This window comes from Athene noctua, chromosome 11 (genome assembly GCF_965140245.1).
Source record: "Athene noctua chromosome 11, bAthNoc1.hap1.1, whole genome shotgun sequence".
Taxonomy (NCBI): domain Eukaryota; kingdom Metazoa; phylum Chordata; class Aves; order Strigiformes; family Strigidae; genus Athene; species Athene noctua.
The window spans coordinates 16,080,062-16,290,148 of record NC_134047.1 but is presented as its reverse complement, the minus strand read 5'-3'; the positions used below and the strand labels follow the sequence as shown (position 1 = coordinate 16,290,148).

General features: G+C 46.0%; 1 protein-coding gene across 1 annotated transcript; it reads left to right on the top strand.

Moving 5' to 3' along the window:
• The first annotated feature begins 43,297 nt into the window (after positions 1-43,297).
• HS6ST2 (heparan sulfate 6-O-sulfotransferase 2) lies at positions 43,298-176,934 on the top strand. Its single transcript, XM_074915354.1, has 2 exons — positions 43,298-43,903; positions 173,978-176,934. The coding sequence occupies exons 1-2, from the start codon at positions 43,392-43,394 to the stop codon at positions 174,678-174,680; spliced, it is 1,215 nt and encodes a 404-aa protein (XP_074771455.1). The 5' UTR covers positions 43,298-43,391; the 3' UTR covers positions 174,681-176,934.
• Positions 176,935-210,087: the final 33,153 nt, after the last annotated feature.

The window sequence follows — 210,087 nt, the reverse complement described above, 5'->3', positions numbered from 1 at the left end:
CGGGGCTAGAAGAGCAGGCATGGGGCAGGGTGCTCCGGTACCAAGCCTGGTGTTATCCCCATCACAAACAAGGACAACCCCTGCCTGTCCAAAGGTATGAGTGCTCCTGGACCAGATAAGATGCTGGGGGTCCTGTCTCCCAGCTGGTGTTTGGGAATAGGTCAGGACAGACCAGCGGGCTCCTTCCCTGCTCCAGACACTTTCCTGTGTGCTCACCATCTGAGGCAGCGCTGTTTTTCCCTTTGGGATGAACTTGTCTGGGGCTTTGACTCGAGAAACAGCAGGGGAGATGCTCAAAACAAGTCTGCAAAGCTGTAAATAGCACATGCTGGCTGCTGCTGCTTTCAAGATAAAGATGTCACCAGGTGAGCTCCTCTAGGATTATATATTAAGCCACGCCACGACGTTGCATCAAGACACTACACAGCCCCCACGGGGCGGTGCCATCTATCTGAGCCGTGCATCACGGGTGTGCGGGATGTCTGTGTCAGTGCTCAGCCGCAGAGGGCTGGGGGGGAGCCGGGGGGGCTGCGCTGGCTTCCCAGGAAGGGCTGTGCCAGGCACGGCTTCCCAGAGGCAGATCACACTATCTGCTCTCACGCAAGAGCCTCTATGGAGAATTAATCCTAAATGCTACCCTGGGGCACAAGCGCTGCCTGCAGTGGTCCTGTGCCAGGAGGTCCAGGTGTAGGTCTGGCAATTAAAATACCCAGTGTGTAACAAGACCTCTGCAAACCTACCCTTGTTTTGAGGTTGGAATTGTTTTGCCCCACTCAGCCACGCTCACCAGGATTCATGGTTTTTCAAGGTCACCATCTCTATCAAGGTCAGGAGCCTTTCCTGTTACCCAGTGGCACAGCCGCTGATGGCACGTATTTTATTTCCCCCCATCCAGCCCTCCCATTGTACCATTCTGACTTTCAGCATTTCTGCAAAAGCATCATATACCTGCAGGTGCTGGCACATGCTTGCTGGGCTCAGTACTCACCAGGCCAGGGGCTCTCCCAGGTGCTAAGCAGGCTCCCTGTGAAAGCTGTAGTCACAATGCTTTGCGAAAACATGGCTGGGAGGAACTGGATCCCACAGTATTTTTCTTCTTCTCTGTCTCTGGGTGAACTCAAGAACTGCTCACTGCATCTCTAACAACTGTGTTTAGCTCCTTGTCACAACCCTCTTCTGTGCTTTGGTAGAAAAGGCATCACCAGCAGATGCAATTTCTTTCAGTGCTGGAATTGTGTTTATTTTACTGGAATTGTACTCCATTTATCTGGTTGCAAAGGGACTAGGCAATTTATATTGGCAGCACTGAATGTACCGAGATTGGCAGTGGTTGGGCACTCACGGCTTGTTACCCAAGGAAAGTTCAGAGCATACTAATTTATCCCACCACGGAGCAGCAATAGAAGTACCGTACAGTTGGTATCAATCAGTCTTACATTAGTAACACTGTAAACATTTTTTAAGATGGTAAAAGATCCAATAAATCTGCTTTATTCTGTTTCATTGTAAGGTCCAGTTCTTCCTTTCCATCATACAAACAACTTCCAGGTAATGGAAGGGATATTGCTTTCACTATTCACAAATCACAGTTTGACCTATTATTTGTAATTTTCAGTGCCTGCCTTCTTATGTGGTGTTCATAAAATGAGATTAGAGTGATTTACAATAGTGAGAGATGGAACAAGACTAAGAGGAGATGTGACTCATTAAACATTACCCTGTGGCTGTTGGAAGGAACCTGCATTGCTTGGGAAGATGTGCTGCTATTTTCCAAAGTGGTCTAGGGGATTTAGATGTACCTTTGAAGGGGTTTCAGCACCAAATGCCTGTGTTCCACTTGAAAACACGACCCACCAGCCCTGCTTTTATCTTTTATAAAAACAACCAAGAAATTCAGTGAAGGCTCCCAAAACTCCTTTCCAACTCGCTAGTCTTCTTTATGATACTGCTGTAAAATGGTGTCTGTTAAATGTTTTGTCACTGAGCTTTTCAAAAGTGAAAAAGATACTTTTATTTGCATTCAATGTGGAGAAATTATACTTTGGTTGTAATTTATAGTGCTTCAAAATTATCAGTATTTGTTATGGTTCAAGTCCTTACCTGGTGTATCTGAATTTAAGAAAGAACTTGCTTCCCTGATGGACAAACCAAAAATACTTTAATCTGTCCTGTTAACAGGTATGAATTGGCCTTCACTGAGAAAATGAAAATGAATTAGGAAGGACACCCAAGGGTTTATTTTAATGAGCAAGGAAATGAACTCCAGCAGAAGCTGGTCCACCTCCTGGAGTCCCAGATGGCATTGGGAACAGGTGACTGGGTTCCTGTCTGGCCATTTGGATGGTGGTAATACCCACCCAGGTTTAATATCTCCTGCTGCTTGAATTTCTTTTCTTGAGCACCCGCATATTTCTGCCAAACTGTTTAGTGCATCTCCCTAAAAAAAATTGCTTGTCAAGAAGCAGTACTCACTTCTGTTCTCTCCAAGCAGACAGGATCTGTAACAAATGACTCACATGCAGTAATTACACTCTATTTCTTCCTATCTTGCATTGATTATTCAGATGTAGAAAGAATAGTTCTCTCTTGAATAAAAGATCTGAAGACCCAAATATTGGATTGTTGTTGGGTTTTTTCCTTTTTTCACCCCTCCTTTGTTTTTCAGGTACTGTTTACAGCCACAGTATACTGAGGAGATGAAACATTTATAAACAAAACCTCCTGTCAGAGTGCTTGTAGTTTATGTTTGTTTAAAGGACAATTTTGTGTCACCTCTTTGTATTTTAATAGTCAAAATAAATTTTGCATAATAATTCAGCTCCTCTCTGCTGCCTGTAATGACTATCTGCATTTTTCTGATGGATGTTTGTGTTTGTTTCCTATGATTTACATGACCTGACGTCTCATATAATGAGCTTCCCAGCGCAAATGCCATTTGTGATACTCTGTGCAGCACTAATCTATCATTTGATGACCTTACAAGTGCTGGGGTCACGGATTCAATCAGTAAAATGTTTCAGGGTGTAATTAATTAATTTCCCTCTCCCCACTCCACAACTGTTAGCTTAAAATTTGATGAAAGCGATGTTTTTTCGAAACACTTCTTCAATACATATGGTTTATTTGTGTAATCAATCACGCTAAGTTGGGGAGTTCTTAGTATTCATGGCTTTGTCTTGCTTGAAACTTCCAAATGTTTATTTTCCAGCATAATTTAATAGTTTAATTAGCCAAACAACTAGCTACTGTACTTTTGAAAGTAACTCAGGTTGTGATTTAATATAACATGTTTTTGCCTTTGCTGAAGCTGGGCTGGATTGCACTGCTTGGGCAGCAGAGCTGGTCTGGCTGTGACTTCCACTGCTGAGCTGGCTGCATCCCACATCAACCTTGCACAAGGCTGAGCTGTTCCGTGGCCTTTTGCAAGTCATGATAGATCTGTTGGCTCTCTGCTTTGGGCTTCTCATCAAATACAAAAGGGTGTTTGTAGTCTTGGCCTTTAGCATCCTTTGCTTGTGCCTCTATTGCTTAGAAGATCATGCAAATGTCAGAAGCGAGGGCTGGGGATGATGTCTTTCTTACATGGAGTCATGAGATTTTCGTGCTGTGGTTCAAACCACCCTCTGTAGGTATATGGGTCACTTCCAGGAGTCTGTGCAAAGCAGCCAACAAAAGCTAGGGTTAAATGCCCTGTCCTGGCATTCACATCTTCACCAGAAAGATGATGGGACCTGCACACTGGGGAGCACTGACACCCACCGCAGCAGCACTGCACAACCTGGTGCCGTTGCCATAATATCTGTCTGTCCCAGAAGCCTGGCTTTCCAGCAACCTTCTCCAAAACAAGGGCATGAACTTTCTGGCACCTAAGGAACATTCACAAACCAGAGTGTTCTGCTCCTCCCACAAAGACCAGTTTGACTCCTGATCTTTCTAAAAGCAAAATGCTTCACTTTTTGACAGCTCTCACTCTGGAGATGGGAAATGCAAAAATCCAAACTTCTGCTGCTTTTCTGGAGCACTAATTAAAGATCTACCAGTGTGAGGTGTTATCTAAAAGGCTGTACCATATAGGTGAGACACCCATGTCCCCAGTGCTGGTGTGTGCTATAAAGGGTCTGGCATTTTATCTCTGCCTTTGACTTTATGCTGTGTTTTGTAGATTTTTGTTAATAACAGAAGCAGGTGTATTTTTGTGTGTGTGCAGCGATCTTTTCACCTAATAATGTGAATCTCCAATTTACAGATGGCTCTGGACCCATCCTCCAGGACTCTGTTGACAGGATGAGATGTGATCTTTGCCAGCAGCACTCAGGACTAAGCTGCTGAGGCAGCTTGGAAGGAGCAGAAAGCCTTCAGTGACTTCGAAATGAATTCCCTGAGATGCTGTTGTTATGTTTACAAGTTTTCTTTTATCCTATCAAGGTCTTAGGGAATCCTGTTGACCATTAAGGCAAAGCAAGACAAAACATGCTGAAATTGAGAACTGAATACTTATGGATAGAAATCCTGTAATGTTACGATTCCGTTTCTCTCCAGGTAAATATGATTGTTTCTGTAGTCCTGCTGCTTGCCTCACTGAAGCCCAGGAAGAGACTCAGAGGAAGGGAAGATAGAGATGGGGTGGGTGGGGGGAAGATAAGTCAGGAGAATATTCCAAATCAGCTTGATAAACTGGGCTTGGAAGAGTCACAGGTACATCTTTAAGGGATAGAAGCCCTTTAGTGCAGGCCAGTAGAGTTTGGAAATAACACTGGTGGCATCTCCATGAGGTTGGTGGCTTTTGTAAAGGGCATCACACCACAGCAGAAGCTCTTTAGAGTGAGGGGTTAAACTGGTGTTGGGAATGCATCAGGTGAGACCAGGCTGCTAACCCAGTCCCTGCTGCTGCCTCTTTGCTGGACCAGGTTTATCCCATGTGGAGCTGGCCCCATACCAGCATGGCGTTGCGTACGGAGGAGGCTTTGGGAAAAAGGTGTGGTGGGGACAGAGGCTGGGAAGTGATTTCTCGACATGGCTTCAGTTATTATTCCATGACTTGGTAGAAAGACCTCTCTCTCATGAATGATGTTTCCTTTCCACCATTCTGAACACACTGTGGGTAGGAAATCACAGCAATTCTTGTTTGGGATAATGGACTGATGTGGTGTAGCAACATGTTTTTCTCACAGTCTGTAGCCATTATTTTGATGGAAAACAGGCAGGGAATGCAGCCGTCCAACGTGCTTAGGGGTAGCATCTTCGACTCCATCAACTCCACAGTGCATCTCATGTCTATAAACACACATGCAGGCATCTGCAGAATGAAGGCTTAATATGTTATTTCACTGGGAATTGGCTGTATCCTGCATGAGACATGATCAATATTGAGAATAATACATACAGGTCTGCTGTATAGACTATAGTCATTGCTATAGTGGGAGAATCACTGTTGCTGCACAGACTTCTTGCAGTGGTATTTGGGCTATGTAGGATCTGTGTTTTCTCTGAAATATTAGAGGTCAGGAACACTGGTCCCAGCTAAGAACTAATTGCTTGGAGCCAAATTTCTCTATAGTGAGAGAGTACAGAAGTAGCATCTGAAACTACAAAGAAGTAACTGTGCTTTTTGCACTATCAGCAGACTTTAATGAAATTTTGAAAGGGGAAAAAATTGCTTCTTGGCTTAAAGCATGAGCTATGTTATTAATCTCTGCAAAGGAGTTTTATAATTGAAATACCGATGGAATGGCAGCTCATCTGACTCAAATGATGACCTAACAGTAATCTGACATAAGCATATATGAGGCTGCACAATGCGATGTCATGATCGTACAAGTTCCAAATAATGCGAGCAGGTTGAAAACTATGGCTTACACTCTTACCTAAATTCAGTTTCTTCAAAATTGTTTTTTGCCGTCCTTATGGCATCTGGTTTCTGCATGATACCATAAGGACTCAGACTGTCCCATGAGGTCACATTTACTGCAGGGGTTGGTAGATTATTGGTAGATCATTGGCATGGCTTATGCTGCCTATTGGTAAAATAGCATTACCCTGTGCTGTCATTTTTATTAGTAGTTTTAAAAATAAAAGTGATGTTAAGTACTTATACTGGTAGTGTCTGTGGCCCCAGGTTAGCAGCTGGCCATTAAGAAAGACAAGAGCGTCTCCATACTTCTCAACCTCTCAGCTGAACTGTGTATTTGAAAGACAGTTTCTTGGCCAGGTTAGCTTGAGGGCCTCTTGGCCAAGCCAGCACATCCTGGTCTGCATATCTTATTTTGAGTTTTTGCTCTAGTTTTCTGGTTTTGTTCCAGTTTGTGCAGCCTTAAGGAAACCAGGATTTCACAGGGCTGGCGTGCTCAGGGAGACCTGCTCAGATCTGCTCTCTGAAATACAGACATCTAATGGTAATTTTTATTCTGATTTATCTACATTTTCCTCTTCCTTAGGTTTCAAAAAAACTGTGAAGAGACATATAAATTAGTAGTCTCAGCCTGTGCCTTTCTGTGTGCGTATCTGATTAATACACACTAACATGCCTTCATTATCACCCTGTTTTGTACCTACCTGTCAGATATGTAAAGAACGCCAATATCAGAAAATTTCTTCTTCTTCCCTTTGTTTGAAAGTAGGTGAATGTGCAAGCGAGGTAAGATATATATATTTTAAAAGACTGTGAGAAATAGCTTTAGCTTTTTAAATAACAATTTCCTTCCCTAAACGAGAACTCCAGTGTTTAAGTAGACAAGTAATGCAGCATGTACTCTCCCTGCCTCATCCTTTTCATCCAGGCATTGGGGAAACTTTAGGAAGATGAGAGGTAAAGAGAAGGTGGGAAGAGAAATCCATCTTGGAATGAGGAGCTGGGAGGCAGCAGGGACCTCCTCACCAGTGGGAAAGGCAGCAGAGGGCACTGCACGGGCACGCAGGAGCTGCCACCCTTCTGCGGGCAAGCTTTGAAATAATGCCGGTTATTTCTGGCATTATCAGATTTCCACCTTGGTTATTTAGATCTAGCATTTCTCCTTAAAAAAAGTGCATGTTTCACTTACCAAGAAGATGCATCTTCATGTGAAGAGCAGTGCAGGAGAACCAGACATTTCCTGATGCCACAGGCCAGCCCTGCTCCGCAGCACCATGGTGGTTTCCCCATGGAGATGTGCTGCAATTCAGACCCCTTAAGGCTGCTCAAGAAGCTTAAAGATACTGAGAAGCTGTCAGTGCCACAGAAACCCACATTTTGCTGCTATCTCCTGATTCTGAGAGTTTATGAAAAATTCTGCCCTGGTTGTATCAACTGGTTTAATATCTTCACTTTATATTTATGGTACATGCAGTTCTTTGTGCGCCTTTTAAATGTTACATTAAAATACAGAGTGGCACCAGCTTTAAGGAGTTGAAGCACAAAAGCGCCTTTTCTGCTCTTGTCTCCTATCGTGAAGAATTTGTAAAACTCTCAGGGAGGCTCTTGAATTACGGCTCTTCCTCTTCCTCGTGATGCATGGTGAAAATAAATGTATTATTAATCTGCCCACTGTCAGAGATCTCTGCTCGCTCTCTCTCTGTCTGTACACAAGGAGACAGATTGACAGGAACAGCAGACGTATGCAGAATTGCCTAGCGTGCGCTCAGGCTGGTGAATCACCAAATGCTCAGGATGATGAGATGCTTGGTTTGAACCGGGGCTGCAAAGCCCTGAAGGGATTTGGTGCAGAAAGGTAACCATGAAAAGCATCTTGGTCCTGGGCCACAGTATCCTTCAGATGTTTATAAGAAGCATTTTTTTTTTTTTTTTTTCAAGCCTGTTGGTTTGGGGACAGCCAGCTCGAGACTTGGTGAACTGCATTTTTAGAGGACTTTGGAGGACAGCCTGTCTGAAGTGTGTGGCTGCAGTGCCTGCAGGGAGGGGAGTGGAAGCAGGTTGTGTGTAAACTCCAGCACTTGGCAGGGATGCCAGGAGCAGTGTGGCCTGAAGAAGCTCAGGCAAAGGGAACATTCCGTCCCTCCCTGAGCTCCCTGGTGTGTTCAAAGCAGGCCGGTGCCCCCGCACACCCACCAGCTGTATTCCCGCTGGGGCTCTGCCCTCTTCCTGCTCCAGACCAAACAGTGTGTCTCTGTGTCGCTGTCTACATCTGGGAGCGGGGGAGCAAGTGGGACTAGGATCTCAGCAAGGGCTTGTTTTAGCTTTGGAGAGCAAGAGCCAAGGCAGGAGTCGGCAGACGTGAACGTGTCTCCATCGTGACTCAGCGCCTGTGGGATGTGTCTCTCCCCGGGGGAAGCCCGGCGGTGCAGAGCACGACAGTGTACTCCTCTGTCTTGCCGAGACTCCTGCTGAGCACTGCCTTGGCTCCCAGATAAAGAGGGATTTAGTCTGGATGTGTAAGCATGGGCTTTCCCACAGGGCTGTGAGGTGCCTCACCAAAGGAGAGGGATTGTGCTCACAAAGGAAAGAGACTTGGGGAAGCACAGAGGGACTTGCTAAGGCACTTGTGTTGGAAGGTGACACCCAAATTGCTGTGGGTGCTGGTTACTCTCAGCACCCGTTGAGTTGCCTCGTAGAGATGGCAGCCCTTGGCGATGCTCTGCTCAGATTGTCCATCCTCCTTCCAGCTCAGGGTGCTGGGATGCACAGCAGGAGATGGGGTGCCGGCACATCCCGGTGACATCTATGGGTATCATAGTACAAGGATGTTGTTTGCTTGCACTGCTGTGCCTCTCCCTCCCATATGGACTGGTTCCTTCATCTGTGCATAGCTCCAGTGGGAACGCTCTCACTCTTAGATGATATTCAAAGGGAACCGGTTTCATATCATATCATGCAGCTCCTTGGTGGTTTGCTTTTTGCAGCTCCCTGAGCTTAGCTGCAGAGCTTTTCAGATTCCAGAAAGCCTAGATTTATCTGCAAGAAGACAACCAGTATATCTCGCCTTCCTACTCCCCCAGATCAGAATATTTTCTATCAAAAAGCCCGTTGGGCTATCTGGGTACCGTGTTACGGCAGCAGAGACGGCCACACATGTGCCATACATATAACATGCAGCATGATGACAAGGAGCTTTAGCATCTCCCAGTGCCTGTGTAGAGGCGATCCTACCACCTTCTAGCCCTCCCCTTGGTCATACAAGAATTTTGGCTTGTAGCTCTGGATTCCTTAGCAGAGATCCTACCACCTTCTCAGCCTTCCCCTTGGTCATATGAGAATTTTGGCTTGTGGTTCTGGGTTCCTGGGGACAAGAAATTTTTTTTCTGGGCAAGAGCATGAGGCTCAGCATGGAACAGTGGTTACAGGACATCTGGTTGCAATGGGCTTAGAAGAGCCAGGCAGGGTGTTGCATCTTGCTCCCTGTATGCACCCCTGACAGAGCAGAAGGGTGGGAGAAAAGCTGAGCTTGCCACTTGAATTGGTAATGCCTCTTTTATGGCTCAGTTTTAGTGGTTTTGCTTTGTTGTCATTCTGCTGGTGCTTTGTTAGATCTGTTTAGCGCTTAGTGAGGCCATCGCACTCATTGCGTGCAAAGAAATTGCTATTTTATTCCAGAAGTTCCTATTTCTGCTTCCTTCTGCTTCCCAAATCCCTTTGGAGGATGGTCAGGGTCTGTTCCCATCCTGAACACCATGGGGTGTCAAGAGGGAAGGTCGTTTGTATTTGTATGAGCAAGTTAACAGTCTGGAGACATGTATCGATGCTAATTGATTTCCTGTCTCTTTTCCATGTCCAAATGATCTGCTATATCACTGCTATAAATATCAATAACCTCCTGGCTGAAAAACATAGCACAAAGTCGTAGCCTTGTTGCTTTGTGTGCAAAGGGCAAGAGAAACATCAGCTGCTGATCATCTTGTAGGTCTTGTACGTTACAAGTGCCATAAGGAGGCAAACGAAACCACTGAACCTGTGAAAACAGAAGTTTAGAAGGAATGCAGCATATGAGGAATGTAAGAACAGCGTGACGATGCGAACTGTATGGAAGCCCTGTTCAATAGGTGGGTAAGTTGAGAAATGTCTGGGCTTTGCATTTGATGAGACTCCTCTGATAGTTAGATCTGGCTTAGAAATCCTAGGGAGGGGAGGGTTCTTCCACTGAGTCTTTCATTAAGTCAGATTTCTTGTGCATGACCAAGGCCGTACCTATTATTTGACATCTCTTGAAGCAGAAGCTCCAAGTGTTAGAGAACTCACCACAGCCTTTGAGCTGGTGTGTAATTGCCTTCCCTATTAAAAATGAGGCTGTGTGATTTAACCCCAGACAGCAACTAAGCAACACACAGCCACTTGCTCCTTCCTCCTCCAGCAGGATGAGGGGAAGAGGATTGGAAGAGTAAAAGTGAGAAAACTTGTGGGTTGAGACAATAACAGTTTAATAATTTAAATATAACAATAATAATAATCATAAAAATGGTAAAGAAAAGGAGAATAACAAAGGGAGAACTACAACCCAAGAAAGACAAGTGATGCAAATGAAAAAAATTGCTCACCACCAACCAACTGATGCCCAGCCAGTCTCTGAGCAGCAGCTCCCTCACCAACCTTCTCACTAGTTTTACGGCTGAGCATGATGTCATATGGTCTGGGAGATCCCTTGGGTCAGCTGGGATCAGCTGTCCCAGCTGTGTTCCCTCCCAATTTCTTGTGCATCCCCAGCCCACTCGCTGGTGAGGTGAGGTGGGAAGCAGAAAAGGCCTTGACACCGTGTAGGCACTGCTCCACAATAACAAACACATCCTTGTGTTATCAACACCATTTCTAGTGCAAATCCAAAACGTAGCCTCATACCAGCCACTATGAAGAAAATTAACTCTACCCCAGTCAAAACCAGCACAGAGACTTACCTTCATAAAAAGGGCAGGCTTGGGAAGGTTTGATAAAAACTTGTGCTCCTTGGTTTGGGTAACTTCTGAGGGACCACATGGTAGAAAGGGAAATACAACTTTGTCATAAATTCACTGTCAATTAGCAGAATCATTTTGACAATCCTAATAACAATCCTATATCTGATACTCATTCAATTAATCCTGGCAAATAATTATCACTGATAAAATGTTAAGGGAATTCTCTGCCAGGAGGTGGGTAAAGGTCATTCTGTGAGAAACAGATGGGCAGTAAGATGGTGCAAGGGTCTCTACCAAGGCAAGTTTCATGAAAGCATTGCATGACCAGCTGTTTAATTCTGCAGTGTAGGAAGGACCACCAGAGGCTGTTGTGATGTTACTGTGCTGATCCAAATTTAGTAGAGATGTTTTCACACTAAAGTCTCCAGTACAGCACTCCTGACAATTACAGACTAATTTTGGACTGAAGAAGCTGTGATGTGTGGAAGCTACATCCCACTCTGATGGCACCCAAGGAGGTCCTAAAAGGAGCTGTATTTTACAGTTTTCTCAAAAAGTGTACTGAATCATTAGGCTGAACAGAAGTGGTTAATCTTAGAAATTGGGGACAATTTGAAGAGCCTGGAGAAAAGTCTTCATCTGCTCAGTGCTCAGGGAAGGTGAGTGACATGAATTGGGTCGTGACATTGGGTCACGTAATGAAAGGACAGATTCTGGTAAATAAAGTGCTGAAGGAAGGTGTGATAACTCACATCAGTCAATGCAGGGCTGTGAGGGCGTTAACATGATGTTGTTTTCTCATTAGATTACACTTGAGGTCAATAAAAGCAATAGTATTGACCTTGTATATGTAGATGTCTGTGAGCATTTATGATTTTGAAAATTTTTGCTATCAACAATTAGGACACACATTAAATGGTTTAAAGAGTTGCCAGCCGATAATCCAAAATTAAAGCTGTTTATCTAATTTCTTGTTCCTAAAAATCAGCTCTGTTCCTATGCTTTTTGTAGTATTTTTATCTACAGTATGGAAAAAATATTTTGAAAGTACTGATAAGATTCCCACGGGATTTAAAGATTGGAGAGACTTACTGATATACAACCTGGGCAGCTAGCTAAGCTAAGGGCAAGCAGACAAATATGCATTTCAAGACATGCAAATACAAGGTCAAGCATTTAGAAACAAAGAATGTAGGTCAGGCTTGTGGAGAAGGAGACTGTCTCAGGAAGGAGAAACTCAGGAAAGGAATGGTAGAAAACTAAATGCATATGACTTCCCACTTGTGGTTGCAGCTGAAAGACCAGTAAGATTCCCTGGGTGTATGGCTAAGTATAGTAGGCAGTAGGAGTAGGGAGGTTGTATTACCTCCGGGTTTGGCACTGGTGCACAGCTGCTTGGTGCTGTGCTCATTTCTGGTGTCCACATTTCAGAAAGTGTAGAGAAGAAAATTGCAAAATGTCAGAGGAGAGACACGAGAATGATCAAAGTGCTGAGAAACCACCCCATGGAGTTTGTGTGTTGTCTTAATTAATTTATCAAATTGAAGGTTAAAGAGTACTTTGAATCTAGTTGGTGAGTGTGTTGGAGGAAGGCAGCTGGGTGGTGCAGCAGAGTCCTTCCATCTCTGAGACAGATGAATTCAGGTGGAAAATAAATCACAAATTGTTGACAGCCGGGGCAAAGAGTCATTGCAATGGCTACAGGTTCTCCACCACTGGAGATCTTCTTAACCATATTGTTTGTCTTCAAAGATACATTTATTCCCCTCCCAGGACTCCTCCTAATGTCTGTGGCCGAGGTGGGGTGCAGGATACCTGGTCTCCAGGTTGCTACCCAACTGACAGAATCACAGAATCATCTAGGTTGGAAAAGACCTTGAAGATCATCCAGTCCAACCATTAACCTCACACTGACTGTTCTCAACTCCACCAGATCCCTCAGCACTGGGTCAATCCAACTCTTAAAGCCCTCCAGGGATGGGGACTCCACCACCTCCCTGGGCAGCCCATTCCAACACCTAACAACCCGTTCTGTAAAGAAATGCTTCCTGATATCCAGTCTAAACCTTCCCTGGTGCAACTTGAGGCCATTCTCTCCTGTCCTATCACTTGTTACTTAATTGAAGAGCCTCATCTACATACCTACATGCCACGCAGGAGAGCAGCCGCGCCACAGAGGCCGGCAGAGGGGCGCAGGCAGGTGATCCGGGTAGCGGGGTGGTGCAGCTGGGATCGCTCTGTGGTGTGTGCGGCTCTAAGCATGCATTAGTCTACCCCGCTTTGAGTCTCGCAGCGTGTTTGAGATCTCTCTGGTCGCTTTGTTGACCGATTTGACTGCTAGGTGGTTTTGTCTGTTAAAACATCTGTTTGCATGCAATTTGTTTTCTCTTATCAATTCATTCCAGGCCCACCTTACGCTTTTGCAAGAGTTATTTATATAAAACAATTTATTTTTCCATAGGTCTCTCTGCCTAAAGTAACAGTGTAACCTAATTCCCCCTGGTAAGCAGTCTTATCCAGATTTCCCGTATTCATCTAAAATCCAACAGTATAGTTTTTAGAGATCTGAAGCCCCAAGATATCATGCTGGAACAGCTGACACCAGTACAGGAGATCAAATATTAAAGCAGATGGGTCAGGGCATGGTACAGTGCTCCACGAGGGCTTCTGAAGTTCTCTGCACTGCTGCTGACTTCTGCAGAGACTACATTATCAGATCCCATTTTGCTGCGTGTTTGTAATTATTGTTTATTGTCATTATCATGTCTTGGATTTTTGGTTTGCCACTCCCTTGCAGTACTTCTGCACTAACAGCATGCAAAGAGCGTTGCCAATAATAAATAACCCCTTATTTTAGCATACTGTTATTTCAAAGGTTAGGTTATCTCTGTGACAGCTTGACATTCAAGGATCACAAAGCTTTGCCATAACAACAATGCATGGAATGATCTAATTATGCTTTGACAGGTCATCCCACAAAACAGTTAGGTGGGACTGGAGGTATTTTATCATGTTGCTGTGTGCACTACACGTCAAAGACATGAAGGTAGGAAAACTTTAAAATAAACCATGTTTCAGGGCCAGCAGTTGCTGCTGGGGTAACCTGTCTGATTCCCTTCCCTTTTTCATCCCACTCCCTGGATGGAGGCTTACTTCTACCAGCTGAGGTTGTGGCTCTTAAATCTGTCTGCTTTTAGCTACAGCAAATTGTTTAGGAAAATCCTTTTAGTGACAGGAGAATTTGCACCAAGTGCACCTGGGGCTGTAAAATTCAACAAATAAGTTTCCTGCAATATTTGATTGAATTTGCCTTGGTGTCTTCCTTTGGTATGCTGCTGCACTCAAGCCTTACTGTGGTGGGGCCGGCTCTCTCCTTGCTAGCACACCCTGTGCTTGTTTGCACTGGAAGTAAAATGTATTTTCACTCTTATAGCAATATTTTTTTTGCATGTTTTTTTATTTCAGTGGTGCTGCCCAGCAAGGCAGGTAGAGTGTATCAAGTGAGAGAAGGAGCTTCACAACTCATAGCAGCTATGGTGCCTCAGGCCAGGTACCTCTCTGGAGTGATGACAGGAGAACCATTCCCCATCACCTGGAGCTCCCAGGGCTGGAACACTCACCTCTGGACCCAGATTGGACAATGGCAGGTAAAACCTGGGTTCTCCCCTGGTCCAGCTGTGTGTGGTTTAGCCCTAGGCGAACGCCCAGATGGTGTCACCCCTGGGAAGAGCATCGCCACGTTGGCACACGTTGCACCAGTGTGTGCATGCGGAGCCTGTGCAGCCCAGAGTGGCTCTGCCTGAGGCCTCCATGCAATCACTTGATGGTGCTTAGCAGCGTGTCGTCTTCTGGCAGTGCAATACAAGGGTGCAAGTGCAGAGGGTGCAAGTGCAGGGCCCTCAGCACTTGGCTGCAAGAGGGACAAGTGCCCACCGGTAAGGCGGCCTTGCTCTTTGTCACCTATATCAGGTTTCTTTCTGGCATGAGCTCATTTCCACTAGTAGGAATAAAGAAAAAGAGTGAAGTCTCCATCTAAGGTTCTTTCCAATGGATGGTTCTGGGGAGAGCTTCCCTGTGGCAGCTTAATTGCTACGTCCATAGCGTATGACCCAAAGGGTTCCAGCTCTTGCAGGAATGCCTTTTTTTATTTTGGAGCTAGTCACGCTTGTATGCTAAATTCTGGCTAAATGCTTCATAAGAAAAGTGCCAGCAAGACCAAGCTGACAGTTTTTCCATGAACTCTACCTTTCAGCTCATTGCTGCCTCCTTTATTGTAATTTAGAATGAGATATTGTCGTGTTCTTGGCAATAATTACATGTGTATTATTACAAAGGTTTTGTTGATTAAAGAGCTAGAATGCATTATTTAAAATGGTCCAAATATTGTTTCCATTAAGATAAAGGGATTATTTAGTATAATAGAATGCTGTTGAACATTTATATGGCATTCTTCCTCTTCAAAGCACTTTAGCAAAGTTAATCTAGGAAAAAGTCTTCTATAAAACCTGGAAGAGAGCTAACTAGGGTCAAGGGGACAGCTCTCAGAATTTAATATTTTATCATCCTCTGCTGAAGTGCTGGAACTCTTCAAAAAGCCTTCCCATCTAATTCTGTTTAGAAGAGAAAAACTTGACCTGTTTCACATGCCTGCTACGCAGAAAAATGGTCCAACCCTCTGATCAAACCTGCAGGAAAAATAGTTTCCTATTTTAGAGAGTCTGTGCCAAAGTTTGGCCCCAAAGGATGGGCTCTGAGAGGCCTTGAGGATTTGGAAATGTGCTATGGAAGGAGAAGCACAGAGTCGTCCTGAGCAAGAGGGCCCATAGGCTCTGCACCACCTTAAAAAGGCACTAGGAAGCTTAAAAAAAGGTATCTTTAATTGCTTTTCAAGTGATTATCCCATTGTCCTTGGTAAATGCCAGGTTAGAAGATGCCTCAAACAACAAGTTATCTTCCTTTTTAAAATAAAGGTTAGTTTAAGCTTATCAAGAAAATTAATTGCCATTGCAATGTACCATGGAAAAATGCTTTCACTCTATCCTGAAGACAGCTGTGAGGCCGTAACTCTCCTTCTGGATACAAGAATAAGTTCTTTGCCAGGGTAGTAATTATCTCAGCATCTGTCTCTTCCTTTCTCTGCTCTGAGAGAACCGAAAGCCTCTGACAAGGTTTGCAGATCAGCAAACACGAGGGAATTCTCAGCCTCTCTCCCCGGGGACCGACATTTATGTCCTTACCTTCCTGTACACTCTGTCCCTTCCCTTTGCTCCAGAAATAGGAGCCGCACTGCTCACAGCCCTGCTCACGGCTGAGGCACGTTCCCCCTCGCTGCCAGCCCCAGCAATGGAGGGTGTTTGCGAGACCCCCTTTGCCATCACTGCATGGCTCAGCTGACACACCGCGGCTCCGGGTGGGCTCCAGCACCCGTGGCTCATGCACAAGTGCTGGCGGGAGCGATGTACGTGTGGCTCCTCCAGAGTCAGGAGAAGCCACGCTTCCCCACCCCGGGGGGGAGTAAGAAGGGACGCACGCAAAAAAAGGGAGAATTTGTTTTATCAGAGTTATATCGAAAATCTTTTGAGAAATTAATGTAGCCAACATCAGCCCTTCTCTGAAGGGCTCTCCTACAGCTCCTGAACAGTGTGGTATAGTCACAGGCAACCCTGCTGCCAGTGCTTTCAGCTTACATCATGTCCCTGCTCACCTGAAGGCTGAAATGCGGGATGTTCTTGGACCCAAAGGAGGAGCACAAAGCCCAGTTCTTACTCCTCCTCCTCCACCAACACCATGCCCTGTCTGTCCCATCTCTGAGACCCGTGTCCTCACAGGGCAGACTCCCAGCTGCCATGCTGGATCCTGGGGCAGCTAATCCTTACTGCACAGCCTCTGCTCTATGGAATCATGCCTAAAATTGTGAGCTCTCCTTACCTTCAATGTGTCACTTATGCTCTTCCCCATACAAAGAAATTAAAGCCCACAGAGCTGCAGGATTTGCTCATTTCCCGACTGACACCAGCATCCCTTCCACACCTCTGGCTGAGGTCCCTTTGGCACACCCTTGTGATGTGCCTCTCATGCTCCCTGCAGCCAAGTGCTGCGCTTGAGGGCTAAGCTTTGCTCATTACTAGCCTCCATTTTGTCGTGTGAGATCACTGACACAGATCCCATCTTTGGTGGCTGTCCCTACCATCATTTCAAGTGCTCTTTGCATGCACCACACTTCTCCAGGTCCGAGTTAGAGAACATCATTCTGCGTGTTGACAGCTCCTCCGTGATTGTTTTGTACCATGAACAAATTGCATTGCTGGTCTGTGCCTTCATCCTTCTAGGTTATTGATCTTACAAATTAATTAAACTGATTCCAGTATTGATCTCAATGGCAGTCTATATTTTGCAACCCAAACTTCTTTCATTTAACTACTCGTTCTCATCAATATCACAGCCAGTTCTTTCTCCACTCCAGCAGCTCCATCCATACAACAGCCAATACCTACGTAATGACCTTCCAGGACAGCCCTTGCTGATTCTTCCTCTTGTCCAAACCCTCCTCTACAGTTTTCTAGGGTGTGATCACTTTTTCTTATGCTCCTAGCAAAAAAAATAAAAGGATGATGCAGGTTGTGAAAAGGGTTTAGATATGGAAATAATCATGGCTGGAAAGAGGGAAATAATTCTCTATATGCACAGCAGCTTCCACTTTAAAAGGCAGCACTTGCCCATGGTGACTATGGTGCAGCTTCCCAGGGCAGAGCTCCCCATTCCAGGCAAGCAACAGGCAGGTCTCTGGAGATGTCACGCTTGCTCTTCCCTGGAGAATAAGGCAATATCTGTCTTCTCCAATTGCACTGACCTTTTGTTGGCAATCACCATGCTTGTGTTTGGCAGATGTGTCAGTTTGAATTTGTGTAACTCCCAGGGGTCTGATACGTCTCTCTTCCCCCCCTCTGTAACTTAAAGAGATCCTCTCTGACTGTTTCCAGTTTATCATGATCCTCTGCCTTGGGACTGACATTGCAAGATCTATTAATTTCTCATTGCTCTGAGTTTAAAGTGAAGACCCTCTTGTAACCCACTCATAACCTTCATGGGAGAGTGGAGTATCCTTGCCAATTATCTCAGAGATAGCTTTATAAACTCATTCCCTCCAAATATATTTTACAGTGGGAATAACTCATATGAAAAAAGATTCACCTTCCTTTCAGCAATGTCACTGGAGTCACAGCAGATTGAGAAAAAGTTGAAGCACTAACAGGAGTCGTATGAAATCACACACGCTTCCTCCTTGCTTCTTGCTTTCCCTCTGCCACCCCTCCTGGCTGTCAGAGCTCCCAGTCACATCTCGAGTAAAAGAATCTACATTTCTAAGTCCTTGTGCCCTTTGACACAGTCAATTTGTCCTTACCTCCCTTCAGACCAAAAATAAATGGGAGACTTCTTCATTATCTTCCAAATGAGATGTGAAACTGAGGTCTTGACCACTTGTGATCATTAGAAAAATCCCATGGCACTTCTTGCAAGAGCAAGACCATTAGCCCTGATGTCCTGGCAGGACTCCAGTTTGGGTGATTATAATTACATTTTGCCTGCTTTTGTAGCTCCAAAGGAATAATACAACTTCCCTCCCTTGCTGTCCCAGCCTGTCGTACAGGGCAGCAGCGCTGGCTGCCCTGCTCCCCCATTCCTGTGTTGGGGTTCCTCTGCAAGGGCAGGTTGAACGTGGGCTTGCTTGGCCCAGGCAGGCTCTGGGAGGGACAGGTAAGGGGCTGCTTCTTTCCCAACTCCATTTGCTTTTCTGGGTCCCTCAAAAGAGTCCTGTGTCTCCACACCAGAACCCCCCAGTCTGTGCACTGGCTGCATCCCCTGTAGCTCTGCCGCTTGCTGCAAAAAGACCCCTTGGGCAATTTGCTGGTATCTCACTCTGTTTTCTTGCTCCTGGCCATGGCTCTGCTATAAAAATCTTCCAATATATGATCTTGGTTTTCCATTTAGTCCATGACCACTTGTATTATATGGGGTTAAATGACAGGTGCCTTCCTGCTATTGCACTTTCGTTTTTGTTATGTGCTGAGTTTTTACAGCCATGCAAACAACCCAAATAACATGCTCATCTGCCTCAGGTGGAGAAGAATGAATCTTTACTAACCTCTTTCATGTTTGCCTCTTTGATCTATATGTAGGAGGTGTCCATCTGCTCTCCATAACCTTTTGGAGAGCCAGTTGCATTAGGTCCTAGGAGGACACTTTTAAATGCAAGTTATGGGTCGGGATTCAACATCCACTGAAGCCAATGGAACCACATCCAGTGAGTGCCATAGCTGTTGAGTGAAGCACTAAGCCTATAAATAGCTTAGCCAGAGTTTGAACCATGATGAGGGACAGGAAACAAATTGGAATGGATTATTCTTCAGAGCTGCCTCAATGGGAATTAAGTGTCTCTGTCCCTTTGAGGATGTGTCTCAAAAGCATTCAAGGGGCACTGTGAGAAAAACATCACATAATTGGGTAATGCACCCTGTTTGTTGGCTGTGTCATAGTCTTGCATGGGGAACTTTAGGAAACCTAGGACATCTCAACTAAGTATTTTCAGATGCATATGTGGCAAAACAGTCCCAGTGCTAAGAACTGCCTCTGATCATTTGCATTTAATGCAAACCAAGCTACAGTGGACTCTCCAAATCTGTGTTGATCAAAACATATATGGAAAGAGGGTTTTTTTTTCAGAATATCTACCAAAAATTAGGCAAGATTTTTCCACAGAAACCATCCACTTCTCTGCAAAGATGTTAAACACCAGAGAGTCAGCCCAAGCTGGGAGCCCAGTGCCTCCACAGCCCTTCTCCCCTTGGAGGGATGGGATAAGCAGCTGCGCTGCCCTGGAACTGCTGCACACACGTGGTGATGCTGTGAGGCAAAGCTTGGAGCTGTGGATTTGCTGCCCTCTGGGCATGCTGGCAAGCCACCCAGCTCTTTAAGACCCTTCCAATTTTCATTTTAAATCCAGAGTTTTGGTCTGAGTTCATTCGGTCAGGGAGACTGGCTTTTTTGCCTGTGTTTATTTGCCCATTCGGCTGGCTCAGTATGTGTTTCATTTCCCCGGCTCCTTTGGAGTTTCTTTGAAGTTTGATTAAAGCACATATGCAAACCACCTTTCCTAGTGGGAAATTCCTTCTGCAAACCCGCGGGTGCCAGCCTGGCTCTGGAGCAGGCAGCCCAGCTTGTCCAGGGGAGCGGGCTTTGGGGGGTTGTCGCTTCCACCCCACAGAGGATCTGCAATGCCCGTTCCCATCGGCATCATGTGTGGACTCCTGGGCCGAGGTGAGCCAGTGCCTGTACCATGCAGGTAGGTCTTCCCAACAGCATCATCTCTGCCATTGAGCAACGCGGGGATGAGCAGTGGCTGTGCTGACACTCAGGAGGGTGCAGGATTGACATACTGGACCCACAGCAGAGCAGGGCTCCCTGGCTCAGAGCTGGCACAGACTGTGCTGTTCTGTGTAGCCTGGTGAAGAGCAATTCCCAGTGGCTGCATCCCTGCAGAAGATGAGCGAGCATTTCTGGTAGGGGCTGCCTCTCTCCCCTCTGCTTGTTGAGGAGGTTTCATGCTCCCGGAGGCTGCATCCCAGGCAGCCATGGAGAAGGTGAGCGTGCAATTCACAAAGAAGCCTTCACTGGGCTTGGAAAGCCTCTGTTCATGTTATCCATAGGCACATTTTGGCATTATTTCTCCCCAATGCATCCTGGAGTGGCCAAATACTGCAACAGAGAAGAACTTGTAGAAACAAAAGATGTTTCTCCCTAAGCCAAGTGTCACTGTAAAGGGCTCAGTCTGCAGTAAGCTTTCACTCCCCTATCTCTATTTGTAATTAAGCTTTGCATTAATATCTGATGAAATTAATGCTCAAAGCTCATTCCCTGTTAATGGAGAGGGTGGTTGCTGTTGTGCATATGTGTTTAGAGTTGTACCTGCTGATCTTGATGAATGGGTCATTTGTGCTCTAAGTTTTCTCTGGAAATGAGGAGAGGAGAGTACACAGCCCCAGTGCTGATAAGGGATGCTGTTATTTTGTGTTCTGTACCCATTTCTCCAGGAAGCCGTTGCTTCATTTGTATTGCTTTTTTAACCTTATATGCTCAGTGGGCCCAGGCGAGGCTTCTTTCTTCTTGAATTAAATGTAATCAGGCTGAGCAGCGAGGAAGAAATGATGAATGAGGACATCATTTTGGAAAACACATATCTCCTGACTGCTTATCTCAATGACATAAGAGGACTTGAATACAGTATGGAAAATAAATGCAGATGGGCATATCATGCTGGAGAATAATAGCTCAGAGGGCTAGACCTGGCCAGAAACTATTTATTATTTAGAGCATTGCTGTTGTAATTTATAAAGGTTAATCATTAAAACTTTAATCCTCCTAGAGGAAAATGGCTGAAGAGCTCTGGCATTTGTCATGCTTGCAGCAAGAAGGGACCATGGCAATGAAAGAGAGCCAGTGCTTGTGCTGACCCATCCAAGAAGGCATCATCATCCCTCCTACCTGCAGTGAGATCCAGTGCCGGCTGGACCCACCATGGGAGAGCTTTGGAGAAGGATGGGTGGCAGGAGTGTGCATGCAAGTAGGAGAGGAGTCAGCAATGCACAAGAAGACTTGCAGAACTGTAGTTACAGTGAAGGGCTGTTGTCTTTCAGGGAGGGCACCCAACAAAGTTCCCCTGCCTCGCAAGGAGCTCATCTCCTGGACATCCTCTCGGGCTGGCAGCAGCAACTCAGAAAATGTGTCAGTGCATGAAGTCTCTAGAGGGAAAGTGGAATAAGGGAGTCACAATAAAACTTCATTAAGTGGAAGAGTGAGTGAGGTTGTCTCATCATTTCTAAGGCTATGCTTTTAGCCCAGGGTGCTTCATTAATGGCCCTATAAACTGGGTGAATAAGGAGAAGAAAGGGGGAATACTAGCCAAATAATTTGCTTTTCAAACACTCCAATAAATAAAAAACTACCACTGTAGTTATTTATTTGTAATGCAACTTCCTCTAGATAGAATAAATCTGATAAAGTCTGGCCATGCAGAGCTAAATAGCATTTGAGCTGGCTTGTTCAACACAGGTCATTGTGTGTAATTATGAAAACATTCACATTTTCATCTGGAGCAGAACAGGCCACTTTGCCATGCAAAAGAAGGGGCTTTTTTGCACTGATAATATGATTTCCATAAGAATCAAAGTGTCTTTGCAAACTCAAGTCCTCAAGTCATGGCTGTGTTCTGATGCAGGAATGTGGCTCAGCACAAGAACAAGGAGTATGGCACATCCCAGAACAAGTCGAAGGAGAGTCTACATTAAGTGAGTATTAATTATGGTAAATAAAGATGGCAGGAAAGTCAGTGTTTAGAAAATAAATGGAGGGTTAGGCCCAGTTCAACCCATGCTCAACCTCAAACACCCCTCAGACTTTGAATATTTGAACTTTGAGATTGGAGAGTGTCTTCAGTGCTAATTGAAAAATACTTATGAATGCAACACAGTGCAGTTCACCTGACCTCTGTGTCAAGCGTATTTCATTGCAGAAAAGGCCTTTAACGTTGTCAGAATCCTGGCCCACCCACCAGCAGGGCTGTGCAATAAATCAGTTTAACATTACAGCTCATTGCCCAGGGAGCAGCCAGATTCCTCATGGAGCTGAGGGAAACTTCGAGCCTTGCTTGAAGGTTTGTAATATCCAGATGTGGGGGAAGAAGAGCTTTGGTTGGCAATTTGAATCCTAAATTAATCAAACTGAAGCAGGTATTAATTACTGTCTCTGTTTATTGGCATTGCTATAAGATTTTCCATTCATTCACAGAGTGGCTGTTTTGCCTTGCTCATGAAATCCAGGTATCAGGGCCCTCCAGGTCCTGGGATACAGCCCTTCGCTGAGAGTGTGCAAAAATGCACAAATGCAACGTCTGGGAACAAGGTGAAAACAGCAAAGAAAGTATTACATGTACGTATTTGTTCTTGTTGTTGAACTCACTCATTCCTGGGAGGCATAAATTAGAGCAACCCAAGTCTGATGGCATCTTGCACTTGCCTGTGGTGCTACAGGGCTGTTACAGCCCAAATACTGAGAGCATCTGGATGTAAAGCATCAGTTTGGCCATGTGTAGCCTTTGAGCAACATGCAGCTCCCAGGGAATAGGGGGTGGGATGGGGTTAAGTTGGGAAAAGACTCAGGAGTACTTCTGTCCAAGGCAGCAGCAGCAAACCTCCAGAGCAGGCACTTGGCATCCTTCCTGCCTGCAGCTCGTGATGGAGGGCTGGAGGATTTCATTCAGGAAGCCTGCAGGTCCCTGAGGAATGGATTCTTAGGCTCATCGCAAAATGATGGATCAAGGCTTATCAAGGCAAACTGAGAATTGGGACTGAACTGGTTTTGGAAGTCCTTCAATGGCCTCCTTACCGAAAAAGACAATTATCCTTTCGGTATTTCTTTCTCCTCCTTTTTTTTTTTTTTTTTAATTTCACTTTTAAAGCGTATCATTTCCAGTTCTTATTAGGTCTCCACTTGCTTCTGATTTACTTCGGCAATTATGCCTAAGTAGGACTGCAGTGCTGCGAACCCGAGGTGTTCTTCTGCCTGCCACAAAGCCACTAAATCTTGGAAAATAACCATGAAATCTAAAAACAGAACAGAGACAATGTCTGGAGCCACACTTCCTCAGAAAAGGGGTGGTGGAAATCCCAAACACAATGAGCTCTTTGCTTCTAAAATACTGTATGACAAAGGAGAAGGGTATCGCACGGGGCGCTCCCGTCCTGCTGCCCTGAGCTCAGTGGTGGCACACTGGCTGCCAGCACTGAGATTCAGCCTGCGTGCAGAAAAAGATGCCGCCCTCTCTCTCCCTCCCTCTCTTTCCGTCTGTAAATTGGGAATAGGGATAGCGCCTGCAAATCAAAGTCAGACAGGGGATGCTTTCAGCAATACTTATTTTGAAGACCACTGCGCGATGATCTCACGGATCACACAGTAAGTGGCAAAGCGTTATATATGACAACAGGAACCTCTGGCTTGTAAAACAACCCTTTTCGGAAGTGCCATAGAAAGCTGTCAAGTGCTCATCCTTCAAAGGCGGCTGCTGCATAGGCCAAGGGCTTCTCACTTGCATGCAGAACAAAAACAATGTCTGCGAGGTAAGAAAGTGTGAAGGGGAAATAGTCTTCCCCTCCATATTTGCACACTGGTCTTTAGATTGCATCATATAAATCAGCCCCACCAACTAAATGTGGAGTGTTCTGAAATATTGTATTTGCTTTGGATCAGTTCACAACCAGATTGCTTTTATTTTGTTTCATAAGAAGTTGAGATTGGAGATGTATGGACATGTTACTCTTTATGTTTGCATCTGCCACCCTGGCAGGAGAAAAATAGTTGCTTGGGTTTTGCAAACGTTCTCCAATTATTATCCTAAAATGGCTTGGATGAAATACTGTTGGTTCATATAATTAGCTGAAATAATAAACTGGCAAGAGTTTGTTTTTGTTTCCTTTCGGAAGGAAAAATACTGCAATGAGCTCAACACCCTATAGTGCAGTTGGCATGAACAGTAACGCCCTGATGTGAACAATTTAGGGTGGATCACAGACTGTACCCAGCCCTGGTGGTGGTCCTTGATAGAGGCACCTGAATTCCCAGTGCTCTGTCTCTCCTATGGCCATAGGTTTTCCATTCAACTCTTGCAAAGGCAGTTCTGCTGCGATGGGATGCGATATCCCTGCAGAAAGGGATGTTTCCAGGGGAGCAATGGGAGCTGCAGAAAGCATGATGCTTCAGGTGTGTGTGTTCCTAACATGACAGACAAGCCAGCTTAGGTTTACCTTCTCCTTCTCTTACCAGCATCATTATCCAGACAGACTGAAAACTTACTCCAGTGAGTGCCAAAGGACAAACCCCTGATAAACACAAGAAATGAGAGATGCTCCCAACGCACAGCTACTCATGGACAAGAGAGCACTGCAGCAACCTCAGTACACTGGACCAGAAATTCCTGGTATTACAGTGAACAACTCACTTCTCTCCTTAATCCTTCTTCCAGCCCTTGAAGTAATGTGGTGATTTTATCACTCCCCTCAGGAGGAGGCAGGAGTGCACTGGGCGTGTTTGGGTCTGTTCCTTGCAGTGTCTGTAGTATCTGCATTGCAGCATCTGCTGGTCCCGGGGATCGAACAAAGAAATTGCCCTGTGACACACACAAACCTCTTCTGCTTCGATTGTCCATGTTTAATAAGAGAAAGCAAGCAACAGTCTAAGTAGCAATTTTAAATTTTTTTTTCATAGTTTGGGTTGGAAGAGACCATAAAGACCATCTAGTTCCAATCCCCCTGCCATGGGCAGGACACCTTCCACGAGCCCAGGTTGCTCAAAGCCCCGTCCAACCTGGCCCTGAGCACTCCCAGGGAGGGGGCACCACAAAGGAATGGCACTTGTCATTGATCTCCACTTGGACATCGAGCCGTGACCGCAACTCTTCAAGTGCGACCATCCAGCCAACTCCTTATCCACCGAGTGGTCCATCTGTCAAATCCATGTGTCTCCAATTTAGAGACAAGGATGTTGGGTGGGACAGTGTCAGACACTTTGCACAAATCCAGGCAGATGACATCAGTTGCTCTTCTCTTATCCACCAATGCTGTAGCCCTGTTCTAGGTGGCCACCAAATTTGTCAGGCATGATTTGCCTTCATGAAGCCATATTGGCTGTCACCAATCACCACCTTATTTTCCATGTGCCCTAGCCTAGTTTTCAGGAGGATCTACTCCATGATCTTGCTGGGCACAGAGGTGAGACTGACTGGCCTGTAGTTCCCCAGGTCTTCCTTTTTTCCCTTCTTAAAAATGGGGGTTGTGTTTCCCCTTTTCCAGTCAGCGGGAACTTCACTGCACTGCTGTGACTTCTTAAATAGATAGATAGTGGCTCAGCCACTTCATCCACCAGTTCCCTCAGGACCTGCAGATGCATCTCATCAGGTCCCATGGACTTGTGCACCTTCAGGTTCCTTAGATGATCTCAAACCTGATCTTTTCCTACAGTGGGTGGTTCTTCACTCTCCTGGTTCCTGCCTTCACCTTCTGTGTCTTGGGTGGTGTGCCTGGAGCCATTGCTGGTGAAGACTGACGCAAAGATGTTGTTGAGTACGAGAGCCTTCTCCATATCCTGGGTGACAAAGTCTCCCATTTCCTTCCAGAGAGGGCCCACAGTTTCCCTAGCCTTCCTTTTATCACTGACACACGTATAGAAGCTTTTCTTATTGCCCTTGATATCCCTGGCCAGGTTTAATTCTGTCAGGGCTTTGGGCTTCCTAATCTTATCCCTGAGTGCTCAGACAGTTTCTCTGTATTCCTCCCAGGCTCCCTGTCCTTGCTTCCACCCTCTGTAGGCTTCCTTTTGTGTTTGAGCTTGTCCAGGAGCTCCTTGTTCGTCTATGCAGACCTCCTGGCATTCTTACCTGACTGTCTCTTTGTTGGGATGCATTGCTCCTGAGCTTGGAGGAGGTGATCCTTGAATATTAACCAGCTTTCTTAGGCCCCTCTTCCCTCTGGGGCTTTATCCCATGGTCCTCTGCCAAGCAGATCCCTGAAGAGGCCAAAGTCTGCTCTCCTGAAGTCCAGGGTAGCGAGCTTGCTGTGCACCCTCCTCACTGCCCTAAGGATGTTGAACTTACCATTTCATGGTCACTGCAGTCAAGGATGCCAAACAAATGCTACAGACTACTAAAATAATCTAATTTTGAGTCAGCTTTGAAAAAGATGTGTGGTTTTTTTAAACACTTTTGAATCTGACAGTACCATTTTTTTTCCCTGACCTCTACAACAACCCTGCCTTCTTTCCCACCTCACAGCATACCCTCCCTCTGCAATAACCTCTGCTCTTCCACCCTGCATGAGTTGTGTACACTTGGATAGTGGATCAATCACCATAATAGCTGTTGTCTTCAAGGTTTATTAATACTTTCCATCTGAATTCCCGTTTTCCTGCTAATAACCCTACCAGCGGAACATTTTCATGGACACGCAATTATTCATGTGGCAAACTTGCCACCCGAATTCTGGTAGGTAATTAGTAAGCCTTGCGTTCAGCTAGAAACAAGTAATTTTTAATTTCTGCAATAGGCTTGAAGCTGGAATTATTTCACTGCAGGACTGTCTTCACTCCAAACAATGCTCGGAGGGAAGGAGGAGCAGCTGATGAACGTGGAGGGAATGAGAGGGGCACAAGTACAACCCATAGGGATTTGTTTGGCCCCACAGTTCGTAGTAGAAGGTTTGTCCCTGCTCTTGGACTTGTAGAGTTCAACTGAAAGGACAAGAGGTTTGAAATGAAGGGACAAAGAGAAGCTGAGGGTTTGGCCCAGCTAGTGCTGGTAGGGGTGATGAAAAGCTACGTGTAAAGAGATGTGTTGTGGTGCTGAAGCAATTAAGTTCCTATTGGGCTTGTGTGGGTTGGGCTTGTTCCTGCCTCTTCTAGCAGTAGTGGGTTGGGCAAAGCCATGACAGAAATGCTTCTGTAGCAGTGATGGGGAGTTCAGCTATGGAGAAAGCGAGGCTGGGTTTATTTATGCTCCTCTTGTTTAAGCAAAGCTGCAGGTATCACTTCACTAGCTCAGCTAATAGCTGCTATCTGTCCCCAGCAGTCTCTGAAGGTTTTGGTAGATAGGCAATGCTCAGGACTAGATACTACTGCTGGGCAGAGCTCCAGTTCCCTGTGGGAGAGATAGGTATAGGGCTGTATACAGACTTAAGATAGTATGTGGCCTTTTGATTTGTTATGCTTTGTCATTTTAGTGTATATTATGTTTGGCAGTCAGAATAGTTGGCCAAGCTGGGAGTCATCTCTCTGCTTCAAAACAGTGCAACTTGGCAGCTCTGTTTATCTTTTACTGATTCATTTTGGTGGAAGCTAGCATTTGAGAAGTTTAAAAATTAAAAGGAAGAGTCTGATTGCTGTAAAGTATGGGTTTAACTTGTGGCCTTCTTTTTTTTCCTTACACTTTCTTTATTGGCCTCAGGCACAATAACAGAGCTATCCATACAGGCATTGTCAGTTTTTTTATGCCGATTGTAAAAATACCCTGAACTATTTACTCTGAAGAAGCCAGCACCTCTCTCAAGTGCAGCATTTCTGGGGCCAATGTATTCCTCTTCCAGACAACTGAATATGGAAAAGCATGTGAAACATGCTGAAAAAGCAGAACCCGTCAGTCATCCCTCTGTGGCTGTCAGCATCGGAAAGGAAGGATGCAGAAGTCAAACACGGCCATCTTCATCCAGTCACTTGCATGCCTAGGTTAGAGGTAACTCCTCGGAAGGTGGGATCCAAACTTTTCTCTGGGATGTGCCCTAAATGTCTGTGGCTTTGCAGTTGCATGGATATAATACTCTGCTACAGGGCAGAGTGAGGCCATTGCCAGCATGTGCTTGACAAGAGACTGGGATGGGGTGCAGAGGGGACACAAGTCCCACAAGCCCTCCCAGAGCCCCTCACCGGTGGTGGGACACCTTCAGGTGATGCAGGAGCTGGGTGTAGGGTTATCCTTGGGGAGCCAGGCGTTCCTGGTGCTACAGCACAACCCTGACTGCAGTTTCTGCAGGAGCTGTGTGTGCTGGACCTGACCCCACCCCACGGGACGATTTAGGGGTTGGTGGCTTTGGTTCTCCACAAGCAGGGCTGACACTCAGCCAGGTGTGCTGTGGCAGTAGGAGGCTGCTGGCAATGGTTTCTACCTTTCTGCCCTGAGCACACATCTTACCAGAAAGCTCTTGCAGGGCTGCAATGACCTTCTTCCCGATCCATCTCCACCAGTGCAAGCAATGCATGATAAATGAATTGTCCTGCATGCAGGGATACAATCCTGACCATTTCACAGTCAGCAGCAAGTGCCCATCAATCCACTGGAGTCACTTTAGACTGCTTTTACTCTATTTGTTTTATTACGCTGTTACGGCTCTCCTCAGACACAGTGCTAATTAACTCAATCCCATCCTAGCAAATCCTGGCTCCCACATCATCTCCAGGGTTTCCAGTTCAGGGAATTGTAACAGATCATTTACCCCTGGGGGTTTAAATGGATGCTTTTCTATGATCGAGCTATAGGCAGAGGGACTCATGATTGCAGAGGTGCATCCAAGTCTTTAATTCAGTGTGTAGCATCAAAATTTGTATAGATTTTAAATAATTCATCACTGGGCTTCAGCATATTTAGTCATTCAAATTAAGAATCTAGAATTTTGTTCTGCAGAGAACTAGTGTGTGTCATTGTCAGAGGTTAGCTCTGCTGCCCGTGTCCACGCAGAGGAGTTCAGACAAATTAAGTTGGAGGAAGTGACTGGCAGCAAAAGATACAGGAAAATCTGTGACAGTAATGCCGTGAGAGCCTCCAGGCAGCTGTGGGCTGGGTGATGCTGGCAGTCGGTCCAGCAGGATGCACATTGCCGAGGTGTTGGGAGACTTAATTATCAAGGAGCATTGCCTGGAATTGCAGGGTTAGAGCCCTTTGCATGGTCTACGTAAGGTCTTCGCGCTTCAACCCATGAGCTGCCAGCGCCTGGGGACTGTCTCCATCTATTGCCCCTGTTCTGTATGTGGATTGCAAACCACTGGAGGCAGTGAGATGGTCTTGGTTTTTGCTGTGTCCTGCCTGTGACTGTAACAGAGGCAACGTGGACGCTCACACTGGTAAGCAACAATGGTGAACTCTCAGTCACAGAGGTTTGGCAGATTCCCAAACCCACTGCAGCAGTGCCGAGTCCCGCTGCAAAGGGTGGTTTAGAAATATGGGCTCATAGTTTCATTCTATAGCTACACGGTTTCTGGTCTGGATCTGACTCTCCCTCTTTCTTGACCCCAAGGAAGTCACTGAAAAGGTGCTCCAGCAGCGATGAATTGGGAGGGGTCTGCGTGCAGCATCTCCCAGATGATGAGATCTTCTCAGTGTGTTGAAAGTTATCTCAGCCACCAAGCAAGCTGGAGCCTTGTTCAAGTGATAGTCTATTTATGGGAAAGGCTGCCTTTCAGGAGGGGGTTGATTCTGCTAGGTCTCAACACCTATGCGCCTCGACAGGAGCAGGAAGCACTCAGCACCTCGCCTAGGATCTCAGCACATTGCACAGGGTTGAAACCTTTTGTCTCCCTCTTGTTGTTATGCATTACAGTCACATTATAAAGAGGTCCTGCAGAACATTCAATTACTTACTGCACAATTATAATCATATTTGTATACCTATAAGTAGGTCACCAGTCTCTTAGGTTAATCAATTATAATGGCATTCACACCGGTTTCTTTCATAAATCACTGGCTTTTAGTGTATCCACTGAGATAATGGAGGAAAACCATCTAATTCTGATCTAACTAGAATGAAATGTGAACGTGCATAATTTGCTCTTACAAAGTGTATCTAATGTTCTCTATATCTGTATTTATTTGTGCTGTTTCATGCTGCATATCACTTAAGTGGCAAAAACCACAGAGGCTGCTGCACTTAAAACTAAATGACCCAGGGTAATACAATTTATCTGCTTTTATTTTACATTGTTCATCATGACAGATATTTTAATAACCCACTTCTGATGGCTGATGCACTGATTACCAATCACACTGAAATTTGAGGCCCGACAGCAAGATTGTTTGGTGTGCTGCAAAAATATTTGAGAGAGTTGTTTTGCCATGTAAACTAAGCAGTTAAGTGGAGAGGGAGAACTTTACTCAGGCTGGAGGCTGTGAAGGCTTTAAGACATAGCTGGATGCCACCAAATAGTGAACATCTGCTGAGCCACTGACACCGTAGCTGCTTTAATGCCTACCCAAGCTGCAGCTTTCAGACAACTCAGTAAATGGGATAAATCATAACTGAATGGTTTCTCATTTCTGCCTGCTTAACTTGGGTGCCTCAGCACTCCTGTCAGAGAAGATGTGTGGGAGCTCCCTGTGCCACCCTCAGTGGTGGCCTGGGGCAGTCTTTGCTTGCCTGGCTCCAAGGGAGTGGGATATATGTTGTGAAGTACAGAGCAAGACATAGGAACTGTGTATCAGATGTGGCTGATATCAGTTAAACTAGAGAAACTAGAGAGGAGGGCTATGGAGATGTTCAGGGTCTTGGGGTGTGCTGGCTGATGGGACTTGGGCTAGTTTAGACTGGTGAAGGGGTGAGTTAATAGAAGCCTACATCTACCTGAAGAAATGGTGGAGCTGAATGTTTCTTGGTAAAGGTGATGTTACAAAGGGCACCAGCAGCTTGGAAGGCTCAAACTGGAGATCAGGAAAAGCTTCTTCCCTGTGAGAGAGATGCATCCCTGGTCACCTACTGGGATTGTGGCATCCGTGTCCTGTGACGCCTTCATGCCCTGGCTAGACAAAACCATGGCCAAGCTCATTTAGTGCTGGTGATACCACTGCTTTGAGGGGGAGGCTGGATGAGAGGTTCTGGAGATCCCTTCAGACCAACACTGCTGTGATCCCATGCTTCAGTACCCCTGAAAGGGCAATCAAGAAGAGCAACACAATGGGATGTGAATCCTTCCATTCATAGCAAATATACCTTGGGTTTTGACTGACAAGAAAGTGCAGGCTGACCGGTCATCACTGTAGTGACAGACACACCTATAGAGGCAATGGTGGCAGGGAGATGGAGGGTCCAGCATCAGCAGAGACCATTCCCCGCCATGAGCATGATAGTACCCTCATTGCAAACAAACTCGATGTCTGAGTGATGTGCTGGCTCAGCCTCCTTGCCTAGATGCAAACCACTGCTCTCCATCCTGCCCCTCTTGGAGCAAATGTAATGCAAACCAGCTTTAGCTTTCTGTCTGCATGAACGTCTGCCTAAGCATCCCTTTGGCTGCCAGCCTGGAAAGTGCCAGTGTTGGAGAGGTGGCAATGCAGGGACGGCATCCTGAACAAAACCAGCGTGCAAATTAAACCCAGAGAGGGCTGCTGGGACTCACCTTTCGCAGTTACTGACTACTCTGGAAATGAATTATCGGTTAGGAAATGAATTCTGCTTTAGTGCTCTCTATTCTGGAGCTGTGGAACAATTTTGTGCCAATTTCCAAACAAGACCTGAAAGAGCAGGTGAGTGCCTGAGCTCAGCTTTGTGAGATGGCAGCTCCCTGGGTCTTCCCCAGCTTCCAGCAGCGCTCCCTGCCTAAATCAGCGCTGCAAGCTGAAGGCTTGCTCTGAGCATGCTGCACCTTATGGCTCACTTCCATGGTGTGAGCCCCACATCCCCACTGACTCAAATGGCTCTCTGTCATCTGACAGAGCTGCTGTCATCCTGTTAATCCCAAACCAGGCTCTGAAGCAGGGCTGACAATTAGAGCTGGGTGGAAATTGCTCTTTTTCTGCTTTTTTTTTTTTTTTTTTTTATCCTTAGTTGCAACTTTCTACTAAAAATCTCTGTATTTTCAAAGCTGCTATCTGAGAAATTAACAGTGTTTTCAAACCCTCTTGTGAGGGTTTTTGTGTCTGTTTTGCAGAAAACCAATAATTTTTATACCTGAACTGGTTTCTGCCTTCCTTATGGAAAAAAATAGCAATTTTTATACATAGGATGCTTGCTGCATGGAGCTGTTTGATAAAATGTTGCTTGCTTTTTTCTTTTTCTTGACATTGTTTACCGACAAAAAATACTCCAGCTACTGTGGTTTGGCCAACTGGAAGTTCTGGCTCATTATTAATGTAATTATTTACTGGTTTGCTTGTGGTAGCAGCAAGAGCCCTCGACCCATCCATGGGCCCATTGGTCTTAGGTGTTGTGCGGGTTCCCACGCAGATTTGGAGACCATGTATAAAGAGGTGGAGATGCGCAGTGGTGAACAGTATGGGGACAGCACCCCGTTTTCAGCAAGCATCCTTCGTGCTGCCACATGCACATCATGGAAGGGTCGGCAGCACAGCCCTCCATGTTGGCTGTGTCATTGCTTGGCTCTGCTCTCCTCTGGAGAAGAGTTTGTGAGGATTTACGTGTGTTGGGCTCCTATTTTAGGACAGAAATGTGTCAGTAGATCATAAATGTTCCAAGTGATTTACGTTCACCAGTGCGGGTGCCTTAGCCCCAGGAGTAGATAAATTGTGGTTTAACATTTTATTTATGCTTTCAGGGAATTTAGTATCTTTGGAAAGCACCGGATCAATAGTCCTGGAGGAGAGTTGACTCATGGTGGGATGGATAACCTGCAGGAAGGGCTCTGCCAGCGCCCTCGGCAGCTGCCCACTCCCACTCTCCACAGGGCACTGTGGGAAGTGTTGAAAAGAAACTTATTTCTTAAATTGTTTTATATCTGATTAGATGGTTTTAATCTGTTTCCATTTCTATGAGAGTTTGGAAGTCCTACACATCTGAAATGACAGCAGATGGCACAATACAGGGTTTAGCTGAGTTTTAGGTATGCAGACGAATTAAATTAATTAACAGTAATCTCTTTAAAATGTATGGCAGAGTAATACCAGTCTAGTCTATAGAAAGATTCTTTGTGACTTAATAAAGACCTGGGAGTAATTAATTATGCAATAACCCATGGTTAAGCAGATGATATCAGCCAGTCAGTGGGTAGAGTTTGGATTTGCCGTTTTCCAAAGAGGATCCTTTGTGCTTTGCTATGTGGAGTCAGCCTTCAGTAGTGTCTATGAGGGTGCTCGTAGTCCCTGAAATTCCCCTGCAGATCACTGGTGTAATCGCCCACGCTTTGTTGAAGGAAAACTATTATAGCATAAAGCATGCAGGCTCAGAGCAGGTACAGTTGCAAGGGAAAAATGGAGTATTTTGTTAAGAACAGATAGTTAGTTTATTACCTTATAAGCACCTATCTAAGCTCTGTTCAATTAATGAAACACGATTTAAAGCAAAAAGGATTGGTACCAACCAAACCACTGCACTATAAGCTCTTCTAATTATGCACTAAGATAATGTCCACCAGATTAAAATTTTAATTAGCTCAATTTAGAAATAGAAAAAGGATTAGATTTCTAGTTCTGGAACACCTAAAATGACCTCAAGGGGAGAAAAAAAAATTGAAAATCAGTTGAGCTTTGTGCATGTCCTCACGTCTGCTGTTTTCTGAAAGACGTCAGCAAATCCCAGTGGGTTTGGGCTCCTGGGTCGTCTTGCAAGAGGCTGTTTGGGGGGTTTGTGGGGGCTCGGGGTGCAGGGGGCAGTGCACAGGGGTGCCCTTGGTTCTCCCCAGCACTCATATCCAGTCCCAGCTGCTTGCAGTCCCTCTGGGTCTGCTTTCAGGAGGCGGAAACACGCTGGCTATAATAGGGACTTTTGTTCTTTTTTGTTTTTTCTCTTTCCTTTCCCCTATTCAAAGATTTAAAGGCCAAAACAGACCATTAAGTCCAACTAATCCTACATCCTGCATGACAAAGGCCATCCCGCCCATCCCCTAATTCCTCAATACCCTGGCTGACCATGACCATGTGATTATATACCCTCCTGTAAATGCACTGAGAGCCTTTGTGTGCTCCAGACACAGAGCAGAACCCCACTGAAAACACCCAGTCTTGATTTAAAGACTTTAAGTGGTGGATGATTTATCACATCCCTCATGAAACCACTCCAATGCATAATTACACTTACAGTAAAATAAGTCATTGGGGCTGAAAGCATGGGGAGCCGTAACATGCAAAGTGCATGGTATACAGTTGTGTTTGGTTATGAGGTAAGGAATCCAACAAATCTCTTTTATGTCTTTTCAGGGAAGAAACAAAGACGTTTAAACCATTTGCACAACATAGAAGCTCTCCAGACCACGTCTTGAAAGGGCTAGAGGTTTGCTGGGGAAGCTTTGAGGAGAGGGAGTAATAAAGAACAGAGGGTTTTACGATGCAAGGTCGAATGGGAAACTTTCATTGCAGGGGCTTGGCCAGCTCCTAGTCCCATGGGGGAAAGGAGGAGGAATTTGAATGTAGTGTTTTTCCCTTTTGGAAGGTCAAATCCATTCCATACAATTGCAAAGCAGCATAAGAGAAATACACTTATTCCTCTGTCACAGCTGTCAAAAACGGAGGAGGGGAGGAAGTCCCAAACACTACATTTCATCAAAGCCCTGAAGGTAAAAATGATCTGCTGGCTTGAAATTTATCTTAATGAGCAAAATCCAGCCAATGGAACAGGGTGCAGATGAAAGTGACAGATGGGATCATTTAAAGTTTGAATCTTTGCATGAAAGAAAATAATATTTTTGATTGATAAGTTATTTTTCTTCTGGTTGTTACAGTGTTCTGCATAGTGTCACAGCCTCCCATTGGCAGTCTCAGGTCTCTGGCAGATCAATTTATCCAGAGTCTCTCAAAAATCTGGAGTTAGAGGGAGCTCCTGGAACTCCTCAGCTCACGTAAATGCACAGAGCTGGTCCAACAGCCGGTGGCAAGGGGAGATAGTTTCCTTGGCCAAGAGATTTTTGCTAGGTAGGGACTGCAAGCAAAGACATGACAGAGTTTATAACCAAATGTGTGCTTTAATCTTTTAGTTAATGGATAGTGATGGTGGATTTCTCCCAAAAATGTGTAAAAGCACAGCTCTGTTGGGGAAATGCATTTTGGTGAAAGTACTACGGGGCAGGGTGAGTTAATCCTGGGTTGGACAGGCTCAAGGAGAACCTGTCCTGCATCAAGGTTCCCCTGCAGGGATGGCTGCAGCAGACTCTGCTTTGGGAGCTCCATCGCTGAGGCTGGACCCTGAGTCTGAAGCTCTCCAGGATCAGCCCTCTAAAAATATGAGCAGGCATCAATCAGGCAGGTTGGAAGAGTGTATAGAAATGTATCAATTTGTTTCCGAGTATTTTCAGACACAAACAACTGCAAGAATTTACCACTACTATATAAAAATATCACTTGGGACCTAGGCAGGTCCGTAAAAGCTCTGTGCAGTTGGAGGATGCATTTCCTTGTAGGAGATCTGCTGAATTTTGATGCTGAGAGGTGCTGTTATACACCCCATAGTGTGTAGGATCACATTGTTATGTGTTGTTCATCTTTAACAGGGAAAGATGAGCAGGAAAAGGAGTGGAATCAGCCCCATGCATTAAAATAATAGCTGTCTTTACCATCTCCTTACGCAGGTAATTTTTGCTACAGTGCACACACAACGTCTGTGTATAATGGAACGTACACACAACAGCTGTGACCCTGCCACCCGTGACAGGGTAGGAACAAAACCATTAACGCTGTCTCCTCTGCCCACTTATTTTTTGATGAGATAAATTAGTAGTTAACAAAGGTTCAAGACAAAGAAGAGGTATTAGCTTCTCATATTTAAGCAGTGTTGGACTAGATTTTATGATCAACATGGCAAATGTTTGACTATGCAGCCCTCAGTCTGGAGGATGAAGAGCTCATGTGGACATCAGATGGGCAAGGGGAAGCTGAGGCTGTGGTGGGGCTGATCCCCAGCCGTTCCTCCCAGGTGCCTGCAGCATCCCAAACCTACTCCAAAGCGCTGAGCAGGAGGCTCAGACACAATGAGGGCAGTTTGTGCTGCTCAGCCCTCACTGGCCAAAGAGATGTTCACAGCGTGGAGTGGGTACCATCCTTAGTGGCTCCCCCAAATCCACCTCTGCTGTGGAGGCAAAGATGGATCTGGCCAGCGGACATTAACTGCATGTGTGCTCCCTGCCACGCGGCTCTGTGTCAGCTGGGAAGAGAAAAAAAGGGATTGCACGGAATTTCTTCAGATGTATTCCAGCAGCGGATTAAAATAGCTGCTACTATTTTAATCCGGTGAAGTGGCAGCTAAGGCACATGCAGGACTGGCAGCATCTCCCACAAAGCAGGGATTCAAAGAGCAGCCTGAGCCTTTAGTAATGCAAATGCAAGGGTGGCCACGAGCACCCTGGAAAATGTGGCGCCAGGCCAAGTGACCAAGAATTTAGGATCAGGAGGTATAAATTTATACTGTCCTTGTTTTCTTTTAGTTATTGCAAAGTGTTGTAACGCTATGAACCCTAAGTGATTTCAGGAAACAATAAGAAACTGCTGTGCTCGATATTCTTTATTTACATCCAGCCCAGCTGGGAGTTGTCTACTGAATTCTGTGGTGGTGACATCTAGATTTTAAATTTTGATTTTTGTTTTCTTATTCCAGAAATTTCAGTGTAATAATAATACAGATATTCTGTTTCCCTGTGGACTTGTGACGGCGGAGGAGGGGCCTCCAGAGAAAGGTGAGGTTTTCCTTTTTTAGGAGTCCTTTTACACATAACTGGAGAGTGAAACTCTTGCTCTGTCCCTTATTTTTACTTTGTAGGAGGATGCTTGCTGTAAGCCTTTTGCAACTGGCAGAACTAGGTTTGAATTGAAGGAAAGAAAGTTTATCTTCATGTCTTCAGAAACTGTGAATTATTTATTTGTTATCCCTGCTAAATCTGCTTTTGCAAAATCTCACTGTGAAACGAGCATTTCTTTGTTTCACTGGACTACAAGATCATTCCCTGAAGATTCATCAGTGCTGCTGCTGAGGAGGCTTTGGGTAGGAAGCTGGCCTCAAAACATCCTTTAAAAAAAAATTATTATTATTATTAATATTATGGTTTTATAATGCTTGGGGTTCTTTTTGCTTCACCTTCATTTATTATTTCATTCATTTTACAAATTAGGTAAATGCATTAACTAATCTGTGGAAATTTAAGACCTCTTCCTGCAATTTTTGCTCCCCTATCTGAACCTTTCTCACACAGATTAATCCCACAAGACCGTCACCTGAATTCAGCATTAATTTCAATAAGCAAATATTTATACAGCATCTGTGATACAGTCTGTACACAGAATGACACCAAATTAAGTTAAATCGATATTAGCTACTCTAGGATTGAAGGGTGTCTAGGAAAAGGGGTGGTACCAGTTTAAGTCTATTTCAAAGCCAGTGTAATTAAACTGGAATAATTTCACTGTGAAGGGCAGATTTCATACGCATTTCAGATTTTTTTAATGCCTTTGGACCAAAACCCACTGTATTTACTCCACAGTGCCTTTTCCCACTGTTCCTTTCTGGGCCATGTGAAATTATTACCCCCTTGGTTTGAGGAATATGCAACAAATATTTGTACAAGTCTTTTACAGCCTGTCTCTCCAGTATGAAATGACTGCTGAAGACCACTCTACATTGTCTGAGTTAGTCTCTTACTTACCTTAATTGGGCAAATGCTGCAGGTTTTGTTCTAAAGTAGGTCAGATCCACCAGGTTTGTGTGATACAAGAGCTGGAGGGAGCCTGAAGGTTTGTGATTCCCAGTTTGTTCCCTCGCAGCCCTGTGCTGGGATGCAAGGACACAATGAGATTAAAAGAATGGGGATTGGGAAGGAGGAGTGATCTGCCAGGCTGCCATTGCAGACCAGCCCCGACCTCATCTTGGAATGATGCACAAAATGTCCCTTGGACCATATGGCCTGCAGCCCTGGGCTTCACTGGCTCACACCCTTTCTAATTCCTACTAATCTGCCCATAAGCACCTTGAAAAGGGTGCCTCTCACACCTTGCCAGTAACCTCTTTCAACGCCTGGTTGCTCTTTGGCTCTAATGCCAGATGGTATTAATATATCCATCACTGTAATTATTCAGACAAGCAAACAGAGGCAGAAGCGGTCCCAACGTCTCACTTTTCCCACTGATTCAGAGGCATACTTGAAAGAGCCCTTTCATCCCCATGGATCCCATTCCCTGGAGTTGTCCCAGGCTGTCCTCATCAAAAGGGAATTTGATGTTTCAGCAGTTTCTCAGCCAATTTCATGCTGGGATAAGAATCCGTGTTGATGGGACAGTATCATTTATTCACTCTCTTACTGTTGCCCAGAAGCTTGGTACACATCCACATGCCAGCTCTACATCAGCTCCTCCAATAAAACCTTTCACAGCACCGAGATCTATGTGTGAAATGGAAATACGGCTGGTACCTCGTAACTTGAAAGCTAGTTTGCCTTTTGTCTGGCTCCAACTGATGGTGAAAATCCAAGACTTGCTGCAATGAACAGCCTGGATGGATGGTTTCTGATGCAGTGTTTGGGAAGGAGGTACTTCTGAATGCTTCCTGCACCCAGCAAATACTGTGCGAATCCCTCCCACCAAGTCCCGTGTGTGATTTCTGCAAAGTTTATTTAGCGATCAGTCAGTAGCAAAACGAAACCTTAAGGGATTATCTTGCAATCTCTTGCAATTATCTTGCAAGTTGAGTCCTTTCCGTTTCCAGGTCTTTGTCTCAAGCTTTTAAATGCTGCCCAGTTTCACATACACCCAAAGAGCTTTGGGCAACGTTGGTATCCAGGAAGGCAAGATCTATAAGTAGAGATAACTGCTAGATCCGTTCAATAGTTGGAAAAACAGAGGTGCTTTTGGACACCTCAGGCTCTCCAAGCCTCATCATGAGATCCAGAGCGAGATGTTGCACTCGCTTGAATCAAGCGTACTTGGTTTTAGGAATCAGCAGCGGTGATGCCATAGTGACAAGAAGCAAGGCTTTGATGCCCACATTACAAAGAATATGCAAACTTGCATTATTCCTTTGATTAGCTGTTCTCTGATATGTCAAGTCCATGAATAATCAAGCCTCATTTTCTAATTAGTTTTACTCATCACCCTGCTGCTCCATGCCTTTCCTCATTTGCATACCCTTTTTCTAGATAAGGGCCTTATTCTGTTAGGTGCTTGCAAAGCTTTTGTGTCTCTCCCACCACAGCATTTCTTTGGTCCTTTGCTGGCCGTTTCCTTGCTCTTGGCTCTGCTTCTGCCCCCGTTCAATGACCATCTCATTGCTTTGTGCTTTTCCACTCATTCTAAGTCCTGTTTACTCAAGGAACAGGATGGTGTGTTCATGCTGCCCCAGTGATATCTTTTGACTCCGTAATGCAGTTTCACCCAGCCTTGACAGAGGCGTAAACCCATCAAAGTACTGAGTTTGCTGAGTTCTTATGGGAGTAGTGGGGGAAGAGGTCCTTCTCGGGCAGTGGAGGGCAAGGCTGGAGCATCTGCTTTGAGGACTCACTATGGGAAGAGTGGTTTTGAATGCCCTCATTGCAAATCTGTTTAGCCATCAGTCACTCCAGTGGAGAGAGACAATTCCAGATATTAAAAGAAAGCTGTAGCAGTTGGGCTGGTGATGGTTGTGTTTGTTATTTTAATAAATACACCATTTTCGTGACACAGGAGACTTTTCTGTAATTATTTCGTTTATCTGCTCCCCTTTCCTGCACAGGTACTGTAAGAAGAATCACATTACAAGGAGATTTAGCAAAGCAAAGTTAATGGCTCGTTTGCATTTCTTTTAATCAAGTTATTCTAATTGTGCTATTGTGCAAATATGGTTTCCCCTCTAATTTGAAAAAGACCTCATCTTCCCAGCAGTTGGGGTTGCCCCAGCAGTCGGGGTTGCCCCAGCCCAATCCTGCCTCTCTGCCCAGGGGGTTCACAGCTGCCAGCACCCCTGCCTGTACCTGTGAGGAGCAGCGGGTGCTGGGAGCTGCTCTGGTTGAATCGACATGAAACCTCGGTTATTCCAATAAGCTGGAAGTATTAATGCCTAATAAAGCTCAGTTTTACACACCGATAGCCCCCTTACCTCAAAGCTGATTGTTTTCTCTTTGTTAGGGCCAAGCAGTACCATTTGCCAGACAAATGCAGAGGTGAAATTCAGATGCTGTGGAAACAAAGGTCTTCAGAAAATACACAGGGATGTGATGATCCGTCCCACACAAAGAGCTAACAATAGTTTCCTAAAGCTGCAAAAATCAATTCAGGGCTTGAGGCATGAGGTGTTGTATTGATCTGTCTCTGGGCAAATACGTGGTGCCTTTGCACAGAAACCCCTGCCTTTCTGAATGTTTCTGTGGGTAAATAAGGGAGGTCAGCCCAAGATGAGATCCCACACCAGCTCAGCTTGACCCTGCTGTCACATCCACAGCACTGGGAATGGGCTGGGACTGGAGGTGCTGGGGGAGGCTGTGCTGGGGGGGCAGCTGCTGATGGGTTGGGGGGCAGAAGGGACCAGCCAGCGGGAGAGGATGCTTGTAGGTGGGAGAGAAGAGGAGCAGTGGCCATAGCCATGGGCTCATCCAGGCACAGCCACGCACGCACACAGAGGTGGGGGCATTTCCCTGTGTCAGCAGAGGAGAAGGGTGGTGTGTGGGCAGTGGGAATAAGGACCATGTGTTTGAGGTCTCGTGCCGGGAGGAAGGCAGAGAATTTTTTTCTGCTGGTGTTACTAGGCGCTCAGTATTTTTGCTTGACCTCTTAACTTCAACCAGCTGCCATGCCAGCCGTTGAAACTTGCCCATGCTGTAAAACCTTAACAGCTCTGTTCTGTCCTACTTTTATCTCATTCTGGGCGATTTAAATTTCTTTAGTGCCTAAGCAAATGTTTTGTGTCCCTGGATCAAAGCTAGGGAGCATCATTTACATACTGTGGGTGAGAAGGCAGCAGACTGGAGACCATCACTCATCAGTGAAAGGATGATCATTGTTTGTTTAGCCCATTCCAAAATAATGGCTCTGCTGGGAACACCAACCCAGTATGCATCATATCTTTTATAGTATATATTAATTTAGTGTAGACATTAGGCCATCATTATTCTCCCCTTTTAATTCTCATGTATTAGCATTCAGGATCAGTTTTAACCCAGCACACATCTTTGTTATTTCATAATGTAAAATAAATAAAGCTGGAGGCAAATGTATTTTCTTTTATATAAACGACTGTGAGAGTGTGATGGATATAAAACACAGAAACATCTTTATAATTTTAAGGCTTGAATTTCAGAACACAGCATTTTCATTAAATGGTGCAATCCATTCATTTTGGAGATACAGATATAAACAGAAGCAAATTAACTGAGTAGTTCTCATGCCTAGAATCTTTGTGATAAAATTGCCTATTATTGTGAATGTACATGTTTTCAAAATATTAGAGACAACTGCAAAAAAATAGGAAAGACAGGATAGGTTGCTCAAAGATGAAAACCATAAAGACATCCCCTCCAAACACCACATGTACCTGGTAAAATTACTTAAAGTGAATTGCTGTGAGAGGAGGAGAAAGGAGACAGGCCTTTTTTTTTTTTTTTTTTTCTTTTTATGATGGATAAAGGTCTGGGAGAGTGTTTTCAAATTATTTTCTTTACTATCTGCTGTGCATATTAGAAAATTCAGGTCTTGGCTGATTGGCCAGGCAGAGAAACAGAGGCATCACAAGCAGCAAGGGAGGGAAAGATGAGGTGCTGTGGTGGGGAGGGCTGCTCCCTCCGCCTTCTTGGGAGGGGAAGGAGAAGCTTGGACATTTTCAGCTCTACCCGAAATCATGGGTTAGTGAGAGGGAAGGAGCACTGCAAGATGCAGCAGCTCTGTGTAACATCTGCAGCTGAGCCCACCAGTTAAGTTAAACTGAGGGTGGGCAAAGCCCAGGTCCTGCCCCTGCTGCTTTTCATCAGAACAGAAAGACACTGGGATGGGGTGAAAACCAATTTTAGCCAGAAGCCTCATTTTTTATTTGCTTTTTCTAAGTCACTTGCAAGGCTGCAGCTCTCCCAGACATTAATTGCCCCCACATCAGTTGCACCCAAGAGGGAAAGAAAAAACCCCAGGCTCACTGGCTGTGCCGTGCTCCCTGGCCCTGCCGGGCATTCGTGGAGGGTAGGTGGCCCTGCAGAATGGCTCGGGGTGAACAGCAGCTTTGCAGCCACGCTCCCGGCTGTGACGCGAACCGGTGTGCCTCCATCTACTAGGCCTCACTGACAACACGCCAGGAGCTGGAGGACTGATCGTAATTTGCATATAAATATAGAAAGGACTTTAATCAGAGATAAACCCACAGAGTCCTTGTTATTATTGTTTTATTTACAGAACACTCTCATTGTGCAGAGGGGTTTCAAAATATGCTGACGGAGATAGCGCATGTGTTTGCTACCTGAATCAACTGAAACCGCTTGGGGCATCAAGAAAAGCAGCCGTGCACTCAACCCCCCTGCCAAACCCCGGGTGTGAGTGTGTGGAGAGGAGGTACAGCTCGGCGCACGGCAGTGGCGATGCATATCGACGGTGGCACGACGGACGTGATGGACGGCGGCACGACGGACGGGCCGCTGCCAACCAGCCCGACGTGCCCTGCTGGAACAGCAGCCTCCGCCCTGGGCAGAGGAGCGCAGAGGGGGTGGGAATGGCTGCAGGGCCGCGCAGCGGTCGCTCAGGACCGCGGTACTCCCCAGCCCGTCGCGCAGTCCGGCACGGCGGCGGGAGCACTGGGCACGCCGCTGCGCCCCGCTGCCGGGCCATGCTCAGAGCACGGAGTGCCCGGTGCCCGGCCACGGCCGGACCGCGGGGCTGCGCGGGGCTGCGCGGGGCTGCGCGGCCACGGAGGGGGCGGGCCCAGCGGGGGGGCGTGGCCCGATGAGGGGGCGTGGTCCGGGCGGGGGCGGGGCGGGGGCGCGCTGAGGGGAGGCGGCGCGGGGGCTGCCGGGAAGGGCCGGCGGCGGCGGCGGGGCGATGGCGGCGGAGCGCGGCCGGGGCGGCCCCCCGCGGCGGCGGCGGCTGCGGCTGTGAGCGGCGGCGATGCGCGGCGCTCCCGGCGACGATGGAGGACCGGTCCCACAAGGTGCTTCTGGCGCTGGTGATGCTCTTCCTCTTCGCCGTGATCGTGCTGCAGTACGTCTGCCCGGGCACCGAGTGCCAGCTCCTGCGGCTCCGCGCCCTCAGCCCCGCCGCCGCCGCCGACCCGTACCGGGCGGAGGACGAGACGCCGGCGCGTTTTGTTCCCCGTTTCAATTTCTCCGCCGGCGACTTGCTGCGGCGGGTGGACTTCAACATCAAGGGGGACGACCTGATCGTCTTCCTGCACATCCAGAAGACGGGCGGCACCACCTTCGGCCGGCACCTGGTCCGCAACATCCAGCTGGAGCAGCCCTGCGAGTGCCGCGCCGGGCAGAAGAAGTGCACCTGCCACCGGCCCGGCAAGCGGGAGACCTGGCTCTTCTCCCGCTTCTCCACCGGCTGGAGCTGCGGGCTGCACGCCGACTGGACCGAGCTCACCAACTGCGTCCCCTCCGTGGTGGACAGCAAGAAGGAGGTGCGGCTCCGGCCCTCCAGGTGAGGAGGCCGGGCGGGGGCCCCGGGCCTTCCCCAAGGAGAGGGGAGGGATTGTGGGGGGTGCGTGTGTGCTTCTCGTCGACCCCCGTCCCTTCCCCGGCTTGTGGTGGTGGGGGCGGCGGGATGGGCGATGGACCCGTCGGGGCGGGGTGCTGCTGCTGCGGTGGTGGTGGGGGGGAGCGGGCTGTAAGCTCGGCCGGTACCGAGCACCCCGGCACGGAGCAGGCTGCGAACCGGGGTGCAGCGAGGGCTCCGGGAGCCAAACCGGCCCGGGGCTGCCGGGGTGGGTGCAGCGTGCCTAGAGCTCTGCGGAACAAACCAAACCTGACCCCCGCTCTGCTGCGACTGAAGTGTTTTAAGTGATGTCCCGCAGGCTGTCGCGATTGTCACTGCTGGCAGGGAAAGCCCGGGAGTTACAGAGCCCGGTACTTGGCAGCCGTGAGCGTCGGGCAGGGCGACACACGAACAGGCCTGGCAGTCCCGGGGCGCGGGGACGCCCCGGTGCGGCTCTTCCAGGGCTGGCACAGGAGCGGGGGGTCCTTCAGCTGCCTCCAGTCTCCTCCAGAGATTTTCCGTCTCTGGCGAATCTCCTCGTTGTACTGAGCTCCCCGGGTACACGTGCGGTAGCTCCTGTGTACGCCAGGATTAATGTTGGTTTTGGGAGTGTTCGGGAGCCGCTGTGTCTTGTTACACATCTGAAGTTTAGCTTATGCGGATGGCGGCCTTGCAGTGTAAAGGTTACTCCTGTGGTTGACTTACCTGCAAATATTTGCATTGTCCTTCAGCCCTAACCTTGTTTCTTTTGTGCTTGCATTTTAAATTTTAGTGACACTGCTGTCTTCATCCCTGCACTTTCCTTTGAAGTTGCTAACCTTGTCTTACTATAGCTAGGTGGTTGCCTGAAAGATGCCCTTACCTTTCAAAAGCCCAGCTGGCATCTCCTGAGCAGTGAGGACCTGCTTCCTCTGCCCCTGGAGCTGTTTGATTACAGCCTACCTTCAGTTGTAACAGACCAAGTAGCTTGTCCGCGGCTGTACATGCGGCTCTACTGTGTAGCAGAACAGCTCAGGGTTTTAGTGTCTTTTCACATTGCTTCACTGGGAAATTAGAAGCTAGGGTATCTGTCGTGGTTTAACCCCAGCTGGCAATTAAGCACCACACAGCTGGTCACTCGTTCCCCACCCCCAGTGGGAGGGGGGAGAGAATGGTTTAAAAAAAAAATTACAATTTATGGGTTGAGATAAAGACAGCTTAACAGGACAGAAAAGGAAGGGAAAACAATAACAAGAACATATACAAAAAAAGTGAGGCACAATACAGTTGCTCACTATCCACTGACCGATGTCCAGTCAATCCCTGAGCTGTGGTGCACCCCAACCAACTCCCCCAGTTTATATACTGGTCATGATGTCATATGGTATGGAATACCCCTTTGGCTCGTTTGGATCAGCTGTCCTGGCCATGTCCCCTCCCAGCCTCCTCTGGCAGGGCAGTAGGAAAAGCTGAAAAGTCCTTGACTTAGTATAAACACTGCTTAGCAACAACTAAAACATCCATGTGTTATCAACGTTATTCTTGTCCTAAATCAAAACACAGCACTATACCAGCTACTAGGAAGAAAATTAGCTTTATTCCAGCCAATACCAGGACAGTATCACTCCTATTGCACTATTAGACTAATGGCAGGTCCCCTTACAATGAGGGTACTGTTATATATCATGCTATCTGAAGTCAAGTCTAAGTACAGATTCACTTGAAACAGAAAGCAATTTCTTTCTAGAATTCCTTTTATATAGTGTGACACTACACTGCCATCTAGTAGAAAAATGGTTAGTGTCATTATCTTCTTGTACCCAAGAAGCAGCTCTTTATGAGACTTGGCTATTGTGATTTCTGCTCTTTTGTTTTCCCTACTGCTTTAAAATTTAATTGTCTCATTTTTGTGACATTCCATTTGCAAACATCAGGAATGAATTCCTTGCCCTCTGGGTCTATTAGCTTCCTGATTTCAGACTGCTGAGCCTTGCAGGCTACGTAGTTTATTTTACCTGTCCTATAAATATGTTTTTTGTCAGCAGAAATGGAAATTGCATAACGTGTGCTCTCTTTTGCTGAACAACTTCCAGTGATCTTTCTTTCTCTTCCCCCAGAGGTGGGTCTGGCCTGCAGAGTTGTAGCTGTGGGGCAGGGATTACCTTCCTTCCCCAGATGGGTCCTTCTGTGCTCTGGTTTAGTTATGTCCTCTGGAAAAACAGGAGACGACTCATTCTGAACCCACCACCTTAGACAGAAGGGAACACCAGCCTTGGAGAGCTGAGTGTTTGTTTGTAGCTTATGGCTTTGTGGTTTTGGGGTATTTTGCCTGTTAGATTACTAAACATGTTTTTCTGACTCAAAACAAAAGCGTTGTGTGTCCCTACCCAGGAGTTCAGAGCGATGGTTCCTTGTCCAATGATGCATGTCATCATAGCCAACTTCTGAGAGGTCACTAAGGCTTGTGACTTGGGATTGAAGCTGGGGAGAGGGAGGAAGATGAAACTCAGTTGATTTTGTGTTAGGGCTTCTCTCAAAGGCGTCAAAAAGATGTTATATTTTTAATAACCTAATTACATAGCTTGCTTAATAGCTACAGTTATTCTCCCAAATAATGTCTTGACAAGCAATTATTTGGACTGCAACTTCTAAATGTTTAAAAATACAGGAAAAGGAGAAGTTCTTAAATGAACAATAGTCCCTTCAAGTCTTCCTGCCCCCTCTAATACCTTGTCTTTAATTTTGTGTTCTCAATTTAGCAGCATTCAGCTGACAACTAGTTAATTAGCACCTATTCCTAGTGCCAGTAACAGACGCTAATCTAGGCACTTTCTGGACAGATAATAGCTGCTTTCCGAGCAGCAGTAGGTGTGGGATGAGGGTGTCTGAGTGGAGGAGCCAGCCTGGCTATTCCTGCACTGGGGTTTTTTTGGGGGGAGGCCTGACCTGTCCTGGGTGGTGTGTGCTGAATTGCTGTTGACGGGGTGGGAAGGAACAGCACAGCTCTGGTGTGCAAATCCTGAGGGGGGGAACGATTTGGAGGACTGCAGGCCCATTTGGGGAGCATTATCAGGGCAAGGAGCAGGATTCTGTCAGGAGCAGAGGACAATTTCCTCAAGTGAAGCTTGGCTTGACAAGGGTGGGAATTCCTGCATTTGTAATTGAGGTGATTATAAATTAAGACCTGCTATAAGAGTGATTTGAACTGCTTGGCAACTGCATAATGCAATCTGTAGCTACTGTCTTTGGGCTGTGTTGCCTTATCTGGGAATAGCCAAATGAGTGGTCATTGTTCCAGCACACATTTTAGCTTGCACTTGTGTGTGGTTACTTTGCACAGAGGTTTACCCTGTGGGGCATGGGGAGTCTGCTTGTCAGATTGCTGGTTAGCTGGGCTGTTCTGTAGGTGCCTTTTGTTTAAAGGTTGAGCCTTTGTTAGTCTGGAGGATGCCCTGTCCTGGACCTCCTGATGCTCAGCACTAGGTACAGAGCGTCACCATGATATGATCTGATGGGATCAAGCTGGAGGGTGCCCATGAAGAACCTTTTTGCCTGCAGCGTTCATCCTCCAGCCTCTGCCCATAATCCCATCACTAGTCAGCCTATTTTCTTTGGGAACTGGAGGGTTGAAGGGCAGTTTCCTGCACTGGAGCAGTAGAATTACTCAGGATGACTGTTGTTATATTTTTTTTGTTTTGGGTTTAACACAGTGGTGCTTCCCTGCCTATGAGCACATAGGCTCCCAAAGCTTGTGTTGCTTTGCAGTGTTGGCCTGTGCTCCTTAATATGAAGTAAGTAGCTAAATGGATCTTCTTCTTTGGTCCTTCTTTCCCCTAGAAGAACATGAATCTCTGGGTGTGGGGAGAGGGAATTTTTTTTTTTTCCTGCTTGCATTTTGTTGGGGCACATGTTGTGTGTGCCCCCTTTCCTGCTTGTCTCCTGTTCCAGCAGTGCCACTCACCACTGCAGCATCCGGAAATCTCAGGAGAGGGAAGGGGAAGGTGCAGGCACAGTTGATTTGAGTGCTCTGGATTTGCTGCTTGGGAGGTTGGTGGAATGGGCTGATGGTGGCAGAAAGGAGGGGGTTGTCTCTGCTGCTTGGCATCAGCGGTGAGAAAAGAGAAATGTGCCTTTTCCTAGTCATGAGTGACTGACTTGGGTCACTTGATTGATTGTGGAAGCCTCAAAGCTTTTGGCACACTGAGCGGAGGCAGCATCCAAAGTAACTGTGTGTGAGAGCATCACAGAACTGAGATTTCGCTCTTCTCTGGCTAATTATTATGGGAAGTATCTACTGAACTTGTCTATAGCAATAAATCCAATGGCACTGTTGCAAGAAACAAAAGGCCTTGGGGTTAGACTGGAAAATGTAATGAGACATGGGAGCAAATACAGATACCTACATTCTTAAGTGGTGTCATGGCTTTGTACACTCGTTGGGTGAAAGACGTGGCTTTGCGTAAAGGTTGGGCTGTATTTGCTGCCCCTCCCAGCTAGTGGTAAAGGAAAGAGAGGTTCTCTGTTGAGAGCAGAATGAGCTTGCAGAACTGCCTCTGGAGCCAGAAAGTCTGAGATTGGAAGAAATTTTATGCTGCTGGTACAAGCCTGTTGGACCAGGACCAGGGATGGTGCCTCCTGGCATTTGGGAGGCCTGATGCTGGCACCATGTTTTTGTGACGTGGGACAGAAGCTCCTGGCAATACATGGGTGTTCTTGTCTTGTCCCTACATGTTAGTTAAACTCTTCCAAGTTAAGTCTTATGAAAATCTAAAGAAAAGATGCATTAAAACACTTCCAAGCAAACTGGAAGTGTTTACTGTGTGTGGCTGAACAGGTTAATCCTCATGCTTTTGAAAATGCGGTGGGATTTGCATCTGCACATTTCATCTGCTCTGTACTCCTCTGTATTGGGTCTGGTTGAAATGGAGTTACTTTTCCCCACAGCAGCCCTTATAGTGCTGTGCTTTGTATTGGTCACTAGAAAGGTGTTAACCCACCTGTGTTTTGGCTACTCCTGAGCAGTGCTTGCACAGTATCAAGGCTGTTTCTCAAATGTTTCTCCCTCCTTCCCTAGTAGGTTGAGGGTGGGAAAGATCTTGGGAGGGGACAAAGCCAGGACAGCTGACCTAAACTGACCAAAGGGGTGTTCCATGCCACATGATGTATGGTATGCCGTAAAAGCTAAGAGAAAGGGATGGGGGGCATTTGTTATTACAACATTTATCTTCCAGAGCAAGCACTACACTTATTGAAGCCTTACTTCCCAGGAGTGGCAGGATATCACCTGCTGATGGGAAGTAGATAGTAAATCTTCTGTTTTCCTTTGCTTCTGTGAATGGCCTTTGCTTTTGCTCTATTAAACTGCCTTTATCTTCACCCACAAAGTTTTTCTTTCCATCTTATTTTCTCCCTGCTGTTCTGCTGAGGAGGGGAGGGATAAGAGCGGCTTGGTGAGCACCTGGTGTCCAGCCAGGGCAAACCCATCACATCCATTGCAGTGTGTCTGACTCCTTGCAAGCCAGACCGCTGGCAAAGCCCTGGGAAGAAGGTGGTGCAGCGTGTTGCCATCAGCCCTGGCTTGAGCTCGGATTCTCCTGGAGCAGACTAGGCCCTGTGTGTGGGTTTTCCCTGGAAGCTGCTTCTGTGTGGAGGGGGAAAAAAAATAATCATGTAATGCTGCCAGGGAGACAGAAGTCACTTGGAGGGTTTGCAAAGGTGATATATAGCTGTGCAAGGGGATGAGCTCCACTGTTTCACCTGTAGTGGTGAAATTTGGGGAATAGTTAAGCCCCATAAATTGTCACGAAGCCCCTTGTAGGCAGGAGAGATGCTGTAGATCCCACAGTGCCCCAAGGCTTGGTATAGATAATAAAGTCTTCACAGAAGGTGGACAGTTTAAAACCTCTGGATGCTGGTGGAGCGTACACCATTTCAAAGGATGGAGTCCCCCCCTGCTGCTGCTTTGGGGGCAGAGCCTGGCTGGGGGGAGCTGCTTGGGGAGGGAAGGGGACCGGCATGGCTGAGCTGGAGGCTGTGAGCAAGCAGATGGGGTGACCTGCTCTAACTTGGGTCCTGGCCAGAGCACGGGGAGGGTGCCTGCATGCCCTTGAAGTATGCATCACTGAAACTCCCTGGGAAAAACTCTGCAACAATTACAAAGCCAAAAAAAAAAAAAAAAAAGTAACAGAGCATTTGCAGAGATGCCGCCAGGCCCAAGCGGCTCCGTGCCGCTTCATTTATCAGCGGGATTTCCTAATGACCCTGCTCATTTCGGTGTGGTGACTGCTGCGGCTGCAGGATGAGATGTGTGGTGAATATTACCTTGCCACCTGCGAATGTGTGTCTGTGGCAGCTGAATTTCCCTGCATAGCACCTGGTGGGACCTAAGCTGGGTCTGCTTTTGGGGTGTTGGAAGCAGTAGGCCAGCCTGCGGAGTAAAAAAGGGGCTTTGAGGGGAAGGGCAGGGGATTATTTTCATAAGTACAAGTGGTTCCTTCACCTAATCCTGTTATAGGGCCTAGCCTTCAAAGTCTTTGTTATAAACTGAAGTTTGTGGGTATTTAAGTTTGGAGTGTTGGACTTGTAAAGCTCTCTAAATTGATATCACTAGTTTTGCAGATAATGTTGGACTTCTTAAAGGATGTCTTTAAAGGGATTAAAAAATAATTTTCCATATTAGGTCTCTTCAATTCTCTAAATCTTTAATAAAGTGCAAATTACTTTTAGTTATTGAAAAGTATGCATTTCCTACTTCCTTTTATTTTAAATCTGGAGAATTTTTTTGTAGGTAGAGAGATGATGTTAACTGTTGCAAAAATAAATCCCAATGATTGCAGTAGAGCAAGAAACAAGGCACAGGTGTTATTCCTCGCACTGTTTATTCCATCTGTTAGCTGGGTTGGTCCGCCCTAAAGAAGAGAGTGGGAATATGAGCACTGTGGCATGGTGCTGTTGTACTAAGACATGATTACTTTTTCTTGAAAGGGTGCCTTTCTGTTATTTTTTTTTGTGAATTTATAAATATTTAAATGAAGCTATAAATAGATGCTTTGACTGTATTAAAATAGATGCAGATTGTGCCTTGTGATCCCTCTTCATAACTTTATAACCTTTATTAAAGGTTATCAAAGGCACTTGAAAGTCAGCCATCACCAATAGTTTAGTTATTTTTATTAAAAGGCGTATTTTTAAGTTTAACAAGTTGAACATCAGTTCCAAGGTGTATTAACAGAGATTAATTTGTCCCTCATTTATTTAATCTGAATTGCCAGGAATCATGTTCTCTACTGATGTAAATGTCGGCAAAAAGGACTTATTAGTAGATTTGATTGCTTTTTAAATTTAACTAGCAGAGATGCACTGGCATGCCTAAGAGAATTGGTCTGTTTCTTGTGAACAGTTCAGTGCGTAATGAATCACTTCAATGTACTTTTCTGAAGGAAAGCAGAGCAATTTAAATGTGCAATGCATTGATTTACCTCAAATGGATTAGGCCTCTGTGTGCAATCCTTTGCATTAATTTACTTTCTCCACAACTGTAATAATAAAGGCAGCGTTTCTGTACGGCATCAACCCAAATGAGTTCATGTAACTTGCTAGAAAGCAAAATAATTAATACGTAGCTGAAAATGGGATGTGGGAATAGATCTTTCTGAGGTGATACGGGTCTTGGGAAGTGCCACTGGGCTCAGGATGCCTCTGGGAACTGTGCTGAGGGCAGGACCGTGAGACTGGAGCTCACTGTGGCTGGGACCTGGCGAGGGGGTGTCTGCGTGCCCTGTCTGACCCCTGCGAGCACTCACTGAGTGTAAGGAGGTGAGAATTCTGTCTAAGGTCCTGATGACTTCTCGGCTTTATTATGTAGGGGGAAAAAAATAGTATTTGTGATTTGGTGCAACTGTAAGAAGTTTTTTTGATGTGGCCAGGTTTATTTTTTGAAATGACTAAGGAAACAGTACAAATATTTGTAACTCCTGCAGATTCAAGGATATTTTATTGTTGTAGTAACTTCTCAGTCCCCTCTTGCCCTGCCTGCAGTGTCCAGTCTGCCGTGCAGTCAGTGTTGGGCCAGCGCTGTCCTTGCTGGGCAGGTGGTGGCCAGGATGTAAAACTGGGTAATTCCTTATTTAACCACTTAGCCCAGATGCCATTTCTGCAGCTTTGTTTCACCCTGCAGAGATTACTGTGGCTGAGCAGCCCTCTGGACTCTCAGCCTTTTTTGGAGTTACCCATGTAGGCTTCTTACATACTTGCGAGGATTATTTTCCCCTCCCCTTCTCAATCGGCTAATTCCCATTGCGGGCAGCTGCCTGCCCAGATATAAACCTGCAGGGAAGCAAAGCCATGGAGCATCCCCAACAGCTGCCTTCCTCCCTCGGGAGCCCAAGTTCCCTGCTCCAGTTTGGGGCTGGGATACTCACCGGAGCAGCGCCTGTCAGAGTCTGCAGCATCTTGGATGGAGGCAAAGCTGACCAGGACAGGAGATGCAGGATGATGTTTTTGTATGGGAGGATGAAGGCAGCGTGGTAACCAGGGTGGGGAGGCAGTGCTGCTCCTGCCTGCCTTCTCCTTCCTCCTCTTCTTCCTTGGCAGCTGGTACCAGAGACCAAGCGTAGATTATTGTTTGTGATTGATTTGCTGATGCTGGCAATTGTACAGTGTGTTCTGGGACTAATAGGGTAGCACCAAATTATTCAGGCGTTATTGAAATGAATCACATTTGTGATGAGTAATAAGTAGCAGACTTTGGTATTTATGAATAATTAACACAGTAAAGTTTTTCTTAAACAGACATGAAGAAATGATTTAATTTCTACTGTGAACACTGTAAAATTAATGAAAGATAATTGCATTTGCTAACGTGAGACTAAGAAGCCAAAGCAATCTATTTTTTTTGTGTTTAAGTTAATATTGCTGATGTAAACAGTGAATGTATAATTCCTTCAGTATGTTTTCATTGGGTGGGACCTGTGTTTAACATCCAGTGGGGTGTATTTTGTTGTAATGAAAAATCTATTGGTAAACACTTAATGCATTGTTGTGTGTCTGTCCACTTACTATGTATCTCTGGGTGGGTAGTGTGTGTATATATATATGTATAACGAGATAATGTTTTTGAATGAGTGGCAATTAGGATCAACTTTTTTTTCCCTCTTCCCTGACTGTAGCCTTCTTCCTCAACTGTTCATGCTTTTAGAGACAGATTCCATTTAAGATACTACTTATATACAGCTTTGAGTGAAATCTCCATTTATTTAGTCTTGGAAAAAATCATTAGTCTTTAGAGACCTATAAGTCATAAGATCCATTAGGGCTGAGTCTCAAATCATGTTATTTCTTGGTTCTCAGCTGCTTATCCAACTCTGAAGGAGCCAAACTTTTGATGTGATATAACTAAATATATGCAGCTATGAGGGAGATAATCTTGCGGCATTAAACGATTTTACACATTTCCATAAAAGCATGAAGAAGACTATGCCTTTCATGAAATCCTTGTAGAAAATGCTCTTAATTTCCCGAAATCAAAAGGACTGTGAAGTTTTGATGCTCTTAGAGGTCCAAATAGCTGGAAGATCGATTCTTCCTTTACTCCATTTTGTGTTGGGTAAATTAAAACGTGGTGAGGGTCCCAGCAGTGGGAATCTGCCCATTCAGACTGCTGTTTGAACTGTGGGATCCTTCAGCAAATACCCAAATCAAGTGAGTAAAGCACTCTGCAACTGATTATTTTCTCCAAGCTTCCTTGTGTTTAGAATAAAGCAACTGTTTTAACCTCTCTGTTAAGAAAAAACAATGTTTCCTTGGTCAAAGCCAGAGAAACTGCTTTTGAGAGTTGCTTTTTCAGGGTAACTGAGGGGAGAGCATTTCCTTTTGCCTGTGGGAAAGCTTTTCCCTGGAGCAATCCCAATCCATTCTGAGGTTGATTTTTTTTCTTGCTGATTCAAAGAAAGTTACTGGGAATGTGCTTGTGTCCTGCTTGAGCAAAACCTACCAGGTACTAATTTTCTGTTTTGGCATCATCTAATTCATTTTGATAGGGAAGATGCTACAGGAGTTGTTCTCCTGTGGTACTCGTTGCACGTGGACGACTTTAATGGGGCTGGATGTAGGTGGAAGCATCTGTCCGTGTGATGCTCCCAGAAGAACAGCAGACTTGGTTCCTCCTGGAACTGATGTCACCAACTGTAGATGGGGAAGAAGATGGCTGCGTGGCTTCTGCCTTTCACAGAGCTGTTTGTTTTTCTGTGGGGGTGTTGGATCTAATCAGTACAGTGGTAGCACAGAGAAATAAGACAAAAGCGCTCAAGGAAATGTCAGACACAACAGGATGTGTCTGCCTGATGATAGCCGAGTGACTTGCAAAAACATAAATGGCATAAATTAGGCTTTAACTCCTTTAATTCTTGTGTGCTGCAAGTCAGTCACTGGTAAGAGAAAAAGCTTTTGTGTCTGCATGATCTCCCCATTACATCTTCTCTTTTTTTAACTGTGCACCTTTACTGAAACTTCAGTAGGGTTTTTTTTTTCTTTGTTTTAGTGATTTTCAATAACTTTAGGTCAATAAAATGTGGAGTAGCATTTTGGCTTTCAAATAAAGCTGACTTAAAGGTCAGTTGTTTGGCTTTCTGGTGGTGGCTTGCTGCCAGTGTCTGTTGTCTTGGCTCTGGTCTGTGTGGGAGAAAAGTGGTGGCTAAACATACAAGTGGGAATTGAGAAGCTGGGACTTCACACCTGGGATGGGTTCCATGTCCATTACCATGCCTGTCCTCTTCCTCTTGGTTTCTTGTCTAGGTCATTCAGCTCTTTGTGTCAGGGTATCTTTCTGGGTGTATGTAGCATAAAGGATGTTGGATTTCCTGACCTGACTGCATTTAGTAGCTCTGCTGCCTATACATGACTAATCTTAAGTAGAGGCACTAGAAATATTTTTGTTTAGTTAGAATTCAGGGAAGCTGTATTTTTTGAAATATAAACCCAAGGTACTGTGCTGACATGTGACTCCAGCCTGCAATGTACCCCAACCCATGCGAGTGTCCCGTGGGGGCTGTGATGTTCATTCCCTTCCCAATAAGGGAAGAAGAAAGCTCCCTGACCACATAGCTGCCAGTGCGTGGTCACACTGCTCAGTGCTTTCACGTCAGACCTCTTGCACAATCTAGTTTTCACCTGTGTTCATGGATAAAGCCATCTCTGACTTCACTCTTTGGTAGGAGCAACTTGGGAAGATCAGAAGTCTGGTACAGTTGTCCTAAAGTACGTGGACTTTAAAGGTATGTCTGTGAGTTCTGTGTTCTGGCCCATAGAGAAGCTCGGACTTGCTCTCCTAAGTAGCAGACATTAAGTATCTAACATCAGAGGTCCTGACCAAAGTTGGTAGGAATGAAAACATTGCTGCTCTGCTTTGTCTGGTTGCAGTGGGTGACTGTTAAGGCTGCACCTGCTCAGAGTGGAGAGGACTAGACCATCAGAAGGCAGTGGTAGACCTAAGAAAAGCTGTAGTCAGTTCCTTGTATCTCTTGAACACAGTCAGTTTGCAAAACGATCCTTTATAGCCATTTAAACCAGTCCTGCTTCTGAAACAGGTCAGACCCCAGGTGAGCCCATGCTGTTGAATAAAACTGATGCATTTTTCAAAGTAGAATTATAAATGCCTTTTTTCATCCCATTTCTAGAGAAGAGGCAGAAAACAAATGAAAAGAGTGGTTGCCTCTGCAGCTGCTTCTCCTGAGATGAGCCAGCCCACTTTTCATGTTGCTCGTTTCTGCTGCTTACTTTCCATGCTGCTAGTTGTGTCTTGGATGTCAGCAGCATTCTGGGTTGGAATATGAGCACTCCCAGAATTTTTATGGATAGAGGCAACTTCCTCACTGAGTTAGATTTATGGGGTAGTGCTGAGGTTCAGCTGATAATACCTGCTGGAGTTTGGAGACGGCAGCTTGCTAACAGTGATGCAGAACAGCTGAAGAGGAGGGCAGTGGCTAGGGATGAATTTTGACTGGGTGATAGTTCTGCAAGCTGTCTTAACACTCAGTGTTTTGTGGCATATTCAACATGTTACCACATGCAAGAAGAAATCTCCATTTTATTAGAAACAGAGACAGCAGAAAATGTTGTATGGGAGATGCATAAGCACTGCCCTGTGTTTGGGTTACTGAACTCTTCTGTTGTCTTCAAGGAGAAAAGTATGTGAAAAACTAGGCTTGTCTGCAAGCATGGCTGGACCTAAGGTTTGGAACAGTACAGCTTTTGGAATAAATTTGCCCTAAATCTTTTTTTATTTATTGGGACATTTAACTGAAGACACATAACTGAGAAATGTGCTAATATTTCTGGAAAAGGGATCAGAAGGAGGTTGGTTGTGCATCATTAGGTTTAAGATGCACACAAACTATATCTTGTCAAGCCTGAACTTTATTGTGTGAACAAAAGTACTTAAATATATTGCTTAAGCATATACTTGAAGTGTTTAAATATATTTCTAAGTGCTTTGCAGAACAGGGATCTGTCTAATGGCGTGAGCACCTTTTGTTGCCCTGGGGGTAGTGAAGTTTCCTGCTCTACAGAGTTGGGATTTTGTGTGTCGTTGCTCTCATTTGGGATGCCAGCTTTCCCTGCTATAATTCTCCTTCTCCTACATCTTGGAACTGGTCAGTGCTGCTGCTGCGTGTGTACCAAGATAAGCAGAGGGTGTAGGGTCTAGAGGCTTGCTGAGACAAGGGAAATTCAGATTCACTGTTACAGGAGCCAAAGACCTGGAGAGCAGCTTGGGTAAGTTGATGCATCCATGTGATGGTGCCCGTCCTGGCTAGTATATTAGGGTCGGGGACCTGGAGAACCAAAAGCAGCAGCTGTTTCAGACTGTACATAACAGCCAGGCCTCTGCAGGAGAACACTGTAGGAATATATGCCTTTCCTGTGCAGGTTTGGTTTGAGGGTATAGGGCAAAAGAGAAGTTTTAGACCTCTTTTCCACCATCATCTGGGAGAGCATACCCAGAAGGCCAGCCCCATCTGACTTGAATCTGGACCTCCCATCAGCCAATCCCTTGTATAAAATTGGTCAGCTTATCAGGCAGCACAGAGGAAAAAAACACGGAAAGGACTTAAGAACAGCTGAGCTCATGGCGAGATAAAAATTTCTCAGAGCCTGGATTATGGAAGGATCCAGTTATTTGTAAAATATATAAGCAGATTCTCTGCCTCAGCCGTGGTGGCTCAGCAGTCATGCTGGAGGATTTGACCGTGTGCTCAACCCATCCTGCTGCTCTCCCAGGTACAGCTGAGGTCTGGAAATTGAAGTTTAAGGCTGACGATAACTTGTGTATTAAATGTTGCAAATTAACTGTACTTTGGAAGCCACAAATATAGGCTTATTTGAGGAATCTAAGGCTCTCTTGTTTCTTGTCTAAAGGATTGGGTTTGCTTTTCCTGTCATGTCATGTTATATCCCTGGAATTATCAGGACAGTTTTGCATCTGCTTTTCCTCATGGAAAGTCATGAAGATGAACTGTTTCCTGTAATGAACCTGTGTATTCAAGGAACAGGTATAGGTATGAAGTACAGTATCGAATTTTATTTTTTGCCTTAGAGTAGGAACATTTAATGTCTTAGATAATGTTCTATCAAGATAAGTGAAATTCTGCTCTCTTTACTCCTATAATTAAAAGATCTTTTTAAGGATATTTATGTCTCACACTACATATTGGAATCCCAGTACTTGTACCTGTTGCTTATAATGGAGGGTAGGTTGGTTAAACCGGAGATACGGCATCTTTTGATGATGGATACTCAAGCTGAAATCTGATCAGGAGAAACTCTGTGAAGCAAGTTGGCAGCAGGCATTACCAAGCTGCTTTCCTGTGACTTTTACCTCTGCATATTCAGCTTACCTAGAACCTGTCTCCTTGTTGAGGACAGCTTTGGGATGGACAGCTCATCTCCTCCCTGTAGACCCAGGGCAAGTAGAAGTCACTGGACACAGGAGCATTTGCAGATGGCTTGCCTGTCTAGGGCTGCATCTTTTACGGTGTGGCTAATCGCTTCAGTTATGGCAGAGGACTGACTTAATTTTCTATGGAAAGAGAAGGTGGGCATCTGGGATGCGATGTAAAGGTGGCAATTGCAGTTCTGGGTGGCCAGAAGTCATTGACTTTTGGCATTTGTGGGAGTTTGTTGTGCTGTGTTACAGGACTTGAGAGACACACTTTCTTGTGGAAGTGGGTTGTGGTAGGATTTATAGACACTGAAGAGCGTGTTGTGTCCCAGGGGCATGACCTGTGCTAGCGTAAGTGATCCCAAAATCTGCAGTGTGCTAGCTGGTGGGAGTCAGTTTGGGATGTTTGGAGAAGGAGGGAGCAGAACACAGGGATTTTTAGCTCTTGTGGACAATATCCTTTTATTCTGCAAGTTGTTTTTCATCTTTGCTTGAGCCGCTGAGATAAAACATCCCTTTCTGTTAACAACAAAAGCAAAAGTCTTCACTTTAATGCAGGTACCATGGCTGGGATGTGCTGCAGTCACTTATTGCGTCGTTTGGCTTTGATCCTCGGTTGTGGTGTAAGAGTGCACAGTACAACTCAGGAAGGTGTGGTGGTGAAGTGGTTTTAAGTCCCTGGTCTAGACTGACGCCTGTGTCCCTGGCCCAAAGTAAGTTAAGATCACTCCAGGCTGCAAGCACCGTCAAGCTCTTCGGGGTCACCTACAGCAGTCGCATCCCCTGATGCACACAGCCCAGCCAGCTCTTCCCTTACTGCCTGCTGTTCCTCCTCCTGCACCCCTCAGGCAGGAGGATTGGAGGAAAAATTACTGGGATGAATGTCAGAAGGCTGTCTGTTCCTTTCCCTGTTTGAAGACTGGGATTCTCTACCTGGTTTTTATTTTCTGCATAGTTTTTGTGTTAAACAGGAGCAGCCTTTTTGCAAGCTCCACTGCTCCTTGGGCTGGGAGCAGGGTGAGTATCTGCCTGGCAGTGATTTTGTTGTAAAATTTATTGTTTCTGTACTTGAGCAGTAACCTGAGGGACATTTTCCCTTCTCTCTTTAAACAAGCTTTTTTTCTTCCACTAATGGAAAATTTCAGCTTGTCCTCCACTTAACCACAGTTCAGGCTTTTCCAGGAAAATAGAATGAATCAGTAATGCTTCCCTCTTTTGCTTTTTGTGTGCTTAACTAATATTATTGTTTTCATTGTGGGTTTTGATTGCATAGAGGCCGCCTTGTGTCCCCACCAAACTGATATTGTTTTCTAGACAAGAGAGGGCAGCCAGGGTCTCTTAAGGTAGTGCTTCTCCTGCCAGGGCTGTGTTACCCCCAGACCTTCAGACTGTGGAAATCATGGATTTAAGAAGAAGATGAAGCTGAACAAGGGGAGACAGACACTCCTTAAAGTGCAGTGGTTTATTGTTTTGAAGGTTTTTGATTCAAATGATGTGCAAGGATGAGCATCCAGGAGCACAAGAGCAGCTTTGAGTTTACCATTTGGTGTCAGGGAGAGGCCGCTTCCATCCACAGCTGCCAGGCAGCCTCTTGGTGCTGGTTGGTTCCCTTGCTACCACTCACTCCTCCTTGCAGCTCCCAGCACTGTCCTAGAGGTTTGTTCTTGATTGTTTCACCTTTCATGTAGACTTGATGCTTTCCAGATTGATGTCTTGAAGCATGGGTTTAAAAATCAAATAGCAAATGACTGCACTGTAATGGATGTTACTGCACTAGACATTATATTATAGAAGTCACTGTGGTTAAGTGGAGTATCTCTGGAATCTTGTTTTTATCAAGACGTTTATGTTCCCTTCTAATTTTTGTGGAGAGTCGTTTAGATGTTTTCCAGATTAGAGCATAATGGAACTGCTAGCTATAAATGTTCGGAGGAATCCATTACACATGGTGATTTAGTGGTTAGTCACAATTACTTTGGAGCTACAGTGTCAAATTTAACACCAACCTTCAAAACCACGTATTGTGAAATCCGGTCATCCTTCCCGTGAGATGCTCACCCAGCCTCCCAGAGAAGAAAAAGACATTTTGTACAGCAAGATAAAAAAGCAAGTTGGAGGGGAAAGGCTGATGCTGGAGGAACGACTTGGTGTAAGAGGCAAACCAGCAGGCAGTTTTTCCCCACAGAGTTTTAGCCTTTTTCTTTCTGCTTAATTAAAACCCAGAAGATTGGTGGTGGCAGTGGGGTGGTGTGTTTGTTTCCCTTCCCGCTGGAGGTGCAGGTGGAGGCAGATGGAGCAGGACAGTCCTGCTGCAGCAGGACAGTCCCATGTGCTTCAGGCCCGGGTCTCCTTCCTGCAGCAGCACAGGGTGCAGGGCTCCGGCTCCTGCCATGGGACAGCCGCCTGCTCCTGGGCAGCAAAGAGCTGGTCTCCTCAGGATCTAGACTGGTGTTTTTATTAATGATAGTGGAGATGTTCCTGCAGGTGCGTTGAAGGCTGCGGGTGTCAGCTACGGAGGCATAGCTAATAATTAGAGCAACTTTTGCATAACAGAAGTATCAACAGACACTTTCACTTACTGTAACTATATATAGACACCTGCTTTAACCACAGCCTGTGAGCAGAAGCTGCCTCTGTTTAGCTTTCAAAATACCACATTTTCCCTGAGATAACTAGCTGCTTGTTGCAGTTGGCTGCCTGTTTCCGTGTCCAACCCAACAAGACTTGTGTGCAGTGTCTTGCACCTTCTCTGACCTCCTGGAGTGGACATTATTGCTCTGAATTGAGTGACCTGCATCTTGCTGGTTTTTGTTTGCTGAGCAGAGGTTTTATGACCTGCAGGGCTGTGTGTTTCCTTGCTCTCAGCTTGTGAGTTGAAAGTGAGTTCATCTGAAGACTGTTGTAGCACTCTGTGTCACAGGTTTTAAGCCCAGGGTGGAGGCTGTCAAAATAAAACACATAAACCTGAGATTTAGAGGATGAGCAAGTAAATCCCATTAAATTTGTGTGTCTTAGAACAAAATTTGGATTAAGGGACCAGCTCATGCAACTGGGCATCCTAAAGCTCCTCAGTCATCTTTGTTGTCTGGGTGTATTTGTCTCTGCAGTGGTTGATGCTAGAGATGCCTGCAGGATACCTGAAAGTGCTTCACTGTCAGTATTTTTAATAGCAGTGATTTAATAGCACATTTTAAAAAGAACATTATTTGGGATTGTGTAATACTTGGCTTTGGTTTGGAATTCCGTCTTGATACTGGAGGAGATACGGAAATTCTAGGTTTGTACAAACTTGAAAGGGTCAGTGCCCTGATCGATAGTTGAGTTTACTAGTAAAGCTTTGTAAAAAGTCTAGGAATTTCCAGATAATTCAAGTCAGACCCCTCTTCTTACCAGCTGCCCAGAAACGTGAACAGTTTAAAACCTGTGAAACACACAGATCATCTAACCCTTTCATTCTCTTTGGTTTAGAATGTTACTTGGATTCATGGGCACAGGATAGGCTTTTAGAAGAGGTAACATTAGAGGACTTTGGGTTTGTGATGGAAATCAGTGTTTTCCAGGAGCTGCATCATAGCTGCAAGGTTGCTGGGAGACTGAACTACCTGGGGAAGGAGTTTGTACTTACTGTTGTGCCTTCGGCATCTCATCCTCTGCTTGCTCCTGGAGGCATCTGAAGGTCATTAAAAATGTCCAAGTGGATTCTGTGACCGGGTGCACTCATGCTGCCTGTCCTCTGTGTCCTGGGGTGCTGCCAGGTTTGATCTTGTCTTGATCATTGGTGCTGCCCGGTCTGGTGCTGCATAGCTGAGTGTTCATACTCCCCGTCACGTATGCTGTGGGCTTTGCAGGGGTGATGCTTTCATGGCCTGACTTGTCCCTGATAGAGACAAGGGTGCTCATCCTGCTCACTGAATAAAGAACCCCATTCCCCAGAGGGGTGCCCTCCTTGGAAGGTATGTACTTCATGCGCCACACCAGCTTCATCTTAAATTGGTTGAAGAACAGGATCTGCTTAGCTTTAATGATAAGAGCAGGGTTTTTGCAGTGTCAGCTGTTTTCCACATGGTTAATGCTGGGATCACAAAACTTATTAGAGTTGTATGATGGGATGAGAAGTTAAAAGCCAGTGTGATACCTACAAAGTGCTCCAGCCTTACGAAGAAATGTCACTGCATCCTCCTTAAACACTCGTAATCGGTAATTCCTGATTTGCCCTGGCTGTTCGGAGCAGTCTGCTGGGAGGAAGAGCTTGTGAACAGCATGCGGCTGCCTGGCCAGGGCTGCTAAACAAGCATGCAGTTTTTGACATCCTTCGTTTTTGGAACTGGGTTTCCACATAGTGCTTTAACTGTTATCATTAGCAATTTACTGGGTTTCAATCTGGTGATGGGAGAGTATTTCATGATCTCTGAAGCATTCTATAATGCAGCAGTGTACAGGAGTGACAGTACATAAACCAGAACTGTATTATTGAATTCTAAGTATATTTTAAACTTTTTGCTTTTAAACTAGTTCCTCTTGGCGACTCAACTGAGCATGTGTATCATTGCTACCGTTTTCTTAAAATCAGATCTCGTATCTACATTTTTTTTACTGTTGCTTTTAAAGGGCTAATTTCTTTTTTTTTTCCCAGTAGACCAGGTTCATCCTGCTCTAATGACTTTTTTCCTGTTTAATTGGTTTAGTATTGCATTGCGTTCTGCTTTCACTTTTTAATTTGTAATCATATCATGTCCATGGTGGAAGAGAGGGAATATCGCTGTGGAATTGAAGGCAGAGATTTGGACCACTGCATTTTCATTTAATGAGGAAAGTACTTCGTACTTCTCTTTAAACTGTACCTACTGCAACAACAAATGATGTCTGCTTAAGTGAAGCCTATCAGATATGTAACACACACTTCAACTCTCTCTTTAAAGAATGATAAATTAGAGCATCGATGGCAACTAATCAAGACTTTGTGCCATGGCACAGCCAGGGAGGAAGGCTGGTGCTGGCATGACGGTGGGTGTGGGCTGCTGTGGGTGGTAGGGATGTGGTCAGAGGAGCCTTTGTTCCTCTGGCTCCCGACTGGGTGTGTGAGAAGGGTCTCACCTTAGCTGGTGAACAGCTCTATGCCCTCTTCTGTGCCTGTGGGCTTTGCATGGCAAGCTCGTCAACCTGCTGCAGTCATGCAGCAACGTGAGTATAGTCAAGATGATTTCAAGGTTAGAAATTTCTTCTTCCCCATGGGTTGGGATGCCCTTGCTGCCCTTATATTCTCCATGCTTGAATGCTTAGATGCAGCTTTCATGTATTTACTTTGTTTCAGTGTAGAGCTACACCTGAAACTGGGCAGCATAGCCGCTCATACTTTTTCCAACTTCTTGCCCTGGGTCCTGTTTGAACCACCCAGCCAATTTTGTTAGCAGATGAACACTTCAGCTCTGCTGAGTTAGTGTATAAATAGCTTTTGATATAGGAGTTCAGCCTGTATAAATGCCGTAATGTCTTGTCTGTGATGGTTCCTGCACTTAATATTTTAGGGTTCTTAGGGTATGGCACAGACTATTATTGATTGCTTCTTATAGGTGCCTGTAGTTAGCATAAAACAGGAAAGTACAACTTGTATTGTGGGCACATTTATAAATACCTCGGAGCATCCAAGGAGCCTTGGCAGGCGCAGTTCAGGCCCCTTGGCATGGGGTTGCATGCTCAAATCATCCCAGCACCTGGACCGGGAAGTTCAGAGCCAAAACCTCTAGCCCTGCTGTCAGCAAGCACCGCTGCCTTTCACCTGGGGCTTGCTGTGTGGGTAAGGAGCCATGAAGGAACAGCAAAGCAAGTTGCACTTTTGCATAATAACTAAGAGTCTCATCCTGCCACCTGCCCAGGCATTGTTGCTTTGAGGTCACATTGATGCAAATATGCTATGCTGTACGCCGTGAGAGTGTGCATCATTGCTGCCACTTTACCCTTTTGAAATGCATGCTGCACAGTCCCGGAATTCAACTTAATCAGAGGCAGGAATGTTTGTACCAAGATTGGCTGATGTATTTATTTTACCCAGGATTAATTTATAAACTCTGTCTCTACCTGGAGAAGTTTGATTAGCATTATAAATCCAACGTGCGGTGGATACTGAAGGAACTTGATCTTAAAAAAAATTTGAAAAGCTGGGAAATTAGAGGGAGAATTCAGATTTCAATTGCAAGGCTGCCTGTGGTCCTGGAAGAGCTGAAGTTGGTACGGTCATGTCCCTGGAAAAAATGCAACACATTTGGAATTTACTTTTTTATTTATTACTGATATCCAAAACATGCTTAGCACAGTATCTGGTCATGTCTTAATGGTTTGGAGGTAATAACAATAACAGTACTTTTTTTTAAAAAAACCCCATAAATTTAGTTGCTAAACGACAAGATATTTCATTCCCTAATATGACCTATGCAAGTAAAAATGGAAATCCCAGTGAGCAGCTGTGGTTGTAGTTTTTCATACCTGTGATGCACAAGATTTTCAGCAAATGTTAGGACCTGTCTGACAAATCAGTGCTCATGTGAATGCACATCTGTCCTTCAAGCCAGATGTGTGTCTAAGCCTTGATCAATCTCCTCATGGCCATCCTACAAACATTAGCAGAACTGCTGCTTGCAGAATTTACTTCTGTAAAGTTCAGAGCGTTGGGATTTTCCTCCAAGGGCAGATAATGGCTTAGGGGACGAAGGGAGATCTTTTCCTGAAGAGTGGTGCCCAGTATTGATAAAGTTTATTATTGAAATTGATTTTAACTGCAGGCTTGTTTGAGGGCAAGGGATATTTTAATAGAATAAGAATTTGCTTTTTCCTGTGTTATTCCCAGAGGAGTTTTGCTTGTTGCAGCTGCCTGTACAATTTTGGAATCATCAGGGAAGGTATTGGTCTGGGGGGTTGTTTTTGTTTGTTTGCTTTCCCAGCTGTTCCCCACTACGTGCTAAATGGGTCTTGTAACCTAAATGGACGCAGCTCATGGATGAAAGAAGGCAGCTAGAGGAGAGAGGAAGAAATGAGGAAATATTTAATGATGCAGTTGAAGTGAATGATTTTGCTGATCGGTGAGGTGACAGGCGGCCATCTGCTCGCTCTCCTGATCCTTTCCAGTTAACCTTAGCTTTGGTTTTGGTGGGTTTCTCCTAGAGCCTGTCACAGAGTTGTCAGAGAAGCGTTTATGGAGAGGAAAGACCATCACCACAAACTGATTCACAGGAGGTTACTCCTTTATCTCAGACCTTCCCTCCCTTGTACCAGGTTGCTGAAGCCACTCTTGCATCATCTGTCCTTATCCTGGAGCAAACGTTAATGGGCCCAGCGTCTGTACTGCTGACGCAGGCAGAGGGTCCTTGAAAGCAGGCAGTGACAATGCAGAGTTGGCATTTTCCACTAGGTCTGCTAATTAATTAAGGTCACATGTTCCACCTATTAGTTTGGCCATTGCTTTTCTCCATTAAGCAGACAGTGAAATGCCAGGGAAAGGGAAAAGGGGTTCTCTCCTCCACAGGGCACCGCTGTGAGACCTGGGTGATGGTCGCAAGGTGCTGTTGAGCTGCGGGTAGGCCAGCCTGTTGATGAAGCATTATCTTTTGCTGCTTTGAATAGGAAATTTTTTTTTTATGCGGCAATAAATTATGAGACATTCTGTATACTAGAGTGGTTGCCTGATCTTTTAAAGGTCTGTTACAGCGAAGGCTTGCTAGAGAGTGAGGTGTTACTAGCTAAATTTGCTAGGTGCATGCTGGCGGTGTTGAGAAGCAGGCTTTGGTATTTTTAAATAAGCAATCATTGCCCTGCTTTTTTTTTTTTTTTTTTAAAAAAGTATTTTTAATCAAGACTTATTGTTGAAATCTGGAGGACATGCCAGTGCAGAATACGTCACCTCCATGATTGTCTAAACAGGTTACCCGTGTCCCTGTTAAGCAAACTCATTATTTATTTATAGTTATTTATTATAATAAATGCGATTGCCTGCAGTAAGATGCTAACTCCACTGAGTCATATTTCAGATCGCACAGCTGTGTTGGTTGAATTTTCAGAATAAATAAAACATTTGCAGCTGCACATAGAGCAGCCTCTTTGACTCTTGGATGGCTCCAGTAGGTGCTGTTCCTGGGAGAGGCACAAGGGGAGGAGATGCTTAATTTTGAGGAGGAGGTGGTGTCCTTCAAGCTCACATGCTGCCTGACCTTGCATATTGTCCTTGTGGGGTGCAGGAGCTGGTGGAGCTTGCTGTCACTGCTGACTTCAGCAGCGCTAGGATAGTACCCTGGGTGCCACATTTAAACACTTTAAACAGTTTGAAAACATCCAGCCTGTACACAAAAATGGAGGTTTTATGGATTTGGTGTATTATCAGAGGGATCATGTTCTCTGCTGCATGCCCATTGACTTTGGTAGAGTTACTTGAAGTTTGCTTCTGTCAGTGGCTATGATGAAAATTTGGTGTGTGTTTTTTCCCCAGAGTTCTGCTGTGCAGAAGGAGCTTGCCAACATCCTGACAGCTCTGGTTTACTGGGGAAAACTGGGGAAAACCAGTAGCTTGCAGTTATCTGAATTCTGTCCAAAGGGAATTACTTACTTTTTGACCAGTTACCCAAAATCTGGGGTCCGCTGAGCTGTTTGGCTGAGAAGGGGAGATTTACAGTAAAGCTAGAGATCTCTGTGTGTCCCTTCCTCAACACAGGAGAGAATTGACCAGGGGAAACAGTCTCCTTGCTCACCTTTTCTAATGAGTGTTCAATCTAAAAATGGTCTTTGCTTCTTTTACCCCACTGGAGCCTCTGGTCTGCATCTTCTGGGGCTTTCCTTGATACTGTCATGGTGTTAAGCCTCTTTCAGAAGCTTTGTGAAGCTCCTCTGTGTGTCTTCAGCTAAATTTTGGATAAGTACTGCTTGTGTGTGCCTGTCCTCTGCGTGTATTGTGATTGCTTCAGCTACTCAGCTCTAGGGACAAGTAAACTCCTTTATTTATCTTAAATAAGGTGTAGCCATCACACCCATCTGTTTGGTGAGGTTGGACCTAGCGCTTATGCAGAAGACCGCTGCCAAGGAACAATGGAAAGCTTATCCAGTGGTATATTTTATATGTATGCAGGATTATGTATAGTAAGTCTGTTTTGGTTAGGTTGATCTGATGATAGCATATGGTCAAAATGGTTAGGCTTGGCTAGATGGATGTTTTCTTTCCTGTAGAACTTAATTTTATTAAAGTGTGAAAGAACATTAAGTTTGGCATTTTATGAAATTACTTGAGGGAATTGAAGTTAGTTGTTCCCTATAACATTTGATAAAATACACAAAGGCCAGAAGGAATGAATGATTTGCTTCTCGACTGCCAGCTGTGGTGGAAAAATGAGGTGAAGCTGGATTCGTGATCTGAAAATCTGTTCATCAGCACTGGAACTTGTCAAAACATAATTTCTGCTTGTTAATTTTCGTGAGTTATTGACTCAAAAGTAAATCATAAAGATTTGTAGAAGGAGAGCAAAACGGTGTTTTACAGTGAGTGCTTTTTTTAAGCTTGATTTTTTTTTTTTTTTTTTTTAAAGGAAGACTTCAGGAAACTTCCTGCTGTTATAAAGTTAACATGCTTTTGCTCCAATAACACCTGCGTGATTGCAGAATTTGAGGTTTAATCATGCACCATCAAATTCTATTTTCAAATTTAGAGTTAAAACAGCCTTTCAAGCTTAAGTTAACCTGCTCACTTTCATTTCAGTGCACATAGTGGCAGATAATTATTGTGCGTGCTGTATTTCTCTCATTAACATTAATAGGTTAGTATTATAGTTTCTGCCAGACCACAAATAATTAAGGGGTACTTCAAGTATGACTTTAAAAAAAAAAAAATTTGCAAGGAATTGTACGCAGTGAGGTAATAAGTGTCCCGAGGCAGAGCCCAGGTAAATGACTGAATGAGTCCAGATCAGCTGATTGTCAAATATAAAACCTGTTCAAGCTTGTTAGCTAATCTTATCCATAAAACTAACTGCCTATTCTTCATGGCTGTTAACCCAGTTATACTAATGTTTTAAGGTAAAAAAACCTACAAAAGTGGAAAAGTTACATTTGAAAAGGGAATAATAAATGAGCCTTTCTGCTGTAATTAAGCAGGCCTGTGGCCTGATTCAGACAGTGCTGTTCATGGTGTACAACTGGTTGTGTTCAATCACAGCTGCTGAATGTAGTTGACCAGCCACATCTTAAACAAGCTGCCAGGATGGGGACTTCCAAATTTTTATGCCAGTGTGTGTGTGCAGCAGGTGGACTTCTAAGAGCAGGGAAGAATTAAGGTGGCTGTGGGAAGGATGGATGTGGAGGGCAGGAGTGCTTTACAAGCTGGTTTGATAGAGGAGCAGGAATGGAATCACAGTCCAGGTTTCTGACTAAGAAGGACCTTTCTTCTCAGCCTTGAGTGGATATCAACAGAGCAAGATGCCTTTGTCAAGGTCGAGGAATGTGCTGTAATTGAGTTATGAGATGAGCAGTCCCTGGGTGGGAGCTGCTGCGTGTGGCTGGGTAGGAAAGGCTGTTCTTTAAATCTCACGCAGAAAGAATCAGCAAACCTTAGATACAGCATGGCTGTGAGGATCTCAAGTGGTTTGTTAAAAGCATGTTCGATGAGTGTAGAGGTGACGGTAAGACGGAGAGACAAGTGCATCTGAGCCTGGGAGAGAAAAGCCTGCGTGCAGGGCGAGGGTGACGAGCTGTCGGGGAGCAGGAGGGTGGGCAGAGGAGGGCTGGGGGTTACAGATGTGTGGGTTCATCTCTCTGGGTGCAGCGCTGCTCTTCAGTGCATTGCATGTCTGGTGATGGACCCACAGAACTAACTAATGTGCTGTGTTGCTGAAAGGAGCAAAAATCCAAATACTACTTTGCTGTTGAGGATGCAGGGTGCTTATACAAAGAGCTGGAAGAAAGGCAAGTGTTAAACAATGAAGATAATTTGACCCATTGTCAGTCTTCTGCTTGTTCCCTCCCACCAGTTTGCTGATTTTTGGTAGAGCCTTAATAAGGGAGGAAGACAAAGATACTGAGATCAGTTTGCTTTGCAGTTATTTTGGAGCTAATTTCTGGTGGCTGTGGCTGCAGCTGGGGTGGGCGGGCATTAGGAGAAGGAGCCTTTAGCAGAGATGCTCCTTGGAAAACCAAATCAACCTCTCCAGTTGTAACCAGCTCTTCCTCCCTGTGTCCTGCATTCAACCTCCGATTAAACTTTGCTCATTTTAAAGAGGAGGTGGATTCTGTAAGAATTTGATGGTCTGTTAGTGAAACCACTTGGTGTTGGGTGTTTCTGCTGTGTCCTTTACCAATGCTATTGAGCCTGAGCTCTTCTGCAGTTTCCCGTCTCAAATTCTGCATAGGAATTGCAGGAGCAGGGGGAATTGTTCACTGCTTTCCCGTTAGTTTACCCTGCAGCATATCCATGAAATTGGTACTTGACAGGACCTTCAATATGTATAATCTATCAAAGAAATATCTTGAGTTGGAGGCGAAGAGCTGCAGTACTAATTTGGGGGGATGCATTTCTCTCTTCTGCATCTTTTTTTTTTTTTTTTTTCTGTTAAGATCAATATTGAGTAAGTGCTGTTTTGAAAAAAAAATGACATTCAAGTGACCAGAAACAGTAAACAACAGACAGCAGTTGGAACACTCCTAACATGGCTGGGCAGAGGAAGGTGATCATTCATCACACTCCCAGTTCATTAGAAAGATAATGTTTGAGGAAATTAAAGCGTGGTGCAGAACTGCTCAAGGGTTCTTTCTCTGGACCATGCATATGCTCACACTTTATTTGCAATTATTCTGCTGTTACGTATGTTTGGATGCTAGCAAGCACATGAAAATCTAATATCAGGCTCAAACTGTGCCTCCTTTATTTATAAACAGCTTTTCTTTTGAGTTACGCTGATAGAGCATGATACAGAGACATCTTGCAATAGTCTATTTCAGTATAAGGTGCCAAAACCGAAGAGGAAACATTTTATGTGATTAAACAACTGAGACGTTCTGACAGATGTTTGCCTGACGGAGTTTGCAGGAAAAGCAGCACTGCTCAGATCTGGTTAGTGCTTGTGCATGCATTTATGCCCAAAATTTGGGGCGTGGGGTGGAGGGGGAGTTAATAGGTGGCTGTCTCAGACTTCTAGGACCCCTTTCTATTTCTGTGGGCTTTGTAGTGTGCATTGTACAGCACTGAGTGTGTTTGGTATAGACTCAATTCTTGGTGCTGGGTGAGCTGCAAAGTCCTTCCCCTTCCCTGTCCCAGCAGCTTTCGCTCCTCTCCGGTCTTCCTTTTCTAGAGATTTCCTTTTTCTTAACATCTTTGCATTTGGTTTTCTGGCTCATGGCTCTGTTCCTTGCTTGTACTTCAGGAAGTTATTGGTTTCAGTGAAAGCTTTTAGCATAGGTCTTGCCACAGTAAAATCACAAAGGTGCCGGTTCTGAACTCTTGGCCCTGGCTGAATGTCCTTCCACTTTCATTCCCAACCAGATATTTTTGTGCTTTAAGGGCAGTTTGTTAGGGCTTTGACAATTTGGGGGTATTAAAATAGCTTTAATTTTGAGTTTGAATTCAAGATAATACAGCTATGGCTTTTGAAAAGTTGCAGTTGATTATTTCTTATGTAGGTGGCAGAAAGGCCCTAAATATTTTGAAGTTGTATTTGGGGAAGAAATAAAAATGAATTCAGACCTGTCCAAGCTAGTCTGGTGGGTTTGTTGGTTGGTTGTGTTGTTTGTTGTTTTTTTTTTTCCTCAGATTAGTAGAGCAGGATGGAGCTTTTTGTGATGCGTAATCAAGTTGGAAACTTGTTTTGAGTCAGACTGCAAAGAAGTAATCCCCTTCAGGGATTATGGTACGTTTTGCATATTTCCTCCAAGTGCCTATCTGAGGATTCAATGGATGCTTTAACCCTGCTGCTATCTATAGCACTTTGGAAAGCATTCATTCATAAAAATGGATTTTAACAACAGCTTTGCAAAAACGCAAAGGAAAGCAAAGGTGCCTGGGAAAACAAGGAATGTTATTGATTGCCTGGGAAGACATTGTGATTCTGGCAGCTGCAGTGGTGAAAAAGGACACCTACCTTGTGAGCCAGGAGTACTATAGCTCAATTGGGGTTTAGTTCACCCCAAAAAGGAGGAGCAGGGTGAATTCATACAAGATCAGCTGTGGTCTGCTGAAGATGAAATGCTTCTAGAGCTAGCTTGGGCAGTTTTCATTAGAGTTTGCCCCCTTATATCGTGCAGCTTTGGAAGTAGGATGAGTTTAGGATAAAAATACCCCAAGAATTGCATCCTATGATTGAGTCAGATAATACTTATTTCTCCTCCCCTCAACCTGTGTATCCTTCTCCAGGGGAGTCCAGGCAGTATTAGTTCTCCATAGACTCCCACTGTGTCCTTCTGTTAAGCCATCTCCCCAGCTTATTGCATGCCCTGGCCTGAGTCAGTGCACCAATAAAAGAAGAAAAAAAGTATGTATGTGTCATCCTTTAGTCTGCCAGCTCCCTGCACCCGGTTTTTACTTCAGGAGTGCTAAGGTGAAGTCTTGTGCCAGCAGTATGTGCCAGGGATGCTCCTGTCCAGGAGGCACAGCTGTTCCCTCATGGCCCCATTAGGTTGCCAACTTCATTGTTACAGCAAAGTTAAATCCATGTGATACTGTCTGCACATCTGCCAGGTCAGACTAAAGACCTGTCCAGCCCTGACAGCAGATGCTTGGGGACAAGTATAAAAAATAATCCAGATCTCTTTCTTTCTACCGTTGACAGAAGTCAGCAACCCAGTGTAAGCTGTAAGGCATTGTTAAAGTGCCTTTTTGTATGTATTTAATGGTAAGAATTGTCTGATTTTCATCAGCGGGACTCAAGATATTTTAGCAACGAATGGCAAAGATCGTGAATGTGTGTTTGCTTTCCTAGGCCAGCTCTCTGCTTGTAAACAGCTGATTGTGTTGGAGTAAACCAATCACAGTTTGCCATTAAATCTTAATTAGGTAACAAATGGCAATGTGTTATATTACATCTATGTAGCCTTGTTTGCATGGAATGGAAGGTACTGTGAAGACTTACTTGTTGGTGCGTGGTTAAGAGGATTAGATGTGGCTCTGCAAAGGTGGAGGCAGGATGGCAGGGAGCTGGGAAGGTGGAACAATGGGTGCCATAGCATCCCTTATGCTGTAAACATGTGCTGTGCTTATGTTGAAAGAAGCACATTTATTCCTTTTAACTTGGTTGTGGGAGAATGCTAAATTATTGCTTCATCCTACAAAGGCACTTGCTGCACAGGGTGGAGAGATAGCATAAAGGCTAAATAAGTGTAAAAGATTTAAGCGTTTCTAATTTATGACACAGCGCTCACAGGGGAATATGCTCACGGAGACCTGCAGCATCTTTTCCTATTGAATGAATGGATTAATGATGGCAAATTCTGCAGTGTTAGGGACGTGTGTGAGGTCACTCCTTGTGGTTGGCCGTAGGAAATACTTCAACTGGAAAAAGCCACCGTTTCCTTGCGGCTGCTTTGGATTCTGCTTTTACAGTCGAGAGAGCAGACTCTTTTCTGGGATAGTTTTGGAAAATATTTAATTAAGCGGCTCTAATGAGGGGCCATTATAACTGCAAACAGAATTATTGTTATCATCATTTCAGCTGTTAACATTTTAAGGGCAGTTGTTCACAAACTGTTCAGTAATTAGGGCCCAATTCACTGTGGAAAAATTGTAGCTGGGCTGCTGCTGCAGCAAGTGTAACGCGGAAAGAGCATTTGAAAAGAAGTCATCCCTCCCAGCATGTGCAGATGTGCAATGGACACATGGACCCCTCAGCTCTCCATAATGCAGTCTCTCTTCAGTGCAGGCTACAAAGGTTTAGAGTCCTAGAAGTGGCGTGGATTGCTTTGGCATATGCATGATGGGCTTATTCACCATCAGGAGTACTGTGAGAGTGTTTCACAGTCCTTTTGCAGGTGTGCGGAGCAGAGGCTGAGGTTTGGGACAGAACTGTGGCAACTTACACTTCTGGCACAGCTGCTCTAATGATCATGGTCTATGGCAGTTCTGTGAACGTAGTGGTATTGTTCTATTAAAGGCCAGTGAGCCTTTTAACCTCCTAAGAAATTAAACAGTACAGGAGGGGAAAAGTGCAAATTACCTTTCTGTTCTTGGTAAGAAGCAGCACCTTACACAGCTTGATGCAAATTGTTTCTAGTTAAGGAATGTCTTAAAATGCAACTCTGCAGGGTTCTCAGCTGTAGCTATAGTTAGAGCTGCAACTATAGATAGCATTAAATTTAAGCGCTAATAAAGTGAAGTTTGCTATTTCCTCAGAGTTATTTTAGAGTAAGTCTTATCTGAATTGTTTAGTAGCTTTGTAGACCTCATATTCAAGCACCTTCATAGTGCTTGGACTGGGCAAGTTAATGCATGGCTTTGTTGGTGTCTGGCTGAGCGAGCGCTTTGCTTCCTCAGCCTGGTTTGGGATGGTCCTGCAGAAGCTGTGCTGGTTGTACCAGCCCTCCTGCTGCATCCAGTCTTGGCAGGGTGGCAAAGTGCAGCTGGAGGACGGGGCTTCTGCTTCCTTGGGGAACCATCTGTGGGATTAAAATAACTTGGTGTAAATCTCATGCTGAGAACCCCCGGTTCCTGTGGTTTTGCTTTCTGGATTAGACTGCAGGCTGCAACTTTCAATCAGTAAATCATCTTTCTAAGCTTAGGAGGTGGTGAATGTAAAGTGCTGGTCATGCAAAGGGAGGGTCAAGATGGGACTTGGTGTCAGCACAGGAGTAGTTCTGGAAAATGTTTGGTGCCACGTCTGAGCCCTGAGGCTCTCTGAACTTTCTTTGTGTTTTTTCTTCTTCAACTTAAGTAAATGTCTTCTCTCCTGAGAGCAGATGTATAACTTCGGTCAGATCTAGGCAAGGCATTTTACAGTTAGCAGTGGTTTCATCTAGGTAGAGGATGTGGTAGACGTCATTAGTGGTCTCAGAAGAGACACAGCCAAATGGCCATGGAGGGGGGATCACAAGTGTCCCTATCCAGTGACTCAGTGGGAGCGTGTGGCCTGTTGTTACAGAACCATTTCTTGGAAACTGGCCTAGGGGTTAGGGTCAGGGACCCTAGATGGGTTTCTAAATTGAGAACTAGCTTCCTGCAAGACCCTGCTGTCCTGCAGAGCTGCTTTCCTGTTTCACAGCTAGGAACCATGGATAAAATGGGAATCCGGTTTGCCACCATGTTGCAGCTGTGGGAGAGCCAGATAGTGAAGTGCTGTGTAGTTTTGGTCTGAGAAATAGTGTTTTTCCAAGGGAAGGGGAAGAAGTCTTGTGCCATGCTCATGATGTACCTTGGGCTACTGCAGAGAGAGAATTAATGATGCCTTCAGAGACCTGCTAGCTAGCCAAGGAGTGTGGTAGCCACAGGACATGTGCTGGGATATGGAGAAAGCCAGTACTGCTCTGTTTCCTTGCAAGCTTATTCCTCAAGCTAAGGCAGAAGCTGATCTGGCAGCGAGCTAAAAAACCTGTTTCAGTTAGCATTTAGAGTCCAGGGAATAGCCACTGATAACCCTGGAGCTGAAATCTTGTTGATTTGCCTGCAGGACAGAGTCAGGACAGGCTGAGCAGCATCCCAGTGAGCACTGCCTCTCCTCCCCTCATGGGCAAACTGTTGCTCCTTGGCAGTCCCTGGAGCAAAGAGTGGTCTGAAGGCACTTTTGGGAGGCTTTGAACTGCAGCTTCTCAACAAAACACCTGTGACTCATGGAAAATCATGTACATGCTCTCTGCCTCAGTTTCTCTCTCTTCCCCATAGAAAGATCTCTGCTTTTTGTCTTATCTGTGTCAGGTACAAGGAGATCTGCAGTGCCTCAGAGCAGGGAGCTGTGTGGTGCCCTTACAGATGGCCCAGGGCCTTCACAGGTTTGTAGTGAGCCGGGCACAACTGTCTTGTATGCGAGCTCCTCCACTGCTGTACTGCAAGATTTCCAGTGCTGGAGAAGCTGATGCTCATTTCTGTTCCCATCCTAAGCAGTCTGTTAGCAAAGGAATTTATGATAACTAAAATATTTTTTGTGCAAAACGCAGTAACATAGAGCAATAAAACCCCATAATTGCAGCAGGAATATTCCACGTTAAACCAAACTATCAATTATAGTTTGCATAGAGGTTTGCTAGACTAAAAAGGTGGTGCTTTCATGTGAAAAAATATTCATTATCTTCTTTCAAACACACCTTAATTGCCAACATCAAAGTTATTAATTAAGCAATACATCTTGCAAAACTGGATTGGCTCATTCAGTGTGTGGAGTGTGGTGGGAAGGGTGCGGGAGAGCGCATGAGCCTTCTGGATCCTTGCAAGGAAGAGCTGTTAAGGTGAATCTGTTCCTCTCTGTAAAGGTTATACTCAAAGGAGTTGATTTTATGCAAAATGTCACATTTTAGGGTGCAGTGTGCTTGCCTTGGCAGCAAAGCGGTAACAGAAACAGTGACATTCTTCAGCTAGTCCTTTCACTTAGGTTCCCCACTCACCAAGTGCTGCCTGTGCAGCCCTCTGCTGCAGCTGGCTCCAGGGGTGGCAAGGCTTTGCGGTAGATATTGCTGCTGCCAGCCCTGCCTGTCCCTGCGGGTTAGTCCCAGATGGTCCAGGTGCCCCAAAATGTGATTTGGAAAGAGCTATAACAAGAGTAGTTGGAGCAAGAAAAGGCAAGGAAGGAATTTGAGTTTTGTTTTGCTCGTCTGTCCCCAGTTGCACCTGTGGTGCTGGTTTTCAGTTGCTTCCAGTGCTGTTTTCTAAAGCAGTTGTGCTTTTCATAACAGATATCCTTCTTGAGCTCCTTATTCCTACGTACTTCTCCTTCAGAGGCATTTTGAACTGCCAGTCTAGCAGAGGTCTCTTGCCTTGGATAAAATTCAATTTTAAGACTGCAGGTTTAGACCTGGAAATTTAATTTCTTTAGCTTCTGGTAACTCAGTCCTTGCTCAAAAATGGCTTTTCTGTATAATGTGGTTGGTCAGCATCATATCTGATTAGTGCAAGGAGAATCTCAGATCAGCTCTGTTGTGTATCAGGTGCTGCTTGTTTTATCTCTGTTTTCCTTTCTTCTCCTTTGTAACTCAGGAACACCTAAAATGGTGAAATAATGGTGAATAATGGTGAAAAGTTGTCACAGAGAATGGTCCTGATGGTTACAGGTGAGACTTCAGAGTCCAGCTGGATCAGTGGGTATCCAGCTCACGCTGTGCCAGCTGGACCTTCCCCTCCAGGTGCCTCGGTGCATCCTCCCTGGGCAGAAACTCTCCTCACTCTTTGCCTAAAGCCCTTTTTGTGCTTGACCCTAATTTTGTTACAGGTGTGAACTTGCCATGATAATGATGAATATTTTTTTTTCCTCTACATGATTTTAGACAATTATATTATCTTCTGTTTCCTACTAGCTCTGGAGGAAACTATACCTCTAAAGTATTTGTCTCATCAATTTGCAAAGACATCTTTATTGCCCTTGGTGGATCATAAAGGCTGGTTTCCAAGAGGGATGTTTACTGTAAAAGCTAATGAAGACATCATTGCTTTCTGTGGCATCTCATAGCTTGTTCTCCAGAAAGTGATTGACTCCTTGTTTGTGGCTGTATTTTAACTTCTGCTAGGTGTGTGTTTTTATGAATTTTTTATCAGGTTGTTAATGGTGGAGTTGAGGGATCAGACAAAGAGATCGTTGTCTAAACTGGCAGGGCGTGCTTGCAGCAGTCAGGGAGATGCCTGGGCGCTCTATTTGCTCTCCAGATTTTCTTTGAATAAGAAAGCACCATTGTGTGTATCACTTAAAATTAGACAATAATTAAACAATATTTTTTGAGATTTTTCTCTCCTTTATCTCAGTGCGAGTAGGAAGAGCGTTCCCAATTACACTTCTATGACTATAGATTTTCCACTTTGCATTCTCAAGAGCATGGAAACATGATTAATGTAAAAGATTGTCAAACAGCATTAATCACTGCTGATTTCTTATCGATTCCTGCCCTCCCTTTTTCCCAGAGAGCCAGTGTGTTTGCACTGGCCGGTCAACTTCTGTGCAGTGAATAAAATCTTATACCTTTGTTGGTGCCCTCTTGCCCTGCGGTTCGAAGGAGTACGGTGAAGAGCCAGAGAGCTGCTCATCTGGGATTATTGGGAAACTTTAGTCACAGTGGAGAGAAATAATGGGAGGAGAGAATAAGCATATTTTATTTGATGCCATTGCTTTGCTGTTACATGCACTAAACTATGCACGCAAGACAAGTGGTTTTACATCTAATGTATATTTTCAGCCAGGGTGGCCTTTGCAAGACATAAATGACATAAGGTGAACAAACTGCTTATTAAGGTAAGACAATGAAGGCCCAATTTTAAAAGGTTAAGATGTACTAGAAAGTATCAGTGCATCCTCCAAGTCATTAATGCTATACAGAATGCAGAGCGTGTGGTATTTTGAAAGGCCACTGTAACCTTTTCAAGCATGAAGCATGCTAAAAGGAATCTATTTCCTTACTGCCTTGAAAAAGGAAATCAGTCTTAAAAAGCCTTAGTTTTTATTTGTTTAAAAAGAAACCTTTCCTTGGAGTGTAAAAAGAGAGGGAGGATCCTTAAAGCTAAGTGAGCAGTGAGCTGTCTGTTGCAAAGGAGCAACCCTGGAAGTCTATAAGCGATGGGAGATGTGAAATTTTGTTTTTTAAAGAGAAAAATATTTCCATTGTTTTACTTTCTTCCCCAAATCCTTAGCGAGTTTTAAACTTTTCACAAGCTTGGTTTTGTGTCTGTTCAAAACAGCAAAATGTGGTGGGTGGACAAGTGGTGTGGGATCTCTGTGCATCCTCATGCAGCGTTTGTGGTGGGGAGCGGAGGTGAGGAGGCTGAAGAGCAGAGGAAGGGACAGCTTTGCCCTGCCTGCAAGTGATGTCCTGCACTTCAGGATCTGAAATATTGAAATAGCAGTGATAGATGAATGCATTTGGAAGTCTTGTGGTCAGTTTAGGGGGAACCCAACAGACAAGCTTTCAGGCAAACAAGCTACAAAGACCTGAAAAAGGGTTTATATATTCCTGAAAGCTTATCTGGTATTTTGAGTTAGATTGTTTGGTCTTATCTAAAGGACGACAGCTCCCTACAGAGCAAGCCTTGCTGTCCTGTGCTGTCACACAGCAGCACCACAGCTCCTACTCGACAGGTCTCTGCTGCTTCAAAATCTGTTGGTTCTCATTACCTGCCAGCACCTGAGAGCAGGAGCAACCATTCCCTCCTGCTCTACAGATGCTGCAGCCATGTGCCCATCCAGTTGGTGTTTTGGGGGCAGCATTAGTACCCAAACAAACAAGTGACTGACCTGCTGCCCCTGATAAGGTGGGTTGGGCAAGACCAGGCTTTCAGGGTGCTGTGCAAGTCCAGTTGTGCCTCTTCTTGCTTGCATGGTGCAACTTGAGGACTGTTTTTTGGGGGTATTGTTCCCCTGCCTGCTTTGCATTTGCAATTGCATTTTAACAGAGAAGGCTGTGAAGAGGTAACAAGACTCCTCAGACATGAGAAAGCCCCCAAGTTGCCTTTTGCTTAAGTTAACTTAACTGTTAGATAGCAACACTGAGCTGAAGCAGCTGGGCTTTGCAGCAGGCATCTTCCTTTGTCGCTGAGAAGGTCTTGCTGAAGCAAATTAACCAGATGCAAGTTTTGACTTAAACCCACTGGGAACTAGGAAGATAGCAGACCATCTTGCCTTAAGTTAAATATGAACACTATGAAAGAACAATTTAAGTGCTACTTGTAGTCTGTCCTTGGCATCTGTTGGCTAAATGGCCTCTTCAAATATACACTACAGCTCCAACTTCACTTAACTGTAGCTAAGCTCCTGATTGCAAGATGCTTTTTCCTCCTGACTATTCAGCCTTCGACTCTTGCAGTGTCAGTGGAATTAAAGAGCATAAAGAGCAGGGTTTTACAGTCAGCGCTGCTGCTTTTGCTCATGAATCCTGAAAGCTGCTCCGGAAAAGCAGAGGTTTTGTGTGTGGAGGGAAGAGCTGAATTAAAATATTCTATCCTCTCCTGAACACAGAGAAAGAGAGTCCTTATGTTTGGATGATCTCATTCAGTAGGTGTCTAAAGACTGGGTGAATGATGTGCCGTGTGCTGGGGTTTTCAGTGCATGTGGCATGGGAGTGGGCTTTTTTTGCTTTTCTGAGGGGATGGGGGAGATTTTGGTCCACCTGGGGTTTCTCCAGGTTTGGGATTTGATTTGAAAGCTAGGTTGTGCAGACTGGCAACCAGGCAGTTGTCACCCATTTCTCTCCTTTCAGATATTACAGCTCCATCGCTCTCCTCTAGTTCTCATTTACCTGAAAACCAATTTCAGTGACCTCTTTGGGACTCCTACGGGACTGCTCCCTGTGTGACACATTCAACAATCAGATCATAAAAGGTGAGTCTAGAACATGCAAGGAAGGGACAAAGCAAGGATCTTGGCAGCTCACCAGCTTCACTATCTTTCTTGGCTGAGGCTTGCGAGCATCAAGTTGCACTCCTGTGTGGAGGAACAGTGGTTTAATGTTTGATAGTGATCAGATCAGGAGGAGAGCAGAGCACCAGGCATCCGACAGGTTGTCAAACCTGTCACTTCCCAGCCTTTTCTTCCCCTTGACAAGGTGAGCCACTGACTGACAAGGGTACAGTTTGCCAGGATGGCAGCAGAGTCTTTAGAAGGAGGAAAAATGCTTTCAAAAATGAGTGCGGCTGCTTTCCACTTTCCACGTATCGTAGCATCTCTGAGCAAAGCTGCATTTTCAGATGTGCCTTTGCAGTGACTTTGAGTCTCCTCCTTTCTTCACTATCCTGTTACTAGAAAAACAAACACACGCAGCACCTTCTCCACAGGCTGCAGTCCCTTGCTGGGCGAGATCCGGGTGGAATGCGAGTGAGACTGCAGGGCCGTAAGCATCTCTTACGATGGCTCCTGGTGCAGGATGGATGCCTGCAGTCTGAGGACTGGGTGCACCCAGCTGTGCAAATATGCCTTTGGTGACATTGGTATTACAGATTACAGACTTTGGGAAGGGGTGAATTTCTTGGCTGAACTGAGGGGGTTTCTCCCTTAATCCCTTCCTCTGCTCCCCACCCTTGCCTCTTCTTTTTATTTTTATTTCCCCAGCATATTGAAGGGGTAAAAGTGCCACAGTCTGTCCATCTATTCATTGGGCACAGTGTTGACTGCTGTGTTGTTAAAAACAGTTCTAGCTAAATATTTTTTTAAAATGTACATTCAATACTCCCTCACCCCCAAGTGTCTGAATTTTTGCAAGGCATCTTGGCTCAAGGATTTTGTAATGCAGACCGGTGTACATTTGAGTGCACACTTTCCCCTGCTGTGTGCACATAATCATACATTAATGCATGTGCCCTCGATGTTTGCTGCAAAAGGAAATTCTCTTTTCCCAAACTGTGACCAACCTCACTGCATTAATATTAAGACTGTAGGTTTGCAAAACCCTAGTGAGTCTGCATTCACTGTAGGAGTGGAAGGATGTTTGTTAATCCTTTTCCCGTGACGCACTTTATATTACCTTAGATCTGGTATAGTTTTCACACTTTGGAATCAGAATCAAAAAGATGATCGTCATAAGGCATAAAAAATTAGCATGCTCTTATCTATTTTAATTTTGTTTGAATGATGCCATCTGCTTTTCTGAATATGGCGGGTAGTTGAAGGAGGAGAATGTACCAGTTGGGAACTGCAGAAACAAAACAATAGCATATTTCTTATGGCTGATGAATTGGTTTTGTTGGGTTTTTTTAACATGCTCAGTCATGAGTGAGAAAGCAAAAATCAATGTTAGGGAGAAACAAACAAGGAAGAAAAATTGAATTATCAAATTACTTTGGGTAAAGTTCACAAGTGAAGAACTCGAAAAGTGAATGTGTTGGTTAAGGGAGAACGCTGTGCATCCCTGTAGGTCCTTTGTGCAGAGGTCATTCGACAGCCTTTCTGAGCTCTAATTGCAGTGCTCATTTCCTCTGAATACCAAATTGCCAGATAATTGTAGCCAGAAAGAGGTAGATATAGGTCTGTCCTTTTGTTAGGAAGGTGTTTGTTTTGTTGATAGGTTAGTGGCGCAAATTTCCCTTTTGGGAATAAGTTATGCTCACACCCTCTTTGTCAGTTCCTTGGCAGGATGGAGGCTGCTCACCTGTCCCTCTGCTTTGGGGAATGCTGCTGGGATGTTGTTTATTGCAGGAGAGAGGATGCACTTGCTGTAATCTCAGCTGAGAGACAGATCCTAGCCTTTGCAGATGCACATGTTCCCTCACCTGCATGGGGCAAGAGCTTGGGGTTGGACCTGAGCTGCAAGACTTTCAATGAATGTGATTATTTTTCTGCTGAAGTGTTACGACAACAGAGTGGGTGTATTATGTAGAAAGCTGCATCTTTGGAGTACTCACTGCTATTTGCCATCAGATCCAGAAAGGTATAAACTGGTTTTTGTTGTTGTTGTCTTTTTTTATTAGAAAGGCAAGAAGCAGCTGCTTAGTGTGAATGTTGGTGTACAAGTTGGTTGTTTGATATTCATCATGTTGCTCTAAGCATCTGTTGACATGTGGGAAGAGTTCTTGGTGAGCAGGCTCATGGCTTTATTGCCTACCTGGGTATAACTGCTGCTTGGAAGGCTGACAAGTTAGCAGAAAACCACTACTTTGTGCTGCACAGAAATTGGTTAGTATGAGTGGATATGGACTGAGCCAAGCAGATAAAGACATCAAATAAATGCCCTAGACATGAGAATGAAGAGGTGAAGCTGAGCTGTTAGGCTAATACTACACGGGAGTGTGTTGTTAAAAGTGGCGATATATGGCAGTTGCTTCAATATATTTAGTTTCTGTGTCATGTTGGGAACTCAGTTTAACTCTGGAAGGTGACACTTGTCTGATGAAACTTGTATTAGTGCCCAGCCAAGTGAAATAGCCCGCTTTAGAGACTGAGAGGATATTGGGCTCTAGAAAGTATTTGCCATGAAGCTGGGTAACTTCTCTGTGGGTGTAGAAAGCATGAACATTTAAGTGAGCTTCATGGTGTCTCCTTACTTCTCAACTAGAAGCCTCCCATGTTCTTGATGGATGACTAAATGATCTAACAGACTTTAGTTTGAAAAAGAAAAAAAAAAAGTTCATCTTCTGACACAATGCTGTTTATCTACTATATGTCTTCAGAATGTATGAAGATAGTCTTTGACCTGCACAAATATCAGAGGTCCATACAGTTGCTTTAAGGTCACCTGAATAACCCCATAGAATAATATGCTGGCATTGCCTTTGACAGATAGCCTGAACATTTGCTTACTGAAGCCAGTCTTCAGAGCCACTGTGTCTTGGTAGCAAAGACTGTAATAAAATTGTTCGGTTCAAAACAGACCGTTCTTCATTTTGACTTGTAATCAATAACTGTCTGTGGCTGGTGTCGCCTCGGACTCTGTCTCACGGGGACTTATTGTATGGTGAAGTCTTCTATGCTAATCTGTGTCTATAAATAAAGATCCATCTCTGTGGAGACTTCTACATCGTTCTTGGGCTGGTGGAGAGCTAGGGGCTGAGAGGGGAGCCCTTGTTGTTTGGGGGCGTGATACACTTTGGTTAATTTGGATTCTAGATCTGTTTTTTCCTGAAGAGATGCAGGATTTTATGTATATAGTTGGACAAGTGGTATGTTTGCCATGTCTTTGGCAAAAGTCTTTGCATTCCTTGAGGCTGAATAGAACAACAGCCCCAATATTTCTGGCAAATGTGCATGCAAGACAAGTTGTGGCCCATGCATCTTGTATGTGGTGAGTGGCAGCGCGTGCAGGACTTGTCCCTGCGACCAGGGACCCCAGGTCAGTTGAACCCAGGGCCCATCTTTGGGTCAGCTCTTGGTGGGTGCACAGGGACTGGTTTGGGAGCAGGGCAAGCCTGCAGCCCTGCTTCCCTAACCCCTCTGCTTGACGGGACCATGTGTCACAGTGGCATTGCGCTGCCTTCCTGTGAGATGCTTGTTGGTGATGAGGATTTATTTAGGGATGTGGCTAAGTGGCACAGGAGTCTGGCTGTTTCCCCATATCCCAGTTTAGCAGCAGAGACGCCAGGAGGGAGCTGTGGGCAGAGCATCCTGCTTGAAACGTGAGGCTTGTGTAGGATCTGCTGATTTACAACTTGCTTCTGCTCTGCTGGAGTTGTGGGATTTTTTTAAAAGATGCCTGCAAAGGCATTTTTATATGGATGTCTGAGGGAAAGGCTGGTGGCGCAATGGGAGGATATTGAGTTACTTTGAGCTGCTGTAGGATGCAGTGTCTGTTGAGCAGGCAGGTCTCTATACGTGCGGCTGACAGTGGGCGTGCGAAAGCTCTCGGGCTTCTGCGCAAGCTATTGTCTGTGCTGATGTGAAACAGCCAGATGGATGCTGGGGAGGTCAGAAATGTTCTGTGTTCCCAAACTGGGGCTGTACGTAATAGCTGATATATTTGGAATTGTATTGCTAACTTGCTGCAGCATGTGCAGGGAACGACCTAAATGTAGCAGAGTACCCACCTTTAATGCCACGGTACCTGCTGGAGAGACACAGCCATGCTGAGCACTAGGAAAAGGGATGTGTGGCCATGGTGTGGGGTTATTCCTGCAGCCATGCTCCCCTGGGGGCAGAGAGAGGGTTTTAGCACAGCCCAGCAAGGGGAAACACCACATGCCAGGGGGGAAGCAGGATGGCTGTGCACGGCTGAGCTCCAGAAGAGCGGGGGGACTGCGTTGGTGGCTGCTGCTGGATGATGATGAATATGAAATAGGAGCGGGAAAACATGGATCTAACTCAGTGTCTGCCCACGCTGTTTCAGACCATGGCTTAAAGAGCATTTCTCTCCATCAGCTGAAGCTGCCTCTGCTCTGCTGCTTTCCTCATCGTGGCTGTGTGGTGAACCAAGCTGGAGAGTCAATGTGGGTAAAAATAACTGAGCTGAAAGAGGGAGCGTGGCTTCAGCACACCGTACCTCCGAGAGAAATGCTCGCCAAAATGTGCCCGCAGGGGTGAAGCAAAAACATCGCACGCTTTGAGTCTTAGATGGCATGCTGAAACCAACCAAAAGCAGTTTTTCTGGTTTTATACTAGTTTTTGCTGTTGTTGGAATGCTTCTTCCTTTATATGAAGTGTCTTGTGCTGTGGGGGAGGCTTAAGACTGGTATATTGAGGTGTCCTGGCTCTGCATGGTTATCTTACAATGTGGGGGTGAGCTCCAAAATGTGCAGCTTTGGGATCTGTCTCCTTTTGGCTATCAGCTTCCATGCTTAAATTGCATAGTTGGCAGTAAATGCTGCCAAAATGTCATGTAGATGAAGCAGCTTCATAAGAGCTTTAGTGCCGCAACCTTTCCCAACCCCTGCAATTACATTTTAATTCAATATTTCATTGGAGTTTTCAAATAATTTTAAATTAATAGGGACCAGATTGTAGGGGGAAGAGCTGGCATCATCCTCTGTTTGCTTACAGAGTCTTCTGCACTGCAGATACCCAGTCGATACACACAGCTGGGAAACTAGATTTTCTCTGAGGACAGTTGAATGATTCCTGTTACCAGTGAGAAATCAGAGTCCACCCAGAGCTTAAATGCCGAAAGAAGTCCCAGGAAGGGAGCTGCAAGGAGAGGGATGCTATGCATGGGGGGTAATGTGGGGAGAGAAGGCAGAGAGAAAAAGCACTATTTTGCTCTTTTGCTGCTTGTTAGTAATAGCTAAGGACTTGCACAAAAAGTCCTCTGCAGTGGTGCCTGGCTCAGGGCTTTTTGAGTTTATGGATGGTGAGCAGGCAACCCAGTAGGGGCTGCTTCATTTTGGATGCTTCTGGTGTCCTTGCCATGGTAGGCATGAGGTCTGTGGTTTGTTCTACGTTTGGAGAAGTGCTTGCAAGCACATCCACAGGGAGCTGTGGGCACCTTCCCCTCGTCCACCGCATTCACAGCTTTGCCCTGGTTCTGGCTGGCCGTGACAGCTTTAACGAAGCAGTCTCCTTGCCACAGGGGCTGAATTGTCCTTCCTGATGCCAGGGCTGAGGGATTTGCCCAGGGAGCTGTGCATCACTTGAGGATGGGTTGCCAGCTTCCCAGGCAATCCTTGAGCAAGGGGCATAGAAGAGGATGGTGAAAACCCCACTGATTCCTCCAGAGTCAGGATTTCACCCCTTTTTCTTAAAAATAATAAAGCAAGGAAAGCACAGCAATGATGGGCTGGTGATGGGCAGGCCCACATCAGACCTCTTAAATGCATTTGGTTTGATTGATTTAAACTGCAGGGTTTAGTCATGATTTAGATCAGCAAGCAACAGCCTTTATTTAAATAATTGACTTGAATCTTGTTTTTTTGCATTTATATTTATTAAAGTGATTATCATGGGCTGGTAGCCATAAAATACACAGAGGAAGAGTGGCTGTGTTGCAGCAGATTTGGTGTTCTTTCTTAGCCAGGAAAAATCCAGTGTCTGTGCGTACATATTTAATAAGTAGTATAGATTTATATGTGTATATTAGGATTTGTAACATTCTTGATATATTAATTACTGTTGTTTTGCTTGTGATTTTGTCTCAAACGCTCTTTGGAAAGAAACTGGAATTCAATTACTGTGCACAAAAATAGCATTTGCCAAAGCTCTACTGAAATATAATTATCTGAAGTGTATCAGATGCACACAAGAAATACTGAAATGCCCTTTGCATTAGGACTGCTCTTCTAATGAGGAAGTTTAGAATGTGAAAAATTTGGACTGATTGCCTTTTCGTACCATGCTGCTAAAAATCTGAGGATTAGTAGATCTCATTGGTTTTTCATAAGCTAGAAAACCCGAGTAAATTCCTCACTTTATTTAATTCCAGTTACTTTTTTAAGTCTGAGAGGATGAAGCTGTTTTAAAAGCCTGGGACTAGCATGGCATTTTCTAGCAGGGTGGATCTGCTGGGCTCTTACATACAGAAGTAATCTTCTGAATCCAGTTTAGTGGCTTGAATGCTGTAAAACACTGTCACCAAACCTTTTATTAAAAAGTTTTCTCTTCAAAACAAAGGCTAAAAATCCCATTTCTGGTAACAAATAATGAATAGAAGTATTTGAAATTTTCAACTGGTAGTGGGAGAGTAAGAAAATGTGTTTATGATGTGTTTTGAGAATGCTATTTCTTGTTTTTTAAAAAAACAGCAGTGCAGATTCCCAACACAAACTATTTGTTCAAATTCTGGTCTTGGTCTCGCAGCTATATTGCTTTCATGTGGGAGTCCCACTGAAAAATTTGTGGCCCAGATATAAGTGCAGGCTCTGAGCCACTGAAAGTATTTCTAATTCACTTTTCAGGCAGCTAAAGGGAAAGCAAGCTTCTGTTAATAAGAATCTTTATCTTGGAAATTCCATTGTGAATGGAGAAACCGTAGCATCATCAAAATGTGTAAAAATAAATAAACTGCGTTTTGAGCATTTACTAAGGAGAAGATGACAAGACAACAAACCAATGTTCTTTAAGACCTAAAGATAGGAACTCTCATCATGAGAGCGGAGAATTGGCCATTTCTGGGCTGCTGTGGTCTCTGATACAGGAGGGAAATGCATTAACTTCATTCAAAAGGGAGAAAATTATTTTTTCATCCTATCTGCAAGCAGTTTCATTAACTTTTCATGATCGTAGATTGTGAAAAAGAAACAATAACTGTGTGACAGTTCTTTGAGGTCAGAAATGTTGTGATTTTATTGGGAATAAAAAGAATATAGTTTTTCATTGGCTTGACATAAATTAGGCCTGACGTTGCCAATAGTATTTAAAAAATTGATAATGCAGTTAGTGATTTAATGCTGACTTTACATAAATGTTCTTAATATTTAATCAAGTTAAACAGGGCTTCAGTCATTTTCTTTTATGGCTTAATTTTCTACCCTAACATGGGTGCTTTGCAGACTGTGGTGGTATAAGACCTTGCAAAGCTGCTGTGGCAGATGCCAGTGCAATGCAAGGTGGTTACAGCCTGTCCCCAGGTCTGAAAGGGCACCTCTGGGTCTCTGGAGCTGTCAAGTCCTGATCCTCCTGCAATTTGGTTGAGCAAATTTTGATCTTTGATTGCCACCACTATTAGAGATGCCCCATGGGATCACAGTAACAGTCTGGCCCTTTGTGTCTCTGCTCCACCCTGTCAGTCCTTTTGGCTGCTCCTCACTGGATGCTTTCTACCTTGATAGTACCTTTGTGGGACTGAAGCTCATTCATCCATTTTTCTTCCTCATTCACTCTGTTTTTTGTGAACTCTCATCACTACTCAAATCAGCAAAAGATGATTTGAATCAATCTTTTTCAAACTTCCTAAGTTAGATCAATTTCTTTAAGTAAATCACTTTTATCAGTGGATAAGAGTATTAAAACATGCTGTTTACAGTTGTTAGCATTCATGCTCTAAATTTGTTGTTACACTTGCTGGACAGACAGGCACACTCTAAGCTAATGATGTGTCTTAGCACATGTCCATCTGCACGTATTTTTATGCTGGGAACGGCGAATGCCATGGCTCATGTTTACTACAAACTGCTTATCTTGGACAGGCACCAAGTTGCATTTGCATGGGGGCTGGAATGGAATTAATACAGAAACATGGACTTAAGGGGTTTTTTTTGATTGATGAAAAGTCTTAAGTGTGCTAGATGCTATAAAAAAAAAAAAGTTTAAATGTTATTTGCTGCTGATTTACTAAGCCAAGATGGGATCAGATGGGTCACTGGAGTCACTTTTCAAGGAATGTGGGTGTCAAGCCCTGTGTCACAGCTACTGAGGACTGTGAAGTACTCATCTGGAGTTGGTACCAGTGTGAGCTGGGTGGCCGACTGATTTTTAGGATGCTTGTAAAAATCCACTGAGCTCCTGTTGACAGTATTTGAGTCTAAGAGAGCTTTTAATGTTTCCATGGTTTGTGCCAGGTGCCCAAAACAGCTGGCCCTGGACGGTGGTGCTGCAGAGCTTGTGTGTTTGATGGCTTTTCCATACCTGTGGTCCAGCTCTCTACTTGAAGGGATGGAGACCAGATCCCTCCGATGGTTTTCTTGGCATCTGCTACACAAAACCACAAAACACATGTACTTGCTGGTTAGGCAGCAGATTTTAAAACTTTACCTACCATTAGCAGCTAAAAAGTTCCCCATTAGGAATCTGATTTGACGGTGGATTTTCACACTTCGACATGAAACAAAATTTAAACTTTCTTTTCCTCCCAGAGCTGTGGCTGGTGGTGGCCCCGGGGTAGCTGCTGTCTAAATGGATGCTCGCCTACATGGCACAAAAAGCTGAGATTTTGAGTTTGAAGGCTCCCAGATGCTGGGGTGGGTTTCCCTGGGATCCCTGTGCTTGGTGTGTTTGCATCCGTGCACGACGGCGCAACAGGACATAGATGAGAAGAAAGCTGGAGCAGAGCATCAGATGCTTTAATACCCTACCTCTGACTGAAGCAACCTCCCTGTGTGGGAGATAATAAACATTTCTTGTCTCTTAAGGGAAAATCATGCACAGACAGAGACAAGCACATATAAATAATTTACAAAGCTGTAATACACTGTAAATAACAAGCCTACTGAATAATGAATTAACCCAACTGCTGATTCATAGGTAAATATCTCTTGTAAAGCAGAATTTTTATAGATTTTTACAGCTTAGTTAATCTCCCCTCGTATTTTATTAAGGCTGTTCAGGTGAAGTAGTCTGGTAATAATATGTATATCTTTGGAAGTGAGACAGGGTGGTTGCGGGCTGCCATCCTGGCAGCAAGCCTGTTGTCCCTCTGCACTGAGGAAGCAGAGCCTTGCTGGGCCTGGGCAAGCTCTGGCTTTTGTTAGTCAGGCTTTTCTTTCCTTTTCAAGCAGGCAGCAGAGATTAAGCAGGAAGAATTTTGATGTGGCCAAAGAATTGGAGAGCTACAGGGAGGAAGGAGTCTCTGAGCATCTTTTTTTTTTTTTTTCTTTTTTTTTTTTTTTTTCCTTCCAAGCTTCTGGTAATAAATAATGCATTTGCTCTACTTTGGCTGTGCTCTAGACGTGGTGAGATTTCTCCATGCCTTCGAGGACGGGGAGGCAGCAAAGCTGCTGGGTCGGGATTGCCACCCGCTGATTCCCAAGCCCCTGTGTGAACACCGCATCCTTCCCGACTGTAATGACTGCGTGTCCTTGTCAGCCACTCGGAAAGAAACCAAACATGACACTTGCTTCCTCCATCCTGTTTCATCCCCCTCTTGCCCCTCTTTCTCAGACAAGCCTTAAGAAATAAAAAAACAGTTGCTAAGCTACCGGACAGGGAACATCTCAGCATTTTGTTGCAGTCCCAGTATTAAAGCGTCTTTCTGAGCACCGGGAAAGTGGGAAGGGCTCTCTTGTAGCTTCAGTTGTTTGTCAGTTAGTGTTGTACTCCTAATGCACATGGTATTGAATGTGTCAATTTGATTTATGCCGAATAGATGGGGGCTTTTCTCTCTCCTCTTCCTCTCACTCCTGTTTAATGTAGGCTGGTGAAAAAAAGGTATTATCTGCTTTCTGTTTCATCACTTTTGGGGCATGTCACTTGTCAAACATGTTGCTGCTTTGTTTTATTTCTGATGGCTTAAATAATTGCTTTCATAAAAGATAACTAGATTTCTTCCATCTGGAAGTACATTAGTTGTAAATTGCATTTTCTGTTAAACTTAAAGTGTAGATGTCAACACTGATTTTCACTGGCAATGTACAGTGCTTCCACTGAAGGTGTCTGTGGCAAGCGTACGTCTTTAAGGTTGGAGAAAACACTTTATGAATGAGAGTTATTCCGGGATGGGTATATATGCGGTACCCTGTGCTAATTGGGTGATTTTAGGGTGTTTTCTTGTAAAGAAATGGGCATTTTGCTCAATATGCAAGGCTTTCATATAAAATAAGTTCCACACCTGTTTGACTCAAGAGGTGGTGGGATGTGCCAGCATGAAAGTATTTCCTCTCCTTAAATGCTCTCAGTCTTCAGTTCTGGCCTGCCTTAAGTAACTTACCATGTAAGAGGAGAGTACATCCTGAGAGATTCATTGCAGAAGAGCTTGCTGCTGCCCGTTCTCTTCTAGGTAGTTCAAGATGGGATTATACCTGAGTTTAAACCTATTTTTCCATGAGTGTAGCTCTTCCATGTAGAATTTCTTTATATATGATCTTAAAAAACAACCAGTGCCACTAGGGACAGATTTTATACCGGTTGCAGTGAAAGTAAATCTGAAATTGCAAAATATTCTGGGTTCCTATCTCCTTTGCCTGTCAAAATACCCCATGAAATCCTTGCCACTGCTCGGCAGTGTATTTAATTAAGCGAGCCATCAGTTCAGCGTGCTGCGTGGATGGCTCTGCAACGTGCTCACTGCCACCATTCCCAACAGGGAAGCATGGTAACGTTTCTCCATGCCTGGGGAACAAGGGGAAATGCTAATTGGTCACACATATGGCTCTCCTCGCATGCTGCATGACTCTGTGCGGCATCGGACCCCAATTAATTCAGAAAGTTGGTGCACGCGCATCTTTTCTCTCATTGCCCTTCTGCCAGGAATAAGCTGCTGGATTTCTGTGTTCAAAATGTCATTTAGAAAGTCTCACTGCGCTACTAGAAATGGACTCGGGCTTGAAAAGGAGGAGGCTATAGTCAGGCTCACAGCAAAGTGTAGATTTTTTTTTTTTTCATGTTAAAGTTGTTTCTGCAGTCTGGCTGGCTGGAGAATTTCAGTGTAGCTTGTTGAGGCTTCAAGGCACAGCAGTGGAAGTAATTTACAATGCAAAATGCTATTTTTTTTCTATTTTAAAGATTAGCAGAGCCTAATTTGGAGGAAGGAAAAATGTGAAATTAGTTCTCTGACACTTGTAGCTTGTTAATACTTAAATTCTTCTTGATTAAGAGAATATAAAAATCCTTCTGTTGTGCTCTGCTTTCTTTGCCTATAAAGCATTTTCCTTTATTCTTGTCATTCTATGTAGAGGGAATTCTTTGGGGCTGAGGAAAACTTTCTGTTGCAAGGAAAAGAGAAATAAGCACTATGAAGACTTACAAATTACTGGGGAAAAAAATAAGAGCAAAATCCTGTCTGGTGAAAGTCTTTGAAAGATTGTTTTTTTAAAACAAAACTGTAAATTAGGGATATTTCTAGTTCCAAATTAAGTTTGTATTTATAAAGAATAATGTGCTGAGTGCTCAGCTGAGATCTGACTTTTTACCCTGCCAGGCGGTGTGCAAGCACCATCATGCGATGTTTGCTGGGGGAGGCTGCAAGCTGCCCCTCGCTCCTTCCAGCTGTGGGATGGTGTTCCTTCAGAGGTGGAAAAATGGAAGTGATAAAGACCAAGTCATTAGTGGAAAATCCTATTTAAAACTTTTGTTCCCACCACTGTATTTACTCACGATCTTCTCTCTGAGCAAAAAATACTCTTCCGTTTTCCAACGAAAGCACCAGATTGTGAGCAACTTTTCTGGAGAATGACTTTGCCTGACATTCTCTTCCATGTAAAGCCTTTAAGACCTGTTGCCTTCTGCCCCGGGGATGTTCATGGTGGTTGTCTCTGCATGGTGGCTGCAGGTTGGGCTGAGAGATACCCCAAGCAAATGTCGCAGGAAGGCAAGACCTGCTGGTGCCTCTGCCCAGTCCAGCCTCCGAGCTGGGAGGACACTAGTCTGTACCACCATCCTTGTTTTTATAAGGACTCAGGTTTGATGCTGGAGCATGTATGTGAAGTAATCTGTGGGTTTTGTGTCTGAGGGGAGTGAAATATTTTTTCATAGTAAACAGCCTGAAGGACAGGTTACAACTCTGCTGCTTCCACCCCTCTCACAGAGTGCTGCTGAGCATCTCATATAGATATGTCTTTGGGCCTCTGTTATGCAGCTAAAATAAGAAAAGATGAATATATTTGCTCATAGGTTAATTATTTTTTGCATCTAACCATTGTCAGCTTAAGCATCTCAGATAATGAGACTTCTTTTGACACCTGAGTGTCCCATTCCTGCCAGGACCATGGTGTTCCCTCTCTGCACGAGTGACACTCCATGGTGAGCAGCTGTGACCGCTGTACTGCCAGCAGCAGGGCTGAGCTTTAGAGATGCACACAAAAGAGAGCTCACACTGCCTGGAAAACTGGTGATGAGGGGTGAGTATGATCAAAACCTGTAAAACCATGTGTGGCTTGGAGGGACCGAATGGGGGATGACTATTTGCTGTCTTTCTCAGTACGGGGCCAGCAGGCATTGACTTCAAACAACCTGTGGGAGGTGATTCCTGATGATTCCTGATGACTCCTCATCACTTTGGGTACTCAGAGTTTATATGAGCTTACAACCAGGACAAATTCACCTTAGGATCCTCGGCCAGAACTATCTTTGGCCTAAGAAAGTCCTTGCATTTTAATGAGGCCTTATGTTCTTGCTGCAGGAACCAGCCATGCTCTTCCCTGAATCCTGCTTTGAGAGAGACAAGTTGTGCCTTCAATGATGTGCAGCCTCCTGGGCAAACCCAGGGATAACAAGAGGTGCATTTGTGGTGTTACAGAGATGCTCTGCAGTCATGGTGATGTCTCTTCAAAGCTTGCTCTGTCCCTGGGGCATCTATCCCAAAAAGAATTCATTGGGGATGCTGGTGCCAGGTTCAAGAGCACAGTGCAGGGCTCTTGCACAGGGCTTTTTGTCTGGAGTTCCAGTAGTGTTTTCCTGGAAAAGCCCCCGTCAAAGTCTTGTGGTGGCAGTAAAATAAGTTGAGACTTGCTGTGGCTTGAACCAGGTTGATGACAGAGCCAGACTTTAATAACCTCCCACTTTCATTCCCCTTCAAGTGTACTGGAGTGGAATGTCTTATAAGAAAAATCTGTAATTACTGATATTGCTGCTGGATGAAAGGTTAAGAAACAAGGAGAGACTGTTGGCTAAAACTGAAAGTGTTCACAAATGAGAGGTAGACTTGGGTGGTAAAGGCTAGACATTGCCCTAGGCTTAAGCATCAATAGCTTGGCAGATCAAATGGCCTCGTGAGATCCTTCAGCCTTACCTTCTCCAATTTTATGGTGGAGGTTGCTTCTGCCTTTAATGAGGGGCTTTGCTCCTTGAGTGATCTCAGTTCTAAACTCATTTCTATAAAGCATGCTTTTGCCCCTCTGAAGGTGATAAACCAACAAAAGGTACCTGTCAAGACCCTTGACATAAATGAAGATGAAAGTGATGAAGAGAGATGGGGTCTTTCCTTTGAGGCTTCAGGTTGCTTTTTCAGCTCCACAGACTCTATCTCCACTCTGATACCAGTTCAACCAGTGTAAATGAGAAGATGCTTCACATGCAGTTAGTCCATCATTGATGCATGAAGAGTTATGGACTAAAAGTGTAGCTATGGTGTCACTGAGGCTGGTTATCGGTGGGCATGGGCAAGAGCCCATGCTTTGTAGCTCTTTGGTGTTCCTGCAGGAATAGGCATAGGAGGACAAGCTGTTGTAGGGATGGCCATGAATACAGGACAGGTGCCTGAGTTGCTGGCCTTGGATACTTCTGCTTCATTTTGAAAAGAGGGTCCAAGTCCTTTGAGAAATGTTTCTGTAGAAAACTGGATTTGGCCCCTGGTATTGTGCTGTCTTTTGCTCCCTAACTACTCTTGCTGATGAGTGTGCTCTGTGCTTCTTCCATTTGAGCTCTTGAGTCTTGAGCCATTACTTACCCACCTGAACCAAGGCAGAAGAATACCTCTCCTCTGCTGTGGGACCCACCACCCCAGCCATTTGCTGCTCAGGAACTGCATTTGCCTCTTCCTGTGTTAAATGAAACAAGTGGTCTTCATTGTTTTGTTTGGCCTTTGTCATAACAGTCAATTTTCATTTCTGTAATTGTAGCTTCCACTTAAGCTCCTTCCCTGAGCCTCACAGGCAAATACTTTGCTGAAGTGTCAGAAATCAGTGACATAAAGTCATGCTGCTTTGATACCCCACCACTTGTCCTGCAAAAGGGGGTGTGTGGAATGGAGGAAGGAGAGATAGCGCATCTCTTCGTATCACCTCTCCGTGACTGTCTCCAGAGCTTGGTGACTCCTTTCTCCAGATCTTGGGATAATGAAGAACCGTGTTGGAATGTAGCCTGCTGCACAGATGTCCCGTTAAATGTGACTGTCCATAGGAACCCTGTACACAAGCTTTCTGCATGGAAAATTTAAATTTGTTTGTTAAATTTAAACTTGTTTAATGACCTTAAATTACAACTGACTGTTAAAGGATTAGTGTGTTGTCTGGAGCCTCCTCAGCAGAGTTGTTTATCTTCAGGGAAGCAGATGTATCTTCATCTGCTAGCAAGGCTTCAAACCTGAAGCTGAATGCTTATGGGCAGTGTATTGTTGTGGGGATGAGCTGGCCAGAAACACATTTTGGCTAGAAATTGAGGAGGTCGAAGTGTTCATTAGAGCAAGCGGTTGTTCACAGCCTCCTGGGGAAGACAAATCCTGATTATTTCCAGGATACAGTTTGGTTATTCTTAGGAGCAGGGATGAAGCCATGCAGCTGGCTTGGGAGATGTTTCCAGGCTGGTGTCCCAGCCTTGCTACAGCACCCTGGAGCAAAATGAGATTCAGAAACAAGAGATTCTTAAAGGCAGTGAGGGAATTGCTCTGGTCCCAAACCTGGCAGAGTTCCTTGGTGCCAGGATTTTCTTCAAGTGAGGTAACAGTACATGCCAGGTGATTTTTTTTTTTTTTTTTAATTTTTTTATTATGGCACGGTACAGATGACAAGCCAGTGATAGGTGTTCTGTTTCCCTGGGGAGGCATTTCACCCACATAGTGCTTCATGCCCTGCTGCAGTAGTGCATCTTTACTAGTATTTATTGCATTGGGGTGCACATTTGGGATCACAGAGGGGATGAGCAGAATGAGTATTTGATTATGTAGTATGTACACATCTGTTTGTATGTTCAGTCTACTAGAGTTTGAGGAGGTTATTTTGACTCTTGTGTTTCTAAAAAAAGTTCCTTTTGGACTGATCATTCCCCATGGGTGAGCCTGGCTCCTCTCCTGAGCTCATCAGATACTTATGGCCTTGGACATGGCTTGTTCTTGATGGAAAACATACAGCTGCATGTGCAGGCCAGGTACTGCATCACCCCTTAAGTGTGGCATTGCTTCTGGTGACCTCAGCTAGAGCACTGTGGTAATGTCTGCTAGGATAGCAGGGTTTGGATGAAGGAACACTCTCTAGCCCCAGATTATTTTCCTGGAGGTCTCCTCTAAAGCGCTTTTAATATTTTATAGTATATTGCTTAATCACTTTCGGATGAGCCCTCATCTTGCAATGTTTCCTGTCTGAAAATCCTTCAGTTGTGTATCATCACTCGGTTTTGGATGCTACTGAGGGCAAGGGCAGGAGGCAACCCCAGCCAAGGGTGCTGCAGGGCTGTGGGTGCTGTGCTACCTGGGTGCCTCATCCCAAGGGGGAGCAGGGGGCTGCCTGGGGCCCTGCCTGCACCTCACAAACCCCATTAAGCCTCCTCTTACAAAATCAAACAGCGGATGCAAGGGAAAGCCAAGCAGAAAACTCATTTGAATACCAAGATGAATCTGCTTTTGATTTTCATCATTTTTATAGGGAGTTGTAAGACTTTCAAAAATCCTCTTTTTATGTTTTTCATTACTTTTTTTGCTAATTTGACACTCTGGGATGTTGTTTTACATTTCATTTTAGTCTCTAATCACAGAAAATTATAGCTGGCCGCACATGCTGGCTTTGCATTCTTGCATCTTGTTTATGTTCATTTGTACTAAGGGATAGCACTCACTGCGGCTGCCCAATTTATTTTTCTCCACAGCAGCAGGAATTTCCAATACTCTGGAGCTTCATTACCATGTGCAGGAAACTAAATTCAAGGTTATCTTATTTGAACTTTATGACTTTCTGATGTACAATGTTTTATTTATTTATTTAAGGTTTATTAAACCTTTCAAGAAAGAAGCCCTTTAGAAGAAGTGCGTGATGTGTAGCTTATTAAGAAAGCTTAATTTAATTTTGAGATTTAAGGAGCTTGAATTATGAATGTCCCAAATATTTGATTTCTGCCCTGGGATATATGGAGGGGAGAGATGAGCTGTTGGAGCCAATGCCTTGGATTTTGATGTCTCCAAGCCAGCAAAAAGCATGTTTTCAGAGAGGGTTGAATGCATAGATTTCTTCTAATGGTTCTCCTTGGTGGTTTTTGGAGATCTCATTTTAACATTCAGGTTTTACCCCATGACCTTTCAAAACCTCCCTTTACTGACGACTAGAAGATAAGGATGATTTTTTTTTTTTTCCCCTGAGTTTCATTAATAACCATTTTATGAGTCACTCTTACTGCAGGCTGATTTTGGCTGTTGGTTTGTTTATTAACTGAAAGACTATTTCTTAATTCTGAACACACCTATGGCAATCAGAACAAAATCTCCAGATATTTTATAGGGCTTGTAGTTAACAGCAGCACCTGTTGGTTTACAGTTTGAAACCTTTCCTCGGATAAAAATCCCCATGAGGTGGGTTTCTGCTGTAATTACTTCTTTCCACAGGAGATGGTCCTTTGACACTGAACCCACCCCCTGCTCTAACTCTCAGCATTAAAGGCCATGTCCTTGCCAACGTCACGTAAAGCACAAGAGCATTTTTGAATATGTGCAGTAAATATAACTCACATTAATTTTTAGTAGTGGCTGAAGGATTTTTTGCCTATTTTTTTTCCCCCCCTTTAGAAAGATGCAGTTTAGGAAAGCTTGATCTTTACCTTATTTCAGAAAAAATGCTGTTGGCCAATGGGTTTCTGGAGTTGTTTCCATGGTTTGTGTTGTCTTGCTGGCCTTGGTCATTCATTGGTACATGTGGGTGAGGGAAGTGCTTGTGGACTGTGAGGTCTCTGTGACCCAGTGAGGGAGTCTGCTTGGTAATCTGCTGGGTGCTGGAGCCACAGAAAGGAGGATTTTCTGCATTGCCATTGCTTGAGAAGCACCTCCTGGCTTCACCCCGCCGTCATGTGCATTCGGAATAACACTTGCACTTTGCTCAAGAGGGCTGTTGTACATTGATGACTCCTTTTTCATCATCTAACAAATAAATAGCAGCTTGAGCACTGAATAATGCTGCTTTCAGAAGAAGCCTCCACGCATTTTCCTCCTCTGTGGGGAAAATGCTGTCAAATGTTCTAATGAATGAGTTTATTTTGGTGCTTTGGAAAAATGTGGGTGGTGGCTGTTGCAGGGGGTTGTGCTGGTGTGAATGGGTGTCTTGTGAAGCCTGTCGAGACAGCAGCATGGAGACTGATGTGTCTGTGTCCAGACAGCAAGTGCACTATGGGCAGTGGTTGTGGAACTGCTCCCGCTCCCCTGCCAGGTCATCCCGGGCTGGATGCACAGGCGGTGGGAGGAGTTGGGGACAGATGGCCTAAGGAAAGAGGGGATGAGCAGCATGCTGGGACCCTGAGGGTGGGGTTTCAGATCCTGATCTGGACATATGGTTCCTGCTGGAGCTACTTGCATCAGGTCTGTCTTGGGGAGGGATGAGAACAGAGATTTTATTTATGTCTGTGGTGTGCTGAGATACTTGATTATCTTAAGATGCAGCCACAATTATTTCTTTAAGGCAGTTGTTCCCTGTGTGTGCCACACTGACCATGCATCTCCAAATAGCATATGGAAGCCTAAAGGACAGCTTGGCTTCTCTTTTCCTTGTTTTTCCCTGGTGTGACCAGTTGTAGAGGAGGGGGCCAGCTGCTCTGTGGTGAGGACCTGCTGCCTGTGTCCAGCCCCAGGGCTGGGATGGAGCCTGGGGGCTCCTTGCTGGTTTGCAGGCTGTCGTGCCCAGCATGCAGCAGGTCCTGTGCTTGCATACCTTGTGCAGCTTCCCAGCAGCTACAGAACCCCTTGGCTTCTCTCCTCAGTAAAAAAAAACAGGCATTGATGAAGGATTAGTGAGGGATTTTAATTTAGCACAAATAATTGGATTAAGCTGGAATTTGCTTCCCGTTAGTTTTAGATTAGCCAGTACAAATAGATGGAGCTTGACTTTGGCCTGTTCTGCATGTGCAAAGTGCTGCATGGAGCTGGTTTGGGGGCTGCAAGCCACCGCTGATCCATCAGCTGTTGGTTTCCTTATTTGTGTGTGTAAATGGTAGGCAGTTAGAGATGACTACCATGTCTTTCTTGAGATATACAACCTCTAGGTGCTCTTTCTCTCCATACTACTCACTGATGATAGTATATCTTACTCAGGCTCTGTAATATATTCATGTCTGTAGATTTGTACTACGAAAGGAGTAGGGCCATGTATGTTTCTGGCATTAAGGACATAGTGAAAAAAATTTGCTAACGGAGGGGCTGCAAGGAGAGCAGGAGAAATGCTGGGTGTAAAGCAGTCATATAACCTGCCATGCCCCAGGATGTCAGAAGCAGGAGGGGATTCCTCTCCTGTATGAGCACAATCATTGCCCCCAAACTTTACCAGACAGGAGCAGACAGGTGTGTGTTACAGCCTAGGAGATAGGGCACATTCATTAGTGGTCTGTTTGTGGCTATTTCATCTCTTTGCTGAAACCTTTCTTCTAAAACTCAACTTAAATCTCATTGAAGAGAGATTTTTTTTTTTGTAGTACCACTAGTCTGTTAATTTTTTCCAATCAGCTTCAAAGCCGACTTGAACAGTCTTATTTGCAGTCAACATTTGTCCTAGGGATGGATTTTTTACAATGAGTGCTTTGTAAAACTATTTAGCGCTTGGAAGAGAGTTTTTTATCTTTCTGATGCACCACTTCATTTTTGTTTTTTTCTATTTCTCTTTCTTATCATTTCTGTTTAAGGGTTTGTGAACTGATCCCTTTATTTTTCAGATGAGAATACCAAATAAACAGTGATTAGCATGAAATATGACTCATGGCTTCCTAAAGGATGTGCTTTAGAACTGGTAAACAGTTGTAATTGCTGTTAGATGAAAGTAGCAAATTGAATACGTTCTCATAATAATTATAAAGAGATAGACTATTCTTGCTCTCAAATCTAATTGGGATTAGTATAATGTTCAGTTTTCCTTGTAGAGGATGATCTGTATAAAAGTTAAATGTAGTTATAAATGTGTTTGTAAAAGCTGGTTTTAAGTCACTGAAAGAAACCTGCTTCTACGCAGAGGCCAGGGAAGCAACTACAGTGTATTTTTAATGAGGGCAAAGAATTGAGTGTAATATTCTAAGGCTTGGAGACCATCTCATCCGGAATGGTGTTACAGTATTGCTGAGACAATGCCAAACTAAGGTCTTTGTTTGCAAAAGACTCTAAGCGTGACCCTTTGAAAAGTCTTGAAAGCTCTTCTATTTCTGCCAGTCACGTCTGAGAAAGGGTGGAAGGGCGGAATTTCTGCAACATCACCACTTTAAATCAGAAATCTTAAAAGAAATAATAATAAAGATAATAAGGAGTAATTCATTACAGAAAATCTATGTTTCTTAATGCAGCTGCATACTATCTTATAAATTATTGGTTCCTTTGAATCCAGTTAAATCTTAGGGAAAAGCCTAGAGTATCAGTAGGTGTGGGCATGCATCCATCAGCACCTCTGTGCAGTGTGTGGAATCTGTCAAAGAGATCAACCACAAACAAGTGTGTGTCAGCTCTGTTCACACTTGTCCTTTGGATAGGAGTGGCTTATGGCTTTTCAGAAGATGAGGATCTGCTGGAACTGTCAGATGTCCCTTCGCTGACCTGTTTGCACTAAGCCCTGGGGATGTTCCAGAGGGATGGCCCCAGCATCCCAGCTCTGATAGGCTTCTTGTGTTCACCCGAACTGACAGCCAAGAGGAGGAGGAGGCTGTCTGCCAGTGTGCTGCCCTCCTACACTGTCTTCCATGCACACGTGTTCCAGCAAGCATGCAGGTATGCAGGGAGGAGCATGGGGGTGCTTGCAGGAAGCTTTTCCTGCCCTTTACCATTTGTTTTGTGGCTTTCCAGCAGCAGGGGAGGTGGATTTTGGTTCTCTCAGGCTGCCCAGCAGTAAATCACTGTGTCAGGGCCATGCAGGCAACAGTGTGATCCACGCTCGTTGCTTCATCAAACAACACAGGCAGGGAGCAGGCAGCGGGACTTTCCCCTCGGATGCACTGGCAGGGATGCCCCGTGCCACCCACAGGGGGAAATGCCACGGGTGCCCCTGGGTTGCTGCCTTCTCCCAGCGCTGGCAGCACCCAGCTTATTGCTTTGCAATGCCAGGCAGTGGCCGGAGGCTCTGCAGTCAGCTTCTTAACAAGGAAATTATTTTAAAAGAGCCAGTTTTGTAGCTAAACTTAGTATGCTTGGATGTCATCCAAAACTCCGCAGCAATAATGCAGCAAATACAACTGGTTTAAAATACATTAAATATGCAGGTTGGCTTGTGGTAGCTAAGCCCTTGCAGACAAAGAATAGGTGAAAACCACTAACTTTCATTGTGTGCATATATAGCATGGTTAATCATTTGCAAATAAACATCCAAGTGGGGAAAAAAATAGTAAAACAAACCATCAAATTGCAATGTTACAGGAATGTATTCTTGGCAAGAGCTCTTTCGTTTCTAAACTGAAATTCTTACTCAAATCTGAGCTGTAAAATATACCAAAGGAAAAAAAAAAAAAAGCCTGTTTTAGTTAAACAAAAGCAATGGATTCAGCGTTTGCTAGAGGCAGATTTTGAAGAAAAAATCAGCCTGAAAGTAGCACAGGAATCCTAATTAGCGCATTTTCCTAACAATAGCATCGTCTTTCCAAATGAACAGAGGCGTACAATTGAGGAATTTTTAACAGAGTGATGTTTTGGTTTTGAGGCACAATTTGATGAATCTGCAGTTACAGTGTTCCCATAAGTCTGTCCTGATGCAGTTCTTTCAGATTTCACCTTCTTAAGTACACATGTGAACACTGATTCACCTGAGTGTTCAAAAATAACAGTGATCAGGCTCGAAATGATAGCAGGCAGATGATTCATGTTTTAAAGGTTATTTGTATCAAGGTACATAATGGTGTTTTTTTTTTTTAAATAAACCACCTCATAACTATTGGTAATTTCTATATGTGGCTATTAATAGAGGGTTTAATTTGTTTCTTAAAAACATCACCGAAAAACCCACCACCGACCCCAAAGAAACAACTGCCCAGCCTAGCTCAGATGTTGACAGGCTTGAGCTGAATGAAGTCTTTCAAATTGATTTAAGCAAACACTGTGCAGCTTTGCTGTACCTTTTTTAATGGTACTGAGATGGGGGTGCTGCTTTTTAATTAAACAGTGATTCAGGAGGAAAGTAGATGGGTATATTTCTAGGCCAGCTCAAACCATATATATGTGAATGTCTTGTGCAGATGTAGGCATCTGTTATTTTCAGTCTCTATGGGTTATGCTGGCATTTGTGGTTTTATAAATGTTTGCTGAGAGCTGATGGGTCAGGATCAGAAGTTGGGCCAACAAGGGGATGCCAGCAATAGGCAGAGGCTGAAGAGGAGGAGGTGGATGAAGCTTGTTCTAGTATCAGGGAGACTCCTAGTTGCAGTCTGGGCTCTTTGTGGGGATTTGGACCACCTTGATACCAGCTGGACTGTAGTCTTCTGTAGTATCCTTGTAGCCAAACTGGGGAGATACAGACTGGATGGGTAAACTGCAAGCTGGGGGAAAATCTGGCTGGACCATCAGGTGCAAAGAAAAGTTGTTAAAGGTTCTGTTTCAGAGTGGCAGTTCCTTGGGGCTGGATACAGGGACCAGCACTGTTTAGCATCGCCATGCTAATGTGGGGGTGATGTTTTGCATCTCCATGGTTATAGAGACAGTGGAGGAGGGGTATGTTCTGTTCCTTTTGTACCAGAGATCCAATTGCTTTAACTACCTTTGTCAGTTTAGCTAACAGGTGCAGAGAGAATATTTTCTGGTTTGGATTTGTTTGTTTGAAGTTCAGAAATTGTTTTGGAACTGGGGGGGAAAAAGAGGGAATTGGTAGTGGTGGTGATAGATATTCTTCCTCTAGCTCCTTTTCACAGCCTTGTAGTAATAAAAATGAGCAGTAGAAGACCCAGCCCCAGGCTCTGTAACCCAGGAGGAGCTGGGTCCCATCTGCAATGTGGGAATATGTACATGGACTTCTGGAGCAGTTGCAGTGAGCACCTAATCAAATCCTATATCAAACTGCAGCCAGTTTCAGTAGGAAATACACCTCTGTCTGCATTGAGAAATGCTGAGATAAATTTTGGAAATCTGGTCTGTCACAACTGTAGACAAACCTGTCAGCTTTGCTTTACCTACATTTACGCACCTTTCATTAAAGCAGATTGAAGTGCAGGTATGTTGTTAAGAGGATGCTGTTTGTGCTTTGCCAGACTTCAAATTCAACTGCCTTTAAAGGATCCAGAATCCATCCTCTGGTATTAATAGTTTCCCCAATTGAAGCCGTTACCTCTGTGGTTTCTGTGGGGTGACATAGGCTGGGTATGCTGCTATTTTATTTTCTTTTTGGCCTGTGGTCACATTGTGGCAAGAGCATGGTTATCAGCTAATTTCAAGTGGTAATACCACTTCTTGGTAAAGATTCAGTTTTCCAGGGGAAGGTGATTGCTGGTGGTAGAGCCAGGCTTTGTGAAAGATGCTTGGTGGTGGGTGCTGCTTGAGTGCCCCCTCGGAGAGCCCTGGGACAGCGGGAAGGCTGTGCTGCCCGGCAGGATGGGGACTGCATGGTATTTTATACAGGAGGGAAGAGTGAACTGCTTATCCCCAGCAGTGAATTTTGAAGTGAAGCAGAAGTGCTTAGCAGATGCCTGTGTTTGGTGTTGTGTTGGGTTTTTTTAACAGCCAAACAATAAAATGTAATGTTTGGAGGGGGCGGCAGGGGACTGATTTTTATTCGTTCAGGATGTTTTCTTGGCTGCTGTTCACAGGCGTTGGAGTTGTCTGGGTTCTTTAGGACTGTCTTGCTTGAATGAGCTGTGCCTACAGTAGGAATGAGGATGGCAGAAAGGATTTCAGGAAATGTAGCTTTTAAATGAAGGTGCCTTGTTGAAGTTTATGCAGGTGCTGCTGCTCTGCTTTTTTTATGACCTGAGTTTCTAACATTTGTTTGAGGCCCCAGAAAAATTTGGATATAACAGGACATGGGTGCAAGTGCTCGGGCAGGTCTTTTAATGTGTTATTTGAAGTCTGGCTTTTCTATCGATGACTTTCAATGGGGGCAGGCAGCCACTGAGGCAGAAGGGAGGCAGGAGAATAGGTTGACTGCCTTAATAAGGACCTAATTTTGTACATTCAGGGCTGGGCTGGGCTTCTGCTTTTCTGACACAGCTTTCCGTGTCCAGAAAGGGAACCTGCACCAGTGCTTTAGTGTTAAAACTTCTGTTTGAGACAAACACCAGTTTGTTTGGAAGTCAAGGTTTTGCTCCCCGTCTCCCTAGGGGGATGCCTGTTATTTGGTTACAAGATTATACATGACGGAGGCGTGCTAAAGAGTGGTAATACACTAAATGCTGCAGCTGTAATTGAACCACACCAAGTGTCACTTGCTTTTAAGTTATTAATGAGTTTGAACTATTTATAAACAAGGAACAGTGTGAAAAGAGAGGGCTTGTTTGTCTCTGGAAGTAGCCCTTTTACAGTCTTGGGCCATGCTTTCCTGTTGTATATTCAATGCAAAGTCTAGATGGGGTGGCACTATGGGCCTGGTACTCAAGTTTCTGAGTTAAAGCATTGGCGCCAGCAGAGCCCAGCATCCATCATCATCCGAGCATCCTCCTCTTCCTCCTCACTCCCCAGGAAGACAGACAACCTTGGGCCATTTCATGTATACGCCTGGGCCAAACAAGCAGTCAGGTGTGGTTGGGTTGAGGTGTCTCACTGCAAGAAACTTCACTGTGCTTGGATTTGGCTCCACTACTGCTGGGTGGCCCCATGTGACAGTGGCTTTGGGAACATCTCCAGAGTAGCACAGCATAGGTCACTGTGCATCATCTCACAGTCTGGAGGAGCTGGGAGGGAGACATTTCTTGCTCTTCATTTCAAGAACTTATTGCCAAACTGCCTGGTGACATTTGGTCAAGTGAAAAATTCACAGGTAATAGTATAGTGTAGGTCAGTGTTGGATTCCGAACAGGAAAATAAGGGGATGAAAAAACAATGGTGTGGATCAGATTTCAGGGGAATTAGAGAGATTGCTGTCAGTGTCCTCAGATGTGGTTTGATCTTGAAGAAAAACAGATCTTCACTTCATCATTTTAAACCAATTTCATGCTTCGGCGGTTCTACCTGCTTTTGTCATCTCAGCACCACAGGTCGCAAATGGGACCCATGCAACTTGCAGAAGCCGAAGCATCACGTGAACACCCTTCCTGCGCTCAGCCCCGTGGGTTAGATAGAGCTATAAAGGCCAGGCGAAGTTTCTTTTGATGTCCCCCAAACTGAGACCTTAAATTGGGCTGTTTAAAAAAATTGCAATGCCTTATAAATGATGTATTGAAGCAAAAATAGAGACTGCTTGTCTGACTTCAGGGATTTAACTGTGAGGCTGTGACCTCTAGAGGCTAAAAATAAGCAAACATCTTTACATCATTCTCTGCTCCAGCAGAAGTGTGTTCCTTTGGTGACACATTTCTGTAGTGTCTCGTGAGCTCTCACTTCACATAGTGATTCCTCTAACTTCGAAAATGTGATTATTGTGTCCTGTAAATTTTTCACTTTTGGAAAGATTATTAGCAACGGACAGTTTGTTTGCAGAGGTCATTTTTATAGCTGTTCTTAAACTAATACCTTAAATTGGTAATGGACATCTAGACTCAGTAATACTTGTGCCTAAAGTGCCACACTGATTTTTAGCACGTGCATATTTAAGTGCATGTTACATTAGATTTAATTTTAAGTAGCCTCTGCTACTGCAGTAGGGCTGTTTCTGGGATGTAAGATACAGCCACAATTTGTTGTTGTCGGCATTGCACGACAGGGGAAGTGGAGAATAGCTTCTGTAGCCGAAAGCACCGTGCCCAGAGTGGCTTAGCTTACAAGCTCAGATGGAGTCACAGATGGTGCTGCCGATATGGCCATGGGTCTTATTGCAAACAGTGAGCACTGGGGATGAAGTCTTGTATACCCTAAATAAACCAGCAGAGTGGTGGTGATTCCTGTCTGTGGAGTTCCCAGCATAACATTGTGTTTTTTCTAAAGTAGCGTTTAGTTTAATGTCTGAATCTTTCAGTTGGTTTGTATCTGTTTTCAAGGTGTAAATGGGGCAGTCCCCATGCTTGCCCAGCCAGCACTAAGCAGAATTGCTAAATGGAATCAGATCCACAGTACTTCAGATGAAGGTGCAGACAGACTGTAAACTAAACTGAGGAGGATAAGTTATGTGCGAGGTCTAAAACCACGTTCTTTGTTCCAAGGAATGTTGGATTTTTGTGGCAAGCCTGGAGATCCTGGTGATGTACGCAGGTGGCAGATCCTCCTCTTGGACCTAATGACATCCCTGCCTCCTGTCTGCCTTGCAACGTTGAATTCCACTGCAACCTTACATGCTGCAAGGGGGAAAAGGGATATTTTTCTTTTCCCCCCCTTACTACTTTATAAAAACGGGTTGCAATTTCAGGGCTGTAGTTGCTCCTTAGCTGACCTTGTTGCTGCCATCACCCGTGGTGCTGATGACTGAGCAGGATGCCTGTGAATGGACCCCGAGGCTGCTCTTCCAGTCTGGTCTCTTTGTAAGGGGAAGGTGGTAGAAGAATGGTTGGAGTGGGGACTCTGTGCCCTGGGAAGTGGGGCCTTCATTTTTAGTTGCTCTTTTGGTGAATTCAGCGTGTGCAGCCCCTTCCCCCGAGGTCTGAGGTTCATAAGGAAACAGGTGTTCAGGAGATTGTGCCTCTGGGAGTGGTGTGGTATAAGGGGCAGTACTTTGGTGACAGTGCATGAGTTTTTCTTGAATCAAAGACTTTTCTTGCATAGGCAGTGCTGCTATTGCCCTGTTGCTTCATGAGGCCCATGTTCTAGCAGGTGGCTGTGCTCTGTCGTCTGGTAATTGTCTAAATGTGGTGGTGTTGATTTGGCGAGCGTTTTTCCTCTGTTCTCTTGACTTATACTTGAACCTTTTTACTGTCTGGAGTGGTTTGGGTTTTTTATTAATGATCTTAGCCTTTTGTTCTCAGTCTATTTTAAGGCTTAAATTGTTCTGCGTGCCATGATGGGAGTTTCACAGATCATCGCAGAATGCAGCTGTTTTCTTGGCTCCCTTAACCGAGATACAGACCTAATCTTGCACTGCCATGTGCAGACACCATGGCCCCTGGCACACCTGGAGTGAAGGTCTCCTCCCTGGCAGGGCAGGTAAGCAGAGCTCTTTCAAAGCAAGGCTCTGCTGCACAGTTTGTAGAGGGTCACACAGATCACACAGATGATCTTGGAGTAAATGGGAATTATGGACTGAGCAGGTTTAGGAGAATTAGAAAACCCTAATGAACATCCAAATAGCTTTGTAATACAGCGTTGCCATAGAAACGTGGTTTCTACAGCACCTCATCATCAGAGTTGTGCCAATACTCTCTCCTACTTCACCCAGTTGTAGAGCTGTTTTAAGCAGCTGAGAGCCCTTGGCTGGAGTATCACAGGGTTTTCCATGCAAGTTAGCAAAGATAACACCCAGCTGGCCTAAAGTTAGCATCTAGCACAGGGGAACCACTGGGTGCTTTTGCTTTGAGGGAGTGTGGGTGGAGTGCAGTGAGGGCTGGGATCCCCCACGGGTGTTGCTGGTCCACCCTGAGTGCAGGGTGGGCTGCTTGGCTGTATCAGCTTGCAATTGGGCTTGGTGATGGCTCCTCCGGTCCACGGGACTGCTCTCTGCAAGGAACACAGCTCGTCCATCCTCACGCAGTGCCTGTGACTCAGAGCATTAATGGCTGTGGTCATTAGCACTATGTGCAAATGAGACTGGGCATTCTCTCTGTCCAGATATACCGGTGGAGAGACGGTCCCTTTTATTTTACAGACAGTGCTAAAACATGTTATTTTCCTAGACCCTTCCTTTTTCCCCTGCCTCTGTGCAGGCTCAGGGTGAGTTGCTGGTGAAGGAAGCAGCGTGCAGTTCCATGACAAAGGGGAGTATAAGCATTTTGTGAAACGGACTCCAAGTGCAATATTCAGCCTCCCAAAATAAACTGTGAAGCGAGCCTGTTCTGGGAAGGCAGTGAGAGCAAACCCTGATCCAAACATCTGAGGAAAATAAAAAAGCTGCCTGGTGAGTCCCGAGGGCTGTGTTCAGCAGAGGGGCTCAGGGCACCGCAGGAACAGTGCCAAGCACCCAGGGGGTCTTTCTTTTAACGAAAAACAAAACAACTCCCCCATAGACCCCTGTGCTACAGGGACTTAATTAAGCAACAGCATGTGGTTCTTGTGCTCCTTGATGATAACCAAGTGCCAGATGATAGGATGTAGCAGAGCTTTTCTCATGTAAGTACTAGTATTGTGCTGTGAAAATGAGACTGGCATTAAAAACAGTCGTCTCGACTAATATTGGAAGTTGAGTGCTCTGGGTTCTTATGTATGAAATTGAACATTGTGTGTCTGATGTAAAATGCTTGCAAGACAGGTAATTAATAACATTAGAAACTAATTAACTGGAAGTCCCGTGTACCTGATGGCGACTACGTGAGCAGACTTGATATTCAAATCACTCTGGTTGTTGTGGAGAGTTTGGAGGGGGGGGGTCTTCTCTCATGGACTTCTGTTTCCTTGGGTGCAGAGGGGACAGCCCCAAGCAGGAGCTCGATGCCATTCCAGACTTGGGACGACACTCATCTTCCTCACCTGGAAACGTACAGATGAGCAAATTAGGAAACAAGTACATGCTTCTCTGTTTTCCTGTCCCAGTGACAAGGATCCAGTGGGAACTGACAGTTGCTGCCTGGGGAGGAGGATGCAGCGAGGCTGGGGCTCGGTCTGTGTTAATGAGACGGTGCCTGCCTCGACCCGTGCTCCCCTGTGCCTAGACCACACTGGGTGACGTCTGTGAGGGCCGCAGCGAGGCAGAGCTGTGATTCAAGCCTAATGAGCAGCGAGACCTCCTCTGGTGCAGGGATTCTTTTGTTTCTCCCATGTTCCTGCCTCCATCCAGCAGCAGCACTGCAAGGGTAGACACAGATGTTCAGAGGCAGAGGGTTCAGTGACCCCTTGTCCTAACAGCACCTTGTGGTCCCCATGATCTGTTCCTGGAAAAGTACTGTCTTGTTTCTCTGTTGGGTTCAGGATCGGTCAACTCAGGATTGATGTTTGGGTTAAGAGAAAAACAAGTTAGCAGCTCTGTGGTCCAGCTCTCCTGTGTCCCTGGCCCCTTGCTAGTTGGCAGCATGGTCTTCAGTCTCGGACGAGTCATTTTGGAGATGCCTTGAAGGTAGTAGGGAGGTGCAGGCAGAGGGCAGCGTGTGCAGGCTGTGTGATTTGGGCAACTTGCTGCCGGGGGTGGCTGGGTTGTCCCCCACCATCCCTGTCTGCAGGTCCTGTGTGTGGAGCAAAGATGCTTCAGACATAGGTGTTGCTTTTAACGCAACCCCCCTCAATCTGAGCATGTGGACAGCATGATGGAAAAGGGCCAGAGTCCCCAAACCAATGAGGGTCCAGGGAAAAGTTGAAGGGGAAAAAGTGTAAGAGCAAGCTGTGTATCTGCTCACCTGATTTGGGGTGTTCTCCCATCCACACAGGGTGCCACAGGCTGCTCCCTGTGCCAGTGACACTGCCAGTGTGAAATGGCTGCTTGGAAGTGTCAAGGGTGAGTGAGACACTTTGGTGCGTTTTGTTCCCCTCCTGACAGGTAATAAACTGGGCTCTCTTCTCATTATTACTAAATCAAAACCATATTGATTCCTTGTGTGAAAATCCAGAGCAACACAATGTTTTATTTATGCTTTTAACCCAACCTTGCCGCAAAAATGCTGGTTTTGTAAATAAATAAAATTAAATTCATTGCTAAGCCAGAGGCTCTAAAACCAGCCCAGCTCTCCCTGGCATCTCCTGGTTGGTGAGAGGCTCGGCCATGCTGGCTGGTCCTGGCAGAGCGGTGGGGCTGTTGGTGAGCTGCCTCAGGCACTGTGTGGCGTGGGAGCAGGATCTGGCTCTGCGTGTGATGTCAGGACTGAAAGCGCTGTTGTGTCCCTGTCTGTCCCTTGTCACTGTGCCTTCTCCAGGAACTCAGAAACTACGTCAGTGCTAAAACACCTTTTCCCTTCCCAAGAGTAGACTCCCAAGAGTCTACTCTGGAAGAGGGGAGCAAAATGCAAAAAGTTTTAAGAGTAAAATGCTACTCAGCAACACATCTCTGCCTACTTTGCAGGTGAGTTCTGCAAAGGGCATGCCAAAAGAAGGAAAGCAAGTGTCTGATGCTGCGTGCTGCAGCTCTGTTCATGGACAGTCAGGGGAAATGGCCCCACAGTGGGTTTGGTTAGCAGGAATGTCCAGAGCTGGCGTGGTTGGGCTCGGGCCCCGTGACTGACCTGGTGTAGGGGTGGTTGTGCAGAGCACTGATGATGGAGGCGTTGTGTGCAGCATGGCACTTTGCTTGTCAGTGCAGTATTAATTGTAGTTGTTTAATGTGGTGATTAGTGTTGTTTGTTCAGATGTCTAATGTAGCAATTAGCTTCGTCAGGGTGTTCAGTGATAGGTTACGAGTGCTTTCTTCCTGCCAAGAAGTACTCTGCATCTCCAGTCTCCCCTCCCGGCGCTCCTGGGTGCTGCAGTGCTCCTGCACCTCATCACACAGATATTGCAGACATATGGCTCTATTCACGCAAGGTGAGGTGATCTGCTGGCAGAAGGATGCTGCTGGGCTACTGTTAAGTCAGAACCCAAATTTTCACTGGTCCTGTTTCCAGCTCAGCTTTTGGAGTACGTGGTGTTGTCCTTCTGGCAGTGCCCCGCATGGCTTGACCTGTGTTGGTCCATCTAATGCTTTGGTTGAACCTCAGCCTTACAGCAGGAAGTAATTTTGACCCAGAGAAGTGGCCCATGGCTAAAACCTGTGTGACGTGCCAGATGTCCTTAGCTGCTGCAAAACCGTCACTGATAGGTGATCTGGGACCATGTCCTTTGATTAAGACCCTGAGAGAGGAGACAAAATACATCTCCTGGTGCTGAAAGAGAAAGCTATTGATTTTTCTTCCACTGGGTGAGATTGGTTTCTGGATTTTGATGGATGACAAGTTGAAGTGTAACATAATCCCCAAGCTGTGGGGGTTTGGTGCTCTCCAGGGCTGATGCCATCTTATTCCCAAAGCTGTTAGTGCCAGCAGACTGCTGGTATCGCTCCATAGTGCTGCCCTGCTCCAGCGAGGGGGACACAAGGGAGAGGGAGCCATCGCAACAGCAGCTTTGCGATGGATTGTTTAATTAGCAGAACGCTTAAATGCGAGCATCAGATTAAAAGGCTGGGGCCGAGAATACTGTGGCACTCAGGGGAGGGGAAAATGTACGAGATTTACAAAATGGGCTGTAGAGCGTTAGCAGCTTTCTCTGGGGGTTTGCTTGCCCCTCCGTCGAAGGCCTGTCACGGGGGGAGGCTCTGCAGCAGGCTGGCTCTTGCCCTGTGTGTGGGATGCTGGCCTGTCCCACCCAGCCACTCAGGTCTGCTCCAGGAGCCCTCTCATTGCACCCTCTTCATCCTCTGGGGTCCCAGAAATGCATGAGGGGCATTAGGGACATACTGCTTTCTATAAGTTGGAGGCAGCTACACAAGCAATTCAGGGATAAACGAGTTGCTTCTGGTCCTTCAGGGGTTCTGGGCTATAGGCCAGTGCTGGGCAGCAATGCCTCTTGGCTGTACTCAGTTCTCCTGGTGGGCTGAGGACTGGGAGCACTGGTGGGCCCAGGGAGAGGTGGGTAAGTGAGCCCCTGTAGTGGTAGCTCTGTATTTTTGGCTGAGCTCCTGTCACATGGCTGATGAACATATCCACTCAGGGAAGTTTCTGGGGAAAAAAAGAACAAAAGAGTTGCTTCCAAGCCAGGTAGACTGCTCTGGCGGGAAAAATTTCCCCCAGATCTTCATCACTTGAAAAACAGACCCTTTAGACAAAGTTGCTTCTCAGACTTCCCAGTTTTTATCATGAAAGCAAGCTGACTTTTTCCTGGTTTTAAAAGTAAAACTGGAAGAAGAAAAATAGCTGCTGGCAGAAAGTGCGTGTCATGAGAAAGCGAAACATAAAGGTGGATGAGATGAAGCTGCAGCGGATGTATGCCAGGCATCCTACCACTCCCAGCAGCCCCTGCCTCGGTAGGATGCTGGACCACCGGTTGTACAGGCATCTGACCCAGGGAAAGGATTGCTACCTCCTTGCCTCTGAAAAAGCCATTCTTTGAGGAGGGTAAAGCAGTTCTGATGTTTACAAACCCACCAGGGAAGATGCCAGTGCTGAGAAAGGCTGTCTGTTGACTGGGAGCTTACAGAGCAAGATCAACTATATGTTGGTTGCTGCTTCGTGCCCGGAGGCTGAGAACTTCAAAGTGAATTATAGAAGTATTGCATGTCCATGCCGGGAGGGTGGCTGCTGGAAGGAGCCTTCTTCCACCTCCTCTCTGGCAGCCCTTAAGGCAAGAGCAGAGCTGGCTGTAGAAGAAGCACTAATTCAGCCCTGGGGGCTGCAGTGCTGTGGCCAGTAGCAACAGCTTGGCTGGACATGGTTGAGTGGAAACGCTGAAGCGTGAGAGAACAAGGGAAACATAGCACTGAAGATGCTTTCTCGCTGTGGTATCAGGCTGTGCCTCCCTGGGGGGGGTTTCCTGGTCTTCCATTCCTGCACGTGTACCTAAACGTGTACCCATCTACCGATGTTGTGTGCTTTCTGTTATCCCAGGGCATATCTTCTTGGGCATTTCTGCTTGCCTGGGCTGGGCTGAGGATGGAGCAGGACTGCTGGCAGTGATCGGGACTCCGCTGCATCAGTGATGGCTTGTGGGAGGCCAGCCCCAGGGTGCTCGGGGATGGGGGGAGCGGTGCCAGGGGTGCCTGCACCCTGCTCAGCACAGAGGTCCTGCAGCAGAGCCCACTGCTCAGGGTGTGCAGCCCCCTCCACCGAGGAGCGCTCCACAGGCTTTGTGCTCCCAGGGGCATGCAAAACCCTGCAAAGCCTGGCTTGGTACACCAAGATCTGCTTCTGCCTCTGCTTTGGCTAATGAAGTTTTTCGGTTTTTTTCCAGCACTGTTCTTTTACTGGAGTAGTCTAGTGTATAAAATGTTAGTTTTTGCCCAAATGGTGGGAGAAGTCTGCAGAGGACACCCAGAGCAGGGTGTTCGGGTGTCCTCCAGGCACCTGGGTGGTCCTTTGCCCTGGGATGTTTATGGGACAAGGGGTAGGGTTGTCCTGCAGAGCCAGGAGCAACAGGTGTCCCAGGGAGGAACACTGCAGCATGACCGCATCCGCTGCGATTCCTGGTGCACCGTGATAAGCTCTCTTGATTTCTTTGTGAATTATTTAAAATGCAGGAATTGCAAACAGAAGCCTGGCTGTTTTTGTTGTGTGCACAGGCTAGATTAGAGCAGGAAGCTTCATTACAATGAGCTTAAAAGTCTTCAAAGGCTTGGATGTATTTTCCCCTTCATTGATAAGCAATATTGATTTCAGCAGCGGTTGCCTGCTGTGCCTGGCCACAGGAGTGTGGTATTCCTGCAGACCTAGGATTGTGCATTAGCACAAAATTGTGCACTTACTGTTGAGCAGACTAGGTTGTTTCCCGCAGGCTGTTAATTCACTTGTGGGAGAGAGGGTTCAGAAGATGTTTAAAGGGGAGATTTGTATTTTTCTGTGCCAGGTAAGACCATCAGAGCTGCTGCATGATATTGCTGCCTCACATGCTGGCTGCCAGAGTTCTGTTCATCTCAGTGCTGGGTAAAGCAGGTTATCTCAAACCTACTCTACTGCTGTAGAAAGCCCTCCCCATGGAAAGGGAGTGTGTTCACCTGCAGTGTCTATGCTGGAAAAGATGCTCTAGGTAACATGCTGCTTCCCATGAAGTCTTTCTTCTTTTTAAAACATAGCATTTATCACATATTGTGGTGTTTCAGGAGAAAAATAGTATTTTCCTCCTTATAATTGACTAACTAAATGCAGGATTTTGCTCTTTCTGAAAGTGGGTCGGGCATCCTGCCCAGGTTGGGCATCCAGGTACCAGTGACAGAAAAGAATATGATGGTCTTCAAGGGCTTAGAGATGGGGAAAGGAAGTTTTGCCCTGGCCTGCCTGGGCTTTTGACATAATTAAGGCAGGCAGCTGGCGGTGCTGAGCTCATAGCATGGAGTAAACCAGGCTGATCAAAAGCAGTGGTTATAAACATTGCATTTATGCTGATTTGTGTGCAAAGATTTATCCTGATCAACTGTTCCTCGTGTGTCACATCAGTGATGCTTGCTCAGATCTGGTGATACAGCCAGACAGCATGTAAAGCTGAGGTCTGTGTACATGGAGAAGACATACATCTCCTGTGGTTCTCACGCAGACTGGCTCTACGTTTTCACCTGCTTGTGCTTCTGAAATATTTTCAGAAGCAAAATAACAAGATAAAGGTTTAAAAAAATAATGTGCAAGTTGTTTTGCTGTATAATATGTTTCCCTTTGGTTGTGATCCAGAAGTTTTCCAGAAAAATATGGCTAAAATAAGGTGTACCCAGTAATACTGGGTCATAAATACCTGCTCATGCATATCTGGATGCTGGAGTGTTTATTGCAGTGTGGAGAGCGCTGTGGGAGTGTTCCCACTGGAGCCCTGTGAGTTAAGATCTACCCAGTGCTGGGACTGCAGGAGCATGTTGGAGGTGCCTGCTGATCATCCATTAACAGGCTCGGCCAAGTTGAAATTCAGCCTCTTAATTAATTGAGCTCTTGGACTATTCTCAAAGAGATTTGAGTTCTATGAGGATTTAAGCTCAAACTATAGTTACGTGTGTGATGCTCCACGTAGCAGCAACCATGACCTGAGCTTGCGTGCAGCAGCTTCTCTCTGTGAAGTATGTTTGACTGAAACAGTAAAACCACAAGAAGGAGGGAACAGCAACTTCTTTTGTATCTTGAGCTTTTTGGATGCATTTGGATCACATTGAATTTTTAGTTGTTTTCTTATTACTCACTTCCAGAATGATAAAGACCCAAATGTTTTATAACTGGAAACCCAGATGCCAAAAGTTGAGACTATAAGAGTGAATTGTCTCATAAAGCCATATGAATGTCCATGCTGATTCCTGGAGGCTTGATTTTTCTTCTCTTTTACACTCACTTAAATCCAAATTAACCCTGGATCAGCTGCTTTAGGCTGGCATGAGACCAGTCCTGAATTGAACTGTTTTTGTCCTGAGTGGGCTCTTTTGTTTGCAGAGGGGTTTGAAAAGGCCACACTCTTGCGTGCTGTCATCTGCATCCCAGTTGCTTCAGCATTGATCTTGCCCTTCTGCTGCTCGGAGATCCAGGCTTGGAGTTCCATCGTTGGTTTTTGCTTAATTAAAAATTGACCTCACCAATGCGTGATCTGAAATGAAAAGCACAGGCACTTCCCACCGTGGTTGCTACATCTTTCATACTCTCCCTGAATTTTCTCAATGTTTTTGGCTTATCCTCGCACTCTTGTCACTTAGTTATGTTTGCTGCAGCTGGAGGGGGTTAGAGCCCTTTTCTCCTTTCAGCTGGTTTGCTCTTTGGAGTAGAGTTGTTTTTTCTGCTAGTAAGTCTTAATAAGAGGTGATGATTAAATAGAATTATGATGATGATGGAAATGTTGACAGCTGACACTGAACATGATGGCAAAGATCTGTAGCAGGTGTTTTGTACCTGGAACGTACTAAATCAAAAGCAATAATTAAGAGCAGTTGTCATTTAAAGGTGAGCTGGCTGAAGCCAGGAAATACTGGAGTCTTTGCAGCCTTTCGGTTCTGTTCATATTGACTGGAAAGAGGGAGGTTTGGGGAATGGAGGTGCAGCCTCTGGAGGTCAGGTTGTGGGGAGCTGTGGGACAATAACCGATTACAGCTTCACCTTTAGAGAGCTTTGTCTCCTGTTTCTGGCTGGTGTGTTCTGATGCCGATGCTTCAAAGTCCACTTTATCTTTTATTCACAAATGCTGATGTGTTTAAATGAATGGTGCAGTGCAGTTGCTATAAATAAGTGAGTGTCAATACGAGGCTTTAGCACATGAAAGGCTCATTGATGGGAGCTGGCACTGATAATGGCTCTGCAGGTTCCTTCAGAAGTCTGCAGGACATGGGAGAGGAATCAGGCTTGCAATCTGTTGCAAGAACTTTTTGATCTTGGCGGTAGTGCTTGCTCTCTGGGAAACAGGGAAATAATGGAGAAACCGTTTATTATTATTCTTATGAAAAGATGGGGGAGGACCAGTGGAGGTGGCTATGATAAACTGATATTTTATGGGAACCTTTTTCTGTCTTAACCTCACTCCTGCGGCTGCAGGAACTCATAGCTGTCAATCCAAATCAGTCCTTTCAGCTATCTGCTTGGCATCCTGCGCCTGCAATCCTTTCTCTGGTTTTATTTGCAAAAGTAAAATATCAGCAAGCTATTCCAACCTCATGCACACATCTCTTGCCTGTGGCTCTTGGGGGTGTATGTATGACACACCTCATACCAGAAGATAAATGTTCTAATAACAGATGCTGCGTGTCTACATCTCCAGGCATGGCAGGGATGTTCCGAGTTTAATGAAAGCGGGACAGCCTTCTGCCTTACTGTGGCCCTGCTGAAACTTGGGAGGTTCAGTAGGAGAGTGTGGCATTGCGTTGGCTTTGGCGGAGTGCTGCAGAAAGGGTCCCACTGGAAGATGCTCTTTATGGCAGATCTGTTTTGCTGTCCCCTGGTGCTTCTTCCCGCTTTCGCTTGAGGATGGCTGTAGCTCAGCATCACTGCAGAATCAGGCCTTATTCGGATCTGGATGCTGCAACCTGTCTCTGAGTGGCTCAAATCATGGGTCAGCCTGTGGAACTGAGGTGGCCCTCTCTTGACCATGTGCTTTGGGGCAGGCAGGTTTTGGGGGAGGGAAGGGACCAACATGTAGCACATGGGCTGGCTGCACAACATGCTGTGGATGAAGCCAGTGGCCAGCTTCCAACAAAATGTCCTTCCAGGGGCGTATTTTGTTTATTTTGTTTTATTTGTTGAGAACAAGTCAACTTTTATTTGCTGGGATCTCAAAGGAATTGTACTAACGTGCTTAGGAAGAGACTTTCTCCTTTGGAGACAGTCTTCCAGGCTTCTGTTGGGTTTTAGCTGGCTCCAGACTGGCTGTGTGTGACCAGGCACGTGGGGCTGCTGGGCTGTCCCCATGCCTGCAGAAGCACCAAAGGCTGCCTTAGATACAGGAACAAATAGCTTGTACAAGGCATTGGCTTTAATTTGAAAGCTGTTTCCTGTGGGGACAGTGCATTTCTCCTATGTGTGGCATCTGTGGATGAGGATGTGTGTTATTTTCATGTCTGTCACCAGGCCAGACAGAAGGCTTGGTGCTTAGGCACTCCAGGTGGGATGCACGCGCTTTCATACCCTGGCGTTTTCCAGGGGTATCCTCCTCCATAAAAATGCTGTTGGCATAGGGACAGGTTTTCTTAACAAGGAGACTGATCCCTTCCCCAGGTCAGGTTCTGTTCCTGGTTACACCAAAGCGATTTAATTTCAAATCAAAGAGAGACTGGCTCATTTTGGGGCTTTGTGACTTGGCAGTCCAGCACGGTCCGTGGAGGGGTGTGGTGTGCCCTCTTGCCCCTGCTCGTTGGGGACTGCCCTAGAGTAATGGCAGGGAGCAGGCAGGCTTCCCTGCTTTGCTCTTGTCCCTGCCCATTTGTCTGTGTGGCAGCTGTTCTTGTTCCCAGTTCTTACTGGGCCACCATTGTACCTTGTGCTTCACTATTGCTTGTGCTTATTTTTCCCCTCGATTTTATTTTTAATGTCACCAGAGCTATGATGGCTGTTTTCTTTCCCCCTGCTGTAATAATTGGTACTTCAGAAGAACAGAAATAGGCAGCCCTGCCTTCCTGCTGGATTGCTTAATGCATTTTAATTTAATTAATTAAATTGTCCATTTTGGATACGTCACGGGCAAGGCACAGGAAGCCGGTACCTGGAGTGGAGCAGGCTGATGCAGCTCGCAGCACGCAGCCTTTTAGTGCTTTATAAAAGCTTTGTTAGAGGTACATGGTGCTGGTTTTTCCCTCTCTAGTGGCTCCATTAAGGCTGTAGCTCTGCAGAGGGGCCGGGGCGGGTGTTCCCATTCTGTATGTTGGGATTCGCACTATTCAGTGCTCAGTGTCTCCAGTGCTGTGTTGCTGGATGCTGGGATCGTGGGGATCTTGCATTTAACCCCCTGCACCCCATCTCACAGTTTCACTGCACTCTGGGCATGCACATTGCCCCTAAACTTTGAGTCCTTTTAAAGTGTGTACAGCAGGATGCGCAATGGGACACCAGTTCACCGTGTGCCTTGCCCAGTGCTGCAAGAGCAGAAGCTGTAATGAGGCTCCACTTTAATAAGACCAGCTTTTTGGGGATGAGGCTGGCTTATCTGTGTGTGGTGTGTCTCAGGCCTCTATCTCTGTTGTAGTACATGTTTATAAAGCCAGAAGGCAGCATTACTGTTGCACTGATATTGCTCGCTTTACCTACTGGTCCAACCATCCTACCTGAATTGCTGGATGTTCAGCATCATCTCCAAAATGTACTCACAGGGCAAGCCCCAGAGGTCTGGAAACCTGAACTGTGGTTAACATTTCAGAAAGGTATCTGTTCAATCTCTCCACTAAAGTATTCATGGCTGGAATCTTTAAAATTGCTGCCCAGAGTGAGGAAACAGATGGACAAACAAAAAAAACCCCTCACTTTTGCTGATTTGGTCTGTCATTTGGCAAGAGAGGAGTTGGCTGCAGTATGAGATGTTACAGCAAGCAGTGTTGTGAGAGTTCATCCATCAAAATACTTGTCCCGTTAATGGCTACTGCCATTTTTCTTACTGATGAATCCACGCAGGAGAGAATGGCCAGTTGCCCTGGGATCAGTTAGGAGTCATCACCCTCCCAGACTGGAAGAGCCGTGTTGGGGTGGGACCCAGGACACTTCCTAGATTAAACTCTGCTCAGCTGAGATAAAAATCAGGTATGAGACTTGCTGACTTACAAACACTGCAAAGATGTCTTGGAAAAGTCAGTGAAACCAAGCAATGACCAAGGAAAAATAGTTGCACCTCTCTGATGGCTTGTAGGAGTGCTGTGTGATAGCACTGATAATAGGTATTTCCCCCTCCACGATGCCAGTGAGGGTGAGCTCGTTGATGCAAGGCTGGGAAAAAATGACTGTCAAGTTGCCTGCTTGTAGCACAGGGAAGGGCAAGACCTTTGTTTTCTAGGTGCTGTTCTTGTGCGCGAGGTCAGGGTCATTGCAGTGGGAGCTCCAGGGCTTCCTGTACACCTGGGGATGGGGAGGGAGAGGGCACCCCAGCCCCTGGGTGGGTGATTCAGTGGAGAGCACAGTACATGGCTGGCTTAGCTTATTAAAGCTTTGAGATAAAGGATCAAGCTCCAATTTAACTTTAAAATGGGATTCTCAAGAACTGTTGGGGCTGGACTTATCAAGTGATGCTGCATAATTCATTGCTGATTTTTATCACATCATTTAAACATTAAAAAAAAAGCTATCAAAGGGTCACCCCAGGAAAGTCAGCTGCTGGCAGCAACCTCCTCCTTTGCTCACCCTGCCTCGCACCGGATGTGCTAGTGGGCAATGCAAGCCCCTGGCTGATGGAGCCTGGCAGAGACACAGGGAGGGGAGATGGGTGCAGGGTGGGGTTTATGGTGTAGGGAGATGAAGGGAGACGTGAAAATGGTGGTATACTCAATCTCAGCCTTACATCCTGTAGGGCCAAGGGCTGGGGTGCTGTGACATTGCCCGGGGAGGTATAAAATATAGCCACTACTAGCACATGATGGCAAAAACACGGCCCTTGGTGCTGGCCATCTGCTGCTTCCCATGGGGGCTGTAACTGATGGAGGCTTCTTGCAAGGAAACTTCATAAAACCTACATTTTATTGGTTTGCTTTCAGGGCCTTGATAATTTGGGAGTTAGCACATCTCCTCAGACCCGGTGATGCTCAGATTGTGCTTTTTTTGCAGTGAAACAACTTTCAGAGGGAGTTGATAATTCTTCAGTTCAGATTTCTTGCTTGGCCATAGGTTATCTGAAATGTTTCCAACATGGTTCACAGTAATTGTATGTTTTTCTTACTCTGCTTATCCTTGGGAAATCCACACAAAAAGTTGTTTTGTGTATCTTGAAGCATCCCATCAACAAAGCTGGTACGTTGGTTGTTTTCAGAGGTGAGGAGTGAGAGAGGGCAACAGAGGAAAATATTTGATTGCTGTATTAAGTGTTTGTTCCCAACTCATTTAATAGAAGTTAATTTAGATTCACCATGATTTAACTTCAAAAAAATAAATTGGCTCTACTTGAGGTGTTAAAAATAGAATTTCTAATTGTGATAGCATCTGGCAGAAATCCTGGCTTAGTAAGTAGTCAGACTTACTCCTACGCCATAGGTGAGGTTGACATGGAGGTGACAGGTTTCTGTTTGAGATGAAAGTAATACGTTTTTGTGTCTCTGTCAAGTCCTCCCAGCTAATGCTGTGACCAGAGATAATACACTGTGGGTGATACAGCAGCTTGTACAAAGGCAGGTCTGAAAGAGATGGGTCATTGTTCAAAGCTCTGGGTAAAAGGCCTGAGACTTGTGTGTGAAAATGACTCTTAATAATGCAAAGAGCTATGTGTTACCAGCAATGCCAGGTGGTTTAATGACCAGGCTGTTTCTGTTTGGATTTTAATGTTGCATGAGATTCAGCATGTTTTATCCTCTGGGATAAGTCCCACTCACGACAAGCCTTGGTAAGCCTGCCTGTGAATTACATGGGTGTTTTTGTTTTCCCTGCAATCTTTCTGAAAAAAAAAAAAACCCTCCTACTTTTCACAGTCATCAGGGGCAATCCCAGCAGTTTTCCTCCATCCCTTCTTCTAGGAATTGACCAGAGAGCATGGAGCACCGTGAGCTGCCCTTTCTTCCCGTTGTAGTTACACCCGAGTGCTGTTGCAATAGTCTCTCTCAGCCAGAGGTGCTGGGATCTCAACCAGCAGCAGCAAGGCTTCAGTGGACCCCGATGCTCAACACCCTGATCTGCCTGGTTTCCTTGCACTCCCTGGGCTGCTCCAGCTGCTGAGTGTCTCCAGTTGTGGCCATGCATTCCGATGCTGCTCTGGGAGAAGCCTCCCTGCTTTTTGCCGCTTTCTGGTCCTGACCCAGCCAGCATTGGCTGGGGACCTGCTCCTCAGCCCTTGGGTTGCTCTTCTGGTTCCATGTGAGCCCCTGTAAATCCACTGAGTTTTTCCTGCCCAAGAAGGAAATCTCAACCAAGTAACCCACTATTATATTTATGAAACTTTGTTTTCATAAACTGCCGGTTGTTCAATAGGGCATAAAACAGCCAGTACAAGAAAGTTATTTGCTCTACAAAATCATTTTGCTCCCTAGCTCCAATTTTACACAGCACTTACTGCATTTCATTTAGTTCTCTAAGAAATGTGACACAGTAGATTAACTATTGATAACGAAATACGGAGTTTCCTGTACGGCTGTCACCTTGCTCCATCCTCTCCCTTTTAACCCCAGATGATCAAGTAGTGCCAAACGCTGTTGCTTCCTATAAGGAAACAGGTTCTGAAATGCCTTGGTGAAAGATTAATTTTAGCAGGATGTTTTAGGCATTTCTGTTGCTTCCTGCATCTAAAAGTTAGCATCAAGCTACTTATGTCTTTAATGGCTGTGAAGCATTTTGCTCAACCTAGGTAGTAGTATCTCTCTGGGTGACTAGTCAGCATCCAGCACCGTCAGCACAGAGAAATATTGCCATTGTCAACATAAATTACCATGTATTAAGTCAATAATGCATAATTAATTTCGTGGCAAATAATTTATTGTGCAACCAATTGGGAAATATTTTTTAAAAAAAAAGTAAATAGGTTGAGGAAACCTATCAGGGAATTGATTTATTTTTTTTAATTTTTTTATTAATTTCCCATCTGTTTGGGACACCCGACTGCAGCGCTGCAGGTGTGCCTGGCCAGTGCCTGGGGAGGATCTCAGTGGGCAGCAGCCAGGATTTGCAGCCCAGCCACAGGATGAGCCGGGCTAGAGGAAAAGAGAGGAGGCTAGCTGCCTCCAGCAGTTATTTTAGCACAAAAAATATTTAGTGAGAGGAGAAAAATCACCTGACCAAATTACCCTTTGTTTTTGCACAGAGTGAGTGTCCCCTCTTGACCCTAGCATCGGTCTTTCCCCCATGGTCTGTGTCCCATGCTGAGGATGATGCAAAGGACGAGGCATGGGAGCTGCTGGCATCTGGGGCTTGCTGGACAGTGGGGAGGCACATTGTCCCACCGTCCACATCACAGTACTACAGGGACCAGCCTCTTAAGAAAGATACCCGGAGATACAGACATCCTCAAGCTCGTTTTCAAATTGCCACAAAGGTGGCTTAAGGGGATGTGGTTAGTGTACAGATACTTTCCTGCAAAGAAAATAACATCTGTTAAAGAGCTCTTTAATCTAGTGGAGGATTCCTAGCAAGAGCCAGAGGCCAGAAGCCGAATAACCTGGGCCTGATTTCTTTCTGTGGCTGTACTTTAACCATCCGTACAAAAAGTGCAGTGAAACACTGAAGAAATGTTGGTGTAGTGTCAAAGCTGCCAGGTTGTTCCCAACTTTTCTGCAGGATTACCTCTTTGTGCTTTGACATAGATAGAACTCAGACCCTGGGGTGGGTCCTGGGGTGGATGGAGTTTGTGGAGCCTGTGATGAAGCAGATGCTTGCAGAGGTGGCAAAAAAACTTCTCAGTAGCAAGGAAGCTTGAACAGTGGATACAGGGGGAAAGAGTTATGAATCCTGTGTAATGTGAATGGCAAAAATAGCTCTCTTGCTGCAATGCTGCTGTGTGTGGGAAGCTGCAGGCAACATTGCAGCCTTTGGGCACTGATGTGGTGAAGTGCAAGTGGGTGTTTGCTGTGACTGGGCTGTTTTCGGACATGGCTTGTTCAGAGTTGGTGTCAGAGGGGAGGCTGATCTCAAGGAACAGCAGTTGGAAATAAAATTGCCAGCTTGCAGAGCCCCTGTGCTTTCCCAGGTGAACAAAGTTTTGCTACTTTTAATATCAGTCCTGTGGGAAGCCTCAAAATTTTGTGGTTTCACCCCAGTCTGTTCCCTGCTGATTCTAGTGAGAACAGCATAATTCCGGTGGAGGAAACAAGTTCCCTATGTAAGTCTCAGTGGAGCACTTAATTTGTAAAACATTTGTTACCAACAATGCTGCAAGATAAATCAAGAAATGGGCGAGATCTTCCTGTGCCAGCTAACTTTTGCAGTGGTATTGAAATAAAAGGGCTAAAAGCTCTGTACATGTAAGCTGAGCAAAATCACTAACAGTTACTGTGAATCAATGATTTTGGTGTCTTTCCAGTGCTTTTTCTAGGTGATCGAACAATGGTTTTTTAGAAGAGGATGCATCCACAGTAAATGAGTGAAACCTGGGGTTAGTAACTCAGTGTTTCTCATGGGAGAAGCATTTCTTATGCCTTTTGGCATGGTGACAGGGAGAAGCCAGCCTGCTCCTTGTAAGGCTGTCTCTGTAGGTGACTTGGCAACCCCATGCTGGAAAAGGGATGCTTCCTAGGGAACAGGAAGGTTTCCTCTGAAATTTTGAGGCAAACTGTCTTGACAGCCCTCTTTCTCCATGCATGTTTCATTGGTGGTAGGTGCTTATGAGCAGAAATCATTGCAACTTCAAGTCTAGGAGGAGCAACCTTAAATAAATAAATGGCCGATGAGGCATTCGTAGAAGAAGGTCTTCCAAAAATCTCATTTTTGACCAAAGCAGGAGGGTTGTAATCCTGGTTCAGCAGGGGAGGGGCTGCACATCTGGGATGTGGACATTGATGTGCCATCCTGCTGCCATCCCGCACAGAACTGAGGTGAGGTGAGCCCACAATCCATGCTGTGAATTGTCCTCATCAGCTAATTTCTCACAAGTCTCCAGCTAGCAATTTTAATCTGCTGTAGTTGAGCAAGCATTGATGGTGCAGAGAGATTGGGAGGCATGAGTTTATTTTACATGCATTTTTACATCTGGTCTGATGGTCTCTCCTAGACTGTGGTTCGCCATCAGCATGGAGTTAAATGACTTCAGGGAGTGTAATTCCAAATCACTGCACAATTGCCCCAATTGCTGTGCATCTTTAGCCTACTGTCTGCGGCTTGTGTTGACACAACCCAGTGTTGGGAGCATTTGAGATCACACTAGTGACTGGGGCATTAGCTAGCCTGGAAAATTTGGAACTGTTAAGTTTTCAAGGCAGGAAGATCAAAAGTCTGATTTCTGGTTTTTAGGGGCCCTTGCTTCCTCCGTAGAGGGCAAAGTGTAATTTCAGGTCTGCTTGGCTTGACCTTTTAGCTTGGGGAAAGGCAACCTTTATACATGATGCATGAGCACTGTTCTTTGAAACCTGCAAGAAATGGTTTGTTCATTGAACATGCAAACAAATTGCTTGCTCTGGCCTGGAATTTAAACTGACATTAAGCTCAGAGTACATCTATATTTAATTATGTATAAGGGCCAGAAAACAATTTATAACCTTAAAATGGTGTAATTAAAAGTGAAGCCCTTCCTATGGAAGGAATTTATCCTAATAAAACTCTAGCTCTTTGCTCTTGGAAAAGCAAAGAGGTGTTAAGTAAAGCCAACCGTTTTTAGCACAACGGGTTTCTTGGTTGTATTTTAAGGCTGGCTTTGGGTCTGGATGTAACTGTTTGCAGAAGACGGTGTAGAAGTGTAGTAGGAATCAGCCATCTCCCTTGCATGGGATGTTTGCCCTCAGTAGCATCTCTCTTGGGAGCACTCATGGCAGGGATACTGTGGCTCTCCTGGAACAGCTCTCGCCTCCTCACCTTCAGCTCCCTCAGAGAGACGATGCAGGAGACTGACCCTGAAAGCTTTTCATCAGATGTTTAATATTCTTTCCATCTTGCTTTTATTAGTACACATAATCTCAGTTTGGGATGGGCAATGACTGGAGAAGGAGTTAGATGTTTTTTTCTTTTTTTGTCCTGTTTGAGGGATTCAGAGGGCATGAAGACTTGGGTAATTGTATACTTGGATAATTTTTTTGAGCAGCGCTGGCCAAAGTATGTTGCTTTTCTCTTTTTTTTGAATTTCATCCTTTTGCAGCCACATTTTGTCCCACTCTGCCCCAGAATGTTGCAGTTTCAGGCACGTGGTTGGATTCCATCTTGGCAGTTTGCCATTTGCTGTCGGAGGTGGCAGCATAAAAAATTATGGATGCAATCTAGTGGTAGCCCTTTGCAAAACTGACTGTAAAATGCTGAACTGTAAAACCCCTTCCTCCTTTCAGAAGCAAGGCTGGGGTTATTAAACAAAAAATATTGCATGTTAAAATAACATTAATCAGCTTGACTCAAAAAAATTTTGCAAAATCCAAATTAATGATAAGGTCTGTATCTTTGTCCTTGACTTGCTCTGGTTTAGTGTGTGTGCAGGCTCTTGACTAAAAAATCCCATCAACTTAAAAAGGATTTAGGCTATTAAAAATTACTTTAGACTATGATATTCAGTGAATAACTTTTTAAAATGCTTAATATTCAGGTTTTCTTTTAATTTTTTTTTTCTCCTGCCTTGTGGTATGCAAAGTTTCTGCTTCTGGAGAAACTGATTTTCCAGAGGAAAGTAAGGGCAAGGTCTGTCCAGTGCCCAAAGCAAGAGTGACAGCGAGTGAGTCTAGAGCTGTTTCAGCTCTGGGTCTGTGGTAGAGGCACGTGGTCTTCCACAGAGGCTGCGGAGATGGCAGAATAAATGGTCTGTGTCAGAGGAGTCTGCTTCTAAAATGGGAATACCGTGCTGCTTGCAGTATTGAAGCGCTCTGCAGCTGCCTTTGGATAGTGCCGTCATGCTGCTTGGGCAGAGAATTGCACATCTGCATTTCTGCGCTGGTGTGGACTGTCTGCTGATGCATTGGTGTCACTGTGGAATCAGAGGCTGGGGTAGGTTGGAAGGGGTCTCTGGCCATCTCTTCTGCAACCCTTTGCTCGTAGCAGGGCCAGTTTCAAAGTCAAATCAGATGGCCTACAGGAATTGCAATGTGATTTGTGCTTTTGGGGGAAAATCCCCATGTGCACATAGACATCCCATGCTTGGACAAATCACTCATCACTTAATCTGTCATCAGAAAGAAATTATCCAAACCCTTCTGCTTAGAAAGGTCCCTTTCTAAGATAGCTGGGAAGCACTTCAGGAAAACCAACTGCAGAAGACTTTTTAATCTCTGCGAAGCTTCAGGCAGGAATGTATTTTACAGGGCAGGTGCGCTCAGATGAGACTGCAAGTCTGCAATGCAAATCGTGACAGTGCTGGAGGGTGGTGGGAGGGTATGGAAATGGCCAGGCTTTGCTCAGCTAATTCACACTCTGAAGCGGGAGAGCTGTACCTATAAATACAGGGAGCTGAATGCTTTAAGGACCTGTATATCAACTGGCGTGGCATGGTTAACATTCGCATAGGCAATAAACACCATTTGCTGAAGATTTGTTCAGCAGTTCTCATCATCAAATCCACTTACTTTAAAAAATGTGATTGGTGCCTTGGTGAATACATTGCTGGAGGAATGCGCCTTCATTCTCAAAGGAAGTGGAAGAAATATCGGAGTCGCTGGTGTTTATCATTGCAATCCAGCAGTAAAAATAACATTTGGGGGGAAACATGAGAAATGAGCATTAGTAGAATGCGTGTTTATGGTTTAACAGCTACTATAAAGGAATAATTCAAAATGTAGTTTGTTAATGGCTTTCAAGTGTCTTCTCTATCCTGCTTTTGATTGCAAATAGGTTTAAAAAAAGGGGCTAGCAGAGGTTTAGTTGACTTCATTACTGGCTGGAAAGCACTTTAGCTTGCTTTACAATATCTTTTTTTGTTCGGTTTTTCTTCCTCTGTTCTTTAATTCTGTGTAGTTGCTGTTTTATTGTTTTCTTGTACTGCATCAGCATCCGTTTTGATCTGCTGAGATGTCTCGTTGGGTTCTTTGGAAAAAGCCATCATGGTATGATGGGCACTTTGAGTGAGAGGGGAGTGTTGCCTTTCCCTTTGCTGTCCTCCTGTGCTCGCAGCGACTGCCAAGGCTGTTAGCTGTCATCAGGCAGCTCCCCTGACCTACTAGTTCAGATTCATTGAAAACAAGAAGTAGTGGAACAAGAAAGTGGTGTTGAGTGTGGCATTGATTTTCCCATTGTCAGTATCTGCTTGCAGTGACCCTGGGGGAGATGCTAAAACCATGAATTCCCATCAGAAGCAGGTCGGTTTTGAGAATTGTGTGATGTGATGGGGAAAAAAAAAAATAAATAAAAAATTAGTGTTAAGCTAATTCTGAGATCTTGCTAATAGTCACTTTTTCCTGTTAGCTGATATGAGCAGATACGTCGGTTGAAGACTCATTGGGCCATTTGGGCCGTTTGGTGCCTAAGTAGACTTTTGAGCGAAATCCTTTTTTTTTTTTTTTTTCTTTCTACAGAAGCTTCAAAATGTAGACAGCTTCTGTTATTTTGCTTTCAAGGTTGTAACTGAGGCTGTAATGGCTTAGGGTGAAGTGCAATAACAATTTTGTAGTTTATTTTCCATTTTAAGCCTTGCAGACTTGAAGTAGCACAACCATGGAAGTAATGTTTATGTTGAAGGTACTGAAAAAAATACTGTAATGAAGATAAAGGCAAATGGGAATTTTAGGGGTGTCTTTTAATTTTTTGGGTCTGCTGCCCTTCCAGGCTCCTGCCTGGGGACACTGGAGTGGTGGTGGTGGTCAATAGCTGCTCTGTTAGATCCCGTCACCCACTGAAGGTCTGCAAAGACCTTTCACCTTTCTAAAGACTACTGAGTAAATATTTTTGTGCAAACATATTAAGCTCAGTCCTCAGCATTTAAATTAGAAATCATGAGCCAGGCTTTAGAGAAGCTGAAATACCATTAGGTTAAGGCTTAAGACCTTAAGATTTTTTTTCCTGATTTGATCCCACAAATCTCTCATGGGCTTGGAGTTCTCTAGAAGCTCACAAATTCCCATTGATTTTGCAAGGCTAAACATGCACTTAAGTGCTTTGCAGGATCAGAGCCAAACCTGGGTTTTCTTTATTTGCTTATACCAAGCCTGTAGGGATCATGTTTTCAAGCTTTTCCTAGTATTCGGGGAGCAGAAATTATTAATGTGTTTCTTACAGCAGTTTAGGTTCTGATTTCACATGATTCCAGGAGCTAAGATTGTCTGGTGCATAATCAAATGTAAAGAGTTAGCAATACTGTAAGGAACTATCCGATTGTCCTGTATTTTTTGTTTTGTCTTAGAAAATATGTGAACTGATATTTCATTAATTTTTAAAGAAGGAAGAGGAGAAAGAAAATACAACAACAACAAATGCAAATTTTAGGTAGAATTTCTATGTAGCAACCCAACCCCCCAGGCTGTCCTTTCCTAAGGATGCACTGCAAAGGTAGATTCCTCTTACTGCTCAGATGAGAATTGCTCCTTCTCTGTGAGCCAGGGCAGTTATAGCTAACTGTCCTGCGAGTTTCCACCTAGCTGCTGGGGAAAATGCAAGCCACTAAGGAGCTGTGAAAGCCATCTAAAATTTGCAGTCTCTAAGAGTAGATGGAAAGCAGTATGCTCCATCAGGTTGGAGGAACTCCTCAGCTGTTTAAATGTGTGCTCAAGTATTATAAAACTATGTTTTACAGAGTTCTTTTATTACAGTTATGTGAGGCTTGATCACATAAAGTTATATGGGCAACAAACAGACTGGTGTTGAAATGAAGTTCTTATGGCTTTGTTTTGATTTCCACAAGGAAAAAGAATGAATTTGAAATGCGCCTTCCAGCTGAAGATAGAAATCTTATTAAAAGCAGAGCACACTCTGAACTGGAAGTTCTGATTGCCATAGGGCATAAATTACAGCTGTCCCCTTACTGGATCTTTTTGGGGGGGGTGTTTTTTCTTGTCTGGGGGACACAGACCTTCAGGCCAAGCTTTGCAAAGCTTTACTTGTCTTGTCTGCAATTCTGTGGCTGTTGTGGGAGTTTTGCCTGAGGCCTGTAAGATGGAGCCCAGCCTTCTCAAAAATTTTATCAATCTGATCTCAAATAAAAGAAAATCCTTTAAAGGAAAACTGGAAGGAGAACTCTTGGTTCTTAGTGGAATTATGAATGCAATTAAGAGTTTAAAATATGTGTTGCAAACACTGTATTTGTTATGCTAATCAGTGTCTCTTGTTTCTCTCTTAATGCCTTTCACCTGCAATGATCCGAAACACTTATAACGTCTGGATATTTTGCATTTTTCATCACGACTCTTGTGGACATTCCTACTTGAAGGTAAGCCCATATTTATTAAATGTACATACATCTGTATCTTTGGTTTAGTCTAGGTTTTACATTACATTTTGGGAAGGAAATTGCCAGCAATTGGAACCAATCAGTCTCTGGTATATTCCATTCTGTCACCACGTATCAATGCTGCAAAATGCTCACCAGCAAGGGTAAAATAGAATCTAGTGTGCCATGTTAGAATGTCAAACACAGCTTAATACATTCGGGAACTTGCCAGATGTTTACAGCACTGAGGATCACCTCTTGAAATTGGTGTGGGCTTTTTGATGGTTCCTCTCTAGGAATTAAGATTTTACTTGCATTGTTCTTCTGCAAGGAACAAACTAGGTTTATAATCCTCTAGCTCTTAAGGCCAGTTTGAAGACAAAAAATGAAATGCTCTGAGAGTAGAAGTCAAATACAAATAATCAAGCTCGAGGATTCTTGGGGCTTTTCTTAGGTTTTGAAGGCTTGATCCTGGATTACCTCTAGTTGCCATTCTTGAGTTGCTCACAGCATTCATTTCTGGAAAGCTGCTACTGTTAGTTGGCCAGAATCCATGCTTAGGTGTGACTCGTCCCTGCTGTTGCCATATGCCCTCTGCAAGGCGGGGAGATGATCCCTTGGGCACAGACATGACCTCAGGTGGGTGCCAGAAGGCAAGGTGCCAGGACTGGGTCTGGTGCATGCATGAGCACCAGCAGGTGATGTACGGTGCCAGGCTGGCTCGCACGGTACAAAAGGGATCAGCCCTGCACAAATTTACTCTCTTACCTGGTCACCTTCAGCTCCTTGCAAGCAGAGGACCGTGCCAAGCAGCACTCCGGTGTCATGGCTGCTTTCTTAGTGCCAGCCCTCCAGCCACGACCCAGAGCAGGACCCCCTCTCCTGCTGCCCTGCTCTAGTCTCTCACCCAGCAGAGGCAGCCAGGTCTGAGCAAGCTGTTTCTTTCTTTCTCTGAGTTTAATATCTCACTGACAGGCTGAAAAAAAAAAAAATCCTTGACAATTCCTCCCAGGTCCACCCGATTTGGTCTCTTCCGTTTCCATGATGCAGCAGTTTTTTTCGTCAGGACACAGATTGCTGTTCTTATTTTGTGGAAGGAGATTTAATTACAGCACGAGCGAGCCACATCCATCATTTCCAGTTCAGAGACCATCCAGGGCTGCTCTTTGTGTTTTGGGTACGTGAAGTCACAGGGTTGTTTTCACTGCATTTCCCTTGCGCTTGTCAAAACGGTAGTTAATTAGGGCAGAAGCAGGCCATCTTCCAGGCTTTCCTTGCAGGAAATCTTTTTGGATGTCACCGTGCACTCTCCCCAGCATTGCAGCACTTTGTGCTCTTAGCTCTATGTTTTTTTGCAGTAACTTGGTGGAAGCTTCTGAATTTGGAGCCTTAAGTGGAAATGATAAAGCGATGCTGGCTTTATTGAACTGGAATAACTGACCTGGGAAACTGGACAAAAATAGTGAGACAAGTGTGTACTGACTGAGAGCAAATGAGCAGGCACTGCTCTAGGTTGAGGAGGTTTGTGTTTGTGTTGCGGTCTTCCTTCTCTCTCATGGGGTTTTTTTTTGGTGACTGGTATTTTTAATTAGTCTCCCTCAGTCTGAAGCAAAAGAACATCACTGAAACTGATACTTTTTATTAAGTAGCATTCAGGATAAGCATTGCAACTCAGCATCTCCTTCATTAGTGGTAGGAGGATCATATTTTTGGGTAGCTCAGAGTTTTTTTCCTTTCACCCTTGGGAGTTCATCCCAGCAAATGGACACTCGCCAAACGCCTGTCATCTCTTATGCTTTTCTCCCAGCTGGGCCATGTCAGGATTTCAGGCAGGTTTGAACAGGTGGGACTTGACCCAGTGGTCCTGTCGTGCCCTGAGAGCCTGGAATTTGAAGCCTAGCACCATGGAGAGGTGGCTGAGCACCTACGAGAGTTTGGGGTTCAGCAGGTTCTCATGGAACAATGTAAAACCAGTGGGGATGCTTGGCACCTACTATCCCACTTATTTTTCTCAGGGGTACCTGGACTTTTTATTCCAGTGACTGTTATTTTTTAGTATATTAAATCCTCTGTTTTGTGGTCTTCCTGCATCCCAGGGGCACGTGGCTGCTCCTGGCCTATAATACCCACTGCACCAAGCTGCAGTGCTGTGCAGTGAGCCAGCCCATTGGCATGACTTTAAAAAATGCAGTGAGGACAATAAGGCAACTATTGCTTTATCTATCCCTGTTGTACATGTGGTTGCATAAATGTGCTAGATTATGATTATCTCTGCCTCATAATTAGCAATTTGCATAACTGCTTGCTGTGAACAAGAAGTCCCATCAGTGTTATGAAGGATTTATTTAGCTGTCTGAATATATTTTTGTTATCCAGTGCAGAAAGAAAACAATCGAAATGGAAGCAGTCCCAAACGCTTGGTGTTATTTCTAACCCACACGCATAATTAACAGGAGTACTAATTGTTCAGCACCAGAAACTCATTTGTTTCTCTATAGACTGGAAGAACATTAATTCTGAGTGCCTCTCTCTCTTTCTCCATAGCCAGTGGTATCATAAGCTCTGCAGTCGGTTGTAACCAGATTATATTTGTTGTGTTTGCAATGTAGCGTTTGCGATAGTCTTCTCTTTTTCCCAAGCTTCTGTCTAAGCGATGAAATGTATGTAAATGTATGTAGTCAGGGCTGCGTTTCAGTCTCCAAACAATGGATCCTTGTATCTGCTGTTGTCATATGAAGCGAGGGCTCAGCCGAGGTTCTGGCGATACCTTGGGTACCTGCTCATTGATGGAGCATTCCTGCCTAGGAAGTGCCAAGAGATGAGACCTGCCTTTGCTTTCTGGCTTTACCTGTTCACCTGCTCCTACGCTCCAGAAAATAGAATATACCTTTGGAAGAGAGACTTTGCATATGGCTTTGAATTTGCAAAACTGGGTGGAAAGTTGGTATTGGCTGAGTGGAGGACCAGACTGACCCCATGCAAAATGACTGCTTTATTTCATAGAATCACAGAATGGTTTGGGTTGGAAGGAACCTTAAAGATCACCTAGTTCCACCCCCCTGCCATGGGCAGGGACACCTTCCACTAGCCCAGGTTGCTCCAAGCCCCGTCCAACCTGGCCTTGAACCCTTCCAGGGAGGGGGCAGCCACAGCTTCTCGGGCAACCTGTGCCAGTGTCTCACCACCCTCACAGGGAAGAATTTCCTCCTATCTAATCTAAATCTTCTCTTTCAGTTTAAAACTGTTACTCCTCGACCTATCCCTACACCCCCTGATCAAGAGTCCGTCCCCAGCTTTCCTGTAGCCCCTTTAAGCACTGGGAGGCTGCTCTAAGGTCTCCCTGGAGCCTTCTCCTCTCCAGGCTGAACAACCCCAACTCTCTCAGCCTGTCCTCACAGGGGAGGTGCTCCAGCCCCCCCGATCATCTTTGTGGCCTCCTCCAGACCCACTCGAGCAGGCCTATGTCCTTATGCACTGTGGGAATTGTGGGAGCTTGGAAATCCACCTCTGTGTCACAGCATTTCTTTTGAAAGCCCTTTAAGTTCTTAGGTGAGTACTGTTTTGTGCCACATAGCCTGAGTTTGATGTAGAGCTGGGTCAGTAAGATGGAGCAAAGGATAGGCTGGCAAAGACCTTAACCCTGGGAATTTTCCAATTTTTGAATGTCTGCTGACTCGAGCTACAGTAGTCTTTAGTTTGGAATTTTAAAAAATAGCCAGCTCTTCCTCAGCAAGCTCATGAATCCTGAGAAAAACAGAAATTGTTTGTTCTGCACCTGAAATGGGCAGCAGTTAGTGGACGTTTTATGATGTACCTTTCCTGCACAGCCCTGTCCTGTAGGGCTGTGTGGCTGCTTTCTCTTTGGTGTTTATCAAAGAGTATGTCTCTCCCTGGGTGACAGGCATCGGTTTGTGCCCAGGTCAGAAGCAAAGTCTGCAGAGCCTGTGGTAGAGTCTGCAGCAATGAGCTAGAAGAAAGGTGTGAGCAGCATAGAAAAGTGGTTGGGTGAGCAGGTCCTTTTAAGCTTTTGCTGATAATCCTGAAACAGAAGATCATCTAAAAAGCTTTTCCTGTACCAAGCTGTAGCTTTTTCTGCATAAATAATGCTTGAGAAAAATAACTTGCATGTGAAACATATGTCATATGTGGTAACAAACATTTACCATGTCTAGATTGAGCAAAGCACTGCTGCTAGGAAAGCTTTGAAGCACATACCATGGGACACTGGGTATGGGGTTGAGAGTGCTCTTAAATGGTGGCCTAAAGGGCAGAATAGTGTCTTTAGAGAACTTGCTTGAAACAAGATGATACTGTGTAATCCAAAAGCCAAATGGTTTAATATGCAATGAACCCAAAATCTCATTTAAAGAAGTAAAAGTGTAGTCTTGCACCAACATAATTTACTTATTTTTATGAGTGTCTTCCATGCACTGCTAATAAATATGAACTATTAACGGAGTTTTAATCTGATTTGCATTTATTACAGGTTGAGTGTGAGGCTGTAAATAATGCTTGCTTAGAGGCATGAAGTGTAACGCTGCATGAGTGGGTCTGTCATCCCTTCCTGGAGCCTGGGCTGTGCAAGGCAGCACTTATTTGCAATGCTGATCGGGAACCGACTCAGCAAGGCATTTAGTTAATTCGTCAGGCGGGTTTTCTGCCTGGCTGTGAGGATGCTTTTCTGGGGCATTCGTGCCATCATTTCCTCTGAAACAAGGTCTTCCTCTGACTCTGCATGGGTCAAAACAGGTGTTTTGGGGCATAATCAGTGTTTCTTTGTTTAGTGGAACTTAGAAGTCAAACTGTTCATGAAAGGGAAGAGAGGTCCTCGAGGTACATATTGCTGATGTTTTCCAGTCTCTCTTGCACTTGTCTGTCCCTCCCACCCTTCTCCATCCATCAGGTAGGATGAGTAATGCATGCTCACATGAGGAGGAGAAGAGTTGGGCATAAATTATTGCAGGGAAAAGGGAAGACATCCTCTGGGCTCTTATGCAAGGCTGAAGGTTTTTAGTCTTTTTTTTAACTTTTCTGTCCTTTCATGGAGCCATTTTCTCTTGCAAGGTTGGGTCCTCAAACAGATGCGCTTTCTGGAGAAGGGGGACAGGGATTGCAGACTGAATAAGAACAAAATGGAAGGCGCTTATTGGAGCGTTCCCTGTTTCCAACTAGGGGTTTTTGACTCAGGAAAAGGAGGAAATTAACACCTCTAGCATCCCAGGATAGCAATAGCTGGGGCAGGTAAGAAATTATTGTGGGTTTCTTGCTGGAAGTTTGGCTTTTATCAAGGAGAAGATAAAAATCAGGAATTGCGGAGAGGCTTTGCATTGTCATTGCACTGTAGCAGGAGCACACTTAGTCCTGCACTGTTTGCCTGTTGTGTCCCAACAGCACACGGAGCCCAGAAGAGCTCTCCCAGCATCTGCTGCACAGCCCCTCTTGCTCAGCTGCTGCAGTCTGTGGTGAAAGATGCAGCCCAAACTGGGGACATTTGTCCAGAAAGAGGAAAACGCAGGGAAAAGGCAGCTCTAGGACTGCCTGGTGAGATGGGGCAGCATAGCTTCTCTTTGTGGCTGGAAGCTTTCTGATCATTTTGTCTCAGATGTTTACCTTCCCAATCTGCAGAAGCTTCCTGAGGAAAAGGAACCCTTCGTGATAAATAGTTTTGTCAAAAATCTAATTTTCCTTCAAAAGCGTTCTGATGGAAACTTCTTAGTAATGTGCACCCTTAGTCTTACTTCTCCCTTATTTGCACAAGCAGGCTTGATTTATTTTGTCCTTTGATGTATCATGCAGCTCCCATTGAAAGCAACAGCGGTTGTGAATAAGTTGTGGGAGTGACTCTTTGATGGTTCCCAAGATTATATTAACGAGTGGGGGAGGCTCACAGTCTCAGGGACTGCCTGATGGAATTGTAGCTGGCAGAAATTAATTTATAAGCATCAACCTAAAGTACACATTGGCATGGGCATGTTACAGATCTCGCGATAGCTGTGTTTATTGATGTATTAATGCTTTTCACACTGGTTTCCACTCCGTTATGTGGCTGATGATAATTGCAGAGGGGAGAGGCTAGTGCCCTGGTGCAGTGGAAGAGCAGAGAAGGTACATGTTCACTTCACTCAATCTGGTGTGGAAGCTGCATGCTTACATTAAAGAAGAATATGATAAATATTTTATTCTGAGATTTTTTGTGTGATCTGTGTAATGTCATCTTCAGTACAAGGTCAGGGAGGATGGGAGATTGTTCAAAACTTCCTTATGGTACCATCTTGATACTGCTTAATGCTTTGTTCTTGTGGATCTTACTCTGCATGTTCCTTGCCCTGCATGAAAATCAGTACATGAAACATCAGACCTGAATTCCCCAGTCTTCCCAGGGCGTAAGAGAGGAAGAGTTCTCAGCACAGCTCTTGTGACTCCAGCTGGTTCCCATTGAGGCCTGCAGGGATGGATGAAAACTTGACAGCATCTGCAGGAAACGCACAGCGGGGGTCTCTTACCACCACCACAAAACCTGGCTCTGCATGAGATGGGGTTTTCTTTTGGTGCCTGTGCTGCTCAAATTTTGACAGCTTTGTGTGGCTTCAAAATGTATATTGACTGCCTGCAGCATGGTTTTCTAAAAGACGGATTGCTGCCTTTTCACTTTGGCTGTCCAGTCGAGTCCTAGGGATGTTATTGGTAAGAGCAATGGCGTGGCCGCTCCGGCGGGCAACAGGCTGCATGTGGACTCCTGCAGGCGGGCTGTGGTGAGTAACACAGGCATTCGTCTCTCTGAGGTGGCACTTAAACATCCAACTTTTAGTATTCATCCTGCTTCCCACGGACAGATAGGTACCTGCTGAATGCAGCCTCTATCCCAGGCTAACTTTGCTGTTCAGACGATATTAAATGAAATGAATCCGCAGCGCCTGCAATGTTGTTTGCTGCTTTGTTATGTAGTTTAGAGTAAGAGCAGGTCAATACTGCATTAGTTCTGGCTTGATGTGACCTATCTGAAGCCACCAGAGTAAATTCAATTTGTGTTTATTTCTGTGCTGGAGTCTGTTCTTCACAGGCTTGACAAGGAATTCATCTTACCTTGTTTTTCCTTATTTTGAAAGGAAGACCAGTGGAAGGACTTAATCCTGGAAGGACTTTCTGCTGGCTTTCAAATACTCCTTGTCTAATGTTTCTGTCCAGCTTTGGCCTGTTGATGCTCAGCTAATCCATCTGATCGTAATTCTCACAAAGTCTTTTGCAGTCGCCGCTCCCCAACCTCCAATTCCCAAGAAGGGTTTTTATGGCTGAGACAGCATTGTAAATACTGCAGTTCTTAGCTGGGATTTTTTTTTCCCCCCCACATAATTCATGGACTTTAGTAATGTGACTTTCCCAGTGAAAGGGCATTTATAGATTTCACTCTCTAGTGCCTGATCCGTGACCCACTGTAGTCAGCAAATGTCTTTCTGCTGACCCTATCTGGTTTTGGATCAGGCAATAGGGAGCCTTTTGAGTGAAAGCTATCTGCTTCTTTCTAATGGCTGTATCATATGTCATAGATTTTTCCTGGTTAGAAAAGGATATAAAAGCTGTGATGTTAGAAACCATAATACTTTGTTAATTGGATTGCATTAAAGCACGTTAATCAAACTGAAAGGGAACATTAACTGGATTTTCGTGCCCGCTAAAGAAGCACTTAGAGCCTTTGTAAGGACCTGTTTGGTGGTGCTTGGGGACAGGGGAGTCAAACCAGTGTTTCCTAGCAAGAAGCTGCAGGGTGCCTGTGCAACTTTGTTGATGTGGGAATTATTGGTGAGATCAGGCCCTGTGATCCCAGCCCTTCCAGTGTGTTGGACCTACAGTCTTCAGAGACCTGAGTTCAAACTATTTGAGGATTCAGGTTGGTTGGGCTCCTTAAACATGTGAGATGCAACAAAATTTTCATGTAAAGAAAAACTGGAGCCTGTCCATCAGCTTTTCCAGTTTTAGAAGGTGTTTCTCCTGAGCCTTTCCTGGCATGGATGGCTGCTTCTTTCTTCCCAGGAAAGTTCACCAGGCTGAAACAGCAAAGCCAAGCCTGTGAGTGTGTGGGAATCCTCACAAATTGCAGGTTCATGAAAAAATACTGGTAGGTGTTAGGTGTACCTTTATGTAGAGATAAAGAGGTTAAAAGACCTATGGATCTTTTTCTAGGAATCACTTACAAAGGACGATTGATGAGATTATAGAGATACTGCTTTGCCTATTAGGTTTCTTTTTTGTACATCTCTCTGTCTTCTGGGAAGCCTGTTGGCTGCACAGTTGTCACCAGCCACTCAAATGAAGCAGTTTTGGGTTGTTGGGGTGGGTTTTTTTGTGGTGTTTTTTTTTTTTTACAATAAACTACTTGCCATTTCAGTGGCAGGTTCTCATTATACCAAAGGAGAAGCAGGCAAGACAAGTGTTTAAAGCTACTTAAGACTTGTATTGTGTCATTTGTATAATTAAAAAACATTGCTTGGGTCGTTGTTTGGGTGCAGCTTTGCTCTGTTGCTTTGGCAGATGATTAAAGATGCTAAACCTGGGATAGGGACTTGGCCTTGATGTGCTGCGAGGCTCCTGCTCCCCCAGCACAGGGAGTGCATCCCTAGGAGTCGCAGCAAAGGGAGAGGGCTGCAGCTTGATTTCCCCCAGTACAGCCACCCCGCAAGTAAACAAGCATTAATCATCTACCCCAATGAACTGATCTTAAATCGAAAGCAGTTGTTAAATTCCTGATTGTAATTGTGATTTGCATTGCCAAGCAGCACCTAAGGTTTAAATAATCGATGTTTCCTTTTTCTTTTGTTCTGTCTGCGTGTGCTGGTTGTCTCCCTGAAGGGACGTTTGGTCTGATTGTTTGGTACCTCTTGTTAACCTGGGTCCCCTCATGTTACCTTTGCAGCTAATTGCTAAATTTTATTTTTGATTCATAATTTGCCTTGAGTTGTAGCTGGGATGAAAGAGGCATTCTAGAAAGTCCCTTTTTAGAATTTTTGGTGTTAATTGACTGAAGTAATTCAAAGGTAGAGAATAATAGGAAAACTAGTGAGTTTCTTGAAACATTCTTTCTTGTCTTCATCATTAACTGGGAAAGAAAATATTGCCCTCAGTTACAGTCAAGCCTGGTGATATCTGGTCATCCCGTCCTTCAAGATGAGCAAGCAATTTCCATCTTCTCGCATCTTATTTTTATTCGTAAACTGACAGAAGAGCAAAAGCTGTCATCTTCTGTCTCGTTCTGCTTCTCGGCTCTGAATGATCCAGTCATTAGTGGACCTACCTGAGTAAGTAACTGAAGAAAATACCGTCATTTCTCAGTAGACAGTTCCTCGGCTGTCCCCATTCTGCCCCATCCAGCAAAGCTGGCAGCTGAAGGAGCTGAAGGGTGACAGGAGCATCATTCCCACCACCCAAAACTCTGGTCCTGGTCTGCTCGAGGCGTGCAGAGCAGACAAGGTACACCCCAATGGGGGGGTGCATAAGGAGAGTCATCCACATCCCTCGCTCAAGCCCTCATTCTTCCCTACTTATATGCAGTTTATCAATATAAATGTGCATCACTTATTACAAAATGCTTTAACACATTTATGAGAAAGAGGTGTCCCCCCAGTGCTGTCAACAGTGTTAAAATAGCAACAAAGCAATATGCTTATCAAGTAAGTATCAAAGCCAAGGTAAATCAACAATGCAATGTTGATGATAATTCATCAAATTAGTGAAATCACTATGTAAGGGTTGATTAATTTGGGTACTAATTTGAAGTCTGAGAGGGTGACTCTCCGTCTGGTACAGGTCTTCTTCTGGGATTTCCAGGAAGTCAATCAAATCTATAATTGCAAGCTGGCTAACTCACATGGAAAATAAATTATTGTCTGACACTGCAGCCACTATGGCAGAGCCAGCTGCACACATGTGGTGCGGGAGGACTGGGAAGGGCTTTCAAGTACCTTTTGGCTTGTCACACAGTGTTTACTTACTAGCACTGGATGAAAAGTCATCAGGGCTGAGGAGCAGAGGGTTGCTGAGCTGTGGAGCAGATCCAAAGCTGTGGTCTCTCCCTTGTCTGTCGGGGAGCATGGCTGCGGATGGCTTGTCGGTGTGTTCCCGGGGATTGCGGATGTGTTTGGTTTAATGAGGGGGAACTAAAAGGCCTGCTGCATTTTCAGACTCTTTCGCCTGGTGTGCAGTGCCAGATTCAAACTCTTTCACTGTTGCTGGAGGAAGAAAGTGAACATAAAATGGCACTGTAGATGTCCCAAGCAAGGATGAGCCCAGAGCATCACAAGCTCACAGCGGGGGTCAGCCTGGACAGACCTGGCTTTCCCTTACATTGCCATATGAGAGGCAATCTGTCCGTGTGCTCACCTGAATCCAGGGACAGTGACAGTTCCTTATTGCACAAGGTTGTGGGGAAGATACAAATGAGATGTGGAGTACTCTAAGACTGTACTATCAGAAATCATGCAGGTGCCTAAGGTATAAACCCAAAAGAACGGGCAGGAGGATAAAAACTTGAGAGGTATAAAAAGAGAGGCGTAATTTGTCCTCTTCTTGTTGACTTTGTGTTCAACAGTTTCACCATGTCGCTCTTGGGATGTGGTGAGAGGTTGCAGCAGGTTTCGTGGCTCGATCTGCCTCTAAAAGAAATCAGGGTGTGAAGGAATTTTCTGCGAGCGGGCAATGTGGGTGATGATATACAAATAGAAGTGTTTCTCTTTGAAAACGGACATTGAAGCCGATTTGGGAAAGCCAGCCCTGTTCAGGGCAGCTCACCTCAGTGTGTTAAGCTGCGGGCACTGGCCGGGGTGGGTTTCCAATGAGCCTGGCTGGCACACACCGCCTGCCCCTGGGGAGGCTGATCTCACCTGGATGGCCACTGCCAGAACTTCTCTAAGTGAAAAGCTGAGAATTGCTTCCCCTAATGGCTTTTTATCCAGCAAAATGTTCTGTTGCCTTATTTACGGCTTCTTCTGTAATGCGGGAGCCTGGGATGAAAAGGGTCCTTTTATTTTTGTCTGCAGACTCCCTCTCGCTGCTGTGGATTTGCAAGTTCTTTAGCAGAATGAAAGTTGAGGCTGAGTCTGGCCTTCCCCTGAGTTGTTTCATTATGCTGTTGACATGAACACTAAATCCTGCTTTCCTTTGCTGCGTGCTGAAGGTCACTGCTGCAGTATGATCGTAATGAGCCTCATAAGCCAGTGTCTCATCTCAGCAGAGCTCTCCACGGATTGCCCAAAAAAACCCCAACCGTTTATTCTTTAACCTCATCAGTCTACAGATGCCAAAGACGTCATGTGAGCTTAGAGTCTTGTAGCTCATCGATGTTGGATGATGCTTTGGTCTTATAGGACTTGGGGGTAACAAAAGGAATAAGGCAGTGGAATAAAACTAGGCAGCGTTTCAAGTAGTAAATGCAAGGCACAGCATGAGAGTGACCACACTGGAAGCGATGCACCTTGTGCTGTGTATCCTGCGTATCCTGGCAGGAAGAGGTGGTCATGCAAGTCCACCCTGACTTTTGCTTACACGCGGTGTGTGAGGTGTGTTGAGGAGCTCTCCATCACAGAGGCCATGCCCGCCCTCTTCAGCCAGATGCAGTTCCCAAACAGAGAAGTTGGAAATGAGCCATTTAAATAAATGCACCTGCAGCTTCTCCACCCTCTATCTGATCACAGGTTTCAAATTAACACCTGCACATTTAGAAGCCATTAAAATAATAATTTCATGCTCCGCTGACTACCCTGGCTGTTACAAATGTGGAGGGATAGCCTGGGAATACCCAAATAGTATTCTTGCAGAGTGTTTGTCGTTGCATAGATCAACAGCAAGAAGCAGCCATTTGTAAAAATGTTTATTACATTGGCATTTAGATTGTGTGAATTTGATTTAATTAAAAATAAAAAGAGGGGGAAGAGAAATCACCTGGAATTTGGAATAAAGCAGCTGGCAGAAAATGTTTATCCGAGCCTTTAATATAACCTATACAAGATACGTAGATCAGAATATATCTATCTTTGGCTCAGAATCTATCTTGAGAAAGTGAAAACAGCTTGTTGGCTGTGGCATACCTGACAGCATGTCCCCATGGGCACTATCACCTGCACCATGGGGGGAGGTCCCTGATGGATGGCCAGGTGCCGCTGGGGATAGAGGCAGGAGTGTTGGCTTTCCATGCGTTTTATTGCTTGTGTAGTGACTGTGCCATGCTCTAAGTGTGCAAATAAAGAGCTTTCAAAGGCTCAGGGACTTGCTAGGCTCAGCAGCTCTGGGCATTCACCTGTCTGAACACAGCTTCTCTTCCCAGCTTCATGTTGCTCTGTGTCCTCCCCTTGCTTGCAAAATAAAGCTGAGCTGAAGGAACACAGACAATCTTCCCTCTCGTGCTTGCTAGTCTTTGCAGGTGTCACAGTCTCTGCCTGCAATTTCACTTTTGCAGCGCTTCTGTTAAATATGATTACTCCTGAGTCAATCTCGGGTCAGCAGGAAGAAGTTAATCTCCTTGATATTTCAGATGTCTAAAAATTACTTGGAAATCAAAGCCTACATGAGTGAGGCTTCCCTTGCAGAAAAGGGGGAAGGAATTTGGTTGTCTAAAGGCTAATTCCTTTCTCCTTCCCCCTTGTCTAACAGAAATAAGCCTGGAAGACTGCCCTGCACTTGAGCTGCTGACGGGGACATGCCATGGTAGGAGGGAGGCATCCTGCTCTCTGGTCCAAGGCAGAAGCCCCCACTGGAAGCTCCTGCTCGGCACAGTGGTCTCCAGGGCTGCTCTCGTGCTCTGCTTTTAAGCAGGGTGATGATCAAGGAGGATTAGGGGACCTTTATGGGGTTGTATTTAGGGCCATATGGGCTGCTCGGCATAGTGAAAAAGAGATTGCTGTAAGAGACAAGGGAAGGCACTCATCTGTGATGCAGACAGTGTATGACAGCTGATTCAGCCCAAATCGGGCAGCCGAGCATGCGGAGCGCAGTAGGCTTGTATATCTTGCTCTGTTTGCTGTTACAAATATTCCTGGGTAAGTGCCGCTTGCTGACGGTGCAGACACCCTGCAAGGGAGGGAGGCAACTGCAGAGCCAGTGCTGTGCAAAAGCCAATTATCAGGACATGTTTTTCAGCAGGAGGGTCTTTCCAAAGCACGTGAGCAAAGGAAATTTGCAAACTAAAAAAGCTACCTTATGCCCAGTTTTTGCTTTATTTTGAAACTACATCTGCCTCATTAGAAACCTAAGTTTCCTCATGTCTTCTCTTGTCCAAGGCAGGCTCTCCTGTGCCTTTACCACCCTTGATGTGCTAAGAGATGCCTTAAAAACTTCAAAGGGCATTAGTTCCTCCTCCTCCCTGGCCAACCCATCAGTGCCCTGGTTAGTGGTACGCCTGCCCATGGGCATCATTCAGTGCCCTGTGAGCAAAGGCATGCAAGCACCCTGCACGGAGAGCTGGTGCTTCTGCTCAGCATCACGGCAGCTTGCTGGGATGTGCTGGGCTGGCTTTGCTTACACCTCACCTCTGTTGGTGGTCGCTGGTCAGTGAGCAGAGCACTAAGTCATGGTCTGACTGTAAAATGCTTGAATGATAAGGGTACAGGGTTATCCCTACTGCTCCCTGGAGCCTTCTGAAGTGGCAGTATGATTTTTGCACTGTGAATATGTACTACTGCTAATTCATGTTCTTTGACACTTGGCTAATTGTTAATTTGTCCCATGATTTTGTACTGCGGAGCAGCACATGAGTCTTGCATGTTGTGATCTGTAGCATTCAAGTGTTTCTCCTTTAGTTTCCTTTGAGTCTATTACTTTTGTCTTCTGGGCAAAGTAAAAGTAAATTTTATATTGAGTTAATAAATGCTGACACACATTGGTTCTGGACCAATGCATTACCGTACCATGCCTCCTGGATGGGAAAGAGACCACCAACAGCTCCCTCCTGCTGCCACCACAAGATCTTTGACCCACATGGTGTATAGCAAGGCTTTTATCTGCTACCAGGAGAGAAATGTTAATGCAGGCAGAGGTGTAAAATCAGCTGAGGTTTGGTGCTGATTTTTTGCAGGCGTCTACTTGGAATAAAGGGACTGCTCCTGTCATTTGGTTTTTGGAAGAAGAATGGGCTGACACAAACCAGCAGGCACTTTTCTGGCCACATGCTGCTTAATAACACGTTCGATATTGATTAACTGTAGTTTTAAGCCCGTTTGGACAATTCAACCACTTGACGGAGGAGTTGAAACACAGTGGAAGAAATGTTAATAAATGTAGTTCCCTGTTTGATCCTGAGTTTAAATTTTAAAATCCTTCTTGTATGAATCAAGTTATTGTATTCCCAGGGAGATGCCAGTTTGATTTATGACCTTTTGATGTCCCAAATACAATTAGTACTCCATCTGTATGCAGATACTATCATGGGGTCCACTGACTTGAATGACTTCCAGTTACCCCTGTATCGGGAAGAGGTGTCACAGCTAATGAAATTCTCTCCAAAATGTATTGATTCATGAGGCAACACAATCCTTTGACTGTCCTTTGCCCAGTGAACTGTCAGGAAAAATGCATCTCGGGATGTCAAAATGTTCATCCTGTTTCTCATCACAGTTCTTTCTCCCCTCTGATGCTCACTAGGATCACGCACACCATACACTGCTTGTACTAACTGCTGGGGGCTTTTGTGCATCCAAAGAGTGTGACCCAACCCCGTTGTGCAGTGCAGATTTGCCTGGCTGAATTGATGCAATCTCCTGAGCTGAGGTACCCGCATGGCCAAATCCAGGCTGAAAGACAGCAAGCGCATATTGGGAGGATGTGGGGAGAAGGGAGGTGGATTCAGTGATTTGCAGAAAAACTGGTAACTCCTGTGTTTAACCTGGCACCAGTAATATTATTAACAGAATATGACAGCCAGAACACCATGCAAGTATTTAGAAAAACTCTTAGTGACAGCACGCTAACCTTACGTTAAATAAACATCTTCCCCATGTCCATGCAGTACCCAAAGATTCTATTAATTCTCTCTTTTAATCTTCCCCATGTCCGTGCGGTACCCAAAGATTCTATTAATGCTCTCTTAATGTGCGAGCGAGATGAAGAATGCAGAGCTGCGTCTTGACCAGCACCATCAGGAGCAGAACTTTGGGTTTCTGGTTTCCTTTCTTCACGGATGCACTTTGGGCTGTTTTCCCTTTATTTAATTACCTTGATGATAGTTGCAGTGTTTCCAGATGCTTTTTTAATTTATTTCCTCTCCCAAACAACTGCTGGAATGGCAGGAAATGTTAAAATAGCAGCAGAGAAGCAGGGTGATGCACATCTGAAGCCAGGCTAACCGACAGCTTGTGTCTGCTCGTGTAGCACGGAAGTCTTTACTCGCCCGGTATCCGGAGCAAATGAAATTTGATGAGCTTTCTGCCTTTTCCGAGGGGGAGCTGGGTGGTTGGTTTTTTGCCCTCTTCACACTGCTGGCTCTGTGCACCAATTAATCCACGCTAAAAGGACTTACAATGAGCTTGTTATTCTGTGGGCTTGTGAAGTGGCGGCTCGCCAGATTTGAGCTCGTTTCAGATGTTTAATAGATAGAAAGTTGATCACTTGGCAGCTGAACCGACACCCTGGAGACTCTTCCGAGGCTGTAAAATACTCTGGGATCCAGCAGCTTGGGAAAGGCAAAGTATTTATGAGCTAGAATAACTTTTAGCCTAACTAAAAACAAACACATGGATTCCTGCCTTAGCTCCAGATTATTTGAACTCCAGCATGACTTCCCCTCTGCTGCTGTGGTGCTGTCCTGTTTCATCTCCCTATCAATATAGACAGCGATAAGCAAATAAAAAGATAATCACTGGCAGATTAGTTGTTGCTGTGGAAGATTATAGTTCAAAGTTATGCAAATTTTGCTCTCTTCATTGAATCCAGTGTGCACATAGAACTAAATTTTCTTGTTTTATTGGTCTTGGTTGTAATAAATAAACCCAAGCTGAAAAATATATCTGGAGCCTATAAATATGGATTTGTCTGAGGCAAGATGCTTCTCGGGCAAACTTAGAAGCATCCTTGCCAGCAATTTATGAGGACAGGCTGTGTGTGATCCCGGGAGAATATTTTGCCATCAACATCTGCTGACACCTTAAAGGACAACATGAAAGCTTGGCAAAGGGCACTAGTAACTGAGGTCAGGAGGAGATTTTTTTTTTTTTTTTTTTTTTGGTTTTGCAGCTTTGGGACACCTCTTTTTTAATCAAATTAGGAAAAAAATAAAAGCATCCAAAGTGCTACTGTCTAGGGAGAGGGGTTAGCGATCTTTCCATACTCACAATTTATAGAGAAAGCATCAAAGCAGGCTTGCTGTGAATGCTTTCTATGTAAAGCTTAAGGGAGAGTTGTCCAGGGAGGGAATACGGGCAATAAACTGTGTGCAAGTTTGCAGACTGTGAGTCTCTTGATAATGGCAGACACTGTGCAAAATAGTCTGTTCCAGTGTCCCAAATGTTGTGCTAGAAAATCAGCAAGACAGCATCTAATGTAATGAAATTCTGTAGCTGAAAGCAGCGGAGGAAGAGTAGTTTGTTCTGAGTGTCGTTTTTTTCCTCCAGTTCTCTGTTTTTTGGGTCTTACGGACTTCCTTGTGCTTTGCTCGTTGGCGGACCTAGGCAGTTTGAGGATGGGCTAAGTCAGGCTTTTGCAAACTTGGCAGGCAGAGGTGCTTCTGGTTCATCTGCCTTTGCAGAGCCCACAGAGAGTTCAGGGGATGGGTTGAATTCCTGAAAATTCAGTGGTTTTAACAGATTACTACCTCTTCCTAAATCCTTTCACAGGCTATTGGAGGATGTGAGCCCTGCTTCTTTCTCTTCAAGTTGCCTCTCTGTCGTTGGGTACCCTTAGATGGTGATGCCAAAAACCCAAAGGAAATGTAAAGGGCATTAATTTGACAGGAAAGCTTACAGTTGTTTTTTCCCTTCATGATCTGTTGCACAGGGAACAAAAAGGTTGGGGAGTTTGAGGTTTCCTTGCTAAAAAATGTTTGATCCCATGGTGCTGTCGGGGAAGCTGAACCCACTTGCAGTCATCCCTGGTTAAATGAGAGATAAAGCCGAGTCCTGATGTTCCACAGCTGGACCAAGCCCCAGGTTGAGTGTTGGACCCCGGGAATGCTCTGCTGTCCCCCACCATGGCAGAGCCCTCTTCAGTGGCCCCATATCTGCCACAGCAGCACCTGGAGAACTGCCCAGGTCCAGCCATTGTCCTGCCGCATGGGATGGTGGCAAGCCATGCCCGGCTGTGGGCTCTTCTCTGGCAGCAGATGGGCACGTTGGTGCATAAATGTTCGTCTCACACCTAGATGCTCAAATTAGCATCACAGCAGGGCTTGGGAAGGTCCAGATGCCCTGCAGAATTAAGCATGGGCTAGACCTTGGTTATTTTTTTCCTCCAGCCTGGGCATGCGGTAGGGTTTTGCATTACCTGTTGGAAATGCCCGCGTGTGCAGCTCGGTTCCCTCTCCTGCCTCGACGACCTATTTTGGGATGGCCTATTTTTGGATTGCAGCACAGGTGACGTGCCTTGGAAAAGCAGCGTTGCATTGCTAACGATTGCTGCGGCGCTGCTGAGAAGATGACACCTTGCTGTTCCTCTGAAGTGGAGGGTTTAAATGAGTCGCTGCCTCTGTGATTTATTGGGAGGTTGTGTTGTCGTGCCAGTTCTCAGCAGCTGACAGGGAGAAAGGGGAAAAAAACCCACCCCACAACAAAACCCTGCTGGTAAGGAGGACTGAATGGCATGTTATATCCATTGCAACCTTAGGTATAGGATGGGAGGATCAATATACTAGTCTGGATAAAAACATAATGAAGTTACCGCTGTGGATATGTTGGCTTTCAAAAATGCTAATGATTAAGTAATTATTCTTTTTCTCCTGCAAGCATCCTGCCTATTGACGGAGATACAGCAGTAGAGTATTTGATTAGTACCTTCAGTGCTCAGTTCAGTTAGATCTCCTATTTGAGGGCTGTTCCTAAAAACATTTATAAATGGAAAGTTATGTCTTATTATAAATGATCCAAGGCCTGTTATTTAGCTGTGATTGGTATGTTTGTGTGCAGAACAGAACGTGCTTTGTTTATTGAGGCTTTTATTTCCCTACGAACGCACCGCAACTGGATTAACATCCCACATCCCACACCCTGCCCTGTTGAAGACTGGTGTGTGTTTATTCAAATACTCTGTCTACTGGCAATATCTTGGTGGCTTGCTAAAAGCAGAAACGAAGATGTTTCCAATCGCATTACCCTAAGTTGTCTCAGGCTAAGTGAACCTTGCAAATGATGAGCTGAAATTAAGTCCCAATTACGTTAATAAGGAGAAAGCAATTGCAAAGTTGCACATGTGTCTGCGCTGGGGCACTGATGATTTTGCATGTTAGCAGTGGGCATGTGTCCTGGTTTTGGCTGGGGCAGAGTTAATTTTCTTCCTAGCAGCTGGTATAGTGCTGTATTTTGGATTTAGTATGAGAGTAATGTTTATAACACACTGATGTTTTACTTCTGGCTAAGTACTGCTTATCCGAAATCAAAGATTTTTCAGTTTCCCGTGCTCTGCCAGCAGGCAGATGCACAAGAATCTGGGAGGGAGTGTGGCCAGGAAAGCTGACTTGAACTAGCCCAAGGGATATTCCATACTATAGGGTGTCATGCCCAGTATATAAACTGTGAGGATCTGGCCAGGAGGGGCTGATCACTGCTCAGGGACTGGCTGGGCCTCGATTAGGAGGTGGTGAGCAACTGCACTCTCTATTGCTTGCCTTTCTTGAGTTTTATTTCTCTCTCTTTTTGTTATCTTCCTTTTCATTATTTATTATTGCGTTTCAATTACTAAGCTGTTCACTCAACCCATGAGTTTTACTTTATTTTCTTTCTGATTCTATTCCCCATCCCACCAGGGTAGGGGGCAGAGTTGCAGCTGCATGGTGCTTAGTCAGTTGGGATTAAACTACAACAGCATGGCACAGGGCAGAGGTTTCGGAGCCCTTGTGTGTGCAAATCTGCTCCCATTAGTGTTTGCAAGAAAGTTTGTCCCTTTGCTCTGTACTGAGATAACATGAAAAGCTTGAAATAAAATATAAAAACAGTAGCTGTCCTGTTACTGCCTTAACATAGTAGCAGTGAGCATCCCCAGGGTGTAGGAATGGCAACAAACTGCATCAGAAGAAATCTTACAAGCAGAGAGACTGTTTGGAAACCTCTGCTTGGTGCGAGTTCGTCACAGCCACCCTCTTGCTGTGACGGGTGGTGGGTGCTGAGCAAGAGGGGCCATCTGTCTCCCTCTCTCCCTGAAGTCCAGAGTTACTCCTCTCAAATGTCTCCGTTGATGTGGCTCGAGCTGTTTTGGCTGCAAGTCCAAAGTCTGGAGAGTCTATGTTTCCCAAAGTAATACAGAGAAACCATAATGTATAGTGTTCACAACTGGTCTCCAGTTGTGAATTTTTAATTATACCAGATCATTTTCAGTAAATGGGACTTCAGGCTCAATTAGGGCTGTCAGATCCAATTTTTCACTCACCTACTATTGAGCTTGTCCTGTGTTGTTTGCAATAATTGCCAAATCCACAGGAAAGATGAGACTTGCAAAAGATGAATGTCTGTGGCATTTCCCATTCTCACAGCCTCCTTCGGCAGAATGATAGGAGCACTGGATGCAGGGGGAGGAAGGTGCTCAGAGAAACGTTTTCACTGTTGAGAAGAGAAATATTTTGCCCAAAGTAGCAAGAATACAAAGTCTGGTCTTTGTCTGCATCAAAGCAGCTCAGTATGTTAAGTCCAAGAACTTGCATCTCAGAAAGATCAGATTATTTCCTCCAGTATGAATGTGATTTTGTGGGACACTGGTCTGTTGCAAGGTCTCTGCGTGGGACACCAAGCCTGTCCCTGAGACATGATGGCCTGGTTGGAAGTCTGCTTGATGGGCAAACTTGCAAGGAGCCTGCACTGGCCCCGAGGTGAGCAGTGGTCCTTCTCCTGCTCCTCCTCATGGCTCATCCTGCCTTGGGGTTGCCTGGGACCAAGCTGAGCCCTCCCACTCTAGGAACCCACCTTCACTGATAGTGGGCTTGTCTGGTCCCTTTCCATTTCTTCAGCTCGCTCTAACTGTTGTCTCTCTAAAGCAGAGACAAAGAAGATGCCTAGAAAGCAAAAAATGTTGTCTTTGCTCTGTAGACTCACACAAAATTTGGTTTTGAAGATGAATGGGCACGTCTGTGTGCACTGACTTGGAAGAGGCTAGAGGTTTCTGCTCACCAGAATGGAGCTGCACAGGGGCAACTTTCCTAGTACCTTTGGCTCCTGGGGTACCATGGAGCTACAAGATACACAGAGCATCTTCTGAAACAATCCCTGATCTTACAGTGTGGTTTATCCCTCACAAGCTGTCTGGTGCGGGTACCTGCAGGGAGACCCCCTCTGCTCACCACGGGGAGGGGGTGGTGTGTATCCAGACCCCCTGGTTGGGTGTAGGGGTGCATGAAGAGGTTTATTTGGGACAGAAAACAGCACACAACAGCGAACTGTCTTGGGTCAGCCAGCTCTGCACAAGGGTGCTTGGCTGTTTGTGACCAAATTGCACCCAGGCTCTTTGCCACACTCTTTTGGTTTCTCTCTTTTGGATAATGTGAGCCTCTTGGCCAGATCTGCCAAAGACGTTATTGAAGCAAAGTCCCTAACAGATGCAAAATGGTGCGGTGATGTCCCCTGCATCCTTCAGCCAAAAGCAGCAGGGAACCCACTTTGAAGAACAGAGAGGCTGTGGATGTGTGTGTGCCCAGTGTTCGTGGTGGCTGCCTGCCCTCACTATTCCTGAAAGGTTTGGGGAGGTTGTGTTCATTTTTCATTATTTTACTGAAATCCCAAAACAGAACAAAACCCAAGAAATGGCAGGGAAAGGGATAAAATGAGCTGAAACCAGTCTCTGAGTATGTAGAGTGTCTGTCCTTGTCTGCTCCCTAAAAGGAACCAATACACGGAGGGAATAGGATAGTGTGGTTTAGAGGGCAAAGCCTCTTCCCAGGGAGCCTTTTCCTGACCATCCACTTTGCCTGGACGGCTGCAGGTCAGAGATCTAGCACCGTCACTGAGCAGTCTGCTCAAAGACTGCACTGAAATGAGAGCTGGCTTATGAACAACAGCATTTGTATGGATCACTCTCCCCTCCGCTTTCCGCCGAAGGCAGCACCAGCTAATGGACCCAGCGGCGTCAGGCTGTGGAGTGTATTTACCCAGCCACTTACCTGAACTCCAGCAATGGATTTTAATACCACTTAGTCCTGTGGAAACTTAATAGCCTGCATTCTCTCCCTATCCTCTTAGTAAAACACTGACACAGGTGAAGTCTGTGCTAACTAGGCAAAGAAAAACTGCTTTTCCCAGCCAAATGCTTGCATTTACAGTTTGGTCCCTGCTCCAGCAGGCATTGTCCCGACAGGCATCTGTGTTTCTCCACCCCTCCTTACCATACAGCCTGTTTTCTCACCTATTTCTCTTGTGTCTGTACTCTTCTAGCCTACGTGTTTTTGATATCTTTTCCTGCACGCAGGGAACAGCCAATTCTCTCTGCACTCTTGGATCTTCTCCCTTGCTTGGTTCAAGAAGACTGTTAAACAACAATAAAAGGACATCAACAGTGGTGCTCGGCAGAACGGGCTTTTCCTACTCTTCTGGCATTTTGCATCTTTGTCCCATTTTTATGCCTGATTTGATATGACGTGTCAGCTCCTCTTGGCAGGAGGTCTGTAAAACGTCACTGGCACTCTTGGGATGTGGTGAGTGCTGTTCAGCAAAGCCATCAAGCGGTACCTCTGTGTTCTGCCCCTGCTGCATCTGCCAGCTTTCTATGCTAAAAATCACCATCTCATCTCAAGCACAGGTGATGGGAGTTGCTTATGCTATTGGGCTGGCTGTGAGTCCCAGCAATGCCTGCTCTCCAGTGCCAGCAGGGTGTTTTCCCTTATATTCCTTATCAGTGCTTGTTTATCTTCCACCCAAATTTGACAGCGAAGTCTCCAGATAAGGGAACCAATTAAAAAATTATCAGGGGGCTAGTGAGAGGAGATGGAGGTGGACAGTGCATTCATGAGAGGCTGATTTCTTTAGGAAATGGGGCTAAAAATAAGCTTAATAATGTTTTTACCGAGCTTTTGCTTCAAAGCAATCTGCTGAGTGCATCTCATTCCTTCCTGCTCTGGGCGTCTAACTGCTGTCATGTTCTTGGCTGTAATTTTCCCTGCACTTTCAGAAAGGCTGTGAGATCTTTGCTAATCACAGAGGGCAGACAAGACCTCCGTTTTAAAGGTCTCATAAAAAGAAAAAAAAGAAGGAAGAGACATGCAGTAAATGGCACAGAGCTCCAGTGAATCTGGCGTGGAAAGATGAAAGCTTGTGCTCTGATTGCCAATATTTGACATGGCATCTCCAAAGTCTCTGGCAGAGTATTAACCCACTGCTGCTGGCGGCAGGAGTCGGTTATCTGATAACAACCAGCATTCCTGCACGGTGTCTGATGTGGGATGCCACAGCACCTCAGATAACCACATAACCAGGGACCAGCTCCGTAAGTGCAGTAGCGATGAAAAGGACATGGCTTTGATTTCCCTGTATATGTGATGATAGATAATCCAGAAAATTAGCTGCATGGTGCTGCCTGAGTCTCCTGTTTGATGGAGATAAGGATCTGGAGAAGCGAGTAGTCGATTGCATTTTACTGATTTTTAAATGCCTAGATGTCCGTGTCCTTTCACAAAGCAGAGCATGACCCATGGTACCTGTATATCCAGACACGCAGAAACACGGCGTCCTTTGTCACCCGTAGCCACAGTGGTGCTAGGTGCTCTTTTTATAGAGGGTTTAGGAAGAACTGTACTTAGCGCCTTCAGACTGACAGCCAGGAAGGCATGCAGAAGAGCACTCTGGTATTAATTAACTCGTCCTGCCAAGAGCAGATATTGATTTGCTTTTACAGGACTTTGATGAGTCTTGATTATGATTCTATGGAGGTAGGAAGGTTTCCTGCCCTCAGAAGGCTAGAGCAGCCATAATTATAAAATAATTGTGCTTGTTTTCTTCTAAAGTAGTATTTTATTATTTGATGAATCTCTTGTTTGTACTGAGTAGACAGTACGACTTCACAAATTACTTGTTTACTGTCATGCCTTGATTTATAATTCTCCCTTAAAATTTTAGAGGGTGGGTTTTTTTCCCAGATATGCATTCAAATTACTGTAAAAGTAGGTCACATCATACTCGTGCAGATGTTACCCTTCTCCTCTCGCTCTAGCTCTGCACTGGTACATGGGCTTGACGATAAGTTTGTGCTGATGACCCAAGGCAGCACTTGCAAAAGGTGAACCAATCTCATAAATCTTTCACCGTGATCCTGCTGTGTGTTAAAGGCTTAGACGTAGTGCGGAATATTAATTAAAGACAGTTAAATGGCATTTTTTTTTAACTGTGTCCTTAGCGTCTCCTACCTAGCAGAGATGCTTATTCTGCATTAGCCTTGCATGCGTGGTCCCGTGGCAAGCATGGGCTGGGGTTTGGGGGAGTGCTGCTGGTGTGGGAGGGTGCCGGTCCCCCTTGCTGCCTGTGCCAGTCCCGATGGCCCTGCCGGGAAGTCCCCAAGCTCACGGGAGGGCGGTGGGGGTCTCTCCTCCTGCCCTGCTCCACCAGGGCTGCTGGGACCTGCCGTGAAGCTGAGGGAGAGTATTTATGGGAGCTTGCTTGGAGAAGGGAAGCAGAAACAGGGTAGAAAATAGTAAGCTAAGGAGGAAGCTGCTGTGAGTGCAAGGGGGGTCAGATGTAGTGGAGAGCAGATTTACACCACTGTTTCCTTGGCACTGAATAAGAGATTTCCCTTAGGAGGCTTTTATGGAGAGGTGCAAAGAGCTGTTAAGTCATTAGTGCTGTTTCCCATTGTGACAGCATTATTCCTTGTTATCTCCGCTTTATAGCTTCTCTTTCTCACCAGCAACTACTGACCCAATAAATATTTGTCCTGACTGTATTATCTGCATCCCAAATGCTTACCTTGTCCTTTCGCATACAATTTCAAGACACTCCAGCCCCTTCTTCTGCCTGATAGGCAGAGTCTGGACTTAATCACCCACCAGTGCTGCAGGCTAATGCCTGCCTGGGAAACAAATCCTGACCTTGGGTAAGGACTGGGGAAGTTTCCCCCCATGAAAGCACTTTTCTTTCTTCAGCTTTTAAACCCTCAACTTCCAAGATGCGTCCTTGACGCAAAGCAACCTCCCTATTTCACAGCAGCGGTTCTTTGCCTTCTTTTTTTCTATTCCATTAACGCAGTGTTTTGCAGCCAACACTCCTGTTAATTAGGTGCTAATTTATTATTCCGACCAGCTGTTATTACTGTGTAACACACACACACATATATACATACACACACTCACACACACCCCCCCAGTCCCAGGCTGTCTCAGGTCTGGGTTCTGGGTGCACTTCCATCACTATTGACTGGGTGACCAGTGTCCCCAAGTTAGCATCTGAGGGAGGCACCAAGGCTGCCCTGGCCGTGAAGGGGGAAAATGAGGTTCCCCGTGGACAGGGGGAGGACTCTGGAGCATGTTTCCCAGGGTTTCTTTTCCTAGCTCAGCATCATGGCACTGCATGGACCCCCACTCTAGCATGGCCCTTTCCAGACAAGCCATCCACTGAGCACTGACAAGACATATTTTCCAGGGGATTTATGTCTCATGGTTGGTTGATTTTAAAGAGGTGTGATCACTAATTGAAGCACTTGTCATCCCTCTCCCACGTGGACCCCCTCTGGTCCAGTAAAGCCTGACAGCATTGCCATGGGGGAAGGATGGGTGACACTGAAGGCACTGGGCAGTGCTTTTTTTCACTCTATTCTTTAATATGTTTTTCTTGAAATATTTACCAGCACTTTTTTGATTGAAAATCAAACTTGTAAAAACTCCCAAAACCAGAGTCATTTCCCAGTCAGTTCTTGTTAGTGCATTTTATAGCTATCTAAACCAATGTTCTCCTAGCTTCCTGTCCTTGCTCTAATTCATTAATTAGTGATATTAATTACTTTTAATGTATTAATTACAAGCTGATACTTCTAATGTAAAGGAGTCTGAGTGCAAGGATGAGCTTTGTAACTTCTCTGTTTGTGGGTAAGTGGAGTTTTCTGAATTTTGGAGCTGCCCTGGAGAGCTGTTGTTGTACAGCTGTGTTCGTTACTGCGAGCAGAAGCATCGTACAATCTGGGAGGTAAAATAACGATTTTAATGATGTTGTGTGGGTGTACAGGGTCAGGGCTGGTGTGCCAGTGTCTTCCAACTGAGTGGAGGTTGGCATTGGTTCTTGCTATTGTGCTGAGGACATTGCTGTTGCTCAGCGTGGCAGTGTGCCCTCCCCATCTCCCCTCCCTGGCTGTGGTGCCCCAGGGGCTTTGTCCATGTTGGTGCAAAGCAATGTGCCATGGCGAGCCCGGGCTGCTGGCTCTCTCGAGTGGCTTGAGGGCTCTGCAACTCAACAGCTCTGCAACTCTGTGTTGCAGAAGGTGGCGAGTCACTCTGATTCCATATAACTGCCCTAGGGGGATGTTTGTCCTGGCTCTTTCTAAACCATATCAGATAAAAAGTCTGCATCAGCCCCCATTCTTGCTCTAATGCAAAGAGCAAATCTGTTGTTGCCTCTCCCGGAGGTCCCCAGTTCAGTCCCTGGTTTGTTAGCCAAAACAGCAGCCTCTCTGTGACACGGTTGTGTCAAGTACATGTTGTCTGGTGGCGTCAGTTGTGTCACTCGAGGATATTAGCATAGTGGCATCGAGCCCTGCAAAATCTCAGCCTTAGCAACATGGTTGAGGTCATTTGTGCAACCAGACGCGCTAAGGCTTTAAGACAGGCTGGCGCTTGATGTGAAGATGTAAGGATGTATCCTGTAATTTGGGCTGTCTTTCAGATCTTTTGCATATGCCACAGTCAGTTAAGAGGATCTCTTTGGTCAATGAGAGCAAAGCACTGCCATGGAGAAGAAGATCTCGTCTCTATGGAGATGGGCACGTGGTGAGGAAGGTCACAACTTGGTGGCAGAAAAGGCTGAAGCTGCAAATCAACAAAAAATGGTTTGATAAAAGAATTGGGGATGCTGCAGTCAGTAATCCCCTTTGGTTTTGTTTACGCTGTGGTCAGTTGGCTCCCTTGTGATACTCTGAGCCTGATAGGAGCAGGTAAACATCCTTTGCAATTTATTTAGCCACAGCTTCCAAGATGTGAGCTGAGCAGACAGCTGTGGAAGCGGGGAGTTTGGGTGTAGCTCCCTGCTGTGCTCCTGCAGGGCAGTGCCAGGGTGGGCAATCTGCACAGATAGTGCTCCTGTCAGAGGTGTTTCAGCTGCTCAGCTTTAATCCCAAGGACACTTAGAGATCCAAGTAGTGTCAGCGTAATTTAGTAATCTTGAGATTTAAGATGTGCCAGGCATTGCCAGCTCTTGCAAAATACTGATCTGGTTGGTGATTTTCCTTTTCCCTCTCCCTCACTTTAGATCTAGAAGCATCACTAAATATTAGTGCAATATTTTGGACTGCGTGGGCCATCGAAGCGGGACCACGTAGTGGTATTGAAGAAGTAGTGGGACAGTCTCAGTTAGAGCATGGGCTCTCCTGTCATTGTTTCTTTCCCTACCATGGGAAGTTGCCCCGTTCACATCACGTTTCTCACTTTCCATGGTGCAGCTCCCCCCAGGAGCTCAGTGCAGAAGCGGCCAAGGAGTTGGTGAGCTGGCGTCGCTCCCACCGCGGGGCAGGAGAAACCCACTTGGCTGAAAACACAGTGCTGGGCAACCCAAGGAGCATTTGTTCTTCATACGGTTCCTTCGTCTACATGGATCAATGGCCCTCTAGGTGACAATTGCACAGGCTTATAGATTTTAGGGGTACTGCTTTTTGGTGGGGATCTTCTGCAAGGGGCTGCGGAGCCAGGACTGCGCATTTGTGGAGCTGGGTGGGCGCTGGGCGGGCGCTGGGCGGGCGCTGGGCTGCCTGGTGGTGCAATCCTGCACTGCGACTCAGGGGAAACGCTCAGACCCCGGGAGCGCAAAGTAAATATTTAGCTGGCTTCTCTCAGTGTTGATCTACAGGCGGAGGCTAGGTAGGTAGTTAACACTTTTCCCCCTGCTGTGTGCTGTGTGCTCTCACAACTCGAGGTAATTTGGTGATTTGACAGCATTTCTCCCTCACACCGAATATAAATAGGCGTTTGGCACACCTACTGCATAAATGCAGCGCTGCTGGAGGTGGGGGGCAGAGGCAGCTGAGAGCTGTTGGTGTTAGAGTGTGCTGATGTCATTCTGAAATCCAAATTTCTGCAGTGCGCTAGCCACGTTAGAGTCGTACTGCAGATAACCCCCTCTTGCTGCCGCAGACCGCCGGCCGGTCGCCCGAAGCGCGGCGTGCCTTGGGCTGGGCCCTGGGTGGGATGCTCTGCTCTGCTCCCCTACGCCTTGCACGCTGCTGCCTCGCATGTCCCAGCTCCATCCTCGAGACGCCCTGATGGCCTGGTGCAGATGGGGGAGCCTCGTCCCACAGTTAATTAACTAGGAGAACCAGAAATTCTATAAGGCGTCAGAATTCATTTTTTTCGTAGTTTCTTTTTTCTTGTTGTTTTTGTTAATGAATGCATTCCATGTGCTCATCGAAATATCCTGGTGAGGCTTGAAGAGCTGAATTAAAAGAAAAAAGCCTCTTATTTTGCACCAGCAGTTAGCTGATGAAATGTAAAGATGCAATGGGCTGATTAGTGATTCTGGTAATGTAATTAATGCCTCTGTTCTTTCATATGTGCAGAACTGGAGGTCGAGCTGAACACTCAGTGGAAATTTGCCCTGAATGTGCAGTTCGGTGCCCTCAAAGTTATTGCTCCCTAGTTATGATTCCTTCAGTAATTCCAAATTAAAGTTGATATACTTGTAAACGAAAAGCAGGGCATGCTTATGAATTACAAGGGCTGGAGAATTTGGTTGCAAGATGTGAATGCTAATGCAGCCAAACCACTGTGAACTGGGCAGAGGAGGGACTGGCAGCAGAGAAAACACCTTGGTGGGTGTCACTTCTTCCAGACACTGAGCTGGCGGAAGAGCCTGACTAAAGTCCTCATCTCCACTTCCCCGACTGCTACAGGCCACCAGCTTCGCATCGTTCTGCTGTTACATCTTCTTAACATCTCAACCATCATAAACCACTAACACAATTCCCAGTCTGAAACCAAACTCGGATGAGCTCATTTCTGCATGCAACATGATTCTGGCACTCCTGACATGAAACTTTTCTCTTTTTTTTGTTCTTCCCCCATTTTTAATAAACATCACAGTATCAAAACATTAGTGACGCTGGATTTGCCATTGTTGGTTTACCATAGATAACAGCATGGAGTGTTCTTTCCGTTTTGATTCAATAGTGCATGACAAGGGAATCCAATTTGTTCAGATTTAGATGACATGCCTCCAATTATGTAATTCCATTAGGAGGTGCCTGCAGCCAAGTCTGTGCTCACAGTCTCAGCAGACATAACTGTAATGGGACGTGTTGCAATATTGCTGTGTGGTAAGCACAACTTTGATAGAGAGCACGACCTGTCTCTCCCAGTTGTGTTTGTGGGAATGGAGAAGATGAAAAACAGTCTAGCTGTACTTAGGGCTCTAATCTGGCAATAAGTTATGTCACTACAAGAACAAAGCTTTGCAATGAAAGGTGAATTTGTAATGGCTATATATTTTATGTATTCAAAATCAGACAGTAAATGCAGCACTTTGAATATGATCTTATATTCAATTCCATAAATGGAAGATATATTGGTTGCAGTTTTTCCTCTTGAATACCGTCTCAGATTCCTATATACTTGGGAATGGTGGATATTTATGAGAATATAAAGCAGTGATGAAAACATAAGACTAAATCTTAGCACAGTTACAACTTGCTTTAAATTATTAACCTTTAAGAAGCATGCTAAAAAATTCTTCTATGCAAATTCTGCAAGACTGGGGTTGGTGTACATACACATTACCATAGAGCTATCTAAATAATGTCTTTAAAATAATTGTGTAGTGTTGATGCAGACTTACAGTTTCTGCAGGCAGGAAAAGGCAATTCTAGTGGCAGATCTGTCTCCCCAAGAAGGGGAATATAACACCACTCATAAATAAAGCTGTTTAGATGAATTTAGCATCACTTACAAACCAGAAGATTTCTGCAATGCCTTTGGATAACATAGCTCAGATGGAGCTTGGTTGGGCTCAGTTCTCCAAGGGTTGGGAAGGGGCTGGATGGGGCACATGCAATGTATTTTCTGTAGAGGATGCTCAGACCTGTGGAAACTGCAGAAATTTAAAGGTGTTTAATAGCTGTAAAAAGGTCAAAGCTCTGACAACCATGAGATATCTTGTGCTCACTCCTGCTCTGGTTGGGTTGGTCCTGCAGGCAGGGCCATCCCATGAAGTTGGAATGTGGGCTGTACACCCCGCCTCTGTTAGCCAGTAGTAACTAGGTCTTGACCAAACAGATATTATTTAAATATATAGCTTTTATTAAGAAGAAAAGCTCCCTAATCCTTGCTCTGGGAAAGTATGAGTGATAGCATCTCTACTTTTGCAATCTTTTGCAGTTCTCACATGAATATATGAAAGAATTTAATAATGTTCTAGGTTAGAAAATGGGCATGCATATGTATACGTCTTTAAAATCTATCTTCTCTGACTTTCTTTCCCCTTATTTATGTTGAGAGAGGAAGCCAGCAAACGATTTCAATGTATGATGCATCCAATATCACCTTTCACATAAACAGAAAAAATATGCTTCCTCCGATGATGTGATGAGACCAGGATGCATTTAAGTGTCTAGAGAAAGTGTCATTCTGTTTAAAATAATGTGAAGAGAAGACCAGTCTCAGTATGTTGAAATGAGTTATGAGGGTGCTGCTGGTTTAATGACAGGATGGCGGAGATGTAGCTTTAGATGCTGCTGTGCCTGAGCCTGGGCCCAAGTCGCTGCTGTCATGAGCCCTTTCACACCCACTGCTCTTGTCCATGTCTATGTTCGGATGCTTTGCCAGAAACCCCACTCGGGTGGCATTTGGCTGTGTGTTAATATAGCCCCTTGGTGGATGGCTCAGCCTGCAGATATAATGGAGTCTATCAACCTCAGGTTCAAAACCCAGTGTAATTTTGTGGGAATGAATTGTTCAGATAAATTTGGTAGAGCACAGTTTCTTAATCTGCTAAATGGAAAAAGACACTGCTGCCTGGTGATTATTGGATTTTGTGCAATTTGGGAAGAAATTAGATTGTTTTAGATTAACCCCTGCAGGGATGGACACCTAGGAAGAGGCTGTTGTCTCTCAGACAGTTGATTTTCAGGTTTATTTATCGCAGCAATCCAGCTGCCGGTGTGACTGAGAGCAGAACCTGCACTACTGTGATACACTTCATCATGCTCTGGAGCACCTGTTTGCTGAGTTCAAATGAGAAATCATCGATCTGCTGCAAACCAGGCTGTGTACCCCAGCATTGGTGGCACTGGCCAGTGCTTTGACTCCTCTCCCTGGGAACCAGATGCCCAGGTGTGTTTTTCTGGGGGTTTAGGGGCTCACTGGAAAGTTGTTTGTGAAGGCACCTGTGCTCCACAGCAAGCTCTGCGCTTGGTGTGGTCCCTCCAGCTCTGCAAGTGTCCTCTTCCCTTTAGGAAGAGGTTCCCCAGGTGGGCTCAGAGTACCACCACGCGTCCCACCATCTGCAACTTGGGATGCCAACGTGTCACTGGATTAAGTGACAGCAAGGAAATCTGCATGCAAGTGTCAAAGTCCACGCGGCAAACGCTTTTCTGGCTGGTGGGGTGAGCCAAGCATCACTGGCCGTCTGCAAAGCTGGCGTCAGCCCCTCTACCTCCAAAGCTCCACTCCTAGACAGCAAAATGGCAGAAGTTCGGAGTCCAGAGGGGTTGTGCCTTGGCCCGTGCAGCATCTCCTGTTGTCTGGTCTTTGCAGGAGTACTTACACATCCCTGGAGTGTCTGCACAAGGGTGAAGTGGGAGAGCAGAGCTGGTGTTACCAGCACCATGACAACGGGAGGGGTGCCTGTCCTCACAGACCTAACTGGAAGCTAGCCTGGTGCTGACGTTGAGAGAAGGGGTTATTACTATTGCGAGCAGCAAGAGGAAATGTTCAGCGTAGTATATTCTGGGACACCTTCCCAGAAAATGTTTCCTTGCAGTAATTACAGCACTGATGCTGTAAGCCCCGACAGCAGCTCCCCTTTGCGGTAGTGGAGATGAATGGAGTGTCAGGAAAAACTCTCTAAGATTCAGTTTGGCCACAGCCTGTTAAATCAAGAGCCCGTTCAATGAGGGCATCGTGTTCTCCTCTGCCTGATGGGGACATAGCCTGGTGGCACACAGCAGGGAGTGACAGCCAGGAGCTCACCGTGTTTGTTGCTTGAAATCCGGGGATGCTGCCGCAGCTCTTCCCCAGCAGTCACTGGCCCCACACACTCTCCTAATTGTCTGAACTGAATTATAAGCTCCTCAAAGCAAGAACCATGTTTTCCATGGTGCTGTAAACCCAGGAGATGAGTGTTCACCCACTTCATTGTGTGGAGCGTGGGGGTTACAGAAGAAACATCCAAGCCCAGGGCAGACTCAGCCTGAGCTGGGTCTCCTCTAGGCTGTGGCTACATCCATTACTGGATAATGCTCAGACATGTCTGAACATACATTTTGTAGAGTTGTGGTCAGCTGGAGGTGGCCCCAGGTCCTCCTCGTCCCCATCTACATTGTGTGACATGTGTGGTGATGTTCCCCTATGTGGCTTCTGTTTCTGGAATTATGTTTTTTATAAGAGAGGGGAAATAGACATGTGAAAGTACAACTCTGGTCATAGGTACTGTTTTTATGACAAGATGGTAGATAAGGATGAATAGAAAAGCTTCTGGCTTTGCTCTTCTTTCATCCCCTGGGGTTGTAGGACTTGGCACTGATGGGTTCTGAAGGGACAGTCATGCCATCCTGTCCCTTCCCCTTGGGGATGCCCTCTGGGAGGACTGCCAAATATTCCTGCGGGGAACAGTAGGAAATCTGGGGAGTTATAACTCATATAAATGGGACTCACTGAGAAAGATGCTGAGATAAATTAAGTCCTTCACTGAGATGAAGCTAGCAAGGTCACCTCATTGCTCCCTTGAGTAGGGCAGTTCCCTTTCAGCCACCTTTCACCCCTTCATCCTTTATCCAAGGCAAGTGCTTGCCTGCTTCATACCTGCCATCTTTCTGGGATGTATAGAGTTGTGCTCTGTTTTGTTTCCTCATTGGAAAAACACTCTGCATTTGCTTAGAGGAGGACAGCTTGCATTGAGTTTCTACTCCCAAAGCTGCGTTCCTAGCATCAGAAGGGTTGTGGCGGTTCAGATGGGTAGGGGACACGCAGTAGAGGCAGGACTTGAAGCTTGCTGATTGGTGAACTGTAAATTTGAGTTGGAAAATGTGGCTGTACTGTAAAATTCAGGACACCATCTGTTTCATTGCTTGCTTGCAGTAACATTTGTACTTGATAATTAAAATGTCACACACATTTTTAGCCAGAATAATCTGTGGAGGAGTAGAACTGTGTCTTCTGAAAATCATTCAAGAGATGCTCGCAGATAGGAACGATGCTGTTTTGAACCATCTCTCACTGCTCATAGAGGAGGTTTGCATTTTTTCATATTTTGAGGAGGTGGTTAGAGGAATGGGAGCAACAGCAGATTCTCTTGGAAGGAGCTTAGTGAATGACGCTGGATATAATGTGTTTTATTCTGCTTTAGGTTGGTCATGCTTGGGCTGGGCTGTTGGTGCCTCTCCTTGGTTTTCTTCTGGCAGCGGTAGGTTAGCTTTGACTTCAGCTGAAATCAGCTTGGTTTTAAGGGTATCTCAGCTGACTTAAGCAAGACTTTTCCTCCAGCTGGTGTGGCTGAGGGTTCAAAGGCACTGCCTGCTTGGCTGGCTGTGGGGGGTGAGGGCTGGGAGCTCAGCTCCCCTGAGCAGCAGGCTCAGGGCTCAAGGACCGCAGCGAGAAGCTGCTTAGAGAAAGGTCAGGTCTTGCCCCATGCTTGAGTTAGCTTCACTGCGAGAGAGCCAGAGCAAAAGGCAAAACAAAGCCGTGCTGTTCGTGGGCAGTGAATTGAGTGCTTTTTTGCATAGCGATGCCAGCCCTCACCCCTTCCACTGGTGCAGAGGGGAGCTGGGCTCCTCTCCTTGCCTAGCCCAGGTTGCTGCGTCTCCTCTTTGCGGTGGCCTCAGTACAGCTGCCAAGTTGGCTGAAGTTTGCTTCATGGCAGTGAAAAGATGCAAAAATTGAATTTGCTTTTGGCTGTCCGAAAATGGGATTTCGAACATCTTAATGCTGCAGATTAATTAACAATATAGGAGACATCTGAAATCCATAAACCTGCAATGTGTCCTAGCTGATATCTGTGCTGAATGTGCTGTCGCTAACCCCCAGGAAAGCATCTGATGAAGTTTTGCCAGTTCAGTCCCTGGTTCCCAGGCACATCACACACTTGGACTGTGTAGACGGTCCTCCTCCGAGCACAACATGATACATCCCTGCACTGGTTCAGGGTTGTATAAGAGGCAAAAGTAGCATTTTCCATAAACGTGGCTTTCTAAGGGCATCGTCCTGATTCAGACTATGTAATATATGCTTTTGCTGAATGTGTGGGGTGAAACTAGCAGACATGGGAAATGGGATGTTCTGCACATCTTGTAATGTTTGCAAAGTCTTGCTTGCTTAGCTGATGTAAAAACCCCTCCCAGCTGAGCTTTGACACAACAAACACATCTACAGATTTTTATTAGAAATGCACACTGCTATCCCATGAAAATTTTAAATCCATTTATGTCAACTATGTGCGAATAAGTTTTTTAAAATCCAGGTCTGTTGGGAGACATTTGAAGCTTACAGCTTTACAGTGCATTGGTGTGTGTTATCAGTAACTAGTCAAGATTAAAGATGAAGTCTGCGGAGGAGCTGCAGCGAGTACTTCAGAAATGCTTGCCAGCCAGCAAGGTACTTTCTGGTCTGGCTCCTGGCTTAAATCAAACATTTTGATGACATCCCAGCATCCAGACAGACCTTCTTGTACATCAAAGCTCAAGGTATACCACTGCAGGATCAGGTCCTGCGCTTCTGCCAGGAGACTGTATTGTAATGTGTGAGAGAGGGTTTAAAATATTCTAATTGTCTGCTATGAAATTACAGTTTTGTTCCCTGGAGTAGAAAAGTGAGTTTAAATCATTAACGCCACAAGTCTCAGTGATGATTACGGAAATGTTTGCAAGTGACTTAATCAGTATAGTTTGTGTGAGTGGCCCATTTTAATATTATTGCACTGATTAAGTTTTCTTAGCTAATATGTGTTTCATTTCCAATTCAATTAAATGAGAATCCCCTTCCATTACATGATATTACTGAAGTGCCCTAGTGGGGCAGGAGCACACTTGGTATTTCCAATTGATACAGATTTCTTCATTATACAGTCTCATGGTGCTAAATGAAATCAATGAAAGCTGAAATTAAAATTGTAGCAAGTTGCAGCTGTAAATATGTTGTCCCTTCCTTGGTCCTTCTTTTATCAGTAGGCTGAGAATATATTAGTATCAGTTCATTAATTACATTTCAAAGACATTTTCAATAGACGCCCGCCTTTGACAAAATTTTAGAAAGCCTGAGAAGGATTTTCCTAGGATTTCTGTATGCCCAATGATTATCATAAGCAAAATATAAGTTGCATTAATGTGCCTATTTTATATGCTATGTATCCTCACTTTAGCTTTTAAAAGCACTTTTGTGTAACCTATCGTGGGATATATTAACTGGCATATGGAAGATTATCTGCAAATGGCTTGTGAAGGAATTAACACCAGCCTTACGTTTTTTCACGTGAGCCAAACCTCCTCCTTTTATGTATTATTGAAGAGAATTGATTGAACTCTGATATAGTAACAAATGATTTTATAAATATCCCTCTGGAGTTAATTCCCCGTTGTGTGATATGCAGAGCTCTTGGAGCTGATTGTGTGATCTTTTTCTTGAGAGCTTCAAGATTTCTCTAGCATTGAGGCAAAGGTGTTCAATAGTACATACTTTCATATACGAAGGAGTTGGGAGGCACATTACTACAATTCAAGCAGCAATTAGGAAACTGCAACGAGTGCTCAGGAAATACAGTAAATCACAACTTCTAAATTCACATTCAACCGTTCATAAAAAAGACAAATGTATGTGTCAAGCTGAGATGGGAGCCCTCTGCACCCTCTTGCTTCTAGATCGTATTAACAGCAAAACTTTCACATGAAGTACACAGGGTTCAGCAATCTTCTGCTTCACATGCACCAGCTAATGTGCACCCTTTGGGTGGCTGGTGGGTGGCAGGATGAGTGTCAGCAGCCCCAGGGGATACGGGGCAGGTTCAGTGTGGGAGCCCCTGTTTCACGTTTCTGCTTTTGTGCTGCTCCATGGGGCTGTGTGTTCAGCTCGTGCCCTCCACTTGCACGCTCAGGGCTCAGCAGAGGCTATCTGAAGTATTGGTTTTATTAAATTATTAAAACTATTTTCATCTGGTCAGAGAGTATATGGCTTATCACATTGCAGACATAGCTAAAATATATATGGATATAAGGATAAAGCTTTTTTCTTTAATACTAAATATATGCTTTTTATAAACAAGAATCTGGATTATTTTTTTTTTTAAGAATATAAATATTTTAGCATAGTTATTCTGGCTCCATAAGTGCAATGAAAATGTTAGCCTTGGCATATCAATCGTGCTTTACAGATGACTGTAATTTCCTGAATGTCAAAACTCCAAATTTTTCTACTAAGCAAACTTTTCAGTGGCAAAATAGATTGCCTCCATAATATATCACTGTGTGCAGGAAAAAATGAAATCTTTATGTACTGTATTATGAATCAATGAGGCATTAAGATTCTTGGAAGGGTGAGTGGACTCTGGAAAATGAAAAACTGCCACTATTCCCTCTCTGTAAACCGCTGCTTATGGAGTGTAGGCTTTGCAAACCTCTATCTTCACCGCCGCAGAAATATCAGTTACAAGCTAAAACCAATTCCTGCGACGGCATTTAGATAGGGTAAATACTGTTGTAAATATCTGATTTATAGCAACATCCTGTCGTTATTCACCAGCAATTTTGCAGTGGCCTCCTTTTCTCTTTGGGAGGTCTGCCGTGCTTTTTAATGAATCCCTAAGAGCTCTGTGAATGGGGAGGTGCTGTCCCACACCTGGACCATGCTGCGTGCCCCGGCTCCAGGAGATGGGAGCTCTGGGGGACGGGGATGGTTCCTCATACTGGGAGTAGGAAAGTACTTCTGGTACTTTGTGGGCTTCAGAGCTTGATTTTTCAGAAGACATCACTCACACCTTGACTTTTCCTAGCATGTATTAAGGTCAAAATTCAGCTCTGCATCCTGTTATTTAAGGGATAATCACCCTTACTAAGAAAGGCACTTTCCAAAGCCAGGACTTGTGTGCTGCCGAGGCCAGCGTCACCAATCCAGTGTCACCCGTGCTGCAGCTCATCATCTAGCAAGAAGCATCGCACACTCTTACACTGTTGATGCTCCTCTGCCACCTTCTCTCACCTTTCCTTGGATTTTACCTCCCACGTGCAGCTCGGGGATCTCTGCACCGCTGCTGCCCTCCATCTAGATGCCTCTATTATATAACTAAGCTAATGAGGTGGGAAGCTTTGCTGCTCTGGGTAGGGTGGTGGGAGACGGGTGTTTCCAAAGGGCAGTTCAGTCCTTTTCCCAGCAGGTCTGGTGGGTGGGATGGGTCTGGGCCCCTCTGCCCAGCATTGCCGCCCTTTCCCGTGCTAGACTCCAGGGTGGAGGTAGTGGATTCGGGACTGGCTCCAGCAGCTGAGTCACTCTTCTGTTTGCCGAGTCTAAAAACGGAAACTTGCTTCTCTTTTTATGCATCACTAAAAAAAAAAAAAAAAGTAAAAAGGCCACTGTTCTTGCTGAATTGGTTGTGAGCAAGGGTATCCTGCAGAGATCTTAATAATACAGGCAATTATGAAATTAATACCACTCTGGCAAATCTGCAGGGCAGCTCTCCCCTCCACAGGCAGTGCTGTGGACAATTAGTATGTGCGTGAGGGTAGCTGGGAGCATGTGCGTGTGTGAGGCTGCATATTTTTTACTTATTTAAAGCCTTATTTTCATTATCTTTGTGTGCATGTCCATGTCTGCACATATATGAACATGTACCTTGAGCTGCAAAATCTTAAATCGCTGCCTTCCTCTGTGCCTGAAATGCTCCTTTTTTTTCAGATCTTTCCTATTTGATAATTTCATAGGCAATGATGGGCTGGTAATTGCCATTCTTGCAAAATCCAGCTCCTTTTTATGGGCTCCTCTGGCACTTTTCTCGTGCTGCCGTTACCGTGGGTAGGCTGCTGGCTTCCTACCCCCACCATTAGTGTTTCTAGACAAAACATCTCTGTGATTCATTGGGTGCTGATAGAAGTGAAAACATAATGATTACTTAGAGGAAATGTAAATTTACATTTGCTAACGGCTTTAATTCACAGTTCTGAAATACTTATCTCCTTTCCTCCCAGGCCCTTGTTCCAAGCTAATGCATGGTTCTCCTGTGCCACCCTGAGACCCTGAGTAAAGGAATATAATCCACGTGCTTGTAGGTTTACAGGCTGCTGCAAAGAAAAGCAGTGTTTGTTGTTCCTCCTCCTCATAATCTTTATAATTCATTTTAATGAAGAAGTCATTTTTTCATCTAGATTTTGCTGTACTTTTCATTTTGGATGAGGTGGAGCTGGAAATCTAGTTTAATTGAAATGATTGAATGAAAAGAGGTCTTGTAGGAGCAAGTAGGACCCAGCCCTGGGTCTGCTTGCGTGGCAGGTGCTGCACTGAGGTTGCTGGGAAGAGGGGAGGAGAAGAGGAGCAGACCTGCTCTGATAACTCTGCTCTGTGTTCGCCTCCTTGCAAGCACTGTGACTGCAGCAGGGGAGGACTTGGTGTGGGCAGCTGGGCTGCAGATCGGGGCATGGAGGCAGCCGTGCAGCCTCCATGGCACACTGGGCATGAGATCTTCTCTCTGAAGCTGCTGGGGAGCACAACAGTCCCCCTTGCTCCTCTCCTGCTTGGAGACAGGGCCCCTTATCCTTGTCTACAGGGCTAGGAGGGCTGGGAGCAGAGAGGAGTGCTGTGGGAAGCCCCATGGGTGATGCTTCTTGGCTGCTGCCGTTGCCATCCGCATCACTGCTGCGAAGCATCTGGGACTGATCTGGAGTAGATGCAAACATTTGATTCCCAGCGCTGTGTCAGTGAGCTTGCCAAATATTTTGGCCTTGTCTCTGCGAGCTGTGCTGCGGGAGCACCTCTCGGCAGGGAAGAGGTATTCCCATTTCAGGGGTGTTTCCAAGCGTGCATGGCTGAGGCAGGAGAGGCTGTCACCAGGATGCTCACCCCTGTCCTTTTAATTGCGTCTCTAGGTGACAAAGTTCGTTAAGAATCAGGATGAGTCACCGTTTTAAATGAAGATTTTACCTCTCTCTCAGTGATCTCCAAACAGATGCCTGCCTCCAACAAATAAGGCAGCAGCGGTATTTCTCTTGGAGGAACAATTTTGCAGTATTAGCAAATCAAATTCTCAGTGGGCCACTCTTGATGGGAATTAACCTCACCTACTGGGACCGAAGTACTCCTGGCACACGACATGGTGTAATTGAGTTTGACTTCTCATAGAGACATGGCGGGCAAGATTGATTGGCAGGGAGACCCTCTGCCAAAGGTTAAAATCCATTGTCAGCTTTGGAGCCGCACGGGGAGGGTTTCCAAGAGCAGAGCAAGTAATGTGAGACTCGCGTTGTTCGCATTCCTGACCTTCCATCATTGTCTGCAACTTTGCTGTCAGGTTATCCCGAGCGGAGGTGTTTCACGAGCAGTGCGGGGCGAGGGAGGAGCGTGGGAGCCTGCCTGCAGTGGAGTGTCAGGACACCGCTGGGAGCAGCAGCGGAGAAGGGGATGGGATCTCAGACACGTGTGCAGGGCCGTCTTCCTCTGGTTGGATGCGCAGTGTGAGAGAAGTAGTTTCTGTCTCAAAAAAATATGAAAAGCTTAAAAACATGAATATGTGACTTTTATAAATGAGCTCTGTGGATTTTAATCCAGAGGCATGAGCAGTTTACAAGGGAGGGTGGGAAGGACACTGATTGTCCTTGTGCTGCTCGCTGGTTCTGGTGATTGTGCATTGTTTCTGGTACCAAAGTACCAACCCTATGATTATTTTTCTTTTTTCAGTAACTCAGTCCTTAATCCTTTGCATCATATGCAGAATCTCTGCTGCAGGGTTTTGGTTCATTTTATCTGCTTTTCTGCTGGTTGTGGTACTTATCTGGTCTGTTCCTCTGCCTCTGCCCCTCCAGAGGGAACTTAACTTTCACAATGTCCATCTTCACCTGGAACATAACTTGGTTTCATGTTGCCCTGTTAATGTACCACGAAGTCCATGGACTGGGAGAAAAAATCCCCCAGAATAGGAAACATTCCCCAGTTTCCCTTCCTCCCCCACCTTCACCCAATGAGATGGAGTCACTTGTTTAAAATTGCCTCCCATTCATTGCACAAGCCTGTCTGCGACTACAGACTGTCCTAGCCAGGCTTGCCATCTGGATGAGCTTGACCTAGATACAAACTGCTGCGTGTGAGCTAGCTTAAAGGGTAGACTTAGTTTTGCTGGGTGAATGGGACTGCCCCAATACATTCCCTGGAAATCATAGCTCTGATTCCACAGCCCTGTGCTGAGATGGTGTTTTCCTGCGTTAGTTTGCCCCCGACACAGTCTGGGGGGGGAGGTTGGGATGTTCCTGGGAATGCAGTTCTCCTGTGCAAAGGCTGTAGGTTTCTTACCCTACAAAGCCCTTCTTGCTATAACTTCATTTCTCAGCAGAAATGGGAAAAGGTCACTCGGTCCCTCACCTACTGATCCATACGCTAATGGATGTAATGGGGAGTGGATGTTTAGCTTTCAGCTCCTCTCTCCAGCTCGTTACCTCATAGCTCCATCAAGCCAGGCTCAGGTTTCCAGGCTGAAGACATGGCAGCTGCCAGCGTCTGACCTCCAGCCTTCCTCTACCTCAACAAGCAATTAAACAGCATAGCAACCTCTGTCCTCTGGCAGGGATCGATACTCCTCAGCCTCGGCACCAGCAGGAGTTTTGACCCAAAGGGGCTCAGAGGTTCCAAACTGAAGCCAGCTCTAGTTATGGTCCTCGTGGAAACGGTACCTGTTTGGACCCCACAGCAGTTGCTTAGAGCCTCTCCATCAGGGTTAAGGTGCCCTGGGAGCATGTACAAGAGTTAAAGCTGCTAGACAGGAGTTTCCTTTGCCACCAGCATGCAGCCCGCTGCTCTCAGGCCCTTAGGATGGATGTTCAGCTGCTGATGGGCCACTTTGCCAGGCCTCTTGTGGCAGCGGGGCTTGTGGCACGGCAAGGGAGGAGTGAAGGGAGCTGCACACGCTTCCATCTGCTGGTTTGGCCATAACCCTTTCTCTTTGCATTGCCTGGGTTGTTGCTGCTTTGCAGTCTTGCTTTGCACAGCCGGGGCAGTTGTGTTGGGATAAGATGTATTCATACTTCGGGAGGTTCTGACCCATTTTGATCCTTAAGCAAAGTCGCCCCTTCCTCACCTCATTTCAGTGGAACAGCTCTGCACACAATGAGCCTCCTGAGTGCCGCGGCATGGGCAGCTGCGTATCCCTTCCCTGGCAGCTTCTCTGGGCTCTGAAGTCTCTGGCTTTACTCAGTGTTGTCATCCCCTGAGGTTTCACACCTCCTCACTTTGACTTCTCTTTTTTTTTTTTTCTTTAATGTTGCTTTTAGAAGCTTGCTCCAAAGATGCTTTTAAAAAAAATCATTAGATTAGAAAAAAGGATTCTCATTCAGCCCCTGTGCTGGGCAGAGGTGGGGAAGGGGCTGGCACAGATGCGCTATGTGACCACAGAATTATCCTTCAAAGGAAGCAGATGGCTGAGTCTCAATAAACCCCTCAGAGAAATTCACGGAGGTCTTTGAGGTTTCTGTTTGCTTCATATTTTCTCCAGGGGCTGTGCAGGAAGAAGAGAGGGGACTGCTCTGGGCTGAGGATCTGGACAGCTGAAAGCAGGTCCATCCACTGAAAGCACACGTTTCTCCCTTTCAACAAAAAAAATCTTATCTTAGCGAAAGTCATCTCATAGCAAAAATGTCAGGCAGGGGCTTGTGCTGTCCCCCCAACCTGACACGCATTGCTCCCGTGGGGGGTCTCTGGGATGCTGATGTGGAGTAGCAGCGCTTGTTCAAGAGCAAGAGAATAGATCATCTTCATGACCATGTAGGTTATTAAAGTGACTTCGGACCGGCCGTGGGCATTCGTGCGGCAGCACCACAGCCCCAGAGGGTGCCTGAGCTGGGTCAGTCGGAGGGAGCTGCGGTTCTGGCCCATGGGTGAAATGAGGCTTTTGTGCCACTGCAGTGATGCTGGGATGGCATGGCGGGAGGATACAGCGTGAGGGCTGGCGTAGCTATGGCTGTGCGGAGGCCAAGCATGTATCTCCTCTCTCCGTCCCTGGCTTTCAGCGCATCACCCCACCTGTCTCTGCCATTTTCCCAATTTTCCTTGTCCCACCCTTGAGTAGAAACATCACAGCACCAAGAAGCCCAGCTTTCATACCCCAGCAGATGATGTGAGGCGTTAGCTGGGGTTTATCTGTGGGGAGCTTCTAACCTTTCCTGAGCTCCTCTGCGGGACTGGATTGTGCACAAATAATTCACAGCTCCCAAAAATGCTCTGGCTTCAACCTTGCAATGATGTGATGAAGAGAGCGGGTGATGCAGCACAGGAAGCAAACTCAACACTGTGGGACTGTTTGGGGACTGTTCGCTCCCCGTGTTCCTCAGGGAATAGCTGTGCACAGGGAGATACCAAATCAAGCGACTGTCACACCGTCTCGCTTTCCTGGTGGCTCCAGGGTCAACCTACTTTTCTGAGTTGCCCACAAGCTCCTTTTATTCTCTGCTTCATAGTCATCCAGCTCAACTTTATTAGAAAACCCATGTTTCTGATGAGTGCAGCTCTTTAAGTCGGAGGGATGATTCACAGTAAAGTTTGATCTCTACCTGCAAACATGTTGTCTCGGGCTCTGAAGCACAAGCTTCAAGGAATGGGCAAGAGCTCAACACCCCCTTGTTAAGATAGCAGAAAGAACAAGCTGTTACATACAAAGCTAAAAATAATTGCAAAGCTTTGAGTCTTCCTCCCAGTTGCAGCAGAAAGATGCTCTGAGCGCTGATGGCCGAATCCGTCTCTGGCACGGCTCTGACTTGACGGTGCATTAAAGCTTTCATGACTTTTTTGAAGCTCAGTTCAGATAAATGCAGAGCAGTGTGGCTGCTCTTCTGGAGCTGCTGTGATTTCTGACTCGGATGAGAGTGGCTTGGGGCAAACCCAAAGGCTGGTGTTCCCAAAAGAGTCAGCGTCTTTTTTGGTAGAATTTTAACAGGGAAACTTAAGAAGGGGAGAAATGCACAAAACGGCTGAGATTGGCCCAGCAACTGACAAAGCATCTCTGTAAGTCACTTCCTGAAAGCAGGATTCATCTGGGAAATAACAGCAGGTATAAATAAAGCCTGTTTGTGGGGAACCATGCTCAGGCCAGGTAGGGTATGGGCTCTGGCTGGTGAATCCCATAAGCATCCCTGCTGATGGCCTGGCTTCCTGAGCACGGGATGCCAGAGGGAGCCCAGATGTCTCCGCGCTCCCTGCAGAGTCCAGTGTACAGCTTTACTCAGCCTCCTCTTCCCCGTCTCCCTCGACTGTGGTATTTTCCCCTTCCCAGCACTGATGGAGGTACCTGCCCGGATGAGGCCGACAGCCACCTGGGGTGATGGGGATCCGTTTATGACACAGTTTCTTCTGCCAACATACAAGTTTTTATTCGTTCTTTTGTTTTTACAACAGCAGCCAAGGGAGGCGCTTTGTCACTGCCTGTGACCAAAGAGCACAAAGGCAGAGCGGCTGAAGAGTTTGAGCTATGATGAAAAGCTCGCTGTATCGATCTTGGCTCAGGATTTGTTTCCCTTCTTGCATTAACTCCCCATCGATTGCTTTGATGACCTTAGAGAATATGGTTTTGTTGGTCTTCTCACTTAGCCAGAAGCACCCCCGTGCCTGCATGCAGCTCCCCTCCCAGCCTTTCTGAACTGCTGATGGGCCAGGTTGTACAAAGTGCTCTGGAGTAAGCAGAGCTTTGCTTTTGCCTCCTTGGGCATCAGAGGCTTGTCGCTATATGTTAGTTGCTATGGTTAGTAGAGAGGTTAGTGCTATATGGCACTAACTTGATCTTGCTTGAGGGTTGGGTCATTACTTTAGTGCAGTTTCCCAGTAAACTAGATCCAAGGGTGAGGAGTTCTGGCGGGAGTTGAAGAAGGGGCTTGGGTTTGCCCCGGAGATGCTCCATTTTCCCATGCTGGGGACCCCGACATTGCTGCATTGAAGGGGCCTGCTGCACAAGCATGACCAGGGGCAGCTCCTGCTCATCGGAGTGGCTGTTTGGGGTGATGGTGCTTGTGGAAAGCCCTTTCTTTCTGCCAGGTTGAGTTCTGCAACGCTGCCAGAGACCTGCTGAGATGAGACAGAGCAGAACTCTTCCCATCTTTGCAAGGGACAGTGTGAGGTTGGCAGCTGCCGCTCTGGGTCTGCAACATGAAAGTGAGCTTTGTCCTTGTTCCCTCTTAACTTCAGCTCTCACTGTGAAATTATTAAATGGCATTTTTTGGGAAAAGGACTTTCCTCGGGGTTGTGGGGGTGGATTTGGCTCCCTTTGCCTGCATTGTAGCCAAAGCCCTCAGAGCTGGGGAGGTGGCAGCAGCGCCTGGATGAGTGTGGGGACAGTGATAGTGCTGGTTGCAGTGTCCTGGCTCTCTGAGCATGAGGTGCCGTTGTGTCCGGCCACTGATGCTGTACTGGGCTCTTTGGCTTTATTTGGTTTTGCAAGTTTATTGTACTTTCTACTTATTTAATTATTTATGAGCTAGGATGCTTTAAATGGGAAGAGGAATGACAGCTCCCCATGTTTCCTTTCCCTTGTGCTGTTGGATGCTTTCGGTGCTTGTGATTTGCTTTTTAGTCCACGCAGAGACAATTTTCTGTAAAACATTGACATCTAGTGGCTTTTCTGCCGAAAGAAACGATAGAGAACAAAAGATTGGCTGCGGGGTGGCCAGTCTTGATGCCACTCGGGAAAACAAATGAATGTCCCTTCTCCTCCTTACTAAGCACAAAGGACACAGCAGTCACACCCGGGGGGCGCGGGGCTCCCAGGCACATGCTCCTCCTCGGTGTCCTCATGCTGGAGGAGTGGCCTTTCCTGGCAGGGCAAGTTACTTATTGAGCTATTTTAATTCCATTTACTTAAGCAGATGGCTGGTATCCTGACAGTGTACCTCCAGCATCGTCACTGAGGTTGTGGCCATATTAAAGGAGGTGTGAAGAGCTCGGTGTGTATGGCTTCAGGCTGCTGGTGGTGGACAACACGGTGTTTGATGGTGGATATTAATGTGCAAACCAGAGTGATCTCTTAATGATATTCCTAAGGTTGAGCTTGCAACTTTTCCAGCTGGTGGCCTGACGGGGTTCCGTGCAGCAGCGTGTCCCCAGCCTGTGCCACTGTCCTGCTGCTCCAAGCCAAAGCCAGGACATCCCTTAGAAGTGTTTTCTCTTACAGAATGCTATAATGCATCCTTTAATTTCCTGTTATTCACTTCTCTCCCCTCCCTCATTGTTGCAATCCTGTGTAAAGTGAAGGCAGGAGGATAAAACGGGATTTGCCTGGGCTCTTCTGACGTTCTCATTTCAGGGCAAGTGGGTTGGGGCTTCTGGGCACATCCCATTTATCTCACCTGTGACAGGAAGTGTAGGAAATGTCTTCCTCAAAGGTGTAACACTGCTCTGGGGCTCGTGCAGCTGAGACCCACGGCTGCTCATTGGGAAATGTAGCACAAGCAGCTTTTTGCAGACTGTATGAACTTGTCAGTGCAGCTCTGTTGTATGAGGAAAATAAAGTCAGAGCTGCCTGTGCCCTGCTTGGGTTGGGACCTACATCCTGGGAGATATTTTGATTATTCTCCCAAGGTCTGCGGAGGGCATCAGTTGAGGCACCCAGCAGGAGCACATTGCCACATGGGCAGCCCAGCACGGAGGGAAATCTTGGGTTCCCTTCTGCCTCTGTAGAGGCAAAGCACGTTAAGCAGAGACAGATATGTGCAGGTAGATAGAACCCTTCCCACTCCCCCTGGGGAGTTTGTTCAGCCGTCCTTCACCCTGCAGAGGTGAGCACGCAGAGGAGCACTCTGCAGCAGGGTTGCCTGAAAGCCTCTTAAGTGCATCTCCAAGTTTTCTATTGATTTTGAACATTAATGCACTGCTGGAGACACGCAGGACTAAACGCTCTGCCTTCCTCTCCCCTTGGCAGGAATTTCTACTATATCACCATCCTGCGTGACCCCGTCTCCCGATACCTGAGCGAATGGCGCCACGTCCAGCGAGGAGCGACGTGGAAGGCGTCCCTGCATGTCTGCGACGGGCGGTCCCCGACCACCGAGGAGCTGCCCAGCTGCTACACAGGGGATGACTGGTCGGGCTGTTCCCTGCAGGAGTTCATGGATTGCCCCTACAACCTCGCCAACAACCGCCAGGTCCGCATGCTGTCCGACCTCAGCCTGGTGGGATGCTACAACCTGTCGGTCATGCCCGAGGAGCAGAGAAATAAGGTTCTGCTAGACAGTGCCAAGGAGAACCTGAAGCGAATGGCCTTCTTCGGCCTGACTGAATTTCAGCGGAAGACTCAGTATCTCTTTGAGAAGACTTTCAACATGAACTTCATCTCGCCGTTCACGCAGTACAATAGCACAAGGGCCTCCAGCGTGGAGATAGATGAGCAGACTCAGCAGCGCATCGAGGCCCTCAATTTTTTAGACATGGAATTGTACGATTATGCAAAAGACCTGTTTTTGCAGCGGTACCAGTACATGCGGCAGAAGGAGCACCAGGAAGCGCGGCGGAAACGCCAGGAGCAGCGCAAGATCCTGAGGGCGAAGCAAGCGCGCCTGAGAGAGCAGGGCGAGAACAGCTCCAGCACTGACTACATAGGGAACGTGGAGCGGTGGCGGCGGTAGTGGGGGGGGACTCGCCGGACACCGAAAGCGAAGCAGAACCCGACCCAACCCACAAACAGGAGACGACGGAGCAATCCCAACAAATTACGCTTCTCAAGGGTTTGAAGCAAAAAGAGGTTAAAATGTTGCCTTTGCAGTTGCCTTTGCAGTAAATGTTGTACTGTACGTGGAACACTTAATCTTAGCGTGTAATTAAATTGTCCTTTTTAGGTTTGTTGGATTATTTATGAAATACAGGAGCCAAGTAGGCTCATCGGAAATGGTTGCTTGGACGTTTATTTAAAAGGGAAAAAAAAAATCCGTAAATTAGTTATGAGTACAAAATGGGATGCTGGAAAATGTTTATGATGCTCAGCTGAAATCTATCTGGGAAGCAAACTCATTTCCTAATAATGAGCATTTAGCATACTCTCACAATACAGTATATGAGCAAAACCTCTTCCCTTTGATTTTATCTTAATTTTATTTTAATAATGTGTTTTCAAGGGCACCAACTGCTTATGATATTTACCAAGTTAATGAATGGACGATAAAGGGAACAATAAAGGTCTAGAAAAAATATTGACTAGTTTTATGTATAATATTGGCTTTTAAAAGGAATAGAAGTAATTTCTCTAGTTATATAAATATTTAAAATTTTAAACTTTTTCTACCTACTGCTGTTTAGAGTTTTAAGCTTGGTCTATCTCATATTAAAAAAAAAGAAAAAAAAAAGACATACATACTTTTCTGAACTCAATGCCAATGTTAAAGACACTGTTTCCAGAATTTTTCAGGGCAATATGATTTTAACCATTCTGGAAAAGTTATAGCACATCTTCATGTTTCATAAAGCCTTTTCCAAATTACAGTCCTGTGACAGTGTCTAATTTTAAGTCTTTCTTACCCATTAGAATACATAATGCTGAATTTATCATTCCTTAATAATTGGTGGTATAAACTAGATGAAATTATGTTGCGGATATTTGTGTAGTGTCTTTAAAAAGTCATAAAACTCTCTAATCCCAGCAATACTATGACAAGAATTGCTCAATGGAAGAAGTAGATTTACACTTGAATTAGGATTTACTTCCAGTAAATCTTTGCTACACCAGATAAGAACAGGGCTTTTTTTTTTCCCTACGCTCTTGAGCCCTTCTCAGCGGTGACAGATGAGCGATGACTAAAAATGATGGAAAACAGTTTTACCATAGCCATAGTTATACAGGATGAGAAGGTTGCAGGATGCACAGGGATGCAGCAGCCTGCTCCGAGCAGGCTTTGCTGGGGCACGGTGTGCGGAGCTGGAGCTGGACCGGGCTCACCTGCAGCTCTTCAGCCTCACCAAGACCGACCGGGAGAGAAGATGGGGCAGGAGGGGTGTGAGGGGCTCCTATAAATCTCTATGCAAAAAAAAAAAAAAAAAAAAGAAAAGAAAAAAGACAAACCTCTGCAAGGCTTGGGCTATATACGTTCAGCAAGTTAGGCATTTTGTATGTAGCCTGCAACGCTCCCAAGCTTGGCACTAACTGGCGATCTGGGTGCGGGTGCGCGGTGACGGAGGCACCCGGAGAGGGCGGCTCCGTCCCGCTGTGCACGACGCTTACAAGGCTCACTTGCACTATTGCCATTCGCCTGTAATACTCTATATATCAAGAGGGCAGGGGGTCATAAAATGAGGCAGAAGGCTTTAAAAACATCTTACGGCTCCACGCCTAAGTTATCTGGAAGTTGTTTTACATCTGATGTTGTGTTGCAGCCCGGGGATGCAGCAATGCTGCCGGGGGCAAGCGGAGAGCAAAGCAGCAGCAAACCAATACCCTGCATTAGCAGCTTGGAAAAGAGAATAACTTCATGTACAGCAACTTTTTTTTTTTTTTTTTTTTAAATGAAAACTGCAGTTGCCAATATGATGTCTCGGTTGTATTTTGGTTTTTACGGGGGAAAATATTCGCTCTTAAAACTGAAAGGCACTGCTGTAAACAGGATTTAACCATGGGTGAGCTGGAGGGCCTGTTGCAGAAAGTGCATTTTGTTTTTATGCTGTGGTGTGCATGGTTTACAGAGACTAGTTGCATTTTCTTTGTGTATACTGTTTATTGTATATAGGGGATGTACGAATATAAGGATACCGTTTTGTCATAACCATATCAAATTCTACTGATTTCCACTGTAGACGCTGTCTTATTGTGTAGATTTACAGGCCGATCCACTGACTTTGATTGTGTAATTTAACAATAGAACTGATAAATAAAATTTAACTACAGTCTTCTGATTTTCATGTGATTATTTCTTTATCTGACAATGTGTTGGGAATTGCACAGTTCAGAATGAACAGTAATTTCAACACAAATGAAATAGCAGTTGACAGGCAAGTATATGAGTTTAAAATCATGGCTTTTCTGATCTGTATTTAAACTACAGCTTTGAAGGGCAAAGCCACTTCAGACTTTCTCTGGTTCAGGAGTCACTGCAGAGGTTTTGACTGCTTTTCTGAGCTGTCCTCAGAAGAACAAGCTGTCATTTCTGGTGATTTTAACTATGATTGTCAATGGTCTGCAGCATTAAGAGATTCTTTCTGTGTATGTACATATATGTGTGTGTGTGCGTATGGGGGTTTTTTTTCCCCTTTACATGATATCCATCATTTTTGTTCCAGCTGGCTCCGGAGAATGCTGCCTAGCCACTGACTTCCAGTGCCTCCTGCTGCATCCATCCTGGGAACATCTTAAAACACAAAAAAGCTAAACCAGAATTAGATGGAAAAACAGATGAGAATTAATTGAGCATAATACCCCAGATAAACTGGAAAAGATGTTTTATTACAGTTTGGATGGAGGCATTTTTTTCTTGGTGGCTATAAAAGATCGGCAGGCTTGCAGGACTTGCAGCGGGGTACACCCGAAGGTGTCCGTAGGAGGACCTTCCCTTGACCTAGTTGAATTCCCCTGTGAGGACAGAGGTGCCCTTCCTCCTGCAAATGCCTGCAGGGACATCTTACCTCTACAAATAGAGGGATCTGCCAGAAAATCTGCTTTTGACTGACGTGACTTTATATACAGGTCTATTAGGGCACTGAGAAAGCTGTGGGTAGAGCTGCTAATGGGATAGAGGTCATGCAGGGTGCTTCCCTGCAACCCAAAAAGCACCCAGCAGTGAAGTCTGGCATAAAAGCAATTGGGGCTGCCTTTTGAGAGGAGTACTTTGACAGTTGTGAAAACTCTTTTACTGCAGGAGAGGAAGGATGGAGGAGGGGGGGATGTGTTTGGACAGACAAACTTCAGAAGCTGAGGAGCTACAGCAATGAATCAAATAGCACTCGAACCCTCCGGTAAGTTTGGAAAAGCCTGGGCACGTGTTAAGAAAACTCTTCTGAGCACCAAGATGCCTCTTATGTTTCTGCCAGATAGCAACACTGATGCTGCCAGCGTCAGCCTGGGGCAGTTGGTGTGGGGCCAAGGGCTGCTTTGGAGATGGAGATGTGTAGCGCTAATATGTGATGTTAAAGGGAATGGGTTCGTTCATTTTGCCCTCCAAAAGATTGGAAAGTTGGTAGATGTGAAACCTGTGGGGCCTTGCAAAGTGCCATGTTTGGGGCTGGTAGTTTGGGACTTAAACTTTCCTAAAGGGTACCTGGAACATAAAGGTTGTTGGAAGTGAACTGCTCAGCTGATTTTTGTCAATGAATTTTGCAGCCTTTTTGTATAACATATATTTTAGTATGCTGTAATACATGTGTGCCTCCAATTATGTCATTTTTGAGGAAAAATTAACTAATGCTCTTTTTAATGTAATTTTTTTAATTCACACATTATCCAAAATGATCGGAGCCATGAATAAGACCCAACAGATACCAGGGCAATTATTGGTTCAGCTCATTAGATCGCTGAGGAAAGAAGAAAAACTGACATATCTCCTTTCTTAAATTTCAGCCAGAAATATCAGATAGTTAAGGGAACCTGTCAAACTAATGCAAACCCTCAGCTGCAGACCTGGGCTGCCAGGTTGGCCCATGTGCTCCCGGGGAGTCACAGGGAGCAGCTCTGGATGGAGAGGTCATCTTTACGGAGATGTCTTCTGCAGGAGAAATATTTTCCAAGAAGGTGATAGATTTAAATCTTTCAGTTACTAAAAATATCCCTGTCTCTGAAGTGTTTGGGTGGAGCTGAGGATGGTTTGGTTATTGCTGGACCCTGCTGGGTCCCTGCATATGGCAGGAGAAAAGTGGAGGGTCCTTCCCTCCACATGTGGGAATGGGGCTGCTGGGATGGGGGAGTTTTGATCCCTGCCTCCAAGGTGGATGGAGCAATGACAAACCAAGTTGTGATGAAAACAAGGGTGGGATCCGGGCTGTGGAGGCAGCCGGCACCGTCCATTCTTCCCACCCCACTGCCAGCCACAGCCCCTGCACGGAGGGGAGGAACAGCCTGCACAAAACCTCCCTGAGAAAATAGCACAACATCTGAACTCTTACCTATGAAATTCGATTCTGGATATCCTAAAGCAATCTCCCTGTTCCACCAGCCTCATCAGGGAAGAGTGTAATTTCATTTAATCCATTTCTTGAGTTCAGAGTCAACTGCATTGCCATCATGCTAATATCGCTGCTCTGCTATCTGTAGGGACGGAGGGATGAGTTTAGACCTGAAATCAAATTTGGCTCTAAGCTTCCAGAGGATCTATCAGCCAAATTACCCGTGGTCTCTACCAAGAAGCTTTGTCATGCAGTTTAGCTCTGCGAGGATGCATTAGGCCAGACAGGTGAGGTTATATCGCTTTTTGTTTTGGGAGCAATGAAATGCTGAAACAATATATATGCAAAGCAATCAAAATATTTATAGTGAGGGCTGAGTGTTCATTTTCATTTACGACTGCCTCCTTTTGGTATTCTCAGCTTTTTGAATTTTTATCTTCTCTTGTATGACTGCAAATAAGGTTTTCACTTGTGAGGATGTCACAAGCAGTTGTGGACATAAACATCTACATAAACCATATAAACTATAGAAGTTTATGTCAGATATATGTATTTTCTGATGGGCATTCATGACTCCTGGCACAACATTCAGTCGAGCCTTTGTTCTGCTAATGAGGTCTCAGCTCCACAGCGTAAATTTGGTGGCCAGTGGCACAACACTCGTTTTGCCAGTGAATAATAAATTTTCTAGTAAATGAAGTTTAGGAATGATGAGAGCTATAGTGAAATGGGATGAATTAAATGGATATGAAATGAAAGGAGATTTCAGAGCAGCTCTGTTTCGAGGTTCTCAGCTCACACCTCTATTATTGTTCCTCTTTGAAATTACATTCTTCTTTTAAATACTGTCTTTAAATTATAAAGGCAATCTGTAAGGAGTTCAAACAATCCATGAGCTGAATTAAACCTTTGATTTCAAGTCAAATGGTTTAGCCTGACCCAGGATGGAAATGTTGTGACCTTTTCATTTCAAATAGCCCCACAAATAGAAGCTGCTTTTTTTTGGGTGGGCTGCAGCTGAGTGTGAGCTCTGGAGCAGTTTCCCAGGGAAGGAAGGATGCTCCTGCTTTTCCAGCAGGGATTCCACTCCCATCCTCACAGCAGGAGCTGCTGCTCTGTGGCTGTGAGGGGACACGAGCCTCGAGGGGTCTCTCTCCCCCTTTGCAAGTGGTACCGGGTGCTCGGTACAGCAACAGCTCTGTAATGTTACTAATATTAGGTGAAGCACATAGAAAGTATTATTTCGTGCAATATAAGCAGGTGGATAGAGGGGTTATGCCGCATGGGAGATGAGTGCTCCACAGGGGGAAACTGGGAATTTCCCCTCTGGGCATGGCAAGCTGGGAAGTGTATTAATAGACATCATTACATTAGAATAATTGCTGTGGAATCAGCAAGTGCGTACATAATCTTTAATGCCTGGGAAATCTCACACAGTTTCAAAATAATTAAAAGTGGGATTAATCTAGATGCCAGACAATGCCTGCCTAATTACTAATGAATAAAGCTGTCTGAATGGCTGCAGCCCCCTCAGCAGCATCAGCTGCTCCAGGACTTTGAAGTCAATCCCCTATTAACGCAGGACAGGGCAGGGGCCCATCCCTGCAGGCTGCCACTCTCTGGAGCCTGGGGCTGGCTTCTGCCCGGGTGAGAGCCCACCCGGCCACAGCACCCGCCAGGGATGCTCTGGGGAGATGCTGCTGCGGGGCTGGGGGCATGGGGTGTGTCGGGCGTGAGGCTCCAGGACCAGCCCGTCCCTCCTGGAGCATCTGCGGTTGTGCAGATGTGCTCTGCGTGTGGCTGGTGAGCCGGCCCCTGGCTGGCCCCGTGGCAGGATTTCAGGGTAAAGGGGCACAGAAAGTGATTACGGGGCTGGGTGAGAAACCTCAGCTGGGCAAGGGTCCCCAGCGCCTCTGAGCAGCAGGACCCATGTAGAGAAGTGCCCACTGGGGAGATGATCTGTCCCCATCCTTTGAGCTGTACTGTTTTGCAGACCTGACTTTCATATGCCATGTTTTGATTCTTTTCAAAAATAAATCAGCAACACTGGGAAGAGTCTGGAGCCCTGTGGAGCCCCTGCATCCTAAACAGACATCCCCTTCACCGAGAGCTGCACAGACCCAAAATCGGTGTGGCTTAGGCTGTTGCAAGGCTGTGCCAGTGCTCACTGTGGCAGCAGGGATTTGCTGCAGCTTCTCTGCTCTGTCAAGCAGCAGCGGCTCATGCAAAATACAGCCATGCACCAGCCCGTGTCACTGCCCCACACCCTGAACAGTGGCCGGGCAAAGCCCCTCTGCGGCGGGCTGCTCTCAGGAGCGTGGCGGCCGGGCTGGCTGGAGCTGGCGGTCACCCACGTCTTGTCACTAGGGTTCAAGCAGGGACCTCTGCTCCCCTTGAGCAGCTTCGTGGTTTTATGAGGGGGTAAATATCCCAGCTGAGCACCAGCACGGCTGGGGCACGCTGGCCGTGTGCTGGGCCAGCTGTGGGTCAGGGTGGGGATGCCCGGTGCCGGTGGGTAGAAGCCATGGTGTACCAGTTGTCAGTGTGCCCCACACTTGTGCCCCCCAGAGCTGTTTGCAGAGACCAGCCACAGATTTTACAGTCATGACTGGGATTTTTGTGTTCCCTGGAGAACAGCCACACCTGGAGTAATCCTGCTGCTCGGGCTGAAGGCCAGGGTTAGAAACTCCCCTTTCCTCTGTTCCCAGTGCTGTTCCCAGTGCTGGGGGATAACCCAGGCTGCTGCTGTGAAGTGCATTTGCTGCTGCTACTGCCCTGTTTATTGTAATCCTCAGAGGTTTTTTTATGGGCATGTATTTATTTTGATTCACTAGAAGGATACACTGCCTGCCCCCTAGATCAAGGCAGGCTAATTGCTCAGGTGGACAGATGAATGCAGTGAGCGCGTCCCTCGGCTGGAGGGTGGCTCTGAGGCTCCTGCCTCCCTTTGGCTAACCCGCCATCACCCGCTTTCAAGTGGCAGCTCCTTTGGTTTCTGAATACCTACAGATGAAAGAGAAATAACTAGCAAACAAATTTCTCTGATCTCTCTTTACAAGCAGCTCTTTCCCCCTGGAGAGATTAGTGGTAGGTGTTGGAAAAGGGTGTTTTATATCAGGTCAGAATTGTTCACACTGAGGATTGGCAAGTAACACTGTCCCCTGCGATGGGCACCACAGTACCACTCGCACTGCAAAACACCCCGACATCCCCGGAGTGAAGGAGCATGTTGTACTTTTGCCAATAAGCAGCTCCCAAGGCACTGGGGCTAGTGAAGCTTGAGGTTTTTCAAAAATGTATTTGTTACCACCAGTCTGAGAGCTGCAGTTGGAGCTGTGCAGCGCAGGCTGATGGCACCAGGTCTTGCAGAAGCGGTCGTCCTGTCTCACATCCAGCCCATCCTGCCAAGTTCAAGGCTGCCTTTTGCCATCAAGAGCTGGTCTCGTTGCCAGCATGTGGCCACAGCTATGCTGGCTTGGGCAGCCAAAAAGTGGGGTGCTCCATGGGGTGAGGGTTGGACTGGCAGAGGGGATGGGGGTGGAGGGGGTCTGGACCTGGGGTGAAAATCTGCCCATCCTCTCCAGGAAGCACAAAGTGGAGATGGAGGAGCAGGGAGGCTGTGCAAGTCAGTATTTCACCCCTGGTTAAATAACATAAAGCTGGATTTGATGCTGTGCAAAGTTAATGAGGCTGCATTGTTTATTTATATATATAAAAGCTACAGGTGCTTCCTGCGAGTAATGAATTGTGAATAAAAAGCAGCAATATGCTGAATTTTTAAAATATAGAAAAATGTATTCTTACAGTGCGAATGTATGGGAATAATTGGGAGGGAATCACAGAACTGTTTCCTTCAGGTCCTGCGCTCCAGTGTCTGAGTTTGCATGTGGAGGACTCACACCTGGAGGTGGCCCAGGCGGTGCCAGGTACTGTCCCTCCGGCCAGTGTCCTTGGCAGGCATCTAAGCCAAGAGGTGACATGTGGGCAGCTGTTGCAGAGAGGACCAGCGGAGAGTTCTTACCCTCATCGAGGAGCCTGGGATGTGACATCACCCTGGAAGACACGGGGGTTGGTGAGTCACGAGTGTGCTAGTCCTCTCTGTAGAGGGGCACGCCCGGGAGCAGGGACCCCCTGTCTGCTGGTGCAAAGTGGTGGCACCAGGACTGCTCAGGGCAGGCGAGTGATGCACAGAGAAGGCCGGTGTCCATGGTGGGTCCTTGTCACAGCCCCGTGCCCCTCTCCCTGCCATGCTTTGGGCAGCACTGCTGCGTTTCGGCTGCCTCCGTGCTGGGGTTGCTCACAGGGTCCCTCCACGGCTCAGCCCAGCGCTGTGCCCGATCCTGCCCAGGTTGGCCACGTCCATCAGGCCCTGCCAAAACGTTACTGCATGCTGGGGCCGACTGGGCAGCCGGGGAGGCAGAGCAGACGCCAAAGCAGGCAGAGGGGGCAAGGTTTGCAATGGCAGCTTTCCCAAGCAGTCACAGATTTCACGGCAGCAAAACAGGGCTGCTCCCTCCCGCTGTGTCCTCAAGCTCCGTCATGGAGAGAACACAAATTAAAATTAATGCCGGGCTGCCTTCCTCCGGTGCCCTTCAGAGCACGTTACGCACTGCAGCTGCCTGGCCGGCCGTGCCGCTGGCGTGAGCGGGGCTGGCTCTGCGGGGACGCCGCGGTGCTGCTGACTCACACGCCATGGTGCAGCCAGCTTCCCCTCACCGCCGGGTCACACTATTGCAATGCTTTCTCTTTTTTTTTTTTTTTTTTTTTTTTCCCTTTTTATGGCCTTGCTGAGAAAATGCTGCATCGGCGTCAGCGCATGAAGTGCTGCCTGCAGAATTTTAACTCCCTCCCAGGGCCTTTCGGGATGTCGCTGCCCGTCTGGAGGGAGTCATGCTGGCTCTTTGTCAAACATCACATTGATTTTAAAATTACTTTGATGGCTCTTTAAGGCAGTGCACTTTTTGTGGCCCTCTGCATTTGTCAAAGCTGATCTCTGGCTTTTCCCTGTGGCAGGGCAGAGGGGTAGCATTATCTGGTTTGGCTGCACTGATTTTCCGGGAGCAGTGGGTCAAATTCTGGTTGGGAAGAAGGAGATCAGAACTGAAATGTCTGACTCCCAATTTTTCCCCAGTGGTGCTCAGTTCTTGAGCAGAGTGGGACTCACTGAACGCACTCTGTTGGCAGAGTTTCTTCCCCCAAGTCACCTGGGTGGTGGATGAGACATCACTACCTGGGCTAGAGATTTATAAGGTGCAGACCATGAGCTGTGATAAAGGACGACCGGACCCAACACACTCCTGCCTGCTAGTTCTCTGCTGAATCTGGCAGCTCATGCCCTAATCCTAACCGCCGATAAGCCCGTTTGACCTGGCTGCTTTTCTGTCACTTTTGTACAAGAATAGAAGACAAAGCAAAGACTGCAGAGGCAATACTAGAAATTAAGATCTAAAGGTGACTCATTCTGTCACCTTCTGCAGGCTGCAGAACAGCCTTTCCTTGAGGATAAATACAATCTCTGTATCTGTACACTCAGCTGTTAATACTGTAAACGAAGTACAATGTTTTTGAGATTATTGAATCATTACTGTCAGTAGAACAAGCAGCTCAAGCAGGCTGCCAAGGCAGGAGATGAAAGAAATCATTAATTTTACGTTACTGGTTCATGCACAAATTTCTGAGCGGGGGTGATTAACTGCTCGAACAAACCACCAAGGGGAGCGGGGGATTCTCCGGTTCCTGCTGTCTCCAGATGAAGGCTGGTTGCTGTCGTGCAGGGGATGCTTTTGCCAGACAAAATTGTTGGACCCAGTGCAAGTGCAACTGGCTGAACTGTAGTGGGAGCCCACTACATGCAGGTGGCCAGTAGAGATAATCTAATCTCAGCCACCCTTAACAGTTGTGACGTGCTCTTCAAAAAGGCCTTGCAAGTTCTGAATAGTCACAGGTCAGTTTATTCTTCTTATCTTTCAGCTGGCACCAGCCACTGTCAATGCTTGTCCCCCGTGCCTCCAGGGATGCTGCAGTATGCTGCCTGCCTCCATCCCCTGCAGTGCTCAGTGGGTCTGTGCACGCTGTGCAGCCTCCCTGGCAGAGAAATTCAGCTGTAGAGATGTGCAGTGCCTTGCTTTGGGGGTTGGAAAGCCCCCAGGGTGGGAGGGAGACTGCTCTGAGTGTGACAGCGCAGCAAAACTGCCTTTCGTCAGTGTCAACTGCAAAAATGGGTTCTCTGCGCTGCAATTGGTTGAACATTTTATATATTTCTTGTGTGTGGCAGATCACAACGGAAGACATTGGTCCTCATTGCCCTTCATCCCCATCTCTGACCCTGGCTGCACTCGTCTTCCTCGCAGACCTCACACAGGGGCTTGGATACAAGCACTTGCATGCGGCACCATTGCTCCAATCCTGGGAAATGGCTCTGATTCATTCTCAGGACTGCTAATTAAGCAGGATGCACCTTGAATTTGCTTCACCGATGAATTGGGGTATGACTTGTTTGTTTTGCTTTTGCCCATGGTCAGCCTGGCTCCTCAAGGGAGGGCTCAGCATCCAGGGGAGCAAAGAAAGTGCAGCTGAGATGAGAGGGGACACATTAGCATGTCTCAAGGGTGACTTGCTTGGTGACACCTCAGAGAAGAGCCCATTTCTTGGGCCCCCAAGGCCGAGGATGCCCCCTGCCATAGACTGTTGTGTGAGGAAGAGTGTGCTGCTAACCATGGGGCTGAATATTCGATGCTCTCTTCACCTGAGAAGCAGCAGAGGTGCCTGGGCCTCTCATTGCATCCCAGCCCACTCTGCCTGCAGCCACTGCCTGGACCTCTGCCCTCAGGGGCAAAGTCCCCCCCTCCCCAGCCCCACCTGAGCTCCGGGGTGGAGGTCTGAGCTCGGAGGTGCTGAGCATTGGACATGGGATCCTTCAGCTGCTCATGGCTGGCAGGCAGTGGAGGCGGTGAGCTGCCACTGGCACATTATCTGCTTGAAGCCATAACAACCTGCCCTTTCCAGTACAGTCATGCTTCTGGGCTTAGAATAAATTCAAAGATAAAAAACAAATAAAAAAACAAACCACAAAACTACAGGGGGAAAAAAAAAACAACACATTTATTGAAGGGATTTATACATGCTGGCCAAGTTCTGCTTGGTATTCAGAACTGGAAGAAAGTAGGAACCTTAATGTTTACATCCGTAACAATTTAGGCTTTAATTTAGGCAGTATAATGCAATCTATCTTTCTCTGGATTTTAATAGTGTTTCTATTATTTTGCTCCACAGATACTTGGAAATGTGAGCTCCTTTACTATGTGACTACTTAGACCAATAAAAGACCTATTTACTTAACACATCAGTTTGCAGGCAGCCTTCTATGAGCCTGCTTGTAGAGGCTGACTGCCATCCATGGCTGTGGGGATGAATATGCATAATTAATAAATGTTATTTGCTGGACATCTATTCCTGAGTGTCTCAGCTCTCCTTGACCGAGAAATTCTGACTCTCTCAGATCTAATGAAAGGTTTAGACTTTTTAATTTATTTTCTTAGATTAGACTCAGAAAATAACCTTATTATTCTAATAGGTAGATTAGTCCCTGAGGAAGATATGAATAAATTAAAAAGTGATAGGTGAAAAATAGGCCAGAGCTGCTATTACAGAATAGTCTTTCTGACCTTTTAATTTTTGGTTCAAAAGCACAGGAAATCAGACTCTGTGATCATGCAAAACGCAGCCAGCTGATCAGGCAGCTCCAATAGCTCTTTTTCTGTGCAAAATGATAGAATTTCTACTAGAGCAAACATTTTCTCTGGAAATACATTTTAAGTGCCTGTTGTATTAAATCTATTTGAGATTGCATCAAGTGCGTAAAATCCAATGTATGTGTTCAATCCCATTTTGGACTGTACACGCTAGAGGGAGCTATGGAAAAACCGATCCCCAGGCTGCTGCCAGGCTCCTGCCCTTCTCCCCAAAGCCCTGACTCCTGCCCGCTCCTGCCTTCTCCCCTGGGAAAATGGGTGTCTTCGAGAAGCAAATCCTGAAAAAAAAGCTGTCTGGGGATGTTGTAGGAGCAGTTCTGTTGAAAGTAAAGTGTATTGGTTGTATATGCTGATTTTCGACAAAGTTTTAGATGGGAAAAAGCTTTGATTTCAGTCACATCAAAATGTGGCATTGTGAGAATGTCCCTTGTTAGTGATGTTGGTCTCTTTAGATGTTTACCCTGTATTCCTGCTCCATGGTGCATACAGCCAGGAAATGCTTTTACACCATATACCACTCTCAGCAGGAAAAATTGCCACTGTTGAAGGTAACCAGGACCCAATTAAAATGTTTCCGGGGACTGGAAATTATTTTTGCAGACTTGTTTAATCTGAAATTCCAGCTTTTTCTCCTGCTTCCAGCATCTTTGCTTTCCAGTGTGGGAGAGGGAGTGAACTGCCATGGTCCTCATGTGCCCATCACCCACAAATTTGCCTGATTTCTTCTTAAAATCCTCTGCGCTCCCAATATCTGCAGCTTCCCACGGAGGGATTTCTTGGGGCTGGGGGAGAGGGAGCTCCTTTGCTTTTCTTCTGCTTGACCCCTCTCTGTGTTGGGAAACAGGGAATGGGTTTTCCCAGCTCACCAGCAAAGTCCCAGCTTCCAACTGCCTCCCGGGTCCCCGTTTTCCTCAGCTGGAGGATGCTTGTTTATAAAGGCTGACTTATGATGACAGAAATGCAAATAATCATTTTTTCCCTCCTTTGTAAGCTAATATTAGGAACTGGTGATATAATCCATGTGCACTGAAGGACCCTTGAGGAGGGTAATGCACTGCGAGGCCAGGACATGCCATACAGCTGCTCCGAGGGCTGTGTTTTTTGCAGGGACAGCTTGCACCAACAGCTTTGTGGAGAAGAGTGAGGCTGTTACTGGAACAATGCTGAAATCAGTGCAGAGGTATGAGAATTTAGCCCGTGCTGTTATTAATGGTCATTACAGTGTTGCATATGTGAGGCCTGAACGATAACAGGCGCAGGCTGTTTGCTTTGCTGTGTTACGGTACAACAGCATCTTTGTTGCAGCTTTGATGTGCTGTCTACGCTGCAGCTCGGGTAAGGGCTGCTGTTCTGTCTGTAAGGAAACATCATCTCTGTTAAGGCAGAAATATTTCCCTCTGAACAACAAGAAAAGAAAAGCCGAGCAGTGGTCTTGTCAGGCGCCGTTCCGCTGATAAAACAGAAAATAGGACAAAAGTTTTCTCCCATCAAACAGGGTTATTCTCAGCAAAGAGCAGACATCTCCTATTTATTTATTTCTTCTTGCTCCTGTGCTCTTTTTGTGCCCCCAGCTGTGTAAAGTTTCAAAGGGTCTCTGGGTCTGACGATGCAATTCCCCAAAAGACCTGACCCTAGGGATAAAGAAATCCAGCAACAGGCTGGGAGAGGGAAGCAGACACTAGCTAACTAGGCAGGAAGGGTTTCCAGGGAATGGAACAGTGGATGCAGGGCTCGGCAGGTGGGATATGCACACTGCCGCATTTTGAGGCTCACAGGTTTGAGCCACGGTGGTGCAAGGAGTAGCAATCCTTCCCGTCCTCTCCCACAGTGATTAGTGCACCTTTTGTAAATCACAGGAAAAAAAAAAAAATATTAGCTGAGTAATGCTTAAACAAAGCATCTGTGTGTTTTGGTATGGTGGCAAGTATGCAAGCTCAGCTGCCCAGCCTGGCCCAAGATCAAATTTAGAGCGGCTTTTAGCTTCTGATGAAGCCTGGCACATGCTTCTGCTTGGATCCGTGACACTGGAAGAAGCAAAGAGACCCATTTGGGAAAGGAAGATACCTCCTTAGCATCAGTCGCTTCCCGAGTCTACCGATGACCCGGGGAGTTGTTATTCCAGTGTGATCTGAAATGCACACCCAGACAGAGTATCTGTCCGTGCTGTGATCTGCAGGGAAAGGTCTCCAGGGGGGGATGGAGCTGGTTGTGTTCGGAGGTGATGCTGCGATTCGGCAGGACACACCAGGGGCAGGGTATGTTAGAGTTCCCTGTATGCTGGGCATTGTTGGGAAACAATTTTTCTCCTTCTCAGATGCATCTCAGGCTCTACGAAGGCACAGCTGAGTGCTGAGGGACAAAGTTGTATCCTGTGCGTTGTTCCCTACTACCGTATCTAGTTTATTTAGAAAAAAGGCAGCAAGGCTGCCAGAAGCCACTCTTTGCAATGTGATGCAGCAACTGAAAGTAGAAACTCTGCTTTTTATGGCTCTCGTAGCAAGGCTTCACATTTAGCCCAGGAGTAGCAGCTGTTCTCCCAGTTTACAACACACAAACAGACTGCATTGTTTTCTGATTTGCCTTTTTTATTACAGCAGATATTGGATGGGTAGCTAGTGAAAGAAAGCAGGGAAAGACCAGCCCAGCTGGTTTGCTTTCCAGCGTTTGGGAACTGTAGGAGCTCAGCACATGCTCCTCCAGACAAACACCCCCAGGTGCCCCTGCAGACGGTGCTGCTATCTCCAGGTGTATGGGAAGGGGCTCTTCTTTGGGGCAGAGCGTGCAGGCAGGTGGGTCAGTGAGCTGGTGGTCCTGGGGGAGCCTTTTGTATAGGGGATGTGTTGCAAGCCCTGGGAGATGCCCCATGAGCCAGGCGAGAACCAGCCTGTGAGGTTGGCTCTGCACAGCTGGTGGGAGCGCTGCAATCAAAAGGGACTTTTTTCCCTCAAGTCATCAAACATGACTGCATTAATGCGAGGGAGCAGAAGCTGAGTAGGCAGGGGCCATTTTAACAACATGGTAACGCCTTTTTTTTTTTTTTTTTTTTTTTTAAACCCAAGATCACACCTGCAAATGGCTGAACTGATTTCTGTAACTTGGGCTCCTCTGTGCCAGGTGTTCAGGGGGCGACTGCTTCCTCAGCTGAGCCTTCTGCAATAAGCACTGGATTTTTGGAGTATCCTCAAGCTCATTTACCCTTCCTGACTGATCCAAAGATCTTGAGGGTCTTTGCTCGTGATGTAGCAAAGCAAAGGGGCTTGTGTCAGGACTTGCCATGCAGGCCACTCCGCAGGGCTCTCCTCTGCCTTCAGGTGACATAAATGCTTGTGAACTGGAGGCAGGTTACCAGCCCTTGCTGGAGGCAGAGGCTATGCCAACACGCTGGTTCCTTCAGTGCATCGCTCTGGTGATTACAGCTCGACCCAGCCTTGCAGCGCTGCTGCTCTTCCTGCCCAAACCTCTCCTGGGAGCGGGAGGTTTTGGCAGGCACTTCTCCAGTGTAAGGTAGAGTCTCTGGGGACTGGAGTTCATTAACCACAACCGTCTCGCATGCGCCCGAATTGGGTGCAGGCTCCGGCCATCGAGGGAGAGGAGCGAGTGCCAGCAGCCAGTGAGTCAGCGCGCTCGCTCAGTATTTGCTAGGCTTGGGTGGGGTTCCTCAGAAATGCCAGTTGACTTCCAGAGAAGCATAAATCACTACGGTTATACAAGCTTCAGTTCTACAGATCCCTGTTTAACAGCCAGGATGGGGTTTACAATTAATTAAAAGAAGAAAAAAAAAAAAAAAAAAAGAAGAGGGCATGTGAAAGCAAAACCCAAATGTCTTTAATAATTATCCCAAGAGCAAAAACTTTCACTCTTCCTTCGGATGATGACAAACACTGGGGAGCAGCCGCCCCCGGAAACTCGGGCCCCTCCTGCCTCCCCTCCCTTTGAAGCTCAGTTTCCTTCCCCCCGGCGGTGCGGCGACGTGACTGGGGACAGCGTGTTCATCACATGCTGGCACTCTGGCTCTCTGCGGGGCTGTGCCTGACTGCTGCTACAGCAGCCGCCGTGTCCTTCCCGCAGAGCAGTTCCTCCATGGCTGCTTAGGAGAGGGGCGAACAGGGCAGCCGTAGTGTTTTGCAGGCCGTGGAGAGGAGCGAGCCCTCCTTCCCCGTCTTGCCTGGCTCTGCGCATCTCTGCGTAGGTGTGTGCAGGGCAGGGGGGGCAGGAACACTCTTTTGCTGGAGGAAGGGACCAAGTGGTGTCCTGTGGGTATCCCACTACACTAGTCAGCAAAGAACAGCTCCCAAAGGCTTTAGTTTAACACATCTGGGCCTCCCTTATCTGCTCCCACAAATTAACCGAGAGCATCTTTTCCTGCCCTCTCTTTGCTGGTCCAAGCCATCTTCATTTAAAAGCCTGACTACCTGATCTTTGGGGTCTTCTTTCCTGCATGTACCTGATGCTCACAACCGCCCACAGCCCATTGCCTCCCTTGTGAGTTCTTGTTCCCCTACAGTGTTTCTACCTTCAATGTTATGTTCCTTCTCTTGCAAGTCCAAAGAACAAAGCTGTCCTCCCCACGCACTCAGGCGCTCCTTCTTTTCCTAACTGAGCTCTGCAGTGCAGAGTTATTAATAAAAAATCACAACGTCATGTACAGCCCGCACCATCACATCTGTCAATGTCACCACCACGCAAGATTGTGTGGTTTTTTCCACCTTTTAGTGTTTCTTTGCAGCAGCAGTTGTTTAAAAAGAGGAGGAAAGCTGAGAAATCCCTCCCCACCTGCCAGAAGGGAGCGATAATTTCAGTTTGGGGTGTAGCAGTTTGATATTGTCATTTGTGATTATTAAAAACTGTTATTTGCCAACATTCAGCTGATAAGAAGATTTCTAATACTCTGCCAGGATTTATCTTATCAAAGGTGTCAAACTGATCCTGGCATGTCAGCCTTCTATGTAAAATGTTGTTTTATAAGCCAAGCTCATGGCCTTCATCTCTGCTTACCCCTTGGTAACACGTGTTTAGGTTAATATTAATCTGTGATCATTAAAAGCAACTTCTGCTTGAGTGGGGTTAGGTGTTGCAGACTGATTTTCAGCATTTCCTGTAGTTCGCACAGTCAGTAGGAGATCACAGGAATGCCGTGCAGGACCCTCTCGCAGCAAACGCTTGGTTTCACTGCCGTGAGGGTGAGCAACGTGTGGAGTGGCAGCGGACCCAGAGCCCCTCTGCCTCTGCACATTGAGGAATTCAGGACAAAACCTTCTGAAGAAAACTTTGCAGCAAGAAAATGCAATGTGACAGCAAGTTAGAGACTGGGACAGGACTTTATAGTGGGAGTGAGGGTGAATCTTCTTCTCCACTTTCTGTGTTTTCCTTGGGGCTTGTTGAAGTAGGGATGGGAACTGTAATGAGTTACCTCCCTGGTACTCCCCATAGCAGTGCCTGGCTCACTCTGTTGATAGCTTTGCAGCCTTTGACAGCAAGAATGGGAATTAGCTTGTGGCTCTCTTAGCGCCTCAGAAGATTCAAAGTTCCAAAAGAATGTGGGACAGGGGAGGGGGATCACAGCATCATTCCGAAGCGCCAGGTCCCTCCAGCATGGGATGCAGAGGAGCACCAGGTCTCGTGGCCCCACAAAGGGGATCTGGAAGTGGGTGGGAAGGTGACACTGGCCCAGAGAACAACTGCAGCCTTTGTTAGCCCTCTTGGCCCAAATTATTCTAAAATACAATCTCTTTCTATATATGTGGTGGACTTGGCTGTGTTAGGTTAATAGTTGGACCTGATGGTCTTAAGGGTCTTTTCCAACCTAAATAATTCAATGTTTCTATGATTCTATATATACATTGCCACTGGGGCACAGCTCTGCAGCCTTGTTTCTGCTCCACATGTGAATTTGTTCACATTTTGCATCCGTGGGCAGCCTCCATGCACATTAGCAGGGCTTTCCAGAGGGCAAGCCAGGCCATTGCCATGGCTGGACCCCCAGGAGATGGCAGGGACAGGCGACAGTCAGTGGCAGCCAGCGTTTCAGGGAGCACGGGAGCCCGGCTCGGGCGGTGTGGCGGGTGCCCTTCTGTGCTGCAGCCGCCAGCCATGAAAATGGGACCCAAATAGGTTTGTTGGGAGCAAGCCAAAGCTGAAATTAGAGCGTGACTGTTGTGTCCATGAGGGGGAGAACAGCAGCCCTGGACCAGCTCACTGTGTAGGCAAACAGCTGCTGGGAGGGTTTGGTGGAGTCAGGGGGACAGGGTGATGGAGAGAGGGCTGCGATGGGACTGGAGGTCCTCCTTGTTTACTGGTATGTGAGGCTACTTGGGAATCTCATCACTCGAAGGGGTTTAAAATCTCATGGACCTTGGGGAAGAAGCGAAAAACTGGTGTGGGCTAGGCAGGAGGGAGGAGATCTCTTTCAACCGTAAAAATCCCTGACTGCCTTGTGCTGGCTTGTGTGAGTGGTCATTTACTTCCCAGCTGGAGAGCTGCACTGGGAGTGCAGTGGAAGAAAATCCTGCTCTGTGCTGGAATTGCTCTGGGTCACAGTGTTTGCAGATGCTAATTTCTCCAGTGCCCAGCCAGCCATGCCCGCCCAGTCCCGCCAGTCCTGCCCTCCCACACGTGTGTGCTTGGCAGCCCTGCGCAGTGTGGAGTACCAGGGATATTTCTTCCTCCATCATTACAACTACCTTACACCACGTGCTACTTTCTGCTGTTTTATTTAGCAGTAAAGAGCAAAAGGTCTCTTGCTCACTGCAGCCTGGTGGGGTGAGCATGACGTGGTGCATAATGCAGGAAGGATATCGAATCTACCTGCTCCTTCTGCTATCCGTGGGCTGTTCACAAAAACACGGTAATATCCCTTCCCTCCAGACACCTGCCAAAGACACGAACCTCTCCTGCTTTGTAATTCCTGCACAGGAGGCTGTGGGACACAGATGAGAAACTGGAGACTGAGGGACCCCAGTCTGATCCTCTCTGGCTTCCTCCCCTTCCCTGGGGCAGCCCCGAGCACAGAGGTCCAGGATATTCCCATTTCTCCTCTCCATGGCAGGATTTAAGGTTCATCCAGCTGGTCCTCTCCTCGTCCACAGAGTTGTGTGCACAACCCAGCTGAGCATCCAGCCTCGAATACAGGTCCTCTAAACCCACTAGCTAAGCAACCCGCTGAAGGGCTGTAGTTCTGTGCAAATCCCAGCCCAGGTTAGCCAAGCATGGGCATGGCCAGACAGCCTCAAATGGATGCCATGAGCAGATCACACACTTCTAAAGCGTGCAGCCAGCTGGAGATGTAAAGCACCTGTATGTTCACCCACAGAGAGGAGTCTGCCTCTCAGCCTGCCCCACGCCAAATACGGGATGTGGCATGAGTCAGAATGAGGGACACCAGAAAATAATAGACTTCACATGAAGAAGAGCAGTAATTTGCAGCTGTAAACCACCTTTCATCTACAGATCACAGAGGCGTCTCAAGCACTAATTAACGCAGCCTTGCAGCATCCCTGCCCCATAACTAGTGCTGGGCAATGGTTATTCCATCCACTGGCATGCAGCCACGTGTCCTTGCAGGCACCTGCAAGAGGGAACTGGCTTGCGAGGTTGGTCCTGTTCCACTTCTCACGGCTGCGCTGGAGGTGCCCCCGCACCTGTGCCAAGGTGCGAGTGTGTGTCCCAAGCGTGTGCAGGTTTGGTGTCTGCTTCCACAGCAGGCAGGTGAGGATGGGCCAGGGCTTTGCACCAGTGAATGGACAGCAGCAGTAGAATCCACTCTGGATCTCAGTCCATCAATACCTTGGGTTTTGTTTGATATTTTCTATGTGGAAATCAATAATTAGCTCAAAGAAAACTTGAGCAAGAAAGGTAAGCCACTCCAGCAGCAAAGAGCTCTAGCAAGGTTGTAAATAAAGTAGGGCAGGAAAGTTTCCAGTCTCATGAAGTTTTCATGAATTTATGTTATGTGTGTACATATAGATATAAAATATATATATATTTACAAAATATTTTCCAAAGTGCTAGAGTTCTTTAACCTTAGTAGTTACCTATGTAAAATTGGAGACAAACCCAAAGTACTTGCTGACTCGGGCATGGAGCACAGAAGACAGGTTCACAAGGATCTGTATGTGAGGTTGTTTGTATTCCTCAGGCACTGTGTGGAAGCCTGGTCAGTCCCAGCCTCCATCTCCTGCTTTCCTGAGTCGAGGCATCTTCCCTAGGGAAAATTAAATATGCTTTTCTGGGAAGAATTTAAGTGTGCAAGAGAGATAGGAAGTGGCATAATCAGGAAATTTCCCAGTTAGCTGTAGGTGTACCAGACTTGTCTTCCCTCCCCCTGGGCTGGGTATCTACAACACACACCCTGCAGCATGCCTGTGCCTGAAGGATGTAACAGTAGACTCTGGGCTACAAGTCTATTTTGAGTTTTCAGTAAGCAAAATGAAGCAGAAGTTACTGGGCTGCGTGTGGGAATTCAAATGTAAGACTGTGAAATATGGGAGAGGGGAATCAGACTGGGTAGTCTCTCTCTGCATTCAAAACGTCTATGAACATTGTTGAAATACTGTGTGTGAGCATTTTGCAAGGCTGAAAATAGCTCTGCAAGGTGCTGGGTGACAGTGAACGCCAGCCCCTGGCATTGCGCGGCTCCCAGCACCGCTTCACTGTCACACCAGGAGCTTTGCTGTACAAAGAAAGCACAACGGAGTCTGCTGCTTTGTCCATGTTACGAGCAGGTAAATTAAAGGTTAGAGAGATTGTAATTTGCTTCACAACATGGAGCGTTTCGGGGCAGGAGTGAGACCTGTGAGCCCTTGCTGACAGTCCCTTGTTCTGACTTCTGCGTGATGTGGGATTCATTTCCTTCGTTAAAAATAACCTTGTTTATAACCTCCGTTTCATGATTCAGCTTTTCTGCAGTCAACAACTGATCGCCATCAAAGCAGGGTAGCATCAGATTTCAGGAGGAAGATGCGATGGGCTGTTCCTCGCAAAGGGCAGTTTGAGGAAACAAGGGATCTCTTGTCAGAGGGCTGCTCTTTTTGGAGAGGAGTTCTCCCCTGTGAAATCACTGTGCCTGGAGCTTCTCGTGTGCAAATCCCCACCCATGGCTTCTGCCCTGCCAGAAACACCGGTGCTTCATCACCATGAACATGGCCCCGTGCAGGCCCAAAGGAACAGACAAACGTGGTTTTCCTGATTCCTCTCCTCTTTCTTGCCTGTAGGTCAGAGCATCAGACATGCATTACTCTACATACAGCGACCCAGAGCCCTACCAGTGGCACAGCTACCGGTTTTACGTCTAAAGCAAGACTCATTGCCAAGAAAAATCTCCTAGAAAGTCTCACACGCCCGCTTTTATTCCTCGCGCTGTGGTGTGATGCAAGTGTCTCATGAGCAGCACAGCTTTTAAGGACCATGTTGCCAGGGTTTGCTCGTTGCTGTATTATCTTGCCTGCAAAAATCAGGCTACGCAGCTGCAATCCTCATCCCGTTCAGCAGACAGGGAAGCGGAGGCACGGAATGACGGGACCAGCATTTTCCAAAAGCGTCTTGTGATTTTTGGCTAGCTCCAGGTTAACTTGCCACTTTCAGGTGGGTCAGCCCACCAGCTGCTTCAGAAGCTGCTGGCCCAAGTGATGTGCCCATGGCCACACAGATAATTGGTAGCAGAGACCTAAACAGAAGCCAGACCCCTGAGACGTCATCCTGTGATGCAAATTTGAGCTCATTCTTCCTTTTTTAGGAGCTAATCCTTTGTCCTCGCAGCAAGAAGAACTTTCCATAAAAGTGATTTTTTTTTTTTTTTTTACACATCATTGTGTGTTTAATGTTTAACAGTGGGATCATTATGGTTTTATTAGCAGTATGTGGTGCTTTTTCATCTTCAACTGACTTTGCAAACATTAACTAATTGATCTCGACTATGAATCAGTGGTGGTAAGTGGTAAGAGAGGCAAAGTGATCTGCTCCCAGTCACTGAGCAAGTGATTGTCAGAACAGGGTGCAGAAATCAGGGATCCTGCTTTGCTGCTCAGACCCAAACACTGGTGGTTTTATTACAGTAATTTCCATTAGTGCTGCTGTCAGGGAGGGCCACAGCTGCTTCTTTCTGCTTCTGGTTGATCTCAAGCTTGACAAAACATAGCAAATGTCGACGAACCCCCCCCAAAAAGCTGGTTTTTTTTAAAAGAAATATGTGATTAACTTTGTTTTCTTCAGTGATCCAGTAGTTGTTGGTTGTTTTCAGCTCACCCTAACAAAATGGGTAATGAAATTACCGATATTTGCAGGAACTAGATACTGAAGTCAGAAATGAGTGGCGTTGCTTGCAGCCAAACACTGTGAGGTTTTTAAGGGCCACATGGGTGAAGACTGACTTGAAGCATCCCGAAGACGAAGACGGCTGCCAGGAAATTAGCTCCTCGTTTGCAGTATGCAGAACATGTACAACGGCTTTATGATTTACTCTCTCATCTGCTTCACATTGTGTCTATTTTCCCTCGCGACTGTCCTGGCGTACGTAATTTTCTGTTGCAAAACATGAGTGAAAATGAGCACTGCAGTGGGGAAGAGCTGTGCCAGTACCCAGGTAAGGGTGGCCAAGCCTGGCAGAGACACGGCCCCTCTGCAGGGGGACAGTGACCATAGCTTTGGGGACAGAGGGGACCCAGCGGGGGGATGTGATGGTGGCTTTGAGGACAGACGTTTGGGGGGATGTTGATGGTTTTTCGGGGGACAGAGGGGATACAGCCCCCCAGGGAGGGGAGGCAATGATGGCTTTGGAGATAAGGGTGGGGGGAATGTGGTGGTGGCTTTGGGGACAGCACGGTCAGAGCAGGAAGGTGTGATGGAGACTTTGTGGACAGAGGGAACACATTGGGGAGGTGTGATGATGGCTTTGGGGAGATGGGGATGCAGCCCCTCAGCAGGGGCTGTGGTGGTGGTTTGGGGACAGCAGAGCCAGAGCAGGGGGGCATGATGGTGGCTTTGGGGACGGGGTGGAGGTGTGATGGTGTTTTGGGGACAGAGGGGACACGTCAGGGAGGTGTGATGGTGTTTTGGGGACAGAGGGGACACGTCAGGGAGGTGTGATGGCGTTTTGGGGAGAGGGGACACGGCAGGGAGGTGTGATGGTGGCTTTGGGGACAGGGTGGAGGTGTGATGGTGCTCTGGGGACAGAGGGGACACGGCCCCTCGGCAGGTAGCGGTGGCTTTGGGGACGGGGCAGACTCGGTGCTGGGTGCGGCGGTGGCCGGGAGGAGGTGCGGGTGCTGGGCCCGGCTGCCCCTCCGGTGCGCCGGCCGGTTCCCGTGTCACGCCGGTGCAGGTGGCGGCGGCAGCGCCAGCCCCGCGCCTGCGGGAGAAGCCGCCCGGGAGCCCGGAGGGGGCAACGCCGATCTCGAGAGCCTGCCGCGGGGGCCCGGGAGCGCGGCCGCCGCTCGCCCCGCACCGGCGGCGGGTCGGGCCGGGCCGGGCCTGCTCGGCGCGGCGCGGCCGGCCGGTTGCCATGGCAGCAGCCAGGCGGCGCGGCGGCGCGCGCGGCCGGCGGGGCGCGGCGCGGCGCGGCCCCGGAGCGTACCATGTGCGCCCGGCGGCGGGAGGCGGCGGAGGGGCCACGACGACGACGGCGGCGGCTGCTGCTGCCCTGCTAGCTCCGCCACGGCGGGCCCGGCGACCAGGAGCCGCTGCGTCAATGTAACGGCGGCGGCGGGGCGGAGGAGGGTGGGGGGCGCCGCCGCTGAGTGGCATTTCCACGCCGCGCGTGGCCGCCCGCCGCGGGGAAGGGGGGGGCGGAGGGCGGGCGGGAGGCGTTAAAATGGCGGCGCGCAGCCGGCCCCCGCGCTAAACCGGCCCCCGTGGCTCGCCCCGTGCCGCCGCGCGTGGCACGGAGCGGCCGCCCGCTGCCTGCTAGCGCCGCCGCCGCCGCCGAGGTAAGGCCGGGCCCGGCCGCGGGGGGCCGGTTGTTCCCCGCCGAGCCGCGGGGCGCCCGGGAATGGCTTTGGAGTGCTGCGGGCGGGGGAGGGCATGTCTGCGGCGGCGGCGAGGGCTCGTCCCGCGTCCGGGGCTCGGCGGCCGCTGGCGCTTGTCCCGGGAGCGGCGGCGGGCCGGCCCGCGGGTGCCGGCGCGGCTCCTTGGCGGCGCATCGCTCCTTTGTCTGGTGGCGGCGGGCTGGCCGGCCGGCCGCGGGAGAGGCTGCGGAGGGGGGGCTGGCGCGTCGCGGTGTTTTGCTAGGGTGTCGTTTCGTTCGTAAAAAAAATAAAAGAAAAAAACAACCAAAAAAAATCCCTCAGCAAAACTAATTTTTGCAGCCGAAAGTGTTCCAGGCGCTGTCTCACCCATGAATGCCTCGTAGCGTAGCGAAATGCCTGCTCAGGGCAGGGTGGAAGCGGACTTTCACTTCTGCAAAAGCAGCACAAACTATCTGGAGGACTCCCCCACCGCTACAGCGATGAGAGAGGGGCCTGAGGGGAGGGGGGGATTTTTTTTCCCTTTTTTTTTTTTTTTTTTTGGACTCTTATGAAGACATGCGCATTTATTCATTCTTGCCACTGCACTGGAGTCTGCCTAGAAACAAAGAACACAGCCTGGCGAAGTTGATGCTGGCTCCGAAAGTGTCTGGCTTTTTTTTTTTTTTTTCCCCCTCATTTACTTGTGCCATAGTTAAAAGCCTCGAGATATTTCCATGAATTATTTCCATGTGCCTGCTGATGGACCCCCCCCTCCCATACACACACCCCACCCTTCGCCCCTCTCGACCCTGCCAGGCCAGGTCTACGCATTTCGGAAAGTGCAGCCATGATAGATAAAGCAACTTCTCCCATTTTCACCCAGCCCCGTGGTATGACAGTTCGCAGTAGGTGTGCCTTCCGACGGGGAGCCACCCCCTTGCTGAATCATCGTGGAGCGATGGCCGGACAGCTCGTCCGCTTGGGGAACAAAATATCCCCCGTAGAGCATGAGGCGGTGGCGAGGCGAGACGCAAGTAAGAGACCTGTTAGCATTCGGCTCAGGCGCGGGCGAGCGGTTGCAGGGAGAAAACCTTTCCCTTTCATGGCAGCGGGGGCTGCGGATGCGGTTTGGAGCTCAAAGGCAAGACGTGCGCTGCTGTAAGGAACGTCCCCTGCCTTTGAGGTAGTGAAACTCCGAGGGCCTGATCCTGCAGCTTTTGCTTCTCTGAAAACTCCTTTCTTGCACGGAGAGGTTCTGTGCAAGATCAACACCTGGCTGGAGGAGCGACGTGCGGATTCGTGGTATTGTGCGGCGGTGGTTAGTAGCAGTAATCCTGTAAGGCGTTTGCACAGACAAGCGTGTGAGCAGTAGTGTCGTGTCCGTTTTAATTGCCTAAAACTAGTTTGTTCTGTACTGGTGAAAGTCGTTACCTTTGTTACCGCAAGAAAGTAATGACTTTACCTTCCTGGGTGCGCGTGTGTCAGGTGCTGAAGTGTTGCAAGCTGTCCCTGCTTTTATTCAAAAGATGCTGAAAAGTATGGGAGTGAGAGGTGGGATGAGCAATTTTGAGCTGGGGTGTATCAGGCAAGACTAAATTGCAGCAGTTGTTGGACATGTAACGTGATCCTGTAATTAGAGCGAGGTAATAGTCTATGCCATGTTGAAACTATCCAGTGTCTGAGTTGGAGCAGTCTGAATGAAGCTAGTTCTTCTGGGATTATGCAGAAGCAGAAGTAATGCAATTAAAGTTTCCATACAGCAGCTTCTGTGGGGTTGCAGAGATGTGTTCCCCCTGTGGGTCCTCCTTGCGGGTATTTTGCTTTTAAGGTAGGACGTGGAGGCTGCAATGGGGCTGCTCTCCAGGTTAGAGAAACGCCTTATGTGACACAGTCCTGCTCCTTAGAGCTTTATTTACTAATTAAGGTCCAAATCTTGCATCTCAGCCCCGGGGGCAGGAAAACTCCTAAAGGAAGGACTTACACGTTCAGCTTTTGCAGAACTGAAGGATTTAAAGGACTCTCTAATTTGTCTTAAAACTTCCCTGCCCCCACTGCTCTCTATACCCCAAAAAAAGACATGTGTTAGCAAGTGGTCTGGTGGAGACCCGACAGGCTGTGGTCTTTCTAGCGCTCCTGCCGGGAGGGGCAGGATCCTCGTGGGGCTCTGGAGCGGCTCTGGATTGCTGTAGGGTTATGCTGGTGCGGAGCTGTGGGGGTACAGTCGTGCACAGGCAGACCTGGGAGGCTGTGCAGAGTTACGCTGTGTGGGCACCAGCCCTTCTCACGGATGCTAATTTCCCTTGGTGTGTGCGTGTGTATATATATAGCCGTGGTACATATTTAAATGAAGTCATTTTAAAGTAGTGCTGGCCCAGAAAAGTTTGAGAGCTATTTCAGTGTTTGAGTGTTTCTCTTTGAAAGACAATGGACTGTGCAGAAGCTTCTAGGTATTATATGATCTGCTTACAGCAGGAGAAAGTGCAGTCTGCTTTTGGGCACAGTCAGCCTTCCCAGAAGCAGCTGAGTTTTAGGTGCGCACCTGGTTCCGCCTGTATACAGCTGTATGTCTGTTGCGGGTCTGATGTTACCTTCCAGGTAGTTTGGGATATACCGGCTGGTGGTCAGTGAGGAGATTAGCCCCTTGGTGCTGTAACCTCTGTGCTGCTCAGCCTCCTGCAGCATTTGGCCAGGTCAGCAGAAGCCAGGGTGCCACGTCATTCCCGCTGCCATAGGGGAGCAGGGGATCCCCATGGAGAATGAGGGAGTGGATCTGGGCTGCTATTCCTCTCTCCTGGTGCTGGCCCATGTGCTGCAGGAAGGTTACTGATGAGCAGGGATGCTGGGCAGTTCTCTAGCTGGGGTGTTGTATCCACGTAGAGGATTTTTAAATGGTTTTCATGCCTGGTTCCAGTTCGTGAGCCGTGGTGGCCTCCTCTGCTCCCTCTTCTCTGTTGGGGAATGGCTGGTGTGAGGCTTAAATGTTTTTCTTAGATTTTTACAGATTTAGAAGTATCTCCTGGGCTTGCCCCATCTTAGCAAGATGAATATGTGGACCTTAGAGTTTTGCACTTTTGCTGGCACCAGAACTGAGGTTTTGAGAGGCTGTTTGCATTTAAGGGAGTCTCAAAGTGGGACTTAACTTGTGAATGCAGAGCGGGGGAGGTTGGCTTTCTTACCTTTTGCAGTATAGCTGGCAAATCAGTTTTGAAGTTCATGGCGTGGCAGAAGAAGTGGTCCTGCTTTCAGCCCTTTGCTCCAGTCTCTTCACTGTCCTTGTGATTAAGAATAACCTCACAGAATAACAAGAAGGAAAGTGATGCTCATTTTAGCCATCACTGCTTCCTTGGTTCATTTCTCCATGTGACCACAGAAACACTTGTGTTGGCACAAGGACCTGGGGTGCACAGGCAGGACAGGATGAGGCCAGACTTGCCGCTTTTATTAGCACTGGCTCAAGCAGAGTTAAACTGATGGCAAAACTGCATTGCTGGTGTCTTGCAAATGTATCTTTCTTCATGCACAAGTCAAACCATGGCTTTCCTAGTCACCAGTGCCTGCAGCTTAGTCAGGAGCCTGAAAGCAAATGATTTTCTTTGTGGCTAATGCAGGCACAGGTGATGATGATGAATCTGCAGTCAGGATTTGGTGACTGATGCCTGCAGCAGGACACCCCTGCCGTGCTGGTGGTGAGAGCTTGTCTTTGGCAGTGGAGCAAACCATTGTGTGACTCAGACGTGTTGGGAAAGAGTACGCAGCCTTCATTAGAGCAGGCTTTTCTGACCATGAACATACTAGAAGTCACATGTGGAAACTAAAATGAGCGCTAGAAATACAAGGCTGCTCATTGAGAGGGAGGCTGTGCACTGAAAAGCAGAGTTTGCTTACATCTTGGTTTCCAAAGGTAGTCGTAGGAGCTGTGGCTCTCTTGCTGTGCTCTGAAAACAGAGTGTAAACGTCCAACCAAAGAACTGCCACCGCAGACATAGTACCCCATATTTGGGTTACCCAGGTCCAGCCTCTGAGGACCCAGCAGGAAAAATGCGAGAAAAATATTTTGCAACATGATAGAAACACTTAGTTGGGGAGTAACCGCAGCCTGGAAGTGGTGGGGAGAGGATGTCTTCTTTATTGAACAGTGTGTGTTTGCTCTTAAAATCCCTTAAAAGCTCTGAAGCTCAAGCTTGCTTGATTTGCTGTGTTTGCCATATGTAATATTTCAGCGAGAAGTCTCAATTCAGTGTGGATGAGTTGATGCAGGAGTTGTTCTCTTTTAGGTGATAGTGAACCAGTTAGTTGTGTGTAATGCACTGGTTTACTTGTTAGACTGTTTTGTGAGTTTCTTTTTAATCAGTGTATTCCAGACCTTTGGGCAGAGCTCAGGTCCTAATTTGTCATATGGTTTAAGCACAGACTTGTTTCTCTTTCTGAAGCACAGTCTTTAAGCCGGAGCATTTTTAATAACAAAACATGTTGTAATTCTCTATTCACCTTTAATGCAGCATCACAGATATCCCAGACTTTGTACACGTGTCTGCTCCTGGAATGGAGTTCCTCCTTGTGCTCCCTAAATATAGAAACGTTGTAAATGGATCCCTGTAGTTTGTTTTCTGTAGGTTCCTGTGTGTATGCAAATTGCTGCTTCTGGATAAATGCTTTACCTGAATTTGTGCTTGCGATGCTTTTGCAGTTGGGCACCTCTTGCTTGCTAAACTGTGGCAGTGCGTGCTGTTTTTTTTAAAAGGTGTGTATCCTCCCCTTTTTCCATATCATCTTCCAGGAAGGATTGTCTACGCAGAGCGATGTTATCTTCCCTCGTTTTAAACCGTGTCAGCAGATATTTATTTTTTTCTCTTCTCCTGTCCTGATGCTAAGTACCCACCATGGGAATGAGTTGTCTTGTATTACTCACATGGATCAAATCTGTGGCTTGGCCTCCAAATTATATGGTCCTGTTCAGAAAGGGTGAGGTCCTCTGGAGCCTGAGCAAAGGTGCCAGAATCTCTTTGCCTGCTTTTTTTTTTTTTTTTTTTTTTTTTTTTTGAAAAAGCACCTAGGCTTATAGTGAACGGAAAAACTGGTGGCCTTCAGAGCTGGGTATTTTCTGTCTGAGGGCTTCTGAATGCATAAAATCAGAGAGAATGTGTCTGTGTAATCCGATCTGCTCTTGAAAGCCTTGCGGAGGGCTGCATGCTGCAGACATAAGCTGTGTCAATAAGAACTCTATTCACCCTCGGAAAACAGCCTCGTGATCGGGTTTGACTGGCAGGCTTCCTAAGGGAGGGCCTTGTTTTGAGAAAGAGCTCCAATTTTTTGGCGGCACTTCTGACTGTCTTTTCGGACTCCCACTTATTCTTCTTTCCTTGGCGTGATAAACTTAAATTTTTTTTTGCTAGGAGGCTGCTGGGGAGGAGGGAAGATTTCATGCAGCACGGTAATGGGCGGGGGGGGGGGAGTTTCGTTCTTCACAGTGCAACCTTTCCACCCAAGCAGAATTTAGGAGCGGAAAGGTGATGGATTTGAAAGATTGAGGTAGGACTAGAGGTCGCTGCAGACAGGAGAGCATACTCATGGGCACATGCAGGATACTTGCTTTCAAAACAGTGGCACAAAATACCTGTCCTTGTAAAAGTCTTGGATGGCAATGCGCAAAATGTGTGGTTGTGCGTGTTCGTGTTCTTTTTCCCTTGGTTCTGCAGATGTCTGTATTACGCAGAAGTGTTGGGTGAAATTCTGCTTTTGGTAATGCTGGCATAAATCTGCTGCGAAGGCAGTGTTGTACTAATGGCTGTAATTTACTGGTTGCTATTAGTTAAAAAAAAAATAATCACGTGAGTCAAAAATCTTATTCTGCTTTATGAAGTATTCAACACCTGGCATGTAATCTTTTAAAATCTTCTATGAAAAAACTGCTTGAGCTAGTAAAAATGATGCTTATAAGATGTTCTGAAAGCAGAGTTTTAATCAAAATATCAGGTTCTGAGCTGCTGTTTAGTGTATAGCATTTGTATAAATGGCATTTTCCATTGCATTACATGTGTGATGCTCAGTGTGTGCTCTGCTGAGGTCTTAAAGCCATTCTGTTTGGCAGTGGATTGCCAGTTTTAACAAAAGAGATGCCAGACTGTCAGTTATGCATGTTTCTTCTTTCTTGCAGGTCCCTTGGTCTATCAACCAGGTTTTTATTAAAGCTCCAGCTCCTTACTCAAGTGATGATTTGAAAATTAGCTCATCTGTATGTCTTTCTGGGTTATTCCTGTAGCTGCAAATGAAAGCTTGAAAATATAATTAGGATGTAATATGCACAAGCTCAAAAAAAAAAAAAAAACACCCTGACAAAAAACAAAGTAATGCAAAGCTATTATTTAAAAGAAATGCAATTATGTTTTGAGCCAATTGAGGCTTGACTTAATTTCTCAGGGTTTGCTGGTGATGATGCAGTAAAACCAAAATTAACTCCTGAAATATGCCTGTCCCGAGTCAGGAATTTGGCTGGTGAAATCGAGAGAGCCACCGAAAGAAGGGGAATCCCCTCACAGGGCAGCCTGGCCCTGTGTGGTTTGCAAATGGGTGCAGCCTTTGGGGTTATTCCTGTAGTCTCCGTTTCCCTGGCTCTCCCCAGCTAATTCTTCTTTGATAAAGGCTTGATCTTGCCTGTGAGAGCTTTAATAACAAACTCTGACTGGTTTAGGTGGGATTGGCCCCTGGGCAAACGACATGCAGAGCTGGGCGGCTGTGGGCAGGAAACGCTGGTCTCTGCTGCTGCTGCTGCTCGTAAGGCGGGGAGGCTGCAGCTGGGTAATTTGTTTTTACTTCCTGTTCCCAATCTGTTTGGGTCAAAAGTAGCGGTGTTTTTCCATATTAAGATGTTTGGCTTCATTCTGCAAGGCAGCAATAAATTTCACACTGCGCACAACGTGTTTCTTATATTTCGGAGACTCACTGTTGCTGCCTTTGACTTTTAATTTGGATGGTGAAACCTTTTTGGTTGCATAGACCTGCTTTTCAAGGAAAACAGAAAGCTTCCCCCCCCCCCCCCCCCTTCTTTCTGTTTTGTAAAGAGCCTTTGAAATAGCTTGCAGGTCTGTAGCTGAGCAGAGGGAGGGAGCCAGCAGGTCTGGCTGCCGTGGCTGGCTCCTTGGCAGGCTCACGGGGGAGATCAGGACTCCTCAGCCTGCTTCCTTGGTCACGAGGGGATGATGCTGCTGGAGTTAATTGGGATGCTGGGACTTAATTCATTAATGTTTGTGAAGTATTTGGTGATCTTTTGGTGAAAAGTCCTGGGACTGCGAGAGCTGGTTGTGCTGTGAAGGTCTGTAATGCGAGGGGTGCATGTGGGTTGATGGACCGGTCATTAAAGCAGTCCTAAAGGCTGGATGATGGCTCCATGGTGGGGTAACCTACCCCCTAAAAGGAAAACCAGCTCCTACAAAAGAGCATTGCCTGCTCTGAGCCATGGCTTGCTGCTGGGAGTTGTTCTCCAGAGTGCTGGGTTAGTCCATAGCATGCAGTGTGTTACCATGGGCCATTAGGTACAAAACCGACAGAGAGGATTGGGCTCTTCCCTGTATGGGCTGGACCGCAAAAAGGCATTGGGTTTCTCTCCCCAAAATCTGGTCAAAACTGTCAATGTTGTTCACTCTTTAAGCAGCCTGTTTTTGGGATCTCCTACCCTGTCTACAGCCAGCAAGTCAGGATGGATACATCATCCTGATACCACAGGTATCAGTGGGATCCTTTTAAATACAATCTGAATGTTTTAAAATAAACAATGATGAGCGGTGCTGGCCCAGGGGGCTTTTGTTTCAACTTCAGATACGTATCAGTAAAGGTATTTTTGAGATACAAAGAAGAAACAGTAGTGTGGAGCCATCAGTAGGGTTACAGGTGGTCTGTCCTTTCTCTGAAGCCTCCAGCTGCCGGCATTGTATCTGGTCAAGGAAGCCAGAGCACAGAGGGGTCTTGTGAACTGCCTCTGCCCTCGGACAGGCTGCCCGGGTTTTGGCACAGGCATCTCCACCTTGCCTTTGCACTTGGCTCCTGGATCCACAACCAAATACCTCCATCCTAGGTCCTCAGCTTGTTCCTCAGACCAAGTCCACAACCTGTGAATTCGGCTTGACTAGTTACTCAGTGAAACAGCGCAGCAACTGCGGTGCCCTTCGTTGAGCGTAGCCTTGGTAAAGATCTAATGTCGGCTGTGCCCCGAGCACTCAGGTGTGGTCTGGCTAATGCAGCAGAACCTTCCACGTGGTGCTTGACGAAGCTGTGCCACAGGTAATGTAAATGAGGCTGACCAGAGTGGGCTGCTCTGCAGGAGGAACAGTGAGACCCTTTCCTCCTGCATAGCTGCAGTGGTGACACCTCCCCTGCTGCTTCTGGATGCAACTAGCCTACTCCACCTTGCTCAGAAGTGCAGGCAGGTTGTCCCCACTCCTCCCCTGCCTGCTCTACCCACCCCCTTGGACTGATTTGCCCAGGGCAGGTGGTGTGGGTGGCTCTCGCCCAGGACTGATCACCTTCATTGTGATTTTCAGGGTCTCCAGAGCAGTCAGTTCAATGGCTGTGATCCACATTTCTGAGACTGAGTAGGGCATGCAGGGCAGATTCTGCCTGAGGTTAGATCAGCCTTGCTGAAGGGAGAGACCTGCTGGGTTGGGGACTTTCCAGCTCTGGTGACTGTGTTGTACTATGACACATTCAGTAACTGACGCTCAGATACCAAGGTTGGAATGAGGATGCTGCTGAAAGGCGAATTCATTCTGTGTCCTATGTTAGGTGGAAGGTTATCCTTCCAACAAGACCCTGAGATCCATTCATAAGGTACATGAAAGTACAGACGACAGATTTATTTATGTTCTGTACAGTGCTACCATCTTCTTCCTCTAGGCATACCAGGATTTGTAAATTCAGCCCGGCTGTAGAGTGTCCTGAGTGCCCTTAGTTGGGCAATTACACCATTTTGCATACCAGCTTACATGAGAAACAGTTTCTCCCCCAGATCTTGGAGCATCTCCACCTGCTCAGCCAACCTGGGGGATGCACTACCTGTTGACTTCTGGATGGGAAGACTGTTTGGTTGCACAGTGCTGCAGGATTCATCCCTGTCATAGGATCTGCACCCAGTGCTTTTCTAATGTATATGACTTACAGTGCACACAAGGAGAGAAGCAAACTTGTAGGAAATGTGTATTTGAGGGAAATGTGGAAACCGCTTGAGAGAGAGGCATTGCTGAGGCAGAGCCATTGGCTGTTCAAGCTCCCGAGATGTGCTTAGTGCCCTTGGCCTCCACGGGTGCCATGAGGAGCTGAGCCTGCTATTTCCTGCCCTTCAGATGGATTTTGGCACTAAAAGGTGCACTCTTTCATCCCTGCTGCTGTCCTCATTCCCCTGAATGTTTGTTCTGGCCAAGGGAGAGGGCAGGAGGGAGGCCTGGGCCCCATAGGAAGGCAGAGCTGCCCTGGCCAGTGCAGCCTGTGCTTGGGTCAGCGGGAAATGGTGGTGAAATGGGAGCTGGAGGATGCACAGGCCTGCAGGAGAGCATCTGCACAGGTGGGGCTGAACTGGTCACTGATGGCTGTTTGCAAGGTGCTCATTTTTAATTCAATAAAACACAAACTATTGTAGTTATGTACTGATTAATACAGCCATTGCATAAGGCTGTGAGCTAAGACAGGTGTCTTCTACCACCAGTAACTCCCTTTTTGAAACAAAAGGACTGGACAATTGAGATGGACTGATCCTGTGCTATGGTAGTTCACCACAAATTACATTTCAAATAACTGCCCACTGATTCCTGCTCTGGAGGCTTGGGGGTGTGTTGACTTGCCTTTCCAATGTGGAGACCAGGAGAGCAAATGGGGAAAGCAGCCAAGCACTCCAGATTTGGGGCTGACAGGCAGGAATTAGCAGTTTGTTTGTTTGCTTGTTTGTTTCCCTTTCTTTCAGTAAAAAGTAGATGCAAACATGTGTGAGAAGCTTTTAGTGGGAAGTTCCTGATGTTCAGCAGCAAACACCTGACTGGTGATTTGCTTGACTGATGGCTTTCTTTTAAGCATCCTTAGGTACTTGTTTGTTAATAGGATGTCTGGGGAGGGGGATCATACAGCTGAACTGGAACTCTTGAGTTTCAAAAGGAGTTTTTCCTCCTGAGAGTAAATTTGTTACTGTGTTGTCTCCTGTTATTGTGCTCGATCTTCAGTTTGCTGATACTGTCTTTAAAAATGTTTAATTCCTAGAGGGGTAGTGCAGAGCAGAGTCTGAATGTTTGTGAGGAGCAACCCCAATTTAAAATCGAATTTTGGTCACCATTGAGAGATTTTTTGCTGGTCCCCTTTGCCTGCGATGTGCACCGATGCTGTGGTGTGGCCAGGCTGGGGAGTGCTGTGAGGTCCCCCTGGCAGAGCCCCGGGTTGAGCAGCACTCACTCCTTCTGCAGGAGTAACACTGCTGCTGCACTGGTGAGACCTTCCCCTTGCCTGTTGATAGGCAAAAAAAACATTAGGACTGCAGAACTTGTTTGCGGAGTTACGCAGCAATTACCTAAAAAAAAGGGAAGATAGGATGCTTGTTAAATTAACACTACAAATGCTTTTTTTTTTTCTAAGAGACGCCTAGTACAACAAAACTGCCGACGGGGAGAAGTCCATTATGGTGATTATAGTCCAAATATAACATCTTTGTTGTAGGCAGAAAGTGAAGCTGACTACAAATGGGAGTGATACTGAGAGGAAGGTAAAAAACTTAACATTCTGAATGATAGAAGAACGAATTTAAATTCATTTAATGTCAGTAATCTTTGTATTATTAGCCGTAATCTGCTTCTGAGAAGCATACAGGCTTGACTTTTTTTCTCCTCTCCATAGAACTGCATTAATAAGAACAGAGTGTTTCTCCTGACTTTAGACTTTCTCATAGCCTTTAGACTGTGAGCTCCTAAGAGCACAAATTTTTCTTCTGTAGCATCTGCAGGTAGTGAAAGTTGCCACAAACAAACAGCAGTGCTGGAAGCAAGATACTGCAGTCCCAGATCGCTTAGCAAGGGTCTAATCCAGCGTGATGCTTACAGGAGGGTGGAACTAGGGCTGCAGTCTTATATTGGGTGTGTGGGTGTTTTTAGGATGGTTTTAAACCTGTACGTTGCCAAAGTGGTTCTCAGCAGGGTGATCTCGGGAGGAAACCTGCTAGCTGGGAGAGCGAGGGGGCGCAGGCTGCTGTATTTTTGGATGTACATCTTTCCTGGGGCGTGTACCGAGGGGAGATACAGATG

Coding starts and splice junctions, on each gene's coding strand:
- HS6ST2 (XM_074915354.1), top strand. CDS start 43,392: ATGGAGGACCGGTCCCACAAGGTGCTTCTGGCGCTGGTGATGCTCTTC. Junction 43,904..173,977: donor GTGCGGCTCCGGCCCTCCAG/GTGAGGAGGCCG, acceptor TCCCCTTGGCAG/GAATTTCTACTATATCACCA.